This window comes from Pinus tabuliformis, chromosome 5_2 (genome assembly GCF_031772625.1).
Source record: "Pinus tabuliformis cultivar Carrire ecotype Pingquan chromosome 5_2, CPIR1, whole genome shotgun sequence".
NCBI lineage: Eukaryota > Viridiplantae > Streptophyta > Pinopsida > Pinales > Pinaceae > Pinus > Pinus tabuliformis.
The window spans coordinates 443,570,622-443,858,979 of record NC_142306.1 but is presented as its reverse complement, the minus strand read 5'-3'; the positions used below and the strand labels follow the sequence as shown (position 1 = coordinate 443,858,979).

At 38.4% G+C, this 288,358-nt stretch overlaps 1 protein-coding gene across 4 annotated transcripts; it reads left to right on the top strand.

The window, feature by feature from the left end:
• Positions 1-134,185: 134,185 nt before the first annotated feature.
• Positions 134,186-137,641, top strand: LOC149159576 (uncharacterized). 4 transcript variants are annotated; one of them, XR_016261750.1, is made up of 3 exons: positions 134,186-134,563; positions 135,069-137,225; positions 137,338-137,641. XR_016261750.1 is itself a non-coding variant. In XM_089436514.1 (3 exons), the coding sequence occupies exon 2, from the start codon at positions 135,094-135,096 to the stop codon at positions 137,071-137,073; it is 1,980 nt and encodes a 659-aa protein (XP_089292640.1). In that variant the 5' UTR covers positions 134,186-134,563; positions 135,074-135,093; the 3' UTR covers positions 137,074-137,120; positions 137,338-137,641. The 4 variants fall into 4 exon arrangements, 2 of the variants coding, with proteins under 2 accessions (XP_089292640.1, XP_089292639.1); XM_089436514.1 differs by having other exon boundaries at positions 135,074-137,120; XR_016261749.1 differs by having other exon boundaries at positions 134,187-134,563; positions 135,074-137,225.
• Positions 137,642-288,358: the final 150,717 nt, after the last annotated feature.

Sequence of the window (288,358 nt, the reverse complement as noted above, 5' to 3'; positions counted from 1 at the left end):
GTGCAAGGCTTCAACAGAGCCCCCCGACACAAATTTCATACGGAATCTATCACCATGGCCTGATTAAAATTTTAATTTTTTAGGAATTAAGAAAACAAGGCTCAATGATTTCCTCTCTCACAATGTATTTCAAAACTCTAGACCAGTTATTGACCCTAAGGGAAAGACTAATGATAAAAAAAATTAAGGGTTCCACAGTGAAATTGAAGGGTCCTGGGTCAAATCCTATCTAGGCCGAGAAATCCAGTTTAAAAGGTGAAAATAGGGTTTTGAATTTGAATAAAAAATAAATGAAGAAGAACGAGATAGTGAAGATATCAACATTGGGGCTCACAAAAACAGTAACAAGGAGCATGTTAAGAGGGAATCATGCACTTTCTCGGTAAAATCCCTTGTACATATTAAATCATCTAAAATTTCCTTATCTAGTGATGAACCATACCTAGAATATGAACCTAGCTTGAATTAAGAAGTTTAATTTTATATTGAAGCACAAGGTCCTCCTGATAATATAGACCATACAAAAGAAATATCTATGGTTGATGAGATGTAAAATGCAATCAATGATAAATGTTCTCATCTAGGAAAGGAACTGGTGGTTGGAAATTAAAAATATTCTGTATTGGTTGGGGTAGTTATATATCAATTTGTCGCCATGACACTTGATTAGTTTATGAGTCTTTTTACCATTCACGAACATGTTTGATTGAACTCCCTTAGAAGTCAAACAACCAAAATATCTTCAAGAAGATGAGAAATTTGGGAATAATAGCTATCACACCTTGTCAAGTTTCACCTATGCTTATTTTCCTATCTTTTCCTATGCATTCATTGGAATTAACTCTAAGAACAGCACAGAGCTGCACTCTATCTGCCACTATAAACCTGTGCAGGTGAATTCAAGAAAATAAAAATAAAAAGTACATTCTAGAAACATAGTTGGTCGAATATTTCCCAACTAAAAGCTTCCAGGTGATGACTATTTGAACTATAACCCTTAGATGATGCATCTCTATCCCTTTCCTCATGGAAACCTAATCCCTTAATTAGGGGATCTCACCCTCCTCTTTTGGATCTGAAACTTCTTCCTCTTGGCCTATAAAATGACTAGAGAGTAGAGGGTTAGGGGAGGTCAGAACTTAGAGAAGATAAACTTATGCTACTAGTTTGATATTGGAAATCTTGTCATCTAAGGAGGGGATTGAAGGAATTGGGGAGGAACCTCACGAAATCAAGGTGAAGGTTGTAAGGATCCTCTTTATCTTTGATTGATACAAATGAACGATTTCTCCCATTGATTTGTCTTACTGGAATGATGAATGATTTATATTTGTTCACAATGTTTATTAAGGAAAATTAAATTCCTAATCTCCTTGATCATTAGGTTAAGTTTTGTTTGGATTATTATGTCGCATATGCTTTTGATCCTTTTATGGTTTATGGTTGCAGGTCTTGTCAAGCATTGAGGATCTGTATCAAGTCACAATAGTTGATCTTCATTAAGAATTTCATGAAATAGGTAAGAGGCTCTATTAGCTTTAATTCTTATAATTCAAACAAGTCCAACTTAGCGAAAGAGTCAGTTCAATTGTCTTGCTTGTTTCTATTTTCCGTCAAGGATCTAGGGAGATCACTCTTGTCCACAAGAGGGATTTGTCCAATGTAACAGTAGTTGTATGTATGAATGAGCTTGTTCTTAGATATTCCTAAGACTATGGGGAATCTATTCTAGTTAATTTCCTATCAAAAAAGGATAGGTATGAGAAAAAACCAGAAATCGAGAGGAGAAGGCTAAGGAGCTTGAAATCCTTGATCGATTTCTTAAATCACAAAACTTGATTATGAAATTTAGGAATGGGAAATTGTTGAGAGAATTGGAGGAATCGAGGGAGGGAAATAAAAGTATTATTAAGAAGTATAAGAAATGGTGGTTGCACTCTGCCAATCTGTAGGATCGTAACAAGAGACTTAAAAGCAAGTTGAAAGAGATACAGGCCATTGGTCCATAAATTAATATTCAAATAAAAAAATGCCTAAAGGCGAGTTCTAATTTTGTTAAAAATTTTGCATGGGAGTGACCTTGGTATATCATAGCATCTATTTTATTTGTGTTGGGACACATAAACAAATAAGGCTGGGGGAGATGTCAAGTTAAAGAATTGTCATGATTTTACCATTATAATGCCTCATCCCCCCTCTATTTACCCATTTTGAAGCCTCATACTTTTCATTCTCATACCCTTTTTTGGTACAATGATGGAAGAATGTGTTCAATAGGAATTTTATTAAAAAGCTAATATTATTATATTAATAAACACTTATATTTTCTTGAAAAGTTAAAAGGTAAAGTTAACACTTGTATCATTATGTTCAGATCTGGAGAGTTGTTCTGTGTTAACAATAATACATATTGTGTAATTTTCTTCTCTTGATCTAATCTTTTATTTTATACCTGTCTCATGTGTATATAGATCCATAAGCACATCAATTGTAAGCATAGTGAACCACTACTCTGAACACTATGTATAAAATGCGACAAGCCTTATCTATGTGCATTGTGATGAACAAATAACTAGACACTCTATTATGTGGGTTGGTTTCATATGATTTTTATTATGATTAAGATTTGAATATTTCATTGATTTGTGATATAGAATTTGTTGGATCTATTGTGATCTTAAGTATATTGTTACAATATCCTTAGATTTTGTTGAAAAATGCAACAAGAAAATCCTAATTTAATTTTGTGCTTGAATTAAATTAGGAATAAAATTGTAATTCCACATCTCGTGACAACTTGTAATAGCTAACTAAGTTAATTTGACTTAGTTGGCTTAGTTAAATTTGAGTTGGGAGTCTGAATAGAGTCATGTAGAGCGTCTCCTTCTTTTTAGGAGCCCTGGTTAAGTTTATTTTGACTTGTAATTATTTAATTCAGTTTAACTGAGTTAAATTTAGTTAAATTAGTTCCAAATGATGGAGGAATTAATGGGTAATCTAGTAGTGGGGTGTAACCAGCACTGATCAACTAGTGAATTGAAGATTCACTCAAAATTAGCTCATGCATGTAAGATCAGAGAAAGACCCAGTTGAGATTGGAGTGCAAGGACATTGCATTATTAGTTGTATAATGATTCGAATTGTACACGTGGTGCATACAATAAGAGGAAGGCCTATGAGGATTTCATAATTCATATTTGTGGAATTTCCCAATTAAATATGGACTAATTCCCTAGGAAACTGTGCAAGCAAATAGGAGCTTGGAAGGAAAAAAAATTGGCTAAGTATTGGCTTGAGCTTGTTTGAGAAGTAGTGATATAGATTAAGATAGTGTAGAGGTTTCTCGGGCTTGAGAAAAGACTTGTAATCTTCTCATATTTTCTTATTAATGAAATATACAAATAGCAGGGGTTTTTAGCTATGGCCTTCCCTAGAAAATTATTGTGTTATGTGTGATTGAATTCTTTCTCTTTTATGCTTCATGATTTCATTGATTGTTTATTGTTTCTCATGATGAGTAGAGTAGATTCAAGTCAATTGTTTTAGCATATTACAACTTTCAGTTTGAATCTACAAGGAATTTCTACATGGTATCGGAGGTAGATTTGTATAAATTTATACATGGTATCAAAGCTGAAATCACTATAGAAGAGGAGAATACGATCTTGTCTTTTGCAGGAGAAATTGAATTTGCGGTATCATACTTTAGAGCCAACATGATGCCATTCTATGGATTGAGACTCAAATATTCCCTTGATGGAAGTTCGAACTATATTGCTTAAGTTCAAAGGATAGGATGGAGGCAGTGCTAGAAGACAACGGGTTTAAGGAATTCATAAACAAATATACTCATAAGCGAACTAATGCTCAGGATCTGGAAGAGTGGAGAAAATTTGTGGAAAAAGTGAGAAGGATTATCCTATAAGGAGTTCGAGATCATATTGTCTTGAATATCCACGGTAAAGAAACTCTATTTGTAATGTGGAAGGCCTTGACAGGCCTATTTCAAAATAGAAGTGATCACATGAAGTTGGCACTGAAAGATAAGCCCAGAAAATCAAGATGGAGAAGGGTGACACAATACCGAAGTACTTTTCACCCAAAGTCAGGATGAGTTGGAAGTGTTAGTGTTATAGTTTCTAAAGACGATTTGGCGAGCCTAGCACATATAGGCCTTCCTAAGAGTTGGCACAGTTACCAGGACTCAGTTAATGGGAGGGAGAGGGTACCAGAGTGGGAGCGATTGTGGTTTGACTTGGTACAATAAGAGATTCGGCAGAGAACTATTTCTTAGCTGGAAAGGTGAAGAAATGGAAGGGGAATTCATTCCATTCCAAATCAAATTCTAGTCAATGTGGCAAGAAGAAGGACATGTCGAAGATTAAATGTTTTCACTACACGAGCTTGGAAACTATGCCACAAAGTACCCACACAAGAAGGCAGGTAAGAATCCATCAGGTTAAGTGGCAGGTGAAGCTCTTACTCCATAATTCAAACTAGATTTCACCGTCATCGCTTGCATGGTGACATCAATTATGGGTAGTGTGTGGTACCTGGATAGTGGAGCTTCATTACATATGACCAACAACAAAGAGTTCTTCAGTGACTTGGAGGAGAAGGACCTCCAGATGCACATCGAGATGGGAGATGATGGGTGGTATAACACGACCAACATCGGTACTGTTACCTTTTAGAGGGAGTCTGGTTATCCTCTCACATTAAAATATGTTAGAGGATCATGGCTATGATGTGATATTTAGCAAGGGAAATGTTTTCCTTCATCACATAGTCTCAGGATAGGTGAAGCAGATTGAGGTTCGGGTGAAGAAACTCTATAAATTGGATGTATACAACTATGTTTCTTTGAGAAATAAATTAGAGAAGGTGTAGAGCCAAGACATTGGTGAGTTTTGGCATAGAAGATTGGGTCACTTGCACCACATAGCTTTGAAGATCATGCAAAAAATTTATACAGGACTTCCCAAGGGTACACTAGAGCATAGATACACATGCAAAGGGTGTACATTGGGAAGTACACCAAATCTTCCTTTCATGAGAAAAATAATCAAGCGCAAATGATCCTTGGTCGAGTTCATTCAGATGTGTGTGGACCGTTATTAACATCATCCAAGGCCAAACACAGGTATTATGTAATATTTGTTAATGATTTTTTTCATAAGTGCTATATTTTCTTCATGTAGAAGAAAGATTAGATATTCATTAAATTTTGTGAATTTAAAGCACTTGTCGAGAAAGATACTGGTAGAAAAGTTAAAGCTCTTAGAAGGGATAACGATGGATAATATGTGTCGAATGAATTCAAGAACTTCTGCGCAGTAGAAGGCATTAGATGAGAATTAATAACACCTCATAATCCACAACAAAATAGGGTGGCTGAAAGGAAGAAAAAAAGTATTGTGGGAGTCGCACAGGTGATGTTACATGATTAGGGCCTACCGTTGCACTTATGTGATGAATCATGCAACACAATATTTTATTTGCTGAGAATAATCTCTCATCGAATTCTCGGGATGAGTACACTAAAAGAAGCTTTTTCAGGTAAGAAACCAAATGTGGCACACTTTAGGATCTTTGGTTCATAAATTTACTGTCATGTTACCAAAGATGCATGAAAAAATATAGAGCCAACAGCTGAGTTGAGCATATTTGTGGGGTACACTAATACACCTCAAAACTATCGGGTGTACCTTCCATCCAACAGGATGACAGTGGTTCGTAGATATGTGAAGTTCAATGAAGAGAAGGCAATGAGATGTTCCCTTGAGAGGGATCTTCAATTACATGTAGATGAGGAGATTTTAGATCCAAAGGAGGAACCTTAGGATTATGTGGAGTAGCCACATGCAGAGGAGCAGAGAGTGGAAGCACCCACTCATGCATAGACTTCAAGAGATGGAAGGAAGCGCACCAGAGAGGCTGACAGATTGATTCATGATGCTAGAGAGAATGTGGGAGCACCCACATCACAGTGCAGATAGAGGAGGTGACCAGATCAATACATTGGCTACATGGCTTTGATGAGTGAGAGTGTAGAGGTTGAGCCATCCTAATTTTAATAAGAATTGCAAAACCCAATATGGGTTGATGCCATGGTTGAGAAGTATGATTTCATTATCATAAATAATGTTTGGGAAGTGGTCCCAAGACCAAAATATAAGTCAGTGGTGAGTTCTAGATGGATTTACAAGGTAAACAAAGCAACATATGGGAGTGTGGAGAAACACAAGGTCAGATTTGTGGAAAAAGGATTCTCTTAGGTGAAGGGAATTGATTACGATGAGACCTTTGCTCCAGTAGCAAGGTACTCTTCAATTTGATCTATTCTAGCACTATCAACGCATATGGGATGGAAGATACATCAAATGGATGTGAAGACAACATTCCTCAATGGTATGATTGAGGAAGAGGTGTACATTGAGCAACTGGAAGGATTTGAGACCTTCAATAAAGGGTCACTTGTGTGCCAGCTCAAGCGAGCATTGTATGGACTAAAACAAGCACCCTATGCTTGGTACACCAAGATTGACAACTATTTAACCGGGTTGGGATTCACCAAAAGTGAAGGAGATGCGAACCTTTACCATATTGTGGTTGAAGGTAAATTGTTGATTATAGTATTATATGTAGATCATTTGATTCTAATAGGTGATGAGAAGATGATAAAATATTGCAAGATGATCTTGTAAGAGAATTTGAGATGAAGGACCTAGGGCTCATCCATTACTTTCTTGGTATGGAAGTATGGCAAGGAGAGGAGGAACTATTTATCTCCCAGGAAAAGTATGCCAATGTGATACTGAAGAAGTTCCACATGTAGAGAAGCAAACCCATTGAGACTCCTCTAGCAGGTAATTGGAGGAAGGAAGATGCTACTTCATGTAAAGTAGTGGAGGCTACTATTTAAAGATAGCTTGTGGGTTCACTTATGTATTTCGTGGACACATGACCAGACATGTGCTTTACAGTTAACCAACATAGTCAAGCCAACCAAAATGTATTGGAAGGCACCTAAACATGTGTTGATATACCTCAGAGGCACCACTCAATTTGGTATTTGATACATACAAATAGAGGGAGTGAAGCTTCAAGGCTTCCTTGATGTAGATTGGATAGGGAGTCCATTTCACACGAAGAATACATTAGGAGGAATCTTCAGTGTTGGGTTGTGTTATATTCTTTCCATGACTAGCCCACGTATTTAACTGGGGGGTTAGAAGGGGGGCATAGCCCCCCTTTGTTGTGTCAATTGCATAGCGGGGGGGGTAGGGGTCATAGGGGGTTTGAGGGGTGCAGGTAACCCCACTCTATGGGGTCTGAAGTAGCGCCCCAGAAAATTTTGTTTTTGGACCCTATATTAGGTTGGGTGGACCTACCTATCGTTTTGTGCATGATTTTCGCACATGGTTTTGGAAGCGATGGTTTTCAGTCCATGGTTTTGGACGTGATGGTTTTAGGTCCATGGTATTGGATGCTTCAGCATGTATAAATATGTATTGTAACATTGAAAGGAACATAATGAAAAATCAAGCTAGTAGTTTCGGTTTTGGGATCCAGGGGAAAATCTCTGTGTACATGTGTTTTATGTGTTATTCTCTCACATTATTTATTTTCTATGTTTTATAATTCGTATGCAGGTAATTTTTGTACAGGGTTAAAACCTACATTTGGTATCGGAGTTGTTTTGGCTTCAAGGGGACACATTTGTTGCTGAGGGGTTTCGCTCGAGCCTATGGTAGACCCTGTTAAGTGGGAGATCTGCGAGATCGATTTTGGTGGTGAAAGAAGATGGCGAGCAGTGGAAAGATAGAGATCAAGAAATTTAATGGTCAGAGTTTTGAGTTGTGGAAAATCAAGATGGAGGATCTATTGGTGGATAAATATCAGTGGATCATTGTAGATCCTGGTACTAAACCAACAAGAGTGTCTGATGAATAATGGAAGAAGTTGGATCAAAAGGCAAAGAGCATAATACAATTGTGTGTCTTAGATTCAGTATTGATGAATGTATCAGGGGAAGCCACGACAAAGGCTTTGTGGGTCAAGTTAGGGACTTTGTACCAATCTAAGCCTTTTGTGAATAAACTGCCTACGGAAAAAGATTTATAACCTAAGGATGAAAGATGGAAACTCGGTGACAAAGCATCTGAATGCATTTAATATTATGGTAAGTCAGTTATTATCTGTTGATATTAAAATTTCAGATGAAGATAAGTGCATCAGTTTGTTGTGTTCTCTACCAGATTCGTGGGATAGTCTGGTCATTGTAATAGGTAGCAATACAACTGCCTTGCAATTTGATGAAATAGTCTCATCCTTGCTGACGGAGGAGATGAGACGAAAAAATATGGAGAGCCAGAATGGTGATGCCTTGTCATTACGAGGATGGTCCCAGAAAAAAAAACAAAAATAAGTCATTGAGTGGGAAATCTCAATCTAGAGGGAGATCTAAATCTCCAGGAAAACCTGTAAAGGTGGTGTCCTAGAAATGCGGAAAGGAAGGGCACTACAAAAGGGACTGTAAATATAAAGCTCCTGATAAAGGAAAGGGATCTGATGATTCTCCTTTTGCAGAGGCGAAAACCACCTCAGATGAAGGTGGGGATGTGTACTTGGCTTCTTCAAGTACACATGTAGATCATGAGGCATGGTTTATTAACTCAAGGGCATCCTTTCACTTCACTCCCCATAGAGAGTGGTTTTGTGAGTATGAGAAATACGATGGTGGTGATGTCTTCTTAGGGGATGATAGGAAGGCTAGAATCATTGGTCACGAAAAAGTAAAGTTGAAGTTGCAAGGTGGAAGGGTTAGAACACTTCTGGGTGTTCTGCATATTTTTACATTGGCCAGAAATTTGATTTTCATAAGCAAGTTGGATGATGCAGGTGTAAAAACAGTGTTCGAGAATGATACTTGAAAAATGGTTCAGGGAGCACTGGTATTGATGTAGGGATTTCGGATTGGAACTCTGTACAAGCTGCAAGGTAGCACTGTTATTGATGGGTGCAACAGTTTTGTGGTTCCTGAAAGTGGAGCAGAAAATCTAGTGGTCTCTGGAGAGAAGACCATGCTGTGGCATCAAAGGCTTGGACATATTGGAGATGAGGGTCTTTGAATACTTCATGGTAAAGGTATGGTAGAAGGTATGAGTAATATCTCTTTGTATTTTGATTTCTGTGAAAATTGTATATATGGGAAGCAGAATCGGGTGTGTTTCCCCTCTGGTGGTAAGAGGGAAAAACATATATTAGAGCTTGTGCACAGTGATGTGTTTGGACCTATGAAGGTTCCATCACTGGGTAAGTCTGCGTACTATGTATCGTTTATAGATGACTTCTCAACGAATACATGGATATATTTCCTTAAGGAGAAATTTGAAGTCTTTGACAGGTTTAAAGAATTTAAGGCTTTGGTGGAAAACTAGACAAAGAAGAAGATAAAGGTGCTGAGGACAAATAACAGTGGAGAGTTTTGCAGTAAGGAATTTGAAGAATTCTGTAAGAAGTGTGGTATAGCATGGAAGAAGACTACTCCATATACACCTCAACAATATGGAGTTGCATAAATAAAGAACAAGACGTTGATGGAAAGGGAAACAAGCATGCTCAGTGGTGCCGGGTTAGGACAATAATTCTGAGCGGAGGCGTTGGAGACTACATGTTACCTGGTCAAAAAATCACCTTCATCAACATTGGAAGATAAGACTCCACAAGAGGTACGGACTAGTAAGAAACCTTCTCTCTCACATGTGAGGGTATTTGGATGTGATGCATATATACATGTTCCAAAGGAGAAAAGAACCAAGTTGGATAGTAAATCTAAAAAGTGCATCTTTATTGGGTATAAGGATGGTTTTAAGGGTTATAAGCTTTAGAACCCAGTAACAAGGAAGGTTGTGTACAACTGAGATGTGGTGTTTAGAGAGGTGAAATATGTTATTAAACATGAAGTCCAACCAAACAAACCTGAGAATATAGAGTTTGAGCTAAAGGAGGAAGAATCGGACTCTACAGCAAAGGAGGAATCAGAAGATGAAGAGCCACAAACTCCGAGTGTGAGAAGATCAGTTCGAGAAAGAAGGCAGCGAGAAAGTTATAGTCCATCTGCTTTCTATTCAAATTTTTCTTTATCTATTACTGATGATGATCCCAGAACTGTGAAGGAAGCAGTAGATTCAGAGGATGGAAAACTTTAGAAAGAGGCCATGGTTGATGAAATGGCATCTTTGTAGAAAAATGAGGTTTGGGATCTGGTGGAGTTGCCGGCTGGAAGGAAACCCATTGGCAGCAAATGGGTGTTCAAGAAGAAGATAAATGCAGAAGGAAAGGTGGAGAAATACAAATCTCAGTTGGTAGCAAAAGGTTATTCCTAGGTGTGAGGAATTGATTTTGGTGATATTTTTTCTCCTGTTGCCAACGTAACTTCTATTAAATTACTTTTATCTGTTGCTGCTGCTTTTGATTTTTAGGTAGAACAGATGGATGTGAAGACAACATTTCTTCATGGGGATCTGGAAGAGGATATCTACATGAAGCAACCTGAAGGTTTTGCGGTGAAGGGTAAGAAAGAACTGGTATGCAAGTTAAATAAGTCTCTGTATGGGTTAAAACAGTGACCAAGGATGTGGTATCAGAAATTTGATACATTTATATAGGGACTTGGCTTCACTAGAAGCAAAGCATATCACTGTGTGTATTTTAAATTAACTGGTGACCGTGTTATTTATCTGGTGTTGTATGTGGATGATATGTTGTTGGTTGGAAATAACAAAGAAATTATCCAGGATTAGGAGACCCATTTGTCCTCCAAATTCGACATGAAAGATCTTGGTGCTGCAAACTATATTTTGGGCATGGAAATTAAAATAGATCAGACAAAGAGGAAGCTCTAGTTAAACCATAGGAAGTATGTCGTGACAATATTGCAGAGGTTTAATATGCAGGATAGTAAACTGGTGAAGGTTCCTATTCCTGTAGGTGTAAAGTTATCTGTTGAACAATGTCCCAAGACACAAGAAGAAGAAGAGGACATGTCTCGTGTTCCATATGCAAGTGCAGTCGGTAGCCTGATGTATGTGATGGTCTGTACTAGACCATACATTGCACATGCAATGGGATTATTGAGCAGATTTATGTCAAAACCAACGAAGGAGCACTGGACAATAGTGAAGAGGGTTTTCAAGTATTTGCGTGGCACTAATGATTATGGTTTGTGCTACCAAGGAAGACCAGAATTCGATAAAGTGTTGGATATTCGTGGCTTTGTTGATGCAGGCTGGGCTGGAGATCTGGATCAAAGAAGATCTGCAAGTGGGTATGTGTTTAACCTATTTGGAGGTGCAGTTAGTTGGATGAGTAAGAAACAATCTGTAGTGGCACTATCAACTATAGAGGTAGAATACATGGCAGCCACTCACGCAAGCAAGGAAGCAGTTTGGTTGCAAAGATTGTGTTCAAGTACACAGTTAGTACAGGGAGCTATAAGGATAGACTATGACAGCCAAAGTGCAATTTTCTTGGCAAAGAACCCTGCATATCATTCAAAGACAAAACACATTGTTGTTTAGTATCACTTTGTGAGGGATACAATAGAAGACAAAAACGTGTTATTGGTAAAGGTGGACACTTTGAAGAATACTGAGGATGTAATGAAAAAATATGTGAGCTCTAAGAAGTTCTCTTGGTGTAAAGAAATAATGGGCATTGCAGGGCTGGATAAATGACTAAGCTCCCTTGTGTCCCCCTGTGGAAAGAAAACAAGTGGGAGAATGTAGGGTTGTGTTATATTCTTTCCATGACTAGCACATGTAGTTAACCGGGGGGTTAGAAGGGGGGTGGATCCCCCCCTTCGTTGCGTCGATTGCGTAGCTGGGGGGGGTCACAGGGGGTTTGAGGGGTGCAGGTAACCCCACTCTATGGGGTTTGGGGCAGCGCCCCGAAAAGTTTTGTTTTTGGACCCTATATTAGATTGGGTGGACCTACCTATGGTTTTTTGCATGATTTTCGCACATGGTTTTGGACGCGATGGTTTTCGGTCCATGGTATTGGATGCTTCAATGTGTATAAATATGTATTGTAACATTGAAAGGAACATGATAAAAAATCAAGCTGGTGGTCCCGGTTTTTGGATCCAGTGGAAAATCTCTTTGTATATGTGTTTTATGTGTTATGCTCTCGCATTGTTTATTTTCAATGTTTTAGAATTTGTATGCAGGTAATTTCTGTGCAGGGTTAAAATCTACATTCAATATTGGATCAACAACAGTTTGTAGGAACAACAGGAAGTAGAGATCAATTGCACTCATTTTAGCAGAATCAGAGTACATGGTTGCTAGTCAAGCAACTTGTGAGGCTATCTGGATGAGGAAGATCCTTGTTGGGTTATTTGGTTACCAGATGGATCCTAAAGTGATTTACTGTGAAAATCAGAGTTGTATCAAACTCTCTGAGAATCCATTTTTTCATGTTCGGTCTAAGCATATCGACATCCGTTATCACCATCTACGAGATTGTGCACAGAGGAGAATCATGTTGTTGGAGTACAAGTTACGGGAATATGACACCCTAGGTTCTAGGTTGAGAACCCCAATAGATCGTAGGGCATACACCAACAAGAAGCAAGAAAACAAGCAGTCCTAATGCTTAAACAACTAAAGTAGGATGAAGAGATAGTACCCACGTTTTAGGATGTTCCTGTAGGGTCCAAACCCTCTGCTTCCTCCAATGCTTCAAAAATAGCAAATCATTCAAGAAAATCATATATAATAGCAGTAGTTCAAAGCATGTTCAAGATATAAATGTTAGATCATATAAGCATATAGATATAAATCATGAAATCATACATAATTAGATCATAACATGAGTTAAAGCATAAAGATCATAACACCAGGAACAAGACAAAGCTTCTTTATTGATGAATGAAAATATTGTGGAAGAATACAACCTGATTCGACCACGACCCCAAGCAAAACCTTCCTCCGGATCCGTCTAGCCCAAGCCTCAACAATCCTCTTTCAAATGCATACACATAGATTCCATATAAAGGAGATAGTCATCTCTAAGAGGAAACAAGGGTTTACTATAGCTGGGAGTGCAGGAGGCACAGGGATAAATCAGACTTGTTCATGGACTATGTTAGAGCCTAGATTGATCTCAGGCTGAAGGGAGGCAATCCTAGGATAACCACAAACCAAGCTTAACCTAGTAGCTAGCCCTACTAGGTCAGGAGAGGGCTCTCTCCTTATCAATCTTAGTTGAGATGACTGAATTAAATATGAATTTTAGGCTAGGTATAGTAGCTCTAGGGTTTTTGGTTGATTTTGAAAGTTTTGTTGTTGGATCAAATGGAGTAGGCAGCTTTGGGTCCAGGAAATGAAGTCAAGAATGCAGGGTGTTCTGTGGGGCGAGGTAGGTAGAGGTTTATGCACTTGGAATTGAGTGAGATGGTAGGTCTAATACTAGTGAGGGGCTAAGGAGGGCATGCAAAGGTCATGTATCCTCTTCAGACAGCTGAAAACATAAAAAACTAAACGTATTCCTAAGGCATAGCACTGTTACCAATGTATTCTACCAATCTATCTTTATTTCATTTAGTTAAGAAGAATGAAATAGATTTTGGAACATATAACACATGAGAAAAACTAATGTCAGAAGGAGAAATAATGAAAAAACACATTACCACAAGAATCCCACAAAAATAGCTGCAAATCCTGGTTTATTTCCTTGCCAAATTGCTGTAGAGATGTACAATGTAGCTCAAAGCATCCACAAGAGTCCAACCTTTTCTAATGAATGAAAAAATACATAATATAGACATCAAACCACCTATGCTAGCCATCAGGGGTCGAATCCATGAGAAAAGGGGTGGTTTCAACCATTTCTAAACTAGGAACAAGAATATAGGCAGTGGAACAGCTTGCCTCTATAATCATGGAAACTGATTCATTTACCCCTCAACCACCTCAAAATGATGAATCTACCCTCTAAGGTCATTTTGCAATTACATTTACATAGAAAAGCATCATTTACAATCATAAATTCATCCATGATGAGAGAAAATGTCAATTTGTAAAATAACTAGGTGAAAACTGGATTTTTTAGCAAAACTGGCAAAATTTATCCTATGCGCAGCGCCATTGTTCCTATGCGCAGTGCCACTTCAAACCAAGTTTTGGAGGCCTTCCCATTGACCAAATTGAGCCAAAGATAGCTTGTTGGAAACGTATTTCTATATAGTTGCTGGAAAATCTTGAATTTTTTCATTTGGAGGTCATTTGCCCCCTCAAAAGTGGAATCTCCCAAGGCTGCTTCCTGTGTGTCCAAAAAGAGGCAGAGAGGTCATTTTTTGATGGTTTTTTGACCTTTAGGTGACCAAGATTTTCCCCAAATTTTCTGAAACTTTTAAGGATTTATGCTCTCATCACGATGAATCTAAATATGCAAGCCATTTCTCCAAAAAGTGTCCCCATCAAAAGCGCAGTGCCACCTATGCCAAATTCCTGTGTTGCAAAATTTAAATTTTGAAAATTGCAAAATCTTACCAAAATTTTCCCAAAATTGGCACAAGGCACTCTCATCCACTGCTTTGATGAGCTAATGAGGCATCAGCTAGGATTTCCAACTTGTCTTGCTCCTTTTTGCTTCTCAAGGCCTTCCTCAACCTTGCCTTGAGCTTCCTCATCCTCATATTGCATATTTTGTTCTGGGTCATATAGTGATAGGCCATGTGACAAAGCATATTATTTTCTTTATTGGCCTTCTCAAGCAGCTTTTCAAGGTGTATGTTGACCCTTTCAAGCCAAGTTTCTCGGTCATTCTCAATCTCTTGCTCAATGGAGGTCATCTTGACCTTTGCCTTCTTTGCCTTTTGTCGGTTCTCCTTGATCATTTGCAACTCCATGAGGACTTGCTTGTCGGTCAATTGCTTGTTTTCTTGCTCAAGGTAATTGATGATCCACTTTTCCCTCTCTAAATTGACTGACAAGGCTTGTATATTATCCTCTTGCTCTTTGATGATCATGTCTTTAGTTATATTTGTACCTTGAGTCTCCAAATCAATGACATCAACTCCCTGTGTCTCCTCATGATCAACTAGGTCAAAGTCCCTCTCTTGCTCATCACTAGGATCCTTCTCCTGCATTTTTCCTTTGCTTTTACCTTTGCCCTTATTGTGCTACCCAACCTATACCTTTTTAGCTGAAGATGAAGGTAAATCCCCTTCCACTCCTTGTGGATATAGCATTTGCCTATGGCCTGAAAATGAAGGCGAGACCCCTTCCACACCTTGTGGAGATAATACTCACCTAGAAGCTGCAAAAAGTTTCCTAGTGCCTCTCTCATAGGTCACAAACACTGGCACTCCCATAGTTTCAGTCTCTTGGACCTTTTGTTGTCTTGAAGGTCCACCTTCTTCTTGAGGCACTGATGAAAATACTTGAGGGCCTTTGAACACTTTAGGAGAAATGAAGGTCTCCCATGGTATATTAAGTAGATTCAACTGATGTAAGACAATGATTTTAATCACAGAGAAGTGGTAGATGTTGTTTAACTGTTGGGGATATGGCTTCTTCTTGACATAGAGTGCCATTTTCTCAATATTTTGTAACATGTAGAAAAGAATATTCATCATCCTCACCCTAGTAAAATGCATCAACAATCTAATGTGGTAGGCATACAAGTGAGAAAACCTACCTTCACAAGTAAAGTACTTGATGATTATCTTCATAAGTGGAGCAAGCCTGTCCTCCAAGAATTTGAAGGGGAACACTCTCTTCAATTTGCCACGGTATTTAGCCTTGATGTAAGGCTCATAGTGCTCCCTGTCAATATATCGTCCTTTGTTCCATTTTTCACCTACATTTGGAATGCCTATAGCCTCTGAAATAATAGCAGGTGACAAAGTGAATGTAACTCCAGCAAGGTTTACTTCATTGTTGTCCAGATGTGTCACAAACAACCTTGCTAATTCATGATGAAACTTAACCTTCTCCACCATTTCACAGAAACCAAAACATGACTGATGTTTGAAACATGAGATGGCAAGTGGACAAGCAAGCAATTCCCTCAAACTAATGGGCTCCTCCCTGATGATATTTCCCCCTTTGTGAGGCTTCTTCTACTACAAATTTCTTTCCCTAGAACTGTCACTATGTGTCTCCTCCTCCATTTCATACTCACTATCCCTCTCCATTATTGTACTGTTGTTTGTCTTTATGGTCAGTGAGGAGTGATGGATTAGTGAATGAGGGTATGATGAGTATGAAGAGATTTTAGATAGGAAAGTCAATGAGGGTGCACAAGAATGGGATAGGGGTGTGGGGAATGAGTAGGTTAATGAATGGTGTTGGGTTTGGGAGTATAATAGGGTTTAGGGTATATGAGTATAGGTTTTTGGAGTATGGTAGGGTTTTGGGGAGTATGATAGGAAAATTATAGGGAGGGGATTTATGTGTGGGAGGATGAGTTGTAGGGAAAAAATGAAGATGATATAGGACAGCAGCAGTAATAATTGTATTTGAAAAACAACACCAATTAGGGTTTAATGATATGGACAGTACAATTAGGATTTAATGTGTAGAGAGACAACACAACCCAAAAATTTAAGCAACAACCCTTCTCTGCAAGGAAGGTGATATTACTTACTTGAGAATAGAGAATTTGGGTGTTTGAAAGAGATTTGATGTAATTAACAGCAATTGGAAGCTCAGAGGACAGGTGCGCAGTGCACTTCCTAGGTGTGCAACGCCTATCCTGTGCGTAGCGCCCGTTTAAAAATGCACAATGGAGAAAACCTAGGTGCACAGCACCGATCCTATGTGCAGTGCTGGGATTAGGTGTGTAGCGCCAGGAAATTTTTCTCCAAAACACAGCAAATTGCTTCTCTTTGCTCACTATCACCTTAAATTGTGATTTTGCTCATAAACCTCAACTTCAAACAATGAATTAACTTGAGAATGAAATGGATTTTATGTGGCTTGGGCACTTTTTAATTTTTCACTCTACAAAACCCACTTTATAATGTCCTTTGGCTTTTCATATGCTCTGTTTTTTTATGCTTGACTTTTTGCTTAAAATAGGTGAACTAATGCTTGATGATCCTTTCTTTTGCAGTGGCATGTACTTGGAGATATCAGCAAGTGACCAGGAGCAGCATGAGACTTAATTATTACATATGATAAATGATGAAATTACATGAAATTACAAATAAATACAAATTCTTCGTTTTTCACCTCAAACTGGTTTTGAGGTCAAAAACTTATTTAATTTACAAACTATGATTTTAAAGCTTCCATGATGGTTATTATCATCCTCATGTGTCTGCTAACCCTTATTGGTCAATGGTTACTGAAAATTTGACATGGTGAAACCCTAATACCTAATGAAACTGAAACCCTAAGACCTAAGACCTATTTGATGAAATAAACTGGAAAGGAAACTGGACCTGAACCATTGATTGAATCACACATGAAAAATGGTCAACAAATATGTGTCATGAGGAAAAAATTGAAATGTGCTTACCATCAGTAAATCCATGACCTAATGGAATGCAACTCATTGAGAATGGGACTCCTAATATGAATGCAAAAGAGTGAATTTTGATCACTGATGGCAGTGTGAAGACATTGACACTAACAGACTAATTGGATATACTATCAATATCCTATATTTCTCCCCCCTTTAGGCCTTCCCATGAGGTGTATTTATATCACCCCAAAACAATTTTTTTTAGTTGGGATACAGTTAGGCCACGAGTTCCTATAGGTAGGCTTCTGATGTAACCTGTAAACCTCACCCATAAAATTGAGATTTTATACTTTTTTTAATATTTTAAATTATATACGCAGGTTGAGTATAGTTGGACCCGCATGTGCACGTGCTTTTGTATGGAATTTAAAATAATGTTTTTTAATAAATGGACCAAGTCTAAAGGGAAAGGGTTGCCCAAGGCCATGACTCAGAGCATCAAGTGTACAAGCGTGAGAAATGATGCTATAACAGATGCCCCCTAACATATGAGTTCAGAAGGGGTACATGATGGTCAGAATGTATTAAGTTTATAGAAAGAATCATGCAAGGACTTGCGAGGAGATCACTAGATTCTAGCCTACCAAACTAGTGGAAAAGATTAGAAAGAAAGCTCATGTATGATGTGGGCATACCCATGCTCATAGATAATAAATCATGTCTGCATATCAAGTGTAAAGCAGATCCAATATGTATAAAAGTATAAAGGAAACTGAGAAATACATAGTGGATCATCTGATCGTATTCGCAAAAGTACATATCAAGGCCATGTCACAATATCACATATAAAAGAACTGATTAATGATGTTGAAGTAGATATCTGATCACTGATGTCACATAATTGATCCTTAAGTCAAAAAGTCAAATAATGGTACTGCATGCAACTTGGGTTCCAACATATAAAATGTTGTTGTGATGAACTGCAACATATAAGGTGGATAGTGTCACTGGCAGCAAACTGGAGGAATTGACAAGTGAACTAAAAAATGCTAATGCAACTCGAGGTCTTCACTGACTGCCATGGTACATTTTTACACTATGGGAATAAATGAGTTGAATTCGACCATGTGAGAAAAAATTTGATTACCAGTCATTGATGTATACCATTAAAAAATGCGAGACAACTCACCAATAATGATTATGAGAGTCAAGGTACCTCAATACAATCTAAGAAGTGTGAATAAATGATTTGAATTTAAACACTTGAGAGAATCTATTAATCAGGATATATTGATATATTCTCTTGTTGATAGCGAAGGAGTCTGCCACTAATGACTGCAAACCCTAAGATACTGAAAAAGGACTCTAGACCTTATTCCGAGAGCAATGAATTAGAGTCGATGGGAAAAGATCTACTAGAAGGAAGGCATTAAGGTATCCCACATAAATCTAGTGTGAGTGTAACCTGCAGGCCAATAATTTGGAAGGAATAGGATGAAGAAAGATGAAGTAACCACACTAAAGCACATTTCCGGTGTACACAAGATGTGGCTAGCGCACGACAAAAACCCTTTGAACCAAACAAATGAAATTTGACACATACGCAAGGAATCTACCAATAGGGTCAAATGGAAACCAAGGTACTGCACAAATCGAAATGTGTGATAATGTAAGCTGATGTTGAACACAAGGGAAACCACTCAGTCAAAGACCCATGATACTGATCGATGCTGAGCACAAGGTCACCTATCAATGATGGAAATAGGGCCAGGGTGCAGCTCTAGGCCTACTCTCAGAGAAATTTTTCGAAGTCGATAAGAGCAGGCCCACTAGAAAGAAGTGAATGGAGACCTTCTTAAGCAGCACTAGCAAAGAACCAAGTAGTTGATGTGATACTAAACATAACTTTGACAGAGCATGTATGACCGACTGAAAATAAGTCAAGGGAAACCATAGAAAGGCCAACTCAGGTTTACTTCCCTTGAACAAAAGCATGACTCAAATGTGACTGTATGGTAGCATATGATAACTTTGTATAAGCTTTTCATGTAGGAGGCATAAACAAACTCTCCATATGATTATAATAGATAACCAACCGGAGGAGTATTAACTCAATGACAATTTTATGGCTCTCCTAAGTCAAACTAAAGCCCATCACAATGGAGGAAAGACTTGATTTGAGTGCTTTGTTCAAGGGTGATACAACTGACTCTTATTGCCATCAATTATGGAAGTAAAGCCTCATTCCCGCTCTTTTTGGAATGTATATTTTTTTGTTTTTCATATTCGAAAAGCCTAAATAATAATAAAAGAATTCCTATGGTACATTAGAAAGAACAAGTGTCCAAATATAGATGTGTTAGTTCCTAGGAGGGGAACATTCCTATGCTCAATGCAAGGTGATGAAACTAGTCAATGACACTCAAAGGAATGTTCTTTCCATGGGCATAAGGTGTCAAGTTGTAGAGGCTAAGTGATTGCAAGGTTGATTTTGTAGAAAGACATGGTCAAAAAGTGGCTTATACACGAGTCCAAGTGAAGTTGGCTTAAGTCCAAAAGGTACAAGTAGTCAACATGCAATGCAGAAATACAACTAAACATGTGAGAGACTCTATGCTATAAATCCAGAAAGATAGCAAAGAAGAAGGAGAATGAAGCTTCATCACAAAAGTCATGTCGGGACTAAAGAGGGCTCCCGAGCCTACTCAATCTTTGTAGCATGGGCAACATATGCTAGTGAGGATCTAACTAGGAAGCCCATGTAAAGGATAGCTCTACCATCATGTCATGATTTTATAAGTCGGTGAGTGAAAATGGTTTAAGAATCATAACATAATAGGGTCGACCCTATGGCAACATATCGCAACATGGAGGCTATAGTGCATAATGAAATGAAAAAAATGATCTTCTCTAACCTATATGCCAGTGATGAAAATGATACCTGCCATAATGGGTTAGCGATCATGGAATTGAAGGTAGAAAAATTCTCAAAGTATTCAATTTAACTTGAAGACAACCTATCCCAACACTCAAAGCCAAAAGGCCACAAAGCTTATCAAATTAAAAATAAAACATAAAATTTGAAAAAGTGGGTTTTTAAAAGTTTTTGAAATTATAACTTATAAATAGACCTTTTGACTCACCAAGCTTCATTTTTGTTTCAGACAATTTGGTGCAAGAGCTTTGGAGCAAAAGCCGGCAACCAAAATCAATTAAATTTCTCAGCCAGAACAACTACCAAACTTCCAGGTAATCTCCAAATTCGATTTCTCAATGAATTTTTGTACTTTTTAATTAAAATTTCAACATTTTCACTGTAAGAAATTTGTTTTTAGATTTTTACTCTGCACGTACACGGGTTGAGAATATCAAAGTTGTGTATTATTAAGCCCTATACACGACTGTGTATGAAGTGAACCTGCATGTGTAGTGAAAAATTTTAAATCATGGATTCTAATGGATGAAAATGCTTGAAACTACAGAATGAAAATCACATGGAAGGAAAGAGAGCATAGTGTAGTAGATAATGAAGTTATGAATGATCCATTGGCACTGGGTGCACTGAGAGCATGTGGATTGTTGAAATTTTTCAAAATGCCAAATATGAAAACCAACACAAGGTTTCTAGAAATGTCCGTTCATTACTAGGATCTAGAAGAAGATGCTATTATGATTGATCAGATGCCCCTGTGCATTGAAGTAGAAGACATCTACTTCATCATTGGACTTTCCCAGAGATGAGAGCTAGTCACTTTTCAAGGGAAGGCCTGAGTAAGCCTTAGCGTGGATGATTACAATCACATTTACTGCCCCGTGAACAACGAGAAGGTAGGGACACAGATCCAAATCAAGAATGTGGAGAGCCTGCCCCTAAGGATTCTCCTTTTTACCATTGTGCAGGTAGGAGGATCAGCCTCATTTCACCAAGCTTCACATGTGACAATGAGTTTGGCAGTATATTTCTTCACCACGGTTTTTGATTGGTGCACAAACCTCATAATCAATATATATTAAGAAGAGTAATACCAAACATGTTGGGTATAGTAATATCCTTTTCACTTTCTTCTTTGAGAGGCTACCAAGACTTTGACCCAAAGTAATTTCCACCATTAGCAGCCCAAAAGATCCACATAAAGGTAGATGGGATGACTTGATGAAGAGACTAGGGGGTGGTGAGGTCCCTCAAATGACATTTGATGACGATTTTTTCCTTTGGTGGGAACAACAAGTCATTTCCATTAAGGACTACCCCTATGTAAGCGTGGATTTCAGAGTAGACCCATATTTACTGCTTCCAACTGGCGCTGCATGGGGTGCCATTGGTAACATTGCTTTTAAGTTTTTAATGTTATTTGACTTTTTTGGATTTCAAAATTATGAATTGAAATTATTTTTGATGAGACAAAAATTCTTACAAAATTGTTTTATCATGATACAGATGTGGGACTGGTAAGACTTGAGGGTCTACCCAGGCATAGGTATCGTGGAAGAGACGTGGAGAGTGTCACAGCTGAGACTGAGAGAGTTCTCCATACTGTACAGAGGAACTTGGAGAGGTTGACTCAACATGTACGTATGATAGCGATAGAGGATCTAGCAGAGGCAATGTAGAGACACGTGGTAGGAGTACCACAAGATTGGGTGTGGCTTTTCCGACAGGTGGCTATTGCCATCGTCTTCTTCTGATATGAACATCTGGGGCAGGACCCATAGATATAGATTAGAGATGTCCTAATATTTTGATAGCCATGACTGGACATAAACCCTAATTTTGTAGGACATTTTTCCCTGATTTTGTGTAATATTTTGAACATAAAACTTCTATCTATATACAGATGGTTTCATGATGTGATGACCGTATATACATATGATTTTTTATTTTAATGTGATGAATGCTTAATATGCCAATCTAATGCTTTATTAGCTATGGAATCAATAAATGAGTTTTCTAATCGTGGAATATGAATAAATGTGATAAAATTAAATGATCTTTGTAATAAACGCACTCTCATAAATTGGTGATATAAATAAGGATCTCTCACACTATATATGTTGTTTAACTGAGACACCATTAGTTGTGACTCCAAGTATACTACTACCGAATCGATACCAAGAGATATTTCTTCAGATAGTAAATTAACAACATTAGTATATTTGGCAACATTGTTTGAAGCAAGGTTGATACATATGCCTCTTGAAACCAACAACTGGTCATATGGATAGTAAATCACCCAAGCTGTGAAAGCTAAATTTTGGGTATGTCGACTAGCACCATAACCGAACCCTAGATATATCATATCATCCATCAATACCTACCAAAGTAGATAAAAAACTATCAATATCACTATGAAACCTATATACAGATATGCAAAAATATATACAATATCTACAAGCAAGAACATGCTAGGCAAGAGCCTAGGCATAATATTATTTAAGATAGAGCCCATTTCTGGGCTCTGCCACCTGATTTCCATCAAAATAAACCAATTCGTATGCTCCTTTTTTCAAGACCTTTTTAATGATTAAAGGAGCATACCACATGGGTTTGAACTTACTTGCCCCCAAGGCATATTTGTCTTGGTAAAAGACCAGGACAAGGTCACCTTCAAAGAAAACCCTAGGATGCACAACCTTATCACATTGGATCTTCACTCTGTTTTATGAGCTTCATTAATTGTGGCTGCATCTCGACACTACTCGTTAAGACATTCCAAATAAACGAGGCACTATTCAAGACTGGAAGTGTCTGGAAGAAGTTCTACAACTAATTTAAGAGAAGGAATTCCACATTCCATAGGGAAGATCGATTACAAACCATAAATAGTTGAAAAGGAGTGAAACCCGTAGCGGTCTTAACAGACATCCAGTATGCCCAAAGCGTAGGATATAACATGATATGCCAATTGGATCAAGATTTATAAATTGTCCTTTGCATGATAACTTTTAGGTATTTATTCATGAGTTCCACCTAACCATTGGCCTAAGGATAGTAAGGACATAAATGCTTTTGCCAGAAACCCAACTTGAGAGCCAATTCAACCATCATCTTGTTTTGGAAATGACTACCATGGTTAGTGACAATCTCCTTTGGAATACTGAAATGAGAAATGACCTATTTGAATATAAACATGGTTGTTATTTCACCATCATCCACAACAGTGGGCATATCATCGGCCCACTTAATAAAGTAGTCCACTGCTATAATAATATACTTATGACCCTTTGCCAAAGGCGGGTTACAAGTTGTAAAATCAATGCCCCACTTTGTGAATGGACCAACAGTAATAACAGGAAAGGGTGAACCCAGATGATTTCGCATTTTCCCAGTATAAACCTGACAAGGATGAAATTTTTTGACCTCTTCGACACAGTCTTTGAAAATCAAAGGCCAAAAATAACCTGCACGCAAGATGTTTTGGGTTGTAGCAAGGCCAGATAGATGACCACCACAAGCTCCATTGTGGCAATCATTCAGCACTGACTCATCTTCTTCTAATGTTAAGAAATGTCTAAGGATTGAATCAACCCTGCGATGTAATTGTCTTCGCTCATCCTTTGAAAAAGTGAGAGGACACTTTGATGTCCGAAGATATATTATAATATCTCCATACTAAGGATCATGTGAATAAATAAGGAAAAGATGTTCATCAGGGAATGATTCCTCATAAACCATTTCTTCTTCACAAGGAAAATCTGAAATTAAATCTACAAATACTAAATATTTCTTAGATTTGGCTGTCAAGAACTCGAGATCGAATTCTTGTAAAGTAACAATATGTCTATTATATTTTCCCTCAATCACTAGCCTATTGAGAACAAACTCAAATGGGTTGACAGCCGCTAAGACAAAAAAATTCTAAGTATCATATAGTGTTGAAGTCACTGGATAGCATGAACACCGGCCAAAGATAATTTCTCTATAGGTGAGGATTGTAATTCCGGACTTTCCAAACCTCAACTCAGACAATAAATCATGTGCTCATGGAGAGAATCAACTTCTTGATCCAGAATGATATCGATGGTTGATTATGCTATATGAGATATAAGAAGAAATCCCTGCTATAATCGGGTGGACTCAGTAAAGGAGTAGGTCAATGATTTTCTCAAAGCATCGAATGAGTGTTGAGCGAAATCATCCCACAGAAATGGAACTCATTTCTTCAACAATCTCATAAATCCCTTTGTGATCTCAACATAATTGATGATAAATATCCTTAAGAAATTGGCTTTTCCTTGGAGACTTTGAAGTTGACGAATGGTAGACGGGGGAGACAATTGAAGTATTTCCTCAACCTTGAAAGGATATACACGGATCCCTTAAGTAGATACTATGAATCCAAATAAACGACCAGACAGATTTTATAATAACAACATTGCTCAAAAACTAATCGAAGATGACGAGGATGATCAATTCTCTTTCGAGAACGAGTAGCTAAGTCATCCAAATAAGCTTCAATGATATGTTTGATATCGTGGAAAGCGTAAGACATGGCCCATTGAAAAGTCGCTCCAGCATTTTTAAGGCCAAAAGGCATCTTTTTGTATGCAAAGGTACCCCAGGTAAAGATAAAATTTGTCTTATATTGATCTTCAATATGGATATTAATTTGATTATAACTTGAGAAACCGTCCATGAAGGAGAAAATCTCATTTCCTATACATTCATCGATAATCTGATCAATAAAAGGTGTGGGGAAATTATCTTTAGGACAAGCCTTATTTATATCCTTAAAGTCTATGCATGCGTGGATCGTTCCTTGTTTTTAATCAACCAAGACTAGATTTGAGACCCACTTAGTCAACAGAATGGGGTATATGAAATCCACCTTAAGCAGCTTCTCAACCTCAGCTTTGATAACTGTCGCTTTCCAACGGTTTACCAGCCGAAGATTTTTCTGTATAGGATTTGCACTCACGTAAGTCTTGATCTCATGTTGGTCTATTGATGGATCAATTCTAGCCATTTCCTCACAAGTCCAAGCAAACACATCACATAATTCTTTAAAAATATCGGTATAAATTTGAATTTCTTCAGGGGAGCATTCGGCTCCGATGAAAACATTCTCAATAATATTTGGATTCCTAGAGATGTTCACTGGAACTATTTCCAAAATGATAGACATGTTGCCTTTGGAAAAAATATGTGTTGGAGCCAAAGGGTTTAAAATTGTGTGAACACCACCAGTTGAAAAAGGGCTAGACAAAATTGATTCTACTTCACACAATTCTAGGAAAAAATATGATCGATGATGTAAATCATCCCACGGTCTTTCTATACCAGTCATTGCTTCTAGGATTGATTCTTCATATGGTAAAACGGTATCAAGGTAGTCCATAGAAGAAGTAGAGTCAAGAGTCCAACTCGGAGCCACATCTCCATCCAAATCCTCCTATTAACTATAAATTGATAAGTAATTTTAGTTGCAGACATGGGACATTCCATTCCACCCACTTTCTCTTCTTCTAATGTGGTGGTAGAAGAGGGTAAGGACAAAGGATCCAAAAAATAATAAGTCCTGAAGAACTCTCTTCGAGAAGGGACCTTGAATGATGAAATGGCATTTATTCAAGCAATAGGAGAAGTAATATCAAAAGCACCCATCAACAAGGAATACATTCCGACCCCTAAATTCTCAACAGGCTGCTTGGAATTCTTTAACGAGGGAATGGAAGAATCATAGGATGCATTGGATTCTTTCGGAGAATACTCCATCTGATCAACAATTCTCCCTTCATGGGGAAAACATAGGATGCAAAATAATGATGATAGAATGGCATCCATTTCATAAATCCAATTTCGTCCCAAGAGAAGATTATAATCCAAATTCACATCGACTATCTCCACCTCGATATTGTAAGGGCCAAGGCTCCAAAAAATAATAAGTCCTGAAGAACTCTCTTCGAGAAGGGGCCTTGAATGATGAAATGGCATTTATTCAAGCAATAGGAGAAGGAATATCAAAAGCACCCATCAACAAGGAATACATTCCGACCCCTAAATTCTCAACAGGCTGCTTGGAATTCTTCAATGAGGGAATGGAAGAATCATAGGATGCATTGGATTCTTTCGGAGAATACTCCATCTAATCAACAATTCTCCCTTCATGGGGAAAACATAGGATGCAAAATAATGATGATATAATGGCATCCATTTCATAAATCCAACTTCGTCCCAAGAGAAGATTATAATCCAAATTCACATCGACTATCTCCACCTCGATATTGACCACCTTTTCCCCAACACGGATGGGAAAGGCTGGAATAATTCCATGTGGTCTATGAGAATTACCATCAAATGTAGTCAATAGAGTAGGTGAAGGAATAAATTGAGGAGATCTGATAGCTTTCCAACATGCAATCGACATGACACATGTGGAAGCACCCTCATCAACTGCAGTTCAAAAGATATTGATATTTTGATATGTAGATTTAATTTTAAAATCCATGTGATGAGGTAGTCTCTTCTTAATATTTGAAATGTAAAATGTAACAATAAGATATTTTTTCAGATCTATTGCCCCGATCGCAGTGAGCAGCACACTCCTTTGTGATGGACATGACTGGAGTACCTCTAACGCAGACATTGCACAAGGACTTTGAGCTAGATGTTCAACAATGGAGTAGTTCTTGGAAGCCATGGCATTAGGGTTAATCTTCGAACGTTTTGCAGAGCCTTTCGACATTTGAGGTATAATCTCAACTGTGGGCCTCTCAATATGGACTTTGGAACATCGAGAATGCCCTTAGCTTTAGAGGATTCTGGTTCACCATAATCATGTGATATTGTAGCAACATCAACATGAGAACTCATCGTGTATACATTCTATGGATTTTCACCTTCATGACTGCCTCCTGTGGGGGTTCCAGTATTAGCATTCGCATCAGCAAACATTGTTGCCCTTGGGGAAAAGGGTTAGTTAGAATATCCTGGGAGCTATAAGAACCCTACTGCACTAACAAGTGTTGAGCATCCTGAATATTAGGGCAAAGATAAGTTAAATGGTCTCCATTGCACAATTTGCAATGAAACTTAACTTCGTTTTAGACTCCTTTTTACCGTCCCCAAAATTATTACTAGGTTCTTTCACAATACCCTTCCCATCCTTATCTTTATTCTTACCACATCACTTTTCCTTCCCATCATATTTTTTATTTCCTTTGGGGGTGGATGATTAGACAACGTTAATATTTGACAGTTGAGAAGGCATAGGTACTAACGGCGATGCCTGAATTGAAGAAGCAGTTTGTAAAGACAACTTTTGAAATTGAATTAACAAGTTAGCTGTGTTGTTATCGATCGATTTGATTATTCCTTCAGCATGGGGACCTGGCTTTAGTTTGGCTAAATTGATCTTGGATCGGGGAGCGTCAGGAAAAATCTTTTCAAGAATCCCAGACTGAGAATATATAAGTTCTGACTGGTAGGCTCTAAAAATAGCCTGTTCTTCGGTGAATACCCCGGCGAGTGATACATCCTTGGAAATTTCTAGTTGTAAAGATTTTAAAACCATTTGAGAAGGAATTCATTAGGAATATAGGCTTTGATTGGCCTCTTCCTTCTTTTCCATTCCTGAATATGTTCAGAAATGTGAGTTGCCTTATCTTGTTGGAAACTAGACAATAGGTCAGTTCCAGCATCATATCGAATGAGCAACTGAAAATGGTTCAAAATCATATTATCCAACTCACCAAATGAAGTAAAGGTATCCCCACTAAGTTCTATATACCATTTAACAACATTTCCAGTTAAGGTGTGTTGGAAAAATCTCAACCTGATTGAATCGTCAATTAGGGAGTTATATGAACACCATAAATGGAATGTTGTTATATGGTCAGTCGGATCCTCCCTGAACTTTTCTTCAAATTTTGGAATATTTGATGGAAGTTTGGTGGGAACCAGAGGCCAAGCCAGACTATATTGGATTGGATCATTTGTCAATTTTGAGAGATCTGGAAAATTTATGGTTTCCAGGAATGGTAAGTGCATAGGAGATTGAGAATTCCATTTGAAAAGAATATCCTAGATTTGTAGAGGCACCAGGTTGCCAAGGATTGTTTGCAGAAGAAACTGAATTGTAAGGAAAACCTTGTGGTCCAAAAAAATTCGAAGTTTGACCACCTCCTGTTGAAAGGTTACCATAACCAAGATATTTCTCCCAAGTGAAGTATTAAAAGGTTGGGAGAGCCCTTGGTAAGGGTTCCACGCATTGGAGAAGGGAGAATAACCTTGAAAGGTACATACGGAGGAGTAAGGCATGTTCCCCTGTTCACCAAAATAAAATTGATTCCCGGTCCCTAAACCACTAAAAGAAGGGTTAGTCCATCCTTAAAAAGGATTATAACTTTGACCTTGAGCGGAAAAAGGAAGAGATCCTAAACAAGGGTTAGAATGAGGTATATGACCACTTCCAAAAGGAAAACCCTGGAAAGAGGTTGAACCACTAGCCATAGAAGTCATAGTTGTGGAAATAGTAGATGAGATGGTTAGAGGAACCGAGGGAATTTCACTAGAAGGCATCCTAAAGGGGAAGGAACCAGTGTGGGAAGAAAAATCTTGGGTTCCCCCACTCAAAGATGGAATGGAGGTAGAGCCAAATATTACAGTACTAGGAGTGATAGTAGATATAGCAATAGTACCTCCTCCTTGCATTGAAAGAGGAGTATGTTGACTGGTAGCACTCATAGATGGATTCGTGCTCCCAGTAGTGGCCATCGAAGGAAAAGAACGATAAAAACCAGGGCTTGTTGTTCTGTGATTCAGGGTCCCAACATATAATAGAACGTTTGGATAATTGGGAGGAAGAGGTGAAAAAGGAGTCATAGGGGACTCAGGAATCTCTTCAACCTCAACTTCCCCTTTCGACTAGAAGAGAACCCTAAAAAGGACTAGAGTTTCCCTATCCAAATCACAACGCACACTAGGTCCACCCTATTTTTATATGGAATTCATACCTACAGATAAGTACATGTTCCCTAAGTGGGTAGTTACACTTATAACAATAGGAGGAAAGTGGTTTAACCTTTCCCTACAATAGATAGATGAGATGAAGGAACCTACTTGTGATCTTTTTCTTCCTTTGATCTCCTTTGAATTTCTCCCATCGCTCTCGCTTGAACTGAATTCACTCAATCGGTACCTGCCAACATAAACAAAAGACAACAATGATCAAATCACATGATCTATCTACTATAAAAAAATGGAATTGACAACATTTAAACATATAATCATCATAGATATAAACAAGAATGTGGAAAAAGGAACAAACAGATTTATTTATTGATAAAAGGAGGAGTTACAACCAATGTGGTTCGATCCCTTGTCACTCATCTAGCTTAGTCCAAACCCTCATCACACCAATAGCACATCAATCCAGCAACATAACATTACTTGACAATGATCTCAAGTCTCAAACCAATGGTATTTCTCTACAATCTTCAAATTCAAGCCCCTGATCACTATGTTGAGTGGTCAATTTATAGGGAAATGCAAGTGGTTTTGTCATAAATTGGGCATTGAATGGCTTTCCAAATTAGAGTTAGTTTCCATGGAGAAAGGGATGAGAGGATAGAGGGCTAATTGATCCATAGCCTATCTAAAGTCGAGCTCATAGGATGAGATAAGAGTTGGGCATCCTTCTAAAATGCTCTAGAATCAAGGAATATTTCCAAAATCCTATGCTAATTTCGCTCATTCTCGCCCAGCACAAGTCAAAGTGGGCCTAAGTGCATTGTATTGTAGGTCTGGATGGGCCTACCTACTTTGCAACGCAGTTACCCCTGACCAAGGCTGCATTGGTGTCCCAAGGAGGCATTTCAATAGAGTTTCAAGATAGGAAACTTTCATAGATGGAAGCATTCAAATTGATGACTTGTCTAGGGCATGTAAAAACTGAATTATGGTGATGAGCCCTAATTGTAATGATGTGACCGTTGGGAGTGATGTGCCCAAATAGACTTGTAATAGCTGCACCGTAAAGCATGAAGTCAAAAATGATAATGTTGAGTGATATGCTTTACGATGTGATGAGGAGGATTTGAAGCGGATGGCGACCTGCATTAATTACAATACGTAATATCATGATATCTTTTAATTTTTCATGAATTGTTGAGGGAAGGCATACCCATACTTAGCATATACACTTTTCATTACATGAATCATATAGTCGTCTATAGATATAGACCCATGATAGGATGACCATCTGTGTAAAGCCATTGTACAGATGATTTAGTACTCTCCTGAAATCGCAGCTCGGATGGATGAAACTAGATCCAAGGTCTTCTATCTCATCCAATCATTCGCTCAAGTGCAAGTCTAACCATGTGAAAAAGTGATCTAAATTTGAACATGGGAAGACACCATCTGATTACCAGCCAATGATGTAAGCTGTTAACAGACGCGAGAGAAATCACTGATAATGATAATGATTCTCAAGATGCTATAGTACATTCTACATGGTGTGAATATATTTTTGATGTCAAACGCCATACAAAGTCTTTCGGTCGAAGGCCTGTGATGTCAACCAGTCACCAGAAGTGAGAAAATTTCCATTGATGTATGCAAACCTCAAGGTACTGGAAGGGTGTTTCTAAGTCAACTTCCTAGATAATGTGCTGATGTCGACAAGAAGTAACTCATCGCAGGAGGGCCTTGATGTGTCCCCCATCAATGACACAAAATGAGTGTAATGGTTTTGAAGACAAAATGTGACTGACGACACAATGTTCAGGAATGGCAGTCATGAAAATGAAGGTTTATGTGAATCCATCACTATGTGATGTTTTAATGGGCCTAGTGAAGGTGAAACTCCATCTTGTCATGATGGAAAAGTTTGCCGCTATTTGATGCTTTTAACAAGTTTAACGACAATGAGAATTCGGTCCTTTTCATGTTTAGAGAGTTTGAAAAGGGACAAAAAGAAAACTCCACAAGTTCTTTTTCGTAAATTTGTATCTCAAGCCTGAAAAAGCGTAAAATAATACAAGAGAGAACCTATTGACCATGTTCGATCAACGTATTCCTTTTTCGTAAGTAATCTATCTCAGTCCGGAAAACGGTTAAACTTATACTGAGTAGATGTTGTTTCCAATATATTTACGAGATGAAAAGGACAAGCGCTCGACAATCTTTTCATATTTCAAGAGTCTGAAAAAAGATTAAAGAGGACTCCAGGGGGGTTCCTTTTTCACTATTTAACAGAGCTCGAAAAAGAGATAAAAGTATACTCTGTGGTCAAAAGTACAATTTACGATCATGCACATCAAATTCACTATGTCTGTTGTAAACCTACTCAAAGAACCACCAAACGGATTAAACATACCTGTTTCTTTGGTGAAAATAGGTAAAAACGATAGTTTATTCATTTAATGAACATGAAATAACCATAAAACAAGAATTTACCAAGTCATTTTAACCATTTGATATTTACCATTCAATTTTGTGCTCTGAACCAGTTTTTACCTTGAACTTCAGCAGCTAATTGAAGGAGATTTTGTGGATCATTATTCATGCCATTAGGACTAGGTAAAAGATCTACCTCTTCTCTTTCATTTAAGGTCATTCTTTTTCAGTTTCAGGCAAAAAAATTTAGGGTTTTGGGGTCCCTAGGGGAAATATACCATGCCCTAGGATCAGTGTAGCACAATGCATCAAAAACTGCGCTATAGTGCAGTCAAGCAGAAGGGTACGTACTCTACAGCACACTGTCTCAAAACCATGGCTGCACTGGGCGTAGTTTAGAAATTTGTTTCATCTGTTTTACCCAAATTCTCTCCAGTTTTTTGCATGAAATGGATCCTAACTAAACCTATGGTGTGATTTCAGACTTTGTTCGAATTAGAATGGCTATTACTTGGTGTGAAAGAGAACATTAAGAATAGCATATGGTTGCCCTAAATGATCCTAGTACTATTGAGGCCCTCAGAGATTGTGTGTTACTCAAATATTCCAGATTATTTAGGATGAGGCAACAGATAGAACTATTTCACTTCTTGGTTCATTCATGGGGTCCAACAGAACAGGTTTTTCACATAGGGGCCAATGTGATCCCTATACTGATTGATGATATTTACTTCCTTACAGGATTGTCGAGACGTGGTGCCCCCATTTCTCTTTCAAGTTCTGCCTGTGGGGGTGAATCAGTGAGGGTCTACGTTTGACAATTTTGTCGACCAGGTACACAACCTAGCAAATATGGGAAGACAAACATCAGGGTTGTTTATGATTTTACCTTGCAAACAATCCTCTTTACTATCGCAAAGTTTTCGGGTAGTGCGACACTTCATCTGGCGAATAGATCATACATGCAGAATGCGCTCGAGTGCCTTGAGCCAATTGTATTCAACTAGTCTGAGGCAATACTTTCTTCGATCTTGATTGCTTTTACTTTGGAGAGAATTCCATTGATGCAACCTCAGCACGTGTCATTGAGTATAATTGGTCCCATAGATCCACAGATGTAGAGACAGGTTGAGTTGATGGCTAGACATGTTGGTCAGTCATCAATCTTATTTCCTACTACATTCTTCAGTTGGCTCCATCGACAACACATTGTCATCGAAGAGCATCCATATGCAGGGATGGATTTTCATGGAGATCTAGATTTGAGATTACCAGTGGGTGCTCAATGGGGTGCTATAGGTAAATTGTTTTGACCATGTGTTTTTGTTTTTTTAAGTTTTTACATGTTTCTGTGTTTTTAATGTTTCCAAGACTAAACTAAAAAATTTCTCATGCATACAGATGTTTGCACTATTTGACTAATGGATCATCAATAGGAGGTGGGTGAACCAGCGCAAAGAAATGTCAAAACAGTAATTCTCCAAGATTTGGATCTGACCGAGACACTGGCAGAGTTGCTAGATCATATAGAGGGGTTAACCCTCGATATACCGAATGTCTGGATCAAGGAGTTACCCATGGGACTACATTGCCATACTATTGATGTACCTAGCCGTTGGATGAGGCTATTGCACATGATAGCTCAGGAAGTGGCTTGTTATCATGAGCATCATTAGATCTACTTAGCATGATTTACTTTATGCATTTAGGTTTTGAGGTCAGATGACCAACATGTCTTGTACACAAATTTTGTAAAAACTTTAAAAATCTATCTATTTTACTTTCAGTGTTTTTATATGGTTATGTGTAATCCTATTCAACTGTTGATGTGAATTGAAAAATTACTTTTTACATATGTCGTAAATGTCTGTTTAACACATAGTTTGCTAAAGAATCAGTCAATGTGTTAAAGTTCCTGGAAATGTGTTGATATTGAATGTAATCAAAATTTCTTTCCAAGAGACGAACTCTAAGGAACATATGATGAATAGCTGGATTTCGGACGGTATAAGCATTTGTAAGTTGTAGTACGACAAGTTCTGAGTCTAGCATAATGATGATTTGGCGAATGCCAAGTGAAATGGCATCAGAGAGGAGTTCGATCAATGTGTTATACTCAGCGATATTGTTCGTAGAACGACCGATACAAATCCCTTGAAAACTCACTAACTTGCCACTTGGAGCGAATATAGCCCATGCTACAGAAGATAGGTTCTGCATACTACAACTAGCACCATCGACATAACCAACAAATGGTTCCAAAGATTCCGACATCTACAACAAAAGCAAAGTGGATTACTTAACCACATAAAAAACTCTAAAAGTCGCACTGTGACACACACATGCAATCAAAGCATATATACAATGTTTTTTACTACGCACAGTCAAGCATAGTAACATTTAAGATACAACCCATTTCAGGGCTGTGATAATGGAATTCCATCATAATCAACCAACTCGTAAGCACCTTTTTCTAAAACACGCTTGACAATATAGGGGCCCATCCATAGTGGTTCAAATTTTCCTGCTCCTAATTTATTGACTTCATGATCATAAAGTAAGACCAATCTCCTTCTAAGAATATGCGAGGCTTGACATTGTGGTCATATTGCACCTTAATTCATTTCTTATGTGCTTGGTTGGCCAATGCGGCTTCACGATGTGTTTCATCTAGATGGATGAGTTCTAAGAAACGTGCTTTCTCATCAGAAGTGTTAGGTAAAAAATAAATTGTGAGTTTTAGTGATGAAATTTTACATTGTATTGGCAAGATTGCTTCCAGACCATACACCAATTGGAAAGGTGTAAATCTAGTTGCATTTCTTACCGAGGTTCGATAAGCCCAAAAAGCTGAGTACAGGATCAAATGCCAATTTCGTTTTTGAACTCCTATCATTCGTTGAAGCATTCGCTTAAGGATTTTGTTGATGGCTTCAACTTGTCCATTAGCCCATGGATAATAAGGAGTAGAACTATCATGTGAAAGTCCTAACTTGGTAGTTAATTCAGTGATCATGTGATTGTGAAAATGCGAACCATGATCTATAACTATGGCTTGTGGTACACCAAACCGTGCAACCACATCGTTGAATAAAAAGAGTGCAAATGTCTCACCACTGTTGTTTAATGTAGGCATCACCTCGGCCCATTTTGTGAAATAGTCAATGACGACAATAATATACCCATGCCCCCCAGACAAGGGAGGGTTACATGTCATGAAATCAATGCCCCATTTTGCAAATGGTCCAATAGCAACGACAGGATGCAGTGGTGCAGGTGGTAATTGATTTTTACGGCCAAATATCTGGCATGCATGACAACTTTTGATAGCAGTAATGCAATTGTTAAATATGGTAGGCCAGAAGTAACCAACGCGGAGAATATTCTGTGCAGTAGCATAACCAGATAAATGTCCACCACAAGCACCAAAATGGCAATCATTCAGAACTTTCTCAGCCTCCTCATGTGTGAGGCATCTCCGTAAAATTGTATCGATACCGCGACCGTAAAGAGTGTCGCCAATGATCAGATAATATTTGGCTTGATATCGAATACATTGTTGTTGCGAGCGAGAGGTATCAGGACGAAAAGTTTTGGTTTGGAGATAGATTAGTATATCTCCATACCAAGGGTCAGATGACAAGATTAGAAACAGAGACTCATCTAGAATTGATGGTTCCAATGTTGAGTCGATGGCGGTAGAGGGAAGGTCACAAAGAAGCTTAGAAAAAACTAGAGATTTATTTGACTTGGATGTAATGAATTCCAAATCAAATTACTGCAAAATGACGATCCATTTCGAATACTCCCCCCCCCCCAGCAATTGATGTGACAATATGTATGTCATAGGGTTACAATATGAAATGACAGTGGTCTTTCGGAGCAGGATATAATGGAAAAATCTTTGTACAGCTTGAATGGTAGCCAAAGCTAACTTCTCATCGTAAGAATACTTAACTTCCGTATCATTGAGATTACAACTCAAATAATAGATTGGGTGTTCAATCCCATCTTCTTCTTAGACTAAAACCATAGCGATGGTTGTATATGTAGCGGCGAGATATAGGAAATAGTCATTCTGATAATTAAGGGAATACATTAGTGATGCTTTAATCAGGGTATCTTTGAGAGCATCAAAGGAAGCTTGCGCAACCTGGTCCCAATGGAAGGGAATTCCATTTTTCAAAAGATGAGTAAATTCTTTAGACATTTCGGCATAGTTTGGAATGAATCTCCCTAGAAAGTTAGCCTTCACTTGGAGTCTTTGTAACTGAAGTAAATTGGAAGGTGGAGGCAGATCAAGAATTGCCTTAACCTTCAAGGGGTCAATTTGAATTCCTTCTTTGGACACTACGAAACCAAGAAACGACTAGAACCAATAAAAAACAAACATTTATTTGGATTGAGTCAAATTTTGTAGTGTTGGCATTGTAAAAATATGGCTCTCAAATATTGTGGGTGATCAGCCCGTTTTTGTGAATGAGCAGGTAAGTCATCTAGATAGGGTTGAAAAATGTGTTTGATGTCGTGGAAGGCATAATTCATTGCCCTCTTAAAAGTTTCCCTAACGTTATTCAAACCAAAAGGGAGTTTCTTATATGCAAATGTGCCCCAGGGACAAATAAAGGTAGTTTTATATTGGTCTTCTAGGCGGATATTGATCTGATTATAGCCAGAAAAGCCATCCATAAATGAAAATATTTCACATCTGGCATAGTCATCAATTATCTAGTCGATAAAGGGAGTGGGATAGTTGTCTTTTGGACAAGCATGATTAACATCCCTATAATCAACACACACTCGTATTGTTCCTTATTTCTTCATGATAGGAACAAGATTGGAAACCCAATTGGTAAGAGGAATGGGGTATATGAAACCAGCATGCAAAAGTTTTTCAATTTCTTCTTTTATGGCAATAGCCTTCTTCAGATGAATAGGATGAAGGCATTGTCGTACCGGTTTGACATCAGGATACATTTTAATCTCATGTTCAACTATACTAGAATCAATACCTGGCATTTCCTCATATGACCAAGCAAATATATCACGGAATTCACGAAAAAAGAGCATGGAAACTTTCAAGTTTGGATGGAGAACAAGATTTGCCAACATGGATGTTTTCTACAATTCATGGTTTGGTCGAAATATCGATAGAAATGGTTTCTTTGTTATTCAATAAGTTTCGTTCGGAATTGACTGTGTCTATAAATATAGAATTCGAAAGGAAATCAACGATTGATGGGTGATTTAGTTCATTTTGAATATCTTCTATGTGATCTGGAAGATGGGATCAATGATGATAATCTGCCCATGGTTATTCTTCTGTCATCATTGATTGGATGATTCCTTCATCAATAGAAAATGTACGTGAAAAAGGATCAGAGGAAGTACCATATTCTAATGAATGATCAACCCATACAATCGGTGATGATGGATTTGGATTTTCTGTGCAAGCCAAAAAGATTGATTGCTATGCGAGCTCAATGGGGCTTAGCAGCATGGTTTCATTATGTATATCAACTTCGGAATATTTGAAATCTTCCATGGGTTAGATGAGGTGGAAGATATCATGTTACAGGTCTCAACTTTTGCAACTTCCACCATTTGTGATGGTGACAATAGCGAAGAAGTGCCCATTAGGTAAGAATATTTGAAGAGACCTACTCCAACGTTCTGAAGAGATAGCAAGGGTCCATGAACTAACAAAACACTTCCATTTTCCTTTGAACTAGAGGCAAAGAAGGTGAGTTGATCAATTACTGTGATTTTGCCTTTATGAGGAAAAGTGATCATACAAAAGTATGTCGAAACCAGAACAACTACAGCATAAAACCACAGTCTTCCTCATAAAATATTGTAGTCAAGGGGTCCGTCAACGACCTCAACTTCAACAGTTACAGTTTTTCCCACTAGTTCTATCTGCAGGTTACTTAAAATTCCACAAGGTGTATAAGTGCAACTATCAAAAGCTTTTAACGTTGTAGGTGATCATGACAAAGGCAGCGAGCCAAGTGTTTTCTAGCAATTCATGGACATGATATAAGTAGAAGCACCCTCATCAACAATGGTTCGGTGAACAAGTTTATTCAAAGATTTTACTTGGATCAAGAATGCTAACTGTGCTGGTAATTGTGGCGTATAACCCGCATGGTTAAAAACCACGAGATTGGAATCCGTTGGATCAATTCCACCAATTGATGACAATAAAGCCTGCTTTTGGGAGGGACAAGTTTGAAGCACCTCAAGCATCGACATAGCAAAAGGTGACTATGCCAAATCTTCTACTATGTTATAAGTTTGCGTTGCTTGAGCTTGAGGGTTGAGTGTAGATATATGAACAACTCCCTTAGGTGGTTTTTATTGTTAACTCTAGTGTAATGGGTGGTGGAATGGAGTCATATTAAGTCGAAGTCAAAGTATTTGGTTAATCTATAGCCTGGTTATTCAACAACGATGGGGGATTACGTAATCTTTACTTCGTGTAGTCACCAAAACATTAGTCTTAGGCTTAGTGGCAGATAGCATAAGCACTTGTAAAGTGGAAGCATGATTTGTAGAAACCAAATGAGTCTCTAGGTTTGGAAAAGGGTCTGTCAACATAGCAGATGTAATAGAAGTCTTAAGAAGTTTTGATACTTTAGAGCGGTGAGGATAGTATCGCGTATAGTGCTCATCGTTACAAATTAAACATGGGTAATGAGCTTTCCTAGCCGGAGAAGAGGAATTAGATGATTTCTCTTGAGGGAGAGGATTTTGTTTCTTTTTTGTTTTCCTCTTTTTCTTGCTTCTAGGTTGCTTTTCATTTTTACCTTTTTCAGATGACACGACATTTATTTTGGAAGCAAGTGTATTATGAGGTGTATTAGAAGTTTGATTTGAAATAGAAAGTGTTTGACTAGATGGTCTACTTGTTGTTTGAGTGCTTGAAGAACCTATCACACCGTCACTAGCATGAGAGTCCTTACTAGATGGAGGTAGTGGAATAGTAAAAGCTGGTCTAGGTGCATTTGGAATCTTATCATAGAGTGTGCTAGATTGGGTATAAATCAAGTCTAAGTATTGGGCATGAGAAATTACTTGCTCTTTAGTAACAACTCCTCCTTTAGCTACATCCTCGGTGATAGATGGCAACAAGGATTTGATAAACCACTTAGCTAAAAGCTAATCATGAAAAAAAAATTGACCATTCGACGATGACGACGCTACTCATGAATATGATCAGAAATGTGAGTAGTAGTGGTCTGTTTAAATTTTGTCAACAGTTCTGTTCCAGTTTCATATCTGATGGGTAACTGGAAGTGGGTTAAAAATGTAGTGGCTAAGGATTTTAAGTTGTCAAATGAAGCTCGTGGTAATTCAATATACCACTTTACAGTCAGACCAGTATGTGTTCGCTGGAAAAGACGTAGTATAACTGAATCATCATTTAGGGAGTTGGATGAACACCATAAATGAAAAGTCATAACGTGATTGGATGGATCTTCTCTAGGGTTTCCATTGAACTTAGGAATATCGTAAGGCAATTAGTGTGGAATCGCTGGCCACCATGCATAAAGAATGGGATCATTGGTAAGTCGATTTAAATCCAGTAATTCAAGTGTTGTGACGAAAGGCAATTGTCGATTTAGGTTGGGTTGAGCGTGACCAAGGTAAAATGGAATTGCTTGGGCAATAGACCTTTGCATACCAGCATAAGGATTCTACTGCTGGTAACCTTGATAGGGGTAGGTTTGTTGAGCATATCCATTATAAGGTGGTTGTTGGGCACCAAGATAAATTTGTTGTTGTCCAAACCCAGCATAGGTTTGTTGACCAAGACCTGGGTAAACTTGTTGTTGACCAAACCCAACATAGGCTTGTTGACCAAGTCCAGGATAAGGTTGGTACTGTTGGAATTATTGTTGTTGATATTTTGGCTGCAACGGTTGTTGATGTAACGGTTGTTGCCCACCAATGTAAGTTTGACCAGGTTGTGAATAAATTAGACCAGTATAAGTCTGAGTCATCCCAGTTAATGGTAAACTAGCTTGAGGTTGTTGGATTCCAGACACAAACGGTTGTTGTAAAATAGCCTGAGACGACTGAGTTTGTGGACCTGAAACTTGAGGGTTAGAGGTTGAAGGACCAGCTTGCAAAAGTTGTGATTTAATCAACTAAGCTTGTGACTATGGTAAAGTCGTAATGACAGGCATAGTAGGTATGGATGAAACAGATTGAATTGGTTGCAATGGATACACAAGCCTTGGTTGAACGGGCATTGTAGGTTGTCGTTGACAAACAATCATTCCAGAATAATTTGGACGTAAAGATGACGGTATACTACCATATGATTGCCCCCAGAAAATGGAGGTTAAGCAGATTGGGCATATTGTTCTCCATATGGAGGTAATCCAATGTAAAGTGGATACATTGGACGATAACCAGATGGACCAGCTTGACATTGATTTGATGGATCAAACTGAATGCTTGATATTGATTTGATGGATCAAACTATTCAGTATATGTAAGTGAAGAACCATGTAAAATTCCTGTGGACAACATGGGTGAAGACCATGGACTAGAAGCAACACCAGAGTGAGTTCCAGATAATGATTGGTAACCCAGTGGGATGGATGGAACACCATATAGATGTGACTCAGGTGTTGTGGTAAACATCGAAGAAGTACTGATAGTAGATGTTGTAACAGATGATACAGTACGGTATGTTTTTTAAGCCATAGTCAAATGACCCAATAAATGTCCTAATGAATCTACGGGAGTTTGAAAGTAAACAAGATCAAAAGGAGTAGTTAACTAAGGATAAGAAGGATAAAGATAAAGCCCTGGTCCAAAACGAGTTGGAGTTCTGGGTGAAGTTTCTTCTTTAGATTCCTCTTCAATAGCAATCAAACTAGGTGGAAGGATTTCATCATCAGGTCCATAATAAATTTCTGGTGTTTGACTCTATGGTAAAGGAGTCTCAATAGTTACAGATGTCTAAGGATAAACTGGTCAATTGTATTCCGGTACGGAAACAACTTCTGACTGTTCAACTTCGAGGTCCAAGAGTTCTGGTAAAAAACAATAGGTTCAGGATGAATTTCTTGAAAAATTTCTGGTTCAGAAGTAACTTTTGGTTGAACTGTGATAGGTTCAGGATCAACTTCTGGTTGAACAGATTCAAGTTCAGAAGTAATTTTTTGTTGAACAACTTTGGGTTGAGGATCAACTTCTTGTTGGACAACTTCAGTTACCATTTCACTAAGTTCAATTTTAGTGTCCTTAGTTAATTGTAAAGGTTCCACTTCAGTAGCAGACAAACCAGTAATAGTAGGAGTAACTGGGATCACAGTTTTGCCGGTATAGGTGACTCTAGTAAATTAGATGAAGAACCAGAAGCTTGTGATGTACTGGACTCATCTAAATGAGACCGCTTTTTCCGACTAGGTGTAGGTTCAGGGGGTAAAGGCAGTTTACTCGCTGTCCTCCGTGAACGACAGGGTAAAGGTTGATTTTCCTCTAAATTGCTGATTGGTTTTATTACCAAAAGAAATAAATAAAAAGAGGCTAATCTAGGCAAAAGGATTACCAAGTAACTATGAACTGCAATATACTGCCTCAATAAACCAATGACTTAACATATGTGCAGTCAATCTCTCTGAATGTTGTTTTTAGTGTATCACAATATACAAGGCAGCCGACTCGATTACCTATGGATGGATAGCAACCTAATGTAGTCCTCCCATATATACTCGAAAGTATGTGGAGGCCCAATCCATGTTAGCGTTGTCTAATGCGAAACTGCACAATGAGAGCATTCCTTTATACTTTTCATACTATAACACTGCCCTATATACCTGAAGGTATTTGGATAAGCTACGATATAATTACGTACGTGGAATGAGGTATCACACTCGGAATGTATCGCAAACCATTAGTGACAGTTGTTATGTTTAACGACGTCGAAACATGTCTCTAGCCTAGACCTCTAAATGTTATGTGTTAAGTTAAAATGCTCCATTAGTTTAATTGAGATAGATTTTAGTTGATCTTGTTTAAAAGTTTGCCTTTCAGGTTCACCACGTGATGTTTCTGAAACTCCTAGAATGCAACTAAAATGAGAAACATTCTTTTCATTTGATTTAAACAATGAAAATTGTAACTAAAAGGGATAGAGCAATCAGAATCTTTAAACAAAGAGCATAGAGCACATCTAATTCAACTTTCCCTATACTATTCCTACAAGCACACACAAAATTCTAAATGCATTATGCGTGTTTTCTTTTCATTCCTTTAATTTTTAGATGAACATAAGGAAACTAAATGCACAAACGATCAATCAATGATTTTCACAAGAAACGAAGACTTTATGATAGTTTCATTTTCAAAGAAATGAAGACTTTACGACAATTATTTTTCAAAAAATATTGATCGATGTAAACTAACCTTGATAATGATAAAGAAATCTCTTAAGAAACACTAAACAATCAAGGCCAAATTAGGGCTAGGAGAAGAAATGAAAATTGATTTCAGAGCCATAGAAAACATTGATCTTTCAGCAAACAACATCAGAAGCAAATTTTGAAAAAACCAAGAAAAAGATGGTTTTTTAGCTTGACAGAGATCACCGTAGCCCTGAGTGGGCGACAGTACAATGCAGTGCCCTATCTATAAGCTAAGGCTACTCTGTAGCATACAATGTCAAGACCAACACTGCACTGGTGCCAGAGAGTCCAATCACGAGACATTTAAGAAAAAAATTTGACCAAAAACACTTCAAGATGACTGAAAAGAGATCAATTAAGTCAAGTAAAGTCTACTAGGATGTAATATGATAAGGGTAAACTACCAGGAATGACAGTCGTTCCCCAGTATGGTCGACAATTTGTTATATGGAATTTATACCTACAGATAAGTATATCTTCCCTAAGTGGGTAGTTACACTTAGAACAATAGGAGGAAAGTGGTTTAACCTTTTCCTACAATAGATAGATGTGAGGAAGGAACCTACTTGTGATCTTTCGCTTCCTTTGATCTCCTTTGAATTTCTATCGTCGCTCTTGCTCGAACTGAATTCACCCAATTGGTACCTGCCAACATAAATAGTAGACGGCAACGATCAAAGCACATGATCTATCTACTATAAAAAAATGATATCAGCAAACATTTAAACATAATCATTATAGATATAAACAAGAATATGGAAAAAGGAACAAACAACTTTATTGATTGATAGAAGGAGGAGTTACACCCAATGTGGTTCGATCCCGTGTCACTCATCCAGCTTAGTCCAAACCCTCATCACACCAATAGCACATCAATCCAGCAGCATAACATTACTTGACAATGATCTCAAGTCTCAAACCAACAATATTTCTCTACAATCTTCAAATTCCAGCCCTTGATCACTATGATGAGTGGTCAATTTATAGGGAAATGCAAGTGGTTTTGTCATAAATTGGACATTGAATGGTTTTCCAAAATTTGAGTTAGTTTCCATGGAGAAAGGGATGAGAGGATAGAGGGATAATTGATCCATAGCCTATCCAAAGTCGAGCTCATAGGATGAGATAAGAGCTGGGCATCCTTCTAGAATGCTCTAGAATCAAGGAATATTCCCATAATCCTATGCCAATTTTGCTCATTCTTGCCCAACGTAGGTCAAATTGGGCCTAAGTGCAATGCGGTGTAGGTCTAAATGGACCTACCTGCTCTGCAGTGTAATTACCCTTGACCAAAGTCGCACTGGTGTCCCAAGGAGGCATTTGAAGAGGGTTTCCAGCTAAGAAAATTTCATGGATGAAAGCATTCAATTAGGGTTTGATGAGCCCTAATTGTACTGATCTGATCATCGCGAGTGATGTGCCCAAATAGACCTGTAAGAGAACCCTAAAAAGGACTAGAGAGTCTCTATCCAAATCACGACTTACACTAGGTCCACCCTGTGAAACTATAGCCTAAATCAAAGGATCAATCTATGATGCATTCATTGTTACTATTGAAATTCACCAGCAAAATTGCTCCTACACATTCTAGAAGAAGGCTCAGAACTCATAGGTGAAAGCCCACGAAGCCTGCTAGACTGACGAACTAGTCTATGAACCACTTTTAATTATTAAGAGAACTTGTAAAGACTCAAAAAATTATAAATCTATCGAAATCTAGAAGCAAAGAGCACTCACTGAAATGTCCCTAAAGATACAATGAATCAAGCTAATTTAAGGTATTTCCGCTCCGAGTGATTAGGACCGGACACCAAAATACAAGAAAGAAAAGGACCTTTTGAAGATAATTTGGGATAATTATGGGTCAAGCCTACCAACAAAGGTAACAGAAACAGTTACGTTGACCCCTAGTCAAAAGCCTTTGCCAATGCAAGTACCTGAGCTTCGCAAGTGCACCCTCCAGAAGTACTAATGAGAGTGATACAACATCTGCCTTAGGTACCATGGGTATTCCCCCCTGCAGTCACCTATGTGGTCCCTAGGGATGGCAACTAAGGTCACTAGTTTGCACAAGAATTTAGGCGGAACAGTCTTTGGTTAGGATCCAACAAGTAAGAGAGGGGGTATCTCTCTTCCCTGCCTTCACTCGCCCTCATGCTTAACTCCTAGAAGAGGAGATTTCTCGAAAAAAAATTAACGTCATTGTATTTCACTCTTTTAATCAACTTCTATGTTTAAATTCAGAGTGGCCTTGGAGAGTTAACTCTCCACACACCTATTCCAAGTCCCTAATATGACCTAGACTAGTTGATGTTACTATGACAAATAAAAAAATCTAGTTCATTTTTGTTTTAGTGCTTGATTTTAATGGTTATTTTTTGAGTCAAGGCAAAATGGAGGTGAAACTTATGATGTTATGGATGCAAAAATAAATCAATAGAAAACCTAGCTACATGCATATGCAACTCTTTTTTCTTTGATGAAAGAGATTTCTACAAGGTTGTACGAACAAACTAGAAAGCAAAATTTGTGTTTTTCATTTTCAAAACACATGCTCACACACTCAAAATCTAAAAAATGCTTATAGTGGAACTATCCTAATGAAAAATAAATGCTTAATGCAAGATTCTACACATTGCTCTTAAATCAAGAAAATGTGTTTCTCAAATATATCAAGAGGCCAAAACTTGACAAAAAGGAGTAACAAATTCAATCACAATCTTTTCCCCAAAATCAAGTGAATTCAACCCAATGAAAAGACTTCACACTTGCTCTAAAATGATGATGAGACCAAAAACAAAACCAAAAAGAAAAATAAAGGCAACAAAAATATGTTTTTATCTTTTTTATTTTTAAGGGCACAAGGAGTTCTTGAGAAAACAAAAGCTACTAAATACTTCAAGATCAAATTCAAGCATAAAGAACCTCAAAATTCACAAGCCATAAGAATCATTGTCATGATAAGACTTAAAGTGAAAATAGGCTACAAAATCAAATAAAATGATCTAAATAGTAGCGTAAAACTCCAGTAAACAAGAAAGATTTCAGGAAGACCAAGAAAATGTTTCAAGATTGCAAGAAGGACTTTCTCAAAAACCAAGAAAAAACCAAAAATGTCAACATACAAGAAAGCAAGGAAAAGCAATGTGAAGGCTGGGTTATAAATGAATTGAGACCAATTCCCTATTCCAAAAGCTCAGAACAACCAAGAACTTCACTGAGAAGCCTTGAACCCAAACACAAAAACTAACACTTCACCAAAAAGCAAACCCTAGGTTGATTAGGTCTTTCCAAAAAGAGAGATAGGAAACTATAAAACTATAAGACTCTCCAAGACAACCAATGACTAGACAGGAGAAAGTAAAATCAGGAAAAACCCTTCACTAGACTCAAAATTTGAAAAATTCATTCAAAATTAGGCATATGTGATTGTACAGTGATAGACCCGTGTGTATATGCAACTATAACCAAGTAAAATCGCGTATACACGTGTTTCATTGGATAAAAGCGCATGTATATGAAACTGTATGAACTAAAACTAGCATATAAAAAAGTCAGAAAAGAAAAATAAAAATTTAGACTTGATCCAGAAGATTATAATTTTTTCCCAGATTGCAAACAAGTCACATATACTGGAAAAATCAAGAAATCAAACAAGAAGGCCCAGATCAAGAGAAACAACCCAAACTAGGAAATACAAGATTGTAGTCCCCAGTGGAGTCACCAATTATATTACGGGAATATTACACCCAAGGTCCTGGGTTGAGAACACCAATAGATCGAAAGGAATACACCAACAAGAAGCAAGCAAACAAGCAGTCCTAATGCTTAAACTACTAAAGTAGGATGAAGAGATAACACTGGAAGGTCCGACTTTGAGGATGTTCCAGTAGGGTCGAAACCCTTTGCTTCCTCCAATGCTTCAAAACCTGCAACTCATTCAAGAAAATCATATATACTAGCAGTAGTTCAAAGCATGTTCAAGATATAAATGTTAGATCATATAAGCATATAGATATAAATCATGAAATAATACATAATTAGATCATAACATGAGTTAAAGCATAAAGATCATAATGTCAGGAACAAGACAAAGCTTCTTTATTGATGACTACAAAGAATGTGGAAGAATACAACCTGATTCGACCATAGATCCAAGCGAAACCTTCCTCTGGATCCGTCCAGCCCAAGCCTCAACAATCCTCTTTCAAATGCATACACATAGATTCCATATAAAGGAGATGGACATCTCTATCAGGAAACAAGGGTTTCTTATAGCTAGGAGTGTAGGAGGCAGTGGACATAGGGATAAATCAGACTTGATCAGGGACTAATTGGATATGATATCAATATCCTATCTTTCTCCGCCCTTTAGGCCTTCCCACAAGGTGTATTTATATCACCCCAAAACAATTTTTTCAGTTGGGATATAGTTAAGCCACGGGATACTGTAGGTAGGCTTTTGGTGTAACTCATAAAACCTGCCCATAAAATAGGGATTTTATATTTTTTTAATATTTTAAATTATATACACAGGTTGGGTATAGCTGGACACACATGTGTACATGATATTTGAAGGGAAAAGTTCTGAATGGAATTTAAAACAATGTTTTTAATAAATGGACCAAGTCTGAAGGGAAAGGGTTGCACAAGGCCATGAATTAGAGCATCAATTATACAAGGGTGAGAAATGATGCTATAGCAATGCATTCCTACAGAGGAACAAGATGAAAATATTTTGACAAAAGAATTATCAAGATTCAAATTCGAGTTTCACAGAGGCAGGTTCGGGGTCGTAGATAATCTCTTTCTTGTTGGGTGGAAGTGTTGAAAAATGCAACAAGAAATAATAATTTAATTTTGTCCTTGAATTAAATTCGGAATTAAATTGTAATTCCACATCTCATGACAACTTGTAATAGTTAACTAAGTTAATTTGACTTAGTTCGCTCAATTAATTTGAGTCGGGAGTCTAACTAGAGTCATGCAGAGTGTCTCCGACTTTTTAGGATCCTTGGTTGAGTTTATTTTGAGTTGTAATTATTTGATTTAGGTTAACTGGGTTAATTCAGTTAAACTAGTTCCAACTGATGGAGGAATTGGTGGGAGATCGAGTAGTGGGGTGTAACCTATAGTAGTGTTTTGGGTGAAAGTGCCCTAGGGTTTTGGGTTAGAACCCCAACAAAGCAGAAGCAAACTACAGCAAGAAATACTCAAACAACTCAGGCAATATGCTTATATTATCAAACTACGTAAGAGTGACCGTACCCAGATTTCCTTCGTTCGAGTAGGTCCCACAAAGTTCAAACCCTCTGCAACTCCCGATGTTCTTCAAACCTGAAAATCATTCAATTCGAACATACATAGCAGTATAGAAGTAAAGCATATTCACAAAATTGACTTTATATCATATAAACAAATGATTGATCATACATCAAAACGACATTCATATATGAATTAAAACATAATTTGATGCATAGACATAGTTAATTTTGGAAACAAGGCATCATTTATTTTATTGCAGTAAGCTATAAATAACATGGAGAGAATTCACCTAAGTCTTTCTCCATCTCCAAGCGGAGCTGTCCTCCGGATTTGTCCTATCCCAGCCTTCAACAATCTTCTTCCATCACCAACACCATGATATCTCAAGCAAAAGGAAGGATATCTATAATCAAGGAAACAAGGGTTTCTTGAAGCTTGGGGAATTGCATGAGGCATAGGGATTCATCAGACTCAGTCAAGGACAATCTTAGTATACTAAATCTATCTCTTCTCCTCTCCTTAAGGCCTTCCCATAGAGGTCTATTTATACCTCTCCCAATTAGTTTTTTAGTTGGGAAACAGTTGGGCCATAGGAAATAAGAGGTAATCAACAGGTAAAACCCATGAACTCCGCCCAAAATTAAGGAAATTTAATTTTTTAAGTGTTTTAATACATATACGAGGGTTGGGTATTGATTGACCCACATGTACACGCTTTTAGCTCAGGGAAAAGTAGCGTACAGTGAATAAAACATTGTTTTTATATATTTGGACCAAGTCTGGAAGGAGGAGTTGCCCTAGGCCATAAACAAAGCATCATATATACCAAGAGTGGTAAATGGTGCTATAACAAGTAGTGGGGTGTAAATAGTATTGATCAACCTGTAAACTGAAGATTCACTCATAATGAACTCATGCATGTCAGATCAGAGAAATATCCAGATGAGATTGGAGTTCAAAGACAATGTACTATCAATTGTATAATCATCTGAATTGTACATGTGGTGCATGCAATCAGAGGATGTCCTATGAGGATCGCGCAATTCATATATGTGGAAATTCCCAATTAAATATGGGCTAATTCCCTAGGAAACTGCGCAAGGAAATAGGAGCTTGGCAGGAAACAAAATTGGCTAAGTATTGGCTTGAGCTTGTTTGTGAGGCATTGAGATAGATTGAGATAATGCAGAGGTTTCTCGAGCTTGAGAAAATCTTTGTAATCTTCTCATATTTTATGATTAATTCAATATACAGATAGCAGGGTTTTTTAGTTGTGGCTTTCCCCATAAAATTGTTGTGTTATGTGTGATTGAATTCTTTCTCTTTTATGCTTTTTTATTTCATTGATCATTTATTGTTTGAGTAAAGTAGATTCAAGTCAATTATTTTAGCATATTATAATCTGCAGTTTGAATCTACAAGGAATTTCTACAGATTTGACTGCATTTGTGCACAAGAATATAATTATATATGTATTTCTTGTTTGATCAAGAAACCCGTGGGATTTATCAGTGGGGTTTTGATATGTGTATTTTTGTTGCCTTAATCCTTTGATGAGTATTAGCTCGAACGAGATTCGAGCATTGCGTTGATTTATAAAAAGAATATGGTCAATGAACTAATGACCTGTAGCCTCCACAAGTTATTTAAATAATATTAATGCTTATAATCTTGTGGTTGCATAGTATTCTATAGCCTTTCTTGTATCCTTTCTTCTTGATTTTTTGGCAACTGGTTTACGTCCAGTTTTCATAGTTAGATGGAAACGTGAGTTGATATTTTTGTAAATATTTGAAATCCATACACGGGCTTTTAAAGGAATATGAATGTTAGATATGAGTAGGGATACTATAATTTTTGCGTAGAATATCTAAGGTATACAGTTAGCACATTTGCATTGGATTGGTGTGCGATTGAAGTAGATTTGAAGCCTCTCTTTTTGTTTATTTGATTTTACATAGATTGGTTGGCAATAGGATTATGTGCAAACTTATAATAGGACCTATTTCTTCTTTTGGACTCACATTCTACATTTTGTATAAATGATTTTGTTAGATTGGTTGGCAATAGGATTATGTGAAAACTTATAATATGACCTATTTCTTCTTTTGGACTCACTTTTTGCATTTTGTATAAATGATTTTGTTTACATTTATAGTCCTTTTTGATGGTGTGAAGTTTGTTTCTCAACTTAGTGAGGAGCCAAATTTCAAATTCTTAGGTGATCAAGTAGCCAGGGTTTGCTTTTCAATTTCCATTAAAATGCAGGAATAATGTTTGTAGGAATCTAAGAGTGTTAATGGAAGGTTTCTATAATAGGACCGGGTTTGATTTTATAGGTATCTAGAGTATTTCTTTGGCACATACTCTACTACATCTCAAAGTCTATGGGCCCTGGATTGACATAATGATGTTGGGTCATTAAGTTAACATATACTGCAACCAAAAATTAGATAGAATCACAAAACATATCTTAAGAGAAGAATATGCTTGGGGAAGTCACCTATAGTGTACCTTGTGTTCATGATGGAAATATAAGCACAATTAAGTGTTAAATTTTTGAATAAACAACTAAGGAAAGTAAGTGGTGTAAACCTATGCACACTAAAATGGGTTAAATCAAGAATAATCAAACACAGAATGCAGTGGAGTTACCTACATATAAGGAGGTGATTAGAAGTAAATGGATTTGAAATACAACCTAAATTTGATGTTAAAATGGACGAGCATAAATTGTGTTTGGTAACCAAAGTTTGTAGACATAATGGAAGTGACAATTATGAAAATACCTCCATTCTAGTTGTGTCAAAGATAAATATAATCTAAAAAATGGTAGCACTTGTTGTGCAATTCAGAATGGGAAATGCATCAAATGTATGTTAAAAGTGATTTTATGAATGTATAGATTGATGAGCAAGTCTACATCATGGAGTGACCACTTGTATTTATGCAACTTAGAAAATATAATGTAGTGTTTGAGTCCTTTTATGGTTTGAATAAAACACCAAGGGAGTTGGACACAATGACCAATGAATATTACAAATATGTTGGGTCCCAAAAAATCATTTCATATCTAAACCTACATGTGAAGAACAATAATAGTAGATATTTATTAATAATTATTTATTTAAATTATTGTATATGCAACATCAAAGTTGAAGTATTAAATCAAGAACCACTATACAATTGAAAGAAGATACTCTAGAATATTCTACATTATTACCTTAGAATGGATGTTCGAAAAAAATGGAGAGAAATTTCCTACCTCAATATAAGTATTCTAATGATTTTATAAGAGCTTCATTATGATATATTATACAAGCACGTGCCACCCCAATGGACATTGACATGGATCTCATGAACTATTGAATAGGGAAACTACTTAACACAACCTTTTATAGATGATTGGTAGATAACCTAATCTATATAACCATTGCTTGACTTATAATCAAGTATGCTTCTGATGTGGTTTAAAGATACATAGAAGGTTCTATTGAAATTAATTATAAGAAACTGAAAATAATATTAATTTATGTGAAGGGTAGATTAGTTGGATATTAGAATATCCCCTAAAAAAAATGATCTAACACTAGTTGGTTTCATAAATTCTGATTAGATTAGTGATCTAACACTAGAAGGTTTCATATATTCTATGCATATTAACAATCTAACACTAGTAAGTTTCATAGGTTATAATTGGATTAAAATTGAAGACAATTGAAATATACATACAGATTTACTTTTCATGTTGGTTAAATAGTTATTTGTTGAAGAAAGAAGAAGAAGAGAACAATTCATTTGTCTTAAACACAATTTAAATGCAAACATATAGTAAATGGAACACGAGAGGGTTTGGATGAGATTAAGCATGTGCAAGATAAAACTACAATTGTCCTGGTTGATTATCTAGGATATATTTAGTTGGTAAATAACGGAAACTTTCATTAGTGAAATGAACATATAAGCATGCATACATTATCTAAGAGATTGCAAGAGAATGATCTAATTCAATTGAAGTATTATATACAAATTAACAACTTATTGATGTTTTTACGAAGCCTCTACAAATACATATTCTTGAAAGTTTGTAAAAGTTCTTTGGATCAGGGAGAACATATTTATTGCATTAAAGGAGGTGTTAGAAAATATTGTGGAAAATATGAGTATGTTGGAAGCAATTCAACACAAGATAAATAACACATATAGTCTAGGTGTGTCTTGTTTGGGTACATACACACATCGAACCTCACTTAGGACATAATTAAATCCACTATCATATATTATTAGGGGCACATACGAGCACTTTTCTTTCACTACTAGACCTTCCCTTCCATTTTGGATCATCTTCTATTTTTAACATTTCTATTTTTAACAAGTTTATTTTTAGTAGCGGTGACACATAGGATGACATGTCATAGTGACGAGGTAGTGAGATGTTGATTTGTCCTCCATCATTTTGAATTACCTTATCCATAATTTCGTAAATTACTAATGAACATTTCCTCTCATTTTTTGGGATATTACCTTATACACAATCTTATCCACTCACCTACCAACTTTACCTTATAGCTTTTAGTCTTATTTTTGCCACGCTATTTCTGAGTTAGGAGTTGCAAGAGGGAGTCTACACTCTAATTATAACTTTTTTATTTTTTCTTTTACTCCACTTATATTTAGTTAACCATATTTTATATCCTCACTCTATTTTAAGTTTTGTTACTCCAATTTCAAGCTACTAGGTAATCAAGGAAAGTGTTTTTTATTTTTATTTTCTACTGTGCATGCACTATGAAACCCCAACCTAGTGTGCATCCCTCTCAAGGAGGGTTATTTACATGTATTCATGTCAAGAAATAATAAATACAAGAGTTCAAAAGTAATTCAAATTGGTCACTTAAGTGTTAAAATTGGCAACTAGGGCCAAACTCCATGTGGGTCATATTATTTATGGCAACTGATATTTTTATTGGATCCCTCTCATTGGGAGGTGTAGGATTGATCTAAAAATCATCCGATTCCGATAAGTATTTATGAAGTTATGAATTTATTTATGTTATGGACAAATTGTTAAGTCGACCATCAACTTATGTAGGCTCAAAAGCCCAACAGTCATATCTATTCAACCTCTACGTTTTAGTATAAATAGAAGAGGACTTCAAGTCATTTCTGCACACACTTGGATCTCTTCCTCTCTATACTTGTCTTTGGATTTTAGTAGGAGGAGAGATCCTAAGGAAAAGCCGGAAAAGTCGAAAAAGCTGGAACTGCCCGAAAAGCCAGAACTGTTGGAAAAGCCGGAACTGCTGGAACTACCGGAAAAGCCGGAAAAGCTGGAAAAGCCGGAACTGTCGAAACTGCCGGAAAAGCCGAAAACACCGGAAACGCCGGAAATTCCAGAAAATCCGGAACTACTGGAACTGCTGGAAAATTTGGAACTGTCAGAAAAGCCGGAACTGCCAGAAACACTGGAAAAGATGGAAATACTAGAAAAGCCAAAAAAGCCGAAAAACCAGAAAATCTGGAACTGCCAGAACTTCCAAAAAAGCTGGAAATGCCGAAAAAGTCAAAAACGCCAGAAAATTCGGAAATACCAGAAAATCCAAAAAATCCAGAAAATCTAGAAAAGCCAAAATGTCAGAACTGTTAGAATTGTCGGAAAAGCTGGAGCTGCTGGAAAAGTCGGAACTACCAAGAACTGCCGAAACAGCTGGAGCATATGTCTCCGAAGGAAGGCAGCATGATGATATGAGCATGGGAAGCATAATGATGCATGATGATATGAACATGGGCAGAATAATGATGAATGAGATCATGAGCATGGGCAGCTTGATGATGAATAAGACCATGGAAGATGCAGCATGATGAGCAGCATGAAGATGAGAGCAACTCAGTCATCAAGGTTCAACACATGTGACAGTATAGCAAGGTGTCACACGATAATGTGTAGCAAATAGACGAGATGCAACATTATGATAGGTGAACGAGTCACCTTAGAGAATTAGTTGAAGCAATATGTCTTCAACTGATCTCATGCCGATATCAAAAGTCAAAGTGATTGATTTCTATTGTAAATGTACTATCTCTCTCACTTTCTCTGCTGAACTTTGAAGAACATAAAAGAAGAATTGATCAAGGGTTTCCCCACATTGGGGTTTGTCCCCGGCTAGTGCCACATCTTGTGTCCTCTTGTCTTGGCTTGTATTCTGCAATTTATATTTATGTTCAATCTGACGTTTACTTTATCCTAATGTGATTGCTAATGTGGAAAAGAAATTGAAATAAATTGCTCTAGCATAGAACATACCTAAAATTAACATGTTATCAGAGTTGAGGTGAAGACAATGCCCAAGCAAGAGTGAAAGAGCAATCACCAAAGACAATAGGGACAAGACAAAAGGATCAATCGGTTCCATATCTCTCTTCTAAGTTCACAAAGGGTGAATTCGAAGCAAAACATATTATCATAATGGCGTAGCAGAAGTTTTTGATAGCCCATCTAAAGATCACTCCATTCGGAAGTTCAGATATAAGGGTGGAAGGAAAGGCGGATGGATTGGTTGCAATAAGTTCGGCCATTATGCGAAGGAGTGTCCGAAGGTAATGCAGGTCATCAAGGAAATGGTCGACTCTTCAAAAAAAGCAAGGAACCCCGAATCACTTTTACGTACCTGATTGCAAGAATAACCTGGTGTTCATCTTGGAAATGGAAGTCAAAGGTTTCAAGGTGGCACTCATCGATGGAAAGGTATGTGTTTGGAAATAGAATTTTTAAAGATGTTTTTGAGTTCAGGGTTGTATCAAATTGTAGGAAGTCCACCGAGGACCATGTCCATTGTCATGTAGCATCAAAGGTTTGTGAGTCAGATGGTGACAGGGATGCCTGAATTCAAAAGGAGCATGAAAGTACATGTCTGAGATGTACCGAAGGAAAATATTACAAGGGGACCATTCCCCTCATGTAGCAAGTCCACAAGTCTGGAACAACCCAAGGGGTCTGAGATTGATAAGTAGGAATCTTGCATATGCAGGTGGAAGAAATCCCTCTATGCCTTGAAGAAAAACACCCTAGGCATAGTATGAGAGGATCGATAGTTGTTTGATAAAGCTGAGATTCACTAGGAGTGAAACAGATCCAAACCATCCGTAGGTTGTGGATGATAGACCTCTCATACTAGCACCTTATGAGGACGACCTACTTCTAACAGGTGCAGACCCTCTCATTTGTATAAGTAAGACGGAGTTGGATTCCAGATGTAGAATGGTGAACTGCAAGCCTGTGACTACCTTGAGGATCTTAACTTTCAGAAGTTATATGGTAGTGATGTTGGACCAGATTTGGGAAATTCCTCTGAATCTCATAAACTCATTCGCATTGATGTTCTTAGTGAACTTCCGTCTGGACATATGTTTTGCAGTTAGCATGGTGAGCTCATATTTGGTTGAACCTCACTAGATTAGTGCCAAGAATCTTCTGAGATGTCTTCGGGGCACAATTTCTCATGGATTGAGATACACTGCCAGAAATATGAAACTGCATGATTATTCAAATGCTAATTGGGCAGGCAGTGTGGAGGATCACTAGAGCACTTATTAGTGTTGTTTCTCTTTGGATTATGCTTCGATATCATGGATGAGCAGGAAGTAGAAGTCAGTTGTTATAAGCACCGCTGAGATCGGATACATATCTATGAGTATGATCTCGTATGATGCTGCCTGGTTGGGGAAGCTCTTCAAGTGAGATGTTTGTACCACTGTGATTCTCTGTGACAACTAGAGGTGGGATTTGATTATTGAGGAATCCCGTATTCGACGATTGCTCTAGCAGATAGAAATCAGATACTACCTTATCTAGGATATGGTAAGTCTATGAGCAAGGAAGCTCCATCGCTATGAGATGATGCACAGATTGATACACTTTGTCTAATCCCCGGGGTAAATATCAAATCTGTGATTTTCCCGAATGACTTGGAGTCGTCAAGAGACCCTCGTACAAGGGTCTTGCATGTTGTATACATTGAGCTCTGGGAGCTCTGGGGGCTTATGGTTCTTACTGGAGCAACATACAACCACAGGGTGACTCACCCTCCCCTGGTCTTGTGCACTGGGATAGGATGATTCACTCTCCTGTGGACAGGATGATTCGCTCTCCTGTGGACAGGATGATTCGCTCTCCTGTGGACAGGATGATTCGCTCTCCTGTGGACAAGATGATTCACTCTCTTGTGGGACAAGATGATTTGCTCTCTTGTGGGACAGGATGATTCGCTCTCCTGTGGACAAGATGATTCGCTCTCCTGTGAACAAGATGATTCACTCTCTTGTAGGACAAGATGATTCGCTCTCTTGTGGGACAGGATGATTCGCTCTCCTGTGTAGTAGGATAATTAATTCTCCTATGAGGTATGGATGATGTGTTCTCCATGAAGATTGTGTAGCAGGAAGATTAATTCTCCTGTGAGGTCTGGATGATGTGTTCTCCATGACAATTGTGTAGCAGGATGATTACTTCTCCCGCGAGGTTTGGATGATGTGTTCTCCATGATGATTGTGTAGCAGGATGATTAGTTCTCCTGTGAGGTCTGGATGATGTGTTCTCCATGACGATTGTGTAGTAGGATGATTAGTTCTCCTGTGAGACCTGGAAGATTTTTTCTCCATGGCGATTGTGTAGCAGGATGATTATTTCTCTTATGAGGACAAGATTGATTAAGTTCTCCTATCGAGGCATCCTACCCATGCAGTCTCGGACTCATGGGATGTACCTCTCATCTGATCAATGAGCAGGGAAATGAGGATAGGGACCACAGTAGTATCAATGGATGCATCACTGTATCTACCATACTCCCTATGCTAGGATGACATTCATTGATCTGGGATCAATGATACTGGTCTGGGACGAGTGGTAGGAGTTGTACCCACTATGACACTGACTTCGAGTCAGTTGAGGACTGGTCTGGGACCAGTGGTACATACTCTGAGACTGACTTCGAGTCAGTATAGTACTGGTGTGGAACCAATGGTAGGATTTGTACCTACTATGACACTGACTTCGAGTTGGTTGAGGACTGGTCTGGGACCAATGGTACACACTCTGAGACTGACTTCGGGTCAGTGGAGAATGGTATGACACATTCTCGATCAATTCTTCTTCTTCATGGTTCAACAGAGCTAAGTTGAGCAGAGTAGAGCCAGTAGAGCAGAGCTGAGCAGAGTAGAGCAGAGTTGAGCAGAGTAGTGCGGGGTACTGATAGCAGAGATAGTATAGTTGGACATATGGATCAGCGGATGGAGTTTTCCATAGTTGAGAGGGAGTGTTAAAATTTCAACTAGGGCCAAACTCCATGTGGGTCATATTATTTATGGTAGTTGATATTTTTATTGGATCCCTCTCATTTATAGGTGTAGGATTGATCTAAAGATCATCCGATTCCGATAAGTATTTATTAAGTTATGAATTTATTTATGTTATGGACAAATTGTTAAGTCGGCCAGTAACTTATGTAGGCTTAAAATCCCAACAGTCATGTCTATTCAACCTCTACGTTTTAGTACAAATAGAAGAGGACTTCAAGTCATTTCTACACACGCTTGGATCTCTTCCTCTCTCTACTTGTCTTTGGGTTTTAGTAGGAGGAGAGATCCTAAGGAAAAGCTGGAATAGTCAGAAAATCCAGAAAAGCCAAAACTACCGGAAAAGCCGAAAAAGCCGGAACTGCCGGAAAATCTGGAACTGCTGGAACTGTCGGAAAAGCCAAAAAAGTCAGAAAAACAGGAAAAGCCGAAAAAGTCGGAACTATCGGAAAAGCCAGAATTGTTGGAACTGCCGAAAAAGTCAGAAACGCCGGAAAAGTTGGAAATGTCGGAAAAGCTGGAAAAGCTTGAATTGTCGGAACTGCCAAAAAAGCCAGAACTGCCGGAAACGCTGGAAAAGCTGGAAATACCGGAAAATCCAGAAAAGCCAAAAAGGCCAAAAAATCCAGAACTGTCGGAACTGTTGGAAAATTCATAAACGCCGGAAAAGCCAGAAATACCGGAAAAGCCAGAAACGCCGAAAAAGCCAGAAATGTCAGAACTGCCAAAACTTCCAGAAAATCCGGAATTGCCAGAAAAGCCAGAACTACCGGGAAATGCCAGAAAAGCCAGAACTACCGGGAACTACCGAAATAGCCAGAGCATCTATCTCTTAAGGAAGGCAACATGATGTATGAGATCATGGGTAGCATAATAAGCAACATGATGATATGAGCATGGGCAGCATAATGATGCATGATGATATGAGCATGGACAGAATAATGATGAATGAGATCATGAGCATGGGCAGCTTGATGATGAATAAGACCATGGAAGATGCAGCATGATGAGCAACATTAAGATGAGAGTAGCTCAGTCATCAAGGTTCAACACATGTGACAATACAGGAAGGTGTCACACGGTAATGTGTAGCAAATAGATGATATGCAGCACTATGATAGGTGAACGAGTCACCTTAGAGAATTAGTTGAAGCAATATGTCTTCAACTAATCTCATGCCGATATCAAAAGTCAAAGTGATTGACTTCTATTGTAAATGTACTATCTCTCACTTTTTCTGCTAAACTTTGAAGAACATAAAAGAAGAATTGATCAAGGGTTTCCCCACATTGGGGTTTGTCCTTGGCTAGCGCCACATCTTATGTCCTCTTGTCTTGGCTTGTCTTCTGTGATTTATATTTATGTTCTATCTGCAGTTTACTTTATCCTGATGTGATTGCTAATGTGGAAAACAAATTGAAATAAATTTCTCTAGCATAGAACATACCTAAAATTAACATTAAGCAACTACTCATCTTTGTTAGTGCAATTTCATTCTCTCTCCTTCCTTGTTATGCAATTTCTAGTGTAGTATTTTTTTACACAAATAGATCTTGTGTTTGTGCTTAAAATATGATTTGTTTTGAATGAAATTTGGCACAAGAACAAGGTAAAAAAGTGTGAGAGTATCAAGCGAGAATGAATTAAGCATAAGCACACATTTTAGGAAAGTGCAACAACACAAAGATAGTTGACCCCAAACATACCAAAGTGTGGATGTTAACATGGAAAAAACCATGATGATTGGGAATGCATTTTTTACATGGAGCCAAATATTGGATAGTTAGGACTTGGTCAAATTTGATTCTCAAATCATTCAAATTAAACACCAACCTAGAAGAAATAAATTGGGTTTTATGTAGCCAACCTAGAATATATGGTTGGAGCTTGTCACTAAAGGTCATTCTTTTGAACATTTCCTTTACTATCCAAAAGAATAATCTCCATAACAATTCCCCGATGTTGGTTGTCCAAGTAAATTTTGTGTTGGAGGTCATAAGACAAGATTTATATTTTCTTCTTCATCATCCACATCCTTGACAACCCATTAGGTATCTGATGTTTCCTTAAAAAATTTAGGTACATAGATGAAAAGGGAACGGTATATCCATGTTATAATCTACTTGTGGCCCTGTTTCCTTCATACATTTTTTCCAAAATTCCTTGGCCTTACCATTAATAAGATTGGAGTGATAAGTTTTGAAGTTCATGGTGTGAGTTTCAACCCACTCAAAGTACTAGTAACAAGTGTTATAATTGCAGTTGGGAGGTAGGTGGTTTTCGATTCTTTGTAGATATAAAGGAATTCCCCCTTAGTGAAACACATGGGAGATTTAATACATATACAAATTTAGTTAGTCTATGATCAAATTTAATTAAAAAATCCTTTAATCCTTTCTCTTAGAATTCAACATTGTTATTGCAGAATAAAAAGTGTTTTGTGTTTGTTCAAGGTCACACTTGGTATCCTAGATAACTAGATATTTGCATGTTTCAAAGGAATCAATTTTCGACTTTTTCTAAATATGTATGGCATGATACTTCTAAGATTTGAATAGATCTCCTCCCAACTTTACCTTCCATAGAAAGAAAGAAGTACCATACCATCTAGCATTATGGGATGCTAATGCTTGAAATTGTATCTTTATGCAACAATGAGTCAAATCTTTTGGATTATCTTCTTAGTGTACAACCTGTTGGATCAACTCCCCTCACCCACTTACATCAGTTGCAAGATGCCTCAAATGAATTTCTCTCACAAGAATGAGTTGATTCCTACACCAACTTTATTCATTCCTTGGTATTATTAGCCTTTATTTTTATATGCCCATCAATATTGCTCAATGGGCTATGCAATAAAATCATTAGGTTTCTCCATTTTTTTACTCATGGAAATATGAATCACCCTTCCTTTTTTTCACCTCACTTTCCATAATATTTTCACTAATTTAATGTACTTATGTATCACAACTTTTATGATTATGATATGAACAATTTATCACTTCTACAACAGATGGAGGTGTACTTCAACATAAACGATGTCACTGGGAAGCAAAGGATTACATTTTATCAGTTGACGCTGGAAGGGCATGCTTTAGCATGGTGGGAGAGCGATGCAACATGCAGAGCACTGGAGAATGAGCCACCAGTGACCGATTGGTAAGTGTTTAAGAACATGATAAAAGCATAGTTCTACCCAATCAGATATGAAGAGCATCAACATATTGTATGGCATTAATTTAGGAAAAGGTAGGGAAAATCAGTGTAGGAGCTTACTACAGAGTTCTAGAAGTGATCCATTCAACTTGGAGTATCCCTCAAGAGTCCAGAAATGGTGATGAAATATTTGGGATCCTTGCTACCACAAATCCAGTGACAAATGATGTTGTTCAAACCTAAGATCATTGACGAAGCAAGTGTTCAAGCCCAATACCTTTAAGGAGATAAGCACAAGTTACAATTTGGTACACACAAGCAAAAAAAACCACAAGAGTGAAGAAAGGAGAAGAAAAAGAAGAAGTAGAATGAAAATAAGATTGTGGCAGTGGCACAAGAGGCAACATCTTCCATCAAGAAACACATGGGATAGGATATAAAGGGGTACACTAAGGAAGGTGAAGGATGGCTCGACTAAAAGGAGAGGAGGACTATTGGAAATTTCACCCTAAGAAACATCCCAAGCACTTCTAAAGGAAGAAGAATAAGAATGAATTGATATCAGTCGATGCTGAGGAAAGGGTGGATAGCACCTCAGACCTAGAAGGGAAAAGAAGTTGCACTACTACTAAGAAGGAAGTAGCATTAGTGGGTTGTAGTCACAAGGAGGAGAACGACATGATAGAGCTATTCTACGTCAAAATCCATGTGAAACAGAGTAAGATAGATTTCTCGTTTGATCGCAGTTTGCAATTCAATCTGATCTCTACATAGTTGGTTGAGAAGCTTGGCGTAGAAACCCAAGACCATCTACAACCATATCCCCTGGCCTAGGTAAGATAAGATGTGGAGTTGTGAGCGACCAAGTAATGAAAATTCAAGTTTTCCATCAATCATAACTTCATGGACGAAGTGGTTGCATATGTGGTTCCATTAGATGTGTGTGGAGTCATCTTGGGAAGCACACACTTGTATGTAAGAGATGCCATCTTCGAGAGCAGATAAAACCAATATATGATTGTCAAATATGGGAAACCATATGCCATAAATTCACACAAGGATAAAGCCAAACTCTCTTTGGTTGGTTCTCATTAGGCAAGGAGACTCATTAGCAGCACAAATAAGTTGGTCTTGTTGTTCTTGAGAGAGGGGAAGTAGCAAGGAGACGATAGTGAGCTAGAGATGAAGGCATCCTTGGAAGAATGTAGTGGCAAGCAACACCAGTAGATACAAAAAATGATTGAATCCTACAAGGAGGCTTTCCAAGAACCTCAGAGGCTACCACCCAAGCGAAAGGTTTAGCATGAGATTCAGTTATTTCCAGAATCGCCATTGTCGAACATTGGGTTGTACAGGATCGAAGCCGACAAATTGAAAAAAAAATTGCAGTAGTTGTTGGAGTAGGGAGTGGGATAGGCCCAGTATGTCACCATGTAGTTCACCTATCATCATGGTGCCAAAGAAGGATGGGAGATGGAGAATGTGCATTGACTATCATTCTCTTAACAAAATTACCATCAAGAACATATATCCTCTCTCGAAAATTGATGACTTGTTAGACCAACTATAGTAGGCCAAGTTATTCACCAAGATGGACCTCAAATCAGATAACCATCATGTGAGGAATAAATCAGAACATGTGTGGAAGAAAACATTCAAGACAAGGCAAGCCTCGTATGAATGGTTAGTGATGCCTTTCAGGTTATGTAATGCCCCTACAACTTTTATGAGATTTATGAATGATGTGTTACACCCGTTATTGATTAATTTTCATAGTATATCTATATGACATACTAACCTTTAGAAACACATGGCAATATTACCTCTCACATGTGACGCAGGTATCGGAACCCTTAAAGAAGAATCAATTGATCATTAATTTTCATAAATGCGAGTTTGGGAAGGAGTCCTTTATTTCTCTTGGACACATGATTGGTGGAGGAGAGATGAGGGTGGAACTAGATAATATCACAACAATCAATCAATGGCCTACACCTAAAAATTTGATAGAGGGTAGAGGTTTCATAGGAGCAACTCAATACCAGAGAAAATTCATTGCAAAATTTGAAATAGTTGCAGCACCTTTGCATGCCATGACTACCAAAGGGAAGAGTTTCCACTGGGGCGGGCCACAATGGAGTGTGTTTGAAGACTTTAAATGAAGAATTAGTAATTATCTAGTCCTATCCATTCCCAACTTCCAATGACCATTTGAGTTGGAGACAAATGCTAGTGGATATGCATTGGGATCAATGCTTATGCAAGGAAGAAGACTAGTATGCTACCATTCTAAGTTGTTTCATGGAGTTGTGCTTGATTACCCCACGTATGATAAAGACCTCTTTTCAATTGTATAGGTAGTGAAAAAATGGAAGCACTATCTCCTTCGGAAAGAGACGATCATCCACACTGATCACCAACCCCTATAGTACCTTCAAAGCCAAAGCAAGATGCAACAAGCGAGGCATTGCAAGTGGTTGGGATTCTTGCAACAATGCCACCTGCTAATCAAGTATAAGAAGGGAGATACAAACAAGTTGGAAGACAAGCTCTCACGACCACCACTAAAGAATATTGTAGCAATGGGTATGACAATACAAATTTAGCCCTTCACTCATGATCTTCTGAGTGGATACTATAATGGAGATTAAGATTTCAAAGGAGAATATAAGCATATAAGGGATAGATCAAACACCACCATGGAAGGGAATTAATATCACCTCCAAGATGGGTTGTTATACAAAGTGGACAAGTTATGAATACCACAGGATAGAAGGATTTAGTTAATGAGGGAAGCTAACACTTCCAGGATTGCTAGCCATTTTGGAGTGACGAATACAATTTAAAATTTGTAGAGGAACGTTTACTAGCCAAAGATGTAGGAACAAGTGGCGAAGTTTTCTAGAGGTTGCATTTTTTGCAACACCATCAAGGAAAGCAATTGAAAGGTTAGGCTTTATATGCCACTGCTAGAACCAAAATAAGGCCTTGGGAGAGCATCTCTATGGATTTCGTGGGAGGATTTCCTATGTCTCGTAGAGGCCATGACTACTTGTTTCTCATGGTAGACTGCTTAAGTAAGATGTGTTTACTTATTTCGTGTAAGAAGACAAAATCTAGACAAGAGGCAGTTGAATTGTTATTTAGTGATGCATGGGTGCACTTTCGATTTCCAAGCTCTATCATATATGATCGAGATAGCAAGTTCTTGGGTAGGTTTTGGACAACACTTTTGGAGAGAATAGATACTACGATGAGGTATTCCACTGCATTTCATCCCCAGACCAACAAAAAAACATATTTTGTTAACCGGATGTGTTATAGCTCCAAATCTCACTCTTGATATTTGTGATGTTGCACTCATGGCCTAGGGCAACCCCTCCTTCCAGACCTGGTCCAAATACTTAAAAAACAATGTTTTACTCCCTATATGCGACATTTCCCTGAGCTAAATGCGTGTGTACACAGGTCTGTCTATACCCAACCCGCGTATATGTCTTAAAACACTTAAAAAAAATAAATCTCCTTAATTTCAAGGAGATATCACGGGTTTCACCTGTTGATTACCTATTAGTGCCCATGGCCCAAATGTTCCCAATGAATTCCCAACTAAAAAAATACTTTGGGAGAAGTATAAAAAGGCTTCAATGGGAAGGCCTAAGGGAGGGGAGAAGAGAGAGAAAAATCACTCTACTGAGATTATCCCTAATCAGGTCTGAAGATCCTTGTGCTTCCAGCACTTCCCCCATTACAGGAAACCCTTGTTTCCTTGAGTTATGATGTATTTCCATTAGTTGAGATATCCTTGAGTGAGTTATGGAAGGAGCTTGTTGAAGGCATGAAATTGGACGAATCTGGAGTACGGTTCCGCTTGGAGCCTGTGAAAGGAAGACTCGGGTGAAATCATTCCTTACTGCATTTTAGTTATCTAGAATAAAAGAAACACTTGTCTTGTTCCTGATATGAATCTTCTTCATGCTTATGATATTAATGTTATGATTTACATATGAATGGTTGTTTCAATTGTATAACTAACTTTCAATATGCTATGAAGTTGATTTCCTTATGATGCTTGGTCCATATACTGTTATGCTTTCTTGAATTGATTGTTTTGCAGGTTGAAGGATTGAAAGGAACTCCAAGAGGGTTTGGACCCTAGTTGGATCTACCCAAACGAAGGACCCCCAGGTGCACCTCCTTTCACGTAGTTTGTTTATATTAGCATCATGGTTGTATGGAATGCTTGTTTTTCTTTGTAGATAACCCCCGCTCTACTAGGGTATTGACCCAAGACCCTAGGGGACTTTGTCCCTCAACAGAATTGGCGACTCCGCTAGGGACAACAGTATTGTTGTTCCTAGTTTGGGTTTATTCAAGCCAATCAGGGCTCAGCTGTTTATTTACTTGTTGTGACTGGGTAGTCTGTTCCTGTAGGAACTTGAACTGTAAGTTTGATCAGTTTCTTCAGACTTTTTTTTGTTTTTTCTTGTGATCTTTTATATATGCATATTGGTCAGGTTACAGTCGCGTATGTATGCATTTTTCACCATATAAACTAGTGTATACGCAGGTTTCTCTAGACTAAATAGCATATACATGTAACAGTGTATTGACACAGTCGAGTATACCCTAAAATTTTCAATATTTTTCAAATATTTTTGTTTCTGAAGATCTGTCTGCTGGTCTGAGTCTTTCCTGAACAGTTACTTTTCTGTGTCAATCTTTATTTTTACAGCAAGTTCATGATTTCAAAATCTCTCCAGTTGTGGAAAGTGTTGGTCTTGTTTTGTTTTGTTGCAAGCATCATCATTTTTGTTTAAGCACACAAGATTTCTTTCTAGGAATCTTGGCTGTTCTGGTCTTCCAGGGTAGAAAGATTGGTCTCAATCTTTGTGGCAAATCTTGTTTTGGTGATCTTTTTGTTTGCATGTCAAAACTACATTTTTGTGGCCATTTACTTTTCTTTCTTTTTGAAAGTTGTTGTGTGACGATTTTGAGAATTGTCTTTCTTGATCTTGTGATCATTGTCACCAAGGTCTTTTTGCTGCTTTTTGATTGTTAAGAGCATCCTGAAACACACTTTTTGTTGAGTTTTCACCCGTTTTGTGTTGTTAACTTGCAAAGTGTTTTGTTACCTATTCTTCGATCATAAAGTTTCAGTCTTATTTAGAGCACTTTTGAAAAGTCATTTTTGTTTATGCTTTTGAAAAAAACTTCTTGAAAACTCAGTTTTTGCTTTCTTTGACCTTGTTTTTATTTAGTTTCTTTTTTGCAAGTGAAAGTGCATTTTTGTTTGTCTTGAAATTTGCTTCTAGTGTTTGGACGAAAATGAGCATTAGCAACTTATATTCTATCTAAACATCTTAAGTGGATAATTAGAATTCATAAACAAGTTACTTTCATTCTTTGATTTAGAGTAATCTTAAGTTTTGCATCAGCGTGTACTCATTCCATTAGGATAAATTTGTGCATCTTTTAGGGCATCCATAGTTTTGTTATTTTTGTGAGTGTGAAGCTTGAGTAAAAGAAAAGAAAAGAAAAATTTATTGCTTTCTTAGAAGTTCCTCAGAACATAGTAGAAATTTCTTTCATCGAAGAACAAACCGAGTGCATTTACATATAGTTTGGCTTTTATTAATTTCTTTGCATAAAAACACCACAAGTTTCATTTCTTCTTATCCCTTGACTTAAGAACAACCCATTTAAAAAACAAGCTCTAATTAAAATACACTAGAACTTTTTTTATAATTATCAATTTAGACACATCAACAAGTTTTAGGATATTTTAGGGCCTTGGATTAGGCTTGTGGAGAGAAAACTCTCCAAGGCCATTTAAACTGTCAAACATAGGAGTCTGAGTAGTGAGTGAAAATCCAATAGTGTTAGGAAGACCAGGAAAGCTCCAAATCTAGGAGTTAAGCACGAGGGTTTTTGAAGATAAGGAAGAGAGATACCCCCTCTCCTACTTGTCAGATCTTACCTCAAGACTGTTCTGCCTGGCTTCTAACATGATTTGGTAACCTTAGTTGCTTCTCCTAGGGATCTACATAGGTGGCTGCGGAGGGGAATCCTATGGCACCTGAGATCGACATTGTATCACTCTCAACGGTACTACTGGAGGGCACCCTTGCGAAGCTTGGGGGCTTGCACCGATGTAGGCTGTTGTTAGGAGGTCAGTGTAACTTCCTATGTTACCTTCGCTGGTAGGACTGGGGCGTCATTATCCTAGACTATCTTCGAAAGGCCCCTTACTTCACTTTCTTGTATTTTGGTGTCCGGTCCTCATCACCTAGAGCAGAAATACTTGGAAGTTGTTTGACTACCTGACATCTTTTAGGGACTTTATAGTTGAGTGCTCTTTGCTCCTTGTATATAGTTGGAATTAGGTATTTTTGTCTAGTCACTTTTTGGACTTGATATTCTGAGTGAATGACTTACCACTTTGCCGATCTTGAAAGGCTTTTGGTCCTTCCTTCAGAAGTTGTGGAGTTGCCTCCTCAAGGGCAAAGGTCTTGATTGTGTGTCTATCATTCTTTGAAAAGTCATTTCTACATTCCCGTAAGGTAATGGTCTGCGAATCAGTTAGATATGGCCAATATTCCTGTGGAAACCAACCAAGGTACCCTCCCAAAAGGGGATCCTTGTGCTTTTCCATTTTTTAGAAACATTGGTACCCCCTTGATGGCCACTTTGAATATTCCTGGATTGAATGTTGGACTAACCGTTTGGCTATGGTCCACTCCGAATATTCCTAATGCTCTTGAAGCTTCTTAGTTGAATGCTTTATTTCAAGGGCATCACATGGGTGCGAACTGTTCATTTTTTTTCAAATAGAAATCTAGGATTCCTTTTTCTCCTTCTTCTTGTAATAAGAAATCTAAAAAGAGGAGAAAGAGGAAGGAGAAGAAGAAGAATAATTCTATCCATTCATCTTCAACCTCTGCTAGTCATGTTGGAGATGAGCCTTCAGCCGCTGCAAGTCATGCTAGGGGCATAAGTCTAGTCACTGCGAGTCATACTAGCAATTCATCTTCAACCTCTACTAGTCATGTTGGAGATGAGCCTTCAGCCGCTGCAAGTCATGTTGGGGGCACAAGTCTAGTCATTGCGAGTCATACTAGCAATTCATATTCAACATTTGTCGGTCATGTTGGAGATGAGCCTTCAGCCGCTGCAATTTGTGCTGGGGGCACGAGTCTAGTCACTGCGAGTCATACTAGAAAAGAGTCACCAACCTATGCAAGTCATGTTCAGGACTCTCCGCAAACCACTGCTAGTCATGTTAGCAAATTGGAGGTTGATAAGAAACCTAGACGGAGAAGTTTTAAACCTAAATTCCCTTGTAAGATATGCAAGGGAGACCATCTTACTCATTTATGCCCTGGTATTCCAGAGGTACAAAGGATATGGTCCGAAACTGAAAGTTCTTCTACTGCTAGATCTGATATGGTTTCTCATCAATCCCATCAACCATTGGTTGATAATGTGGTTGAGCCAGAGTAATCGCTGGCTGATTACTCCTCTTTTGGTGGGTGAAGTTCCTAACAAAAGAATCTATTTGATCTCTAGTATAGAATCTTCTGGTATAGGGGGCATTTTGGTTTCTTCGAATGTTCCCCCTCCAAGTTCTAGGAGTGTTTCCTTTGATTGGGATAGTCTTGTCGAGCCTAGTCTTCCTTCCGCTGCACCTTTCCAAATAAAGGTTAGAGTTAATTCCACAAATGTTTATCGATGTATGGTGGATGAAGGATCCTCTGCATGTATTATATCCTCTTTGACTTGGAAAGCTTTGGGTTCCCCAAAGTTGTTGACAGCTCAGAGTCAGTTGTTAGCCTACAATAGAAGACCTGGTGAATCTATGGGTGTTCTTCCTCAATTGCCTATTACTTTAGGTGGGAAGATTGTCTTAATGGATATGATGGTGGTTGATAGCTCTTTAGACTTTAATATGCTACTTGGGCGTGATTATGTCTATGCTATGAATATTGTGGTGTCTTCACTCTTTCGAGTAATGTGCTTTCCTCATAACGGGAATATTGTCACTATTGATCAACTTGCATCTGATAATTACCACCCTAATTCGACTTTACTACAGAATACCCCTTGGTTTGTTCCAATTGTTCAAGTAGACTCTACCCCGCCAAGGGTGAATTATGTGGCATTGATTCCTCAATGTTCAAACGCTTCTGAGAAGGATCCTTTAACTTATTATTCTCCTTCTTGGGACTTGGTCCCGCAGTTGACCGAGAGATTCTTCCTATAGGGACATGGGACCCTTTAATTCCCTCTTTTGATCCTTGTAGTTCTCATGATTTCTCAGAATTTCATTTGCCTTCACAGGAGGAACTCTTTGAAGACATGAGTTTTGACTACCAAAGGAGCCCTTGGCCCGATCCCTGCAAGTGGTTTGTCCAGAAGAACTATTATATGTAAGTCGTAAGGTTGTGTGGTTCCCTGTACCATATTCTATATATAAGGTACGCATTTTCAATTTTTGTATTCTATAACACAAGATTTTATATGAAGTTTATATGTGGGATGTATTAACTTCTTGTCTAGTGTCCCTATTTATGTTTACAAAACTTGGAAGAATTCTGCTTTGGGAATTTTTAAGGTTGGTCAGTTCTGACAGGTATTGGTTCTCAAAATTGGCATATAGGTTATGTTTTTCCACTTTCATTGTGCATTTATCAGTTTCCTTTCTCATTTTGGCCTTAGGATCTACCCCACCAAGTTATGGTGTAGAACCTTCTCATTGCTTAGAAGTATCATGACTTGTGTGGTAGAGCCTACCTTATCATGGGTGCCCTAGTTAGTACCTTGTTGTCACTTGGCACTCATGCTGACTTTTTGCCCCTAGGCTCGGGAGTCCTCTATAGTCTCGCCATGACTTATGTGTTGAAGACTCATTCCTTATTGCTTCTTCGCTTCGTTCTGGCCTTATACCCTAGAGGCTCCTTTGTGTTGAGTTGTACTACTACATTGCATTTTGACCATTTGCACCTTTTGGCCTTGAGACGACTTCACTTGGACTCATGTTTAAGCCAACTTTTGGCCATGATGACTGCACAATCAAATTTTCATTCCCTTGACTTATGCAACTTGACACACCTTGACCCGTGGAAGGAACACACCTTTGAGTCCCTTTGACCAGTTTTCACCTCCCTGCATTGAGCATAGGATTGTTCCAATCCCAGGAACTAGATCATCTGTTTCACCGACACTCGTTCTTTCCACTGTACTATAGCATTCTTTTATTATTTTTCCAGCTTAAAGAATAAGACAAAAAATTATATATTCCAAAAAGAGCGGGAAAGGGATAATATTTCCACTTATTGTTGGCAGCTAGAGTTAGTTGTGTCGCCCTTGAACAAAGCACTCAAAAAAAGTCTCTTCCATTTGGGCGGGATTTAGTTTGACTTAGGTACACCTTAACCATGTTATTGAGTCAGTTCTCCCCCAATTGGTTATCTCTTCCAATCATATGGAGGGTTCGTTCATGCCTCCTGCATGATGAACTTATACAGAGTCATCATATGTTGCCACATAGTCACATTGAGTCGTGCTTTTGTTCAAGGGAAGTTAGCTTGAGTCGGCCTCTCTGCGTGTCTCTTGACTCATTTTTCAGTCGGCCATCCCTGGTTGTCAGTGTCTTGTCTATGATCACATCAGTTATATCGGTCCTTTACTCGTGCCAGTTTGAGAAGGTCTCCATTGAATTCTTGCTGACGGGTCTTGTCCTTATCGACGACGATATCTTTCTCTGAGGACAGGCCTAGAGCCGCACCCTGGCCCTATTTTCATTATTGATAGGTCACCTAGTGCTCAACATCGATCAGTATCATGGGTCTTTGACTGAGCAGTTTCCCTTGTGTTCGACATCAGCTTACACTATCACACATTGGGATTCGTGCAGTACCTTGGTTTCCATTTGACCCTATTGGTGGATACCTCACCTCTGTGTCAGCTTTCATTATTGGTTGTTTCAGAGGGTTTCTATCGTGTGCTAGCCACATCTTGTGTATGCCGAAAACGTGCTTTGGTCAGGTTACTACATCTTTTTTCGTATGATACCTTCAACATTATTGGCCTACGGGTTACACTCGCGCTAGATTGATGAAGGATTCCTTAATGCCCTCCTTCTAGCAGATCTTTCCCTATCGACTACGACTCATTGCTCTGGGGAAAAGATCTAGAGTCCATTTGGCAGTACCTTGGGGTTTGCAGTCATTAGTGGCAGATCCTTCACTATCAACAGTGGGAAACCATCATTGTCTCCTGATTGATAGATTCTTACAGGTGTTCAACTCCAACTCATCTATTCACACTTGTTAGATTGTACTGGGTACCATGACACTCATTATCATTATCGATGAGTAGTCTCGCGTTTGTTAACCATATACATCAATGACCGGTAATCAAATTATTTCTCACATGGTCGACTTTAGATCATTTATTCCCATAGTGTAGAAATATACCACGGCGGTCGGTGAAGACCTTAGGTTGCATCAACATTCATTGGTTCACTTGACAGTTGCTCCTGTTGCTGCTAGTTGATACCACTCCACCTTATATGTTGCAGTCATTCATGGCGAAATTATATATGTTGGCACTTGAGTTTGCAGTGTAGTACCATCTTAATCCATCATGTTCATTTGGTACTTTTGGGATCAGTCTTTGATATCAGTGATCCGCTTCATCCTTCAGAATCATTGACATTCTTATATGTGATATTCAGACATGTACTTGTTCGATCGTGATCATATGATCCATTATGTATTTTCTAGTCTTTTATACTTGTATACTTAATGGATCCCCTTGTACTTGATATGCGAACATGCTTTACTTTCTCTGAGCATGGGTATGCCCGCCTCAGACAGTGTTTCTTTCTGATCTCCTTTTGTGGCTTGGCAGGTTGAACTCTAGTGAAGTCCTTCTCAGTATTTGACAGGTTTCCTTTCCATGCACTTACGTAATACATTTTGACCATCATGTACCCCTTCTGACCTCATATATTAGGAGGCATTTGTTATAGCTCCAAATCTCACTCTTGATATTTGTGATGCTGCACTCATGGCCTAGGGAAACCTCTCCTTCCAGACCTAGTCCAAATACTTAAAAAATAGTGTTTTACTCCCTATACGCGACATTGCCCTGAGCTAAACGCATGTGTACGCAAGTTTGTGTATACCCAACCCGCATATATGTCTTAAAACACTTAAAAAAATTAAATCTCCTTAATTTCAAGCAGAGATCATGGGTTTTACTTGTTAATTACCTATTAGTACCCATGGCCCAACTATTCCCAACGGATTCCCAACTAAAAAAAATACTTTGGGAGAAGTATAAAAAGGCTTCAATGGGAAGGCCTAAGGGAGGGGAGAAGAGAGAGAAAAATCACTCTGTTGATATTATCCCTGATCAGGTCTAAAGATCCTTGTGCTTCCAGCACTTCCCCCATTACAGGAAACCCTTGTTTCCTTGAGTTATGATGTCTTTCCATTAGTTTAGATATCCTTGAGTGAGTTATGGAAGGAGCTTGTTGAAGGCTTGAGATTGGATGAATCCGGAGGATGGTTCTGCTTGGAGCCTGCGAAAGGGAGACTCAGTTGAAACCATTCCTTACTGCATTTTAGTTATCTAGAATAAAAGAAACACTTGTTTTGCTCCTGATATGAATCTTCTTCATGCTTATGATATTAATGTTATGATTTATGTATGAATGGTTGTTTCAATTGTATAAATAACTTTCAATATGCTATGAAGTTGATTTCCTTATGATGCTTGGTCCATATACTGCTATGCTTTCTTGAATTGATTGTTTTGCAGGTTGAAGGATTAAAAAGAACTCCAAGAGGGTTTGGACCCTAGTTGGATCTACCCAAACGAAGGACCCCCAGGTGCACCTCTTTTCACGTAGTTTGTTTATATTAGCATCATGGATGTATGGAATGCTTGTTATTGACCCAAGACCCTAGGGGACTTTGTCCCTCGACAGGATGTTGGTACAGTTGTTGAAAGGGTATAACAACAAACATCCAAAGAAATGGGATGATCAGTTAGTTTAAATTCAACACCCTTACCACAGAGCACTCCATTCACCCACCAACATATCTTCTTTCGAGACCTAGTTCCCTTACTCATCCTTCACCATTTGAAATTTTTTATGGACGACAAAAGGATGAGTCATAGCTTTAATGAGATGAAAATAAGGCAAGCACATTCATGGAAAGACTAGACATATACATTTGAAGGTATAGGAGAATATTGAGAAGAGCCAGTAGTAGTATAAGGCTAGACATGACCAGCACAGGTAGGATCACAAGTTTTGTGTTGAAGACAAAGTCTAGATTTACCTCTGCAAGGAGAGACTGTAAGGAGTAGTGAAGAAAATCAAGCCCCTCAGATACAAACTATTTGACATCATTGAGCAGATGAATGAGAATGCCTTTAGATTGAGACTTCCCACTTATATGAAAATTAGCTCAGTGGTGAATGTGAGGTGAATTATTTGGTGTGGGAGGAATTTTTTCTAAAGTCTCTAGGATTTCCTGGAATGTGAAATCTACCAAGTATTCTATTGTATCAACCAGGAGAGCTTCTTCAGTTAAAAAAAAATGATATAGATAGCTCTTCGTCTAGGTAATAAAGGATCTATAGGCAATTGTTTGATTTGTTTAGCACAAGCTTAGGTAATGCGGCGAAAAGTATCTACTCCATGGCGGGAGAGTGAAAACCTGTTCTCTTGGGAAGAAGTTTAAGGCTATGAAAAAATGGCAATACTATATTCAAAATGATTTGATGTTTCAGGCTCGTTACCAACATGCTTAGGCTAAGGTTCACGATTGAAATGTCTAGAAAAGAAATTATGTAGGGTGGGGAACTCTCTTCCAGCCATATGTATGCCCTACTTCTAACACCCTTTTTGTTCAGGTGAGCAAATTCCCTCTTCAACAAAAAAGGGTTACCCTTAGTGCAAGGTTCCAAAAAGATAACCGAATAGAAGATTTCCATGGATGGCTCAAAATATGTTGGATAGAGCCAAAAAGATCCAAAGAATTGCAATTGAATCTAGATCACCATCACCAATGCAGCCTAGAAAATACAGGAAGCAAGATGATAGGTATCACCCTATTGTAGCACCTACAACCACCCTCCAAAATTTTGGCTCGCATGAAAATTTCGGAGCCTACCTTGGATCTTGCAATTGATCATTCCTTGGTGACTTGTTGGAAAGGTGATGATCTCAAGCTCCCCTCCTTGATCTTAAGAGTTGTATATGTTCTCATCTTTATGCAACATGTGTCATATTTGGACATAGGGATTATTGTTTTTCATGCAAAGGGGACGTTGTTTTGCTTCAAGGGAAAGCATGCACGCATGAGTTGTTATCATCACATAGACATGTTTCACACTCACTTCACACATTATTGTCATGGAGGTTGTTGCATCAAGCATAGTATGTTTTATACATTCTAGATGGTCTACATTGTATCACTAAGTGTTTTTGTGTGATCATAGTCGAGTCCTATTATTATTTACATCTATGTCACTCATCTCACACTTAGCCATTTCCTAAGCAACCTAGACTCATCCAGCTTCCCGGAACTATGCACTTTGCTTCTGCAACCCTCAAGCTTTCTCCCTTGCCTGATGGAATTGTGCAGTGAGTAGAGACCCCAGCCTCCTTTGGCATCCAAAACTGCATAGTGGTTTCCTCCAGTGTCCTTCCCCCAGCCAGAACCTACTGTCATTAGAAACTGCGCAGTATTATCCCTCAGCTGCTCAGTCTGACTTGTAACTTGAAACTGCGTAGATATCTCCTCCTAGGACCCCATCCCACAATAATGTCCTAGGCCTCAAAACTATGCAGTGTTGTCTAAGCTTCCCTATCTATCTTGCATTCAGAAACTTCACAGATGGGCCTCCTAGGGCCTCATTTCAGAAACAATAACCACTTGCTAAAAGTGTGTTGATCTATCTTTTAGTGACTATAGGAAAAGGTGACATGTTGAGATCACTCCCAAGGAGTTGAGGAGAAGCACTAAGAAACCAAGTGATGGAAAAAGATCAAGACCACATGCAAACTCGGTTGCATGCATGATCATCTTGAGGGTAAGTATGGTAAGTAAAAAACAACTTTCGAAGTACACCTCTTAGTTGAGTTTACAGGACTACTTTTCATTTCATATCATCCTATCTTCAGTAACATGCATGGGTGCAAACACAAAAAAAGTCATTTCATGTGTTTCCTCTACATATCTTGCTTCCTTTTCGCTTGTTTGACCAACTATCATCTTTGGCATGCTAATTGCTATGACATGCTTGCGACCTTGTTCTAGTGATATCAAAGGTTTGTCTTTGTGTGTATGATTTGAGCTCACTATGTAAACATCTATCACACTCACACATGAAGTAAACAATGTCATGCAAGTTTTGTCAAGGTCGTTTAATGACCCATCTCGAATGTCGCACTTGTCACTCTTAACCATTAGACAATCACACTGAGACATGTTGTCTTGTTGGTTTGAGGTGTCTTGTCGTTGAGTCATGTTGAGTGTGTCTTCACAAGGTCATGTATACACGAGTTTTCTCGCTCACACACGACCATTTTTCCAAAAATCTGTTGACCGGACCACCCTCGATCAGATGGACCTCCACTGAGTTTCACTGTGCAGTCTTAGTGCGTAGTGACCAAGCATTGTTGCCCAGAACTGTGTAGAGTTTGAGGCTGCCCTCTATGCAGTCTGTACTATACAATTCTGGAATCAACCCAACTGACTGTCAACCAAAATAGCCAAGAAGTTGCCCAAGAATCCATCTCAGTCTGGGCTACCCGCAATCCTATCCATCAAGCCTCCCGCTGGTCAAACAAAGAATTTGACTTAAGCAGTGACCCAGGGATGCACTCATCTCTAAAACTACATAGAAGTTGTCTATCCTACCTCCCTACACTACCTGAATAAACTGCGTAGACATGAGGGACAGGCACCTATTGCCTGTCACAGCACTATCCTAGGAAATTGCATAGTTTTTCCAGGTAGTGCCCTTGCTGGCCTGCTCTCCATTCCTCCTGAACATTCTACAGTTTTTAGTGATAGTCCACCTGCTACGCGACACTCCACTCATCCCGGAAACTACGCAATCATGTCCTACTTGATTTCCTCCTAGAACTACACAATTCTGACAAGCAAGCTCCTGCATCCCAATCCTATCCTCCTCTAGAAAACTATGAAGTTTTCACTACTAGCACTCCCTGCTTCCCAAACTTCCTTCCCTAAAAAACTGCGCAGTTCTACCTCCCAATTGAGCCATATCACTCATATATCATAGTTGTCCCGAACTTCTCATCCAAACCTCCCAGTGACCTCTGCACAGTTTTTCCTGATAGTGTCCTAGAACCTCACATCCCGACCTGACATGTCCTTTATGCTGTTTCAGAGCCTTGCCCTTTCTCCCGATCACCTACACCCAGAAACGAAAGACAATGCACAATGGTAGAGTAAGGGATTTTTGAATTTGATTTCATCTCGTCATGAGTGATTGTAGAAACATGTAGATGAATGAGACATGACATGATGACGAACGAGATGAAAAGGAGTGTATGCTAGGAGACATGCTCATGGTTGGATGAACACACGAAGCATACCAAGTAGCAAGTAAAGGAGACACATGCACATGCATGAACCATCAAGCGAACACCAAGACCATTGAAGACTCCACACACTTTTCCATGTGGAGGTGAAGCTATGGTACACCATGAGCACACTCATCACTCAGCAGCACAACAACTCGACACGAACAACACAACCAACATGTGCATACTAGCAGTGTCATGTCGAGTTGTGTCATGAGTCACCTCGGCCACATCACTACTTTGGGTCATACTTGTGTAATCAATGTAATGTAACGTGGAAGTCCAAGAGACCCACAGATGAAGTTAAAGATTCATGTAAGTCGAACAGTCATGAGGGAAGTTGAAGAGTCACAAGGGTCAATTTCACCCTTGGCTATATATACCCCTCATTTGTACATGCAAAACACTTTTCACCTTGGCTCCTCCCACATAGCCTTGAGAGTCTATAATATTTTCTTTGAGGAGTGAGCAGTGGCTCCAACGCTCCACTATTGGAGCTAGTGATGTATGGTGTATGATTGTTCCTTGGAACTTTTTCTTAACTCAGAAGCATGTCATAGGCCAACATGTTTTCACACATGTATTGTATTTGTTTGTAAGACTATTCTTTGGACGCTTGTAAGGCATGTTGCTTTAACTTGTACTAAGATAGGTTAACTATTTGGGTTGTTTTAGTGCATATGTTGTTGTTAACTCCGCCGGACACTAGACATATTCATTCTTGTAAACTTGTTATAATGACTGCTGCACTCATGTGGACTACTCCATTGAGTGTTGCACATGCTATCTGTTCACTTTGTGTTTTTTACTATCGCATCCTTATGGACGACACCACCAAAAGCTATGCAAATCCTATTGTGTTGTTTGTGTCTACCTGAGTTGGGACTATTCCCTTTCGACTTGAGACTCACTCTCACCCTCTCCCTTTACAATGAAAGAACTTAGACACAAGTTACACTAAGAACTCACCAGGCTCATGAACCTCGTTGTTTGAAGACTAAGTGAACCACTCTCATGTGTTGACAAGTAAGAGCTAAAGAATATCTTAAATATAATGGCAACCGGGTCATCATACCAGATGGGAATCCTTCACCAAACGGTGTGAGGTCTAGTTGGGACTTCATACTGGGGAGATCCCCTGAATGTTGGTAGGTCCAGCATCGTCAACATTTTTGGTGCTAGAAGGAGGGCCAGATGACAAGATGAGTCCTCAAAGTCTGTTTTGAATCTTCCCACATCTATCATGTCTTATGTTACACTTCGTCCTCCGAGATGTATGTCCTATGGAAATGACTTTGAAATCTCAGAGGATTTATGGAATGACTTGTCACAATACACATATGAAGGTGAAGGTGGAACAACTTGGCAGAGGCATAGTCTTGCCTTTTCTAATCTATGTAAAAGCCTCGAAACCCATGAGAATTAATTTGCATGTTTTTTTCATTCACGCTTCGTGGGCACACATTGAAGTGGCTTGTCACTCTTCCCAAAAAATATATTCACTCATTTGGTCACTTTGTTACAGAGTTATTTGATGCTTTCCATAACTTTGATTGTCAAGCAATTACTAAAAAAATTCTCGAATTACGGAAAGCACTTGATGAATCTATTGAATAATTTCACATATGCTTTTGTAATCTTGCATATCGATTTCTTGAAGATGAAATTGGTTGGGAATTCCTCAATGGAAGATTTAAGTATCTTCTTTTCATATCCGAAAATCTGTAACTCTTATAATCATTTGAACCCTTCCTAGCATATCTCCATGTTAGAGCTTCCAAATCTAAGATGAACAAGGTCGCTGTCACAAGTGATTGTCTATCCTCTTCTCAAAAAATTACTCTAGCTCTGTAGTGCGAGGTGGGAGAAGGTGTGTGCACACCTGATGAATTGTCACATCCTCGCACCCCACCTGCTCTCAATGTCTGCGCAGATTTGGCTTGCAAGCCTGCTGGTTGTCACGTGGACTCATTCCCTCAACCTTCATCCCCGCGTTCCATTGATCCTATGGATTGTACTGTGTTGTGTTCTCCTGTTCCAGACTCCACATCTTGTGTTCACCAGGATCAAGTTGTCGATGGAGTTGGTGTTGAACAACCAACCTGCGCTATCATTCATGATGAGTGTGTGCGGGAATCTGAAGAAGAACCCGCAGTGAAGGATGACTCCCTTCCATCCACGCCTCATCCATTCTATCCTAACATCTCTTGTGATTCTGCCACTTTTTATTTTCCCTGTGAAAACTCATCCCCAAATGTTTCTACTTCTGATCATTCATAGGACACACTAGATGTCAGCCTATCATTACATTGTGAAGAGGACACTTCTTCCTCTGAAAATCCATCCCATCTATCATATGTCATTTATGAAAACACAGAGGGTGAGCATCCTTTTTTCTCATCAACCCCTCTGCATGATTTGTCATATCAGGAGGATGTTGACGAACATCCCAAATTTTATGATCGTGGTTATCGTAATCTTTGTACTTCTTTATTTGATCATGACATTGATTCACTCATTGTTAATCTTCCTAAGCTAATGGTCTCTGATAATCTATCTATTGACGAAGTGGAAACCCCATAGGGTATTGAGGCACTTAAGCCTGAGCTAATGGTTATGTTAGGCCCTCGCTATCCTAAGGTTAGTTCCACTTCTGATCAGAAATTTTTTGAAACACCCAAGGCTCCTCATCACTCTCTACTTCACATTGAAGATCAATCTAATGCACGGAGTTCACTTCCTCCAATCAAGTCACATGATCCCATTTCCCATGCCTTGGAGGAATATTACACAACGAGCAAAATTGCAAATCATAAGCTATCTTTCTTTCTCATGTTCGCTCGTATGTCACGGTCCAAAGAGTGTATATGCTTACTGTCTGCACGCAGCACGTCGCAACGCCATGGTATGTCTGCAGAATGTTTTTTTTGTGCATTCACTCTTTTCTTTCTTGTGGATGCTTTAGAACTCAAAGTGTGTTGGTATTTGTTGATATATATTCCTTGTTCACTAGTTTACATGTATATCTTTCATGTTTACCATGCCTTTGCCAACATGGGCTAGCCAATGCATTGGTGGTTGTATTGGAAATATCACTTTACGTGAGTAGGCCCATGCACTACTTAGCGTAGGAGTAGGAGTAGTCTTTTCTTTCTTGCTTTGTTTTTCTTTCTAGTTTGCATGTTTTCTTTGCTTTCTTACTTGGTTTGTGTTTGCTTTCTTATTTTTCTTTCATTTTGCTTCTTTTTTTTTCCTTTGCTTTCTTTAATTTCTTGTACCCATATGTTAGCCTCTCATGAAACTGTGTTCGGCTCTCGAGACAAGCCAAGAAAATATAAGAGGACTTATACAGCTATAAACATCAGATTATATGTTGTCCTCTCTCTCTAGGAAGAGCTTCTTGTCTTCAGCCGATGATTCCTTGATGGAAAATACATTCTTTTCAAAGTGAGTCTTGGTGAAAACACAACTCTTGTAATGTTAACTAATACTGCCTACTCTAATCGGTTCTTTTGGGTTAACCCTTGTCAGCTCAGTCAATTAGAGTGAGGTGAGGGGTAAAACTTTAAAAAGTGTGTCAGAGGTATATATAACAAACTTATCTGAAGGAACAACCTCTTTTGCTCTCAATAAGTCAAGAGCCCTCTTCCACCTCTAAAATAAATAAGTGCCTATGCACAGGTTTTTGAAAACATGAAAAAAAGGAAAAATAAAATAAGGCTCGCTGGTAGCAAAACGATGCTTGTGTTCCTGTGTGACTCGATTGGGGTACTGTCTAGGCCTACTGGAAGCGGAGAAACACCAAAGATGAAACTTAAACTATGACAGTTATATTACTTGCGCATCAATGTATCCCTCATCCCCAATCGAAACAACTAAGTGGACTTGGCTTGGAATGTGTGCTGACTGATTAAGAGAATGGTAGGGACAACATCTTTCACACAAACTAGTGCAGAAGCCATCATGATCAAATAATCAAACAATACTTCCGAAAGGGTTAGACTCACTTTTCACGAAATAGGTCCACACAGGGAGCTAGAGTTCAACCAATGTGTTTCGAATGTTGTAGCGACTACAACCACCCTCCAAAATTTTGGCTTGCATGAAAATTTTTGGGCCTACCTTGGATCCTACAATCAATCATTCCTTGGTCACTTGTTGGTAAGATGATGATCTCAAGCTCCTCTCCTTTATCTTAAGAGTTTTCCATGTTCCCATCTTTATGTAGCATGTGTCATCTTTGAGCATATGGATTGTTGTTTATCATGCAAAGGGGATGTTTTTTTGCTTCAAGGGAAAGCATGTGTACATAAGTTGTGTATGATCATAGTCCAGTCCTATCACTATTTACATATGTGTCACTGCTCTCACACTTAACCATTTCCTGAGAAACCTAGCCTCATCCAGCTTCCAGGAACTATGCACTTTACTTCTGCAACCCTCAAGCTTTCTCCCTTGCCAATTGGAATTGTGCAGTGTGGAGAGACCCCAGCCTCCCTTGGCATCCAAAACTACGCAGTGGCTTCCTCTAGTGTCCTTCCCCCAACCGAAATCTACTGTCATCAGAAAATTCGCAGTATTGTCCCTTAGCTGCTCAGTTTGCCTTGCAATCTAAATCTACATAGATGTGTCCTCCCAGGACCCCATCCCACAGCAGTGTCATGTGCCTCAAAACTATGCAATATTGTCTAAGTTGCCCTATCTGTCTTGCATTCAGAAATCGCACAGATGGGCCTCCCAGGGCTTCATTCCGGCAGGAGTCACCGTCCATTGAAACCGCGTTGATAAATCTTTCAGTAACTACAGGAAAATGTGACAAGTTAAGATTACTCCCAAGGAGTTGAGGAGAAGCATGAAGAAACCAAGTGATGGAAAAAGATCAAGACCGCATACAAACTCCGTCGAATGCATGATCATCTTGAGCGTAAGTATGGTAAGTAAAGAACACCTTTTGAAGTACACTTCTTAGTTGAGTTTGCAGGACTTCTTGTCATTTACATATCATCCTGTCTTCAGTAACATGTGTGGGTGCAATAACAAAAAAATTCATTTCATGTGTTTCCTCTACATATCTTGCTTCCTTTTTGCTTGTTTGACCAACTGTCATCTTTAGCATGTTGATTGCTATGTCATGCTTGCGACCGTTTTCTAGTGATATCAAAGGTTTTTCTTTGTGTGTATGAGTTGTTTTTGCTATGTAAACATCTATCATACTCACACATGAAGTTGTAAACAATGTCGTGCAAGTTTCGTCACGATCATTCAATGACCCATCTCGAGTGTCGCACTTGTCGCTCTTAATCGTTAGACAGTCACAATCAAACATGTTGTCTTGTTGGTTTGAGGTGTCTTTTCATCGAGTCATGTTGAGTGCGTTCACAAGGCAACGTATACACGAGTTCACTCATTCACACACTTAGCCATTTTTATGAAAATCCATTGACCGGACCACCCTCCATCAACGGGACCTCCACTGAGCTGCACTACATAGTCTAAGCCCTCAGTGACCAAGCGTTGTTGCCCAAAACTTGCGTAGAGCTTAAGGCTGCCCTCCAAGCAGTCTACAGTGCACAATTCTGGAATCAACCCAAATGATCGTCACCTGGAAAGTTTCCCAAGAAGCCATCTGAACCTGTGCTCCCCACAAGCCTGTGCATAAAGCATCCAGCTAGTTAACTAAAACTTTAACTTGAGTAATGACCTAGGGCTGCAATCGTCTCCAAAACTGCACAGAAGCTATCCAGCCTGCCTGCCTGCACTGCCTAAAGAAACTGTAGAGACATGAGGAATAGGAACATGTTTCCTATCACTGCATTGTCCCAAGAAATTGCACAGTTTTTCTAGGCAGTCCCCTTACTCCCTTACTGGCCTGCTCTCCACTCCTCCTGAAAACTAGATAGTTTTTAGTGACATTCCACCTGCTACCCAAAACTCCTCTTAGCTCAGAAACTACACATTCATGCCCTGCTTGAATGCCTCCGATAACTGTGGAGTTCCGACCAACAAGCTCCCGCAGCATGATCTCGTTCTCCTCTAGAAAACTGCACAGTTCTCACTGCTAGTGCTCCCTGCTGCCAACATTGAATTCCCTAGAAAAATTGTGTAGTTATACCTCCCAGCTGAGCCATATCCTGCATATGTCATTGTTGTCCTGAACTATTAATCACTGCCTCCCAGTGACCTCTACATAGTTTTTCCCAATAATGTCCCGGAGGCTCGAATCACGACCTGACATGTGCTCTGCGCTATTTCAGAGCCTTGTCCTTTCTCCCAATCACCTGCACCCATAAACAAAAAACAATGCATCATTAGACTAGCGGATTTTCAAATTTGATATCATCTCATCATGAGTGATTGTAGAAACAGGTACATCGATGAGACATGGCGCGGCGACGAACAAGATGAAGAAGGAGCACAAGCTAGAAGACTTGATCGTAGTTGGTGGTGAGCTCCAGTATTGCAGCAATTATGCTGCAACTCCTGGGACTCCTTACTTTACTTTTATCAACCCGGTAGTTCGTAACAAACTTAGAAGCGACAGTGCTGTATGCACAAGTACTAGCTCTTACTGCAGGTTGTCACTTGATCAGCTAGCACAAGTTTGGTAGGAGCTTAAGCCAACTTCTATGGGTTTTTAGAAGAAGCTTTTAACTATGATGGATGAAAGCTAACTCAAAAGAGGTTATTCTACTTGCAGAAAGAAGATGAAAGCTGAAAGGAAACGCAAACCCTAGCAAACCCTAGTTTTACCGACTAACCCTACTTGTGAAAGAAAAGAGATGTAAGCTACTAAAATGGATGCCATTGACAATTGAAAAGGTAAAATGCATGTGTTTAAGCTATTTCTGAAGGTAAACATGGAAAAAACATCTTTTTGTATTTTTGAGTAATTTTATGCAGAATTATTATGCATGTGTTTTAACTATTTTTGACTCTGCAGAGGTTTATTGGCGAAAGGAAATGGAGTGGGCATTTGAAGGAGGTTGGGAAGGTGTGGAGAGGACCTAATGAGTCACTAGAACCCTTCTGGAGATTTCTACCATGCTCAGATCTCGAAAAATCACTCGTGTGAACTTCTATAGGAGGCTGCAGGGGATCCACAAGAAATTCTACAGGAACAGGACGAAAGTGGTTTTTAGAAGATTGATGGTGGAAAAACGGTGGGAAAGTGGAAATGAAGGATGGATAAGGATGTTAAGAGGTGTAGGACCTAGTAAATGAAGCTCAGGAGTGATGAGGATGGTTGGATTTTTTCAAGAATGAAGAAAGCAATGTTGCACAAAAACTGTATAAATTAGGGCAAGTTGGGAAAGTGTGGCAAATGAGGGGAAAAAATATTGAGTGAGGGACTGGAGTAGGTTGTATGATGGAGGAAGGGTAGGTAGGAATGTCTTACAGGTTCTCTGCACACTACTTTCCTAAACTGATCCAAACAAAGACTAAGAAAAACAGAGATTTATCTATTTTGACCTAATCTGCCCTAAAAACCAGAAATGTGATGAACAGAAGTTTATAGACAGAAAATCATGCAAGAGAGCTATGGAAACTAAGCAAGAACAGATCTAAACATGAAAACACAACTGATATCAACTTTTCCAACTCAAAATCTAACACTAGCAATTGCATTGGAAGGCAAAAACAGTGCTTTTGTGGCAACAAGTGTGCCTTGGTCTCAATTCATGGTCCCCAGGAGGGAGAAATGAGATCAACGATTGCTTGGTAGCATTTTTATGGATCTTTTCTGTTACCAGACTGTCAAATCAACCTGAAGCATGAACAACTATCTTAATCATAAAAAACAACCTAAGTGATAAAGCAAGATTTTAACCTAAATAATAAAAATTATTCTATGAATGCAAGAAAAACACATAAAAGTACAAAAAGGAGGTACTAGACACTTGGGTTGGGCCCAATCCCAAGAGCTACAGCCTCCTAAGAAATATCAGAGCTGGTGGAAAGCTGGATTTATCTTCATTGATCAAAAAATAATAGTTACATACCAAAAACTGTCTACAAGAAGAAGCTCGAAAATGTGTTGATACAGGGCTGCACTAAAGTGAAAAAATAGACTAACAAATGACTAAACTACTAAGGCTTGAAGCCTTCCTGCTTATGCAAACGAGGACTCCCAACAGTCCTCCTTAATTTTAGGAGCTTGGCTGCTCAAAATTGCAGTTAATCAACCACTTCACTAGACTTTCTCATCTACCCCTTGAAATCATCTTTGGTGGGCTATTGAACTCCGAGCTGATGGTGGAGAACTCAAGGAAGGGGTCATTCAGTGCATGAGACACCCCTCCTACAAATCCTTAGCCTTTTTCCTTCGTATTTGGTTGCCAATCTGCTCATAAATGCCTGATCTTGGTCCAAAAATGTCAAAAATTCTGCAGTAAGCACGTATTAGACTTTTTGGTAAAGTGACTATTCCCATTCTCACAATTAACATAAATATATTCAAAAGCATGCATAAAACTATGGATAATGGTGGATTAAATGAGAATAATAGGCAAAATGAGCCCATATAGTTACGCATTTCCAGGGCTCATCATCACCCACCCGCTGAATGTGTTGCTCATCCTCTGAGCAACTAATCCAATTCATCATCTTTGATTGATTTCACTGCCTCTCTAACATCCCAGGCCTCTGAGGTGATGTCCTCTTCTCTATCATGAAAACCTGCCTTTCTGTCTACTTCCTCCCATTGTCTTTGCTCCTCTTCTTCCTTGACCCCTTCTAACAGCCCTAGCAGTAGTGGAGGGCTGAACTTAAGGCCAATCCAATTAGCTTTCAAGTTTTGCATTGATTTTTTGTATAGGGGTACTCTTCTCATAGCCTCCCTCATTCTGGTTGGGGAGTGGTACTCTCTTATTTTCAGACTATGGGACAATGTGTTCCATCTCCTTGTATAAGCATGAATGCAATTATCACCAAACAGTGTTTCCATGTCTTCAAAGTGAGCAATGGCTTGAGCTTGCCTTTCAACATAGTCAGGTGCGATGTGAGGGTTGTCTGCAAGGTACCGATGGGAATATATAAGAGTTGAGGGATCTTTTGGTTCTGCCCTGATCACAAGTGGCTCATTTAGTTCCCTGGCCATAATCTTCTGAATCTCTACTACCCTCTTTTTCTCATGGCTTAACCAAGAAGCCATGGCCATGAGTTGCAGATCTCCTAATACAGTGTTTGGGTCCCATAGATTCATGTTAGGAAGCACCAAGTTGTGTAAATATAATTCTACTAACTTGGCCTTATCTTCAGCTGAGCTACTGTCACACAATTGCAGAAACTGATTGTAATTCTGAAATGGAGTGGTGCCCCTTTGGGCCAATGTGTTAATTTGAAATTGCAACCATTGGTCTTTAAGATATAATGCATAGGATTTAGCAAGTTGCCTATATTGTAAGGCTTCTACGGCCCAACTAGCCATGCAAGCCATTTGGGCTTCTTTTTCTTGCAACTGCTGTTTTAAAACTTGTATTTCTTTTGCTGCCTAAGACTCCTGTTCCTGCAACAGTTTTTTAGCATCTCCACATTAGCTTGTAGCTCTCCCTCTTTCTGTTGTTTCTCAATTGTTTCCTTGTCTGTTGGAGGGCCTTCTTGCTACTGTTTCCCATCCAAAATGGACAGCCTATCTTCCTTATGGACTTCCTATAGCTGTAACTACGTTTTCAGCAGCTCATTCTCCTCCTATAGTTGGGTTCTTTTGCAGCTTTCTATGTGCCTCACCATGGCCAATTCCCCTCTTAATTCTTTTAGCTTATCCTCCATGTGGCCTATGTCCTCAAATCCTTTAGATTTGGCAATTTGCATCCATGCGTGTGTTCTGATCCTCTCTTTCTCTAATTCGAGAAATAACGGTACAGCAAATTTCTGTGAGATGATTTTCCCACCCTCCAACAAATTGTAATATGAGCCCAAATCAGGCTGAGGGGTAGGTTAAAGTATTTCTTTGGCCTTTCTCTCCCCCTATGACTATTTGGCTACCCTCTCCTCCAATTTCTCAGTCTCTTTTAACTTGGCTAGAGTTTCCTATAGAGATGTTTCAGCTTCAAGTAGAACTGCCTTTGAGTCCATCAACTTGATCTTCTCTTTCCATGTAGAGGTTTTTGGGCTTCCTTTTTCATAGGTTATGGATATCTTGGAAGGACACTCTTCCTTCTTTTTAGTGGGTGAGTCCTCAATGACAATTGGTTCCTTTGATGGTGGTTGGGATTTGCCCACTTTGATCCTTGTGCTTTTCTTGGCTTTAAAGTACATGGAGGTCTACCTTTTTCCTTTTCCTTTTTGTTTTGTAGGTGTGCTTAATGCAGTGAGCACAACTGCTGCTTCCCTTGCCAACATTTCAGGGGATTTCTCTTTCTGTTGATCTTTTCCTTCACTTCCTGTAGAAATCTCTGTGTGCCCTGTTTCTACTTGTGTCCCTAATATCTCAAGGTGTGTCTCCTCTTTCTTTTGCTGGGTGCCTGCCTTGGTTGTGGCAGCTTTCTTTTGGGCTTTCTTGGCCTTTTTCTTTCCAATCTTTGTGCTTTTTCCCTTCTTTGTTTTTGTTGTTTTCTCCTTTTCTGTCTTAGGCTTAGCAGTCTCGTCAAATTCCTCTTTTTTTTCTGTTCTTCCTCTGTTTTTCCCTCTCCTTATATGTCTTGTGCTCCCTCATCAATGTTCTTCTAAATTTATTCAGTTTGCTTCCCCTCATCACTGCTGGATGGGCTGATGTTCTCAGCCAAAGTTATGATGTTATCATCCATGGACATATTTCTGAAGATTTCCCAAGCTATGGGGACAGTATAGTTGTGTAAAGCATCTTCCACCAACAGTTTGATGAGTCCATGCTGGGCTAACTAATCTGGGACTCCTGCATTTAGCTTTGTACCACATTCAATTAAAGACTGAAGGAGGAAATATGGGATATGCTCAGTTTCTTAGCTAGAGGCAAGTCCATCCCATACCTCAATTCATGTAGCAACTTGAAATGATAACCATAGATGATGCTAAACCTCCCTTCATATGTGATATACTTCATTATTTGATAATTTACTTCACTCCAGAGAGGAGGTAAGCTTATTCTTTTGACCCCGTTTTTGTCTTCTACAGGATGCTCCTTAGGCAGAAAAAATGTTTTCTTAGCCACTTGTCCCAATGATTTCTCCTCTTTGCTCCAAGGGAGCCCCAATGGTAAACCTATAGTTCTACTGATGAAATCAGGGGTAAGTTCTAGAGTCAAACCCCTAAAACCAATTGTGGCATGTGTCTTCGAATGTGGTCTTACGGACATAAAAAACTCCTCAGTCACCTCCTCATCATAACCCTGAATTCTATTAAAGAAGGATATCCAGTTTGCTCTGGTGAAAAGGTCCACCACCACAGGGTGTTCATACAATTTGCTAGAGTTTAAGGGTTCTTTCCTCATGAATCCTCCTGACATGGTGTTGAGTTTGTGTTTTAACCAGAAAAGAAAATGCTCAGGTGGGAAGAAAAAAACAGTCAATCACTGAAACAGAGGATAGCTGAATTCGGTTTTTTCTGAACCCAAGGAGGAATTTCTCATGTGATCCTTACAATATCAAACGACAATAATTCCCCTACTTTAAAACTGTTGTCACTCGTAATTTGACTGTCTGTTTATGAAAAGAAAAAAAATTTACAGAACAGAGCATAAGGACACAAGTTCTTTTCTCAGCACATAGATAGATAAGTAAATTTTTCACACACACATAGGCTGGCCTCTACTGCTGCACGTATCTCCCTTACAGGAAAATTTAAAAAATGATGAGGAGATTTCGGATATAGAGAAAAAAACTGGGTAAACTTAGTGAAATATGCAGGCGACTTTCACTTTGTTTCTCAATGCACAGACAGACTTTTACTGTCGTTTTTCAATCTAATGTCGTGTTTGATTCACCACTTTGCACAAACAAATCATGCACATATAAGTTTTCCCGAGCCTACCACGTTTTGAGCTTGAAATTCGACGCAAATTTCAGGTTTTCTTTCTGCAGAGTTGTTCTATGCCTTTCCTGTAGAACCCTTCCTGTAGAAGTCACCCGGCTCCTGTAGAATGAAACTATGCTTCTTGTAGAGTCCGATAGGCGGGAGATTTTTGAAAAATAGGCATAAATCTGGCGGAGGATGATTGGTTAGCTACTGATGCGTACTCCAGTCGAGAAAGTCGTGAGTGCAGACTGAACAAAGGGTGGTGAATGACTTAACTGAGCTGTTTTTTTATCGACAGGCGTGATTCGTGGTGAGTTGATGAGGTGGCCAAACCAAATTGTTGATCCTACGTCATGGTCATAATGTTTCTGCATGTTGTCTGACGGCCATCACCTCCCTTACTCCCGTTATCCGCTGCCACCACTACCAGTCCCAAATATTTCTTCCTGAATGGACATTCCACACATGCTAGCTGCGTATCTGATCAGTAGTTTTGAATTTGACGAAGCTCGTTTGGATTCCACGAAGATGTGTAACTGACCAAGGGTGGCCAGTTAACTAGCCACGATTCCATTCAATCCGAACCATTCCCATAGTCACGTAGCCTTGAAATATGATTCATGTAATTGAGGAATAGGTTTAGGCACTTACATGTGCAGTCGCGACCGTGTTATGCACATTTCAGATTTTGGAACCCATTTCTTCATTGTTGTTGTTGCTTACATTCTGCATGCTCATCCTTGGGCTGTTTTCTGATGTTCACACGTTCAAATAGAGCTCCATGCTTGTTTTATATGCTATACTTTGTTGTCCCTGTCTCTGGAGTATGTCTTTCAAAGGGATCAGCTGCTATAGGAATCCCGTAGGATTTCCTGTAGTTGCTTCTCCTTCTGAAATTCAAGCTAAAAGGAGTAGGGCTACAACTGCTGACGAGGGTCTTGGCTGAAAAGGAATCACAGCTGGAGGGTATCAGGTGTGGTGAGTGAAGAAACTGTTGTTTTGATTTGTCATTAAAATTTTTGTTTGCAGCATGAAAAAAACAGGATTTCTGTGTGTGACTGTGCAGGGACATAAAAACGAGGGTAATGGAGGTGTACAGAGATGTAAAAGGGTGACATATGGTGATGGATGGAGGTAGGGAGGTTTATAGGCCTCATAGACAAATTTCAAACCCTCGGGTCCTCTTCTGAGATCAATTTTGGCTTGTTTGTAGCTTCTACAGGATCCTCCTGTAGAAGATACAGAGCTTCCTGTAGGATGTGGAATTTCGGACCAAATGAGACTAGATCTTGGGAAAGGGTAACGATGATGGAGGAATGGATTGTGAGGGATGCATGCATCCTGGTCATGTCCTCTGTCTTTGTCTTGCACGATCCTCCCAAAACCTGCAATGACCTTCCTGCAACCTGCAATTTATTCAACAAAAATTAGGTTTATTTTTATCTTTTTTCTTCTTTTCCTTTTTTTTTGAGACAGTTGGGGCGCCTCCAGGAGGTTTTCACCCTCACTGTCTGCCCTGGGTGCTTCCAAGAGATTTTCACCCAAGGATCTTTTATTCATTTTTTCTTTCTATTTTTTTTTTCTTCATGGTGTAGGTGGAGTGGAGACAGGGACCTGCTCCATTACCAATACTGATTTTCCAAGAGTCTCAATGAAATCCTGCTTGGAAAGGGTTTTCCTGTAGATTTTCAATTTATGCCCATTGACGAGCATGGGGATGTCTTCTTCATCAATGGTCTAAATAAGGACTGAACCATTATCATTGCATATGTCCACTATATATGGTCCCAGCCATCTTGTCCTCAGCTTGCCCTTGAAATCCTCGTATCTTGAATCATATAGCAGCGCCCAATCCCCTGGCTGAAATTGCTTTTCTTTGAGGTGTCGTTCATGCCATATCTTTCTTTGAAGTTGGACTACCTCTGAGTGGACAAGGGCCTGCATTCTATGTTCATCTAATCCATTCAGCTGAAGCAATCTTTCCTGTTGTGTATGGCTGAGATATAGGTCCAGCTCAGCTGCCAACCTCAATGTGTTATGTTCAAATTCTATGGACAGAAAAGCCTTCTTCCCATAGACCAACTCATAGGGTGCGAAACCTGTTGTAGTTTTCCAAGTAGTGTTATAGGTCCAGGTGGCCTCAACCAAGCGATTTGCCCAATCTTTTCTGATGCTACTCACTACCTTAGTCAAAATCCCTTCCAAAGCTCTGTTAGTAACTTCCACCTGTCCATTTGCTTGCAGATGATAAGGGGTGGAAGTTCTATGCTTAATCTTGTGATGAGTGAGCAAGTCTTCAATCAGGTTAGAGGTAAACTGACTTCCTTGATCTGTGACTAATTCTCTTGGGTAGCCAAAATTGTAGAAGATATTTCCCCTCAAAAATTCAGCTACCTTTTCTTCTGTTGCTGCTTTGATTGCCTTTGTTCCGCCCACTTTGTCAGGTAATCTATGCACACAATGATGTAGGACTTCTGTTTTGAAGGAGAGTTGATAAGACCCACAAAGTCCATGCCCCACTTCTAAAATGGCTCGAAATTCACCTAAGGTTGCAAGGGCATCTCATCCTTTGGAGTAGATTTCCCCATCCTTTGACATCTGTCACATTGGCTGATGTATCTTTTGACATCTTGATGAAGAGTGGGCCAATAGTATCCTGATTGTAGAATTTTGAAGGCAGTTCTCTTTGCTGCAAAGTGGCCTCCACAAGGCCCATCATGACAGGTTAGGAGGATGTCAAAAACTTCCTCCTCCCTCACACACCGCCTCAAAATCTGATCTGGGCCAAGTTTAAAAAGATTGCCCCCAATCCAAGTGAATGGGGCACTTTTGCTCATGATCTTGCTCTTCTCTTTTGACAACAGGTATGGCGGAAACTGTGTTGAAACCAAATAATTTGCTATATTAGAAAACCATGGAGAGAGTATTGAAATAGAAAACAGGTGTTCATCTAGCATTTGATCATCCACCATCCCTTCTTCACCTGCAGGCAAATCTAGTCTAGACAGAAAATCAGCAACAACTTTTTCCTTACCTGACTTATCAACGATGGTCAAATCAAATTGCTGCAATAAAAGTAACCATCTAACGATACGAGCATTTACATCAGGTTTGTTCATCAAATACCTAATTGCAGCATGATTAGTATGCACGAATGTTTGATAGCCAGTGATGTAGTTTCTGAACTTGTTTAGGGAATGGAATACAGCCAGGAGCTCTTTCTTGATTACAGTATAGCTTAACTCTGCCTTGGACAGGTTTTTACTAAAAAAATATATGGCATACGGTAACTTCTCCTAAACTTGTCCTAAGGCTGCTCTTATGGCCTTGTTCAAGGCATCTGTGTGAATGTGGAAAGGTAGGGCCCAATTTGGACCTCTCAAGATTCGGGCAGTTATTAGCTTACCCTTCAAGGCATCCAAAGCCTCTTGACAGTTGTCAGTCCATATGAACTCAGCATATTTTCCCAAAATACCAAACAATGGAGAGGCTAACTTACTGAAATCTTTAATGAATCTTCTATAATATCCTGCTAAGCCTAGAAAACTCCGAACATCTCTTACTTTTTGAGGAGGCAGGACCCTTTGGATGATAGCAATCTTGTTGGGATCCACCTGTAAACCTTGTTGAGAAATTGTATGACCTAGCATGGTCCCTTCAGTCATTAGGAATTCACATTTATCAGGACTGAGGGACAGGTTCATCTCAATACACTTGGCTAAAACTTTCCTCAGGTTAGTCAGAGCTTCTTGGAAGTTAGAACCATAAGGGGTAAAGTCATCCATATAGATTTCCACTAAATCATGAACCAGCTCAGCGAATATACTCAGTACTACTCTCTGGAAAGTGGCAGGAGCATTGCACAACCCAAAGGGAAGGACTCGATAGGCAAAGGTACCCCATGGACAAGTGAAAGTGGTCTTATCTTGGTCTTCTAGGCTGATTTGGATCTGATTGTACCCGCTAAACCCATCTAGGAAGGAAAAGAACTTCTTCCCTGCCAAGCCATCTAACACTTGATCTATGAAAGGCAAAGGGAAATGGTCTGTCTTGGTGGCTTTGGTAAGTTCTCGATAATCTACACAGGTTCTCCACTTCCATTTTTTCTTGGGTACAAGCACCAAAGGAGAAACCCACTCACTGTCAGAGATGGGATAGATGAATCCTACATCTAGCAACTTTTGCAGTTCTTCTTTGACAATGTCCTTAAGGGCTGGATTCATCCTCCTTTGAGGCTGCCTAACCGGTTTACAATCCTCTTTAATATAGATGTGATGGGTGCAAACTAAAGGGCGGACTCCCTTCATCTCCTTATAGCTCCAAGCAAAAGCATCCAAATGGGTGTTCAATAAGCTACACAGCTCTTTCTCCTGAGAGGTGGATAGGGATGAGTTGATCTTCAAGGTTCTTTCAAGGCCAAATTCCACATTCTTAACTCGAAGAGAGATCGGATCAGCCACACAGAGATCAACTAAAGCATTGGCTTGGGTTTCTTCCACCAACTCTTCTAATGACAGCACACTGGGGGATGGATTTTGAATCAAATTCTCAATAAGATCATCCTCGGTTTGAGGACCTCCCCTGGTGGCTTCTACGGTGCACAATGGGGCAGAGTAGACTTCATCCTCATATTCCTCCTCCAACTAGAGAGGTAAGTCATGTTCTAGCAGAGGTTGGGCAAGAGGATATAGGACTAGCTGTTTGGACATATGCCCATTCTTGATGGTCATGCTCCCAGCTCGACAACTGATGTAAGCATCTGCAGTAGCTAACTAAGGCCTTCCCAAGATGAGGGGATACCCAGTGAGTTTTGCCTTTGGCTGAAGGACCAAGAAGTCAGCAGGGTACTCCCAGGAATCAATGGAGACCATGACATCTTCCACAATCCCCTTAGGGGTCACAGTGGAGCGGTCTGCCAACTGCAGTATTGTTGAGGTCTTTCTTCGGTAACTTTGAAGGTTGAGTTTGAGCATAGTGTCCTTGTTCATTACGTTAATGGCAGCCCCTAGATCAATCAAAGTGTGGAGGATTATGGTGCCATTGATATGGACATCGACTACAGGACTCCTAGGGTCCAGATATTTTGGACAGATTACCTGTCTCAACATCAGGTCAGACAGTTGTCCTATGACATTGATAGTTGGGGCATCTCTCTTGCGCCTGCCTGGGTGCCTGAAACACTTCTATTTGATCAGCTTATTGTAGATTGGTACATCTTTTATGGCCTGGAGAAGTGGTATTTTCACACATAACTGTTTAAGTTCTCCCAGAAGTTCAGTTTCTTATGGGTTTGGCTACGTGGTTCCAGTTAGTCTCTCAGGAAAGGGTGGAATGGCTTTGCGTTCACTTTCCTATTTCTCTTCCTCATCCTCCTTAGGAGGAGGTTGGCTATCTGGGAGGACCTTCCCAGATCGTAGGGTGATCTCCTGAATCTCCACAACATAGGTAGGGCATGTTATTTCTCCAATATATACCTGCTAGACTTGTCTGTTATTGGGGTTCGGGTTCGGTTGAGCAGGTATCTGGGGTTGTCTTAGAGGAGCAAGAGGTAAGGGTTGTGGTTAAGTAGGTGGTGGAGGAAAAAGAGCGGGAAGAGAGTTGTATTGGGGCCTCCAACCCTGATGAGGTGCATTCCACTAAGGTTGTGGATGAGTGTGAGAATTAAACGAGTGAGCAGCTAGTTGAGTATGGTATTGAGGAGGATACAACCAAGGAAGGGGTGTGGACCAGGAAGGATAAGCAGGGGGACCCCAAGAAGGCATGGAAGTGGCTTGATTGGGGTTGTAATAAGTCTGAGATGTCCCTTGCATTCCCTGCTGGTAAGGTCTAGGTCCATGTGGCCTCCTTTGGTTCATGAAGTAGAGTGGTTCAGTGGCTCCTTCAGCCCCTTGGTACATAGCTTTAAATCCGGGCAAGGAAGGGCACTGATTTGTAGGATGGTCTTCTTCACAGACAAAACACACTTCTACAGAGTGCAATGGACATTCATTCCTAGGATGCTTTCTGGTGCACCTGGGACAAAAGATGGCCAAAGTCGTCTCAGCTTCCTCTTGCCTCTTTTGGATTCACAAGGTATCCATTTGCATTGCAATGGTCTGTCTCATCTTGCTTTTGAAATCTTCCATCTGATTTGCAAACTTGTTTTTAAGGAATGAACTAGATAAGGGGGTACTGGCTAAGAGTTGACTTCCCCTACCTCTCTTTCTGGTTGCCCTAGAATAGTTTCTAAACACAGTCTTTATGTCATCATAAGGTAGTTGGTAGATGTCTCCTCCAACCAGCAAATGGAGGGTATCTAGAAGGTCTTTAGGGACTTCTCTGAGCAGAACCAACTTCAGAGATTCGAAGTCAAGTGTGCACCTGGCCCAATTATAACTGAGTTGAAACCTCTCTTCATAGTCTTTTAAAGAGTCATCACTTCCCATGGTCATTTGAAAGATTTCTTCTTTTGTATCCTTTGACCTACAGTAGTCCCAGTATTTGTTGTTAAAGGCTTGTTGTATTTGAGCCCAAGTTGTGATACTGTTTCCAGGTAGCCCCATGAACCAGCAGAGTGCTGCATCCTTGAGGGTAGAAGGAAAGAGTTTCAACTTTTGCTCGTCTTCTGCATAGTCATAAGTTCGATAAAGGACAACAAACTCAAATAAGGAGGTATCAGGGTCTTCAGTAGTCAATCCATGGAAGTGAGGTACGGCTGAGGGACTTATGTTTTTCATTTTTGTGTCCCCGTTGGTCTCTCTGATGGGAAAGGTACCTTCTATTCTCTCCCCATTTCCTCTACCGTTTCTGTTTTCAGCCATGGTCTCAAGAGGAATGGTTTCTTGCTCTTCTTCTGTTATAGGATCTTCGTATATCTCTGGAGGTTCACCTATAGGTTCTTTAGGATCACTGCCACCAAAGAAGCGAGAAAGGTGACTCAGTGATGTGGTGGGGGTGTTGGATAGTAGTTTTCTTGAATTGTCTCTATTCCTACGAGGCATGAAATGAAATCTCTTTTTTGGGTGATTTTTGTTGTTTTTTTCTTCTGCTTGTACCTGCAAAACTGAAATGGATTGAACAACAAATTGCAACTAACTAAAATCTATCTTTCTGAAATGAAAATGCAGAATTGAAATGAAAGCAGGAAAGGACTAATCTATTTTGCTAAAATGAAATTGTAGAATTGAAACGAAAGCAGGAAATGACTGATCTATTTTGCTGAAATAAAATTGCAGAATTGAAATGAAAGAAGGAAATGCTAATCTACACTTGCTGAAATGAAATTGTGGAATTGAAATGAAACAACTACTCTACTCTTGCTAAAATAAACTACTTAGCAGAAGGTTGCAGTAGAAAATAGAAGAAAAGCAGTAATCACAAAATACTCTGACGCTTCCCCGGCAACGGCGCCAAAAAGGTGGTGAGCTCCAATATTGCAGCAATGATGCTACAACTCCTGGGACCTCCCTACTTTACTTTTATCAACCCGGTAGTTCGTAACGAACTTGGAAGCGGTGGTGCTATATGCACAAGTACTAGCTCTTACTGCAAATTGTCACTTGATCAGCTGGCACAAGTTCGCTAGGAGCCTAAGCCAACTTATATGAGTTCTTAGAAGAATCTTTTAACTATGATGGATGAAAGCTAACTCAAAAGAGGCTAGTCTACTTGTAGAAAGAAGATGAAAGCTGAAAGGAAACGCAAACCCTAGCAAACCCTAGTTTTACCGACTAACCCTACTTGTGCAAGAAAAGAGATGTAAGCTACTGAAATGGATGCCATTGACTATTGAAAAGGTAAAATGCATGTGTTTAAGCTACTTCTGAAGGTAAACATGGAAAAATCATCTTTTTGTATTTTTGAGTAATTTTATGCAGAATTATTATGCATGTGTTCTAACTATTTTTTACTGTGCAAAGGTTTATTGGTGAAAGGAAATGGAGTGTGTTTTCAGGAGGTTGGGAAGGTGTGGAGAGGACCTAAGGAGTCCCTAGCACCCTTCTGGAGATTTCCACCATGCTCAGATCTCAAAAAATCGCTCGCGTGAACTTCTATAGGAGGCTGCAGGGGATCTACAGGAAATTCTACAGGAACAGGCCGAAAGTGGTTTTTAGAGGATTGATGGTGGAAAAACGGTGGGAAAGTGGAAATGAAGGATGGATAAGGATTTTAAGAGGTGTAGGACCTGGTAAATGAAGCTTGGGAGTGATGAGGATGGTTGGAATTGTTCAAGGATGAAGAAAGAAATGTTGCACAAAAATGTAGAAATTAGGGCAAGTTGGGAAAGTGTGGTGAATGAGTGGAAGAAATCTTGAGTGAAGGACTGGATCAGGTTGTATGATGGAGGAAGGGTAGGTAGGAATTTCTTATAGGTGCTCTGCACACTACTTTCCTAAACTGATCCAAACAAAGACTAAGAAAAACAACGATTTATCTATTTTGACCTAATCTGCCCTAGTGATGAACAAAAGTTTATAGAAAAAAAATCATGCAAGAGAGCTATGGAAACTGGGCAAGAATAGATCTAAACATAAAAACACCTGATATCAATTTTTCCAACTCAAAATGTAACACTAGCAATTGCATTGGAAGGCAAAAACAGTGCTTTTGTGGCAACAAGTGTGCCTTGGTCTCAATTCATGGTCCCCAAGAGGGATAAATGAGATCAAGGACTGCTTGGTAGCCTTTTTATGGATCTTTTCTACTACCAAACTTTCAAATCAACCTAAATCATGAACAACTATCTTAATCATCAAAAACAACCTAAGTGATAAAGCAAGATTTTAACCTAAATAACAGAAATTATTCTATGAATGTAAGAAAAACACATAAAAGTACACAAAGGAGGTACTGGGCACTTGGGTTGGGCCCAACCCCAAGAGCTAAATCCTCCTAAGAAGGATCAGAGCTAGTGCAAACCTGGATTTATCTTCATTGATCAAAAAATAATAGTTACATCCCAAAAACTGTCTACAAGAAGAAGCTCGAAAATGTGTTGATATAGGGCTGCACTAAAGTGCGAAAATAGACTAAAAAATGACTAAACTACTAAGGCTTGAAGCCTTCCTACTTATAAAAATGAGGACTCCCAATAATCCTCCCTAATCTTAGGAGCTTGGCTGCTCAAAACTACAGTTAATCAGCCACTTCACTAGACTTGCTCGACTGCCCCTTGAAATCATCTTTGGTGGGTTGTTGAACTCTGAGCTAATGGTGGAGAACTCGAGGAAGGGGTCATTTAGTGTAGGAGACACCCCTCCTACAAATCCTCAGCCTTGTTCCTTCATATTTGGCTACCAATCTGCTCATAAATGCCTGATCTTGGTCCAAAAATGTCCAAAAATTTGCAATAAGCATGTATTAGACTTTGTGGTAAAGTGACTATTCCCATTCACACAATTAACATAAATATATTCAAAAGCATGCATAAAACTATGGAGAATGGTGGATTAAATGAGAATAATAGGCAAAATGAGCCCATATAGTTACCCATTTCCGGGGCTCATCAGTTGGACGAACACACGAAGCATACCAAGTAGCAAGTGAAGCAGACACATGCACATGCATGAACCATCAAGTGAACACCAAGATCATTGAAGACTCTGTGCACTTTTACATGCGGAGGTGAAGCTATGGTACACCATGAGCACACTCATCACTCAACAACACAAAAACTCGACACGAACAACATAGCCAGCTTGTGCATACTAGTAGTGTCATTTCGAGTTGTGTCATGAGTCACCTCAGCCACATCACTATTTGGGTCATACTTGTGTAATCAATGTAATGTAATGTGGAAGTCCAAGAGACCCACAAATGAAGTTAACGATTCATGTAAGTTGAATAGTCATGTAAGTTGAACAGTCATGAGGGAAGTCGAAGATTCCCAAGGGTCAAGTTCACCCTTGGCTATATATACCCCTCATTTGTACATGCAAAATAAATTTCACCTTGGCTCCTCCCACATAGCCTTGAGAGTTTGTAATATTTTCTTTGAGGAGCGAGTGGTGGCTCCAACGCTCCACTACTTGGGCTAGTGATATATGGTGTACGAATGTGTCTTGGAACTTTCGCTTAACTCAGAAGACTGTCATAGGCCAGCCTGTTTTCACACATGTATTGTATTCATTTGTAAGACTATTCTTTCGACGCTTGTAATGCATGTTGCTTTAACTTGTGCTAAGATAGTTGAACTATTTCAGTTGTATTAGTGCATATGTTGTTGGAAATGTGTTGTATCAGTTGTTATCGTTGTCTCACCCATTTGGACTACTCTACCGGACACTAGACATATTCATTCTTGTAAACTTGTTATAACGACTGTCACACTCGTGTGGACTACTCCACTGGGTGTTGTACGTGCTATCTGTACACTTTGTGTTTGTGATTTTCACATCTGTGTGGACTACAACACCGAAATGTGTGGACTACTCCACCGAAAGCTGTGTAGATCTTGTTGTGTTGTGTGTCTCTACCTAAGTTGGGACTATTCCCTTTTGAATTGAGACTCACTCTCACCCTCTCCCTCTACAGCGAAAGAACTTTGACACAAGTTACACTAAGTACTGATCAGACACACATACCTCGTTGTTTAAAGACTAAGTGAACCACTCTCATGTGTTGATAAGCAAGAGTTAAGACATATCTTTAAGATAATGGAAATTGGGCCATCGTACCGGATGGGACTCCTACACCAAATGGTGTGACATCTAGTTGGGATTTCATACCGGGGAGTTCCCCTTAATGTTGGTGGGTCCAACACCATCAACACACCCACAAAGACTCTCAAATTCTTGAGAACATATGTTTGAGGTATTTGATCAAATTGAGATACGAGGATCACCTGTAGTATACAATTATCAATGGTGTGATAATGAGCTAAAGTCGATCACGTTAGAATCAACTAATTCAAGGGGAAATGATGACTCTGCTTTACTAGTCCAAGATAACCCATCAATGGGGAAAATGGGACCAAGGTACAAAAAACCTCTAGACAATCCCCTAGAATGTATGTGCTGAGTCGATAGGGGAAAGCCTGTTGGAAGCAAAGTATACGATAACCTTTGTGAACCAACACAAGGTATGATACAAGGATGTCAAATGTGGATTGATTGTGACTGAGACATTGATGGATGAGAAGGCCAAGACTTATCTATTGTATGAATATTTTGAAATGTAAAATAACCAACATGACATAATACTCCATGTGTGTAATTCATTATGCATCTTAGGTTGTTTGTCTATCCTTGGATCAATTAAGGTGTATTATGGGCAAGGGTCATGCCATGCAAAATCGACCAAAAAGTGCACAAGGGTCCTATCATGTGGGTCCATAGGGTCATGTCCTATGGTATTACTATAATGGAGTTATCTAGACTAATATACTTTTTGTCTTGTTCTTATAGATTTGAATTTGAACATGTTACTCCCATGGCTTCTAATTTCAATGATAACCTAAGAAAAGTGGGATCGCCTTTTTAGTAGGGGATATTTTTTTAGATTAACACGGGAAAAAAGGCATAATGGAAAAGTTGATGAAAATGGGATTGGTGGAGATCTATCTGCAATGAAGGGAGTGGACTTGGATGTACAATCCTCGCTTTTCATATAAAATAGATGCGGAGAAAATAGGATTTCAAAGTGGAAAACAATTCCACCAAGGAATTGTATTCAAGGGTGCTAAGTGAGATATGTAATGTATGAAATGATGGATGTTAATTGATTTCTATATTGAAGAAAACACCATGCAAAGGACTTGCTCATGATAACTCTATCTCAAGGACTGCTTACACTTGACTCCACTACATCGGCGATTCCATTCATTGATGACTCTGATGTGGAGATTGTCTCTCCCCATACTTGTCCTAGCAGTCGATTCTAGTACTTATTGACACCAACTCTTTTGATCAGTTTTATGTTAGGCTTTTTTTCTTTTTTTCACTCTACCCTCTTCTTAGTATCATCATCCCCTATTTGGGTGTACCACTATCTGATCTACTCTTTTTTTTTTATGAGTTTTAGTTACTTGGATAGATATTGAGTCGTTAGTTGTAAGCTTTGTTTTCAAAATATCAATACATAGTATGATTTGCCCGTATAAGATATAATAATAAGATATAGTAAATGGGTCCATATAAGATATAGTAAATTGGTTAAAAGGTGCAATTTTAACTTGCTTTTTTTTTTACAAGAAGGCATGACTCAATAATGGAGTATTGTGCTATTTTCCTTCTATAAATCACTTGACTTTACAAATTCCATTAGGGGTGAGAGACAGAGGAGTTGGGTTGATTCCCAATGGGGATATCCACTAGTTGAATGGTTTGACGGATTGCTCGTCGACTGATCACAATAGGGGAGGCGGTTGACCCTAAGACTGATAAGGAGATGTGATCACATTATACAAATCATATTATTCAGGGCATGTAAGAGGACGAATTGGGCATTAACAACTAGCGTAGGATGCTAATAACCAATCACTGACTCCCTACTCTCTGCATTAAAGAAAGGTAAGTTGAAAACGAAACTTACATCATAACACCCTCTGTTAAGTGTCTTCTAAGCCACCTGTTCTTGATTCATTCCCAACAAACACTGCCTGCCCTTGGCCTTTCCTTGAAGGAGAGTGAAAGAGAAGCCCGTTCAATTCCTTCAGTTAGATTCCAGCCCTAAGAGACAGACCTTCAAGTACACTATATAATTGAGAAATAAAAAATTGGTATCTCTAATGTGAAGGGAAGAAAGGACACAATAATGTCTATAGTACTGAAGCACTTACCCCAAGCTAATGTAACGATCCACCCTAGGATGCTTAATAATTCAGGGTTACACATGATCGGGAAAGGGAAAACTCCGCATCCGATACTTGGGTTATTCACTCTCCAAGCTCAACAAAAAGAGCTCATTCTTCCTTCACCACATGAACCTATCCACCCTTCTCTCTTCCTCCTAGACAATCTTAGCATCACATCTCTAGGCTAAACCTTTCCAAGTCAATGTCATAGGAAGTAAAAGGAATCTGAACCTCTCCACCTAAAAGTTAGAAATGCCCAGTTCTATCATAGCTAACCGTGTTGGTTCAAGGGTTTAAGACCCTTAAATACCCTAACTGCACTTTGTCTAACATTTTTGGTCCATAGTGCCTATACATCAGATCGGTGACAAATATTGTCCTTAAAAATCATTGTAGGACAATTGTGTCGTGTGGTTGGCTGCACGAAAGAAATGATGCTTCTCTCCTGATGGGTTCATGGTGAACATTACATATTCCATGTTATGCCTTCGGCTTACAAAGGTCACCCTTTGACAAGTCAACCCATTAGCTATACAAACCACCCTAATTTCTCTATTTGCTGAAACAGATTGAGTGGTGTGGCATGACCTAATTTCATTATAGATTTCATAATGGATAAACGAAGTACAAAGCACAACTAGAGTGTGTGTGGGTGTAGAAGAAGAAAATCCTTCTAGGAAATCTTAGAAGTGGGTTAATTCGTATCTTAGGGAGAAAACAGAGATGCAATATCAACAAGCAGTAGTGGTTTATTCAATGGGTTCAGTCGGCATGTACGCCTCCACTCTTATCGTACCTTGTATAAACACAATTACCAATCTACCCCTTCCTTATGCTCTTTAGGAGACACACCTTCCTCACTCATTCTAAGGTCGACCCAGCAATTCCACTATCCCATCCATCTGAGGCAGGTTCCCCAACTTCTATAAGCGGTGTATTTCATCAAAGCCATACTCTCTCTCCCCTTAATCTTTCTATAATAGATCCATTCTTGGTCTAGAAGGAGAACCAATAGAAAGAAGGAAGATAATATAAATGCAAAGGTTAGTGCTTAGTGGGAGCATAGGTGGTGCAGTTGGTGGAAGTATCTTTTTGGATTTCTTCCTCAAAGGAGCAGGTCTAGTCGAAGGCGATGGCTCTAGGACCTGAAGCATGCACATTTATATTTTTGAGATGATGTTGGAGTGCCCTTGAGGTATCCTCCCTCTTGTTGGCTTAGGCCACTGGTTGGTCTCGGTAGCTCGCGTGCTACCTTTCTGGGATTGCGTTCCTGGCCTAAAATCCCTTAATTTCCACTAAAAGAGGTTGCTCGTCCACATCACTAACCTTTAGAGCTAGGAGGCAACTCAAGTAGAGGCACTTGGCATTAGGTCAAACTGCGTCTAGTGATGTATCTCTAAGTTGAACATACTTTAGTTCCTCATAAATGATATATCTAAAGGGATTTTATAAGGGAAAACTCTTAGAATGGAGCAGACGTTTGAAGGAAGTTGCTTCCCCCATATTGACGTAAGGTTGTCTCACTACCTAAAGTGTAGGTAGCTAAAAAGACCTCAAAAGGAGGGGTGTGCTATACGTATGGGGAGAAAATGGGCACAGAACGAGCGTATACTTACTGATTAGGATTTTAGTAATTATTAATAAGGCCAACAAGGAGACTTTATGAGATTCAAAAGCAATTGAATTTGATCCACCAATAGCAGGAGCAGAGCGAGCTAGACCAAAGGCAAGGGAGTAAGCAGTTGAATTGCCAACTTTTGACCGAAGAGAGAGAAGAAAGCATCAAATGCAGGGTTAGGAACAACAAATCCATCGACCTCTATTCCAGATAGATTATAATAACTAGCTGACTTGATTGGAGTTGTTGTAGTAGGAGGAAAGGTGGAGGCTCCAGAGCCATATGTGGAGCTAGCAGCAGCCATTACTTAGCCATTAGGAAAAAACACTTTTGCACTTGGTTATAACTGGCTACTGGATAATTTGAAAAAAAATGAAATTCCTGTAACTGCGTCCCTAAAGACTCTGTAACTCAGTCAAATATGTTTTTCTTTTTATCCCCTCAATCTCGTTGTTAGACTTCCATGTCAATGAAGTAAAATGAATCTTCCATTGAATCTCCAATTGGGAACGGGGAACCCTTGGTAAAATTTTGGTCTGTCAACCTCCCTACTAGTGGGTAAGGCGTACCTGGAGCTTATAAGTGAAAAGGAGGGGAGACACCTCGAAGCACACACATGGAAGACCGCCAAGGCTAGAGAGAATCATGCACGCAAAAGTTCAAGGTATCATGGCCTTTTGTCTATTGGTAATACTAAGCATAAATGGTCATCCATCCACTCCTGATGAAAAGGAGTAAGCGAATAGTCCATTGTTATTCCTAGCTAATACCACACCTAAGTGAAAAGAGACCCCAAAGATCCCACTCCCAATATGATTGAGCCTGTCTGTAGCAAACGAACTATCCAAACCGAACGGGCATAGCTCACTTCATCAAAGCTAGAATAAGGGTGGGACTAACCTCATATAAGGCTATGAATCACGGGCTTACCACGTATTCGTAGAGCTCTCCTTCCCTTCAGTATTCCAGAAACAGATCTATTAGTCATAAGCAACATTTGAGTTGGCATTTGAACGGGGAGCAAGGGTGGGAAAAGCACGAGATAGAAAGGGAAGAAAAACCGGCATGATGATGACTCCTATAGCTAGTTTTTTTGTATCATGACTTTTATGATTGAGATGGGAACAATTTCCCACAATCACATGTGTGCACATGTGTGATGCTAATAAATTGTTTAACAACTATGATTAAAAAAAAAATTACTTATTCCAAATGAAGTCTCCACACCACTCGAATTACTCACGTAGACCAACCCCATAATTCTTAACACCAAAATAGGAAATATCTAAATTATTATCCCAATATAAAAATTATAAAACTTTAAAACAAAAATCCAATACCAATCCTTATCAAAGTTGATTGTTACTAAAAAGATGGATGAACAAGTCCCTTGGTATTGAGTATATGCATAATTGTCTTTTTATCTTTTATAAAAGATAAGGATGGTACTAAAGTGAGAGATGAACCTTTTGTTTTACAAATATGTTAAAGATAACTTGTGATTCTCATGCTTCCATAAATTAAAGAAGAGAATACATGTTGATTGATTATTTGGATGACTTTTTGGTTTTATATATACGTGTGGTGTTGTATATCGTGGTTGCTTCTTATTTTCGCGTACTATTTAAATTGATTCAATAATTCTATTCTAAACGTATTAAATATTTTTTAATATTTTTAGTTTATTTTTAAATTTTAGAGAATTAATAATTTATCAAAATAATTTTAATAATATTTAGATTTGGATTTGTTTAATTATTATTACACATTCTATGTTAATATTTAGATTTGGATTTGTTTAATTATTATCCCACATTCTTTGTTAAGCATTAATAATTTAAATTAGTATTTAATATGAAACTTATAACAGAACGAGGATTAAAAGGTGTTTACACGTAATCATAAGAATGTTTAAAGAGTCTATAAATTAAATTTCATTAAAAATTTAATTACCATCATTAAATATTTAACTATAATTTTAAAAGTTTAAAATATTTAAAAAATAACATATTTAAACTCTCTATTGTAGTGAATTTTTGAATAAAATGTTTTCTTTATTTGATGACAATATTCATATGATTAATCGGGCATAAACATTAGGGGAAAATATGGACAATATTTAATGAATAATAATAATTTATTTAATCGGTTTTTTAAAGAATAATAGGGTAAGAAAAAATTTAAAAAATATATATATTATAAATTTTTTATTATATATATAAATAAAATTTATAGAAAAGTGAATAAATATTAGAATAGTTATTTGTTTTTTTTTCACGCGGTGAGAAAATTATTATAATTGGTTGTAATTTCGAAATGCAAGTTGAATTATCAATGTTATTTAAGGAAAACTACAACACTTGGAATAACTTCTTGGTGGGCTTTTACTCTTGTCAAATGTCTCTAGGTCTTAGGTTGTTAACCTGAAAACCACAACACTTGGAATAACTTGTTGGTGGTCTGTAAAGGGTGGGTTTTTACTCTTGTCAAATACCTCTAGGTCTTAAGTTGTTAACATGTTTCTTTACGGCCTTTCACTCTTGCCAAATGCTTTTAGGTCTTAAATTGTTATTTCTTTACATTCGAAAAAACAAAATCTTAATCAAACAAAAACAATTTTAAAACATACTCCTCGTCCAATAATAAGTAGATTTTAATTTCTCATTACAATAATTAAGATATAATTATGATAATATTATAATAATTATATGGTCCTTTTCAGATTTTTTCTTTTCTCACTAACTTTTTTCCGAAGATTAATATGTGGAGTCGGTGAACTTATATTATTATCTCGGTGTAAGAATATTTGTTTTTTCAACGTTCCTCGTCAGAGTTATTACCAATCACGGCTCTTTACGTTCTAAGTAATTCTTTTTCTTTTCTCACTGATTCTTTTCCGAAGATTAATATGTTGAGTCGGTGAACTTTATTCTTATCTCGTTGTAAGAATATTTGTTTTTTCAACGTTCCTCGTCAGAATTATTACCAATCACGGCTCTTTACGTTTTAAGTAATTCTTTACAACGAATCCTTAATTAAAAAGTAAGATAACCTCATAATAAGATATGTGTGAGTTAAAAGTATTTAAGTTGGGGGTTGGAATTCGGTGAAATTTTTTTTGGAATTTGAAATCATTTTATAATAAATGTGTTATTTAAAAAAAAAAATTGGGTGTTAGAATTTAATAGTATTATTATTATTATTATTTATTTTTAAGGTTATAGTTAAGTTAGATATTAAATTGGTATATAAGATTTTTTATTTATGGGAAAAGGGATCTATCTCTGGGTAGGGATTTGACTGTTAAATCTATGAATGTATATAATTTTGAACTTGTGATCTTTTCGGAGGAAACACGTGCTCTTAACCATTAGGCTTGTTATTATAAAAAAAATTATTTTCGTAATTTTTTATAAAAATGTTGACAGTTGCGTTGTCAACATTTAAGGTTGTAATAAATAGGTTAATTTTCCTAGAGATGTTTTGGAACCCGATATAGTTGGAAAAAAGAAAATATGGATAGCGTTGTTTTCTTATTTCTCTTGTCGGAAATAATACTGAGAGGGGGGGTGAATCAGTATTATCAAGTTATTTTAATAAATCTTCCTTATTTATACTTTGAATTATTTTTGCATGTCAGTACCATAAAATAATGAGCATGAACAAGAAAAACACATAGTCACACCAAAGAACACCAGATATAAGGTGGAAACCCAATGTGGGTGAAAACCACCTGCTGCAATATGTCTCTATCTTCTTTCAAATTAGAAACTCCTTTTACAATGGTTTTGTACTGGTGCAGTCCTTTACCAGTACGCACGCTACAACCTGCAGAGAGCTACAACTCTCTCTCATTTTCCAGTCTCTCCTGGAAGGGAGCTACAACCCCCTACTTCTTTTCTTTCAAGGACCACTTTTCATAAATTTTCAAACTAGATCCATGAACATCAAATGATCATCAAGTACAAGTAAATCACCCAGTCAACTGCAATAACCAGATCAATAGTAACAGTAAACTAAACCCAGAACACCTTATCAACAGAGAAAAGTCAGTCAAATAAATGCCTTAATACAGATACGCGGTTTTTCTTTCTTTGGCCTGCGTGGATCCGCACTTCACCTTCTGCTCCCCTGCGTATACCCGTAGAGAGCCTTCTGCTGCACCGCGTACTCACGCACTGTTTCTTCAATCACGCCGCGTACCTTTACTGTGCCCACGCACCCACTGCTTCTATCGCGCCGCGTACTGCTACTGTAGCCACGCACCCACAGATGCTATCGCGCTGCGTACCTACGCACCTGCGGCTTCTGAAGGGCCGCGTACTTTCACTGTGCCTACGCACTTGAACCTCTGTCGCGCTGCGTACCCACGCACTGCGCCTTCTTCTGCTCTGCGTACCCATGCAGTGCGCCTTCTTCTGCTATGCATACCCACGCACCTGCACTGTTAATCACCTGCGTACCTCTGGTTAGGGCCGAATTGGCAGTCCACCAGTGTGCTACAGATAGTCAGATGCCCAGATCTGATCAATTGCCCGAGAGATCAAGCTTTTAAACCGATAACCCAATATTTCAGATCTTAAGATATTCAATTTTCAAAGGTGTTTTGGCCAAGTGATCTCCTTCCCTATTTATAGTCAAATTAGATCCTATACCATGGGCCAAAACCATAGAAACAAGAACGGCGGGCTAAATACCACGGGCCAAACATAAGAAACCCCACGTGAGCGCGCTTCTCTGCCTTGAAGTAAGTGAACTGGGGGTACGCACCTTCTGAACGGGTGACCTGCGTGTATGGATGCACTTCCTGGCCGACGTAGCTGCGGGTACGCACCTTTTGAACTATTCTCCTGCGTACCTCTTAATTTTCAACATTTTGAGAGCCTGATCAGAGCATTGCCACCTGTATGAGTTGCCATCAAGTACAACACATGAATCATAGAGCCATACCAGAAACACCAAAAACATAATGCCAACATCTCTAACAGGCCAGTTGTCAGCGATTAATTTATTTTGTGAAAATTTGGAATGCTAATTGTGTTGACCACATCAACGTCTACATTTAAAACACGTGTCCCGACTATGATTGAAAGGGTAAAAGTACGTAGGTTAAATCGTGTTTACCAATGTAGTTATTGAAGACCATATGATCGATTGCCTCCGTAGTAAACAAATTTTGATCCGTAATGATGTTTGAAGGTGTGATGCTAAGTTTTAACTTAACACATAATTACATTCGTTGTATTCTAAACCTCATGCCTTGTAAGCAGTTATACGGGTAAATTATCTAAGAGTCCACTTGGCGATTAAAACTGTTTTCACGGCATGGACACAACATCGAATCTCGGGGATAGTATCAACCAGAATGGGAAAGAGAGGCATGTTAGACCGAACTGAACCTAAAGCGTCGAACCTGCTAGATGCCTATCCTAATCTCCTACATTTGTTCCAACAGGTAGGGTGGACTCAGTTTTGCCACCGATGTTCTGACTACCATGATTTGGTAGCCCAATCTTTTGCAACGAGGTTCGATGTCAGCCAGGTATAGGTGGGTGGATTAACGTTTGAGGTTATAGAGCACACAGTTGTTGAAGCCACAACTCTACCCATGGATGGTGACAGGGTTTTTCGCAACCATATTCTAGTAGGCATAGACGTTCTGTCTTTCTTCAAAGAAGAGAACAGAGCAGAGAATTGGAAGGTCGGGGTTCAGAAAAATTGGCTACAAAACAAATGGTATGCTCTCTTGTGGCTTTGCCAACAATATTTTACTTATGAATGATGTTATAATAGGGTCAATTTGTATCATTTTTATTTCTTAGCACATTTGGATGGGCAGATTAAGATTAATCCCTACTTCTACCTGCTGGAAAGCCTCAAACACATGGCTACTAGGTTCAGGGATAGGGTTAACCCTTCATCACACTTTGTCTATCATAAAGCCCTGATTAAGCTTCTAATAGAAATCCATTTAGCTAAGTTAGGGAGGACTTGGAACCATTTCCTTTTCTAGGGAGGGTTCCAACCTCAACTTGCCAGGAGAAAAAGGGGCAAACCCCAAACCATCAGGAGAATGAAGAAAACTCAAACAAAGGTTTCTTCCCAGACACCTATCATTCATGAAGACTCTAAAGCCCCATGTACATCAGTTTCCCCAAAGACTATCAAGGTTTATTAAAGAAAGAGTACTTGGCTTCATAATCCAGAGCCCATACTGTTTCAAGGCCCATAAATCGACATAGTTTCTACTGATGTTTCAACTCTACCCTCAGATAATTCCCTTGCAACCACATTTACTCTTGTTTTAAGGGCAAACAACCATTAATAGAGGAAGGACAAAACACACCACACCTAATATTCTCAGACCAGGTAACATGCACACAAGGCCAACAAACAAGCTACGGTATAAAATCAAGCTTAGAAGTAACCTAGAGTTAGCTAAACAAGTCATTAACATAGATGATGTGCCTTTAAAAGACTTGATCATCAATAAGAAGTCCGTGAAATCTAAGAAGAGGCCTATAGAGTCTAATAATAAGCTTGAAAACCCTAGAGGAAATAAACAGGCTACCAAAGCAAAGCCCATTGAGACTAGACAGAACCATAAGCAAAGATTGGACAAGTTGGATGTGTTACTTGAGGCTGAAATTACCCTCAGCTAACATTCCAGGGTATGGGAAACATTTTTTGTCAACTTGTTTAAAATCAAAACTTAGTTTTCATTTTGTTGAAAGTTGCTTGCCACTTCTGTATGCAATATAAACATCGAGAAGAGTTGACAATACCTTTGTCAACATTTTTTATAAGCATGGCAGTGTGTCTATCATCTATTTCGAACAGGATATGCATACTGGTTATAAAATGAATCCTACAGGAAAATGTCGAGAGCGTGCTTATCAGCAATTTTGCATAAAACAACCACACATATTGATCAACAAAGGAAACCTATAGGAAAGGGTTGGCAGCGTGTCTGTTAGCGATTTTGAGGCGAAATAGAGATGCTGACATATCCATTGTTAGCAATATTCGAAAAGGTTCATCTCCCGACTGTTAGCGATTTTTTCGTAAAACCGCAGAACAACAGAGCACATCCAGGAAAAGTGTTGACAGAGTAGACAAGGGGACCTATTTTGATTGATACGATGATGATAACCTACATAGGGACCTGTTCTATTTTCCAACCAATTAGTTGACCATATCACTTTATTTTTTCCTATAGTTTTCTAAGATTCACTAGATATTTTCTAAGTTTATTTTTCTGCATGAACCTAAAGGATATTTTAAATACCTCAGTATTGTGATTATGAGGATTCTATTATTTTGCAAAATGTAATGTGAAACTCTATAAAGACAGTTTATGAATAATGAAAAATGGTTGGAAATATTTTGAAAAATTACTTGTAGTCTAGATATGTTTGAGCAATCTTAAATGTATTTGCAGTGTTTGATGAGCAACTAGTATAAAACTCATGTGTTTCATTTCCCTATCAGTATTCCTCTGTTATTAATTGTCTCTTTCATGTTTGAAATGTTAGCTTAATGAGATTGGATTTCATGTGATGCTCCTCTCTTAAATTATCAGCCATTAAATACTTGTTATTCTCAGCTCTTATAAGCCTTGCTTTCTCCTTGTCCTCCTTTCTTCTAAATCTCCAAAACAGTCAAAGGACGTGTTAGTCCCGTGCTTTTTGCAAATTTATCATTAGATCTATGATTTCATTTGGTTGATAGCTTGACTCCATTCCCAATGGTAGGTTTTGAGGATCATCCAACCATCTTATACCTAAACCTAAATCTGGCCACCTGAACTCAATTGTGAAAACCTTCTACTACATTGACCATAAAGTAGTTGAGTTTTACGAAGAGATCCCCCTCTGGGTTGAAGGGCCATATTTCAACCTAAAAGTGGTTTGAGGTTACCTTAGGGTTTCTCCATGTAGTCAGGGTTTTCTCTAAGTGATAACATTTTGGTGTTGTTGCCGGGGATGAAAATAATATTTTTCCCCTAACGATTTTATTGTTAAAAATCATATCTCTTAGAGCAAACAAATATTTTTGTATTATCATGGCTACAAGTAGTTTTCTCTAGTGACTCCACTTTATCATCTAAAGCTTTCTTACTATCGAAATACGGGCTATACAGGTGTCTATACTCGGAGGAATCCTGATCTGAATTGACCATCATTTTTGTCAAGTTCGGAAAAGATATTCAAAAAGAAAACTTCCAAGAAATCGGGTAAGATTATAGAACGATATAATTCATTACCTACGAAGATTGAAGCTGTTGAAGATTTGCAATTTGATGAAAAGTTCGAAAATTCCATGTTTAGATCTAAATCTGAAAGTTATCTTTCAGATACTGTTTTAGATTCGACAGTTTTCAAGACTGTTGTTAATGATCCTTTTATCCCAGAAATAGAATCGTTACCACAATATCAAGAAATCTGGTCCCATTTTCAGGATTTAGAATGTAGAATTCAAGAACTTCAAGCTTTTGAAGCTAGAGCTGCAAAGTTTCCATATTCTATTCCAGTATTTTCAGTTACAAATACACCTCCATTTTCTACTGGATCTCATAGTCCTGAGCCATCAGCTTCTGTTAAAAGGCCTTTGTTCCCTTTTACACCTGCTTTCTAAATTCCTATTGTAACTACACCTAGCATAATGGTTGCTAGATATGCTCCTTTTAACCTTCAAGGTTTGTTGCATGATCTCCCTACAAATTATGGACAATGTCTTATTCAATTTGATGGTATGAATATTATACATCTTAGTAGCATGTAGACAAGCTCAAAGATTTCATAGATCTGGAGGAAGTTGACCACGAAGATGTTGTTATCACTCAGGTTGTTCCCAAAAGTTGTAAGAAAGGGAATACGGCCGAGGTAACCACAGACCAATCTTTTAGATACAAATTCTAGCCAATCTGCATCCAGAGAGGGCTCTCTTTTTATGATTTAGCTTTGTTTTTTAAGATTTTAGGCTAGTTATGAGATACAAGGGTTTTTTGTTTTGAAGTAGTTAGGCAACAGCCCGCAGAGCGCGGACTGAGGTCTCACATGAAGTAGTATGGGAGGATGCTAAAACCAGGTTTTCGTACCCTGGAGATGTCTAATGAATTTAAGTGGTCCGTGGTTCGACCCTGCACGCACGTCACTACGCGCACTTACCCGTACCTCACAACCTGAGATGATGCCTTCATGCAGCCCTACTCGGGGGCTGAACGTTGTTATTACCTAAGTTCTTACTAGTATTCCACTGTTAGTTTATTAACTTAGCCTACTTGTATGTTTAAGTTATACTTAGCAATATAAATCATTCATAAAAGTGAACACAACAAATAAACAATATAATTGCAATTTATATCAAACAGGTAACAACCCAAGAACAAATACACAGAGTTAAGATAATACTTCTCTTTATTATTATCTTCCTCAGTTACAGACTTGACTCCACCCTGCGCACTCAGTTGTAGGGGTCCGCGCACTTAGCTGCGAACTACTAGGCCTCTGCACACTCAGCTACAGAGCCATCTCCTACTCTACAACCCAAGATACACTTGGACACTTAGACCCTTGCTCTTCGCTTCTACTTTCTTTGTTACCTCCCTTTTACACTTAAAGCCTCGCTTTATTTATATAATCCCATGGTCCACGGACCATGGGAAGGCCAACATTACATTACAAGACTAGGGTGGAAAACCCCGTGACTCTATCATACATTTCGCACTCCGCGCCCGTAATTTGTGGAGACTTTACAACAAGATTAAGTCAAAACTTGGGCTTTAATCCCCAAAACATGCCTTAGGGGGATTCCATGCCCAATGGAGCCCTTATTTGCTTGCGCAATTCCTGAGAAAATTAGGCCCCTATTATTTAAGAATTTCCTCCTAAATGCTTGAGCAATTCCCAGGGATTGATCACCTGACCAATACTCTAAACTGTAAACTAAATCTAGTATATAATTAATTGTAAACTGCCTTGGAATCTCCACCACAACTAAGGAACTTGAATTCCTTGCATAAATGAGCTAATTTAGTTGCATGCATTAGTTAACTAGATGATCTTTAAGATATATTGTTGTCCCACTACTCAACTGACCATGCACTAGTTCTTTTAATTGTTAGAACTAGTTTAACTTATTACAACTGAAATTAACTCAACCTAGGCTCCTAAAATTTAGGAATCACTACATACAACTAAACTTCATGCCCCTAACTCGAATTAATTGAGCTAGACTCCTATGAAATGGGAATTAAAACATTCAAAATGAACTTGAACTCATTAACTTGAATTGAGTGTTCTGAACTGAGTGACAAGGGCCATGTCACCTCAGTTAACTCCTCCAAGTTGTATGTTGATGTGGAATTTCGAATTTCCTTCGGTTCATTAAGGAAAAATCAAATTTTGTTGCATTTTTCAACACTCCCTCTTAGCAAGAAAGGGATTATCAACTACCCCAATCCTACACTTGTGGAATGTACTGCATACAACACCTCTCACTGTTGTTGTTTTTATTGCAACATCTGCAACTAAGAAGCATAAAAAAAGTTGAATCAATTGTGTCTACAACTATCTACTACGAAAATTGTGCTGCTATTGACTCTATTACTAATCCTCTTGCTTTATTGTCAACACTCTTTCGCACTCCTCATTATTTGACTGAAATTGATCCTCCTACTGCTAAATACTGTTGGCCCCTGTAGCAAGGTAATGATCCATGAGGAGAACACCTCAATGGACCTTGCCCAAATTTCTACAAATTTGGGACTAAGGATCTACATCGCCCCACCTCACTCCTGGAGGTATAGTTTCATCCATGGTGAAATCTGATCTACTCATACTGTTGTTTCTACTGCTCTATTGCTGCTTCCGCACTACTGCTGCAACCATTGCAATAATGACTATGATCTCCCCAAGACCTGAAGTACTAGCTTCAATAGGGTTGCTCCCTCTGAAACTAGACTTCCTCTGAGTTTTGATCTCCTTGTGGGAAATCTCGCTGCTCCTCAATCTACCAATATCAATGATCACGACTCCTTTTTTTGTTTCTAAACATTGGCTCATTGATCTCCCCAATGACAGCCTTCTCGCTCCATTAAGAAGTCTGCTCATTGGGTCTTCTAGATCTGCCCTGTACTAGGGCTCCATAACTCTACCTCCTAGTAGCTCACTATTTCTTCAATGATCATTGTACAGTAGGAATTCAATGGCTGGTTCTAATGTGAATCATGTTCTGATACCATGTAGAAATTATGGTGTAGATTTGCAACTACTCATGAATTTTTAATCAAAATCACAAGACACAAAGCTACTCTACTGCTCTACGGAAAGTAATTCACAATTTAGAACAAAAATTTTAGACATGCAATAAGAGATCACACACATGCAAATAGTATTTTTCCGAGGGAAAGCAAATTGCTAAAAACCTCAACTCACACTTGCATTACTTTGATGAATAAAGATGTATTACAATTGATTTGTTCAACTCAACACAACCTACAAGTGCATAACCTATCTCTCTGCTCAATGAGAAGCTCTAACCCAAACTTAGTCAAAATTTTCCTCTACTTGAGCCCCTATTTGCTTGCACAATTCCAGAGGAAATTAGGCCCCTATTATTTAGGAATTTCCTCCAAAATGCTTGTGCAATTCCCAGGGATTGATCACCTAACCAATACTCTAAATTGTACGCTCAATATACTATATAATTAATTTTACACTTCCTTGGAATCTCCACCACATCTGAGGAATCAAATTCCTTGCATGCATGAGCTAATTTAGTTGCATGCATCAATTAATTGGATTATCTTTGAGTTAGACTATTGCCCCACTACTCAACTGACCATGCACTAGTTCTACTAACTATTAGAACTAGTTTAACTTATTACAACTGAAATTAACTCAACCTAGGCTCCTAAAATTTAGGAATCACTACATACAACTGAACTTCATGCCCCTAACTCAAATTAACTGAGCTAGACTCCTATAAAATAGGAATCAACACATGCAAACTGAAATTCAACTCATTAACTCAAATTGAGTGTTCTTAACTAAGTGACAAGGGCCATGTCACCTCAATTAACTCTTCCAAGTTGTTTGTTGATGTGGAATTTCGAATTTTCTCAGTTTGATTAAGGAAAAATCAAATTGAGAGTTTCTTGATGAATTTTTCAACAACAAACATATGTATTCAAATGTGCATTTGAAGAGAGGGGTTTCATAAGATTATCACCTTTTTTAACAACATTTGAAATAAATTTAAATCCATATATAAAATCATTTTTGTATGCATATTTTTTACATAATAAAAGTCCAAAACCCCATTCGAGCTTGAAATCGTGGGCTCTAAAAAACAAATAACCTCCCACATCCATTCGGAGGGAGGAAAAAATACGCTCAATCAACCAATAAATTTTTGGCACAAGACAAATTCCACCAGCCTTAAACAAGATCTTATATATTGGGTTTCTTATATATATATGTGTGTGTGTGTGTGTGTGTGTGATTAACATTTTAAATGAAATTAAATGCCCCTTTAAATGGAAACAATGTCTTGCACACATACTTTAACCCTTTGAGACCCAAAATTAATCAAATTTTGTCAATTAACCCTGTAATTAAATCCATTAACCTGTATTGTGCCTTTCTAGGCCCCTATTTTTTTATTCTAATGTGCAATTACACCATCCTCATCCTTGGGGCTTCCACCAAACAGCTGGAAAACAATATGCAATTCTTAAACTTTACCCCCAAATTTTGCCCAATAAATCCCAAAGACCATCAAAGTTTGACCTGTTGCTCCCTTTAACTATGCTAGAAATCCTCCTGCAGTATCTGCTTTTGAATTTATAGAGATCTCTATCATTTCCACCATAACCACTTTTGTCAAACACATGGTGGATAGCCTGTAATCAAATACACACACAGAGAGAGAGAGATAACATTTTAAATGAAATTAAATGCCCCTTTAAATGGAAACAATGTCTTGCACACAAACTTTAGCCCTTCAAGGCCCAAAATTAATCAAATCTTTCCAATTAACCCTATAATTAAATACATTAACCTGTATTGTGCCTTTCTAGGCCCCTATTTTTTTATTCTAATTTGGAATTACACCATCCTCATCCCTGGGCCTTCCACCAAACAGTTGGAAAACAATATACAACTCTTATACTTTACCCCCAAATTTGGCCCAATAAATCCCAAATACCATCAAACTTTGACCTGTTTCTCCCTTTAACTATGCTAGAAATCCTCCTGCAGTTTCTGCTTTTGAATTTATAGAGATCTCTATCATTTCCACCACAACCACTTTGATCAAACATATGGTGGATAGCCTGTAATTTTTAGCCCAATTTAGGCTCAGTGTTGTAACTAGGCTCTAATACCATTTGTAATGTCCTCGTCTTCCAACCAGGAAACACTACCTCACCCAAACCCAAATTTTACACCACTAAATCCATCATTTATCTTGTGGAAGCTTAATATTCATAATTACTATTACCCTGAGCTATGACAGAGCCCACTCTGTCTCGCACATATACTACCCTTATTTCAACCCTAGCATCAAATTTGTCAACAAAGAAAATACCCAACTATATATATATATATATATATATATATATATATATATATATATATATATATATATATATATATATATATATATATATATATATATATATATATATATATATATACACACACACATATACAAAACTCAAAGAGTTGGGGTTTATACTTATGGTTATTGCACCCAATTAGGGTTTAGGTATACAACAAAATTGTTCTTAAATATATTCATAGCTAGATACACTCATTATACACAACCCTTACAAATTTTAGAATCATACACACATAAAATACTTATTCATCATTGGAACAATTAAATGTACATATAAACCATACTTGTGAATTACACAACTGAATTAACGAAGAATTAACTCAAAACCCCAATTAGGGTTCATAGTAAAATTTTCCATAACTACTGTTGAGAACCCTTACATGCATGGCACAACCAAAACACACAATTATGCAAAACCATGGCATTGAACTCTGACCAAGGTTTCAGGCACAATATTATACATAAGCATAAATTACAAAAAAGTATAAGAGTACTTATCTGAGTAAAATGTCTGATTAGCTACGGGTTCTCCATATTTCACCATACATGGAGAGCGCGTGGTTCATAAATTTCAACCATGAGTCACACCCGAGTGGGGGTTGTAACTCCACGAGTGATAGGAAAAACTGATATTAAATTGATAACCATGGTCGAGGTATCAACCCCAACAACCATATCATCAACCTCTCTCTCTCTCTCTCTCTCTCTCTCTCTCTCTCTCTCTCTCTCTCTCTCTATATATATATATATATATATATATATATATATATATATTCCCTGCGCCTATGCCATCAATCATGGCGCCTTATAATCCCCTAGGAAAACCAACCATATCATCATCAACCTTTGTGCTCTACATTCCCTGTACCTGTTCCCACCAACCAAGGTGCCTTATGTCCAACCAGGAACTTCTCAGCAATAAGGTTCTGCTTCCCTCATACCAACACCCACCAACCAGGTGCCTTACAACCTTCTAAGAAGCTCTCCTCCCATCATGGTATGATGGAGTGATACAATGCATTGTACTATCATCATTGCCACCTGATGCCTCGCCCCTTCACTACACACACACACACACACACACTTTTCCTCTGCATGGCTACTTTTGCCATGTGGCACCTATTTGGGCCACGTGGGTCCCTAGGTGTCTTCAACACCGATAATTGTCACTATCATCTTCCCCGTGTCCATGGTGTGCATGCCCCTCATACTCTTACCGTGGAGTGTGCTCCACAACCAACCTTTTTATTATTATTATTTATTTATTATTAAATATATAAATTACATCACTAGTTCAACATGGTATTAACAAACCAAGCCTTTCGTCCACGTAACTAATATCGACACATATTCCCAAGCACATGGGCCCCACAACATAAATACAACATATCTGTATGGGAATGAAAGTCGCATATCATAAACACATAAGCACGCAGGCCCACAATATACATTTGGCTTACCATCCTAACAACAATGTACATACCATTACATCATAAATGGGAGAGGGTATTACATAGGTTGTGAACAATAGGAGATTTGAGAGAATCAATCTTATGCATTACAACTAATGGGATTCCCTTCACCAATAAATAGCATCATAGGCTATCCCACTTCCCTCTAATGCTATAATGCAAGTTGGCCAGGAAAATATCTTATGTTGGAAGCTAGTAAATCTCAATTGTAGCAATTACAAGCATTCACAACAAAGGTTTTACTCATACAATCATAATAAATAAAGTTATGGAAACAACATACCTATGGGCACAATGCAATATTAACACTAAAAAATAACATATTGACAATATCTCAACATACATAAATGGCCTAGCAATATATTAACATGGTAGTATTCTCTTCCATGGGTTAGCATATCAACATCCCAACACATTTATTAGTGTATGTGCATGGTCTCTTAGCATACTTGAATGGAAACATCCTATATAGTCAACCCACCAACAAATGTACCCCCCCGCAATAAGGAGAGATTGAATGAATTATTATTCCCAAAGGTGGAATAATTTCCTTCCTAGTGTAGAAATTAGGTTGTAGATTTGCAACTTCTCATGAATTTTTAATCAAAATCACAAGACAAAAACCTACACTACTACTTTGCAGACATTAGTTCACAATTTAGAACAAAAATATCAGACATTGAAGAAGAAATAACACACATGAAACAATTATTTTTATATGGGGAAAGCAATCTATTAAAAACCCCAATGCTTACTTGCATCAATCCAATGAATATAGATGTATTACAATTGCTTTGCTTAGCTAAACTCACCCAACAAGTGCACAACCTATCTCTTTGCTCACTAAAGGTCTCTAACTCAGAATTAGTCAATTTTTGCCTCAACTTGAGCTCTTATTTCCTTGCGTTGTTCCTTGAGGAATTAGCCCCTATTATTTAGGAAATTCCCTCAATTGAATTGCACAATTCCTTTAGGCTAATCATTTGACTGCATGCAACACTTGTACACTCAAGACTAGTCTACAACTAATGTTACATTGCCGTGGAATCTCCACTTCAACTGGGTAACTCGAATTCTCTGCATGCATTAGCTATTTTAGGTTGATTGATCAATTAACTGGATGATCATTGAGTTTGACTAGCATCCCACTGTTTAACCAATATTCCACTAATTCCTCCAAAAGTTGGAACTAGTTTAACTGAAAACAACCTGAAATAATTGACCCTGATAACTACAAATTAGCAATCACACATGCATAATTGAACTATAACTCCTCCAACTCGAACTTACTGAGTAAATTGGGTGACACAAGCCATGTCACACAAGTTAACATCATCCAAGTTGTATGTTGATGTGGAAATTCAAATTTTTTCAATTTAGTGAATGCAAAATCAATTTGAGAATTTCTTGTTGCATTTTTCAACACTCCATCTTAGCAAGAAAGGGATCATCAACCACCTCTATCCTATACCTGTGGAACTCGAACTTCCCTCTTGACAAGACCTTTGTCAAAATATCATCATCTTGTTCGTCTGTTGGAATGTATTGCAATAACATTATCTGCCTATGCACATATCTCCTAAATAGTGATACTAGATATCTATATGTTTGGATCAATCCTCAAAAATAGGATTTTCAGAAAGATTGATGCAACTCTAATTATCACAGTAGATCACAGTTGGATCCATAATCTGACCAAACAATCCAAAAAGTATCTTTCTCATCTATATCGCCTCACATGTTGCTTGACTGGCAACCATGTATTCTGCTTCTACCAAGCTAAGTGCAAAAAATATTTTCTTCCTATTGTATCAGGAAAAAATTATGGACCCAACACTAAAAATTCCACCTGATGTACTCTTTCGTTCTAATGGACTCCTCGCCCATTCTGCATATTTAAAGCCACATAACTTCACTCCCTTTGTCTATTTGTACCATAGTCCAAACTGGGTAGTTCCTTTGAGGTACTGTAGAACATGCTTAACTGCCCTCCAAAATAACTTAGTTGGCCTAACCATAACTTAGCTTAGCTGGTTGACTGCATAACACATATATGGTCATGTGTTCACAAGATACATTAGTGAACCCACCAACTACTAGTAAACAATAGCATCCACTTCCTCACCTGAAGTGACATCCTCTTTCCTCCAGTTGGTCGCTAGAGGTGTCTCCATGGGTTTGCAACTATCCATGTGGAACCTCTGAAGTATCTCATTAGCATACTTTCCCTGAGAGACAAACAGTTCCCACCACCTTGCCATGTTTCCAATCTGAGGAAGTAGTGCATGAGACCCATGTCCTTCATTTCAAACTCTCTTGCAAGGTCCTCCTTGCAAGATTTGATTAGCTGCTCATCACCAATTAAAATCAAGTCATTAACATATAAGAAAATAATCAACCATTTACCTTCTACATAGATGCAATAGAGGTTTGCATCCACTTCATTTTTGGTGAAGCCCAAACCAGTGATATAGCTATTGATCCTAGTGTACCAAGCCCAAGGTGCTTGCTTAAGACCGTACAACGCTCTCTTGAGTCTGCACACATGAGACTCCTGATAAAAAGTCCCGAAACCTTCTAGTTGCTTGATATACACCTCGTCCTCAATAACTCCATTGAGGAACGATATTTTCACATCCATCTGGTGTATCTTCCACCCCATCTGTGCAGCAAGAGAAATAATCAATCTGATGGATGAGTGCCTTGCTACAAGAGCAAAGGTCTCCTCGTAGTCAATCCCATTAACTTGAGAGTACTCGTTGGCCACAAATCTGGCCTTGTACCTTTCTATGCTTCCATCTGCTACATTCTTTACTTTGAAGATCCATATTGAACCCACAACTGGTTTATCCACTAGTCTTGGGATCACTTTCCAAATATTGTTCTTTAGAATGGATTCGTATTCCTCCACCATTGCATCAACCCATACATGTTTCTCTACTTCTTCCTCGAAAGAGGATGAATCAGTTTCTATAAGCTCAGTCATTAGATCCATGTAGCCAGTGTACCGATCTAGTTACATTCTCTGTCTGCATTGATTTGAAGGAGCACCCACATTCTCCCTCGCATCCTGCACATGTCTTTCAACTTCCCTAGTACTTTTCCTTCCTCCTCTAGATGGTTCTGCTTGAGTGACTATCTCCACTCTCTGCTCCTCAATTTGTGGCTACTCCACAACATCTTGAGGTTCCTCCTTCGGAGCTAAAATCTATTCTTCTAGTGGGATCTAAAGCTCCCTCTCAAGAGAGAACCACATCACTTTGTCTTCATCAAATTTTACATCCCTTCACACAAATGTCATTTTGAGGGATGGCCAATACACACGTTAGTTTTGGGGAGTGTCTTTGTAACCCAAAAATACCCCCAATTTTGTTGTCATCTCTAGCTTCTTCCTTGATTCTTTGGAGAAATGGAAGTAAACAAAGGCTCCAAAAATCCTAAAGTATGACACATCAATCTTTCTCCCTAAGAAGTCATCTTCTGATGCAATCATGCCAAGAATTCGATGAGGAATCTGGTTCTACAAATAGACTGTTGTGTTGCATGCTTCAACCCACAAATGTAGAGGAAGGCCTTGGTCATGCGACATTGCCCTCGCTACTCCCACAAAGCTATGATTCTTTCTCCTAGCCACCCCACTCTATTGTGGGTTGTGGGGTACTATGAACTCTCATCGAATGCCTTCTTTTGCATAGAAATTTTTAAATTAATTCAACATGTACTCACCTCCATTATCGCTCCTGAGAGCCTTAACCTTCTTGCCCATTTCTTTCTCAACTAGTGCCTAGAATTCTATGAAATTGGAGAATGTCTCATCCTTCTTCCGTATGAAGAAGATCCAACACTTTCATGAGAAGTCATCAATAAAAATGACAAAATATTTGTGCCTGGCAGTGGAGGCTGTCAAGAAATGTCCACAAACATCAAAGTGGATCATTTCAAGGACTACATGTGCTTTGTTGTCCTAATCATGGAAGGTTGCTTTTGTGTACTTCCCCAAAGTACATCCTTTGCACACATCCTGCTACTTAAGTGCTCCTTTTGGGAGGCCTATGGTTATCTGATGCATGATCTTCAAAGTGCCATGATGCAAATGGCCAAGTCTTCTATGCCAAAGTTCACTGACATCACATCTCTGCACCTTCTCCGCCTTTGTACTCAATGCAACATAATCCTCCACATCTGGCTTGTACATTTTCTTCACAAAAACCTCGATCTGCTTCACCTATCCCATGGCCATGTGTCTCAGGAATTCCTTTCCTTTGTTGAAGATCACATCATAACCACAGTCTTCCAAAAATGCAATAGGGACGAGATTTTTCTTTAGGCCCAGAACGAACATGACATCCTTAAGCCTGAGGGGGGAAATCGACTTCCTCTGGAAGGTGACTGTACCAATCCCAGTCACACTATACCTTATGTCGTCCCCCATCTCAATGTGCATCTGCAAATATTTCTCCTCTAGGCCAATGAAAAAATATCTATTTATCGTCATGTGGAATGATGCACTTGAGTCCCAGTACCACACGCTCCCCCATCACTGTGCTAGCCATGCATGCAATGATGGTAAATTCAAGCTCGAATTGTGAAGCCAAAGCTTCACATACTGCTCCTCCTGAGGTCTTCTTTCTTTCCTTCTTGTGTGGACACTTCGTGACATACTGCCTGAATTCATGACAATGGAAGCATTTAATTTTTGACAAATCTTTATTCTTGCCCCTTGATTTGATTTTGGTTTGGATTGGGATTTCTTCCCTTTTCCCTTCTTTTCCTTTCTAGCCAATGCAATGTTTTCTTCATCCTTGCCCTTGGATGAAGTCCCATCTCTGGTATTTCTCCTTATTTCTTCCTATACCAAATCAAACCATAAGCGCTCCCAACTGGATAGTTTATCCTTCCCATTCCATGAATCTTGATAATTATGCCAGTTCTCTGGAAGGCCTGGAAGAGATAAGGTTACCAAATATTCTTCAGGGACATTAACATTGACCCTGCCAAGTTCATCATGACATTGTGTAAACTTGCTCAGATACTTCAAAATTGTGTCATTCTTTTGCATCTTGATACTTCAAAGTTTATCCTTAAGTGTCAGCTTCCTGTGGTCACTACTATTCTCGAACAATTCTATCAGTTCTTTCCACATCGCGAATGGAGTTTCTTTTTTGTGGAGATTCAAGACAATATGATCCCATACTTCCTCTAAGATTATTCTCCTCTCCTTGGCCACATCTTTCTTCCACTGAGCAAGGTTATGGGCATCTATGCTTGACGTTTTGCAACATCTGTCTTGATGTATTCTAGCAATCCATTGTCATCCAATACTACCTCCATGTGGTCCTTCCATGCAACAAAATTAGAGGTTCCTTCCAAGGCATACTCTAGCCTTAGTCCATTGAAGGCCATCTTCTTAGCTCTGAAGAAATCCTGCTACACTGATATTCAAATTCGAACCTCTGAGAAACAACTTTGAATTTCCTACTCTAATGTGAATCCAACTCCGATACCATGTAGAAATTAGGTTGTATATTTGCAACTGCTCATGAAGTTTTAATCAAAATCACAAGACACAAACCTACACTACTTCTCTGCAGACATTAATTCACAATTTAGAACAAAAATATCAGACATGCAAGAAGAAATAACACACATGCAACAAGTATTTTTATTCAGGGAAAGCAATCTGCTAAAAACCCCAATGCCTACTTGCATTAATCAAATGAATATAGATGTATTACAATTACTTTGTTCAACTGAGCTCACCTTGCAAGTGTACAACCTATTTCTTTGCTCACTGAAGGCCTTTGAACCAGAATTAGTCAATTTTTTCCTTGGCTTGAGCTCCTATTTCCTTGTGTTGTTCCTTGAGGAATTAGCCCCTATTATTTAGGAAATTCCCTCAATTGAATTGCGCAATTCCTTTAGGTTGATCATCTGACTACGTGCAACACATGTACACACAACACTAGTCTACAACTGATGTTACACTAGCTTGGAAAATCCACCTCAACTGGGTAACTCAAATTCTTTGCATGCACTAGATATTTTGGGCTGATTGATTAGTTATGATGGATGATCACTGAGTCTTACTAGAGTCCCATTGCTTAACTGACCTTCCACTAGTTCCTCCAAAAGTTGGAACTAGTTTAACTGAAAACAACCTAAAATAATTGACCTTGATTGCTATAAATTTGAAATCACACATGAAGAACTGGACTCTAACTCCTCCAACTTGGATTTACTGAGTAAACTAGGTGACACAAGCCATGCCACACAAGTTAACATCATCCAAGTTGTATGCTGATGTGGAAATTCATTTTTTCTCAATTTAATCAAGTCAAAATCAAATTGAGAATTTCTTGCTGCATTTTTCAACACCTAGGGCTTACATGAGTATACGACTTGCATGAAGACTATGTACCCTTTTCATAAAGTTTCAGAAATAAACATAAAGAAAAAAATATAATGAGATATGAAGACTTGGGAGCTAAACACTTGACAACCTCAATAAAATATTATTTTATTGACCACCTCCTATTTCTCCTCTCATTGTTTCATTTCTTTCATGAAGCTCCTAATGAGATATATCCCTAAGTGCACCCTTTTATATTGCTATTACTATTTTATATAAATTCCAAATTAATCAAAATTAAATCACTTACCCATTTACGTCATACTTACTCGTCATGTTCAAGCTCATAGAGGGTAGTACACAGAAGAACAAAACATAACTTAGGAGAAAAATATGCTTGAGGAAGTCACCTATAATGTACTTTCTATTGATGATGAAAATACAAGGATAATTGGGCCTCAAAGTTTTGATTAAATAACTAAGAAAAATAGCGGCGTAAATTTATGCAAGTTGAAATGGATTCAATCAAGAATAAACAAACATAGAATTTAGTGGAGTTACCTACATACAAGGAGATGATATGATTGAATGCAAATGGATCTACAACACAATATAAATTTTCATAGTATAATGACAAAACATAAAATATCTCTAGTAACAAAAGATTATGGACATAAAGAGGGCATTAATTATGAATATACATCTACTCTAGTTTTGAAGACGAATATAACTTAAAAATGGTGACACTTGTTATGCAATTAAAATGGGAAATGCATTAAAAAAAATGAAAAAATTAATAATGAATGCATGGATATATGAGGAAGTCTACATGGAGTGACTACTTGCACTTGTGGACCTTGGAAAGATAATTTAGTGTTTAAGTTGTCTTGAGAATCTCTTTATGATTTGAAGAAAGCATAAAGGGCATTTGACATGAGGATTGATGAATACTTCAAAGAAGTTGGGTTCCTAAAAAACAATTTATATAATTTATATATGAATTTACATGTGAAAAGTATTTATAGTAAAAATTTATTAATCAATGTAGATTTATCTTAACCCTATATTTATCAAGCTTTGAGAAGGATACAATCTCTCTAGTGCAAACTCTTTTAGAAGAAAGGTTTTCACCTTGAGAGATTTGATCCCTCTTTGCGCTTGATAGATTTGGGGTTAAGATGGATCTACATTAGTTCTTCCTATGTTTATGTGTGTTTCACATGTATCAACTCCATATTAACCATAGAAGAAATTGCACCTCCTTTATTTTGAGGAATACACTAATAAAATGTTTTAACCATAAGAATTTTTTTTTCATTTCAAATGCATTATATAATATATGCATAGTTAACATTGAAGTGTTTTGTTTATGGTTTGTTTTTCTGTTATTAATATATTTTTAAATACATGTTTCCCTTATGCTAGGAAGTCTTTGTGCGCATGTGTGTTATAATTAAAAAATCATGCACTCAATTTCACTAGCTAGGGTGCTCAACACTAAAAAATGGCATGTGTAAGTGTATAGTGAATGTTGGAAAATGTCACAAATCAAGAAAAAACCAAAGGCTCTTAAGATTTCCATTTAAAAAATTAATCCACACAAATTTATCTCAGTATTTCTACTCAGATAACTAAAATTGTTTCTTTGATAGTTGCACATATTCCTATAAGTAATATATTAGCAATCCACGGGCCAAATCAAATTAAATTGACAACCACCAGCTGAAAGGACAAGGTCAGGTAGCTTAATCTTAAGCCACTATGCCATTAAAGTGGCATGAAGGAGCCTCTAAAGGACTCCCCTTGTCTCCCACTAGCTCACTCGAGGATCAAATCTCATTAATGAGCTAAGGGGAGGCAAGGCATGGGCTTTAGCCTATAAATATTATTGGATTTGGGACTAAAAAAAACATAAGCTCAAGCAAAGTTATGCTGCCAAATTGTATAGCAAATTAGTATTCCTTTGTGTTCAGAGAGCTCAACATTGAGAACTCCCATAAGACTTCTTTAAGGAAATATCATTCTTGCAAGGAGAGGGCAAAGGGACCTTCCTTTAGGAGAGTCATAGGGTCCATTGCCCTATCAACTCCCTTTAGTGTCTTTGGTGTAATTTTGTAACTCTTTTCAAGAAGAAATAAAAATAATTCTTTCTTCCCTACCTCTTTTGTTATCTTCTTTTGTTTTCTTTGTTATTTCATTGTAACTAATGATCTTGTTTAGATTTAGTTTCTTTGTTCATTTATTTATGTGTTTTTCTTGCTAATCATCTGCTTGTTCGCTCTATGCAGGGAATGACAACCTTGTAATAGATTGGATTTTGGTACACTATTGCTAGACCAAAAGACAAATCTCTCTCTCTCTCTCTCTCTCTCTCTCTCTCTCTCTCTCTCTATATATATATATATATATATAATTGCTTATTATTATTATTATTATTATGTGGCAACATGTGCGTCTTATTCCATAATAAAAATTGAATGAATTACACATTCTTCTCATTGAGAAGTATTTTTTTTCTCCAATTATTCTCTCTCTCTCTCTATATATATATACAACTGAAAATGAGCATTGAAATATATAATCACATGTCAACTCACAAAAGGAATTACATATCTCCTTCATATTAGGTTGTAATAACAATAATGATTTTAATTAAAACTAATTAATGCATACTCGTTTTTTATTATAGCCTACATCGTTTTCAGTTTAGAAGGAATTACGCATCTCCCTCATACTGAGTTGTAGAATGTGCCGCTTGTCCCAATAACTATTTTATTTTATTTATTTATTAAATTGTTGTAGTATGTAGCATCAAAATTGAAGTTAAAGCAAGACCAATGACACACACTTAAAATGAGATATTTTGGACTGTTTTATATTATTGCCTTGGAATTGATGTTTAAAAAAAACTAGAGAGGAATTTTGATACTCAGTCTGAATATTAGATTTCATTCATATGACTTCATCACAAAGTTCTTTATGGTAGATTATACAAATACAACACACAGTGGATCTTGACATGAAACTCATGAAATATTGAGTAGTGAAATTAGTTAACACAACCTTACATAAAAGACTGGCAGAGAACCTAATCTATATAAGCATTACTTGACTTAACATCGAGTATGATTTTGATGTGGTTTGAAGATGCATGGAATGTTTTATTAAAAGTTTTTGGAAGACATTTAAAAGAATATTAAGGTATATGAAAGGTAGACTTAGTTGGAGAATAAAATATTCCCTTAAGAATAATGATTCAACATTAGTAGGTTTTATAGATACTAACTAAATTAGAAGATAACATTTTTTTATGACTAGTGGAATTGGTAGTTGGGACTATCTCATACTCACATGATACATGGTCGATTTCATCTGCTACCCCCTATAGGTTGTAAGTGGCTGTATAAACCTAAGATAAATGCAGATGGGAGTGTAGAAAAATTCAAAGCTAGACTGGTAGCAAAGGGTTATTCACAGCAAGAAGGCATAGATTTCGATGACACCTTTGCCCCTGTAGCTAAATTAAATACAATCAGAATGCTAATTTCGTTAGCAACAAAACATAAATGGAAGCTACACCAGCTAGATGTTAAGTCTGCATTTCTGAATGGAGAATTAAAGGAAGAAATTTATTTAGTACAGCCTCCTGGTTTTGTGAAAAAGGGGCAGAAGCAAGAAGGCCAAGGAATTCACTTGTATGGTATTGAGGATAACGAATCATGGATAGCAAAGCCAGCTTCTGAGATGGAATCAGAACAAATTTTGTCTAGATATGGAAGTCAGACAATGTCTAGATTTGGCAGCCAACTTGAGCCTCAAGCATTATACCCTTTAATGGACCCTACAGTGGCTCTCATTGGAAGTTTCCAGCATCCACATCCTCAAAATATTAATGAGCCTGATCAATCTGGTAACAATGGTGAATATTCACGGTGGGATGAAGAGAATCAAGCAGATCATCATGATGCTGAAGGTGATGAAGAAATTGCGAGCAATATGGAGGAGTCAATGCCTACTACTCCCTTGTTACAACATGATTCGGGACTTGATATGGCTAACAGTAATCAGGCTGATAGTCTAAGGACTCCTTTACTCTCCCAAACCAACTCAGAGCGGAAGAAGTTGGCGGTCTTGAAATTGGTCATTACTTTTGTCATATTAAATCTGAGTCTAATGGACTGGTTATCCGTCGTTGTATTTTCTTCGATGGCCAAGAGAGTTTTTCCCTTGAATCACATGCCTTCAGACGGTCAGCTAGAAGCGACCCTCCTAATCGAGCGACTGTTTTGCACGGGCGATACGAATATTGCCGAGGGTTTGAAGAAAGGCATGAATAAAATGTTGATTCGCTCCGACTGTGGTGAGATTGTTTTTAAAATAGTTTTCTAAAGTCATCGCTGGGCAAAGATAGAGAAATTTGATATTTTGTCAACCTGAAAGTTTATTTTTTATGTCTTGGAATCATGGATAATATTATTGAGCCTTATTGAGCCTAGCTAACTCAATGTAGGTAAAGTTGTTTCGTTAGAATTCATGACTCTAACAAATGACAGGATAAGCATGGAGTTCCAAGAATTTATTTGACAAAGATGCCCAAGATGTGAACAATGAACAGATGAGGTAAAGGAGCAGCGACAACGTTTATGGTGGACAACAAAGTAGATGTTTGTTTGAATTAGTGTGGTTTGTGGAATAGACTCCCTAGCATGTTATAAACAAGTCCAGTTGTTGTAATGGTCATTGTATGTACCCAAAAACTCCAAAATGTTGAATGAAATGTAAGCCTTTTAAAGGTATTTGAAAGTTCGTGGTGATCTTAAAACCACTTTGTAATGGATTGCCTGTGTGGCTGGTTGGTGGTGAGCCAGAAACCATCCATAGAACCTTAGTGGCTACAGAATTTGCTCGAAGGTGGCACATTTAAGTTCCGGATTTGCCCGGGGGTGGTAGATCGGACTTGCCCGGTGGTGGCAGAGCCTTAGTGGCTACAGGATTTTCCCGGTGGTGGCAGATTGGACTTGCCCGGTGGTGGCAGATCGGACTTGCCCGGTGGTGGCATATTGAAGTTGGCGGATTTGCCCGGTGGTGGCATATTGAAGTTGGCGGATTTGCCCAGTGGTGGCAGATCGGACTTGCCCGGTGGTGGCATATTGAAGTTGGCAGATTTGCCCGGTGGTGGCAGATCGGACTTGCCCGGTGGTGGCATATTGCCTGAGTGGCTAACGTGTACACGGGAGCTTTGTGCTCGTAAGAGCAGGTGGACTGCAGTAACACCTGGCTCACGGTCTCAGATATTGGTGTGTCTGAGCATAAGAGGGTTGGTGCACTTTTCTATCTGACAGTTGCGTCGAAAGGCGCAATCAACGCAACTGTTTGCGATTATTATTTGGACATGAATATTTGGCTTAGAAAGGCACTGATCTCTCTTTGTTTTTGGGAAGTTCTGCACATGCAATTCACCCGATGGTGGTGGATTTGTAGGTACATATATGCAGTGATAATGGTCGACAAAATCATGTATGCACAAGGACTAGCGGTTGCAACGGTTGGTACCCATACATTCCAGTGGATGGTTGCTCTTTTATGGACGTCGACATATTTTTTTGTTATGTTTGACCACAACCAAACTTTGTGAATCACTATCATGACAAGTAGTCATTAAGGGGGGGAGTTAGAAATAATTAATTCCTACTTGTCTATGGTTGTAATTTTCTATTTGAGGAGTTTGTTCCTACATAATAGGAATAAGCTAGAATATAGTTTCTCCTAGTTTAGTGTGTGGTTGAGAGAATCTCTCAACCACACTACTATACGTCTAAGATAGCATTCCTATCTTGAGACTTTTGTTTGTATAAATATGTGTGTAATTTCCTTATTCAAATTAATAGAATATATTATTGAGTGTCTATAATTTTATCTTATAACCACCAAGTGCGATAAGAAGAAACACACATTTTTTTTTGTCTTTAATACAATCTAAATATGAGGGTATAATAAATACATATTTGAGAGGGTTTTGATGAGATTATGATTAACAAACATTTACTTAGTGTAGGATAAACCTACAATTATCTTTATTGATAATCCTATATTTATTTAGTTGGTAAATAATGCAATAAAGAGATAAGTAAAAAATGTACAATTGTCTTTATTGATAACTTTGAAAAGTAAATCTATAAGGAGATAAGTAAAAAATATGATTAATAAAAAGTTTTCTTCTTTTGCCTCCAAAAGTATTTACCCTTAACGATGAAATCATTATCTTGAATTGTATTAGTTCTTTTAAAGTTGGTTTTATTAATAAAATTTTCATTTTGAGGCCCATTTTTTTACCTCAAAATTCCCTTCATGTGTCTTTCTTCAATGTCACAATTGGTATCCTAAATAGAATGTGCATAAGCTTCAAAAGAAGCAATTTTTTACTATAATTAAGATGTATGGCATGATACATCTAAGCTTGGAATAAACTCCTTCCACCTTTCCCTCCCATGGAAAGAACAAAGTACCTTACCACCTAGAGTTATGGGATGATAATGCTTGAAATTGGATCTTTGTGCCATAAAGAACTGAATATTTTGGATTATATGCTCATTGTACAACCTATTGAATTAACTCTACTCCCTCTCTTCTAACCCTTGAAATGACATCTCAAACAAATTTGTCTTGCACAAATGAATTGATTCCCCACCAACTAGGTATATTCCTTAGTGTGATTACCCTTCCTTTTTATATCCTCATCATTATTACTTAATAAGATAGGCAAGAAAGTCATTAGGTTGCTCAATTTGTTGAGATATCCTTCCTTTTGTCCATCTCAATTTCCACAATATTATTACTAATTAATATACCTCTATATACAACTTCTACTATTAACATAGGAGCAATCTCCCATAACAATCCCTCCCTTATTTATGCTAATAAGATCTTTCACAACTAGAATCTCACCATTCAAAATTATTCATCCTCACTAAAGTCTCCAAAAAAGTCCCGAAACTATTGACATTGGTTCCATCTCATTATCCTCAACATCAAACAATGAAATGTCTGATCCTAAATTTAAATAAAACATCATAATTTTATTTAAATAAAATAAAGATGGAAACCCGAATGCAATATTTCAACATATAATTTATACAAAATGCAAAAATGAGTGAACTTTTAAAATTGGTATGAATATTAAAAAAATTCAATTTATTAAAAATATTTAAGCATTATTTTATTATAACAACATAGTAAGTAACCTGTCATAATGCCTTGTAAACTAGGTTACACATTATAAATTTATAATAACAACATAGTAAGCTACCTGTCCTATGACATTTAATGCCTTGTAAACTAGGTTACAAATTATAAAATGCAAAGGTATGACAAAATAATAAGCAACCTGTCAAGGGCATTTAATGCCTTGTAAACTAGGTTACACACTATAAAACGCAAAGTTGTATTTTAAATATGAAAGTGTTCAATCTAATTAACTTAGAAACATCAAATACCCTATAATATAGTGCTTATTGCTCCTATCTTATCATAATAAGATAGGTATAATGAACTGGCACACCAAATGGAAATAATATGTAGAGATGCCATTTCCTCATTAAAGTGTAGAAAGTTGATCCTTATTAAAAGATGGATGGACAAGTCCATTGGTATTGATTCTGCGAGTCATTTTCTTTCTCTTTTTTAATGAAAGATAATAAAATGGGGCCTTCGTTCTAAAATTGTGAAAGATAACATGTGACTCTAAGGTTTCGAAATGGTTAAAGACAAGAATACGTGTTCCATGATTATTTGGATGACTTTGTTTTTGTTTTTAAGAAATAAATGTGGTGTTGTACACCCTGGTTGCTTCTTATTTTCATGTGCTTCCATCTTTGAATTATTAAATAATGTTATTTTAAATGTTGATTAAATATCGTTTTTAGGTATAAAAATATAATTAATAAGAATTTTATATATATATATTTATATATTTATATATATTTATTATAAGTTTGGTAAGACTATATTTTCATTATGTTTAATATATCAATTAATAGGGGTATGAAAGATTTCACATCAAGGAGTGCTTTAAGAGAGCACTCTATCATGGTGGTCCATCCAAAATTTCATGGACTTTTTATTACACATTTAAGATTAAGAGTTAACTGATAAAGTAAGATATAATTTTATTTTATATTTTCAATTCAATAATATAATTTAGGTGATAAAGCGATTTTTTATTAATGTTGAGAGATCTTTCAGTAAAAATCACAAAAAAAAACTTTAAGTCCACGGGTTTCAAACTATCTAGTGTGGTTCATCTTTAAAACAAGCTGAAGAACCAAATCATAACATTAGATTAAATAGATAAAAAGAGATAAACTACACTACAAAATGTGTTTTCTAATATATAAATAGATTTAAAACCCTTAAAAATGATTAGAACACTTAAATCTTGCAAATTAAACCATTTAAATTTACAATTATAAGAAATCTTTCCTAATTTCCGAAGAAAATTAACTTCAAAAATTTATTTTAAAATATAAATTTTTAATAATTAAAGTATATTGTAAGTTGATATTATAAGTAATCTTTTATAATTTTTAACAAAATTAACTTTAAAAGCAAATTTAAAATATAAATTTTTAATAATTAAAGTATATTGTAAGTTGATATTATAAGTAATCTTTTATAATTTTTTAACAAAATTAACTTTAAAAGCAAATTTAAAATATAAATTTTTAATAATTAAAGTATATTGTAAGTTGATATTTAAGGAAACACATAATTTACTAAAAGTTAAAATATTTCAAAGTACATGTATGAGAATCTTTATTCAAGGAAATATCTATTTTTTCAATTAAATCTAAATAAAAAAATACATTTAATTTAAGGCATAATCTAACTTATAAACGAAATGTCTTTTTCTGAGACCAATTTTTTGATTAATTTAATCAAAATCCCATAAGGATTTTTTAAAACTTGAGTTTAAATTGTTTAATCGGTTCTATAGACTATTTTAAATCTGCTGGAGGTTAAAAATTTCCTTCACGTATAATTCAGTGCCCTAGAGATTTTTAAGGTGCTGAATCCATTTATAAATTTAAAAATATATTTTAAACAACAAAAAAATCTTAAAATTATATTGTCAAATTTTTATTTATAAATTTAAAATCTAAATTTAAAAATATAAAATATACTTTAACTAAAAAATAGTTAAAACCGCATTACAATTGTACTATCTATTATAATTGGACCCTTCAATACAATATAAATTTTACATCATGGCAAATATTTGCGTTATCAATCGGGCGAAACTGTTGTGGAGATTTTTCGTAACGGAAAAAACATGATCATCGTCTTTTACAAGTTATAACCCTTCATTAAAAAAATGTTAAAAGAGTAATAGTTTCTATATAAAAATTTATAAAATTTACATAAATGATATGATATTATAATTATATTTTATTAAAAAAATATTTAAAAATAGTTTATTTATAGTGTAATTTTTTTGTGTAGTAGAATTTGATGGAAAATTTGAGGTAAATTCTTGATTTGTGCTATTTAAACTGGTTTTTAGACATTTTATATATAAATTCAACACACTGAAAAATCCCTAAAGTGAGATTATCCATTAAATTTATGATTTCAATAAATTCCTTAAAAAAAAACAAAAAACACTTACTTGTGATTTTAATAAATTCCTTAAAAAACAAAAAACACTTGGTAAAAAAACTTCCAAAAATTTTAGATAAAAACAAAATAAACTTACCACAAAATATTTATTAAAAAATGAACCAACCACATTTTTTTTCAGAAAGAAAAGCAATATATTATATTGAGTCAATATATACATCATGTTCTGTGATAACAGAAAGAAGATCTCCTGACATTGGTGACCACTGTTGAAAACAGATATGACAAATATGACAAATAGCTGATAGACACCGTATGTTACTCTAAAAGTTTTTTGATTTGGTTTTGGTAATTTTTTCATAGCATTATTAATTTTAAGGTGTGTGTTTTTTTGTTTTTGTTTTTCACTAAATATTTTTTAAAGATTAATTTGTTAGTTGGTGAACATTATCTTCATCCGAATTATTATATATCACGTCTCTAATTCTTTAAAATAAATCAAATTACATCTTTTAATAGAGAAATTGGTCGTATGTCTCTTTACATTTTACGTAATGCAATTATTAATTCTTTAAATTAAGTTAAGTGACATTCCTTATTTGAGAAATTACTAACCATATAGGATTTTAAAAAGATGATCTTTATTTAAATGGTCAAAACAGTTTCAAAATAAAAATATTATATAATTTTTGAATTAAATATTTTTAATTACTAGAATTTGATAATATAAAAGCCGAAAATTCCATGATTAAAATTTTAACAATTAGATCCTTGATTCTATTTAATATTAATGAAATCTTCCATCATCTCATATTTATAAAATTTAAAATTAAAATTATATTCTATTTTATTTTATGTTTTCATTAAATTATTCATAAAAACCAGAATAAATGGCTTACAACATTAAAATTTGGAAAAAAAAAAAAAAAAAAACCTTTAATAAAAAGCTGAAATGGAGATGTTACCAATCAAACTTGTACGATCATCTCATTACTGCTCACATCTTTAACCTTACCGATCAAACTTGTACAATCATCTCATTACTGCTCACATAGTTAATTGTGTTTATCATGTCACCCACTTTTTCTTTCGTTTTCTAATTTTAATATAAGTGTTCCTCCATTTGCAAACAAGTAACCCGTTGATCTTTGCCAAATGATTACTCAGCTATTGATCGAATAATATAATGCAGGATTGAATCACAGATATGATTTGGTTGAGAACAGAAGAATAATAATCGAGTAGTGTGGGGACAGAACATGTCCAGATGCCTGTCAGTGGCATTGTGGAAATATCTCAAAGTTGAAAAACAAACAAAAACCGTCAGCCAGCTTCCAAAACAACAGGGAAAAACAGTAGGTGGCACTGTTAGACAAGAAGTTTCAAAAGATTGGCTCAGTTGGAGCCATCTGTGAGAAGGAATTAAGCTCATTGTGGAGGGGTGGCTTTGAAAGAGGCTCCATGAATGATGCTGAACAAGGATCAGCAGCACTCTAAGGCTATTTCAGAGATGGGTTCCTCTACACAGGTCAGAAAATTGTTGGTTTTTCGTAAGTGTGCAACTTCTGTAATATGTTTGTGTGGTTAGAGTTAAATTATCTGTCTAATTAATTTTTGTTTTTGGGTTCTTAATTTTAGATGGTGTTTGTCTGTAGAGCATCAGAACTGAATGGCAGCCATGACTGCCCTAATTATTTTGTTTTTGGGTTCTTAATTTTATGTAGTATTGGTCTGTAGAGCAGCAGAATTGGATGGCATGGCAGCCGTGACTACCCGATAAATGTCTAGTGGGTTCACCAAGTCTAGATATGACTTTTGTTTCCTGTGAAATGTTTGACTTTCATACTAGTTAGGCTTGCTTGATATTTGATATTGGGTCAGGAAGTTTTTATGGGCTTTTGGCCTGTGCAGTACCAGAAGAAGGTATCAAATATGTATGATTGATATGTTCTTGTTAGGAAGTTTTAGTTTATAGAATTCCATAATTAATGCCAGGCATGTCTGCTTGACATTGTCTCGTTGTGTTTTTAAAGTACAGAAATAAGGAATTCAGCCTGTATGAAACAGAAAAATTACAGTCCTGTCAATTTTTCTTTCAATAAGTTGATCATGGAGAGTTCCCAAAATGGAGGAAGTGGCCAGATCCAGATAGAGGAATACAGATCCTCCGAAATATCCCCCAATTTAAACAAACAGACAATTGGGTCATTTTCTGGTATGTCTTCTCAGAAAGGACTCTTAGAAGGCAGTGGGCAGTTAGGAAGTGTAAAGGATAAAGCACAAGCACCGAAGAAGCATAAGAGATCATTTTTTAAATACTTCATTAAGCCTCCCAGAAGATCAGGGTTTCCGAAGCTAGGGTCGCCGGCTCTTCTTGTTTCGCCTTCCGCAACATTTCAAAGGATAGCCAATGAAAGAGACGTGATATCGCGATCTACGCCAACTCCAGCGCCGGCGAAGCCTTTTCGTGGTCTCAAGGATGGCGTTAAAGTCCCTTTTGTTGGGGAAATCAGGTGGGTATTTTTGAAGGAAGCAGTGAAAGAATGGCTGCGAAATCCGAAGAATTTGGCACTGTTAATATGGGGTATTGCCGTGGCAGTATCTGGAGCTATTCTTTTTTTGGTTCTGGTTGGCTTTCTTAACAGGGCCGTGCCTAAAAAGAGTGAGAGGGATGCCTGGTTTGAGGTCAATAATCAAATTCTAAATGCGCTTTTTACCATGATGTGCCTTTATCTACACCCACAGCGTTGTTATCATCTTTTACTTCTCATTAGATGGAAACCAGAGGACATTGTCAATCTTAGAAAGGTCTACTGTAAAAATGAGACTTACAAACCTCATGAGTGGGCACACATGATGGTAGTTGTGCTACTTCTGCAAATAAATTGTTTTGCGCAGTATGCGCTCTGTGGTCTGAATTGGGGCTATAAGAGATCACAGCGTCCGGCTATTGGAGTGGGTTTGTGCGTTTCTGTTGCAATAGGCGCCCCTGCTGCAGCTGGTCTTTATCTTATCCTGAGTCCTCTTGGGAAAGATTACGAAGCCGAAGGTGATTCGGAGACTACGGTTATAAGTATCACTGATGCAGATGCAGATGCAGATGTTACTAGGATAGATGATAACTCTGTGAAAAACAAATCTACATACGCGCGGCTTGAGAAGAAATACTCTCTTCTTAGAAGAGGTAGTAAAAGAATGGAACCTAAACCAGAATGGCAGGGAGGTCTATTTGACTGCTGGAGTGATCCTTCTGTTGCATTTTTTTCAACATTTTGTGGGTTCTGTGTTTTTGGGTGGAATATGGATAGACTGGGGTTTGGGAACATGTATGTGCACATAGTGACCTTCATTTTGTTGTGCATGGCCCCTTATTGGATCTTCACCTTGGCTGCTGTCAATATTGATAATGAGAATATTCGGGAAGGTCTTGGTATCACTGGGATCATTCTTTGCGTGTTTGGGCTTCTGTACGGTGGGTTTTGGAGGATTCAGATGCGGAAGAGGTTTGGCTTACCTGGAAATGGCTGCTGTTGTGGGCAGCCTAATGTGACAGATCTAATGCAGTGGCTTTTCTGCGGTGTTTGTTCTCTCTGTCAGGAGGTTCGCACTGGAAATTTCTATGAGGTCTGTGAGGATAAACTCTATTCTAAAAAATATCTTGGCCAAGATTCACAAGACCTGAGAGATGCTTCACCGAGTTTGGCTCCGTTGGGTCATGAACCAGGATCACCAGCTTTGAATTCACCCTCTTGGGTCAAATCAGACATGTCACCAAATTTGAATGGTCAAGCTTCAGTTGCGCCAGTTTTGAGTCCAATGCATTATTCCATTGAAAACTCTCTTCCTCCACAGGGTATGCCCCTTGTGCGGGAAGGGTCGACATTTCCTTTGTCTAACTTTCTTTCAGCGGAAACTCATATTACGATTTCTCCAGAGTCAGAATCAGAGGATGCACATAACGTAGCGGCTCAAACAGAAAATCTAAAGAGGGACGGCTATCCAATGAATGCACCCATTCCCCAGAGCCTGGAAAAATAAGAACAGGGCATTAACGCAATCATACTCCTATGGTTGATGGCTGGAAGGTTAGATTGAATTACCCTGGAAACTTGTCCAGTATTAAGATGCATCTAGACATGGACTTGTCCTGTAGCTTTCTGCAGTGCCCATTGTTACAGTTTACACTTCAGGTTTGGTTGATTCTTTTCTTTATTTGATACAGTGGTTAGATAGAAATGTTCATTGGCATTGTTCTTTAGTCCATGAAACCTTACCTTACTTAGAAGGGGTTGATTGGTGCAGGAACAACATTTCGAGCTTTACAGATCATCCATCCGTCTTTTATGTTGCTCCACGGACTGTAAAAGTAAGAACTATGAGATAAGAGCAGTCAACAGTTCCTCACTGATGTATATTTGCCTGCAAATACGCAGAATATGAGATTCTGATTTTTAACTGTGTTGATGCAATTTAATTTTGCTTTCTCATCTAAATTATCTGACTGAATCCTCTGTAGTGAGTTAGTAATATATTTTGGGACAAATTGCATTACCTGTACTGAACCAGATTCTAACATGGAATATTGCCCGTGTATGGTTTGCATTTATGTTCTGTACATTCAAATTTACATGATTTATGGTTCTATGGACAAACCTGGATAGTTCTTTCTAATTCTTGATCACTATGTGGATCCAATACATTGAACTTGGAGCATTGCTGACAAATGAAGAGGATTTTAAATGAAAAATTATGCCTTCATCTGATCTACTACCTAAGATTTATTTTATTTACTTGTTCTAGGGTTAATTAGGGTTTATTTAGAGAAAATTCATACATTTTTAGGATTAATTGTTTTGGATATTATTGTCCTAGGTTAGGGTTTGTTTCCAATTAATTGGGAAAGCAAAAGCGTCATTTTACTTGCATTTACCAGCCTTAGTTTAGTGCTAACGTCTGGGGTTTATGGTGCTGATATATGCCTTCTAACCATAGAAAATTTGTTGTGATTTATTCTCTTACTCATTATTGTGGTCCTCATTTTACACTTTTTTATCATAGGTTCCAGGGCTAGTTTTATTGCTGTTATAAATTATTGTATTGCTTTAATTTCTGATCTAAAGAGCTAGTTCATGACAGCCAAGTGTAATTTCTAGACAAGGATGAGCTGGTCTGGTGATTCTCTACCCCAGACTCCGTTTCAATGCAATGCAATGTTTGTTAACAGATCGGCCTGATGGAATCTAATGGCAGTGGAAACCACTTTGGAAAATCAAGTCCCCACTAAAAGCATGAAGCAAGGATCTTCATGTGGCTGGCCATATAGAACAAGGCCCTACTCTGTGTAAGTACTGATGTTCCTTATACAAGCTGGATGAGGAAGCTATAGGAGATCATCTTGCCCATATTCTTCCCGTGTGGGCTGGAATGGATAGCATGATATGGGTAGGAGGTGCTGGGCAAGGCGAAACTAAAGCAGCAAGTTTTACACAGTGGCAGTAGAAGCCAGATTTAAAAGAGTTCAAAGCTTTACTCTTGATATTCTCATTGGGAATTTGGTTTGCAAGGAACGTTGACGCTTTTGAAGGGAGATTCATCCCACCTTTCCAGTGTGCATCCCAGCACAGATTTATATTTGCTAGTTATATAACTCTTCCCAAAGCAATGCCTGAGAGGCAGCCTTTTCACGATTTTGACGGAGCAAGCCAAGGATCTCCTCCCAAATATAAAGCAAGTGGCATAATTTTCTTTTAAATGACACCCACTTTTTCAGGGTCAAGGCCAGATTGGGAGAGGAATTTGACAGTTATGCTGAGCTCCTTGCTTTGAAATTGCTTATTAATATACGTTGTAAAAAGGGGTTCAAGCGTCAGATTTTTGGTGGTAATAAATTGGATAAGGGTGAATTTACGGTGGGGAAATGGTCTTAATTGGTGGGGAAATGGTGTTAATTCTGATTTTTGATGAGTTAAAAGGTCGATTTCTGACTCCATTTCTTTTTTCATCATGCCTACAGAGAACTCAACTCTGAAATTGATCTCTGGTGACTCACATGGTGGTAATAATTTGGATGAAGGATGAATTTAGAATGGGGAACTCAACTCTGAAATTGATCTCTGGTGACTCACATGGTGGTAATAATTTGGATGAAGGATGAATTTAGAATGGGGATCTGGTCTGAATTCAATCTCTGGTGACTCAATTGATGGTAATAATTTGGATGAAGGGTGAATTTAGAATGGGGAAGTTAAAAGGTCAATTTCTGTTTTTAACTCCATTTCCTTTTTAACAAATCATGTTTACGGAAAACTCAACTCTGAAACTGATGTCTTTCTAAAGCAGAACTACAGATTTTCGTAGCTGGTCTGTTTTAGAAATTAAGGATGGGCAAGCTATTTCAAAATGCATCCTTTCAGTCTTGTAACTCACAGTAGCTAGAAGTCGCTTCCAAATTGGTCCTTATCCTCTGTTATATATACTCGTGGTCAAAAGCTCCTGATATTATTTAATGGCTCATGTTTGACAGCTTACCTTTGTTACAAGATGAATGCCATATGCCGGGAGAGTTGTCATTTCTCTTTTTCAAAAAGTATCCTTTTCTTTGGATGTTATATCATGGGGATGTTAATGTGATTTTGATGAGATTTTTGAACCTGTTTTGAGAATTTGTGATTTCTGTGACCAATATTAGGATCACACTGTAGGCTCTCTTTGGACAGATCTTGAGCCTACTCAGGGACATAAAATTATAGCAGGGAATGCAGGGAATACTCTTGAAATGCTTTGTGCATATGCAGAAAGTATTGTGTATATGCAGAAAGTAAAGCTAAGCTATTTTAACATTTGACCATTTATTCATGGAGCAGATTTACTAATTAATAGTTGGTCCTTATTAAGGAACTTCAATGAGCTTCAATGAGGATGACACGCCTTCCATCTCTCACTACACTGTTAATGCCCACTTTGGCCTAGGAGATAATATTTCACCACATTTCTAACTTCATAGGGCAAGGAAAAAATTACATCTCTTCTTTCCTAAGAGCTTAAACCCAATGCCTGGTTGCATGATATTGTTCATGCTACTGATGATCTCCATAATCATTTGACAATCTTTTTGTCCAAAATGATATTGTTCACGCTACCTACCGATAATTTCCATAATCATTTGACAATCTTATTGTCCAAAATCATTTCTTTGTTGAATCATTTCTTTGTTGAAGGCGCAAGATAAGATTCATATATTTTCTTGATTTTCCAAATATTTTAAAAATGATCAAAAGATATATATTTTAAAATCAAATTTGATTTTCTAAATATTTTGAAAATATCAGAAAATTTTTGATGGGAAATCTTTTTCTTTACAATGAATTTAATGCACAGACACAGACAGACAAATATGATGTCTTTACAAATGAATCTCATCTCTTTTATTATAAATAGGATTCTCTTTTATTGTAAATAGGATTTTTTATTATAAATAAGAGATTCTCTTTTATTATAAATAGGATTCTCTTTTATTGTAAATAGGATTTTATCTCTTTTATTATAAATAGGATTCTCTTTTATTGTAAATAGGATTTTTTATTATAAATAAGAGATTCTCTTTTATTATAAATAGGATTCTCTTTTATTGTAAATAGGATTTTTTATTATAAATAAGATAGGTCTTTATAAGTGAATCTTATCTCTTTTTATTTTATTATAAATAGGAGAATATGAAAATATTTTTTTTTTATTATAAATGAATTTAATGCAAAGACAAATATGATGTCTATACAAATGAATCTGATTTATTTTATTTTCTATTTTTTTATTTTAATCTTATTTATTTTATTTTCTATTTTTTTTTTCCTTCGTTGGTGAAGGAATAAGACAAGATTCATATTTTTTTTGATTTTCTAAATATTTTAAAAATATCAAAATATATATATTTTTTGTTTTCTAAATATTTTAAAAAGATGGAAAGTAAAATTTTGATTTTTTAAATATTTTGAAAATATCAAATGGAAAATCTTTTTCTTTATCATAAATTTAATCCAAAGACAAATATGATGTTTATCTTTTTCTTTATCATAAATTTAATCCAAAGACAAATATGATGTTTATACAAATGAATCTCCATCTCTTTTATTATAAATAGGAGTCTTTTATTATAAATAGGAGAATAGGAGACAAAGCCACATGATGTAACCTATCAGTTGGTCAATTTAGTCATAATAAATAAAGTAATAATAAATGCTTATTAGAGTTTTAACATAGTACTCATTTTTTAAAAATGTTTTGTCTTTAAAGTTTGTAATTGAGATTGTGTCTTCAACTTAATCATAATAAATAAAGTAATAATAAATTCTTATTAGAGTTTTAATATAGTTCTCATTTTTGAAAAATGTTTTGCCTTTAAAGTTTGTAATTGAGATTATGTTTTCATGAACCCTTCATTTTTTTCCATTTAGCATTTTTTTCCATTTAGCTTTTTCAAAATGCATGTTCTTCCACTGATTTTAGCTTTTCAAAAGGCATGTTCTTCCACTTGATTAAGTACTCGATAATGGTTCTATTCTAAAGTGATATAGAATGATTTTAACTTTTCAAAAGGCATGTTCTTCCACTTGATTAAGTACTCGATAATGGTTCTATTCTAAAGAGTGATATAGAATGATTTTAACTTTTCAAAAGGCATGTTCTTCCACTTGATTAAGTACTCGATAATGGTTCTATTCTAAAGTGATATAGAACGCTGATCTATAACTTTTTCTAATCCAAGATCAATTTTCATTCTTTATACAATTTTAGAAGTTTTGTTTGCACTAGCATAATTTATCTCAAAATCTTTTTTTAGACAATATACATCTTATGAATGTGGGAACACAAATCTAACTGATATGCCACTTGTCCAATCCTATGAATAATCTTGTAGATTTCCATTAAATTTTTTAGCTATGTTTTTTTTTTCTTTTTTTTGCTTGAATATAGATTGTTTGTAAGGTTGTAGTCTCAAAAATACCCAATCAATTTTCTCAAATTGTTCTTCATTTACATGTTGATTTGCTTCTTGTTTTGCGCTATTTGAAGGTTTTACTTGAGAATTGTTAAAGTTTCTAGTCTTTTCTATTTGTAACTCTATTGGATATACTTTGGTCTTATCTTGCAAAAAGTATGAGATACTAGGAGATGTATATCCATAAATGACCTCAAATGGGGACATTTTAGTAGATGTATGATAGGTAGAATTATATGACCATTCTGCCAAAAGTAACAACTTCATCCATTGAGTTTTCTTATCTAAATCATAACATCGTAGATAACTCTCTAAACATGTGTTAACTATTTTTATTTGACCCTTTGTTTGTGAATAAAACTTTGAACTGATATCTAGTGTTATTCCACTCATTTTTCCTAATCCTTTTAAAAAGTTAATGAATTTTGGGTCTCTTTCACTTACTATTACGTTCGGAAAACCATGAAGTTTATGAACTTCTTTCATGAACAATTTTGTTGCTTGGCTTGTTATATATGTACTTTGAATTCCAAAAATGTGCATATGTTGTGAGTCTATCAACAAGCACAAAAATGACGCCCTTGCCTTGAAATTTTGGTAACCTTGAGATGAAGTCTATTGATATCTCTTCCATCTTTGATTAAGTATGTGTAATGGCAAAAGTAGCCTTGGAAATTTCATTGTCTCCCCTTTATTTTTTTGGAAAACTTGACAGTTTTTTACAAGTTTTTGAATATCTTTCTTTATTCATTAAAAAAAAATGATCTTTTGATATGTTTTAAGAAAACTTGCATGTCCTGTATCTTGGATCGAAGAGTCATGTAATTCTCTTAATATTTGTTGCCTCAACTATGATTAAGGGTATAAAAACATTCTACCCTTGTATACTAAAGTATATCTCCCCTCCACTCATAATGCTCCATATAGTTCATCCCTTCATCCATTGTGTTTTTTGTTTAGTACTGTTGTCAATTTGCCATTTATGGTGAGCTTTTGCTAGCCACTTATGGATAGAATGTGTATTAGAATATGAACTTGAGGTTTCTTTTATTTTATAAAGAACATTTGCTACTACTTTGTCCTTCCATTTTTTGTAGATTATTTCAAAATCAAACCCTTGTGCTTTTGCTACTCTTCTAATGACAATATTTGCTCCAAAAAGTACTTTAGGATATCATGGTTTGTCTTGACTTTAATGTTCTCCTAATGAGACACTGTCATCATTTTTTATTGCATGTAAAATTGCTTCTATTTCTACTACACGTTGATTTCACCAAGTCTTTTCCCTTGAATTGTTTGCTTTCAAAAACCAATAGTCTTCCTTTTGTGTCAATATTTATCTAATTTCTTGTTCTGATGCATCATGTTTTTTTGTGAGTGTTTTACAAAATAGGCATTGCCAATACTGGTATAGAAGACATGCGCTTGATTTTAAAGTAAGATACCACTATATCAAAATAAGAAAAGAAACCATTCCAAAAATAACTTTTAGAACACAAATAGTACTATGAGTTCTTGGTCATGCCTTTAGGGTTGACTAATGCTTCTACTTTTCGAAGCCTTATGATCAAATTTTTTGACCCCATCTTGAAAAAATTGTGTTGGTTTTCTTTGATGATATACTTATCTATAGAAAATAATAGGAAGACCACATTAACCATGTGGAGAAAGTTCTACAAATTCTTGAGAACAATTAAATGTATGTAAAAATATCCAAATGTCCTTGTGGGAAACAAGAACTAGAGTATTTGGGTCATATTGTTTCAAAGGAAGGAGTTAAAGTGGATCCTCAAAAGATCCAATCCATTACAAAATGACATTTTCTCAAGAACATCAAGAGGATTTTTGGGACTTGAAAGATATTATTAAAAATTTGTTAAAAATTATGCACACATTACAAACCCACTCACATCTCTCTTGAAGAACAAAAAAATTTGTATGGAATGATAAGACTGCTTTGACATTCCATTTAACTTTCATAAAATAAAGCTTAACCACAACTCCCTTGCTACCCTTTCTATTTTATGATAGTTGATGGCTTGAGAAGGTTTGGATTTTAACTCTTTGCCATTCATATTGTATTCCTCTCAATTCAATCTCATGAATAATTCATTGTAGTTTGTAGAAATTTTACCTAATGTTCACAACCATTGAATCCATAGAACATCTACACCTCCAATGGGAATGGCATACATTGGGCTTTCCAAATTATATTCTCCCATACTTAGTTTAATGTGGTGGCATTTTTCCCATGCTTAATAGCTTGGATATACCAAGCTATTGAGACACTTTGCTAATATTTTATCAATGAAGTGATAGTTACTTCCTCAGTGAATAAGCGCCATGACCTTTTGCTTCTTAATGTAACTTACAATCTTCAAGGTTTGAGGTGATGACAAACTTGCCAATGCATGCATAGATATTTCACACATGGATAAATCAATATTGTGCACAATTTCAACTTCTATGTATGCTTTTTTAAGTTGACAAGTTCTTTTTAATTTCATTGTGTAGATGTTTCCATTTTCTCTCTATCATTAGTTTTCAAGGTGAACACTTTTGTTTCTTGGCATTTATGCTCTTTTGATCCTTTGTTGTTACAATCAAATGCTATACATTTTGCTCTTATTTCCTTTATTCTCTTCTGTGATATTCAAGTAGGTTGAGTTAGGGTTGTCTTATGAATTCAAACAATATTTTCTCATGCATATGGTCCACCACTAGACTTGTTTGTAGCGTTATTCTTGGCTTGAATATGACTATTCAATTGCATAGCTTCCATAATATTTTCACGATGTTATAGGAAAAGCTCATGTTTAATGTCTTATTTTAATCCAGCCATGTAAGCTTCCAACAAATGTTCATCACTTATGTTATCCATCCTTGTGGCCAATACTCAAAATTTTGAATTTTAATTTTCAATATCACCTAAGTACTTGATTCTTGTCAATTGACTGAAGTAGTCTTGTTCCCAAACATTTCCATATTGTGCTTCTAAGTCTATTGTAAATAAAACCAAAGTATAAGAATAAAAATAAGGCTTTCTTTTAACTACCCATTTAGACCATTGATAGCGTTATATTTCAAAATTCGAAGTTGTTATGTGAATCGTTTGTTTATCATCTATAATATTATGCAGTTCAAAAATATTTATTTATTTGTTTCACCTAGGTAAAGATATTTGTTCCTTCAAACTTATTTAATTCAACCTCGAGAAAGTTCATACTGTTTGGAGACAATCCATAAGTAACTCCACTATTTAGAGTTAAATCTTTCTGACAAATGCTTATTTTAGAAACTTTAACAACATGGATATTACCTTTATTTTCATGAATCACTTCAAATATTATCAATTCTAGGGAGCCTTTCATATAGGGCTTGTATGATCTTATGTTCCAATTTTCCATCTTTTTCTCCATTTCCTTATTTTCATCCATCTTTTGTTTCAATCATTCCACCATTTTTTTTTTGTTTTTTTGTTTTCGTTTTTTCCATATCCTATTTAATTGATTCTTGTATTTGTGAAAATTCAACCTTTCTTAATAGAGTGTCAATTATTTTCTTAATTTGAATATCTAAATTGAATACTTGATGTTGAATGTCTTCTATTTCTTCATGAGTCATGATTGAGTTTTCTAGAAGTTTAATTGGTGAAGTAACTCTTGGGTGTTTCTTTGGAGCCATGTGAGAAAAATAATGCTCCTCTTTTATCTCTTTATCACAACTATGGTGAACTCACTGGAGAAAGTTATTGGTTCTAAGGAAAAGGAGTGTTAGGTGCTCTAGTTGTTTGATATACATGTGGGGTTCAATAGTAGTGCTTGGCTCAATCGTGCCCTTAGTTGTACTACTCAACTACCTAGGCACTAAAGATTGGCCTCACCAAACATTGTTTTCAATGTACTATAACAACTAGGTGTTGAAAATTGCAACAAGAAATTCTCAATTTGATTTTTCCTTGATCAAATTGATAAAATTTAAATTTTCACATCAACAAACAACTTGAATGATGTTAACTTGTGTGACATGGCTTGTGTCACCCAGTTTACTCAGTAAATTCGAGTTGGAGGAGTTAGAGTTCAATTTTGCATGTGTGATTGCTGATTTGTAACAATCAAAGCCAATTATTTCATTTCCAGTTAAACTAGTTCCAACTGTTGGAGGAAGGGTCAAGTTAAGTGGTGGGACTTCAGTCAAACTTAATGATCATCCAGTAACTGATCAATCATCCCAAAATAGCTAGTGCATTAAGAGAATTCGAGTTACCTAGTTGAGGTGGGGATTCCAAGGCAGTGTAACATCGTTAGTAGACTAGTCTTGAGTGTACAGGTGTTGCATGCGGTCAAATAATCAGCCTAAGGAATTGCACAATTTAATTAGAGGAATTTCCTAAATAATAGGGGTTAATTCCTCAAGGAACAACACAAGGAAGTATGAGCTCAAGACGAGGCAAAATTTAACCTAGTTTGGGTCAGAGGCTTTCAATGAGGAAAGAAATAAATTGTGCACTTGCAGGGTGAGATCAGTTGCGCAAAGAAATTGTTATACATCTCTATTCATTTGATTAATGCAAGCAAGCATTGGGTTTTTTAGCAAATTTATTTCCCCAAATAAAAATACTTGTTGCATGTGTGTTATTTCTTCTTGCATGTTTGAGGTTTTTGTTATAAATTTTGAATTAATGTCCTCAAAGCAGTAGAGTAGGTTTGTGTCTTGTGATTTTGATTAAAAATTCATGAGTAATTGCAAATATACAACCTAATTTCTACATGGTATCAAAGCAGGATTCACATTAAAACAAAAAATTCGAAGTCGTTTCTCAGAGGTTCGAATTTGAAGATCAGTGGACTAAGGCTAGAGTATACCTTGGAAGGCACCTCAAATTTTGTTGCATGGAAGGATCACATGGAGACAATATTGAATGACAATGGATAGCTAGAATACTTCAAGATAGATGTTGCAAAACCTCAAGCATTTGATATCCAGAACCTTGCTCAGTGGAAGAAAGATGTAGCCAAGGTGAGGAGAATAATCTTGGAGGGAGTACGTGATCATATTTTCTCAAATCTCCATGGAAAAGAAACTTCATTCACAAAGTGGAAAGCATTGAGAAAATTGTTTGAGAATAGTAGTGACCATAGGAAGTTGGCACTCAAGGATAAACCTCAAAGTATCAAGATGCAGAAGAATGACACAATTCTGCAATATCCGAGCAAGTTTACACAAGGTCATGATGAACTTGGTGGGCTTGGTGTTAATGTCCCTAAAGAAGACTTGGTAATCCTAACCCTTTTGGGCCTTCCCAAGAGCTGACATAATTATCAAGATTCGGTGAACGAGAAGGAGAAGCTACCAAATTGGGAGTGCTTATTGTCCGATTTGGTACAAGAGGAAATAAGGTGGAATACTAGAGATGGGGCCTCATCCAAGGGTGGCGATGAAGAAAAAATTGCAATGGATAGAAAGGAAAAGAAGGGAAAAGGGAAGAAATCCCACTCCAAACCAGAATTCAGTCAAGGGGACAAGAAGAAAGATTTGTCAAAAATTAAATGCTTCAATTTTCTTGAATTCGGTCACTATGCCATAAAGTGTCCACACAATAAGGAAATAAAACAAGACCTTAGGAGGAGTAGTAGGTGAAGCTTTGGCTTCACAGTTCAAGCTTGAATTTACCCTCATTGCATGCATGGCCAGTACAGTGATGGGGAGCGTATGGTACTTGGACTCAGGTGCGTTGTTCCACAAGACAGGGAATAGAGACTTTTTTAGTGACTTGGAAGAAAAATATTTGCAGATACACATTGAGATGGGCGATGATGGAAGTAGAGCATGACCAGGATTGGTACAGTCACCTTTTAGAGGGATTTGGTCTCCCCCCTTAGGCTCAAGGATGTCATGTTCATTTTGGTCCTAAAGAGAAATCTCATCTCTGTTGTAGTTTTGGAAGACTGTGGTTGTGATGTGATCTTCAACAAAGGAAAGGAATTCTCGAGACACATATCCATAGGATAGGTGAAACAGATCAGGGTTTGTGTGAAAAACTTGTACAAGGTAGATGTGGAGGATTGTGGTGCATTGAGCACAAATGTGGATAAGGTGCAAAGCCGCGATGTCGATGGGATTTGGCATAGAAGACTTGACCATTTGCATCATGACACTTTGAAGATCATGCAACAGATAACCATATGCCTCCCCAAAAGATCACTTGAGAAACAAGATGTATGCAAAGGATGTACCTTGGGGAAGTACACAAAATCCACATTCCATGATCGGGACAAGAAAGCACATGCAGTGCTTGAAAGGATCCAAGGCTGATATCTGTGGACCTTTCTTGACAGCCTCCATTGCCAAGCACAAATATTTTTTCATTTTTATTCATGACTTCGCATAGAAGTGTTGGATCTTCCTCATGTGGAAGAAGGATGAGATATTCTCCTAGTTCGTAGAATTCAAGACACTAATTGAGAAAGAAATAGGTAAGAAGGTGAAAGCTCTCAGGAGTGATAATGGAGGTGAGTATGTGGCGAATGAATTTAAAAATTCATGTGCAAAAGAAGGCATTTGACAAGAGTTGATAGCACCCCACAACCCACAGTAGAATGGGGTGGCTAAGAGGAAGAACCATAACATTGTGGGAGCAACGAAGGCGATGTTGTTGGATTAACGCCTACCTCTACATTTGTGGGTTGAGGCATGCAACACAACAATTTATTTGCATAATCAGACTCCTCATTAAATTCTGGGCATGATTACAATGGAGGAGGCTTTTTCAAGGAGAAAGCTAGATGTGTCACACTTCAGGGTTTTTGGAGCCTCTATTTGCTACCATGTATCCAAAGTATTAAGGAAGAAGCTAGAGCCAACAACAGAATTGGGGTTATTTGTGGGTTACACAAAAACTCCCCACAACTACCATGTGTACTTGCCATCCCTCATAATTACAGTTGTGTGAAGGGATGTAAATTTTGATGAAGACAAAGCAATGTGGTGCTCTCTTGAGAGGGAGCTTTAGATCCCACTAGAAGAGGAGCTTATAGCTCCAAAGAAGGAGCCTCAAGAAGTTGTGGAGCAGACAAAAATTGAGGAACAAAGAGTGGAAATAGCCACTCAAGTAGAACCATCCAGAGAAGGTAGAAAAAGGACCAGGGAAGTTGAGAGACTTGTGCAGGATGCGAGGGAGAATGTGGGTGCTCCTTCAAATCAGTGTAGGCAGAGAAGGTCACTAGATTAGTACATTGGCTACATGACTCTAATGAATGAGATTGTAGAGAGTGAGCCAACCTTCTTTGAGGAAAGAATAGAGAAACTTGTGTGGGATGATGCAATGGTGGATGAATATGAAGCCATTATAAAGAACAATGTTTGGGAAGTGGTCCCAAGACCAACATACAAATCAATTGTGGGTTCGATATGGATCTTCAAGGTAAAACATGCAGCAGACGAAAGCATAGAAAAGTTCAAGGCCAGATTTTTTGCCAAGGGGCACTCTCAACTTGAGGGGATTGACTATGAGGATACCTTCACTCCTGTAGCAAAGATGGGGTGGAAGATCCAGCATATGGATGTAAAAACAACATTCCTCAATGGAGTTATTGAGGAGGTGTATATCAAGCAACCAGAAGGATTTGAGACTTTTGATCGGGAGTCTCATGTCTGCATACTCAAGTGAGTGTTGTTCGGTCTCAAGCAAGTGCCCCGGGCTTGGTACACCAGGATCAATAGCTATCTCACCAATTTGGGCTTCACCAAAAGTGAAGTGGATGAAAACCTCTATTATATCTTGAGAGAAGTTAATTTTTTTTATTATTGTCTTATATGTTGATGATTTGATTTTAACTGGTGATGAGAAACTGATCAGATCTTGCAAAGATGACCTTGCAAGAGAGTTTGAAATGAAGGACATGGGTCTCATGTACTAATTCCTCGAATTGGAAGTATGGAAAGGTGATTGGGAATTGTTTGTCTCTCAGGGCAAGTATTCCATCAAGATACTTCAAAGGTTCCACATGGATAGTTGCAAACCCATGGAGACACCTCTAGCAACTAACTAGAGGAAAGAGGATGCCACTTCATGTGAGGAAGTGGATGATACTATTTACCAACAGTTTGTGGATTCACTAATGTATCTTGTGAACACATGACCAAATATGTGTTATGCAGTCAATTAGCTGAGCCAAGCTATGGTTAGGCCAACTAAATTATTTTGGGGGGCAGATAAGCATGTTCTATGGTACCTCAGAGGCACTACCCAATTTGGACTATGATACAGATGGATAGAGGGAGTGAAGTTATGTGGCTTCACAAATGCAGATTGGGTCCATTAGACCAAAATAGTACATCAGGTGAAATTTTCAATGTTGGGTCTACAACAGTTTCTTGGTACAACAGGAAGGAAATATTTGTGGCACTCAGCTCAATAGAAGAAGAATACATGGCTTCCAGTGAAGCAACATGTGAGGCGATCGGGATGAGAAAGATACTTGTTGGATTTTCGGGTCAGATGATGGATCCAACTGTGATCTACTATGATAATCAAAGTTGCATCAAGATATCTGAAAATCCTATTTTTCACGATCGATCCAAGCATATATATATATATATATATATATATATATATATATATATATATATATGGTATCACCATTTATGGGATTGAGTGCAGAGGTAGATAATGTTGTTGTAGTACATTCTAACAAATGAACAAGATGTTGACATTTTGACAAAGGGATTGTCAAGAGGGAAGTTTGAGTTCCAAAAGTGCAAGATAGCGGTGGTTGACAATCCCTTTCTTGCTGAGAGGGAATGTTGAAAAGTGCAACAAGAAATTCTCAATTTGATTTTGCCTTTGATCAAATTGAGAAAATTCAAATTTTCAATTTAGCAAAAAACTTGGATGATGTTAAAATTGTGTGACATGGATTGTGTCACCCAATTTATTTAGTAAATTCAAGTTGGAGGAATTAGAGTTCATTTTTGCGTGTGTGATTTCTAATTTGTAGCAATCAAGGTCAGTTATCTCAGGTTGTTTTTAGTTAAACTAGTTCCAACTATTGGAGGAACTAGTGGAGGGTCAAGTTAAGCAATGGGGCTTCAGTCAAACTCAATGATCATCTAGTTAACTGATTAATCAACCCAAAATAGCTAGTGCATGCAGAGAATTCGAGTTACCCAGTTGAGGTGGAGATTCCAAGGCAGTGTAATATCAGTAGTAGACTAGTCTTGAGTGTACAGGTGTTGCATGCAATCAAATAATCAACCTAAGGAATTGCACAATTCAATTAGAGGAATTTACTAAATAATAGGGGATAATTCCTCAAGGAACAACGCAAGGAAATAGGATCTTAAGACGAGGCAAAATTTGACTAAGTCTAGGTCAGAGGCCTTTAGTGAGTAGAGAGATAGATTGTACATTTGCAGGGTGATCTCAGGTGAGAAAAGAAATTGTAATACATCTCTATTCATTTGATTAATGCAAGCAAGCATTGGGTTTTTTAGCAGATTTATTTCCCCAGATAAAAATACTTGTTGCATGTGTGTTATTTCTTCTTGCATGTCTAATATTTTTGTTCTAAATTGTGAATTAATTTTTGCAAATCCATAGAGTAGGTTTGTGTCTTGTGATTTTGATTAAAACTTCATGAGAAGTTACAAATCTATAGCGTAATTTTTACACTAAGGGGCTGATTAGTTTATCTAACACTGGTTTTAGGATACCTAGCAGAATTACTATATATGCAAAGGTATGTAGAAGTTATATTTTCTATAAATGTATTCTTTGATGCAATACTACTTAAATATTTACTAAGAGGGGTTATAGGGAATTCCAACTAGGGGACACCATGTATAGTTTCTGCAAGTATTATCCCCCAACCTTAGTTTTACCTATGAAACAAAAAATTGTTGTGTTATTTAAAGACATCAAAATATGTTTCTAAAAAATATTTAAAAATGGGCTTACTAACCCTAGAAAAGGCTCTTAAAATTACTAAAAAATAACTAGTAAAAAACCCGAACTTCCACAAGATATATATCATAAAATATAACAAGTCAAAATGATTCTTTTTCTCCACGTAATTTGTTGTGTCATCTCAATATTCTAAAATTTTCTAAGTCTAAAACTTCACCAAAAAAATTTATAGTGAAAATTATAAGATGACTCTCAAGTCTGATTTCAAGATTAGTCACAAACTCTATCTTCCATAGACTATATCTTTCAAAGCATAACAAACCATAACCTGAAATTTTCACCATCTATACTATGATTTTTTTCATCAGCGGCCACAAAATTTTACTGCCTTAAAGTTCCCAGAAAAATAGTTATAGTGAAAATTCCAAGATGAGTTGCTTAAAACTGATTTCAGGTTTAGTCACAAACTCTATTTTCCATAGGATATATCTATGAAAGTATAATGAACTAAAACTTGAACTTTTAATGGTTTGTACCTTGACATTTTGCCTCAAGGTACTCAAATATTCATTATTTAAAATTTTCCAGAAAATAAGTTATAGTGAAAATTCCAAGATTGTTGGGGGATGCTGGAGTGGGAGGGGTCTTAATTGGTCCCGATGAAAAAATGTTTTCCTAATTCGCATGGGGAATTGGAACTGCCACCAATAATCAAGTTGAATATTTTTCCCTATGGAAGGGATTGCAAATTTCCAAGGATTGCAAAGTTCCCGAAATAAATGTCTTTGGGGATTCGATGCTTGTTGTCCGAAAATTCACAAAAACTAAGAAATTTATTAACAAAGAGTCAGCGACAACAAGTCAAAGAATTCTATCCTTAGTGTCAGGATTTGAAGAGGTGAATTTCTTCTACATTCTCTGCCACCTAAATTCAGAGGCTGATAAACTTGCCAAAATGGGTGCCATGATGAGCAAAGGAGAAATAGAGTTTAATCAACAAAGGGATTATACACCAATTCCATATCATGCTAAATCTAACTATAAAAATGATGCCTTAGCTTGAATCTCGGTGGATGACGAAAAACATTTCAACAGTGGATTGTTGGGCCCTCCTTTTCCATCCAAATTCTCCCCACCACCAACTTTGGAATCCTAACATGCCATACAAGTGTTTTTTGGTGGAGTATAGGTGGTCACGTCCCATGGTTTCATCCATAAACAACAATCATATGTATTTAATGGGCATGCGGCTCGGGCCTTTACATGCTCAGAGATTTAAGGTGTCCAAATCATTTCAACAGGGAATGAAGTTAATTCCCCTGTCCTGAGACATCCCTCCTCCACAATTTCTCTACGTTAGAGGCTCAATAATGAAGAATCAAGTATTTTCATGACAGGTTGGCCCGTGCTAGGACCTAGACAATTTCTATATAGTAATACCTCATGCCTTTCTTTTTTAGCAATGGGATTTGGTCGATGCTCTCAGTATATTGGATGGGCATTCTCCTATGCCTCTCTTGGTTAATTCTTGTTGAATGACAAGTTTGTAGTTCAGTATGACCGACATTTCGGATCACCAAGGAAATTCAAAGTCTGTAGATGTGGTTGACAGAATGTTAGATGCCTCTCAGGCTCTGTTGGTTTCAATCCATAAGTTGGAGGACAGGGTAGAGCGACAAATATGCTCTTTCAATATTTTCCTTGAGGAAAAACTACTTTCTCATCACGCGGAAATGGAGGATTCACTAGATGGTGTTAAGGAGGAAATTCACCTCCTCGCTGAACAAGTGGCTGCACTGGAGGTTTCGTCGGTAACAACTGTTGGTGTGACGTTTGGTGGCAATGTATCAGGAGCACTGCTGGGTTGTTGAAGAGTTGGAGTTAGAGTCTAAGAGGACCCGAAGAAGGAGTACACAGTGTTGGGTGACTTTAGTTTGGTCTCATAGTGCTTTGGTTTTTCGCGGTTGGCTCTGTTATCTCCCATGTAATAACCATGATTTTTGTAAATGTAAATAGCTGCTTGGAAATTTCTGTTGAATCTATAGTAGTATTTTTTTTTTTTTTTTTGGGGTATAATTTGGTTTGTAACTCCAAAGGATAGTAAACTTTTAGTTTACAATGACAAAGTCATGTTTTTGGTATGTGATAGAAGATGTAAGGGTTTTGGGCCTTCTCCTCATTTTTTTTAATATAAATACCTATATCTATTTCTTAAAAAAAAATCCAAGATGGTTGAATTTCCTTGAAATTATGCAATTGTTGTGATAAGCAATATAAAACTAACTTCATTGCACCAAGACACAAAATTTCTCAACACTAGATAAATAACGAACTAAAAACATAGATACAAAAACACATCACACAAATATTGACACAATAATTTTTCTTGGGAAAACCAATTGGGAAAACCCTCTCCTTGTTGTGGTATTTATTGACTAAGAAAATAGATCAAATACAAAGCAATTTGTCTCTTGAGAACAAACTTGTTCTCCTGCTGATCTAGCTTGGACTTTCCCTATTGTCCTTTGATCCCAACTCCTAAAACCTAGTGCACTTGTGATTTCCTATTACTTGGGACACAAGCTCTTTGCGCTCTCCACAAACAACGCTCTCTCACAACATGTGAGCTCTATCTTGTCACAAAATTTTGTGCACAAAACAATTCATGAATCCTTGTGCCTTTTCCCTCCTCTTTATAGATTTGATCCATGCTAAAATTGGAAAAGTACAAATTTAGAACTTGAGTTGTGATTGACAAGTTAACTGAGTCGAACTGGTTCTCTCCCCAATCATCACCAGAGTTATAATTCGTCCTTCCTTCAATCACTAACTGAAGTCCCAACTCGTCCTACACTGAACTTGTAACTACAAATCAATCCCGTAGTTAAACTGAAGAAGGCTCTATGTAACTGGAGCTCCAACACTACACATGAACTCTAGATGAGTATTCCCATAAACTAGAAATAACTCATCGTAACTAAATTCTAACTCATGAGGAAAACTCGAGGTCTTCACAGGCTAAGGCACAAAATAGAAGACCTTTCTTGCTACATTTCAACACTCCCTCTTAGCGAGGAAGGTGCTTCTAGAAGAACCTCTTCCATCGAGATCTGTTTTCAACACCACCACATTCTCTGTTGTTGTAGCTTCTCCCTCTGAACTAGAAGACATCCTTACTTTCTCTTGTAGGATTTGATATGAAGACATGTTCTTTCCATCCATGCTTTGTGAGTCCATCACTTTAGTAATAAGTGCCATGTACTTGTGTACCTCTATGGTTGCTTCCTCTGGCTGAAGGTGATACTGGGAGATCCAACTCTCTCTTGATATGCATTAAACAAATCCTTTTCCTACTTGGCTTGAACTACCCCTATATTTGGAGTCTCTAATTGAGTGGTTTCCTCCACTCACCCTGGGATAAGTCTTCCTCCTCATGCTAGTCGGTCCAACTTCGAACTAGATGAGACTCCATCTTGAGATCCCTATCATGTGCTTGCTCAACCATCACTGCTCTATTCTAATATCTTCTTGCCTTGTTGCTCACTATTGTGCCTGTATCTACATGGAACTTGTAGATATTCTTCATCCTCATACTTATTTACTTCTTACATCCAGAAGCTAAGTGCTAGAGGTACACCTTACCTTTATTGAAGATGGCATCATAACCTTTGTCCTCAAGGGTAGCTATTGAAACAAGATTATGCTTTGAACATAAAGGACATCCCTAAGCTAAAGAGGATTACCTGACACCCCCTGAAAACTGATAGTACCAACTCCTCGAGCTACATACATTCCATCATCTCCTAGCTCAACCTGAAACTACATGTCCTTATCTTTTAGGCGGATGAAATTATTCTTGTTCCTCATCATGTGGAAGGATGCTCCTGAATCAATATACCATACACTGTTGTCTGATGAGTTTTCCATGTAAGTTATCAATGAGAAATATTTCTCGAACTAGGCATAAAATGCATCTACCTCCACTGATGCAGTTACATGATCCTTATTGGACTCCTTCTTCCGCTTATGACACTTAGTGGCATAGGGTCCGAAATTATGGCAATGGAAGCACTTGATTTTTCTTAGATCCTTCTTCTTGCCCTTCTAACTGGACTCAGCCACTCCTTGTCCATCCTTTCCTTTGGACTTACTACTCTTGCCTTATGGGGAAATGTTCTCCTAGTCCTCCGTCTTCATCGATCTACCATCTCTAGTCCCTTTCTGGATATCTTCTTCAACGCAGTCAATCCATGGCCTTTCCCAAGTGGGAATTTTCTCTACCATTTACTGCATCTTGGAAACCATACCAAGAGTTGTGAAGTCCTAGAAGAGAAAAACTCAGAAGTTCATGCTCTGGTACAGTCACACCCACACCACCCAACTCATCTTTTACCTATGTGACCTTGATAAATATGTGACGATGGGCTCTCCAATCCTCATCTAGATACCCATTAGTTTCTCCTTAAGATAAATCTTCCTGGTATCATTAATACTTTGATATAGATAAAAAATAGATTTGAACATCTCAAAAGTTATCTTCTTATCATGGATATGAGGAACTATATGATTTTTGACCCCTTTTAGAACAATCCTCCTTGCCTTGATATAATTCTTCGTATGTTGGGTCAACTGTTTGGGATCTTGTGGTGGTGGTATAGTGTTCTTGATAAACTCCCACACCCCATTATCCTCCAATACTATCATGATCATCCCTTTCCAGGGAATGAAGTTAAAGGCTCCCTCTAAATAGTGGTTTAATCTCAACCCTTGGAATTCCATCCTGCTTACCCAGAGATCTCTCCTCCACAAACTGATCTTTGTCCTTGAAAAGAACTATACTTTAGGACACATATAGCAACTTCTAACAGTCCTCCAATTCTATACTTCAACTGCTAACCAAAACTTTGTTCATAAGACTTATGAACAACCTTCCACCCAACACTCCTCTTCCTTGAAAAACACTGCCACTATCCCATTTCAACAAACTTGGTTCAGTGAGAAACCTCAATACAATACTGATCTTAACTTCTATACACGTCCACAGGAAACTCGGCCAATGTTCCAATGGTGCTACACAACTCGTATGCACAGAAGTCGCCCACAAAACCCTTACCAAAATGTGGTCAAACTTCCTCCTTCATCTTGCACAGAATATGATAGAAGAGACAAAAGAAAAACACGTCTTCCTACTCCTTATTTAGCTCAGATCCCAAGGAATGCAACTCCTTTAACTTTGTTTTCTCTTGAGAGTAAATGCTTGTGTGGATGTGATGGTATTTATACAAATTTGCGCTCTGATACCATGTTGAATTTCCTTGAAATTTTGTAACTACTATGGTGAACAATCTTAAACTAACTTCATTGCACCAAGACAACAAATTTCTCAACACCAGATAAGTAGTGGAATAAAAACATAGATATAAATACACCACACAAATATTGACACAATATTGTTTACTGGGAAAACCATCTCCTTGATGTGGTATTTATTTACTAAGAAAATAGATCAAATACAAATCAATCTATCTCTTGAGAACAAACTTGTTCTCTTATTGATCTAGCTTTTACTTGTCCTATTTTCCATTGATACCGGCTCCTAAAACCAAGCGCACTTGTGATATCCTATTACTTAGGACAAAAGCTCTCTTCACTCTCCATAAAAAGGGCTCTCTCACAACCTGTGAGCTCTGTCTTGTCACAAACCTTTGTCCACAAAACAATTCATGATTCATTGTGCCTTTGTCCTCCTCTTTACAAATTTTATCCATGCCAAAATTGGACAAGTAGAAATTTAGAACTTGACTCTGTGATTGACAAGTTATTTGAGTTGAATTTGTTCTCTCTCCAATGATAAATGGAGTTATAACTCCTCCTTCCTTCAATAAATAACTGAAGTCCCAACTCATCCTAAACTGAACTCATAACTGGTAACCAATCCTATAGTTAAATTGAAGAAGGCTCCACGTAACTGGAGCTCCTTGAACACTATGCAGGAACTCTAGATGATTATTATCATAAATTGGATTAACTCATCCTAATTGAAGTCTAACTCATGAGAACAACTCGAGGTCTTCATTGGCTAAGGAACAAGACATAAGACCTTGCTCGCTACATTTTCAACACTTCCTCTTAGAGAGGAAGGTGCTTCTGGAAGAGCCTCTTCCACCGAATCTGTCTTCAACACCACCACATTCTCTGTTGTTTCATATGCTCCCTCTAAACTAGAAGGCATCCCTACTTTCTCCTATGAAATCCGATATGAAGACTTGTTCTTTTCAACCATGCTTTGCAAGTCCATCACTTCAGTCTTAAGTGCCATGTACCTTGTGTACCTCTGTGGATGCTTCCTCTAGCTAAAGGTGATATTAGAAGATCCAACTCTCTCCTAATATTCGTTAAACAAATCGTTTTCCCCCTTGGCTTGAATTCTCCCTATACTAAGAGTCACTAAGTGAGTGTCTACATCTACTCGCATTGGGCTAAGCTCTTCCTCATCCTGCTAGTCAATCCAACTCTGAACTAGCCGAAACTCAAACTGAGATACCGATTGAGACTCCATCTTGAGAGATTTATCCTACTCTTGCTCAACCATCACTTCTCTATTCTGGGAACTTCCTGCCCTGCTGCTCAAGATTGTGCATGTCTCTACCTGGATTTTTTAGAGATTCTTCATCCTCACACCTATCAACTTCTTACATCCAAAGGCTAAGTGCTAGAGGTACACCTTACCTCTCTTGAAGATGACATCATAACCCTTGTACTTAAGGGTAGCTACTGAAACAAGATTCTACTTTAATCCTGGAACATAGAGGACATCTATGAGATGAAGAGGATTACCTTACTCCCTCTAAAAACTCACTGTACCAAATCCTCTAGTTGCATACAAGCCATCATCTCCTAGATCAATTTGAAACTACATGTCCTTCTCCTTAAGGTGGCTGAAATTATTCTTGTTCCGGGTCATGTGGAAGGATGCTCTTGAATCAATATACCATACACTTTTCTCTACCAGGCTTGCCATGTAAGTTATTAAGGAGAAATATTTCTCAAATTGGATAGAAAATGCATCTACCTCCATTGATGCAGTTACATGATGGTTTGTTGGCCCTCAATTTTTGTCAATTTTTCTTATTACAAATCCACTTAATTTCCATGATATTCCACCTTACATCATCCATATATTCCACCTTACATCATCCATATATTCCTTATTTTTACCTTATTATGCATATTCAGGTAAATAAATTATGTTTTTCAATTTTTAGATATTTGTGCAAAAATTGGGTTTTAAAAATATTTTTGGACAGAACTAAAAATTCCTGTAATAGCTCCATTAAAGTGATATATGCACGACACCTGGGCATGAGATGAATACATATTTGGAAAGATTAGGAACCACAAATAGATGAAAAGCTATTGGCTCAGTCAAAATGAGCAAATACATGCCCGATCAACGCTGGTCAAACTTGACCTGTCACCCATAAATCCTTATTAAAAAGGGGCAGTTTTAGGATTTTTTGGAATTTTTCCAGATTTCTTGTAACTAATGGATGGCTTCGACCTGATGAAGTGGGATAACATTAATGATGGTTGTTTAAGACTTTTTAGCTTATATGGTTATTATTTTGCCTATTTAAAGAGATGCATTCATAGTTAGACTATGTAGAAAAACTTATTATTTTGAGATAATTGAAGACAAAGGTTTTGTTTCATGATTTCTTTGTGTTTACTAGAGTGAATGAGTTGCTGTAGCTGAGTATTTTAGTAGTGTACCAATAAGGTTTGAGGGCCCCCATACCAATCTAAGTACTCTTTGTTGTATGATGTTCATAATTGTGCATATGCTAGTTTAATTCTCCATGTTTATTATATTCATTTGCTGTAAATATTTGTAAATACCTTTAATGTGAATTCATTTTATGGAATGTATTAAGTGAAGATTGGTTCCTTTTAATGATTAGCTTGAATGTGGAAGGATAACCAGGTCTCTTTAAAAGAGTCTCTTCTCCATGAGTTAGGACTAAGATTGAACAAGCTTCACTTCTTTCAAGATTAGATTAAGTTCTTAGGCTTTCATTACATTCTTTTGTGCTTACTTAGATCATGACAATGTCATTATAGAATTGTTGAGGGAGGACAACTAGGTCTCTTTAAAAGAGCCTCTTCCTTGTTTTTCTAAAATAGTATAATTTCATTTACCAAAAATGCATGCTTTTATGAAATAGACTTAAATGTTTTTTATTAGTTATGTAGAATGATTTATATTTGTAATATGCACTTTTGTTCTCATAACTAATTTCTATATTAGTTTTTATCCAAAAATCCATAAATTGTGGTTTGCTTCTAAGATTACCAACTTGGATTGATAGTAAAATACATGTCTTAATTTACACAATAAATTGAGCTGACATTTTTGACGCGTTGACGGGGAAGCAAATTTTGGATATAACTAATTAGGAATATTAAAAAAAAACATTAAAAAAAACATAGATAAATTTTTTCATTATGGTCATTTATGCCTAGATATAGAGATGAAAATGGTAGATACATAAAACAAGCCCCCCCAACTACTAAACCATTGGTAGAAGCAGCTTTGCCTTCATTTGAATTAACTATACCAATTGCTGGAAAACCAACTTTGGAAGAGCTAGAGGAAAAACAACATTTAGGACAAAGGTTAACCCTTGTTTAAAGACAAACTTTGTTAGCTTATGAAGTGAAAAGAAGACAAAAAAACACAGAAATACCTTCCATAGGAAAACAAAGAGAAATAAGAAAACCAATTGATTAACCTATTCTTGAACAAATAGATCAACCTATCTTTGAGTACATAGAACAAGTTGAATCTCAAATTTCTATTGAAACAGTTGAAACTACTGAAAAAGACATGGCAGAAGAAGGGCAAGGATCTACCATCCTCACTGCAGAACAAAGGTTACAATATGAAAAACAACAAAAAGAATGGCAAAGAAGAGAAGAAGAGACAAGAAGAGAAGCATAAAGGAAAATAGAAGAAGATATCAAAAGAGAATATGATCATACAAGGAGACAAGATGAAGAAGCTACTTTTGGATTTCCAATTGTAGACACTAGAGAAATTCTAGGAGAAGAAGTAAAAATGAAGGATATCCCACCTTCAGTTTTACCAAATTTCTATGGAATGTCTACCGAAGATCTTGATTCATTCATGTTAGAATTTGATATCTTATGTAGAACTTATGGTTATAATGATGATACACATAAGCTTCGTCTTTTTCCTGCTACTCTTAAAGCAGATGCCTTAAAATGGTTTATGGGATTATGAGAACACTCTATTACTTCTTGGGAAGAAATGAAGATTTTTTTTTTTAAGAAATATCAAGCCTATTGTAGACCTAGAAATTCAAAAGAAGATATTTTTAGAATTTCTCAACAAGAAGATGAGAGTTTGGAGGAATATTTGGAATGATTCCTTTACAACTTGCAAAAATCCAAACAACATTCTCTAAATCCTGATACCATTAGAAAATTTTTTCTTAAAAGAATACGAGATGAGTATCTTTATATTTTGAATGTGAAGGGTAAAGGAGATATTTCATACATACCCTTTGATGAAATATATGAACTATGTCAAAATTACTCTACAGGTAGATCCAAAACAGGAAAAAGAGATGTAGCTTCTAGAGCTTCTAAATCTACAATAGGAAGAGTGACAAGAGTAGAAATAGAGTGTTTGTTAGAAAACTTTAAAATATATCTTTTGAATACCTTAGGAACACAAGTTGATGTATTAAAAGAAAAGAAGAAAAAAAGAAGAAGAAGAACAAACAATGTCAATATTTTGTCCTAAGTGTAGGAAGAAGCATTTTTTACGATAATGTCCTTTGGATAATATACATGTTTGTGGACTATGTACAAAAAATCATGTTACAGATGATTCTTCAACATTAAAAGAGTTGCGAGCAAGTCAAATAGAATAAACTCAAGGATTTTATTATATGGCACCAAGAAGAGCTTGAAAACCACGTTTTGCAGGTACATCTCAACAGTTTTGTAAACAAATTCCCCAAAATTTTCAATATCAGAATTCACGGAATACTCCTATGCCATGGTAGGCTTGGTCTCCTGAGCAAAACCAAAACCAATCTTCACAAAATTGGCGAGGATATGCTTATGGATTCCAACCTCCTCAACAATTTTACCCTCAACAATATCAATCTTATCCATCATATCAACATCCATATCCTCAACAATCATTTCCATATCAACAATTCCGGAAATCCACTCAATCAAATCCATTTACACAACAATCAATGCATGCACTAACTCAACCTCAACAGCTCCAGCTGCCTTCTAATCAACCACCACCCAGACCAACTCAATTACCATCTCATCCAATAGCAAATCCGAGTAATAGAGTGGAAAGGCCAGCATATAATATGGAAGAAACAACATTATTTCGTACATATTCTATTCTTTCTATTCAAGATATCCACTTGAGGTCTGGAAAAGCACTACAAAAAGATTCTCCCCCAACCATAGAAGAACAAATTGAAGAAGCAGAACAATATGAAAGATCTAATCCAAGGAATCAAATTCAGAAAAATAAAACAATTATGACTCAAACACCACCTTTCCTAGAAAGGTTAATGGATCATAAACTATCAATTTCATTCTTGAATTTGATATTACAGAATGCTTATGTCAAACTTCTTTTGTTGCAAGCTATCAAGGAAATTCCAATTTACAGAAACACAATAAAGGAATTATGCATTAAGCAAACTGGTAGAAAGAAAAGAGATCCACCCACAATTGAATTCATTGGTAAATTAGCTAGTCTCATGTCAACAATTGAAAAATATATTGATCCTAGGATACCTATGGTTACCATTCCAATCAATAATTTTTCAGTTCCTAAAACTTTAATTGATCTAAGAGCTGCTATAAATGTTATGACAACATAAACTATGAAGTATTTAAAATTACCAAACATCTGACCTACTACTACAATTTTAGAACTAGCAGATAGATCTAAAGTTGTACCGGAAGGAATACTTGAGGATATCATTGTTTCTTTAGATTCATGGGAATTCCCTATAGACTTTTTGATCTTGCAACCAAAAACAAATCTAGGAGGCCATCCTTTAATTCTTGGCAGACCATGGGTTGCCACAGCAGATGCCTTCATTGGATGTAGATCATGAAGCATGATCATAACACATGGAGATGAAAGGAAACATGTTACACTCTATCCTCCTGCTCAATCTCCTTATTTACTTTCATGTCTTGATGATGAACACGAAAATACTCAGCCTATTTTAAGCATTAATCAAGCCTTTAATTTTAGAGAAGAGGAAGAAAATGAGGATTTAATAGACCTTTTTATCTCAGAACCTGATATTTCTGAGCAGCTAAGAATAACACAATATGAAGCTGCAAATCATCTTTTAAATCAATGTTTTTAGGAAAACTGTACTATTAAATTATTGTAAAATTCATTTGAAAGCATTTTTCCCGTCAACTCAATTACCAATTCTTAAATAAAAACTGTTGAAATCAATCCAGGAAAGAACTTAAATATTGGTAATAATATTCAATCATCACAAGAACAACAGGTAATTGCATTATTACAAAAATATTTAAAAGCTTTTGCTTGGGATTATATAGACATGCAAGGAATTCATCCAAAGACATGTATTCACCATATATATACTGATGATCATATCAAACTAGTGAGACAACCACAAAGAATAATGAATCCTATGATGAAAGAAATAATGAAAGAGGACTTGTAAAAAGTGTTACCAGTAGGATTCATCTATCCTATTACAGATAGTCAATGGGTTTCACCCTTACTAGTTGCAGTGCCAAAAAAAATGCAAAATTGAGAATATGTGTAGACTATAGAGAACTGAATAAAGCCACATTGAAAGATCACTTCCCATTACCATTCATTGACCAAGTACTAGATTCATTAGCTGGAAAGAAATTATTTTATTTTCTTGATGGATTTAGTGGATACAATCAGATTAAGATAGCATTAGAGGACCAGGATAAAACCACATTTACTTGTCCATGGGGAACATATGCATATAACGTTTTTCCCTTTGGGTTATGTAATGCACCTACTACTTTTCAAAGAGTAGTCCTTGTAATCTTTGCTGATCTAATCCATGAATGTGTAGAAGTTTACATGGATGATTTTACTATATATGGAGATACATTTGATGATTGTTTGAATAATCTCGAAAAAGTTTTAAAGAGATGCATAGAGACAAACCTATTCCTCAGTAGTGAGAAATGTTTTATGACGTTAATTGAAGGGATAGTGTTGGGACACCACATTTCTTCTTCTGGAATCAAGGTAGACCCAACAAAAATACAAGTTATTGTAAACTTAATGCCACCAAAAACACAGAAAGAAGTAAGAAGTTTCCTGGGATATGCAGGCTGCTACAAAATATTCATTGAAAACTCCAGTAAGATAGCTTTACCCTTGTTTAAATTACTTGCAAAAGACATTGAGTTTAAATGGACTACAAATTGTCAAAATTCATTTGAAAAATTGAAAGAAAAATTGTCTATTGCACCCATTCTCAGAGGACCAAATTGGTCATTACCATTCCATATATCTACTGATGCATCAGAAACAGAAATAGGAGCATCTCTAGAACAAAAAGAAAATCAGTTTGACTATTACATCTATTTTATAAGCAAAAATTTAACTCCGGCAAAATTAAACTACAGAGTAACTGAAAAAGAAATGCTAGATGTTGTCCATGCAGTCAATAAATTTAGGAATTATATAACAGGTTATCAAGTATTTGTCCATACAGATCATTCAACTATTAAATATCTAATGAACAAAAAAATTACTAATGGCAGAATTACTAGATGGCTATTATTAATGCAAGAATTTAATATCACTGTTTTAGATCAACCAGGGAGGGATAACCAAGTAGCATACTTTTTATTAAGACTTCATTCTTCTGATGATCTTACACATGTGTCATATAACTTCCCTAATGAGCATCTATTTGCTATAACAAGTAAAACCCCATGGTTTGCAAATATAGCTAATTATATATCATCTGGAATATTACCATCACATTTCACTAGCAAGCAGAAAAAGAAAATAATTAGAGACAGTGCAAGATACACTTGGATTAATGGAGATCTTTTCTATACAGGACCTGATCTTATAATTAGGAAATGTATAAGAGAAGATGAAATTATTGATATTCTAAAAGCATGTCATGACGAACCATGTGGTGGTCATTTTGTAGGGAAGAGGAAATCATACAAGGTCTTAAATCAAGGCTATTATTGGCCATCACTATTCAAAGATTCAAAGACTTATAATAAAAGATGTGATAGCTTCCAAAGAATAGGTAGACCTGTAGTTTCAGATGAAATTAAATTGAAGCCACAAATACTGATAGAGCCATTTAAACAATGGGCTCTTGACTTTGTGGGTCCTATCAGCCCACCATCAAATGGTAAGAAGTACATCCTAGTATGTACTGATTGCGTAAGAAAATGGGCGGTGGCTAAAGCATTGAGCAAAGCAAAAGAAACTGCAATAGTTACTTTTCTTTATCAAGAAATATTTGTAAGATATGGAGTTCCAAGGCAGAGTGTCACAGATCAAGGGACATAGTTCACCTCCAAGCTTGTTTGAGACTTGACTGAGAAATACAAGATTAAGCATAGAAAATCAACTCCATACCACCCACAAGAAAATGGAAAAGTTGAATCAACAAACAAAGTACTTGAGAATATTATGACAAAAATAGTGAACATGCATAAAAAATATTGGTCAGAGAAGCTAAATGAAGCACTATGGGCTTATAGGATAACATGGAAAAACACTACTAGATTTAGCCCCTATCAACTTGTTTATGGAAAATAAGTCTTGTTACCAATTTAATTTGAGATCCCTACATATAAACTTGTAGCAGAATTGGGATTGGACCTGACAGAAGCACAACAACATAGGATCATGCAACTCAATGAACTAGATGAGATGAGATAAAAAGCCATGGAACATACATCTCTAGTTCAACAACAGAGGAAAAAATGGCATGAAAAACTCATTAAAAACAATATATTTCATAAAGGAGACTGGGCACTATTTTTGAATTTAAGTTCAAAGATTTCAAAGCAAAATTTACTACTCATTGGCTTGGGCCATATGAAATAGAAGAAATATTTGACAATGGAGCAGTAAGGATAAAGACAATTGATGAAGAAACAAATTCTTTTATGGTTAATGGCCATAGACTAAAAGTTTATCATAAGCCTATAAATAAAGAAGACTTTTTGAAAACAGTTTTAGAAGACAATGATATAGAAGTATTGGAAAATCATAGCAATATGCCTTCCCTGCTTCCAGAAAATAAAAAAAGTTGAAAAATAATAAAAGAGTTTGGTTGTGAAAATCCAGGATACTGGCACAATACAAACTCTAAATAATATCGGAAAACCAACATGTTTGGCCAATATGAATTCTTTTTCATGTTTTTTCTTTCCATTTTTGTTTTTACAGTATCATTCTCCAAAACTTAAAAGACTTGAGGACAAGTTTGAAAATAAGCAAGGGGGCAAGATTCACAATAAATCAACAAACCATGCAATGGGATATTAGGCAGTTGTTTATCAGAAGAGACCTGAAATAAACATCATCAAAAAGTATCAGAAGGGACCTGAAACAACATTGCAGAAGGAACCTGAAACATTATTCAAAAAAACATTGCAGAAGGGACCCGAAACATTATTCAAAAGTACATTGCAGAAGGGACCTAAATCAACATCAGATGCAAAAACATGAAACAACATCAGATGCAAAAACATGAAACAACATCAAGTAGATACAAGGTTCTACATTCCATCAGAATTTATCCTTGAAGAAAAAGAGTCAAGTATGGACGAGATAGCAAAGGTTATCATCAACAAACAATGAGACGACACTGAGCTATTAGGCGAAAGAAGAAATATTGTAAGTAAAAAAAAAAATTCTTAAAACCTTTGATTTTTTTTTTTTTTTGGAATTGTTAAAACTAATTTAACTTGGATATGCATCCTACCACATTTCATCATAGTCCTACATTAACCCCATATACTCCTTCATTCATACTATATTTATCCTAACTACATCACCACATAAAACATTACATTCATTATCCTACCCTACATTTCATTATAGTCCTACATTAACCCCATATACTCCTTCGTTATCCTTCAACATAAACATAAGCATTTTTGATCAAAAATTGAGGCTCAAAATTTTTGCCCATAAGGAATTTTTGCTTGCCTACAAAAACAAAAAGGGTTAGTATCATTATAAAAATATTTGATTTAAAATGACCTAAAACTATGGTCATTTTAAAATCAACTACATACAATTGCAAACATGCAGAATATGATGGTGTTTTCAATGAGAAATGAGCGAAACTATAGTGGTGCTTACAAAACTATGATAAATGAATATGATGGTGCTTACAAAATATAGTGGGTGTTTAAAAAATGAACATAGTAGAACGTGGGTAGTGCAAGCATTATGGTGACAAGACAGACATACAAATCCGTGAATGGAAGAGTGTACATGAAGCAGAGAACGCATTCAAGACTGTGACACGTAGGCAACCATGAGAATGTAGGACAAAGTATGAGTTGGGAGCAGTAAAACGATCAAAATACGTTCAAACAAACAAAACTCTGTTATACTATATTTCACCATTATAGCATAAACCGAGCTCTGTGTAAGTATCTCTTCCGCCATCATAGCAAAAAATTGAGCTCAGAAGATGAGAGTAACACTGTGCATTTACATAGTGTAAGGAGAAACCCTCATAGAAGAAGAAAACATGAAAAGAAAACATGCAAAGAAAACACGAAAATTGAAGAGAAGTCTGCGTAAGACAGAGAAGCCAGAACAAAGAGGTTTGTGAAGCCCTGAATAGAGAAGGGAGTGCATAAGAAATAACCAAGGAGGTTAAAGAGTCCATGGAGAAATAAGGAAAGATATATTGGTTTTAACAAGTAGATTGAAGGCCGATATTATCTTTGCGCCAAGTTGACCGTGCTTCCCAACAAACTCCAGGAATTCTGCAAGAGAAGAGGTAAGAGCCAAATCCCGGGTTTCTATCAGCAATTAAACGAATTCCAAGGGTAGTTAAGCTCGAGATATTGGTTAAGATGTGTCATTTTATGAGGGAGAAAGACTTCAGTTGTCAATTTGAAAACTCTACCACCATTAAACAGACCATGCCACCTGTGTCGTGAATGAATCTTCAAAGATGTTGAAAGGAGTTCTAATTAAAATGACACTGTTTAAACACAGGAAAACGAGTTATTAACTCAGAGACATTCACAAGTTTTCTTCCAGTTCAGGTATCCCATTTCGAATTCCCTCACGCATATTTGTGAAATTACTATATTTTAAAAATGCAGAGTCTTATTTTTCATATGCACAGTGAGCATTTCTAGACAAACAAAGAAGGGAATTTCATAAGAAAACTTGGGAGAACAGAGATTGAAGCATGAGTTTAGAAGTAATAAAACATTGATAAGATGTTTTTGATATCTTTTACATAGTGAGATTTTTTTTTAAAGAGCAGTGGACTCCTTTTAACAACAGAACATAGGAAATTGAAAAGGATTCAAGCAAGAGAATAATTTCATTTTTTTCAAAGAACTTCAAAGATCAGGTAAGCTTATTTGCCATGATAATTATCCATGAATAAAAATTGCATGAATAAGAAGACAAAGGTATATATATACATGTATTTTTGTTTATGATGAGGATGTTAACTGTCCAAGGATACATTAATTGGTATACAAAGCACATGGCAACCAGAATTGAGCCAAATGAATTCAAGATAGAGAACTGGGGGAAAGAAAGAATATAAAAATTGTATCATGTAGGATTGATAGGGTTTCTTCATAAATTTAATGGGCATAATGACAAGATTACAAAAGAATTCATAAATCATTATGAACAGGGACAAACAAAAGTGGGTGACCTCTCCATACCACTAAACCCAAAATTTCTTTCCCAAGCTCTAGATATTCCCTTAACAGGAGAAGAATACCACAAAGGATTACATTTCAAAGAGAAAGGTTGGACATTCTTCTTAGAAAAACAGAGAAAATGATGTTTTGATAGATCAAAAGGAATTCAAAGGGAATGGTTCAGGGAGCCTTGGTATGAATTATTTCTAATCATTCAGAGATATTTCACTTGTGACAATAGGCACAACCTAGTTTATCTTTACCACATTAGGCTACTTCAACACATAAAGGGAGAATCCAAGATTAATCTACCCTATTTCTTCTCAAGAAGCTTGATCAAAATGATAGAGGGTGTTAAAAATAAAACTGAAGTAAAAGAGGGACATATTTATCATCAAGGGCTCATTAAAATACTTGTAGAACATAAGGTGAGAAGGAAGGGATTGATTTGGAAAGAATTTTTGGTTCAACATCATATTGAGGAGAAAACAACAGAAGAAAAAATTGAACAAATGCATGTTACTAGGAGCATCATGAACTCTTCTATGTATCCTAAGACTTGATCTAAGAAGAAACATGATAGTGACATGATTGAGAAAGAAAGATCCTTCCTATTTGTTCCCATAAGTCCTAGGAAGAAAATGAAAGAAGAGCCAAGTGAGAAAGAAAAAGACCAGGAGGTAGAAATTGTTGAAGCTCCAACAACATCAAAATAAGTTAACGAGATATTGCAAAGAAGGGAAAGGGAAGTTCAAGAAGAGCCTTTGGAAAAAGATTCCTACTTTGAGCATGCATGGATAGGAACCACTTCATCACATTCATTTTCCAAGGAGACTATAGGAGAAGAAAGAGAGCTACAACAATAAGAACACCTCAAGAAGATAGAAGAGTTGACAAGGGAGTTGGAAGTCAACAAGATTTTCAAAAGGCATTTGAAGAAAGAGAATAAGATGTACAAACAAAACAATAAAAATATAATCAAAGAAAATGAAAATTTGAATAAGAAAAATGATAAGCTTGAAACATGAACATCCCGATCTATAAACAAGCTTACAGGTGGCTCAATGAAAAGAACACATGGAAATACAAATAAGAGAGACAGAAGGTAAAAGATGTCATCTATAAAGCAGGGGAGCATGAAGGCATTAACATTTTAATTTAAGATGCACAATAGGATGCTACAGGTATAGGTACAAGTTCACCAGGGACATCAACACTCAAAATATCAAAGAGAAGAAAGCAAACATGAGGACATGCTTGAAGATCAACAAGGGGGGGATGTTGGCCCTCAATTTTGGTCAATTTTGCTTATTAAAAATCCACTTAATTTCCATCATATTCCACCTTACATCATCCATATATGCCTTATTTTGACCTTATTATTCATATTCAGGTAAATAAATTATGTTTTTCAATTTTTAGATATTTTTGTAAAAATTGGGTTTTAAGAGTATTTTTGGACAGAACTAAAAATTCCCGTAATAGCTCCATTAAAGTGATATATGCATCACACCTGGGCATGATTTGAATACATATTTGGAAATATTAGGAACCATGGATGGATGAACAACTATTGGCTTGGTCAAAATGAGCAAATACAAGCCCGGTCAACGCTGGTCAAACTTGACATGTCACCTAGAAATCCCTATTAAAAAGGGGCAGTTTTAGGATTTTTTTTCCAGATTTCTTGTAACTAATAGATGGATTCGACCTGATGAAGTGGGATAACATTAATTATGGTTGTTTAAGACTTTTTAGCTTATATGGTTATTATTTTGCCTATTTAAAGAGAGGCATTCATAGTTAGACTATGTAGAAAAACTTATTATTTTGAGATAATTGAAGACAGAGCTTTTGTTTCATGATTTCTTTGTGTTTTCTGGAGTGAATGAGTTTTTTTAGTTGAGTATTTTAGCAATGTACCAGCAATGTTGGAGGGCCCCCATACCAAGCTAAGTACGCTTTGTTGTATGATCTTCATATTTGTGCATATGCTAGTTTAATTCTCCATGTTTATTATATTCATTTGCTGTAAATATTTGTAAATATATTTAATGTGAATTCATTTTATGGAATGTGTTAAGTGAAGATTGCTTCCTTTTAGTGATTAGCTTGAATGTGGAAGGACAACTAGGTCTCTTTAAAAGAGCCTATTCTCTGTGAGCTAGGACTAAGATTGAACAAGCTTCACTTCTTTCAAGCTTTCTTAGATTAAATTCTTATGATTTCATTACATTCATTTGTGCTTACATAGATATTGGAAATGTCATTATAGAATTGTTGAGGGAGGAAAACCAGGTCTCTTTAAAAGAGCCTCTTCCTTGTTTTTCTAAAATAGTCTAATTTCATTGACCAATAATGCATGATTTTATGAAATAGACTTAAATGTTTTTTCTTAGTTATGTAGAATGATTTCTATTTGTAATATGCACTTCTATTCTCATAACTACTTTCTATATTAGTTCTTATCCAAAAATCCACAAATTGTGGTTTTCTTCTAAGATTACCAACCCGAATTGATAGTAAAATACATGTCTTAATTTACACAATAAATTGAGCTGACATGGTTATTGGACTCCTTCTTCTGCTTAGGAAACTTAGCGGCATAATGTCAAAAATCATGGCAATGAAAGCACTTGATCTTTCTTAGATCCATCTTCTTTCCCTTCTAACTAGACTTAGCCAATCCTTGGCCTTCCTTTCCCTTGGTGTTGCTACTGTTTCCTGTTAGGGAAAATTTGTTCTTGTCCTTTGTCTTCATCGATCTACCATCTTTGGTACCTCTTCAGATCTCTTCTTGAATGCAGTTAGACCATAGCCTTTCCTAACTGGGAAAATTCTCTCTTCCAGTTACTGCATCTTGGAAACTATACCAAGACTTGTGAAGACCTAGAAGAGAAAAACTCACAAGGTCATGCTCTGGTACAATCATGCCCATGCCACCCAAATCATTGCATACCCGAGTGAACCTTGAAAAATATGTGACGATGGGATTTCCAACGCTCATCTAGATACCCCTTATCTTCTCATTAAGAGCAAGCTTCCTAGAATCACTAGTACTCTGATATAGATCTAAAATAGTTTTGAACATCTCAAAAGCTATCTTCTTGTCATGGATATGAGGAATTATATATTCTTTGAGCCCTTCTAGAATAATCTTCCTTGCCTTGATATCATACTTAGTATGTTGGGTGAACTATTAGGGATCTTGTGGTGGCAGTATAACGTTCTTGACAAACTCTCCCACCCCACTATCCTCCATTACTATCATGATCCTCCCTTTCCATGGAAAAAAGTTAGAGACTTCCTATAAATAGTGGTCTAATATCAACCCTTGGAACGTTGTCCTACTTAACCAGAGAGTTATCATCCATAAACATACCTCTATCCTCCATGAATATGATTAATTATGCTCTTCAAAAAACTGCCCTCTTAACTGCCTTGTAGTAATTCAGAATAACTGTACTTTAGGACACATATAACAACTTCTAATAGTCCTCCAATTTTGTGCTTAAGCTGCTAACCAAAACTCTGTTCATAAGACTTATGAGAAACCATCCACCCAACACTCCTCTTCCTTGAAAAACACGGCCACTAACCCCTTTCAAAAAACTCAGTTCAGTGAGAAAATTCAATCCAATATTGATCTTAACTTTTGTACATGTCCATAGGAAACTCGACCAATGTTCTAGTGGTGCTACACAAGTCATATGCATAGAAGTCACCCACAAAACCCTTACTAAAACACGGTTAAATTTCCTCCTTTGTCTTGCATATAATATGAGACAAGAGATAAAAACAAAACACGTCTTCCCTTCTCTTTATCTAGTTCGGACCTTGAGGATTGTGGCTCCTTTGCCTCTGTTTTCTCTTGAGAGGAATTTCTCTTGTGGATATGTTGGTCCTTATATGAATTTTTCTCTTGAGAACAAACTTGTTCTCCCACTAATATAGCTTGGACTTGCCCCGTTTTCCCTTGATCCCATCTCCTAAAACCTAGCACACTTGTGATCTCCTATCACTTAGGACACAAGCTCTCCATGCTCTCAAAAAACAAGGCTCTCTCACAATATATGAGCCCTATGTTTTCACGAACCTTTGTGCACAAAAAAATTCATGATTCCTTGTGTCTTTTTCCTCCTCTTCATAGATTCAATCCATGCTAAAGTTGGACTAGTACAAATTAGAACTTGAGTTGTGATTGGAAAGTTAACTGAGTCAAAATGGTTCTCTCCAATCATCACTGGAGTTATATATCATCCTTCCTTCAATCAATAAATAAAGTCCCAAATCATCCTAAACTGAACTTGTAATTGCCAACCAATCTTGTAGTTAAACTGAAGAACGCCCCACATAACTCGAGATCCAACACTACGCATGAAATCTAGATGATTATTGCCATAGACTAGAAATAAGTCATCCTAACTGAAGTCTAACTCATGAGGACAACTTGAGGTCTTCATTGGCTAAGGCACAAACCAAAAGACCTTGATCACTACATTTTTCAACAAAAATGTCTTCATTGAAGAAGCAAAACCCTAGGATCATAGGTTTGATACCAAATGTTATGAATCAAATGCCATAAAATTGATTAAAAGCTAATGAATACAATCCACTTAGAGGGGGAAACCTTCTTTTACAATGATTCAATTACAAGAGAAATTATGATTTTTTGTAAATGAATCTTCTTTATTATGAATAGGAGATAAATTGACATAATGTAACCTACCACTAGGCCGACATATGCATAAAAAATAAAATAATAATGAATGTCTATTAGGACTTTAACATAGGATCCATAGTGCCTTAACAATTCACATCCTTGATATATTCATCATTCCAAGTGTTTCTTTAAAAAAATCATTTCTTAGAACTTGTGTTATATGGGTATGTGGATGGAAATATATAAATCCCATCCATGTCCTCATCTATCTATAACCCTCTTTCCTTTGTGATTTTATTTAGCCATTCACTGGCCTTAATAACAAAGGAGTGACCCTTATGTCATTTGGATACATAGATTAAAATACATAGGTTCCATCCATGTGCTCATCTATCCTTAGATCAACTTTTTATCATGTCATTTTTTTTGCAATTCTTGGGCCTTAAGCTAAATAAAAGAGGATTGATGAATTTTGTAGTTTATGATGTGAGTTTTGTAGTTGTATGTAACATACTTAATACTCCCTATGCTATGTTGAGGATATGGATTACTTTTTGAAAACAACAAATTTAATTCCAATTGGTTACTCTAATACCTTTACCTATATAACTATTACTAATCAATTAACACATGTAGGAAAACAATGCATGCTTACACAAAAATAATTAAGTTTTAATCACATCATAAATTATATGTGTAGACTTATACAAATAACATTAGACAAATTAAAAGTAATAAAATCCATGACATAAACATTATTAATTCAACACAATTCATAGGTAAATTCATGAACACAACTTTCTGGAAATTGTCCACCAACTTGTTGTAAAGAAGAATGTTTCATCCAACCATAGGGTCTTCTCTACACCATTTTTCTCTACAATAGAGGCAACCTTAGAGTTTAGATTATGAATCCATAATGAAGAATTCTGCTTATAGTTGAATTTATTTGTCTTCACACAATCCAATTCTCAGGTTCATAGTCCATTCTCTACATATAACAAACTCAATCCATATCTCTCTTTTCCCATCAACATGTACAACCCAAAGAATGAGATCCCATTCTTTGGTTAATAGTTCCTTTGGGTATCCCATTTTTCCTTGAGGGTTATATCTTAGGTTGGCAAGGATATGCCATTATTGGAATTCCAGGGAATACTAGCTATAGCTAAATTTACTCAATAACAACAACTATCATACCATACAATCCTAATTCTCTCATATTTCATAACAGTACATTTCTTTAACTTGATTATAGTAAATGTATGGTTGCTTTAGTTTAGGGAGTAATTCTCCAAAATTTATCCTACAAATTGGTATTTTTAGTTTCCATCGAATTCAAAGATATTAGTTATTCGAAGAGAGTTCAAACTATCATTCCAATGTGATTTACCATTTGTTTGTTGATTTTCCATATATTGTACCCTAGATTTGGTCTATGTCTAGACTTGATCATAAACATAATGAAGGTAACCAACTAAAAGCAATTTGCACAGCAGAAATATAACAATAGTGAAATCAACAATAGTACAAAAGAATATATGAACCTAAATTTCATTTCTCATTAGTCCATCAATAAGAAAACATTAGGGCTCCTGTAACAAGGATCATGGCCCTTCATAAACCTTGATACAAACTAGTATACATATTATACAGTAAAATATACAATATGTCCTTTGACTGATATAGGGCTTGAGATATGATCCTTTAGATCTTAAATCTACCCAATGATACAAATGCATACCTGAGCTAGTTCCTTCTACTCAAGGTCCTTGGAAACCAGTCCCTCTCCATTCATGCTTCAACTTCTTGATCTACTGGATCTACTTCTTCAAATAAAAAATTTGACTTTCTTCTTGCTACTACATCTTCCATAAGGCAGGTATGCGGTTATGTCCTTTTCCTCCCTCTCTCCACAAGTGAATTTCCTTCTCCACTTGTTTGTCTAGGCCTTTCCTTTGGCCTCCTATTTATAGTTTTACTTTTGGGTTATTTGGGGAAACCTTGGTCGTTTAAGGTTTTTTCCACTCAACCCTTTAACCATAAATTAGAATAAGTAATTAATTAACTTGGGTCCAAATCCACAACTTTGTGTCAAAAACCCAACCACTTGGGCAACTTGCCCAACTTACTCACTCTTGGTGGGTTTCCTTCTCGGAAATACCTTATGATCTACCCAAATTCCAACAATCCCTCTTAATGAGGAAGGTATTTCCTTCACACCATTAAATATCTACTCCATAGATTTCCTTGCATACCCATTACTATCCTCACATGATTCATGACTTTCCTTTGCATGGACATGTCTGCCCTCACATATGCCACATATTCTTTTGTACTTGGCCAAGATTTATATTTCATGATGCATGACTTTCCTTGCATGAATCATGAATTTTCCTTGCACCACGATGAGTGTTCTTGGATGGTTCATGATTGTCCTTGCATGGGATGAAAACTCCACTCTTTTTTGAACTTTAATATTTAGACTTCCATTGGGAAACTAATGTTACTTTTCAGCCTCCTTCTGAGCCTACACAATCTCCATTGGCTCAATTTTCCTTCCCTCTTGGAAAGTGATGCTATTGAACTTGTATCCTTCCAAAGTCAATCCCAATCTATGGTTGAACACTACATCTAATAGACACTAGACCACCGCAGCTCAACTTTTCAAGCGATCTCATCCTCCTAGGTCAAACACCTCATGTGCACATGGCTCCTCTACCAGATGTGAAACTTTGCAACCAATGAAGATACAATCTCACGATCAATCTGCCATCCACACAAAGTTATCTCATCCATGAGAAATCACGTTCTCTATTGAAACTCCTGCTACAAATGAAAAGACCTCCTTTCTATATATAGGAGTCTAAGGGGTCATAACATAATCAGAGTCGACATAAAAATAATAATGTAAGGGCACAAAATAACAATAGTGGGCTTCTATGGGGCACAATAGTAACAATATGGGCACTACATGGGTACATCAATATAATAAGTGGGTTTTACTAATAACAATAAGGGGTTACACTAGTAGTATAGGGGCCTAACATGCCCCTCTCCTTCAAAAAGCGTTGTCCTCAACGCTTGAGTAGTTCTTGATGCTTCTGTATAAAAATTCTTGTCCTCGCATGTGGAATCTTCAGCAGGTAAGTTCTTCCACTTGATGAGATACTCTGAAATTGATCGATTTCGTAGCCATCGGGTTCTTGTTTCTGTGACTGCTCCAGGTTCCAATATGATTTTTCCTTCCTCTTCAATTTTAGGCAATATTGTTTGAATTGGGATCTTTTGCAACTTTTGAATAAGTGGCCATACTTCTTCGTCCTTCTTCCATTCATCTCCTGCTTCGTTTATCCAATCTAGTTGGATAATAGAAATAGCACAAAGTAATGCTTCCACATCCTTATCCTTGAAGAGTCTTCCCATTCGGTAAGGTCACCATTTTTTAAGTGCATGTAGTATTGCCAACATTTCCTTCTCATAAATAGCGTGCTTGAGATGTAGCAGTAAAAATACCCAATCACCTACATCAAAACATTTTTCACTACGATGTTGATCTACCTGTTGTTTCATTTGATTTTGCACGGAAGTGGCCTTATCCTTTAAAAGTTGGAGAACTTGTTGTTGATGCTCGATGTGATCTTTCACTTCTTGAACCTTTTTCTTCTTGATATGTCCTTATATCTCTAGAGTTTGAGGAGTGGTAATTTCTTCCAATCATTTACAAGATATGGTCAGATTCATTTCTTGATGCTCGATGTGATCTTTCACTTCTTGAACATTTTTCTTCTTGATATGTCCTTCTATCTTGATAGTTTGAGGAGTGGTAATTTCGAACAATGAATTAGAAGATATGGTTGGATTCATTTCTTCTTTCTCGATGTGATCTTTCACTTCTTGCACCTTTTTCTTCTTGATATGTCCTTCTATCTTGAGAGTTTGAGGAGTGGTAATTCTTGCCAATGCTTTACAAGATATGGTCTGATTCATTTCTTCTTTCTCCAGGGTGGGGTCCTGGCGTATATCTTCTTATTTTGATGTTTCTTGATCCTTTTCTTCCTCTTCTTCATATTCTATGTAAAATAATTTCTTCTTAGCACACTTATGACCTTTAGTGCATTTGCTATCACAATTGTAACAAAGCCCTTTTTCTCTTTTTTCTTCCAATTGTTGTGGTGTAACCCTTGTAGGTTGTGGAAGGCTAGGAGAAACAACACTTCCATCTTTACAGTTGTGAGGGGTACGCTTCCTAGTTTCCATAATTTTGCTTTCCACTATGTCACAAAGCCCTTTTACTCTTTCCAATTGTTGTGGTGTTGCTCTAAAGAAGGTGTTGCTCTTTGTATCCTCATAATGTGCTATCATTTCCTCCATGAAAATTGACCACGTAACAAGTTGTTTACGAGAACAAAGCCCTTCGTACCATAAAAATTGATCTGGTTCTAAATATGAAGATGCAATACATACCTTTTGTAACAGTTTTACACCATGTAGATCAAAATATTGCTCCATCTGAAGTATCCAATTTACCGGATCCTTGCCATCAAACTTCCTCATCTTGCTTTTTCTTGATTTTAGGAGCTCGACCTTGAAACGACTGTAACTCTGTACTTTCAGATCTTTAAGTTCTGAAATTGTGACCTATAGTAGCCCTCTATGTCCTCTTTCCAATGCCACCAATCTGATCCAAATTGTATTCTCTAAGAAAGAGTTATGCACAATCTCCCAAGATGACCTGATTATAGACCTTTCCAGAAGAGCGAAATTGTATGAAGTGCCACGTGTCACTGTTTTGACCTTTGGATCTGAAAAATGCATACAAGAAACTACAGTCCGTCCTCTTTCTGTACCTTCTTATGAAATTTCAATATGACCCCCAGAGAGAAAGTTATGATGATTTTCCCCAGGTCACCTATTTGGAATGTAATTCAGGAGTCTGCAAAAAGACAAACTTCCTCAGATCATATCTCCGCAAATATAGCGCGAAAAGCTCTGAAATTCGGACCTGAGGTTCAGCGCAATTTCGTCTCAAATGGGTTGTTTTTGAAACTTCTAAAACGTCACAGAAAAAAAGTTATAGAGAAAATGCCACGATAACCTGTTTGGAGCAGCGAAACCCTAGAATCCAAAGCTCTGATACCAAATGCTATGGAACCAGCTCAAGAAAAGATAGAAAAGATAGATCAACGCCTTAGAATTCAGCCTCTTCGAGGGGGCAACCTCCTTTACATTACATAAATGAATAATTCTTGGATGATACAAATGAAAATACCTCCTTTCTATATATAGGAGTCTAAGGGGTCATAACATAATCAGAGCCGACATAACAATAATAATGTAAGGGCACAATAATAACAATAGTGGGCTTCTATGGGGCACAATAGTAACAATATGGGCACTACATGGGTACATCAATATAATAAGTGGGTTTTACTAATAACAATAAGGGGTTACACTAGTAGTATAGGGGCCTAACATGTGCCACATATTCTTTTGTACTTGGCCAAGATTTATCTTGCATGATGCATGACTTTCCTTGCATGAATCATGAATTTTCCTTGCACCACGATGAGTGTTCTTGGATGGTTCATGATTGTCCTTGCATGGGATGAAAACTCCACTCTTTTTTGAACTTTAATATTTAGACTTCCATTGGGAAACTGATGTTACTTTGCAGCCTCCTTCTGAGCCTACACAACCTCCATTGGCTCAATTTTCCTTCCCTCTTGGAAAGTGATGCTATTGAACTTGTATCCTTCCAAAGTCAATCCCAATCTATGGTTGAACACTACATCTAATAGACACTAGACCACTGCAGCTCAACTTTTCAAGCGATCTCATCCTCCTAGGTCAAACACCTCATGTGCACATGGCTCCTCTCCCAGATGTGAAACTTTGCAACCAATGAAGATACAATCTCACGATCAATCTGCCATCCACACAAAGTTATATCATCCATGAGAAATCACGTTCTCTATTGAAACTCCTGCTCCATGTCTAGCAGTTTCATAGCTCCCTCTTAAGATACTTCTTGTGCACACTCTAATCCACCTTCTCTTCAAAATAAATCTGATACCATGTTAATTTTTCATGGGCCCTAGATCTGTTCTGTGTCTAGACTTGATCATAAACACATTGAAGGTACCCAACTAAAATCACTTTTCACAATGGAAATATAAAAATAGTGAAATAAACAACAATACACAAGAATATGTGATCCAAAATATCGTTTCTCATTAGTCCATCAATAAGAAAACATTAGGGCTCCTATAACAGGGATCACCCTTCATAAATGTTCATATAAGCTAGTATACATAGAATCTAGTAAAATACACAATATGTGCTTTAACTAATATAGGGCTTGAGATATGGTCCTTTAGATATTCAATCTACCCAATGAGACAAATGCATACCTGAGTTAGTGCATTCAACTCAAGGTCCTTGGATTGTTGCTATCCTTGGAAACAAGTCCCTCTCCAATCATGCTACATATTCTTGATCTCCTAGATCTATGTCTTTAGATCACAAATTTGACTTTGTTCTCGCAGATCTAACATTTCAACACTCAGATATGACTTTCTTCTTGCAGATTTGACCTTCTAGCACTCAAATCAGACTTTCTTCTTGCTACTACATCTCCTCTAAGGTAGATATGCGCTGGGTCCTTTAGCCTCTCTCTCTCCACAATTAAAATTCCTTTTGCACTTGTGTGTCTAGGCCTTTTCTTTGGCCTCCTATTCATAGTCTACCCTTTGGGTTATTTGGGGAATCATTGGTCCTTTATGGTTTTTCCCACTCAACCCTTTAACCACAACTTAGAATAAAGAATTAATTGAATCGGGTCCAAACCCACAAGTTTGGGTCAAAACCCAAACCAATTTGGTAACTTTCCCAACCAAATCAATTTTGATGGGTTTCCTCCTCTCAGAAATACCTTCCGAGCTACCCAAATTCCAACATTGTTGGCAACTTGAATTCAAGGACATTGGTAATTTAACCATTGAGATTTATTTTGAACTCAAACTTTCTCCCATCAAGTAATGTTTCCACATCTTCAATGCATGAACTATTACAATGTGTTCTAAGTCATGCACGACATAATTATTTTTATGTTCCTCAAGCTAATTAGATTCATAACATATCACATCTCTATTTTGAGTAAGGACTCCGCAAAGTCCCTCTTTGCAAGTATTCACACATAACACAAAATCTTCATTTGGATCAATAATCTTAAGAATGAGTGCACTAGTAAGCAATTTCCATTAGAAGTGTTTATTCACACTTTGGTGTCCATTCAAATTTACTTTTCTTCTTTTCTAAGAATGTAATGGGATTAACAATCTTAGAGAGTCCTTTTATCAATCTCTTGTATTTTCTAGTAAGCCCCATGAATGACCTTACATTGATAGTTATTATGTGTACACCATCTTCTAATAGCTTCAATCTTCTCTAGAGATATTGCTATTTATTCTTTAGAGTTAATGTGCCACAAGTAATGAATATGCCTATGATAAAAGGAAAAATTGCTTAACTTAACATAAAATTAGTTATCTTTTAACACTTGTACTACTAACTTGATGTGGTGTTTCTGCTTATCCTCTCACTTTGAATAAAAATGTCACCTAAGAATGCAATGACAAACTTATCCATGTAATTTCTAAATATTCTATTAAATATGTACATAAAGGTAGTTGGTGTATTTGTTAGTGCAAATGGCATCACTACAAATTAATAGTGTCCATAGTTGATTTGAAAGTTATTTCACCAAGATCTTGATCCTTTATACTTATATGGTGGGAGCTTGATTTCAAATCTATCTTTAAAAATATCTTTGCTCTTCTAAGATGATCGAATAGGTCATCCATTATTGGTAAATGCTATTTTTTTCTCATAATGACCTTCTTAAATGATCTAAACTTAATGTAGAGTCACAAAGTTCCATATTTATCTTTTACAAAGAGAACAAGAGCTCATCAAGGAGAGACTGCTGTATTTACCTCTTCTTTAACAATTATTTTAATTACAATTGCAATTACTTCAATTTGAGTGTACTCATTCTATAGGAAGTCTTAGATACTAGAGCAACTTCAGGGATCAAATCAATAAAAAAATTAATATTTAATTATGGTGGTATCCCTGATGTTTCTCAAATTCATTCATATACTCCTATGATTTTTAAAATTTCACAAAAGTTGAGTTTATGCTCTTTCATAATTCTTCCACTTGTTTTTCATACAACTAACACCTTTTCTTGAAACATCTCTTCAACTATAAAGATGAAATACTCCTTATAAAAATTGGATTAGGTATGGATTTCATTGTCCTTTTCATTCCTTCTCCATCAAGACAAGTGATTTTAATATGGCAATGTAAGAAAGTGTGATATGTATCTAGTTTTTGCATTCCAATAAGAACATCATATCAACCAAGTGATATTGTGTTTAAGTCTATAACAATGCTGACACCAACCATGATTTCTCATGTTTAATTCTCTATAAATGAAATCCTTTGACCAAACTAAGGGTGATGGAATAATGAATTGCTCCCGAATCAATTAAAATTGCAACAAGGTGATTAAAATTTTTACTTTAAACCTCAATTATGTTTGAATGATGATCTTCTTGTTGATTTTTTAGGGTGACATATATTCTTGGGATGTTTTTTCCCATATATTCCATTGTAGTTTCCTCTTGGTTATGGTGCACATTCATCATTCTACCTTACTTTTGAGGGGAATTTATGTGAAAATTATCTCCTTGACATACCTAGTATTTGATTGCTTCCTTACTCTTTTCCCAAGGATCTTTCCATCCTAGACCCACTTTGAGTTCGCTAGCTTTACTGATATGTATGCAAATTATTCTTGAATAACTACTAAAATTTGGAATCTCAACTAAAAGAGATGACGCATGAATACCACACCTCTAATATATATCCCTCCCATGTAGCACGCATAGCTCCAATTTTGTAAGAGATCCATAACTAAAGAAAAATACAAAAGAGAGATCCTCAATCAACTATACCCAACAATTAAAACACGAGAACACTAATGGATGAGGGTAGTTAGAAAGAGCCAAAAAATTGGGACATGGATATCGATGACATAGACTTACAAATAATTGTAGAAGGATATCAAATTAAATACTTGCAATCCATTCTAGGTGAACAAATTCAAAGACTGCACCAATCCCTAGAGTGTAGGAAGAAAATTCTTAAATATGGTCTAATATCTACAAGTAAAAACTCCAGATTAGGAATTTCCATCAATAAATTAAAATCCCTTAAAAATAAATCCTTAAGTAAAAAGAATAGGAGGAAAAACCAATATACAATTGCTACAGTAAATAGGGGATCTCTTGGTTAACTTTGGCTAGAATTCCTTGATAAAAGATTCCTTCTCTCCCATCACTCACCATTCCTAATGAAATTCATTTCTTGGAATATTAGAGGTGCGTATGATAATAGTAAATAAAGTCTCTTATGCAACATACTAAACTTTCAATCTCCAAATATCCTCATGTTATAAGAAACCAATTGTTTAGTGAACACCTTAAAATCTCATTTGATAAATTTTGGAAAAAAAATGCATTGATGGCCTTGAACTCCATAGGAATGGTAGGGGCAATTTCTATAATCAGGGACCCCAATACCACTCTACTAAACAAATACTTTTCTACCAATCACAATATTTCATCCTTGTTCAAATTCATTGGAAGCTTAGAAGAAGGGCTCATCACTAAAGTTTACGAGTCACATTGAACCCTTGAGAAATTGGACTTGAGAAACCCTGTAGGAAAAAAAGGGAGGCATGAGGTTCTTAGAAGCTAACACAAAGAATTTTTGTTCCTTATTTTAGGACCTCCATCTTAAATATATTAAAACTATAATTTTTTTTTTCACATGGAATAATAAGTTAGGAGAAGCCCACCAAATTTCTAGTAGGCTTGATCGCTTTTTGACCTCTTAATCCCTCCTCCTAAAGGATCAGATTATAGAAGCCTCCATTCTTCCTGTTGATGAGCCTCATCATTGGGTAATTATATGGGACTTAACTCACCTCCTAGCTTGGTCAAATCAACTCTTCTCACAACTTATTACATGTTTTGATTATATCTTGTTTAATGAGATGAGTTAAAGTGAGATATTATGCCTAGTGGACTAATATGCATTAAATGCAGGTTTGGAAGAGAAAATCAAGGAATTTTGGCAAGAATAAGGTTTGAAACTCGAATGGGACAAGGGAGAGAGATTGTAGGATGTACATACTCCTCATTTACTTCTCCCCCACTCGAATATTTCTCCATTAATCACACCAGATTGGAGTGCAAGCAGCCATGTCATGAAGATCAAAAGGTAGCCGAATAAGTGATAGACAAAGAGTTAGTTCATCTCTATTTTGGGAGCCAAGCCTCCCTAAATTTAAGGAAGTTGTTGGAGACTTCAGTTGTATAAGTATAGAGGCCTAGAGCCTCATTAGGATTCAAATTTTTGTTGCAAAAACACTAGTTATTTTCAAGCTCCACACTTACATTGATGTAATTTTCTCTTTTGATAATGAAAATGAGGTTTTTCTTGATCTAGCATTGAGTTGACTCACAGGGATGAAGCTCTTGGGTTAGGGCCCAGCCCTAGCAGCAAAGGCTCCTCTTATTGTATATGTATGCTTAGCTTAGTTTCATAGGTTCATGGTTAAATTTGTCTCTAGAAGTATTTGATTGCAAGTGTTGTGGATTTGATTAGTTGATTATTAGTTTGCTTCCATTTGTGCTTTACTTCAGTAGTAGGGTAGAAGAGATAAAAGGAGCACCACAAATTTGTAAATGGGTGTCTTGGCCTCACTTATTCCCTCAGGGATCATGATCTGAGGAAAATACCCTTAACCAGCCCCAAAAAGACAGATTTCCATTTCTTCAAAAGATTTAGAGTTTACTGTACTTAAACTAGCATTTGATCATTTTTGCAAGTGTAGGATTTAGTTTCCATCTCTTCCATCTTTAGTATTTTAGTAGATCTCATCCATGATTCCATTATGTTCAACAATTTTCTTCATGCATGAAGTAGACAGCTAGTCCATTAAATTTTGCTCTTCTAGCTTGTTAGAATTCTTCTTGTTTACATGAATTTGTGGAAATTATAAATGTTTGATGCAGAGCAGGTGCTTAAAATATATAAGGGGATCTCATATTAGGCAACCACCTCCCAAATTCATCCATTCATAGTCATCCCTTTCTTTCACCAAGATCTTCACCAATCTCATCATTTTACATAGAAATTCCTCCAAGCATGTTGAGCGAATCCAACCATCTCCTAACCTTGGTATTGAGTTCTGAGTGATCTTGGGCATTTTATCACTCCATTCCACCCATCCACCACCTTCCCTAAGCCTTCCATCACCTCTAGCAACCATCATTTTTCTCTCGGTTGTATCCTATAGAAATACAGGGAATCCTGTAGGTTTCTAGTACATCTTGTAGGTTTTTCTGTAGTGGATTGTTTTGAGGCCAAATTGAGGTAAAACCTCTAGGAAGCCACACCAAGTCACCCAAGGGTCTCACAAATCTTCCAATCATCTCCTAAACCTCCCAACCATCGACCATCATTGCTAAACCACCTACCACATCACCAAAAGATATTAGCGTTTACACTTCACTTTCTAGAAAAGGAATAAAAAGAACAATTATTTTTTTTATTTAAGTCCTTTACATGCACAGTAGTGATGCTTGATGTCTTGAACTTCCATGCTTTAAATAGTAGCATTTCATACATGTTGGTTTGGAATTTTTGTAAAGCATAGTTTCTCAATAGTTAGTTAGAGAAGGGTGTGTTTTAGCATAGGATTTCAGTCATTTTCCTTAATTACAGTAGATAAACTTTCTCCTAGAGTAGATCTCTTTTTCTTTCATCAACAATCAAGCTTCTTTTGAATCCTTATAATTCTGGCTTGAAAAACCCAGCTGAATAGTGACAAAAGGCAGAACCATTGCTTTTACTTGTGTATACAACACTGTCACCTCCAAGTTTGTACGAACCCCGGGTTGATAAATTAAAGCTAGTAGCTCTAGTAGTTGTAGCATTCTTGCTGCAATACTGGTGCACATCACTTTTTGGCGAGGTTGCCGGGGAGGTGTCTAAGTACTATGTGATTACTGCTTTCCTTCTTCTATTTCTTGTTTCTAATATTCTACTCTTAGTTTCATTTCTACAAAAGTAATTTAGTTTTCTTCTTTTTCATTCTGCATTCTTTTCTTTCCTTTCCATTTTGCAAGTTAGATTTCAATCAAGTAGTTAATATTTTCATTCAGTCAATAGTTTTCATTCAGTTTGCAATTTCAATTCTACAATCACTTTCAAGTTTGAAAAAAATCACAAAACTAAACAAGAACATTTATTTTCATGCCTCATAGGAATAGGGATAACTTAGGGAAATTTTTGCCAAATACCCCATTGCTTCCTACAACCAACCTTCCCTCTTCTTCGGTGGCTGTGAAATGGAGGAACCGTTAGGTAAGCAACCAAACATATTTGAAGAACCTATAGGGGAAGAAGAAGAAGAAGGAGAACCCATTCCTACTGAACCTATGGTTGAAAATAGAAATGACAAGGGAAATAGAGAAAGAGTTGAGGTTTCCTTCCCCATCAGGGAGACCAATGGGGATACTAAGATGAAAAATATAAGCCCTTCTGCCCTTCCTCATTTCCATGGCCTAAGCACAGAAGTCCCAGCCAATTTCTTATTTGAGTTTGATGTCATGTTCCGAACGTATAGATACAAATGATGAGAATAAGTTGAAACTATTTCCATCCACTCTCAAGGATGCAGATTTGCGCTAGTTCATGGGTTTACCTGGAGATAGCATTACAACTTGGGCTCAGATGCAGCAAGTCTTCAACAACAAGTATCAAGACTACTGTAGGTCTAAAGACACTAAAGAGGAAAAATTTAGGATGACCTTAGGCAATGATGAAACCCTAGAGGATTGTGAAGAAAGATTCCAACTTAGCTACAAAAGGGCCAGGTGCACACTTGACCCTAAGTCACTGAAGCTGGTCTTGCTTAGAGGAGTAAGGGAAGTCCTTCTGGATACCCTACACTTGTTAGTAGGAGGGGATATTGTTGGCTACGTGGGGCCTAACCCAGGTTTAGCTAAGAAAATCCCGGTACTACTGGCCCTTTCGGCAACAGTGCGCGGAGCGCAGACTAAGGTCTCACCCCAAGTAGTATGGGAGGGTGCTGGAACCAGGTTTCTGCACCCTGGGGATGTCTGATATGGGCAATAGGTACACGATTCAACCCTCGCGTTTACTAGCTTACGTGCACCAACAGGCTCTGTGCGTCTTGTGGGACTGCCTTCGGGCATATCCAACTGCAGTGCGACCAATATTAATTACCCAAGTCTTCCTTAGTTAGGTTATGTTCATTAATCACTTAGAAAGTTTTCATACATACATACATATAAGTGCGCGCATATAGATAACCAGATATCATTAACACTGAACATCAAAATATAGATCTACAAAACAGATGCACAATATGCCGAATCAACTTAGCTTTATTAATGATACTTTTCAAGTTTAGTTCAATACAGACCTGACTCCACCTTGTGCACTCAACTGCAGGGGTCCACGCACTCAGCTGCAGACTCTACTAGGCCTCTGCGCACTCAATTGCAGAGCCTTTACCTACTACTATGACTCAATACCTTCAGATCCACTTCTATCCTCTAACCATGCCTTCACATCTATCTATTACTTTTCAAAAACTCAGAACTGTCTTTACACTTAGAGCCTTGCTCTATTTATACAATCCCATGGTCCATGGACCATGGGTAGGCCGACACAATTTACATTCAATTACATTATTTTAGGGCAGACAACCTTATGAATCATCCTAAACTTTCGCACTCTGCGCTCGCATTTTGCGGAGTCTTTACATTATGTTGACCAAAACTCGGGCTTTAAGCCCCAAAAACAAGCTATGGGGGGATCCGCTGCCCAACAAGCCCCCAACACAATCATCATGACTCGTCTCGAGTCACTCTTCTGGTGCAATGATCTTGGCATGAAGTCCATCCAGGAGGTCATGTGCGGCTTGGGTGTCCGTAGCACACTGTTTGGTTGTTTGTTGTATCCGCTGTACACATAGCTCTGAACCTTTGTGAGTAGGGTCACCTTTCTGTCCAACCGTATATAGTTCCTACATCTGTGCCAACTTCCCTTCAATGGTAATTGTAATTGTGAACGCTTCATTGATCCATGGTTGGATGCGTTCTTTAAGCAGGGATTCTTTCTGGCGCGCGACATCTAATTGGTCCTTCAATGCCCTTGCCTACTGTAATCTGGCGAGTCATTGAGTAAGGGCAACCATCTGCACGGTGCCCCAAACACTGTCATACTCCTACTGCAACTTGCGCGCCTCGGTCTCTAGGCGCTGCAGATTCGGGTCTTCTTGCAGGTGCGTAAGCATGGTGAGTGCTTGCTCCAACAGCCTGGTGCAATCCTATGTTGCCTGGTCAATTTGTTCCAACCCCATTTGGTTAGCGTGGGCACACTTCTCTCTGACTTCTACGGGTGTGTAGGGCTGTGCTTTCAACCGCAGCTCAATGATCTGTAGGTTCAGCTCCAACTGAACCTTTGTCGTTTCCTCTCGGGCCTCGCGGACTCTAACCGCTAATCTATATACCCGTTCTGCTACTAGGAGCTCTGTCGGCACGGACAAATTTGGAACGTTCCTACATGCATCTTCTATAGCCTGTTCCAGCCTGCAAGCCTGTGCAACCAACTCATCCCGCTAGATGCTGAGCTATTCCATGTTGATTTTCTATTCATGCAAGACCTGGATCGCTTGACCTTCCTAGGCACGGAGCTCTGTGATGACCCCATCCTGTAGCTGGCATATAATTTTGCATCATAGGGTGGCCAAGTTCAAGCCGACGCCTTTCATGCTGCTCATCGCAGCCCGGTCACCCTCGCTTGTTATTGCTAGCACGCCTTCGGGTAAGATGAAGGTGTTGCCCATACGGGCGCGTAGCGTCTGTTCGGCCTCGGCAGTTCCTGCTGTGACATACTAGGCCATTGTGCCTATTTGGGGGTGCTGTACCTATAAACCTTGTAGCTGCATGCTGAGCACCCCCAACATAGTGTTTTTCTCCATCCGTAATCCTTGGAGTGCATCCTCTGTGACCTCACGAATCGTTTTGCTGATATCCAATAGATCACCTTCTGTGAGCGTGATTGGGTCGACGGACGTCTTTGTGGCTTTTCCCTTCTTTCGGGGAGCTATTTTCTTAGGCCCGCACGACCGCTTGAGTTGGTTCAATGTGGAACCAAGGTCTGCGCGTTCCTCGGTCTTGTCCCCTTCCCCGGTCTGCTGCCCCGTGGACATCTCCTGGCCCTCCTCAGGCTCTCTGGTTGGTGCGGTTGTGGTCTCTGCCATCTGCATTGCTGCTGCTGCATCAACTGCCTTCTGTTGTGTGGCTGCTTTTTGTTCCTGGCGCCTTCTCTCAGCCAGCTGCGTGATGCGCAGCTTGGTGTCCTTCTTTCTTTGCTGAGCTGCGACCTTCTCCATTTCTGCCAAGTCCGGGGTGTGCCACTCCAGAGGCCATGACTCCATTACTGCGAAGATTGCATCATCTGTTGCGATGAACGGAAGCTTCACCCACTTTCATGCTAGGTCCTTGTGTGCCCGGATATACATGTTATGCATATCTACCTTGAATTCTGCCGCGCTTTGTAAGTTTTTATGAACTGTAGGGAACAAGTGTGGCTTGCGGTTGATCCATGTTTGGATGCTCACCTCCATCAACACCCAGAACACCTTTATCTCGTGAATATTCTGTGCGTCTTTTCTAGCCCAGAGCGAGGTGTACCTCACGGCTTCGGGCAGGTCACCCTCAATAGTGGGAAACTAGCTATCCTCCGGCAGCTCCCCTGTAACCAATAGGATGGATAAGAGTAGCCATGCATAGTGGAAGGTCTTACCCTACTCCTGGGCCTCCCTACAGTTCGTCAAGAACTCATTGCAGAGGAACCGCGCCCAGTTGAACTAGACCCCCTCTGCATTGCTCTGCTAATGTAATCACAAGCGTTGGTACTTCGTCGGTGCGACATTTCCTCATTAGCTTGCTGGCCAGTAGCTGGGTGGCTACGCGCACCCCTTGGTCTTTAATGCTCGCTATTGCGTACACTTACTTTCTCTTTTCTAGTTTATACTTGGCCTTCATAGATTCTACGAGGGCCAAGTCGCTGCTTTCTCCTACTATGGCTGCGGGGTAGTTTCCTTTGACTGGTAGTCGAGAAATTCGGTGGATTAGATCGACCGTGATAGGAATCGACTCCTCCAACCAAAGATACCCATTATGCACTAGGCACAGCAGCGGCCTGATGACAAAAATGGTGATGGGCACGCGGTGGTAGTGGGGTATCCATCGCAGATGGACTAACCCAACCCTCTCCATGCCGCGCAACCATTTCTGCTTCATTAACTTCTCCGCGGCCAATTGTGGGAACTTCACATTGTTCACGAGGTCCCAATCTTTGAACTTCATAGTAGGTACTCATCCCAACGGCAGACCTTCAAACCTTATATCATCGGGGAGGAGCGGGGTCTGGAGCGCACTCTTCGTAGCCCCCAGGTCCTTCGGTACCTTGGATTTCCCCTTCCATGGGGGGATGTAAAGAGGTAACTTTGTCACGGAAGGCATTTGGGAGACATCCTCTGCCTCATCATCTTGCACCTAAATTTGGGTGATCAGGGCTTGCAAGTCTTCCTCCTCCTCCTCTATTTCATTGGTGACGGCTTTTCCATTCTCTGCCATTGACAATTTTTCGAACCGTGGGTTTCTTGGGGATACATGGACTAGCCCCATCGTTTTCTTATCTTTCTGTGGCTGCGGTGTGCGTGGTGATTTTGGAACTTCTAGCGTAGCTGCTGCCTCTCTAGGCTCCTCATGGGCCATACGGGGTTCTGCGGTAACTTCGGCGAATCACACTCTTGTTCTAGCAGCCGTCATTGTGTCTACACTTGAGGATGGTAAGAGTACGTAGTGCTCAATGTTCAGTACTTTCTCAACTCTCACACAACCAAGTGTTTCCTTGTGGCTGGTCCTAGGGTTTTATAACGTCTTTTGAATTTGAATTCGACTCTTCCCCCCACTTCTGAGTCATTAATGCCTTCTTGGTGGCAGATCATCCCAAATCTAGCTCTTAATTCGTGTCTTAATTGTCCGCTACCCACTCCTTTTTGCTTTAAATTGAACCTCTTGTCATGAACAGTGACACTAATGGTCACCTCCCAGCCTACCCGTGCAGTAGCGCAGCCCCCTATGCGCGGCCATGACCCCTATGACATACCGATCCTGCATGCAATCTCTGTATCGTGTAGCTCCCATACAGACAAATTTATAGTCCCGTGCTCTCTTTCAACTGTTGGGAGCGCCGAGACTGTGCTCTCCATGGATAGTTAGGTGGTCACACCACTTATGCGAGGCTTCACTCTACCTTCCAGCCCGGTCTGCGAGCACCCCTCAATTTGTTGGCATTATGACACAGATTTGGTGCTATGACACAGGTGTTGTCCTTGATGGCAACTCACTTAGATGACAGATCACAGTTCAGGCTCTTAGAATGAAGGAAAAGAGATATACGTAGGTTCCCTTTGACTAAGATGCGTATACATGTGGGTTAGAAGTCCATAAGGCGTGTATGTGTATACACCCACTTCCATGCAAGGCAAAGCACGTACATGTTGGAAAACTTGGTTCTGGTCCATGGTATTTGGTCCCTGGTATTTTGACCTGTGGTATTGATCCAAGGTATCTTGATCGAAGTGTTGACTCCAGGTATTTGGTCCAAGGTATTGCTTCTAAGTGGTTTTGGACCATGGTATTGAGTAAGGCCTAAGACTATAAAAGGAGGAGGAGATAATTAGGCAAAGACTCTCAAGCATTGAATATCTAATGAAGAGCAAGATCCAGAATACTGGTGATTGGGTTATGGTGCATAGCTGGATCTAAATCAAGGAGGAACCTGAGCGCTAGAATAAGGATAAGTTCTATTGATGGGTCAAGGTCTTAAGGCTTGATGAGAAGTATCTTTGTGTGATTTTGATCTTTTATATTTGGTGCATGTCTTGATCTGTAAATTTGATAATCTAGGTATAACTGATGTCTGAATAGTTGAAAAGGGTAAATTATCTTTTATAGATATGTACGCAGGTTCAGTATAGAAAAGGCACATATACACGCTGGTGCGGTAATTCAAAACAGTGTATACGCAGGTTTCCCTTCATATAACAGCGTATGCACGCAGGTTCGACATATTGAAGTAACGCACGTCTCATAAAATATGTTTTAGCTACTTCTGTTTACTGTTGCAGTTTTCTAGGTTCTGGTACTGTTATTGTATTCTGGTTACAACATTCAGAGAAGTGATTGTTTGATTCAATGTTGGTTAGTACAAGGGAGACTGATTGATGCAGATATATTTTGATGTTTGTTTGATGCTATTGATGGATCCAGTCTAAAAATTTATGAAACGTGGTCACTGGAAGAAAAGAGAAGGTTGTAGCCTTCTGTAGGTCAGCACCTACGTACTAGTACATCAACTAGTACAAGAGCTAAGGGGGTTGTAGCTCCCTTCCAGAAGAAGCTGAAGAATGAGAGAAGGTTGTAGCCTTTTGCAGGTCAAAGCCTGCATACTAGTATAAGACTGCACCAGTACAGAAATATTGTAAAAAGAAGTTTCTTATTAAAAGAAGATAGAGACGAATTGCAGTAGGTGGTTTTCACCCACATTGGGTTTCCACCTTATATCTTGTGTTCATGTGTGTGATTGCCTGTATTGTTTACTATACTTGATTATTGATTTATGGTTCTGATACACAGATTGAGATCAACTAACTAAATTATAAGTCTGTAAGATATACATGGTTTTCTCTAAACACAGTTGAGTATATACGCAGGTTGAATTAATAGAAGTAGCGTATATCAATCTATTTATGGAAATGAAAAATTGTTAAATTTATAATACTAATTCACCCCCCCCACTCTCAGTATTATTTCCAGCAATTGGTATTAGAGCAGGTCCTTCAAAAGAAGCTTAATCGCTTGAAGAAAGATCTATCATCATGAGCAACTACGAAAAAGAGGCATCCATCAAGCCACCAATTTTTGATGGGAGCAACTTCGTCTATTGGAAGGTAAGAATCACAACCTATCTTCAATCTCTTGGAACAAAAGTTTGGGATATCGTGGAAGGAGGATACACATTTCCAACAGTGACTTCTATAGATACGGCAGGTAAAAAGTAGTATGAAACAAATGCAAAGGCTGTCAATACTCTATTGGGGAGTCTATCACAATCAGAATTCGTCAAGGTTATGCAGCTCAAAACCGCCAAAGAAATATGGGACAAGATCATTCTAAGCTATGAAGGAGACGATCAGGTAAAATGTGCAAAACTACAATCTCTCATAATTCAATATGAAACTCTCAAAATGCACAATGATGAAAGTGTAGCTAATTATTTCCTACGTATAGATGAGATTGTTAATCGCATGAGAAACTTGGGTGAAGAGATAAATGAAGTTACTTTAGTTGAAAAGGTTCTAAGATCCTTGTCTTCTAAGTTTGAATCAAAAGTTTCTGCCATAGAAGAAAAGTAGAATCTTCAGAGTATTACTATATCACAGTTGCACGGAATCCTAACTGCTTTCGAAATGAGAAAAGGGGGTCCATCAGACATGAGAAAAGCCACATTCAAAGCTTCAGGAAAAGGAGAATACAATGAGTCAGGACATACGTCAGAAGGAGAGGAAGATTCAAATTTTGTCAAGAACCTTCAACGGGGTTCTAGAAGATTCAGAGGTAAGTTACCTTTCAAATGCTTTGCTTGAGGAAGAGTCAGTCACTATGTAGCCAAATTTTCTCATAAAGATAAGCTTGATAAAGTTAAGGAACCATTTAAATGGAATTGAAAACAAAGCGTAAGTAAGAAGAGCTATTATACACATGAAGATAGTGATGGATTTTCAAATAGTGATGAAGATGAACATGGTAATGATTATAGACTTTTGATGGCTTTTGAAGATGATGATTTCTTGGATGCTATAGATGAAGATGGTCTCTATGAAGAAATTTCTAAACTTAAAATCTGTTTAGAAGAAAAGTGTATGATTATAGATACTCTGACATTCCAACTTGTTGAAAGGGAAAAACACAATGAAAAGTGAGAATGTGAAATTGTGGGACTTAGAAAAGATATTGAGAAAACAAAAGCTCTTAATCTTAGATTTGCTAAAGGATCTAAAACTTTAGATGAGATTATCAAAGTGCAGCATTCTCCTCTAATAAAGACAAGTCTTGGATATAATGAAGAAGCATCTCAAGCTCAGAAGCCATCCACATCCAAAAGTTATCTTGATGCAGCAAGGAGAAGTAAACAGGTTGACAATCGTCAGCAAAGGCATAAAGCGGATCACCAGGTAAATCGAGGTCAATTTACTTCAAGGATGAACAAAAGCTACAACATACCGCAAGTAAATCATTCCCAATTTTCTTCAAGAATGAATGTCAATGGAAACTACAATCACCTGGTCAATAGATTTGATAATCGCAGGAATTTATTTAATGGCCAATGTTTCTCATGTCATAACTTTGGACACAAAGCTGCTCAATGTGTTGCCTACAACACCATCATGACTAGAGAAGCACAAAATCAAAGGAGTGTGACAGGACCTACAATAATTTTTCTGCTCTTGAAAATGTAATAGAATGCTCTATTTGTAACAACTTCGGTCATGAAGATTCTAAATGTAGGAGTAAGTTTTGGCAAACATCTCAGGAGGAGCAAGCTTCATTGGGTCCCAAAACATGGAGAAAGAAAGAACCACAAACAGAAAGATTTGGTATAGCCTTATATGCGTAAGGACAGGAAAATCAGTGGTACATCGACAGTATATGCTTGAAACATATGACAGGTGATAAAGAAAAACTTCAGTCATATAGTGCCTTAGAAAAGGAAAGGAAGGTCTCATTTGGAAATCACACCGCTGCACTCATAAAAGGTAAAGGCTCTGTTCTTTTAAAAGAAAAGGTCAAAGCTGGAAATGTTATGTTTGTTGATGGCTTAAAGCATAATCTATTGAGTGTTAGTCAAATGTGTGATCAAGGAAATGAGGTAGTATTTCGATCAAATGGATGTATTGTTCGTGAGCTTGATACAGGAGAAACAATGATCAAAGGCATAAGAACTCCAAATAATTTATACATACTCAAGGGAGGAAAACAACAATGCTATCTAAGCAAAAATGATGAACACTGGCTATGGCACAGAAGATTGGGGCATCTAAGCTTCCCTCAGATAAGGAAAGCATGCAAATATCAGGCTGTTCGTGATCTTCCTGACATTAGAATTCCAAACAATACAATATGCAAATCATGTCAGTTTGGTAAGCAAACCAGAACACATTTCCCTGAGAAGGAAGGATCAGCTAGTAAGCCACTTGAACTTGTCCATACTAATTTATGTGGTCCATCAAGGAAAAAGTCACCTCGTGGAGAAGAATACTTTATATTGTTCATTGACGACTTTTCCAGGATGTGTTGGATAGGACTTCTGAAGCATAAAGACGAAGCTTTCGAAAAGTTCAAAGCTTTCAAAGCCTTGGTTGAAAATGAATCAGATCGCAAAATCAAATGCCTCAGGTCTGATCAAGGAGGGGAATTTACCTTAGATGAATTTTTTTACTTTTGTGAAGAACATGGAATAAGAAGGGAATTATCTACTGCAAGGACTCCTTAGCAAAATGGAGTGGTAGAAAGGATGAACAGAACGGTTCAACAAATGGCTTGTGCTATGCTTGATGAGTCTGGAACTCCTGCAACCTTCTGGGGTGAAGCTGCATTTGTTGCCGTTACTATTCTCAACAAAACAAATGTCTGGGTAAACAACACTCAAACTCCTCATGAACTTTGGTATGGTAAGACTCCTACTGTAAAATACTTCAAAGTTTTTGGAAGCAAATGTTACATCAAAAGGACTGATGAAAAGCTTGGCAAGTTTGAACCTAGAGCAGATGAAGGTATTCTCCTTTGTTACTCTTCTTGAAGTAAAGGATATAAGTGTTACAATAAAAGACTTGGAAAAATTGTTGAAAGTATTAATGTGGTGGTTGATGAAGCAGGCAACAATCCAAAGCAGGTAAAATCTGAAGATTTTGGAGATGATGAGGACTATCCTTCAACATCAAATTAGACTAATGCTGAAGAAGAAACCTATGAGGCACCAGAAGAACAGATAAGGGTAGAAGAAAAGACTCCATCCAGGTACGTCTAGAAGAATCATCCAGAGACTCAAATTTTGGGGCAGAAAGAGGCAGGTGTACTGATATGGTAATCACCCTATGAGTGACCTCAGTGAAGATTTATTAAACAAAAGGTATTATAGACTCATGTGCTGGTGTGTGTTCTGTGTTATTGAAACAACGGATCGATCAGATTCCCAATACACAGAAAATAAATGGAAAGACAGCAGAGAAATACAGTAAGCAACACAAAGACACAAACAATTTTTAATAAGGAGTTCACCCTATCCTCCAGGGCTATGTCTCCGGTCTAGCTTCAGTGGTGGCCTTGTTTTATTATGTCTTTGAGTAGAGAAATTACAATATAGGGACTCAATATGAGTTCTCCTGAAGCAGATTTTGCTTGGCAGGGTGGTTCTTGGATTCCCCAAGCCACTCGGAGTACACAGACTCTTGTTCTTCCTACCAGCTCTATGACCCTCAGTCTACAGTGGAAAGAGCCAACTGTGATGCTCAATCTGGATAGATTCCTCTATGGGAAGGCTTGATACTTCAAGCTCTTTGGTGCTCGATGCTGCCTATGGTCAGCTTGGCCCTCTGTCTCCTCTGCTTGGCTTTACTGCTCTCTGTGCTCAGTCCTCCTCTCAGGGTTCATTGTTCACTGTCTCTCTTGGTCGCTTGGACTCTTCGATCTGAATCTCTCTTTTGATCTCTCGTTCACTGTCTCTGTTCATGGCTTTAGCCATTCGACCTCCATGCCTGTTTGTTTCCTCTCCCGCCTGCGTCGCTTCGCCTGTCATCTGCGTGCTTGGAATTCCCTGTTCGGCGTCAGCATGAACGCTCGGAAGTAGCCACGTGTCTCCACCTAACTGGTGCCAGCATACTTCGTCGGTTCGTTTCTCCCGTTACGCCACGTATGCGTTCTTTCTCCACCGTGGCGGTCAACGGACTCCAAATCTCTTCAGAATTCGGTTTAATCCCTTGTCGATTCCGCTTCTGTCTATCGGACGCAATCTCAGCCGTCCGATCTGGGCTCCTCCAGATCCAACGTCATTCGCACGTCGAGCGCGGTTGACTTGCTCGACCAATAACGCGCGATCACGGTGGTTTTTCTCTCTCCTTCGCTACCACGCATCGATTGTTGAGGGTGCTTGCTTTGTTTCTTTCCAAAACCTCTTACCGTTCAAGGGCACCCTGGGTAAAACCGCCAGTTTCCAGGTCGTGGGTCCCACCTTCGTACGATGGCACTTTTTCGCTTTTCCGCCCACGGTCCTCTGGCTCCCAATGTGACCAAGTGCTTAAGCCCTACCATTTCAGCCCTGTTTGCCCAGCGATGCGTGTTAGCGCTAACGTGCATCAAAAATCAGCTCTTTTTCCCGATCCGAGGCTCCCAGGGGCTATTTTGACCTCCTGCACAGTCTCCATGGGCCTCGGTTAGCATGCTTTGACCGAGGTCCTTGTCGTTCTGCGCTGGCTGCCACGGCCAATGGTTCAGGGTGTTTTCGATTGCTGTTTTGGATTTCATTTGAGATTTGTTCGACCTGTTTTAGTCACGGTTCTATGACAGTTGTTTATGGATCCGATTCGGATCATGTACAAACATGAAGAACTATTACAGAAGCTTCAAGCTATCTAGCATTGCTCTCCTCCGTCGAACCATGAAATATAAGTGAAGCATGCAAAGATGAATGCTGGGTCAAGGCCATGAATGAAGAACTTGAGCAGATTGAAAAGAATAACACGTGGGAAGTGGTTCCTAGAACTAATGATAAAAATGTCATAGGGACCAAATGGATATTAAAAAACAAGCTGAATGAAAATGGAGATGTCATTAGAAACAAGGCCAGACTTGTTTGTAAAGGGTATGCTCAAAAAGAAGGTATAGACTTTGAAGAAAATTTTGCCCCGATTTCCATACTTGAAGCCATAAGAATGTTCCTTGCTCTTTCTAGCTTTCAAAAGTCCAAAGTATATCAAATGGATGTGAAATCTGCCTTTCTAAATGGAGACTTATAAGAAGAAGTGTATATTGAGCAACCAGATGGATTTATCCTTGGAAATGATCCAAAACTTGTATGCAGACTCAGAAAGGCTCTCTATGGTCTTAAACAAGCTCCAAGGGCTTGGTATTATCGTTTGTACAAATACCTTCATCAACAAGGTTTTTTAAAAGGATCAGCAGATAGCAATATATATATAAAAATTGACAATGGTAAATTGATAATACTTGTAGTGTATGTTGATGATATCATCTTTGGTAGCAATGAAGAAGCCATGAGTCAAAACTTTGCTTATGATGCAGAAATAATTTGAAATGTCCCTGCTTGGTGAGCTCACATATTTTCTTGGTTTACAAGTCCAACAAAACAAAGATGGTATCTGTCTATCACAAACCAAGTACCTCAAGCAGATCTTGAAGAAATATGGCATGGAAGATTCGAAACCAGTTTGTACCCCTATGGTGACAAGATGCAGCCTCAGTGCAAATGATGAATCCGCAGCAGTACATCAACCAACCTATAGATCCATGATTGGTAGTCTGCTCTATCTAATAGGTACCCGACCAAACATCATGCATGCAGTGGGAATAGTTGGAAGATTCTAGGCAAATCCAAAAGAAGCACACCTTCAGGCAGTTAAAAGGATTTTCAAATATCTTCAAGAAACACAAAACTATGGCTTATGGTATCCTAGAGATACAGATCTCACACTTCATGCATATACAGATGCAGATTGGGCAGGAAGCGTGGATGACAAAAAAAGCACTAGTGGTGGTGCATTCTTTATGGGTTCTAGATTAGTATCTTGGTTCAACAAGAAACAATGTTCAATTGCATTATCTACAGCTGAAGCAGAATATGTGGTTGCTGCATCTTGCTGCACACAACTCCTTTGGATGATGCAAACATTGCAAGACATTCAAATTATTTGTACTCCACCCATCTCCATTCTATGTGATAATGCAAGTGCAATCATCATTTCAAAGAATCCTGTCATGCATTCCAAGACCAAGCACATACCTATCAAATATCATTTTCTTCGGGAACAAATGCTTGAACAAAAGGTCAAATTGGAATATGTCCCCTCCAAGGAACAGGTTACTGATATATTCACTAAACCACTGCCCAGAGAGACATTTGAATACCTCAGACAGAAGCTGGGAGTAGTTGATGCATCATCTTGCTATTGACACTTATCTATTTTAGAGAACAGTGGTTGTACGCGAGTTTCATGAAGTGTATCTACGTACATACGCCAGTTTCTGTGGATACAGTCTTGTATATGTTGGTTTGAAGAATATCAGTGGGCCATACTTAGGATAAAAAGAGTCTGATGTGGGTCTGATCATCTGGCACAGGTTTAGGGGGAGCATATACTTCTAATAGTGCACTGTTGGCATTACCTTAGAAGATCTTGGTACAACTTCACAGTTGTTTTTGATTTAGGTGGAACAGGTGCAGAGGGAGATCATGGTTGCTGGTCTGGATGGTGATTGACAGATGCTGCTGATGATAGTTGCTGATGATTATCATAGTCTTAGATATTTGGTCTCCATGTCATGTATTTCTTTTATTATCAAGGTCATGTAACAACCTATTTTGTTTCCCCACTATGCCTGGGATGGATGATGTAATATTCTTGTTTTATCATGTATAAATTTTTGGTATATCCCCACGTGGTTGGGTGGATGAGTCAATTTTGGTATATCCCCACTTAGTTGGGAGATGGATGTATGTATGAGTCTTTGGTGATAGGAAGGCCATTTATGATGTATAGAGTTATGTTATTTCTTGTAGAACATCTTTTTGTAGACCTTGCCTATGGTCAAGGGGAGCATAGACAACAAAGCAGAGCAGAGATTTCAGCATGTACTCAGGGGGAGCATAACCCTTTGCCCTTGATGACAAAGGGGGAGAATGAATTTGAGCGACTTGGGGTTGCCATCAAGTCCAAAGGGGGAGATTGTTGGCATTATGACACAGGTTTGGTGCTATGACACAGGTGTTGTCCTTGATGGCAACTCACTCAAATGACAGATCACAATTCAGGCTCTCAGAATGAAGGAAAAGAGATATACGCAGGTTCCATTTGACCAAGACATGTATACACATGGGTTAGAAGTCCATAAGGCACGTATGCATATACATGCACTTCCACGCAAGGAAAAGCATGTACATGTTGGAAAACTTCGTTTTGGTTTGTGGTATTTGGTCCCTGGTATTTTGACCCATGGTATTGATCCAAGGTATCTTGACCGAAGTGTTGACTCTAGGTATTTGGTCCAAGGTGTTGCTTCTAAGTGGTTTTGGACCATGGTATTGAGTAACGCCTAAGACTATAAAAGGAGGAGGAGATCATTAGGAAAAGACTCTCAAGTATTGAATATCTAATGAAGAGAAAGATCTAGAATAATGGTGATTGGGTTATGGTGCATAGCTAGATCTGAATCAAGGAGGAACCTGAGCACTAGAAGAAGGATAATTTTTATTGACGGGTCAAGATCTTAAGGCTTGATGAGAAGTATCTTTGTGTGATTTTGATCTTTTATATTTGGTGCATGTCTTGATCTGTAAATCTGATAATCTGGGTATAACTGATGTCTGAATAGTTGAAAAGGGTAAATTATCTTTTACAGATCTGTACACAGGTTTAGTATAGAAAAGGCGCGTATACACGCTGGTGCGGTAATTCAAAACAACGTATACGCAGGTTTCCCTTCATATAACAACGTATGCATGCAAGTTTGACATATTGAAGTAGCGTATGTCTCATAAAATATGTTTTAGCTACTTCTGTTTACTGTTGCAGTGTTCTAGGTTCTGGTTGGGTTTTGGCACTGTTACTGTATTCTGGTTACAACATTCAGAGAAGTGATTGTTTGATTCAGTGTTGGTTAGTACAAGGGAGACTGATTGATGCAGATATATTTTGATGTTTGATTGATGCTATTGATGGATCTAGTTTGAAAATTTATGAAACATGGTCCCTGGAAGAAAAGAGAAGGTTGTAGCCGTCTGTAGGTTAGAAACTATGTACTAGTACATCAGCTAGTACAAGAGCTAAGGGGGTTGTAGCTCCCTTCTAGGAGAAGATGGAGAACGAGAGAAGGTTGTAGCCTTTTGCAGGTAGAAGCCTGCGTACTGGTATAAGACTGCACCAGTACAAAAATATTGTAAAAATAAGTTTCTTATTAAAAGAAGATAGAGACGAATTGCAGCAGGTGGTTTTCACCCACATTGGGTTTCCACCTTATATCTTGTGTTCATGTGTGTGATTGCCTGTACTGTTTACTGCACTTGATTACTGTTTTATGGTTCTAATACACAGATTAAGATCAGCTAACTAAATTATAAGTCTGTAAGATATACGCGATTTTCTCTAAACACAGTTGCGTATATATGCAGGTTGAATTAACAGAAGTAGCGTATATCAATCTATTTATGGAAATGAAAAATTGTTAAATTTATAATACTAATTCACCCCCCCTCAGTATTATTTCCAACCCTGCGCACAATCTTCGTATCGTGCAGCTCCCATACATACTCGTTTATAGTCCCGCGCTCTCTTTCAGCTGTTGGGAGCACCGAGACTATGCTCTCCACGGATAGTTAGGTGATCGCACCACCTATGCGAAGCTTCACTCTACCTTCCAGCCCAGTTCGCGGGCACCCCTCAATTACCCTTGCGTCCGTTAGTGCGTCACGTTCTTCCTTGTATGGTGCACTCCCCTGTTCACTTTGTCTAGTAAGGTGCAGTCATAGCCATGGTAGCAGGGCCTCAAATTCTTCTAATGCAGTGTATGGTTGGCTATATCTTGGCCTATCGTGTTTAGTTTCTCGGTGCATCATGCTTGTGCGATTTTGGTTTCCAGTTTGTTTATTTCTTCGTCTAGTAACATGCTTTTCTTTCCCAGCCGTACCTGATCTTCATCGAGTTTTCAAAGTTTCAAGTTCCCTCGCCGAATGGCTTCCTGTAACTGCATAATTCCTCTACTCGGGTCCTCGCGTACTGTCCCAACTGTGGGTGCTATTGTATAAGGATTCTTCTCTGCCCTTATGGTCTCGTCTCTTCTCTTCAAAGTTGGAATCATTTCCGCACTCAGGTTTTTGCTCATGGCCCTATAGGTCCATCGAACCGTTGGTACACATGGTCCCAATCAGTTTGTCTCGCCTGGTGAACTCTGCTCATGATTCTGCATAGCCGTTTGAATGCTTCGATGTGTAATATTTGTGGTGTGCGTCACTTTTCCTGCTGCTACGTCTGGTTCCAATTTTCGATCCTTATTCTAGGGTGTGCTTGCACATCACACGTCTGTACCCATCGACACAGGTGGGCATGCAAGCTGCTTCGTCCTGGCTGCCCGGCTCTCGTTTGATGCTAGGGGCTTCCAAACCGTAAGTGCATCCACCTTCTACATTCGTGCCAGTTTACAATGGTCTCCTGATGTGTACTCCACCATCATGCGGGTGTTGCGTGCAATGCCCATTCCAGTGCACCGTACCGCTGCTCTTCCGGTACTGCACTTTCAAATTTGTCCAGGAATTCATCCACCGTTGTCACTCCATAATATGTTGGCAGTTCCCTGGCCTCTATCATCATGCAACACAGTGATCTAATCATCATGTTGCAATTCAATGTTGTCACTTTGTGCAACCAGTTCTGCCAGCGCTCTACTTCTTCATCTGAATCCGAAGTATAGGAGCTGTCACGCTCCCACGAGATTCTCCCATCTGCAGTTGGGTTCACCCGATCCTAGTCCCACACTGTTATCTAGTAACTACAATCCAGCTCATCGTCGCGCACTGGTTCAGTGTAGCACGCTGGGACTACTATGCGTAGGGACTTTTTCTCGAATATCATTTTTCGCTCCTTCAGGTTGATGACTCGATTCATATCAGTGGCCCAATCTTTCCCTAGGAATGCAGGATAGGGATTGCTGTCATCGACAATCTCTATTATTTCAAAGTCTGTTTGTGTGCTCGCGCCTTCGATATCAACTATTACCCCTTGCGACCTCCCCATGGGCAAAATCTTTTGTTGGTTTGCCATTCATAATTGAATAGGGGACCACTGCAATGCAGGCCTGCCCATGCATTCCCATGTTTACTTTGGTAACACAATCGCGTCTGATCCCAGATCTAGGATGACCCGAACCATTTCGTACTCACCAATCTGCATCGTCAATCTCATTTCCCTCCCGATGTGTAATGCATGCTTTCCTAGTTTTCAGACTATGCGTGGTTCCCCTGACCCTGCGCACCTGGTGATCAACTCTTGTAGTCCCTTAACTACCTTATTTTCGTGCAATAGTTTCATGCATGTCTCCAAAAAGGTAGTGAGCATGGAAGGATCCATTCTTGCCTCTAGTTGATCCTTACTACTTGAAGTGGAGGCCTCCGTGAAGCTCTTCGTAGCTTCCATGAATGTCTCCTTTGCACGTTCTAAGTCAAACTCAGGTTCCTTTGCGGTAGCCTTACAAACCCATGTATCCTCCTCAGGTTGCTTCCCATGGGTTGGATAGTTAATAATGCAAATTTACAGGTTACAAGGAAGTGCTTATTCAAGTTTGCCATTACCAAAAACTTCATTGATGAAGTTGAGTTAGATGTAGTTACACTTGACATCTCAGGAATCATTTTGGGAAGTCCTTATTTGTATGATAGGAAAGAAATATTTTATCGCCATGAGAAAAAATATTTGTTTCTCAAGAATGGGGTGGAGTATATTGTGAGATCCCATTGCAAAAAGTTAAACATTTCTTTGGTTAATGCAGGGAAAATGGAGAGACTAGTAAATGCAAGTAAAAATTTTGTGCTTCTCATGATCAAGAAAAAGAATGACATTGATTATGAACTTTTTGAAGGTTGTGATGAAAAATTAAAATTTGATTTGTTTGATGTGGTAAGCAAGCACGACGAGATGTTTCAGTAACCAAAGGGGTTACCTCCCAAGAGGGGAATTCAACATGAGATACAGCCGCAGTAGAATGTTCCACTTCCAAAAATTGATATGTATCGCATGGAAATTATGGAGAGCATGGAAATCAAGAAGCAAATTCAAGAATTAATTAAAAAAGGTATCATACGCCCATCTACTTCACCATGTGGGTCACCCATTGTCTTGGTGCCAAAGAAGGATGAGACTTGGTGCATGTGTGTGGATTTCCGTGCACTAAACAAAATAATGGTAAATAATCATTATCCACTCCCAAGAATTGATGATTTTATTGATCAATTGAGGTATGTATATTATTTCACTAATTTATAATTATGAAGTGGTTATCATCAAGTTAGAATAGTTGAAGAGGACATTTGGACCACATTTAGAACTAACCAAGGATTGTTTGAGTGGCTTGTTATGCCTTTCAGTCTTACAACTACTCCAACTAATTTCATGAGAGTTATGAATGATGTATCGAGACCGTTTTTAGATGATTTTGTCATTGTTTACTTAGGTGATATTCTCATATTCCACAAATCCAAAGATGAACATGTCATGCATGCGAACAAGGTACTTGATGTCTTGAGAGAAGATCAGTGGTTTTTAAAGATGTCAAAGTGTGAATTTGGCAAGACTTCTTTAGTGTATTTGGGACACATTGTTGGAGGAGGTGAGATGAAGATAGAACCCTCTAAGGTTGAGGTCATTCTAAATTGGCCCAAGCCCAATACAGTTACAGAGGTAAGAAGCTTTCTAGGGGCAACACAATATTGGAGGAAATTTATTGCTAATTTTTCTTCCATTGCAACACCACTACATGCATTGACTAGTGTCAAGAAAGTCTTCCATTGGGGAGATGTACAACAAAAAGCATTTGATGCTTTAAAGCAAAAGATTAGTTCAACACCAGTATTAGCTCTTCTGGATCTTAGACAGCCATTTGAGATTCAAACAGATGCTAGTGATTATGCCATGGGAGCAGTTCTTATGAAACATGGTAAGCCAATTTCATTTCATTATGAAATTTTTAATGGTGACGTCACTAACTATCCCACTTATGAAAAACAACTTTAGACATTAGTATAAAGTGTCAAAAAATGGAAACACTACTTGATGGGGGAGGGAGACCATTATCCATACGGACCATCAACCATTGAAGTACTTACAGTCACAGTCAAAGTTGCAGCAATCACGACACTTCAGATGGATGGGCTTTCTACAAAAATTTCATTTGGTTATAAAGTACAAAAATGGAATCTACAATAAGGGATAAAGAAACGGTATAATAAGGGAGGTACACACTTCGTTGATCGTTGGACACTTTGATGTAGGCAAGATAGTAGTGAATCTCCAAAGGTATTTTTATTGGCCACACATGTTTGATAATGTATCTCGTTTCATTAGAGGATGTTCTTTGTGTGAAACAAGTAAGCCTAGCAATAAGAAATTAGGATTGTACACTCCACTTCCGGTACCTTCACATCCATGGGAGAGTATCTCATTGGATTTTGTAGGAGGTCTTCCATTGTCAAGGAAAGGTCATGATTACTTGTATGTAGTTGTAGATAGGTTCAGAAAGATGTGTGTTCTAACAGCATGTAAAAATAAAATTACCACTGAACAAACAGCTCAGCTTTTCTTCCAAAACATTTGGGTTCATTTTGGTCTTCCTACTTCCATTGTAAGTGATCGATATTCTCGATTTGTTGGGAATTTTCGGTCAAATTGTGGGACATGATGGACACTAAGTTGAAGAAGAGTACAAGCTTTCATCCACAAACAGATGTAAAAACCAAGGTGGTCAACAGGACAATCATTTATCTTCTTAGATGATATTGCAGCAAACATCCCAAGTTGTGGGATGAATAGTTGCATTACATACATGCATACAACAGGTAAAATCATTCTTCCACAAACACATTGCCATTTGAGGCATGTTTTGGGTACCTTCCAAGATCACCATTGGACTTCATCTTTGAGAAAGATGTCACCATCGATGGTCATAGTGACATCGATAAGGAAAGGAAGTTCATAGAGAAAATTCAGTTGATACATCACACAATGCAGGAACAACTGGAAAAGAGTCAAAGAAGCTACAAGGCAAGGCATGAAAAACACCATGTCGATCGTAAATTTCAAGTTGGCAAAAAAGTTTGGTTATATATTAGCAAAGAGATACTTCAAGGGGAAGGTAAAAATCTTAAGCCAATCCATTATGGTCCTTTTAAAATTCTGGAAAAGATTGGTAACAATGCATTTAAGCTATATTTGCCTCGTTATATGAAAATATACTCTATTGTTAATGTTGAGAATTTGATATTGTTTAAGCCTCCTTTGATTCATGATCAAGGACATCATGTTCAGCTACCATCAATAGATGATTTCTCACCAAAATACCTTGATGAACTTCAGCAAGATCTCATACTTGACAAAAGAACTAGAACTTCGAACAGAGGGAATGTTAAATACCTTAGAGTGGGACTCAAGGGACGAAAGCCTTCTAAAGCCAAATGGTTGCAGATCGAGAAGGTGAGGGAGTTGTGACCTCACTTGCTGAACAATTGATAATAACTTTTGGGGTCCAAAAGGCTTCGAGCGGGGAGGAATGATTAGGTGCTCAGTATTTAGCTCAAAAATAAAAGTTCTGAGAATCACTCGAAACCTGAATGACCGCATCCTTCTCGGCGAAATGATCCCAATGCAACTTGTTTCACTGAAAACCGAGCTCGTATGAGGAAGATATCGCGTTCTGTCTGCTTTGCCAAACAAAGGAATTTTTGAAAAAAAATGTACAGTCACTGCATAGTTAGTAGTGTGTACTTTTGACGTGGCAGGTGATTGTGCAAAGTCAATGGTGGTCAATGGTCCAATCAAGTTACGTTAAGTGTCGTGTTGAGGTTGGTTTGCAGGTGTGGTGACGTGGCATGATTTTATTGGTTCAGGAATGAACCAATAAGGAGGGGACAAGTGGCAAGCTCGGAGACCGCCACGTGTCCCTCCCCAAAGGACCGGTGGACAAATGGTGCGTAATGTAAAATTTTGGGCAGGTCGACGGAGTCAAACCACGACCTCGCCCTAACAAACTCCAAGACATACCATTACACCACACTTCAAGTTATTAACGATGTATGCTCACCGTTTATATTTGATATGTAACGTGTTTGCAGTTGGGGGTTATGAGGGAGCCAACCCACAGGCCAACCCCCTCCATGTGAACACTCCATTTGGCTATGGTTACAGTTAACCAACAGGTGGCCAACGTTACCATAACTGCTAGCTTAACTGACGAAAAAACCACAACATGTGTCCGTTATCCCTTAAACTTCCAGACTAACATTTTTTCATAAATGCACAATTATTGCGTTAATCTAGTTTAACACTAATTAAACATGTTTAACAATGAATTAAAATGGAGTTTAGTTCAGCATCATGTTTAGAGGTACCTCCAAAATTAGTGGGACTAACTGGAGTTCCTCCAGTTTTAGTGGAGGTTTACTAGGGAAAACTGTTTTGACCATAACTTGGGGAACATTCGACCAATTTGAGATGAGGGAAAGGTGTTCCTAGTTGATTTGGTTGTTCTGAGCACATTGAAGTAGGTTTCAGGAGTAGTAGAGCATTGTAAACAACATTCCCCCCCCATATTGAGCTAATACACAGGCCCAATCCATGGAAGCTGGATCAAGGAGATGTAGCCCAGGAGGGGTGAACTCCATCAAAACACTATGTTAAGTGTTCATTTTGATGGTTTGTTGTCTATTTGATTTCTGTTGTTCAACACTTGATTTTCATGTTATTTTGCTCATGAACTTAACATAAAACTTGATAAAATTTATCTTTTATTAAGTAATGAATCCATACAGGTGAGGATAGTTCTAAATAGAGGAGGAATGACTTGTTATAGAGTTTTATGAACCCAATGTTTCAGACTACCAAGTGAGTCCATCATCAGGGGATGCGGCAATAGCATGGTAACACATGTATTTAAATTAAACATATAGTCGTAATAACTCATATTTAAACAGTTAGAAAATAATCAATACGAATCATATATAAAATTATAAGGAATCAATTAAACAAGTTAGTTAATTAAGTAAACAAATTAATTAATTAATGGATTGTACAAATTAATTAATTAATTAACAATTAATTAATCAATTAAACAACTAATTGATTAATTAAACATATAAATCAAATAATTGGTTATTTCATAACTAATCATTTGATAATATTAAAATAAATTAAAATCATAACTTATTAATTATAATAGCATGGTAACACGTGTATTAAAATAAACATATAGTCCTTTTGACTTAGTTATTGGAGAATCCACAGTAAGAACCATTTTCTGCCAACGTTTCAAATCCCAACCGGGATCCATCATCAGGACAACTTGAATGCTTGATAGAAGAAGAGCTTAATTGAGAGATTAAATAGTAATGAGGAGAGTAAATTGAGATGAATGTCGGCTCTCTTTTTTTTGAATAATAATTTTTGATTAATTTTTGATATGAATGATGAGTTAATTAATTGATTTAAATTAATATAAATTATTATTATGTTGATCATTATCATAATTAAAATTAATATTAATATTAATTTTAATTAATTAATTATAATATTTTAATAATTAGTTACTTTTAATTTAATATGATAATTATTATTAATATTAATTGTGATAATTATTATTATTATTATTATTAATATAATAATACTTAGTATTATAATTAATAATAATAATTAGTATTAATAATATTAATATTGATCATAATTAATATTAATAATATTACTCCCAGTATATTGTATTAATATTTAATATTTATTATATATAATATATGTTAGTACAATTTTTATTATTAATATTTTTTTTAAGAATTAGTTACCTTTAATTTAATAAAGTAGTTATTATTAATATTAATTGCAAATATTATTATTATTATTATTATTAATTATTATTATTAATATAATAGTTAATAATAATAATTAGTATTAATAATATTAATATTGATCATAATTAATATTAATAATATTAATCCTAGAATATTGTATTAATATTTAATATTAATAATATTAATCTTAGAATATTGTATTTAATATTCTTAATATTTATTATATATAAAATATTTGTTAGTGCAATTTTTTATTATGATTGTTATAAAATAGAATTATTATTAATAGTACACTTTTTTATTATGATTGTTTTTTTTTTCTCGATTAAGACTAATTCTATTAAGGAAAAATATTGTACAAGAGGCTACATTCCAGAGAAGCAAAAAACCGGCAACCGGAAATGATAAGACTATCAACCTCGGTTCCGGAGAAGGAAATAAGCAGGCATGGAGCTACAACGAGTCATTGGTGATCTAAAGGAGCAGTGATTCCTACCCTGAAAGGGTAGAGGGATCAACACGAATCTTTTTACCTTTCCTTTTTTTGACTTCAACCCAACCATTTTGGGGTGGATGAGCAATAATAACTTGAAGATTGGGTATCTCCCCAGGAGAACCTTCCTTTTCTGAATCAGAGGAGGAGGACAGATGGACACGTTTCTGAGCAATGGCTGAGTCAGTGGAAGGCGCCAGACCATCTGTGGGAGGGGCCTCGAAATGAGGCGATTGAAGCTGCTCTTCATCACTATCTTCATCTTCAGAGCTGGAGGAGTCAGAATTCTCGACAGGAGGAGGAGAACAAGGAGCCCATCGTTTAGCCTTGGGCTTGGAGACGTTGGCCATGTTCTTTCTTGCTGGGCGAGATGGGCATGTATTCTGCAAATGCCCAGATTGGTGGCAATGTCGGCACCGAAAAGCAGTATTCTCGTAGTCCAGTGTCTGGGTCCATACGAAGTCGTTAATCTTGAGATTGATTTGTTCTGGAAGTCCTTTGCTCAGATCTAATTCTACACATATTCTTGCATACGAGTAGAGACCTTTGGATTCCCGCCAAAGATCACCATTAAGGAAGCTGCCCAAGGTGTCTCCTATGGCTCTGAAGACTCGAGTACTCCATAGATGGGCAGGCAAGTTTGGAAGCCGGATCCATACAGGCGTCTTAGTAATGACTGCGGAAGCCGGGTCAAAATCTGGGAACCAAGGAGTCAAGAATAGTCCTGCAGTTCCCATGAACCAAGGGCCTTCTTCTAAGGCCTTTTCATAGTGCTTACTATTATCAAATAAAACAATGAAATAACCTTTGGAGCAAAAGAAGATCTTACAGTGATGTGTCCAGTTTGCATGGATCCATGCATAAAGATCCTGGGATCGCGGCCACAAACCATTGAATCTGCATATGATGGCTCTTTCTGCAAAATTTTGAAGATGGGAAGCCAATTCATCATGCCTGAGTTCAATAAAGGGAACTTCTTCAGCCTTGTCAACCAAGAAGGCCTTAGATTTAGGGGCTTCCGGGGGTTTGGGGATCTCAGAGTGAACAACATCTTTGTATGAGAAGGGCCGAGAGGAGGAAGACTGTCCCGCTGCGCCTCCTCTCAAACGGAGGGCTACCACTACAGAGCTGTTCCTAGAAATGCTGTATGCAGATAGGGAAAAAGGGTCTTCAAGTTGTTTACCTTGAAAGAGGAGTCGCTGACTGCCTGAAGGGATCCCTATTCTGCTCTCTAGATTCAGTTTGAGATCCTGCACCAGATCTGAAGGGCTAACCCAATGCATGATAGTGCCGCCTGTAGGCTGAGAGATCTGGATCTGGAAGATGTCAGGTGAGGGCTTTGAGCTCCCTTGATCAGATCTGCCATGGCCCTTTCCCATCCAGGGGGACAGATCTGCAAGATCTTGGCCAGGAAGAGAATAGAGCTCTGGATCTGGCCAGAGCGTGGGCTGTTCTTCCCTCTGGGTGACCGGATCTGGCTGATCTTTGCCAGATCTGAAGCCAAGACTGTGCTTTGGAGGGCGCGTGTTTTCCCCAGATCTTAACAAGGACCAGGCTAACTTTGAGATCTCCTGCTCAGGTTTGTGGCCACATCGCATGGTTAGCTGTCCGGTCGAGGCCAAAGTGGCGTGTGCAGATCTGCTGTGAGGGCATAATAAACCCGCACTGAGCTTGCCGCGGCTACCCCAAATGCTGTATTGGAGTGTTTCTTGACGGATTTCTGCAAGATCCTGCTTCGTTTTAGCTTGAATGTAGAGTTTATTACGAGCCAGGACATGGGCCGCCTGTCCTTCAAAGCCGTCATGAGCACCGAGAGAGGCCCTAACCTGGGCGGCCGAAGGCGAAGACGAAGATCGCAAACCCTGCGCTGCTGCTGCTTCCATCGTTCCGTCCCACTCTTAAAGAAAGGAAAATGTATTGACCAAAGTTGTATTATATATTCAATAAGCTTGGATTTGATAATTATTTTTCTTTTAGTCTTTTTATTATGATTGTTATAAAATAGAATTATTATTAATAAATTTTGATATTTTATGAATAGTATTATTAGTGTAATGTATTAATATTAAAATCAACTAAAATGATTTAAAATGTATTGATATTAATAATAATTATTATTATATTAAAATTGATATTATAATATTAAGAATCAATATAAATAGTTAACAATTAATAATTAATAAATAATTAGTGTTAATGATTGATAAATATATCAAAACCTAATAATTAATATTGAAAATTAAAATAGTAATTTTTTCAGTTTTATAAATAGTTTAATTAATTAATGATAATAGTAATAGTCATTATCATAATTAATATTGTAAAAGTTTAATTAAGTACTAATTATTATTATTATTATAATACTTAAATTATTAAAGCGAGGTTACTAACTTACTAAAATTAGAAAAAGTTGCCCGGGGGGGAAGAGGAAATTCTACCACATAATGCTAAACCTAAGAAGTATTGGTGACCGTAATTTCTCTGATTAGGGGAAGCCAGCTTCCACTAATCTCCATACCATTGTCTCTGTTGAGATTATGCGGGTGTTTGATAATTTCAAGAGCTTCTCTGATCTTTCACCTATGATGTTGTTCTTCCCTAGCGATAATTGAGGCGCTTCCCAAGCAAACATGGTGCTTAGTTTTTGAGGAGTGTTCTGCCAGGGCGGAAGTACGAGACCTTTCATTCTTAATATCAGCTCCATGTTCCTTGAGTCTGGTCTGTAGGGAGTGACCTGTTTCACCAATGTAGCTTTTTCCACATGAGCAATCAATTTTATAGACTCCCTTAAGTTGATGTCTATCAATACTATCCTTGATAGATCTCATACCTTGCCTAATAGTTCCAGGTGCTGAGAATTGCGTGCTTATGTTTTTCTTCCTTAGGATTTTAGCAATCTTATCTGTAACTCCATGAATATAAGGTAGAAAAACCCTACCACACTGAGGTTGATCTCGGGCCTTAGGTTCATGAGATAACATCCTTTTCTCGGCTTTCTATATTTCTCTTTTAATCTCATTTTCTTTGTAGCCTATACTCTTAAAGGTTGAGACTAAATGCTTCTTTTCTTCATTCAGATGTTCAGCCTCAGAAATTCAAAGGGCCCTAATAGCAAGAGCGTTTAGAACACCAAATTTCTGGGCTCGGTGATGGTGGGAATTAGCGTGGAGGTAGTTTTCTGTATGGGTCGATTCCATGAAAACCTTATGCCCTAGGGAGCCATCCTCTTTCTTGATGATGAGAACGTCTAAAAATGGGATGCTCATGTTTTCTTCAAGCTCCATAGTAAATTTTATTTCTGAAGAGATGGAATTTAGGTGAATAAAAAACTTGTCAAGCTTTGTTTTACCATGAGTCCATTTTATATTGGTATCATCGACGAATCGCTTCCACCAAGCTGGCTTCAAAGGGTAAGATTCCAAGGCCTTCTTTTCAAAGTATTCCATGTATAAGTTGGCCACGATTGGTGAAAGGGGGGATCCCATTGCCACTCCAGATGTCTGCTCATAATATATTCCTTGGAAGGTGAAAACCGTTGATCGCAAGTAGATTTTGGCCAATCTTGCAGTTCCTGGATCAGTAACATCTTTTATAACCTGAATGGCTTCATCAAGGATGTCATCACGTTCTATCTTCTCATTCTTAATGAGATTCACAAAGTCACGGGAGTCTTTAATGAAAGAATCAGTATTTCTGACAAGGGGCTTGAGAGAGCCGACATTCATCTCAATTTACTCTCCTCATTACTATTTAATCTCTCAATTTAGCTCTTCTTCTATCAAGCATTCAAGTTGTCCTGATGATGGATCCCAGTTGGGATTTGAAACATTGGCAGAAAATGGTTCTTACTGTGGATTCTCCGATAACTAAGTCAAAGGAAATAAACCACAGAGGTCTTAAATCCAAACATATAGTCCTTATAACTCATATTAAACAGTTAGAAGGTAAACAATAGGAATCATATATAAAATCGTAGGGAATTAATTAAACAAGTTAGTTAATTAATTCAACAAATTAATTAATTAGTTAAACAAATTAATTAGTTAATTTGTTTAATTAATTAATTACTCAAAAAAATTAATTAATTAATTAAACAATTAATTAATTAATTAAACAATTAATTAATTAAACAAACAAACAAATTGATTAATTAAAATGATTAAAAGAAAAAAAATTATATTAACAAACTTTGTGGAGATTGGCCGACCCAATTTCTTAGATTAACTCCTTCATAACCTATATATATATATATATATATATATATATATATATATATATATATATATATATATATATATATATATATATATATAACTTAAAATATGGCTCTTGGATACATCATGAATATCTATTGTTGCATCCCCTGATGATGGACTCACTTGGTAGTCTGAAACGTTAGGTTCATAAAACTCTATAATAGTTCATTCCTCCTCTATTAAAAAAATTTATCTGTTTTCATTCACAAACACCATAAGGGAACCTATGCACATGAAGCAATTGACAAGCATTTGTTTATAAATCTGAGGTTGAAATTAGCACAGAAAAATTAACATTCAATAACAGATAAGAAAATTCCATAGTTGAAGTTCGCAGACTATGATTTTAATCATAGGAGGAAATATCCACAGTTCAGACTAGACATATACTTGAAATAGGTGCACTACCCTGAGAATGGTGTGACGAGGTTAGAACTACAACAATGGGCAGTTGGATTGGCTCAGTCGGGACTACTGAACATGTTGAATGTGCTGCACTTCGGCAAAAGTACAGGGAGAACAACCTGTGTGCGACAACTGCTCATGCTGGTGCACTATGGATGCTTGTGGATGGGAAAGAGGATTCTTATAGACCAAATGCTCATATGGAGAGTCACAATATTTCTGTATCAAGGGTGGAACCCCACAGAAGAATTTGTTGGGAAAGATCAAGATAGGGCGATAACAGAGAACATGAAGAAGAAGTTTGGACTGAAAAAAGGGAAATGAGGGTATGACATGAACTCTGTCAGTAAGTAGGGAGTTCGTTTCGTAGAACATATACTGGCTGATAAGATTATGAGGAAGTGTTGGCCTAATGAAGTCCTTGCATTGGTGGTTTCATTAGTTGTGCAATGTGCTAATGGGGTTTAGTACAATTGGGTCGCATATCTATGCCACAAGTTTTTGGACGACTACAACGAGGTCCAGGAGAAAGGTACTAAATTTCATTATGCATGGTTAATTTTAACAATTGCAATGCTAACATGGAGAGAGCCGAAGGATTCACAGTTCCCTTGGTAGCTTTAGATGTTTGTGAAGCCGCACGGTATACCTTGCTATGGTATACCACTAAACCGTTGTGAGCATAGGAGAACATGATGTTTTTTTGTGTTATATCATATCGACTTACACATGTTGGTGAACCAACACCCTCACCTTTCACCGAGCCTATATGAGCAATATAGATCTGTTGTGAAGTTTAAGTCTGATTTCCACAAAGTTTATATATAAGCTCGCAGATACGCAAAAAAGAAATGGCATCCCCTACCATATTTAGTAACAAAATATGATCTCCTAGCATAGGTACAAAAATGGCCCATCAAATTAATGACTGCGTTGGAGACATAAGCACAAGATAGTTCGATAGAGGAGGACATATCACAACATGGGGAAACTAGTGGAAAAGATAAGGATGAGAATGAGTCAGAGCTAGAGGAGCAACACGATGAGGGTCACCAGGATCCTCCTGAAGGGAACAAAAAATCCAAAAAGGTAGAGACAGAACTAGCTATCGCAAAGAAAATGAAGGAAGACATAGAAGCTGCCACAAGAACTAAAAAGAATTAAAAAGCAGGCAAGACCAAGGATATAACACCAGTGATCCTCACTGAGGTTGACTTGGATCAGATTGGAGATAAAATTCAGGAGGCAAAAACAGAATCGTGGAATAAGTTATAAGATCGCTATGACGCACTTCTAACAGGTGTTGAGGAGCACATGACAAAACTTAAAATATTGGCACAAACAATTAAACAACCAGCGCAGGTAGTAGAGAAGATTGAAGAGGAAAAGCGAGTAGAGCTTACACTTGCAGCGCAGATAGCACCAATACCTGTCAGAGATTTGCAGTTTGACTCCATCGAGGTACAACATGAGGTCAAGGGGTGGAAGCGCATGAATATGAACATCGCAACAATACCACTTCAAATATTACACAAGTTGCACCAAGAGATAATATATGAGTTGAAACTGTGTGAACAACACACCTCGCAGTTGAACATTTAGGTAGAAAAAGAGCGAGCTTCGTTGCAACGAAAGATTGGCCAGGCGATCCAGGAGAGGGATCGGGAAAAATAGCAGCAACAAAAGTTTAAGGAAGTGGTCTAATCCACATGCAGTGAAGTTTCGGCCTTGATGTCTTAGAAGAAGAACTAGTGGAGGACAAGGTTGCAAAGCTTGACCTTGGAGTAAAAGGATATAAGGAAAGATCATTGAAGTACAATTTTCATATGATATGAAGATCGGTGAGTTGCATATGAAGCTACATCCAACCACACCACACGAAGAGTAGGATCAGAGGGAGACCGACCTAAAGGATGCAATGGCTGACATCTCTGCAATAGTGGCAAATTGTCAGAATCTTTTAGATGAGAGATTACAGATTTGGACTTTGGTGCAGGAAGATCCAAATATGTAGAAACTACAAGAAGATATTCAGCAGAAGAAGCAAGAGATGGAAGAGGTTTGGGCAACTCCAAAGACCCTACCAATCTCATAGAATCTCGCCAAGATCAATGAGGAAATACCCTCCAAAAGAAGATAGAATAGATGAGGAAGGAAGAGCAGGTTTTGACAGAGAGAACTCAGCCATGGCAGGATGAGTCTCTCCAACTGTCACAAGCAGTGGATGAGAAGCTTCAAGAGCTTTGACAGAGAGAGGCAACAATATTGCAAAAAACTACGGAACCTGCCACAAAATCACTATTGGATGAAGTACGCAGTGAAGAGAAGCAATTCACAGAGATTCTGCAGTAGTTCAATAGTGCCTACAATAGTATTGCAGAAAAGATCAGAGGCAAAGCGGCTGAGTGACTCGGGACGAGTCACATGTGAGTGTTGGGGCCCTATTGGGAGCAACCCAACTTGACCTAGATTTTGGCAAAGATTCCACATTTTATGGGGCGGAGCACACAGTGGACCGTACAGCGAAGCGCACAATAGAGCAATGGAATGCGAAGTGGAATGCGCAGTAGAATACTTGGAATACACCACGCAATGTAAGGGCTTTGGGGTGGGTTGAAGCCCTTCCTTTTTGTAAAAGCACACTATTTTTTGTAAAGAATTAATGGTTTTGGACCATAGTTTCTTGTTTTAGGGAGTCCATGGTATTTGGACCATGGTATTGTAATGATGTAACCCTCAGATGTAATAGTATATATAGGGAAAAATAATAAGAAGAGAATCATCGAATTGATCCAGATCAATGTTTATGGTTGTATTATTGTGATTTATATTTTTGTGGTGAAGAAGAGGCTCTACAGCTGAGTGCGTAGAGGCCTAAGTCTGCAGCTTAGTGCGCAGATAGCCTATAGCTTAGTGTGCAGGCCAAGAACTATTTTTTGTAGATAGATTGATTATATAAGCAATAGTTTTTATGGATGTAGCCCCACATTGGGGTGAACCATGGTAATTTGGTGTCTTCATGTGTATATTTTCTTAGTATCTATTTTAGAGTTGCATTATTACAAGTGCATTTGATTTCAGCACAATGTTGGTTTATGGTTTATATGATATGCTTAAGCGATTAATGTAATATGGAAAAGTGATTTATGAATGTTAAGAATAAAAGAACATAATAATACTACATCTCCACATCCTTCAAGGCTACAAAAACCTGGTTCTGTATCCTCCCATAGTCACTTCGGGTGAGACTGCGATCTGCTTGCAAGTGTTTTCCGAAAGGGCCAGTGATTGTGGGTCTTGTTGGTGCACAATATAGATAGAACCTGGGTTAGCCCAAACCATAACAACCATAACATCAATACATACAATTTTTACTCCTAAGGTAACAGGAAACTAAGGAAGGATCCCTAAGTGTTTAGTAATTCTTTTGTTAAAAGTTAACAGATTCAGAGTGTCAGACACAAGCTGTCGGGAACCAAAAGCTTGCCAATCAGTGGAGGATAAAATACTAATATAATCTCCCTCATCTATAACAGTGTGATGGATATTCTTATCATAAGCCTTTACCATGATCTTAAGAGGCATGTAAGAAGGGAGAAAAGGTTCTGTCAATCGAATCCAATAAAAGGAAATGACTTGTTTTCTTGGAGGCGGTTTCGTGGTAATGGGGGAAATGCCCCCTTGTTCGGTAGAATACGAAGAAACAATAAGAACTTGAGAGGTATGATCCTCACTCTCTACAGGAAAAGTACGATCAAATGAAGGTGGAATTGGGTCAACCATTTTCTCAACCAATGGTTGGTTAGGAACAAACTCATGGGATTCATGTTCAGAGAGAGTGCGATTGATTGGATTCAGATTTTGATCAATCACTTTGATTAATTAGTGGAGGATTGGGAGAAATATTTCGATAACCATCTAGAAGACAAGGTTGAGAAGTTGTAAGGTTTTCCAACACTTTTGAGGCTTCATCCATATAGGGATAATGTTGAATAGGATGATTCACTTCACATAACTTATAGGGAAATTTTACTTTACCCTTTTTCCCATGGACCTTACTATCACTAGTTGAAGGTTTATCACTAACATGATCTCCAGAAGTTGATGTGAGCCTATAGACCACACTTCTAATATCTTGGGAATACTAGGATAATCTCTAAGAAGGTGATCACCCTTACATAACATGCATGGGAATTTAACTGTGAGGGGATGATTGGAAGGTTCCTCCATACTAGTTGCATGGGTAGCAATGGTTGCTTGGTTGGACCCATGCTTATCTTGCTTCTTCTTCTTAGCTTCCTGTTACACTGAAAAATGTCACCATGACTATTTACAGTTAGTATGGCTCAATCAACAGTCATGCTACCCTCTTAGGCAAGTCTTATGCCTCTGCTATCCATCTCAAACTCAAAGAAGAGAGAAAGTCTTGTAAAAAATGTGTTTATCTCTGGGGACGCAGGTTCTCTCAAGCCTTACCTGCGGGGACGCTCACAATGTTCACAAAGTCTGCGTCCTTGGACGCTCTGTATGTTAAGGGACAGGTGCGTCCTTCTGTAAAAGGCAAAATGCGCAAGTTTCATCTTAAAAAAGTTACTTGTGGTTACTTCTAGAACTTTCTAGAGGTCGGTTTGATGAAATGGATGCGCCTCTAGTTGGTTCATGTATCCCTATTAAGGAGGAACTTATCCCATCAATAAGGGAGCTATCCCACCCAAAGAGGGGGATTATCCCATTGATGGTGGACCTGAATAACCTCTTTACAGCACTATAAATAAAGGCATTGAGCCAGAAGGAGAGGAGGTTGAAAGCTATAGATTTCTAAGGGTAAATGCTGCAGGAATTAGGACTCCCATTTAGAAGCTTGTGAGGAGAGATTGCCATCTTTGCTTGTTCTATTTGGAAGTGGGTGAGCTTTGTCAAAGTAGAGGAAGACTCTTGTGGACCCTGGAAGGAGCTTGCACAACACCAAGGCTTAGGTTGTAATGGTTCCTTTTGATTACCTTTAATGCAAATTGGTCCATTCTTCTCAATAACTTGTTGTTTATGGGTTATTTCATGTACTCCTTGGTCTATATGTTGAATATGCTTTGTTTTATGTTATAATCAGGTGCTATTTAATTGTTTGACTGTTGGTGATTGCAGGTTTTGGAGAAAAGGAGGAGCTCATCCAGATCAACAAAGCTTGGACTTCTACAACAGCGTTTGGACAAAGGTAAGAACGAAACACTTGATTTCTCATATCATAATGTATGTTTAGAGAAGGATAGTTCTAGTTTGTCTTGTTTGTCATTAGAATGTCTTAGACTTCTAGGAAGGTCGGTTGTGTCCGCACTCTTGACTGATTCCGTGTGACAAATTGGCGACTCCGCTGGGGATTCCATTGATGAGAAAAGTCTTTTCCTTTATGTGAACTTTGCTTTGAGAAAATTGGTTTATTTTTCTGGTTTTGGCTCTGTGATTCTGTCTCTGGGTGGGTTAGCTTAGGATTAGTTTTATTTTGGTTTTTCTTGAGTTTTTCAGTAGGACGCACCCTCTGAGTGCTGCATAGTGCGTCCCTGGACGCACTGTTGCTTGTGCACAGTGCGGGCCCGCACCTGTTCTAAAGGGTTGCCTGCGTCCCCTGCTAAAATTTGAGAAAATTCCATTTTTTTTTGCATTTTTGCTCTTAGTTTTTGTTTTTTCTTAGTTTTTACTGCCCAGATTCACTAGTTACCTGCCATAAATCTTCACCTAAGCTTGTTTCATTGGCATTCCTGCTTTAAGCTTTCATCAATTGGGTGTTTTGAGTCTTTTTTTTTGAGAAATTCTTAATTTGATTTCCTTTGAGTGTTTTTATTTGATCTTTGGAACTCTCACCCAATTTTCTCGACTTGCACTTGATTGGTTCTTGGATTACATTAGAATCATCTTGTGTTTGGGAATTCTCTTGCATAGATCACATTTGCATAATTAGAATTCTCATTTTCAGAATATGAATGAAAAATGTGCATAGATTACATTTGCATACTTTTCAAGTGAATTGTGCTTAGATTACCATTACATAGTTTACATTCTGAAAAATCAATCGTAGATTTAGATCAGCTTTCTTTGATTTGAATTTACACAAAAATAAAGATAAAAAAAATGGTTTGGAATTGATTTGCATTAGTTTTTCTTGATGAAATTAGTGCATTAGAGAATTTGTTATATTTTCTCTATCAATATTTTGCATTGTTGGAAGTGAATGGAAACTCTCTCCTTACTTTAGTTAGGATTCATCGAATTGAAAAGATTACATTATCATATTCGATTGCATTCAGTTGAGTCGGGTCATAACACCATTGGTTTCATCTCCATTTACCCCTTTGAGTAATAACAGCCTTAATAACACAGCGCTTAATTAAAATTCATCTAGTAATTTTTACATTTCTAGGGCTCTGAAGCACCAACATAGCTTAGGCTAGTGTCTTGGAGTAGGTGAGTACTTAACTCTCCAAGACAGTAAAACCAAACAAGTAGCTGATCTTGTGATAGAATCAAATCCAATTGTTACATTTACACTCTGGGAAAGCTCCTCTTAAAGGAGAAGCACGAGCTCGTGTCCGAACCAGTGAGGGGATCCATCCTCCCTCGTTGGGAACGACGCCAGACAGTACGTATTACAAACGGTAAACCTCGGATTAACCATTGTCGAGGAGCCAGGGGTCACTTATCGGTAAACCTTGGATTACTGTCAAGGAGCCGGTAAGGGGATTGAGCTTGCTACTCTGCCCTTGCGTGCTGTCGGAGTTTAGACTGTTCCCCCAGGTGTACTTGTGGCCGTTGGTAACCTTAGTGACCATAATCTCTAGGATTCTACCCAAGGTGACGGTGGAGGGAAGGTCCCACTGTACCTGGAGCAGACGTCGGCTATACTCACTTGGATTTTCTGGGGGGTTCACTTCACTCGAGACGGTTAAAGTGGAGGAACTTGGTCCAGTCTATTCATTAAGCAGGTTGTCGGGGTAACTGTTCCACCCACTATTTCTGTACTGGATTCTGCGAGGTTGGGCTTCATCACCAACTAGTGTTTTCGGTCCGGAGAGCTTACTGTTTGTGTGTGGTTTGACTCCTAGATTTGATAGCGCGTGTTAATTTGTTTGTTTTTACTTTTAGAGACCATAGGTGTGAATTGTGAATTTTAATTGTTAGGTGTGAATTGTGAATTGTTAATTTTAGTTTTAAATTGTTAATAAAATTCACTGAAGTTGAATATAATGGCAAATGTTCCGGAATTTATCAACCTAGGAACCCCTCCTAACGAGAATCCTAGTACTTTTCCTTACTTTGGAAATGTTGGTCCTCCTTATATGGCTACTTTGTCATTACCTGGATTTACAATAGGTTTACCGATATGGTTATTTTCAACTTCGTTGGCCCAAAATACTCAAATTGTTCCACCTCAACCGGATGCTTCACCTCAACAGAGTTCACCATCTCAACATCACCAACCTTCTGTTGACCCTTTACCCTCTTCGCCTAATTTTTCTTCCTCCATTTCTTCCTCTTCGCCTGGTAAAAGCCTTGATGCTAGTAACCAGGAGTCTAAGAAGAAGAAGAAAGGGAAGAAGAAGAAGAAGAAGAAGCAAGCTAAGAAAGAAGTCAACCAACCAACCACGGCTGTAAGTGTTAGTTGTGTTGAGGAAAATTCCGACATGCATCGTAAACCCAAATACCCTTGCAGGCTTTGTAAGGGTGACCACTTCCTTGTCAATTGTCCTGGCATTCCAAAGGTCTTGGAAGTATGGTCAGAAAAATTTCATCAACTTTCCGTTGATCCATCAACCAGTGATAGTCAGGTTCCTGGGAAAAAGGGTAAAGTTAGGTTTCCTTGTAAGTTATGCAAAGGGAGTCATCAAACTCACATTTGCCCTCACATGGATGAAGCCTCAACATTGTTGGAAAAACTTACTGTTCCACAGCAAGAATTTCCAACTGGTTAACGTAAACTTTCTCCCAACCTACCGTCAACTGACGGAGTGATTGATCTAAATTCAAGTACAGTCAATCACACTCTTCCATTGGAGAGTGAAACTCATGTCACTCAGGTTGATGATCGATTAGTTGATCAAGTGGTCGATTCAATTTCACATTCGGTCGATCCCACTTTCCATTTAGAGAGTGAACTTCATACCGCTCAGGTTCTTCTTGTTACATCAGATTCTTCTATGTCGGGGGGCACTTCACCTGTTTCCATAGAACCCCCTCCAAGCACTGAGGTCTTTTCCTTTGATTGGAATAGACTGACAGAACCTCGTCTTCCTTCCTCCATCCCTTTCCAAATCATTGTCAAGGCTGGTGGTAGGGACATACATCGTACTCAGGTAGATGAAGGTGCTTCTGTCAGTATTTTATCCTCAACTGTTTGGAAAGCTTTGGGTTCCCCTCAGCTTGCGCCTATTACGTAGAATCTGAAAGCTTTTAACAGAACCATCAGTGAACCTTTAGGGATTTTTCCTAAGTTTTCTATTACCTTGGAAGGTAAAACTGTCTGTATTGATCTTATGGTAGTTCGAGGTCCCTTGGATTTCAATTTACTCCTTGGGCGAGACTATGTTTATGCAATGAAAGCTGTCGTATCGACACTCTTTCGCGTGATGTCTTTCCCTCACAATGGCAGTATTGTGAGTGTAGACTAGCTTTCGTTCCCTAGTCTTATCTCAACTACCAATAATATGACACCCCTAAATGTTCCTGATTCTAAAGTGGTATCTACCCTGCCACGGGTTAATTATGTGGCAACTGGTCCCATGTTTTCAGTTACCGATGTAAGTGAGCCTCTCACTGTTGATTTAGATCCGGTAATTGACATGGAAAACTCTATGGGATTATTTGAACACGATGTTCTTATCCCTTTTGAGTCCCTTGACGTGTGTTCCTTCCAAAAAACTATTCTTCCTTCGGATGAAGACCTTTTGGAAGCCATGATCAAGGTGTGTCCATTGACATGTCTTTCTTCTAGTTGGAAGCCATGATCAATGTTGCGAGGATAGTTTTTTCTTGTATCAACCTCGTTAAAAAATGAAACTTGATGTAGTGAGGAAAGTTCCTTTTACTGTGTCAACCTCATTAAAACATGAATCAGTGCGTAGCAAGGATAGTTTTTTCCTGTATCAACCTCGTTAAAAAATGAAACAGGCTAGTGCGAGGAAAGTTCCTTTTACTGTGTCAACCTCGTTAAAAAATGAATCAGTGTGTACGAGGATAGTTTTTTCCTGTATCAACCTCGTTAAAAAATGAAACAGGCTAGCGTGAGGATAGTTTCTTCTAGTCTCAACCTCGTTAAAAAATGAAACTGGAAGTTACGAGCATAGTTCCTTATCTTGTGTCAAGCTCGTTTAAAAAATGAAACAAGGGTTCCGAGGAAAGTTCCTTTTACTGTGTCGACCTCGTTAAAAAATGAATCAGTGTGGGTGAGGATAGTTTCTTCTAGTCTCAACCTCGTTAAAAAATGAAACTGGAGGTCATGAGCACAGTTCCTTGTCTTGTGTCAAGCTCATTAAACAATGAAACAAGGAGTAACGAGGATAGTTTTTCCTGTATCAACCTCGTTAAAAAATGAAATAGGCTAGCATGAGGACAGTTCTTTTACTGAGTCAACCTCATTAAAAAATGAATCAGCTAGATTTTAGGATATGTAGGTAGATTGTAGAAAGTAGGGTTTGAGGACAGTTCCTGTTACTGAGTCAACCTCATTAAAAAATGAATCAGGTTTGAGGATAGTTCCTGTTACTGAGTCAACCTCGTTAAAAAATGAATCAGGTATGAGGATAGTTCTTTTCTTGTGTCAACCTCCTTAAAAATGAAACAACTCCCTTTTCAAGTTAAATATTGAAAGTAAACCTTCATTTCATCCAGCCGGTTGAATGCAATGAAGCCTGGGGGGCATGTACCTCGCTTTGCATCATTATGCTGGGGGCATGCGAACTTTTTGAGCATAGTTCCTTATCTTGTGTCAAGCTTGTTAAAAAATGAAACAAGGATAGGTTAGATAGGTAGATTTTAGAGAGTAGTCATGAGCATAGTTCCTTGTCTTGTGTCAAGCTCATTAAAAAATGAAACAAGGATCATGAGCATAGTTCCTTGTCTTGTGTCAAGCTCGTTAAAAAATGAATCAAGGTTTTTAGAATAGAGTTTTTTGTTAGGTAGATTGTAGAAAGTAGTTCTGAGCATAGTTCCTTATCTTGTGTCACGCTCGTTTAAAAAATGAAACAAGGGTTTTGAGGATAGTTCTTTTCCTGTGTCAACCTCACTAAAAAATGAAACAACTCCCACAAGTCTTTCCAAGATCTTGAAAGTAAAGCTTCATTCCATCCACCTCATTGAATGCAATGAAGCTTGGGGGGCATGTACCTTGGTTTGCATCTTTATGCTGGGGGCATGTGAACTTATAACAAGCATAGTTTTTCGTTTCAAGCTTGCATAAACATGAAACTGAATCCGAGCATAGTTCTTTTCCTGTGTCAAGCTCGTTAAAAAATGAAACAAATCCTCCTCTAATTGAGTCAAGAGATTGACTAGATCTCGTAAATGTTAAGTGTTTAGGTTAGTTATTTCAATTTTTTGCATAATTTTCTTACAGTTTTAGGTCAAGTCTTTCAAATGATCTCGTACTTGAACCTTCATTTCATCCTACTGGTTGAATGAAATGAAGCTGGGGGGGCATGCGCTCTAGCAGTTACGCTTAGGGGGCATGAAGCATAGTTTTTCTCTGTTTCAAGCTTTTGTAAAAATGAAACCTATCTTGAGTCAATTTTAGTTATTTTCAAGACTCGTTAAACTCATGAAAATACCGAGATTATTTTGCTATCTTTCATTCTCGTAAAACAAATGAAAATGCCGAGTTCTTTCCGTCTTTTCCTACTCGTAAATTAAATTGAAAGTCAGCCATATGAGTACATTTTTATCATTTTTTTCGAACTCGTTAAAACTTACGAAAAAGTGAAAACCATGAGTACATTTTTATCCCTTTTTCGAACTCGTTGAAACTTACGAAAAAGTGAAACCTTGGAGTTCTCTTTTAAGCCCTTTTCAGACTCCTAAAACATGAAAAGATTACCGAGCGTTTCTTTTACACTCGTTAAAACGGAATTAAAAGACGGTCCCCTTATAGCTCTTTTCTGACCGTAAAATCAGGAAAAGATTGCCGGGTTTTTGTCGTTTCAAACTCGATACGGAAATAAAACGACGTGTCCTTGATCGCTTTTTACTTTTTAGGTCAGTGGCACTAATTATGAAAGTACTCCTTGGTCGCAAGATCAAGCGGTTCCCCCAGGTATTATTTTATACTTTTTCGGGCTTGAGGGACACAAATGTACGAAAAAGTTCAACGTGGAGTCTCCTTTAGTTTTTTCAGACTCTCTGAAATTGAAAAACGCCGAGTTTCTCCTATACTGGGCTCGTTAAACTTTTACAGTAGAGGACCTGTTCAATTACAAACAGGAACGAACCACTCCTTCCTAGGGTTCGAATTTAAACTAGGTTGGACTCATCCGAAGGATGAGCTTATAATCAAGCATATGTTATCCTCCTCAAGCTTGTTAAAAATAAAGAGGTACTTGCCAGAAATGGTGGGGGAAAAGAGAGAAGAATGAACCTGTTTGTTACCTTTTGTCTCAAAAGAAACTTTATTACCACTCTTGAACACGACACTTTTTCATTCACCTGGGTTGGGAAATCTTTTACCTCACAGTTGATCAAACCACTTTGAAAGTCTTTAACCGGGTTCCGGGGATTAACTTTGAGTTATTCGTCACCAAGCCATCTGTCGTGTCGTTATGTGTTCAAGAGGTCTGCAAGCAAAACTTTCATCTGCAAAATACTTGTCATCCATTTGACCATCCCTGAGTCAGTCCTTACAACAACATTTCTTCAACTTGAACAATGATTTCGTGTTGCGGGCTTGCCTGCAACGGGTCGCTTTCTATCGACATCGACACATTATCTAGAAACATGACTTAGGAATCGACAGTACCTTGAATTCTGCATGCATCAATGGTAGGTTTCTCGCCTTTGACGTCAGTTTACATCATTGACTTTCGATCAAAGGATTCCGTGAAGTGTTCGACATCAAAACATCTATTCATATTTCACGGGTTGTGCTTGGTACTTTGAGAACCATTGACATTACTGGTGGTCTCTCTCACGCTTGTTAACAGTTTACATCATCGACTGGTAATCAAGTGGTTTCTAACATGTTCGACATCAAATCATTTAATCACATGGCTAGAATCGTACCAATTCGGGAAGTAGAAGTGAAGACCCTGGATCTAGTTTCTACCATCCAGGCTGCGAGGAGTTTTGTATTCATTATCTATGTAGACTAATTATAAACAGATGGCTGCGTCCATACTGTGTCTACAAAAGTCTATAAAAATGATGTACTGCAAGATCATTCCTGTATCAGAGTAGTTAGTCCATTAGTTAAAGTTTTGAATCTGAGTATGGGAATGCCTACCTCAGTGATGATATAATCTTATACATGTATTTTGTGTTGAAAATTGCAGGTTCCAACCAGGTCATCCACAAGACAATCCTTGAAATGATAAAGCGCTTCACCCTTCCTAGAATTACAAAACCCTAATCTATTCTAGGCTTCGCACTTTAGGGGGCAACCTGTTACACTAAAAAATGTCACCATGACTATTTACAGTTAGTATGGCTCAATCAACAGTCATGCTACCCTCTTAGGCAAGTCTTATGCCTCTGCTATCCATCTCAAACTCAAAGAAGAGAGAAAGTCTTGTAAAAAATGTGTTTATCTCTGGGGACGCAGGTTCTCTCAAGCCTTACCTGCGGGGACGCTCACAATGTTCACAAAGTCTGCGTCCTTGGACGCTCTGTATGTTAAGGGACATGTGCGTCCTTCTGTAAAAAGGCAAAATGCACAAGTTTCATCTTAAAAAAGTTACTTGTGGTTACTTCTAGAACTTTCTAGAGGTCGGTTTGATGAAATGGATGCGCCTCCAGTTGGTTCATGTATCCCTATTAAGGAGGAACTTATCCCATCAATAAGGGAGCTATCCCACCCAAAGAGGGGGATTATCCCATTGATGGTGGACCTGAATAACCTCTTTATAGCACTATAAATAAAGGCATTGAGCTAGAAGGAGAGGAGGTTGAAAGCTATAGATTTCTAAGGGTAAATGCTGCAGGAATTAGGACTCCCATTTAGAAGCTTGTGAGGAGAGATTGCCATCTTTGCTTGTTCTATTTGGAAGTGGGTGAGCTTTGTCAAAGTAGAGGAAGACTCTTGTGGACCCTGGAAGGAGCTTGCACAACACCAAGGCTCAGGTTGTAATGGTTCCTTTTGATTACCTTTAATGCAAATTGGTCCATTCTTCTCAATAACTTGTTGTTTATGGGTTATTTCATGTACTCCTTGGTCTATATGATGAATATGCTTTGTTTTATGTTATAATCAGGTGCTATTTAATTGTTTGACTGTTGGTGATTGCAGGTTTTGGAGAAAAGGAGGAGCTCATCCAGATCAACAAAGCTTGGACTTCTACAACAGCGTTTGGACAAAGGTAAGAACGAAACACTTGATTTCTCATATCATAATGTATGTTTAGAGAAGGATAGTTCTAGTTTGTCTTGTTTGTCATTAGAATGTCTTAGACTTCTAGGAAGGTCGGTTGTGTCCGCACTCTTGACTGATTCTGTGTGACACTTCCTGGTTACTAGAATCAAGACTTTCACCAGGCGAAGAGGAAGAAAAGGATGAAGAAACAACCGGTGAAGAAGGAAAAGGGTCAACTTTAGGATCAACTTGAGGTTGATATTTTTCTGGAGGAGGAGACCTAGGTTGAGAAGTAGTTTGGACATTCAAAAACATGGTGGTCGAAAACAACCAAATTGGCAAACCAATGGTAAATCGAGGAAGGGACACTGTTGCCATATAAGGAGCACCAATATTTCCAAAAGAAGTAAAAGGACTAGGATTCCTTTCAGAGGGGTTTCCTTAACTAGTGGAATCAAGAACTGTTTCCATTAGTCTCAATCTAATATCTACTAAGGAGTTGTTCCACAGTAAGGATGTTGTTCCGCGGTCAATTAATTGATTTTAGAATTTAACAACATAAAATAAAACAAAGGGGTAAACTATGAAAAAGGTTTTTCCAAGCAACCGTGAACTACAATATACACCTTGGAGAACCAAGAACTTAACGTATGTGAAAGAAATCTCCCCAAATGCTATGTTCGGTGTATCATGGTTTACAAGGCGGCTGATTCGGTTACCTATGGATGGATAGCAACCTAGGGTGGACTTCTAAAATATACTCGATGGTACGTGGAAGTGCAGTCCGTAGTAGTGCTGTCTAATTCTAGCCGTTTGATGAGAGTGTTCACATATACTTAAAATGTGTGGAAAGCCATCCAATATACCCCGAGGTATGCGGAGAACATTCTAATACAGTTACGTACATGGAATGGGATATCACCCCCAGAATGCAATGCTGGAAAAATTGACAGCTCCTACGTTTAAAGACGCTGGAACACTTCTTTAGCCTAGACTTCTATGTGTGTCATTAAGTTTCAAATTCTCCTTAGTTTAATTCAATAAATTTTAATGTTTATCTTCAATTAAGTTTCAGTTTTGGGGCTCGACGCAAATTTCACCTGAATGTCCTAAAATGAAAACTAGCATGAGGAAACAAAATCTTTCTCATCTAGTGAAAAATTATCTAAGAAAGGGAAGAGAGAAAATAATATGCATCAAACAATATTCAAAGAAAAATTTCCTTTTAATGAAACTGTTCCAATGTTGATGCATACAGAAAACCCTAAATGGTTGTTGGCTTAGGGGGTCCTGACCCAGGTTCAGAGTTAGTTGCACCAACCAACAAATCCCTACACTACCGGCCCTTTTGGCAACAACCTGTGTAGCACAGGATGTAGTCTCACCCGAAGCAATATGGGGGGATGCTAGAACCAATTTTCTGCATCGAGAGACTAGTGTGATGTCTTTTAGCACCATAGATCTGCCATCATGCAGATTGATAAGCCCTTAGGGATTGGTACTGCAACTCTATTAAAAAAACCTTCAAACCTTCACGAAGGTCTACGATCAACCTTTGCGGACCCTTAACAGTAGATTTATCCACTTACACACATCAAAGAACAACCCTAAATTAGTGTTCACGCAGATCTACTTAAGTTATTTAGTAAACATAACAGAATTCATCAGAGTCTTCACGAAAGTACTTAATATGCATTGTGAACATTTATTAAGACTTATTCAAGAGAATCACGCATTGTTATCTCAATATTCAACAAACACATTATTCATCAATAGCATATAGCATAAACATAAGTAAACAGAGATAAAAGAGATATACACAAGAATTATTCGGTAACTTTCTTTATTGATATTCAGTTCAGATTTACAAACTCAAAACTACCCTATGCACTTGGTTGCAGGGGTCCACGCACCCAGGTGCGGACTCTACCTAGTTCTCTATGCACTCAGCTGCAGAGCCTCTCTCCTCCTATCTGACCCACTTCTCTGTGCTATCACTTCTCTTCTATTGACCCATTACATCCATATCTAACATAACACAATATCTCTAACTTAGACTCTCTAAGGCACACTTATTTATAGCCTTTAGCATACAATCCCTTGGTCTGTGGACCATGGGTGGACCTCAAAACGGACTCAAAATTTACATAAAAAAGGGGCTAAACCCCTTTTGAATCCTAATCATCTATGCACTCCGCATCCACAAATTGTGGAGACTTTACATTACTTACAAAAATGTGTCTACACTTGGGTTATTTTAACCCCAAAATTGACCCAGGGACCCCATCCCAACATGCCCAATATTAGCCTCCTATTACAATAGGTTTCATATTTCATGATTGACAGTGGAAATGCCAAATATGTCATCTTTTCATGCTGCGAGGTTCCATATTTCCAAGAAGTTCTATTTTGAAGAATCATACCATTTTTGGAGAGTTTTACAGTTAAGGGAAAGCCACACAGCTTAATCTTGGCTTCCTTAGGTTTAAATTGCTTGTTTTAGAAGATAGAGAATGAATATCTGTCCAAACTGTTTAATCTTGGCAGATTTGTAGATAGGTAGAGAATCTTGGGCGCTCAATAGCTTAATCTGAGCCCCTGGATGCAATAAGGGTATATTTAGATAGGAGGATAGCCAAAAGAAAAGTTGAAAAGCTGGGTTTGCTAGTTCAAGTGCACCCAAACCAAAAAGAAGAAAAAATGTTAGGTAAGTAGGCTGGGTAAGTAGTTTTGAGGTTGCAGAATGAATAAGTGTGATCAATTTTGTATTTCAAAGTGTTATTTTACTTCAGATCACAAGTGCAAGGCAATTTTCCCTTGGAGCAGCTCAAGCGAGGCATGATTAACTTCCCTTTCTTCCTTTCCCCCAAATCATTCACTAACTTCCCCTAAAGATGTTAAGATCTGCTTAATATCTTTAAAAATTCATCATATTCCATAGCATTTGCCTAAGTAAAGATCTGCTTTGCTTAAGGATGCTTATATTTCTTATACAGGTCCTGTTTCCCCTTTAAAGCCTAAGATTTCTATCCTTAGCGCTTTCTTCACAAAATTCATATTAACTCCTAACTCTATTATGTAAATCCCTCCTTATTTCCCCTTCCCATACTAAAAATATAGTAAAAATCCCCATTATTTACATATCCCCTCCTCTGGTTGAAATATAACCATAAATATTGCTTGGGAATTACTAAGTTTACTTGAAACTTAGTAAGAACCCTCATTTTTCTCAAAAACCATCTTCCTAAGGTGTTTGGACTCCTTCGAAAACACAAAAACCCCCTTTAAATCCTATTAGACCCCTTCCGATGCATTAAGGACCCTTCCTAAAGCTTAAAAATCTTTATCCGATGCACTAAAACCCATCACCGATTAACAAAACATTCCTCCGATTCGTATCCCCCTCCCTTCGACGCGATATCGCTGTCGGAGGTGGAAATGACTTTGTTGGCCCATATATATTCACGCTCCGATGGCAAACCGCCGATCGCGACTTCGCGATCGGCAGTCACAAGGTTTCTGTACCTATATATATATATATATGCCCCCCTCTCATCCGCCGATGCGATATTGCTATCGCACCTGAAAGCATATCGCATCGCGATCCACTCATTATCGCAATTGCATCATTTATCCATATATACCTCCGCTTCCCCGTAAAACTTGGTTATATTGCAAAACTTAAGTTTTACCGCTAACCTCATTTTACCTCAATATATGGCATTTCCGTAATATTTCCCATTTTCGCGCAGCCGCATGCCTTATCGCTTTTTCGATATCGGTGATTGCTCCCATCGCATCGCATATATAAAAGCCATCGCCCCCTGTCCCCGCCGATTGCCGATCGCTGATTTAATCGCTGCCGTCCTATCAAGCCCCCAGATCTAACGGCGCATATCATGTCGCAACCCCCATTTCGCTATCGCTTATATAAGAGGCTTCGACCCATTGCCCTTCGCCGATGCGATATTCCGAATCATCCTCAACCGTTCGATCCGCTCTCCTCAAACCGCCTTCTGTCTCTCCGCCCCTGACGTCAGCGCCACGTCGCCGACGTCACCTCCATGTCACCCTGCCGCACCTGGGACCCGCCAATGACATCATATTGACGTCATCACAGAAAAAGCGCAAAGGGTGAGAATTGCACCAAAGAATGCCTGAAACAAGAAACAGAGGCAGTTTTCATTGCGCGATTAGCGGTTGGCGCTAATCGCGCATTGCTAAGAAAAATTGCTCAAAATGGAGGGCTTGCTATCGCTCGGCTACCTGCAAAGCCCAAAAAACGCAAATTAAAAGCCAGCCTCAACCCAGCACAGTTATCAGGTTGCATTCCTCCGCCATTATTTGACAGGATTTCTTCATGTATGTTCATATTCAATCGGTCAGCGCCGATAGCATTCTAGAGGCCACGAAAAGCATTTGCAACAGTTATTTTTGCCTTGAAAGGGCAGAAAAGGGGCGATTTGACAGTTTCAAGCATATCAAGGGAGAGAAAGTGGCCCGATTCAAGTGTTAAAGAGTATCAGAGGAAAGATAAAGCCCAGATTAAATTAAAGAGTATCAATGAAGCGGCAAAGAGTATCAGATCAGCAATATCAAAGCAGGTGAACATTAAAGGCCTCCATCCAAGTCAAAGAAGCAGTAAAGGCCATTCAAAGCTCATCAGATCAAGATTAGTGCACATTAAAGCCACCTAAAAGCAGCAGAACCACCTAAGAGGTACAGATAAAAGACAAGGCACAGTTATTGCAGAAACACTGCACCGAGGCACCAAGGACACCATATTAACTCATTTTGATACAGCTGCCTCCAGCGCAGCTCAAATAAATATCTTCTTGCATTAATTTCAGGACAATATTAGGTTAAAGAACTCATTTCCCTCAGATCTGTTTAAGATCTGTTGTAATAGATATTTTTGGATATTTTCTCTATATAAACCACCCTAATTCATTGTTTAAAGGGTTGGTTGGTTGATAATCCTCATTCTAGACTTGCGCTGTATACTTTGAGAGCTCTATAATCAAAGACTGCTGGAATGCTTTGGATGAAGAACTGTCTGTTGTGTTATTTAATGGCCAAAGAGTGACTGTGGAATTCCTGTGCTACTACATGGCTCAATAAGTGTTTTCTTACCTCTGTTTACAGTTTATACATGTTTACACCACCATTGTGTTACCATCTAAATAGAAAAAAATAAGAATAGCTTAGGCTTTGCTTGATTGCACTCTATGCTCAGTTCTTGTTATTTCTATATGTTTTCTTCAGAAATGGTTATGAATATGCATACTTAAATGATCATGTTTACCCTGTTTCTTTCACATATGACTGTTATTTATGAATTCTTGACTGCTCCTAGACAAACTTTCATTCACCTTCCCTCTCTGTTAGTTAATGAAATATTCTTAGTTGCCTTTCATCTCTGACCTTCATTCCATCTTTATTCCAGCTTGATATTGTTCTATGTGTAGCTATCCTACTCTGTATTCCTCTTGTGACCAAGAAAACGCAACAGCAAGCCCTAATCCATGACTCCATGCCCAATGGTTTGAACTTCTCACACTATGCATCCCAACTTTGCTTGAAAACATCATCCTTCCCACCAAATTCAAAATAAAAACCTGTACATCATAACTAGCCTAAAATTACACCAAAACAAAGCTAAATTTTAAAGAGAGAGCCCTCTCCCGCTGCAGGTAGGCTAGGACCTGCAACCCAAAGATTGGTTTGTGGTTACCTCGGCCGTATCCCTTAAGGAGCCAAGGGACAACCTGAGTGATAACATCATTGGCGACTCCACTGGGGAGTGAATGAATTGTTGCAATCACTGTCTGTTCCTCAAAGCTACAGATGAAGCCTAAATGTCAGCCAGGAAGCCTTTGAAACTGTTCTTGCTTTGCATCTACAGGAGTAAATAAAAGCTGCTTCAGCCAATCTTCATGCAAGTTTTAAGCGATAGATAGATGTGCCAAAAATTTGATTACTTCCTTTCTAAATTCCAAAAATTTCTTAGAAAAATACCAAAAACAAATTTGGAAGCTGGCTCCAAAGAAGAAAACACGTAATACTAGGTCAAATCCAGACCCAAATCCACCAACGGTTTTTGAAAATCCCAATTTAATCTCTAGAAACCTTAGCAAACAAAAAGAAGAAGAGTTTGCTGATTCTAGTCCTGAAACAGTTCAACCAAGCTATTTTCCAACCCCTGTTAAAGTGTTGTTTCGTTCAACCCCTACTTCCCCTTGTTCGTCATCCACCTCTCCAAGCACCTTTTCCACACCTCCATTCACTGTGCATACTACCACTACCACCAATGTTATTATAGCTGTTCCAGCTGTTCCAGTCGTTCCACTTATCCCTGTAAATATGGCTAACAAATATGCACCTTTACAGTTACCTGCAAATCCAGGGGCTATGCCTCAGGATTATCAAACCAAAGTCACATATTTTGATGGTACTAGTTCTGGCACAGCCCTGCAACATACCAAGAAAATGCAGGACTTTTTTGAGAGTTATGAAATAGATGATGATAGTGTAAGAATGAAGATTTTTGTCCAAAGTTTAACGGGAGATGTAAGGCCCTGGTTTAGAGCTCTTCCTGTAAATTCCATAGTTGACCCAAAGGCCCTTTACCAAACATTTCTTAACAGATGGGAGAAGAAGAAGGACCCTCTGCATATATTATCTGAGTATGACACTATCAAAAGAGGCCCTCAAGAAGCTGTCTTAGACTATTGTGCCAGGTTTAACAATGTTTACAACGCTATTCCACAAAACCTTAGACCTCCACCTGATCTTGCTTTATACAAATTTCTTGATGGATTTGATTCAGACATGGCTTATCAGTTAAGGGAAAGAACCCCTCAAACCTTAGCAGACATGCAGAATGTAGCTATTAGTGTGGAGGCAAATCTGATTGCCAAGCGAAATAGAGCAACAACTGAGAGAAGAACCACTTTTAAAGATGAACCTTCAGCCTTTGAGCAAAAATTGGACATAATCATCAAAGGTATGGACAGCTTTGAAAATAGAATGGGAACTATTGAAAGAAAAGCCTCATGGGAAGGACAACAAAACAATCCTATCAGGAATCCAAACTTTAGAAAAAATCAGAACCCAAACGTTGGAAGGGCAAGTCCTGAACATGATATAAGATCTCCTTTTCATGAAAACTATGCTGAAGCATCCACATCTAGTGAGCAGACAGAGGACACTCACATAAACTTGATGGGTTTGAAAAGTGAACAACAAGTATTTCTAACCCAAGAAGACCAAGATGACCATGATATAAATCAATTTTAGACCAAGTCTAGAGAGTCATTTGACTTCAAACAAGGCTATGATTCAGCTGTATGCGAAGTCCATAAACAATACAAATTGAGAACAAGAACCATTGATGTGCCTGATCCCATCAAGCCAAAGGATGCTAAGCAGCCTAAGAAAGTAAAAGACAAGGCCGCTATCACAGAACCTACTGATAAAACAGACCCAAAATTAAAATAAGTGACCATAGAGGATGTATCTGACATGCAACCCTCTAATAACCAGCCTTTTGTATCCTTTCCCTCAAAAGACAATGTAAATAGCACTCCTCAAAGCCTTCCCAAAACAGAACAATCTTAAGAAATCTCTGATAACCAAGAGAAGATCACTGAAGATACAATTGAAAAGGGAAATCTGCCAGTCACAATAATAAAACACAGTCAGAAAAACCTTTTGATTTAGAAGCAGAAATTGGTAAATTAAAGATATCTATTCCTCTCTCTGAGCTTGCCAAACATGATGTGTACAGACAGCAAATCAAAAGATCACTGCAAATTCTAGAGAACAGGGATGATGTTAATGTCTTAGATGATCAACCTGAATTACTTTTGGGTCCTGAAGTCAATGGTAAATCAGGACATGGAGCCGTTCTACCCTTTTATGTCAGTTTGCACATTCATGATAAAGTGTTGCACAATGCTATGTTTGATTCAGGTGCTTCACACAATCTAATGCCAAAAGCTGTAATGGAGAAGCTAAACCTTGATGTCACTAGACCCTACAAAGACTTATTCTCATTTGATTCTATTCAGGTCAAGTGTTTAGGCTTAATCAAAGAACTTTGTGTGTCTTTAGTCCAATTTCCCAACAAAACGATCCTAATGGACGTGGTGGTTGCTGACATTCCACCAAAGTATGGCATGATCTTATGGGAGAAAAACTCCAAGGATCTCTCCAACTAGACCTCTCCTATGCCACTATTTCAGTCTTTGGGCAACCAAAGAGACTGTATAGAGAAACACTGATGAAGTATGTGGTAAGTAGTGAGGAAAAACCCCAAAACTTTCCCATTTACTCAATCCATTCTGATATGGATTCATTTATATTGTTCAATGATGATAGCCGCCCTCCCACTGATGAGAAGCCTTTGCCTTTAGAACAAGAAACATGCATCAGTCAAGAGTCGGTTGCCCATACCCGTGAAACTGTTAAAACAATTAGTGCAACCAGCATACAAGAAGAACCACATGAAGCACAAAACCTAGGTCCGCAACTCTTAATACTAACCACAAGCAAGAAATCACATGGTATTTAGAATTTGATGGTTCTGTTAATAAACTAGGAGCAGGGGCAGGAATATGGATTCACAATACACATAACAGCCATGCAGAGGGTCATGCTTACAGACTAAACTTCAAATGCACCAACAACATGGCAGAGTATGAGGCTCTCCTTTTAGGCCTTAAAATGCTCAAAGCTCTAGGAGCTGCAAAAGTGTCCATTCTAGGTGACTCCGATTTGATCATTCAATAGATAAAAGGTAACTTTGTTACTAATGACAATAGGCTAAGAGCTTATAGGTCTGCTGCCACAGAAATACTCAATTCCTTTACCAAATCCAAGCTTGCTAAGATTTCTAGAAGCCATAACATGCATGCTCATAGTCTAGCTACTTTTGCTAGAACTTGCAAGCTGCCCTTTGAGCCCAATCACCACTTTACTGCTGAGATAAAGCACAGGCCTACTGTCCCTAACAATATCAAATATTGGCAAGTGTTTGAGGATGATGCTCAAATCAACAATTTTCTTACCTTACAGCAAGAATTCTCAAGCTTAAACATTGATGAAGATGCCATGGATGACCCACAACCGTAAATGAGCCAAAATGAGCAAAGTATAACAACTGAAGTAGCAAATCAAATGCCGCACCCAACCATTTTTGATGAGAAAAACATGCAAGAGCTGAAGCAAATGAAATTAGATGAAATAGCTGAAGCAGAGGCCGAAGTGATTGATTTAAAAGACAATTTTCTACCTGCTGGCCTTACTCCATTAGAAGACATATTTAATTCAAACGATGTCCCCAAAAAGCCAAAGATGCAGTCCTTAAACGCTGCTGTGGAAGACTGTAATATTGGGACAGCAAAGAAGCCCAAAATGATTAAACTGTCCAAGTCTTTGCCTCCCGATCAAAAACCAAAATATGTTGATTTATTTAAAGAGTTTCAAGATGTATTTGCCTGGAGTTATGAGGACCCTAAGTCCTATGACACCTCTGTTATTCAACATACCATTCCCTTAAAGCCAAATCAAAAGCCCTTCAAACAGAAACTGAGGAGAATCAATCCTGTGCTTCTCCCTTTGATTGAGAAAGAAGTGAAAAGAATGTTTGAGGCTGGTATCGTAGCACCCATTAGATTTTTAGAATGGGTATCCAATCTTGTTCCCACAAGGAAGAAAACAGGGGAGATTAGACTATGTGTGGACTTAAGAAATCTGAACCAAGTCTCCCTTAAAGATCACTACCCACTGCCAAAAATGGACCACATTCTACAAAGAGTAGTGGGGTCTTCAAGAATTTCTTTGCTAGATGGCTTTTCAGGTTTTAATTAAATACTTGTTCACCCAGATGACTAGGACAAGACAACCTTTATAACACCGTGGGGAACCTTTAAATATGTGAAAATGCCTTTTGGAATAAAGAATGCAGGTGCTACCTTTCAAAGGGCCATGGACATTGGATTTTCCAAGGAAATCCAAGATTTCCTAGTGGTTTACCTTGATGACCTTACTCCTTTCTCAAAATTTGATCAAGAGCAAAGGCAAGTGTTCCTAACCTGTAGGAAATATGGCATTTCCTTAAATCCTAAGAAATCTCTCTTCGGCCTAGAAGAAGGCAAATTACTAGGCCATATCATTTCAAAAGATGGAATTAGAATAGATTCGGAAAGAATCCAAGCCATTTTGCAAATCCCTTATCCGAGAAACATCAAAGAATTGCAAGCATTCCTAGGAAAGATCAATTTCCTAAGGAGATTTATCCCAAACCTGGCCGAGCTGATAAGAATGCTAAATAAAATGTTAAAGAAGGATTCCAAGGTAAAATGGACTTTAGAGGCCAAGCAAGCCTTCGAGGGCATAAAATCTACCTTAACCCAAGCCCCAGTCCTCACAAGTCCTGAATTTGATAAGGATTTCATCATTTTTTCATTTGCATCTGAACACACCATTGCTGTTGTCCTTTTGTAGAAATATGATCAGGGAAATGAAAATCCAATTGCATTTTTCAGCCGAGCCCTTAGAGATGCACCCTTGAAGTACTAAATCATGGAGAAGCAAGCCTATGCCCTTGTTAAAGCAATCAAAGATTTCTGAGTTTACATTTTATATTCAGATGTGATTGCTTATGTGCCAAATGCTGTTGTAAAAGACATATTAACTCAAGAGGGCATAGAAGGCAAAAGAGGCAAATGGATTGCCAATATCCTAGAATATGACATTGAGATAAAACCCACCAAGCTGATAAAGGGACAAGGTTTAACCAAACTGATGTCCGAAACAAATTTTCAAGCCTTAGACATTAATCAACTAGACAATGAACAGGAGTTGGCGACTCCACAGATCAGTGAAGCTTTTTTGCAATCCCCATGGTATGCTGATATATGTTTTATATTGTTAAACCTGTGTGCTCCTCCATGGTTGTCCAGAACCAAAAAGAGATTTTTAAAGATGAAAGCATCAAAGTTTTGTGTCTTAGATAGTGCCCTGTTTTGGAAAAATCATGAAGGAATATTGATGAATTGTCTAACTATAAATGAAACTGACAGTGTCATGAAAGAATTTCATGCAGGGGACTGTGGAGGGAAATTATATTGGAAGTCCACTACTGATAAGGTACTAGGGGCTGGTTTCTATTGGCCCTCTTTGTTTACTGATGTGAGAAAGTTTGCTGTTTCATGCCACAAATGCCAAATATTTGAAGGCAAAAGAAAGCTTCTTCCCTTGCCCCTTAAGCCCATTTCAACCGAGAAGCCTTTTCAACAATGGGGTCTTGACTTCATTGGAGAAATCCATCCATCCACTTCTGGCCAGCATAAGTGGATTCTAACAGCCACAGATTGCTTTACCAAGTGGATTGAAGCCATCCCATGTAGGCAAGCCAATGACTCCACCATCATCCAATTCCTTGAAACCAACATTTTGTCTAGATTTGGCTGTCCTGAGAAGATCATTACAGATAATGCTGCTGCCTTCAAATCCAAGAAAATGATCAGTTTTTTCCACAAATTCCACATTACCTTAGGTCACTCCACAGCCTATTACCCTCAAGGGAATGGCTTGGCTGAATCATCCAACAAGAGTCTGATTAACATCATTAAGAAAGTCTTGGAGGAGAACAAGAAGAACTGGCACAAAAAGCTTGTAAATGCCCTATGGGCAGATAGATTGTCAACCAAGAGATCCATTGAGATGAGCCCATACGAGCTAGTCTATGGCATGGAGGCCAAGTTCCCCTCTTCTTTGGGAATCTCTGTTATCAAATTGCTGCAAGATATTTAGGTAGAGCCAAATGATATCCAAAGAAGAATAAACCAAACCATCCATTTGCAGCAAACAAGAGAGCAAGTGTACGACAGAGCTCAGATTTTACAAGAGAAGCTCAAGAAAATGTTTGACAAAAGAACCAAGGCTGAGGATTTCTACATAGGCAACAAAGTCTTAAGATGGCATTCAAGAAGAGAGGACAAAGGAAAGCATGGCAAGTTTGATTTCCTATGGAAAGGCCCCTTTATTATTTCTGCTATTCAAGGCAACAATACATATTTTCTGAAGAGTTTGGATGGCAGCACAGCTGAAGAAGGCCCTGTCAATGGCCAAATGCTAAAGCACTATCATGATCCCTTTTGTTGAATGCAACACAGCTCTGTATACTATTTGTACATTAATATTTGTATTTTCAACACTTTTTCTTATAGCAGGCCAATAAGAGGGAACAACGCAGCAAATTTTGAAGTAAATATCAAAGAAAGCTCTATTTCAGATCTCTGTTTTTGAAATAATTCAAAAGAAGTGCTCAAGCAAATTTCAATATGTTTACAAGCACCCAAAAGGCAAGAAGCAGAGCTGTAATTTTTTCTGCAATTCAGCTTAAAAGGATACTGCATATCAGCTTATAAAAATTCAGTCAATAGCATCAAGGGAAGGAGATTTTCAGATTACAGCAACAGTTGAAGATCAAGGCATTCTGACCTGCTGTTCTTGGCTTTTCATCTAGAAAAGCCATCCCCAAGTGGAGCCACTATTAGCCTCCTATTACAATAGGTTTCATATTTCATGATTCACAGTGGAAATGCCAAATATGTCATCTTTTCATGCTGCAAGGTTCCATATTTCCAAGAAGTTCCATTTTGAAGAATCATACCATTTTTGGAGAGTTTTATAGTTAAGGGAAAGCCACACAGCTTAATCTTGGCTTCCTTAGGTTTAAATTGCTTGTTTTAAAAGATAGAGAATGAATATCTGTCCAAACTGTTTAATCTTGGCAGATTTGTAGATAGGTAGAGAATCTTGGGCGCTCAACAGCTTAATCTGAGCCCCTGGATGCAATAAGGGTATATTTAGATAGGAGGATAGCCAAAAGAAAAGTTGAAAAGCTGGGTTTGCTAGTTCAAGTGCACCCAAACCAAAAAGAAGAAAATATGTTAGGTAAGTAGGCTGGGTAAGTAGTTTTGAGGTTGCAGAATGAATAAGTGTGATCAATTTTGTATTTCAAAGTGTTATTTTACTTCAGATCACAATTGCAAGGCAATTTTCCCTTGGAGCATCTCAAGCGAGGCATGATTAACTTCCCTTTATTCCTTTCCCCCCAAATCATTCACTAACTTCCCCTAAAGATGTTAAGATCTGCTTAAATATCTTTAAAAACTCATCATATTCCATAGCATTTGCCTAAGTAAATATTTGCTTTGCTTAAGGATGCTTATATTTCTTATACAGGTCCTGTTTCCCCTTTAAAGCCTAAGATTTCTATCCTTAGCGCTTTCTTCACAAGATTCATATTAACTCCTAACTCTATTATGTAAATCCCTCCTTATTTCCCCTTCCCATACTAAAAATATAGTAAAAATCCCCATTATTTACATATTCCCTCCTCTAGTTGAAATATAACCATAAATATTTCTTGGGAATTACTAAGTTTACTTGAAACCTAGTAAGAACCCTCATTTTGCTCACAAACCATCTTCCTAAGGTGTTTGGACTCCTTCGAAAACACAAAAACCACCTTTAAATGCTATCAGACCCCTTCCGATGCATTAAGGACCCTTCCTAAAGCTTAAAAATCTTCATCCGATGCACTAAAACCCATCGCCGATTAACAAAACATTCCTCCGATCCGTATCCCCCTCCCTCCGACGTGATATCGCTGTCGGAGGTGGCAATGACTTTGTTGGCCCATATATATTCACGCTCCGATGGCAAACCGTCGATCGCGACTTCGCGATCGGCAGTCGCAAGGTTTCTGTACCTATATATATATGCCCCCCTCTCATCCGCCGATGCGATATTGCTATCGCACCCGAAAGCATATCGCATCGCGATCCACTCATTATCGCAATCGCATCATTTATCCATATATACCTCCACTTCCCCGTAAAACTTGGTTATATTGCAAAACTTAAGTTTTACTGCTAACCTCATTTTACCTCAATATATGGCATTTCCGCAATATTTCCCATTTTCGCGCAGCCGCATGCCTTATCGCTTTTTCGACATCGGCGATTGCTCCCATCGCATCGCATATATAAAAGCCATCGGCCCTTGTCCCCGCCGATCGCCGATCGCCGATTTAATCGTTGCCGTCCTATCAAGCCCCCAGATCTAACGACCCATATCATGTCGCAACCCCCATTTCGCTATTGCTTATATAAGAGGCTTCGACCCATTGCCCTTCGCCGATGCGATATTCCGAATCATCCTCAACCTTCCGATCCGCTCTCCTCAAACCACCTTTTGTCTCTCCGCCCCTGACGTCAGTGCCACGTCGCCGCTCACGTCACCCTGCCGCACCCGGGACCCGCTAATGACGTCATGCTGACATCATCACAAAAAAAGCGCAAAGGGCGAGAATTGCGTCAAAGAATGCCTGAAACAAGAAACAGAGGCAGTTTTCGATGCACGATTAGCGCTTGGCGCTAATCGCACATCGATAAGAAAAATTGCTCAAAATGGAGGGCTTGCTATCGCTCGGCTACCTGCAAAGCCCAAAAAACGTAAATTAAAAGCCAGCCTCAGCCCAGCATAGTTATCAGGTTGCATTGCTCCGCCATTATTTGACAGGATTTCTTCATGTATGTTCATATTCACTCGGCCAGTTCTGATAGCATTCTAGAGGCCACGAAAAGCATTTGCAACAATTATTTTTGCCTTGAAAGGGAAGAAAAGGGGCGATTTGACAATTTCAAGCATATCAAGGGAGAGAAAGTGGCCCGATTCAAGTGTTAAAGAGTATCAGAGGAAAGATAAAGCCCAGATTTAATTAAAGAGTATCAGTGAAGCGACAAAGAGTATCAGATCGGCAATATCAAAGCAAGTGAACATTAAAGGCATCCATCCAAGTCAAAGAAGCAGTAAAGGCCATTCAAAGCTCATCAGATCGAGATTAGTGCACATTAAAGCCACCTAAAAGCAGCAGAACCGCCTAAGAGGTACAAATAAAAGACAAGGCACAATTATTACAGAAACACTGCACCGAGCCACCAAGGACACCATATTAACTCATTTTGATACAGCTGCCTCCAGCGCAGCTCAAATAAATATCTTCTTGCATTAATTTCAGGACAATATTAGGTTAAAGAACTCATTTCCCTCAGATCTGTTTAAGATCTGCTGTAATAGATATTTTTGGATATTTTCTCTATATAAACCACCCTAATTCATTGTTTAAAGGGTTGGTTGGTTGATAATCCTCATTCTAGACTTGCGCTGTATACTTTGAGAGCTCTGTAATCAAAGACTGCTGGAATGCTTTGGATGAAGAACTATCTGTTGTGTTATTTAATGGCCAAAGAGTGACTGTGGAATTCCTGTGCTACTACATGGCTCAATAAGTGTTTTCTTACCTCTGTTTACAGTTTATATATGTTTACACCACCATTGTGTTACCATCTAAATAGCAAGAAAGAAGAATAGCTTAGGCTTTGCTTGACTGCACTCTATGCTCAGTTCTTGTTATTTCTATATGTTTTCTTCAGAAATGGTTATGAATATGCATACTTAAATGATCATGTTTACCCTGTTTCTTTCACATATGACTGTTATTTAGGAATTCTTGACTGCTCTTAGACAGACTTTCATTCACCTTCCCTCTCTGTTAGTTAATGAAAGATTCTTAGTTTCCTTTCATCTCTGACCTTCATTCCATCTTTATTCCAGCTTGATCTTGTTATATTTGTAGCTATCCTACTCTGTATTCCTCTTGTGACCAAGAAAACGCAACAGCAAGCCCTAATCCATGACTCCATGCCCAATGGTTTGAACTTCTCACACTATGCATCCCAACTCTGCTTGAAAACATCATCCTTCCCACCAAATTCAAAACAAAAATCTGTACATCATAACTAGCCTAAAATTACACCAAAACAAAGCTAAATTTTAAAGAGAGAGCCCTCTCTGACTGCAGGTAGGCTAGGACCTGCAGCCCAAAGATTGGTTTGTGGTTACCTCGGCCGTATCCCTTAAGGAGCCAAGGGACAACCTGAGTGATAACACCCACAACACAATGATCGTGACTCACCCTCGAGTCACTCAGCTGGTGCTGCGATATTGCTGTGAAGATCCCCCTGTTCCACCTGGATTACTACAACCTCGGCAGTGCTCTGCGTAGTTGCCTGCTTGACTTTCTCCACTAATTTTTCTGTAGCTGGTCCCTCTACAACCAGCGTAATTATCTGATGTGTCTTTTGCAAGCCTTTAAGATTGTCTTGGATGGTGGTCATGACTTGATAAGCCTCTTCCAACCATGGTTTCAACCTGGCCTTTATCAAGGCCTCCTTCTTCTCTGCTTCCTCTACCTGCGCTAGGAGTTGCTTTCCCTCCTGTAATTTATCTAGGCACTGTGTTGGTGTAATGGAGCACATCGTTGCCTAACTTCGTCATACTGTCATTGCAGCTCCCTTACTTCCATATTCACTGTCTGCAGGTTCGGATCCTCCTGCATATTTTTCACCAACTCTATTTCTTTCTCAAATAATGCCGAATAGTCAACGACTGTGGCATCAAGAGTGGCCATTCCTTCTTTGATTGCGTCTCCACATTGCTCTCGGACATCGGGCGGAGTCGTGGGATGAAAATTTAACTTTAGCTCTGTGATCTTCATATTGAGTTCAAAATGAACTTGGCCAACCTCGGCTTTGGCTTCATGCACACCAATGGCTAATTTTATGATCTTCATTTTTGGCTGTGCATCCTCAGGGATATGAAGCTCAGGCACTATCCTGCATACCTCTGCGACTTCTGACTAGGGTCGTGAACTCTGTGCCTGCAGGGCCTCCTTTTCCTTTAAGGTCTGTGTCTTTTATGTGAACATATACTCTTTGTTCACTCTGTACTCGCTGATGAGGTTGAGAGTGGTCGGCTCCCGAGCTCTCAATTCTTCTGTCACCCTTGCATGCAGCGCGTGGAGGATCTCATTGGGGAGTGCTACTATGTTCAGTGCGATGTTATTGATTGTGCTTAGGATGATGTGATCATCGGATGACTCCGCATAAAGGGACCCACTTATCAATGCAATAGTCCTAAGGTCTAGGGTCCTTACCAACTTGGCTGCTTGGCTCATCCCAAGTGCCAAGCTTGCTTGTTCAGCGCTCGCTTATCCAGTGCCCACCTTTGTTCTGTTTTCCTGGATCTGCAGCTCACGCAGATCCTTTTGGATGCTCCCCATTGTCTGCATATATTTCTGTTCAAAATGTTGAAGAACTTCAGTCGTGGTATCCCTAATTTTATACCTAATCTCATTAAGATCACCCTCTATCAAGACCATGGGATCACCCTGCGACTTGTTTGATTTCTGCTTCTTCCTTGTTCCTCCCGACTGCTCCTTGCCACATCGCTTCGGAATAAATGGGGTTCTTTGCCTCTCATGTCCGCCGCCTTGCCTTGAAAGTTCCTCCTCCTCTATCTCTGGTGAAGGTGACTTGTCACTCTTTTGTGATTCACGCTGCTCCTGTTCTGCCTACTCATTGGCAGCGCACTCTTCCTCCACCCGAGCCTTCGCTGTAGCTTCCTTATTTTAATTCTCTGCAAGTGTGCATGCAACTTTCTTAGCTACCTCCTTTCTATTCTGTGTTGCAGAACTGCTCGCACCCTTACTTGTTCTAGCATCTATATCTGAGGGGGCGTGCTACTCTACAGGCCATTTTGCTATCACCTCCTTCACATCTGTTTCCATCACCAAGTATGGCAAGTCATGCCATTTCTGTTGTGGATCCTTTCGCACTTGAATGTACACTCTGTGGAAGTTAGCCTTGAATGTCATGTAGGGTGACAACTGCATGTACAAGGTTTGGGACAACCTCGAACACTGGTTAATGGCCATGTAGAGACTCGATTCCATCAGGAACAAAAATATTTTCATCTCTGTGATCCGCGTGGGGTCCTTCGTAGCCCATAAGGAAGTGAATTACGCTACCTCCGGCAATCCTTCCTCAAACAGAGGAAACTGGCTGTCCTCCGACAATGCCCATTTGACAATTACAATGGACAACAACAACCAAGCATAGTGAAATGACTTGGTTTCATCTTTGGCCTCATGGTTGTTCGTGAGGAATTCCTGGCACAAGTATCTGGATCAATTGAATTGTACACCCTTTGTGCACTGGGTAGCCAGGAAAACTACAGGAACTTGAACTTCATTCGTGCGACATTTCCTCATCACCTTCCCTGCTAATATCTGTGTGGCCAATTGAACTGCGGGGTTTAAGATAGATAGAATTGAGTACCCGCATGACTTACTTACCAGTTTGTAATATTTCTTCATTCTTTCTGCAAGGTCCTTCTTCCCCGTCTTTTCGCCAAACTCCTTGGCCAGATTCAGTCCTTTGTATGGAAGGTGCGTGATTCTGTGGATTAACATGTCAGTGATGGGGATAGGCCCTCCCAGTCATAGGCACCCATTGTGTACCAATGAGAGTAGCTGGCACACACAAATTGGTTTAATTGGTGTGCGTTGATAATGGGGCACCCACAACAGATTAAGTAACCCCGAGTTCTCCACACCTTAGACCCATTGCACTGTCTCTATTGTGGTAACACCTGACTTCACGTAGTAGACGCGCTTCATGTACTTATCTGTCAATAAGTGTGGAAACCTAGCATGATCTGCAAGGTCCCAATCCTCCATTTTTAACAGTAGGATGCACACGAGCCACAAGCCTTCAAAGGGAAACTTCTTAGGCAGCAGGGGCATGGAAATGGTAAACTTCTCCGAATCTGGGTCCTTTGTGATCTTCGCCTTTCCCTTCTATAGAGGGATATAGTCAGGTGGCTTCGATATAGGTTTCAGTCCCTCAACGTCAATATCTTCCATTCCCTGGCCTTCTTCCGCCTCCGGGTCCATGACTTTCTCCAGCTGCTTTTTTGTCTTTTGTTTCTGCGCTGTAGAATGCTTCCTGGGGGACTCGCACACCAGTACTAGCTTTTTATGCTTATCCTTTTTTGGTTGAACTGTTTGATTTTATTTGGTAGGGGTAGGCTTCAGCCTAGGCAACCTCGGTGTCGTAGGCACAGGAGCTGGAGGCTAGATCGCCACCAATACTCATGGTTTTTTCAAGGCTTGGTCCAAGAATATTTTCTAGAATGAACCTTTGATTTAGCTCAGATAACTTAGCAAACACATGGCTTATGACTAAATCCTCCAAATATGATCGGTTCATAAGCGACATACATCAAATCTCACTAGCAATTTTGAGAGCGCAAAGTGTTCTTTGTTGGACTCGCACACATAATTTATAGGTGTTTTTGAATTCAAATCCAATGGTTCCCCCCACATTTTGATAATTAGTGTTGTTTTGGCATCAGATCTTCAAAGATTTTTGCCTTAAATTCCACCAACCCACTCCTCTTAACCATCTCCTGGCTGTCAAGTCATGAACATTGACTCTTGTTATCACTCCACTCTCCTAGGTTATAGATTAGAGATGCCTGGTAACATATAATCTTCAATATTGTTCTCTGAACTATTGAAATAAATGATGGTTTGGATCAAGTTGGATAACCATTTCAGCTCTGTTTTCACTCAAGGCATGCATGAACACTATCATATATACAAGGATTTAGATCACTACAATAATTTATAAATTTAGTGGATAGATGGAGAATACTGAGTATACCAACAGATTGCATACATAAACATAAATGAATGGCTAGCTACAAGTAGCATAAGAGAATACTGACTGTACTGGTAGATGCATGTATGACCACATATGGATGGCTAGCTATAGGAAACAAAGAAGCTTGCAAATATAATTTATCAAAACATAGATAATATGACAATTATCTGGCCTTAGACACAAGGAAAACATGAACAAACTGTTCAAGTGCAAACATAGAACAACAAACAGAAATATCTGGATCATGAGGCACAATACTTGAATGGTTCATGAGGCACAATACTTGCTAAGGTTTTGCAAATGGGGTAGCAAGCTAAGTGGGCTTGATTGTGGGGAAAAACTCCACAGTTAAGCGCGCTTGAGCCAGAGGAGTTCTGGGATGGGTGACCTCCTGGGAAGTCCTGGTTACCGGGTGCAAGCCCCGGAAGTGATGATTGATGCTATGTGATTCGTTCTCCACATTTCACTAGTTTCAATCTCACTTCTTCACCCCTGTGAGCATCACCCGATGCAATGAGTGCTAAGTGAACTATTCAAAAATCACGAGAAATTAGTCAGTTACGACTACCTCTCATGGAAATGGTCATACGTTTGAATGACTTACTTAACGCAGTTGAATCCCAAAAATGATATCTAATATAATGCACTGCGTAAATCCCCCATACTTAAATTCAAAAAGAGTCAAGGGATCTCTACTTGAATGGTTCATGAGGCACAATACTTGCTAAGGTTTTGCAAATGGGGTAGCAAGCTAAGTGGGCTTGATTGTGGGGAAAAACTCCACAGTTAAGCGCGCTTGAGCCAGAGGAGTTCTGGGATGGGTGACCTCCTGGGAAGTCCTGGTTACCGGGTGCAAGCCCCGGAAGTGATGATTGATGCTATGTGATTCGTTCTCCACATTTCACTAGTTTCAATCTCACTTCTTCACCCCTGTGAGCATCACCCGATGCAATGAGTGCTAAGTGAACTATTCAAAAATCACGAGAAATTAGTCAGTTACGACTACCTCTCATGGAAATGGTCATACGTTTGAATGACTTACTTAACGCAGTTGAATCCCAAAAATGATATCTAATATAATGCACTGCGTAAATCCCCCATACTTAAATTCAAAAAGAGTCAAGGGATCTCTACTTGAATGATTCATGAGGCACAATACTTGCTAAGGTTTTGCAAATGGGGTAGCAAGCTAAGTGGGCTTGATTGTGGGGAAAAACTCCACAGTTAAGCGCGCTTGAGCCAGAGGAGTTCTGGGATGGGTGACCTCCTGGGAAGTCCTGGTTACCGGGTGCAAGCCCCGGAAGTGATGATTGATGCTATGTGATTCGTTCTCCACATTTCACTAGTTTCAATCTCACTTCTTCACCCCTGTGAGCATCACCCGATGCAATGAGTGCTAAGTGAACTATTCAAAAATCACGAGAAATTAGTCAGTTACGACTACCTCTCATGGAAATGGTCATACGTTTGAATGACTTACTTAACGCAGTTGAATCCCAAAAATGATATCTAATATAATGCACTGCGTAAATCCCCCATACTTAAATTCAAAAAGAGTCAAGGGATCTCTACTTGAATGGTTCATGAGGCACAATACTTGCTAAGGTTTTGCAAATGGGGTAGCAAGCTAAGTGGGCTTGATTGTGGGGAAAAACTCCACAGTTAAGCGCGCTTGAGCCAGAGGAGTTCTGGGATGGGTGACCTCCTGGGAAGTCCTGGTTACCGGGTGCAAGCCCCGGAAGTGATGATTGATGCTATGTGATTCGTTCTCCACATTTCACTAGTTTCAATCTCACTTCTTCACCCCTGTGAGCATCACCCGATGCAATGAGTGCTAAGTGAACTATTCAAAAATCACGAGAAATTAGTCAGTTACGACTACCTCTCATGGAAATGGTCATACGTTTGAATGACTTACTTAACGCAGTTGAATCCCAAAAATGATATCTAATATAATGCACTGCGTAAATCCCCCATACTTAGAATGGACATTGTCATGCGAAAAGAGTCGTTAGTGCGGACACAACCGACCTCCCTAGAAGCAAAAGCTTTCTAGTGACAAACAAGACAAAGAAAGCTACTTTTCTCTAAACATGCATTGCAAATACAAGTAATCAGGGGATCTTTAACATACCTCTAGTCCAATGCTTTGTAGTAGTCCAGCCTCGCCGATCCGGATGAGCTCCTCCTTCTCTTCGAAACCTGCATTCACTAACAAGCCAAAAGATTAAATAGCACCTGATAAACTCATAAAACAATACATATCTATCATATAGACCAAGGAGTATATGAAACAAACCATGAATAACAATCTGTTGAGAAAAATAAGTTCATTTGCATTAAAAGGTAACAAAAGGAACCATTACAACCTGAGCCTTTGTGTTGTGCAAGTCCCTCCTAGGGTCCGACAAGAGTTTTCCTTTACTTTGATCAGCTCACCCACTCTCAAATAAGGCTAGGAAAGGATGGGAATCTCTCCTCTCAAGCTTTACAAGGGAGTCCTAATTCCAGCAGCATCTACCCTTAGGAATGTTCAGCTTTCAACCTCCCCTCCCTTTGGCCCAATGCCTGTATTTATAGTGCTCTAGAGGAAGTTATTCAGGTCCACCATCAATGGGATAAGCCCCTCTTTGGATGGGATAGCTCCCCTCTTGATGGGATAAGTTCATCTTTGGTAGGGATACATGAACCATCTGGAGGCGCTTCATACACGTCAAATAAGCTTCTAGAATGCTCTAGAAATGACCACAAGTAACTTTTTTGGAGTGAAACTTGCGCCTTTTGACCTTTACAGGAGTACGCACCCTCTCCTTTACAGACAGAGCGTACAAGTACGCAGGTATTGTGAACTTGGGGTGCGTACACGCAGGTAAGGCTAAGAGAAACTGCGTACCCATAGATATATAGATTTTTAATGACTTTCTCTCTTTCTTGGAGTTTGACATGGAGAGCAGAGGTATGAGGCCTGCCAAGGAGGATAGTATGACAGTTGATGGAGCCATACTAACTGCAAATAGTCATGGTGACAAATTTTAGTGCAACAGATTGCCCCCTAAAGTGCGAAGCCTGAAGTAGATTAGGGTTTCATATTTTCTAGGAAGGGTGAAGTACTTTATCATTTCAAGGATTATCTTGTGGAGAGCCCAGTCGGAACCTGCAAGTATTCAACACAAAATACATATATATGATCATATCATCGCTGAGGTAGGCATTCCCATACTCAGATTGAAAACTTTAACTAATTGACTATCTACTGCTCTGATACAGGAATGATTTTGCAGTACATCATAATCATAGACTTTTGTAGACACAGTATGGACGCAGCCATCTGTTTATAGTTAGTCTACTGTATAATGAATACAAAACTCCTCGCAGCCTGGATGGTGGAAACTAGATCCAGGGTCTTCATTTCTACTTCCCGAAAAGGTACGATTCTATCCATGCGAATAAATGAGTTGATGTCGAACATGGTAGAACTTGATTACCAATCGATGATGTAAACTGTTAACAAGCGTGAGAGAGACCACCAGTGATGTCAATGGTTCTCAAATTACCCAGTACAATCCATGAGATGTGAATGAATGAGTTGATGTCGAACATTTCACGGAATCCTTCGATCGAAAGTCAATGATGTAAACTGTCGTCAAAGGCGAGAAACCTGCCATTGATGCATGCAGACTCCAAGGTACTGACGATTCCTAGGTCATCTTTCTAGATAATGAGCTGATGTCGATAGAAAGCGACCCGTTGCAGGCAGGCCCACAACATGAAATCATAGATCAAGTTGAAGAAATGTAGCTGTAAGGACTGACTCAGGGATGGTCAAAATGAATGACGAGTATTTTGCAGATGAATGTTTATTGCAAAGACCTCTTGAACACATAACGACACGACAGATGGCTTGGTGACATTTGACCCAAAGTTAATACCCGGCTAAAGACTTTCAATGTGTTTGATCAACTGTGAGGCAAAGGATTTCCCAACCCAGGTGAATGAAAGTGTTGTGTTCAAGAGTGGTAATAAGGCTTCTTTTGAGATAAAGGATAACAAATGGGCTCATTTTTCTCTCTTTTCCCCCACCATTTCTGGCAAGTACCTCTTTATTTTTTACAAGCTTGAGGAGGATAACATATGCTTGATTATAAGCTCATCCTTCGGATGAGTCCAACTTAGTTTTGATTCGAACCCTAAGAAGGAGTGGTCCGTTCCTGTTTGTAATCGAACAGGTCCTTTACTGTGAAATTTTAACGAGTCCAGTATAGGAGAAACTCGGCGTTTTTCATTTTTAGAGAGTCTGAAAAAACTTAAGAAGACTCTAGGTTGAACTTTTTCGTAAAGTTGTGTCTCCCAAGCCCGAAAAAGTATAAAATAATACTTGAGAGAACCGCTTGATCTTGCGACCAAGGAGTACTTTCATGATTAGTGTCTTTGACCTGAAAAGTAAAAAGCGATCAAGGACACGTCGTTTTATTTCCAGTATCGAATTTGAAACGACAAAAATCCGGCAATCTTTTCCTGTTTTTACGGTCAGAAAAGGGCTATAAGGGGACCGTCTTTTAATTCCGTTTTAACGAGTGTAAAAGAAACGCTCGACAATATTTTCATGTTTTAGGAGTCTGAAAAGGGCTTAAAAGAGAACTCCAATGTGTCACTTTTTCGTAAGTTTTAACGAGTTCGAAAAAATGATAAAAATGTACTCATGGCCGACTTTCAATTTAATTTATGAGCAGGAAAAGACGGAAAGAACTCGGCATTTTCATTTGTTTTACGAGAATGAAAAATAGAAAAATAATCTCGGGATTTTCATGAGTTTAACGAGTCTTGAAAATAACTGAAATTGACTCGAGATAGGTTTCATTTTTACAAAAGCTTGAAATAGAGAAAAACTATGCTTTCAAAGTAGTTTCATTTTTACACAAGCTTGAAACAGAGAGAAAACTGTGCTTGATGCCCCCTAAGCGTAACTGCTAGAGCGCATGCCCCCCAACTTCATTTCATTCAACCAGTTGGATGAAATGAAGGTTGAGTTACGAGATCATTTGAAAGACTCGACCTAAAACTGTAAGTAAATTATGCAAAAAACTGAAATAACTAACCTAAATATACAACTTAACATTTATGAGATCTAGTCAAACTCTCTACTCAAGTAGAGGAGGATTTGTTTCATTTTTTAACGAGCTTGACACAGGAAAAGAACTATGCTCGGATTCGGTTTCATGTTTACGCAAGCTTGAAATGAAAAACTATGCTTGTTATAAGTTCACATGCCCCCAACATAATGACGCAAAACGAGGTACATGCCCCCAAGCTTCATTGCATTCAATGAGGTGGATGGAATGAAGCTTTACTTTCAAGATCTTGGAAAGACTTGTGGGAGCTGTTTCATTTTTTAGTGAGGTTGACACAGGAAACGAACTATCCTCAAAACCCTTGTTTCATTTTTTAAACGAGCTTGACACAAGATAAGGAACTATGCTCATAACTACTCTCTACAATCTACCTAACAAAAAACTCTACTCTAAAAACCTTGATTCATTTTTTAACGAGCTTGACATAAGACAAGGAACTACGCTCTAAAATCCTTGTTTCATTTTTTAATGAGCTTGACACAAGACAAGGAACTATGCTCATGACTACTCTCTATAACCTACCTACATATCCTAAAATCTACCTGATTCATTTTTAAATGAGGTTGACTCAGTAAAAGAACTATCCTCATACTAGCCTGTTTCATTTTTTAACGAGGTTGATACAGGAAAAAAAAAAACTATCCTCGTACACACTGTTTCATTTTTTAACGAGGTTGACACAGTAAAAGGAACTTTCCTCACACAGACTGATTCATTTTTTAACGAGGTTGACACAGTAAAAGGAACTTTCCTCACACAGACTGATTCATTTTTTAACGAGGTTGACACAGTAAAAGGAACTTTCCTCACTCACTGATCATGGCTTCCAACTGGAAGAAAGACATGTCAATGGACACACCTTGATCATGGCTTCCAAGAGGTTTTCATCAGAAGGAAGAATACTTCTCTGGAAGGAACACATGTCAAGGGACTCAAAAGGGATAAGAACATCGTGTTCAAGTAATCCCATAGAGTTTTCCATGTCAATTACCGGATCTAAATCAAAGGAAGATGAGCAAACAGTGAGAGGCTCACTTACATCGGTAACTGAAAACATGGGACCAGTAGCCACATAATTAACCCGTGGCAGGGTAGATACCACTTTAGAATCAGGAATATTTAGGGGTGTCATATTATTGGTAGTTGAAACAAGACTAGGGAACGAAAGCTGGTCTATAGTCACAATACTGCCATTGTGAGGGAAAGACATCACGCGAAAGAGTGTCGATACGACAGCTTTCATTGCATAAACATAGTCTCGCCCAAGGAGTAAATTGAAATCCAAGGGACCTCGAACTACCATAAGATCAATACAGACAGTTTTACCTTCCAAGGTAATAGAGAACTTAGGAAGGATCCCTAAAGGTTCACTAATGGTTCTGTTAAAAGCTTTCAGATTCTGCGTAATAGGCGCAAGCTGAGGGGAACCCAAAGCTTTCCAAACAGTTGAGGATAAAATACTAACAGAAGCACCTTCATCTACCTGAGTACGATGTATGTCCCTACCACCAGCCTTGACAATGATTTGGAAAGGGATGGAGGAAGGAAGACGAGGTTCTGTTAGTCTATTCCAATCAAAGGAAAAGACCTCAGTACTTGGAGGGGGTTCTGTAGAAACAGGTGAAATGCCCCCCGGCATAGAAGAATCTGATGTAACAAGAAGAACCTGAGCGGTATGAAGTTCACTCTCTAAAGGGAAAGTGGGATCGAACGAATGTGAAATTGAATCGACCACTTGATCAACTAATGGATCATCAACCTGAGTGACATGAGTTTCACTCTCCAATGGAATAGTGTGATTGACTGTACTTGAATTTAGATCAATCACTCCGTCAGTTGACGGTAGGTTGGGAGAATGTTTACGGTAACCAGTTGGAAATTCTTGCTGTGGAACAGTAAGGTTTTCCAACAATGTTGAGGCTTCATCCATGTGAGGGCAAATGTGAGTTTGATGACTCCCTTTGCATAACTTACAAGGAAACCTAACTTTACCCTTTTTACCAGGAACCTGACTATCACTGGTTGATGGATCAATGGAAAGTTGATGAGATTTTGCTGACCATACTTCCAAGACCTTTGGAATACCAGGACAATTGACAAGGAAGTGGTCACCCTTACAAAGCCTGCAAGGGTATTTGGGTTTACGATGCATGTCGGAGTTTTCCTCAACACAACTAACACTTACAGTCGTGGTTGGTTGGTTGACTTCTTTCTTATCTTGCTTCTTCTTCTTCTTCTTCTTCTTCCCTTTCTTCTTCTTCTTAACCTCCTGGTTACTAGCATCAAGGCTTTTACCAGGCGAAGAGGAAGAAATGGAGGAAGAAAAATTAGGCGAAGAAGGTAAAGGGTCAACAGAAGGTTGGTGTTGTTGAGATGGTGAACTCTGTTGAGGTGAAGCATCCGATTGAGGTGGAACAATTGGAGTATTTTGGGCCAACGAAGTTGAAAATAACCATATCGGTAAACCTATTGTAAATCCAGGTAATGACAAAGTAGCCATATAAGGAGGACCAACATTTCCAAAGTAAGGAAAAGTACTAGGATTCTCGTTAGGAGGGGTTCCTAGGTTGGTAAATTCCGGAACATTTGCCATTATATTCAACTTCAGTGAATTTTATTAACAATTTAAAACTAAAATTAAAAATTCACAATTCACACCTAACAATTAAAATTCACAATTCACACCTATGGTCTCTAAAAGTAAAAACAAACAAATTAACACGCACTATCAAATCTAGGAGTCAAACCATACACAAACAGTAACCTTCCGGACCGAAAACACTAGTTGGTGATGAAACCCAACATCGCCGAATTCAGTACAGAAGTGGTGGGTGGAACAGTTACCCCGGCAACCTGCTTAATGAATAGACTGGACCAAGTTCCTCCACTTTAACCGTCTCGAGTGAAGTGAACCCCCCAGAAAATCCAAGTGAGTCTAGCCGACGTCTGCTCCAGGTACAGTGGGATCTTCCCTCCACTGTCACCTTGGGTAGAACCCTAAAGATAATGGTCACTAAGGTTACCAACAGCAACAAATATACCTGGGGGAACAGTCTACGACCCGATAGCACGCAAGGGCAGAGTATCAAGCTCAATCCCCTTGCCGGCTCCTTGACAATAATCCAAGGTTTACCGACAAGTGACCCTTGGCTCCTCGACAATGGTTAATCCGAGGTTTACCGTTTGTAGTACGTGCGTATCTGGCGTCTTTCCCAATGAAGGAGGATTGATCCCCTCAGTGGTTCGGACACGGTCTCGTGCTTCTCCTTTAAGAGGAGCTTTCCCAGAGCATAAATGTAACTACTGGATTTATCCTACCACAAGATGAGCTACTTGTTTGGTTTTACTGTCTTGGAGAGTTAATTACTCTCCTACTCCAAGACACTAGCCTGATCTATATTGGTGTTTCAGAGCCCTAGAAATGTAAAAATTACTAGATGAATTTTAATTAAGCGCTGTGTTATTAAGGCTGTTATTACGTAAATGGGTAAATGGATATGAAACCAATGGTGTTATGACCCAACTCAACTGAATGCAATCGAATATGATAATGTAATCTTTGCAATTCGATGAATCCTAACTAAAGTAAGGAGAGAGTTTCCATTCACTTCCAACAATGCAAAAATTGATCACTAAGAGAAAATATAACAAATTCTCTAATGCACTAATTTTATCAAGAAAAACTAATGCAAATCAATTCCAAACCATTTTTTTTATTTTTATTTTTGTGTAAATTCAAATCAAAGAAAGCTGATCTAAATCTACGATTGATTTTTCAGAATGTAAACTATGCAATGGTAATCTAAGCACAATTCACTTGAAAAGTATGCAAATGTAATCTATGCACATTTTTCATTCATATTCTGAAAATGAGAATTCTAATTATGCAAATGTGATCTATGCAAGAGAATTCTCAAACACAAGACGATTCTAATGTAATCTAAGAACCAATCAAGTGCAAGTCGAGAAAATTGGGTGAGAGTTCCAAAGATCAAAAAATAAAAACACTCAAAGGCGATTAACACTCATACACAATAGATGCAAAATTGTGAAAAGACTGAGACAAACCTCCAAGTAATGACCAAAGGAAATCAAATTAAGAATTTCTCAAAAAAGAGACTTAAAACACCCAATTGATGAAAGCTGAAAGTAGGAATGCCAATGGAATTAACCAAGGAAAGTTTCTGACAGGTAACCAGTGGATCTGGGCATCAAAAACAAGCTATAAACAAAATCTAAAAGACAAAAAGAAGAAAATTGAAATTTTCTTAATTTTGACAGGGTACGTAGGCGACCTGTTTGCACAGGTGTGGGTACGCTCTGTGCACAAAGCTACAGTGCGTACAGGTATGCACTATGCTCAACTTAGAGGCTGCGTACTTCTAGCAAAACAAAGAAAACCTAAAATCTAATTTAACCCTAAGCTAGCCCACCCAAAAACACAGTCAGACAGCCAAAAACCAGAAAACAAAAGACTTTTCTCAGATCAAAATTTCATACAAAGGAAAAAACATTCACATCAATGGATTCCCCAGCGGAGTCGCCATTTTGTCATGCGGAAAGAGTTGTTAGTGCGGACACAACCGACCTCCCTAGAAGCAAAAGCTTTCTAGTGACAAACAAGACAAATAAAGCTACTTTTCTCTAAACATGCATTGCAAATACAAGTAATCAGGGGATCTTTAACATACCTCTAGTCCAACGCTTTGTAGTAGTCCAGCCTCGCCGATCTGGATGAGCTCCTCCTTCTCTTTGAAACCTGCATTCACTAACAAGCCAAAAGATTAAATAGCACCTGATAAACTCATAAAACAATACATATCTATCATATAGACCAAGGAGTATATGAAACAAGCCATGAATAACAATCTGTTGAGAAAAATAAGTTCATTTGCATTAAAAGGTAACAAAAGGAACCATTACAACCTGAGCCTTGGTGTTGTGCAAGTCCCTCCTAGGGTCCAGCAAGAGTTTTCCTTTACTTTGATCAGCTCACCCACTCTCAAATAAGGCTAGGAAAGGATGGGAATCTCTCCTCTCAAGCTTTACAAGGGAGTCCTAATTCCAGCAGCATCTACCCTTAGGAATGTTCAGCTTTCAACCTCCCCTCCCTTTGGCCCAATGCCTGTATTTATAGTGCTCTAGAGGAAGTTATTCAGGTCCACCATCAATGGGATAAGCCCCTCTTTGGATGGGATAGCTCCCCTCTTGATGGGATAAGTTCCTCTTTGGTAGGGATACATGAACCATCTGGAGGCGCTTCATACACGTCAAACAAGCTTCTAGAATGCTCTAGAAATGACCACAAGTAACTTTTTTGGAGTGAAACTTGCGCCTTTTGACCTTTACAGGAGTACGCACCCTCTCCTTTACAGACAGAGCGTACAAGTACGCAGGTATTGTGAACTTTGGGTGCGTACACGCAGGCAAGGCTAAGAGAAACTGCGTACCCAGAGATATATAGATTTTTAATGACTTTCTCTCTTTCTTGGAGTTTGACATGGAGAGCAGAGGTATGAGGCTTGCCAAGGAGGATAGTATGAAAGTTGATGGAGCCATACTAACTGCAAATAGTCATGGTGACAAATTTTAGTGTAACAGACATTGAAGTTATAATGGAAAAAAAAGCTTATATTGCTAGAATGAAGATTAGAAGCTTGAAGAAACATAGGAGGAATAATCTCCAGAATTTGAACCCCTATTACATCTTACTTTCAGCTATTTATAACCTGTTTACAATGCTCCTGAGCTCTGTTATATGGTGGAATGGGTCTTCAGGCCTTTGTTTTTCCCTTTAAACTGCAAACAATCACTGTTTCTATTATAAACAATGAAAACCTGCAACAATGATAAATCTCACCCATCAATGTTCATTTCGAACTTCAAAAGTCCTAAAATATGGTTTAATTGTCTATTGGGTCTGGCCTTGTCGCCATCGAAAGTCACAAAAGGCCTACTCCTGTGTATTTCCCTTATATTATGAAATATGCAAAAACACTGAAAAATGCATGAAAATGGGTTTGGCGGACTTTAGATATTATCTATTTCACTTCCCAGACCCTTTCAGGTCTGGGACTCATCGCAATCGCTGCTGGCCAATGCTCCCTTCGTATTTTTGTTATATAACAAAAATACATGAAAAACATTAAAAATTGGGCTTTTGCGGACTTGAAAACATATATATTTTGCTTCCCAAAACCCATTGGGTCTGGGTTCCATCGCTATCGCACTGCCCCTATTTCCCTTTGTATTTCGTTATATAAAGTAATACACGGAAGATACATTAAAAAGTGCTTGGGCGCGGACTTCAAAATTTATGAACTCCCAACTATAATGCCGTCGGGTCTGGCTTATCGGGTCACCCATATGTATGTGCATAGGCCCTGCTCATGGTATATTTCCAATGAGATATCAGCGATGCGATAAATCATAATCGCGCATCGCTCACTCCCCGAGTCCTTTATATAACATAGCATATTCTCCCCGTTGATGTGACCCACCAATCTGATCATCGGCGATCGCTAATCGACGGTGTCATGTGCCCAACTTTAAACTGTCCCTTCCGCTCGGCCTATTGCGATTAGCTGCTTAGATATGGGCCGTTGATCAACTAGATCTAACGACTATTGTTAATTCCTCTATTTAAGCCTACGATTGTGTGTTTTTTCATGGTTTTCAAGAGTTTTTGCCTCTCGATAATGTATTTCCACCCTTCCAAGGGCTCTCCTCTTGTGTTGATTTTGATCATTGGATGATCTTTAAGAAAAAATTGAATATTTCAAGAGCATTAATGGATCCATTGGCATAACTTTAAGCAAATTTGGAGACTTTAAGAGCCTATATGGATCCATTTGTGTTGCCTTTTGCCAGCAAGGCTAACACTGGCTCCTTCTGGGGATGAAATCCTCCCTGTGAGGTTTCAAGGATCACAGATCAATGCCTTTCCTGAAAAAACAAAGTCAAATCTTCCTTCTATTGTTCCGTTGGGCATGGAGTCTATTTTGTAATGAAATAAAAATGAGAAAAACATATTTACAATGACAAGGCTTTAAAGCCTTAAACGAAATAAAGTTTCAAGAACCGCCAATTTATTGAGCTACCAAAAGTATCTCCTTCTTCTAGACTGTGCAGAATGAATGTATTTTTCTGCTGAATTTGAGTGATGACAAACAGACTTGTCCATAAGGAGTCAAGATTGCCATGATTACCTCTCTTTTCCTTAAATGCATCCCATTTAAGCACCCAATCACCAACTTGAAAATTGTCCACTTTTTCCTTCCTGTCAAAGGTTTCTTTGATTTTCTTCTAATGAGCTTTTGAATTCTCAACTAGCTGCTCTCTGATTTGCTATAGTTCAACCAGGTTATTCATTCTTCTTACCATGTCATTCTATTCATATTGTTCTTCTTGCAAGAACTTAGCCACAGGGAGAATCAACTAGATGGGGAAAACAACATCAGTGCCATAAACCAGTTTGAATGGAGAATTCACTATGGACATTTTGATGGTAACTATGTCAGCCCATAGTGCAAACTTCAACTTGGAATCCCAACTCTTTTTGTTGTCCTCTAATAGTTTTTTGATTACCCTTACCAGACTCTTGTTAGATGATTTTGCTAGGCCATTGCCTTGAGGATAATATGAGGTAGAATGCACCACTTGAATGCCCATGGATTTAGTCATGTCCATCAATTCTTTTGCCTTGAAAGCTGCTGCATTATCAGTGACTAGTTTGGTTGGGCAACCAAATCTAGTGAAAATATTCTCGTTCAAGAACTTTATGACAACTTGATGATTGGCATTCTTGGTGGGTATAGCCTCAATCCACTTGGTGAAATAATCAGTGGCTACCAAGATCCATTTGTGTTGGCCACTAGAATGTGGGTTGATCTCACCTATAAAGTCCAAGCCCCACTGCTGGAAGGGACCATTGACATGTATTGGCTTCAAGGGTAGAGATTTTAGCTGCTATCTTCCTGGAAACCTCTGACACTTGTCACAAGCTTTTACAAAAGAAAACACAGTAGAGAACAGAGTAGGCCAATAATATCCATCCCTCAAGATTTTGTGAGCTGTGGTTTTCCAATAATGATGCACTCCATAGATGCTAGAATGGAATTGGTGTATGACTTCCACAGATTGTTCTTTATCTAGACACCTTAAGAGGATTCCTGATGGGTCTTTCTAATAAAACAGATTTTTATTAATGCAAAATTTGGATGATATGAGTTTAATGGCATGAGCTAGGCTTGAGCTAAGCCCTGGAGGGACTTCTAGCTTTTGCAAAAAATGAACTATGCTGTAATACCATTCACATGTGGCTAGATTTTCAGCCAAAGACTGATTCTGCTTTTGCTCTTCTACTGCTCCCTCTGTCTGCTCATCATTTGAATTTAGACCCATGGAATTTATGTCTAACAATCTGTAGTTTTCTTCAGCCATAAGTTTAGCCAAGCCCTGGCTTTTGACAAGCTTAGTGGGCTTCACCTCTATGTTAAACTCTATGAATTTTGCAATCCATTTAGCTCTCTTCCCATCAATATCTAGCTGAGATAAGACATCTTTTACTGAGGCTGAAGGTACACATGCAACTACTTTGGAATGCAAAATCTAAATTCTAAATTCCTTTAAAGACTTTATGAGAGCATAAGCTTGTTTTTCAATAGGGTCATACCTTAGTTCAACATCCCTTAAAGTTTTGTTGAAAAATGGCACGAGGTGCTCTATGCCTTCATCATTTTTATGCAATAGAACTACTGCCAATGTATCATAAGGGGCAAAAGAGAAGATACAAAACTCCTTAGTGTAATTTGGGCTGATTAGAGTGGGAGCTTCCATGATAGCTTGCTTGATGGCTTCAAAAGAGCTTCTTGAAGCATTTGTCCATTTTATTTCTGATCCTTTCTTTAGCATGGTAGTGATGTGCTTTACAAGCTCTGCAAAGTTTGGAATGAACCTCCCTACGAAGTTAATCTTACCCAGGAAGGATTGAATGTGCCTTTTTGACCTTGGGATGGACAATGTTTGAATGGCTTGAACCCTTGCTGGATCAATCTTCACACCTTTACTAGAAATAGTATGTCCCAAAAGTTTGCCTTCTTCTAGAGAAAACTGTGACTTCTTTGGGTTCACTGAAATTCCAAACTGTTTGCACTTTAGGAAGACCTTCTTCAAATGCTGTAAATGGTCTTTGTGGCTGCTGGAGAAGACTGTTATGTCATCAAGATAAATAAGGACAAACTTGTCCTTCTCTCCCACAAAGGCTATGTCCATGGCCCTCTGAAAAGTAGCCCTAGCATTCATCAGTCCGAAAGGCATCTTTGAGTACATGAAAGTGCCCCAAGGAGTAGTGAAGGTGGTCTTTTCCTGATCTTCTGGATGTACAACAACCTAATTGTAACCTAAAAATCCATCTAAGAAAGACATGACTCTAGGCCCTGAAACTCTTTGCAGCAAGTGTTCCATCATAGGCAGGGGGTAGTTATCTTTTTTAGAGCACTTGTTCAGATTTATGAAGTCAACACGAAGCCTGATTTCTCCATTTTTCTTTCTCACTACCACAAGGTTAGCTATCCATTTTGAATACCTTAGGGGAACTATAATTTTGGCATCCTAGCTTCTTAATCTCTTTCTCAATCAAAGGCAATAAGAGAGGGTTGATAGGTCTTAATTTCTGCCTAAAAGGGGTAGTGTTCTTTTCCAATGGGATCTTGTGCTAAATGATGTTTGTATAATAGGTTTTAAGATTCCTAGGAAAAACAATCAGCGAATTGCTTCATGAGGATGCAATACTCGGAATTCTGGGCAAAAGACAAATGAGTCGATAGATTGATGAATTTCGGATGGGTTGGGCTCCCTATATTATGTTTACAGATAGTGGACTCATTTTCTATTTTGGTTAGCTTATAGGGCACATTGTTATGATCGAAAAGCTTCTCTAGAGGCACCAATCCTTTTGGTATGTGATTACTAAGCAGTTGGACGATGCTTCCTCGGCCAATCTTGCTTTTTAGCTTGGACTGGCCACATTTTTCCATGGTTTCATTTTCTTGGTCGATCTGCATTTCCGCAAATTCCTCAACGACTTGTAAAAACCGGTTAATATCCTCATCATCTTCAAAAAATCTCCAATATTTGACATTGTTAGGCAGATACGGTTAGTATTTTACCTGAACTTCATATGTCAATTTAGGAGGCAAAGGAGTAATAAACATGCTAGCAGGCATAGTAAGGGAATCGGAAAGCTGGTTCTTCATTCTTGGAATATAAGAAATGCTGAAATCATTAAAAGAATCCTTGAGCCTCCATACCTCATCTCTGTATGCCTTCAGCCTTGGATTCTTTGCTTGGAATGCTTTATTTACCTACTGAATGATGAGGTCTGCATCGCCAAACACTTTCAGGCCTTTGATACCCATTTCTTTAGTAGCGCTTAAGCTCAGAATCAAAGCTTCGTACTCTGCTATGTTGTTTGTGATCTAAAAGGTTAATTTGAAAGATAAATGAATGTATTCCTATGTTGGGGACACAAGGACTACACCTGCCCCTGCAGCTTCTTTAGGGCAAGCTCCATCAAAGAACATGTCCCAAATATGTGGGCCTTCTTGCTTAGAGATCTGGAAAACTGGTTTCTTGAGTTGCATGGAGGCCAACTGGGACTCTTCAATATGAAGAATACATGCTCCAAAATCAGTGTCAACAGCATAGATGGGATGATTAGTAGGGTACTTCTCATTGCTGATGATATAAGCCAACTATGCCTCTCTGTATAATCTCTTGCTCTCACCTCCAAAAACTAGGACAATAGCATAGGATAGATCATTTTGTAATGATCCACCTAGTCTCTTGATCCAACCTCTGGAAAGTAACATGCCAAAATTGGGAGGTACATCTGCTACCACAATATCCATCATCATGCTTTTCATAGGCAGCTGAGACAAAGTGATGGCTAGGTCCTTGATTAATCCTAGACACTTCACTTTTCTAGAGTTAAGAGAGAACAGGTCATGATAAGGCTTGGTGATGTCAATACCCAACTCATCCATTACAGCCTTGGGCATTAGGTTATGTTTGGCTCCAGTGTCCAAAAGGTAGTTGTGAAGGATTTTTTCATGAATAGTCAAAGAGACATAGAATGATGGGGAGCTGTCTTCACAATTTTCAATCATTGGGATGAGAATAATAGCTGGCTTGTCATCTTGCAGATTTACATGGTCAGTGGAGGCTTGGATGGCTTTAGGCTCAAGGGCCTCAAGGATGGATCTTTTGAAGGACTCATTCTTCACTAGTTCAATCAGAGGCATAGGTATTCTTAGCTTCTGAATTTCTGGTTGAAAATAGAAAGGAGAAGGAGACTTGTGAAGGCCTCTTACCTCATGAGCTGGAGCTTTGAGAATGATGAGATCAACTGCTGGTTGTTTTTTCTTATTAGCTTGTTGTACTGCAGGGAAAACAACTTTTTGAACAGGAGTTTCCTTGGCATTATTTATCTTGGACCTCAAGTTATATCTTTGCTGATCTACAGTTTGTAGAATAGCTTTACCATCACATTCTTGGCTGATGTGGTCATTGCATAATGAATTTTCATAGGCAGCTAAGGTCAAAAAGGAAGCATTGCCTTTGTCTTCCAGACAATGGATCTCATCATCTTCTTCAAACTTCTCTTCTTCCATGGCTGCATTTTGAAAAGGAGCCTTCATCCTTTGGTCTTCATTAGCATCTTTGTTTCTTTGCAAAATTTGCAACTGCTCATTAGTTCTTCTATATGGATTTGGATTTGGATTTCTAGGAGCAAAGGTATTAGGCACTCTTCCTTTCCCTGGAGATTTCAAAGGCTAATGACTTGATCATTTTGGTCATTTTATTTATCTTAGGATCAGAGGATGATGAAGACTTGCCCCTCTATCTTCTTCTATCAACATTTCCCTTGAGCCTCTCTATAGCCATGATGTTTGATTCCACTTCCAAGGCTGCATCCTGCATGTTAGCCAGAGTAGCACATTGCCTCTCTCTTAACAGTAGGCAAAAGTCAGAATCAAAAGCACTGGCATAAGTGAGTTTAGCAGAGGTAGTAGTGGGTTTAACTTCAACTGGTATCTTGCTGTACATATGGTTAAACCTCTTATTAGGATTAGACAGCAACTCACCATTTTCCCTCTTTAAGTTCCCAAACTTAGTGTGGTAGTAGAGGAGATCCTTCTTATCCCCCAAATGCTTTAGGAATGCATCATCTAAAGCTTCAATATCTGCTATAGATCTTGGGGTTAGTTCTCTGAACCATTTTCTAGCCTCTCCATCTAGGCTTTGGACAAAGACTCTCATCCACACATCATCTTGACTAATGCCCAGATTATTAGCATAGATATAGAATGACTCAAGATGTTCTTCAGCAGTAACACCTTCAGTCCCAATGAACTTAGGCCTATATTTATGATATTCTCCAGTATGCATGGCATTCAAAGGAGTGGGAAGTATTAGAGGTCAATACATAGCAGCTATGATTCTTTCCATTTTGGTAGGTGCTTGTGAACCTGCCATAGCTGTGGTGGCTAAAAGAGTACCAGCAGTCTCAATGATATAGGGTTGAGGAGTGACTGACAGGACTAAAGGAGTATGATGGATAGGAGGTGAGGTTTCCTCTGGGCTTAAAGCAAAAGGAGAACCTAAAGAATAAGGAGCTTTATGAATCTTTGCGAGTTTTTCTTCACTGCTAGTATTAGATGCTATACTCTCAACATGTATTTGTGCTATTACAGGCCATTCTTGAAGAGATATAGGAGATTGTTTAGGTTTACCTGAACCCGATGCTCCTTTCTGCAATACCCTTCTCTCTTTGGTGATTTTTTCAGGGTCAGGTACTGGGTCAGCTTGTAGCTTTTGAGGATTTCTCTGAGTATGCCTCACAAACTGAGCCAGAACTATGAAGTGGAGTTGCCAAGAGGTTTAGCCTCCAGTAGAGTCACCAAATAGATGATTACAACCAAAAAAAGTGCCCAAACTTTGTCTATCATCAAAGTTGGATCTATGTCGTTTCCCAGGGAAGCTAAGCTTTAGTTTCCTCTTCCCGATAGTGGCACCAATTATGTTATCACTCTAGGAAACTCTCCTAGGTTGTAGATCAGAGATGCCTGGTAAAATATAATCTTCAATATTGTTCTATGAACTATTGGAATAAATGATGGTTTGGATCAAGTTAGATAACCATTTCAACTCTGTTTTCACTCAAGGCATGCATGAACGTTCTCACCAATACAAGGCTTTAGACCACTAATGCTCAATAATTTATAAATTCAGTGGATAGATGGAGGATACTGACTATACCAGCAGATTGCATACATAAACATAAATGAATGGCTAGCTACAGGTAGCAAAAGAGAACACTGGTTGTACTGGCAGATGCATGTATGACCACATAAGGATGACTAGCTACAGGTAGCAAAGAAGCTTGCAAATCTAATTTATCAAAGCAGAGATAAGATGATAGTTATCTGGCCTTATACAAAAAGAAAACATGAACAAACTGTTTAGGTGCAAGCATAGAACAACAAAGAGAATGGACATTGAACATATAATGGAAAAAGAAGATTATATTGCTAGAATGAAGATGAGAAGCTTGAAGGAACAGAGGAGGAATAATCTCCAGAAGTTGAACCCCTATTACATCTTACTTTCAGCTATTTATAGCCTGTTTATAATTCTCCTGAGCTCTATTATATGGTGGAATGGGTCTTCAGGCCTTTGCTTTTCCCTTTAAACCGCAAATAATGACTGTTTCTGTTATAAATAGTGAAAACGCTGCAACACTGATAAATATTGCCCATCACTGTTCATTTTAGACTTCAAAAGTCCTAAAATATGGTTTAATTGTCTATTGGGTCTGGCCTTGTCGCCATCGCAAGTCACAAAAGGCCTGCTTTTTTGTATTTCCCTTATATTATGACATATGCGAAAACACTGAAAAATGCATGAAAATGGGTTTGGCGGACTTAAGATATTATCTATTTCACTTCTCGAACCCTTTTGGGTGTGGGACTCATCGCAATCATTGCTAGCCAATGCTCCCTTTATATTTTTGTTATATAACAGAAATACACGAAAACATTGAAAATTGGGCTTTTGCGGACTTGAAAACATATATATTTTGCTTCCCGAAACCCATCAGGTCCGGGTTCCATCGCTATCGCACTGCCCCTGTTTCCCTTTGTATTTCGTTATATAACGAAATACACGGAAAATACATTAAAAATTGCTTGGGCACGGACTTCAAAATTTATGAACTCCCAACTATAATGCTGTCAGGTCTGACTCATTGGGTCGCCGATATGTATGTGCATAGGCCCCGCTTATGGTATATTACCGATGCGATATCAGCGATGCGATAAATCGCAATCGCGCATCGCTCACTCCTCGGGTCCTTTATATAACATAGCATATGCTCCCCGCCGATGTAACCCGCCGATCCGATCATTGGTGATCACTGATCGGCAGTGTCATGCGCCGAACTTTAAATTGTCCCTTCTGCTCGGCTGATTGCGATTATCCACTTAGATCTGGGCCATTGATCAGCTAGATCTAATCGCTGCTGTTCATTCCTCTGTTTAAGACTGCAATTGTGTGTTTTTTCATGGTTTTCAAGCGTTTTTTCCTCCCAATAGTGTATTTCCGCCCTTCTAAGGGCTCTCCTCTTGCGTTGATTTTGATCATTGGACGATCTTCAAGTAAAAATTAAAGATTTCAAGAGCATTAATGGATCCATTAGCATAATTTTAAGCAAATTTGGAGACTTTAAGAGCCTATATGTATCCATTTGTGTTGCCTTTTTCTAGCAAGGCCAACAACTCCAACAGTCACTTTTTTGCTGTATTGCGTGACACCTCCCTCTATTGCACAACTTCCTAGGTTTCAACTTCATTATTTTCCACGCAAGCCACCCACTGCGTAGTCCTCCAAACCTAGTAGTGTAGTTTATAGCCCGCGCTACATTGCAATTGCCTGGAGCACTAAGATTTTCTTGCCGCCATATAGTAATTGCATAGGATCCCCTGTATACAACTTCAATCTTCTCCCATTCATTCTTCCTGGAAAAGGTTCTCCATTAAGCTTCACTAGCTGAGCTGCACCTCCATCTATAATTTCTTTGATAACATATGGCCCTAGCCAATGCATCAATAATTTTCCCAGAAATTTAGTGAACTTAATATCATATAACAAGACAAGATCGTTTACCTTGAAAGTGCGAATCTTGATGTGGCGATCATGCCATGCCTTTTTGCGTTCCTTCTATACTTGCTAATGAAATCCTGCCAAAAATTGATCCTCTTCGACCTCCATCAGTTGTGCGAGTCGTTCCTCCAAGGCCTCACGATATGCCATACCTATGAGAGCCGCTATGCGTAGGCTAGGCACAATATACTCCATTGGCATTATAGCTTCGACACCATATACCAATCTGAACAACATTTTCCCTGTTAGCTTCTTATAAGTAGTTCTATAGGCCCATAGCACTACAGGTACACACACATCCAAGTCATGTCGTTGTGCGTTGCAGATTTTGTCAACGCATTCTCAAAAATCTTATTGAAGGCTTCAATGGTTCCATTGGCCTATGGGTGATATGGAGTACTCTTCTGATGGTAGACCTGGTGTTGTGGGGAAAAGTATCCGACACGGAATGACCCTATCCCACTCTAAGGGTGATAGTTCCTTAGCAACAGTCAAAGCAAAGCTATCTAAGATTACTTCTTTATGACATGCAAAAGAGGAAAGGAAGAGATCCACTTACCGATGTCTTGCACAAATGGTCGATCCAATCTTCTCTCTTTGCCGCTTGCTCCCAGCTCCTTGTCTTCTCACAGGCCCAGCTACACAAGATCCTGCAAACAAGACGAGAAAAGGAAACTACAAGAAGCATGCATTCATAATTGATTCAAGGATTAGCATAAATCAAATACGCAAGTAAGACAATACATCATTGAAACACATGCGAATAGAAGAACCTCAAATGCTTTATTAATGGAAGAAAGTAAGGTTCAGGCGGTGATACAACCATAAGAGGCCCAATCCAGCATCACCTTCCCGACGGAAAGAAATCTCCTCTTCACCTCCCTCAAGAAATCACCCAATACTCTCAACTGTAAACCAACAACAATTCTTTGCACAAAATTCCGGCCTCCAGATCCCATGGGATGAGATCCTTATATAGAGTTTTGGAGTGAAGATAAGTCAGCTTGATGTGTGACTGTTTTCCTCTTCAACCCCAGTTGTTCTTTAGTTCTTGAGTCCACTCGGAGATTCTACCTTCCATTTGGAGTTTTAGAACCTCTTTACTCATCATTAGGCGAATCTTCTGATCCAAGTGTCAATTTGGAAGCTTCCTGAGCACTGGCACATTGAGGAAAGATTCCTCCACATGTCCAAACTCGCTCAGCGTAGGTAGCCTTTGATGAAGTTGACATTCAGTGCAGGTACACCATGGAGCAGTTGACATTCAGCGCAGATGCTCAGTGGAGCAGCTGCTTTGATCCAAAATTGACCTGTTTTTGAGTGTTTTTCAGTGGAGAACTGATCTGAAGTGCTGTGGTTTGCTGACCTTGTTCCTCTAGGGGTAGGAAAAACATGTTTAGGGACTTTGGATCCCTTAGATTATTGACATTTCATGCTCTATGTTGTAAGGCACAAAAATGTCTATAACAGTTGCCCCCTAAAGTATGAGGTCGTTTATCGGGTGAAATGCTTTATTAGGAGGATCCGAAGTTCATTCAATCGTCGGGAGGTGACCTGTAACAAAATACAATACAATACATTATTTTTCATACTGCTTTCATGATCTAGCTGATGCGGGCATTTCCCATGCTCAGCTTTATAAATACATTTTCTGTACATAAACAGACGATCGTCTAATAGTAGACTGATAATTCTCTGCTTAAATTATCATCCTTTTAGTAGGATGATCATCTGCTGCACATGTCTATGTCTTTATCTCCTGAATATATATCGCAGCCCGGATGGATGAAACTAGATCCGGGGTCTTCAAACTTGTCCGATCTTCACTCTAAGTACAGGTCGATCCATGTGAGAATTTCTTGGAGTCGAACATGGAAAGACATCGCTTGATTACCAGTCAATAATGTAAACTGTTAACAAGCGCGAGAGGAATCACCGATAATGATGATGACCCTAAAGGTACTACAGCACAATTCACGTGGCATGAATATAGGATTTGGCGTCGAACACCACGCAAAGTCTCCCGGTCGAAGGTCATTAATGTATACCTGTCGCCGGAAGTGAGAAACTTGCCATTGAGGCATGCAAGCTTCAAAGTACTGAGGGGGTGTCCCTAGATCAACTTCTTGGATAATGAGTTGATGTCGACAAGAAGAGATCTGTCAAAGGAGGGCCTTAATGAATCCCACATCAGTGACACGGAACGAAGCTAGTAATTGTGATGATGGTGAAAACGATTTGTGAAATATGATCCAGGGTGGCGGTCATGAAAGGATGAAAGATGATGTATGGCAGTGGATGGGACCCGGTTGACACTCTCTGAATGACATCTCTTGAACATATAACGACACTGATGTGATGGATTGGTAGCATTACCCCAAATGTGGATGGTATGGCGAGACCATGGTGAAGGGACCAGTGAATGAAAACAACCCAACCTGATGTTTTTACGGAGGCAAAAGTGTCATGTTCAAGAGCGACTTGCTACCATTAAGCTTTGAGGTTCTCCCAATTTTTCCCCAGTCATTTCTGACCAGTACCTCTTTATTTTTGTCAAGCTTGAGGAGGATAACATATGCTTGTTCTATAACCTGCCCTTCGGGCAAGCCCATCGCTATGTTTTAACGAGCCTAGCGATAGGGAAACTCGTTCTCGTCTAATGACAAGTTTGTCGCTATTCAATATTTTTAACGAGCCCAACGACAAAGACAACTCGGTCCTTTTCATTTTTAGAGAGTCTAAAAAGGGTACATAAAGTTAACTCCAAAGGTCCTTTTTTGTCATCTAATCCCTTAAGTCCGAAAAAGTATAAAACAATACAGAAGGGATGAATGTTCGATAGCTTTATCGAGCCGAACTAGACAAGTGCTCGATCTTTTTGTGCAATAATCCCTCAGGTCCAAAAAGATTAAAATCTAGAGGAGGGATAGCTCTTCCGGTCCTTTTAACGAGTTGGAAGGCCAAAACTCGGCAAACTTTTCATATTTTACGAGTCAGTGAAAAGAGCTCAAAGAAGACTCGTATTTTGAGGAACGAGTGATAAACAGGGATAGCAGCAGATTCCAGGTACAGGTTGGAATTTTCCAATCACGGCAGTGTCACAAGGATGGCTAGGTGAAATCACTCTTTGCAGCTGTTCCTCAAAATTGGTAAACAATCAAGTGGATGTGAATGATTGGCCAAATGACGAGTGGAGGTGACGGTGCAAACACGACCAAGGTTTTTATGGCTGATGAATTTACGGTCTCAAATGGTTATTTACCGGTTCATTTTTCTTGATGAGCTTGAACTCTGGGGGAAGCTTGCTCACATGTGCATTTATTTTTTTAACGAGCATGAACTCTTGCTAAAACTGCTCGGTTTTGCGTTTATTTTTTAACGAGCATGAACTTTGCCAAACTGCTCATGTTGCGTTTATTTTTTAACGAGCATGAACTTTGCCAAAACTGCTCGTTTTTTACCAGTCATAAAGTAGGAAGGTCTCCTGGTAGGTTGCTCGCTATTTTTTAAGGAGCTTCATCTCGCTATGCTTTGCTCCATATACTCTCTTTATGCAAGCTGGGTATCGACTTATCCTACGGGTTAGAGGGGTTAGATCTACCTAAAAACTAAAAAGTCGCCCGTGCTTGCATTCCAAGAGGTTTGCATGCCCCCAGGTATAAAGTCTAATTTCAAGGTCGCCCCTACTTTTCCGTTAAAAACTCTTGTTTTCAACGGGTGAGGCCTACCTCTTTCAGGTTACCCAAAGATTGTTCCGTTAATCTTTCAAACAAAACATTTCTTCGGCTATGCCTACTAAAGATAGACAATGGTGAGTAACGGGCCCCCGTCCTCCCACATAACTTTAACAAAAGAATCTTTTTCCAGAACAACCCCATTCCTAACTGCCCCTTCTTCTTCATGAGAGCCGGACTTTCTTGCCGGCTCTTACTCTTACGAAGATGAAGGAGGGGACGGGGTACGGACTAGTCATATTCTCCCGCGGAAATTCTACTTTACACCCAAGGTTTTTTCTGACCCCAGCAGACCAGGATGCATGCCCCCTGGGTTCCGGCCCTACTTTCCCGAATCACTCGCACTCATCAGGAAGAAGAACCGGAGGTAGAGACCTTTCTTGATCGAAAAGACCATTCAGGATAGGTATGTGACTATTTGCGATGCGTGATCCCGGAAATGAAAGTTGGTCTACGAGTTTGACCATTCTTCCTTCGTATGGAAAACACATTATTCGAATGAGTGAGGAGACTATTGCTTCCATGCAATATATGTAGTCTCGTCCAAGGAGTAGGTTATAATCCAAGGGTCCTTGGACGACCATCAAATTCATCTTGACAGCCTTCCCTTTCAATGTAATAGGCACATTAGGTAGAATCCCTAATGGTCAACTGGTTCCTTTGTCAAAACCCGAGAGATTCCTTATCTCAGGCAAAAGCGCCGGGCAACCCAGTGCTTTCCAAGCAATAGAGGACAGGATACTCACAGATGCCCCTTCATCAACGATAGTTCCAGCCATCACCATTTTGTATATTTGGACTATAATTCTAAATGGTATACTGGCTGGCAACCGGGGTCTGCCTAGTTGGTTCCAATCAAAGGACACAACCAGGTTGCTTGGTGGTGGGACCGAATGTACAGCCGGATATGATCCTGACGATGCTCCTTCCTGCGGTAAAGGAGTGGGCGCATTGCCCTGATGCTCATCAGAATCGGTGTTGATGAAAAGAATCTAGATGGTGTCATCCTTACTCTCTTCGGTGAGGGTGTCAGCCGAAGATGAATCTTCAGTGACGGTGTCATTTGAAGACGAAACTTCTGAAGGGAGAACCGGGTCAACTGCCATTTCGACCTTTGGACTTTCGTCCGGTCCGGATTCAGTAGGTTCATTTTCAGTGACTGGCGCTTCAGCTGGCCCCACGAGCGGGGCAGCTGTATTTTCAACCAACGAAGGACTTGGCGCGAGTTTTTGATATCCAGGAGGAAGTAGCAACGGTGCAACTGGTTGATCTTCCAAAACTCTCTTTGCTTCGTCTAAAAAGGGACAACGGTGGAGGGTGTGATTGCCTTCATACAGTTCGCAGGGGAATCTCATTCCCCTTCGTCGTCTAGAACCTTCACTTTCGCTGATCGATGGTAAGCATTCAACCTCGCTGTCAGAGGTTGATGCTTTCGAACTGTGCAAACGAGGGGACCAGTCCCTTAGTATTCGGGGAATACTGGGACAATCACGGTGGAAGTGGTCTCCTTCACATATGACACATGGCGCCTTAGGCCCGGTCTGTGCTGTGTGTGGATTTTGGTTAGATGTCTTTTGCTTGCCCCCAACCGCCTTTGGCTCCTTCTGCTTCTTTTCCTTCTTCTTCTTCTCCTTTTTCTTCTCTATGGGAGCTCGGCTTTCGGCGGCTCGACCTTTCGAAGAGGAAGGATCGGAATCCTTCTTCTTCTCTATGGGAGCTCGGCTTTCGGCGGCTCGACCCTTCGAAGAGGAAGGATCGGAGGAAGATCTGTAAGAAGCGGAAGGTTGGAGGGCAGCTCTAGACTGGTCTAACTGTTGACTCGACTGTTCAGGAACCGTGGTGGTCTGAACTACAGTGGTTGAGAATAGCCAAACTGGCAGGCCAATTGTTAGTCCTGGAAGCGACAACGTGGCCATGTGGGGCGCACCAACTTCTCCCCAAGAGGAGAAAGGGCTAGGGTTCCCATCATGTGGAATCCCTTGGTTGGTGTGTTCCATGTTCTCAACCTCAAGATCAACGCAGGAATAAGGGGTGATTATGTTCCGTTTAGAATGAATTTTATATGACGATGCTTTAGACACAACTTACTTTTTCACTTTTTAAGAGTCGAGAAAAAGCTAAAGATGACTCTAGTCTCCTTCGATGTATTAACGAGCCCGAAGTGACAAATGCTCGGATGGACTTTTTCAGTTATAGAGTTTGAAAAAGGCCAAAAGAAACTACTCTGGAGTTCTAGGCAGAGGGTGTGCCAAACCTTTCGCGAAACCACAGAATACGTTTTACGGTACGAGTGGTCGATCTTCGTGAATGCTGTGTTCACTGCATCGCGATCAGTAGGGCGACCGACACGGCTTCCTATGGATAAAGGCTTTGTTCCTATAGGGGTCTCCCAATATACGCGACGGTACGCGGGAGCACAAATCCGTATTAGTGCTATCGTCCCTCAGGAGGAATCACCCACCTTCATAGAGATCGACAGTCACTATGTTTAACGACGCCGGAACACGTCTCTACCTAGACCTCTACTGTGTTTCGTTATGTTTCAAAGCGTTGTTATGTAAATTCAGTTCGTTTTAGGTTGATCTTGCTTAGTAGTTTGCCTTTATGGATCACCACGTGATGTATGATACAACTCCTAAATGCAGTCTAAGAATGATAAGCAAGCTTTTTCAATTCTTTCAACTTATGAAAATCTTAACTACTGAGGGAAAAGAAAGACATCATCTTTTCGAACAGATCATAGAGCACACACTGATGCACTTTTCCTAAGTCGACATGCAAACTGTCAAAATGCACATGCACAATGCAAGTATTTCTTTTCTTCTTCCTTAATGTTGATGTATTACAAAAAGAAAGCTGTTGTATGATTTCGAATTCAATTTCAAGCGAAAATAAACAAGCTTTTGTCCAATAATCAAAAGAACACCTTAAGATTCACTCATTTCAACACAAGAAATACTGAAATCCGAACCATATAACGAAAGCAAATGCTCAAGCAGCTATGAACAGCAATAAACTAGCTCTTAGAATCACAACGACACTTTATCACAGGTCTAGATCCAAGAGGCCACAGCAAGACTAGTTCACTTTCGCTATGGGAAACTGTAAATGAAAGTAAGAAATACAATAAGAACAATCACGGTTTCTTCACACAACCGAGGCGGAATGATGGCAAAGAAAGATAGTTTCAGATGGGTATACCGGTTGACAACAGGGTGCAAAAACAATACTGAAAACTGGGCAACAGAAGGCAGGGAACCCCAGTTGCACAATGCAAAACTGGTTCAGCGCAGGTAGAACACTGTCAATCTGACATTCAGCGCAGGTAGCCCCTTCGGGACCTGCGTTGCAGCGCAAGTAGCCTTCACTGCAGCTGCACTGAAGAGAAAACTCTCGTCTCTCTCTGGTTCCGGGTCACAGATTGCTCAAAAATCAACTGTTTTTGGGCCAAATCAGAGGCTATCAATCAAGTATACACTAGAGGATGATTAAAGGAAGATGAACACTATCACAAAGAGCTAATAAGAGTCCTTGTGGATCAGCTCTTCAAATCATAAACATGCCCAGAACTGAGCTAGAGTAGCTGCCCTCTACTTTGCCTTCGAATGATTCGAATGCAGTTCGATTCGGTACTCCCTTTGTTTAGGAAATGAATAGCAAGAAACACAAGCTACCAACAAGACACGATCCCCAGTGGAGTCGCCAGTCTGTTGTGGGGAAAAGTATCCGACACGGAATGACCCTATCCCACTCTAAGGGTGATAGTTCCTTAGCAACAGTCAAAGCAAAGCTATCTAAGATTACTTCTTTATGACATGCAAAAGAGGAAAGGAAGAGATCCACTTACCGATGTCTTGCGCAAATGGTCGATCCAATATTCTCTCTTTGCCGCTTGCTCCCATCTCCTTGTCTTCTCACGGGCCCAGCTACACAAGATCCTGCAAACAAGACGAGAAAAGGAAACCACAAGAAGCATGCATTCATAATTGATTCAAGGATTAGCATAAATCAAATACGCAAGTAAGACAATACATCATTGAAACACATGCGAATAGAAGAACCTCAAATGCTTTATTAATGGAAGAAAGTAAGGTTAAGGCGGTGATACAACCATAAGAGGCCCAATCCAGCATCACCTTCCCGACGGAAAGAAATCTCCTCTTCACCTCCCTCAAGCAATCACCCAATACTCTCAACTGTAAACCAACAGCAATTCTTTGCACAAAATTCCAGCCTCCAGATCCCATGGGATGAGATCCTTATATAGAGTTTTGGAGTGAAGATAAGTCAGCTTGATGTGTGACTGTTGTCCTCTTCAACCCCAGTTGTTCTTTAGTTCTTGAGTCCACTCGGAGATTCTACCTTCCATTTGGAGTTTTAGAACCTCTTTACTCATCATTAGGCGAATCTTCTGATCCAAGTGTCAATTTGGAAGCTTCCTGAGCACTGGCACATTGAGGAAAGATTCCTCCACATGTCCAAACTCACTCAGCGCAGGTAGCCTTTGATGAAGTTGACATTCAGCGCAGGTACACCATGGAGCAGTTGACATTCAGCGCAGATGCTCAGTGGAGCAGCTGCTTTGATCCAAAATTGACCTGTTTTTGAGTGTTTTTCAGTGGAGAACTGATCTGAAGTGCTGTGGCTTGCTGACCTTGTTCCTCTAGGGGTAGGAACAACATGTTTAGGGACTTTGGATCCCTTAGATTATTGACATTTCATGCTCTATGCTATAAGGCACAAAAATGTCTATAACACCTGGAATTCTTCAGTCAGCACGCTGATTGTTTCGTTCAGAAAGTGCGTACCTCTGTCGCTCATCAACACTTTCGGGTAGCCAAATCTGGTTAGGACATACTCAAACAAAAAATTTGCTATCATAGCCCCTGTACAATCATTAACTGGATGTGCTTCAGCCCATATGGTTAGATATTCTGTCACAGTGATGATATAGTGTGCACTGGTCTTCTTTCCTAGGGCTGAATTGGTCCAACAAAATCAATCACCCATTTCTCAAAGGGCTGCAAAGAAATTTGAGGTTGAAATGTAAATTCATCCCTTTGCAATGGTCTGCCCGTTCTTTGACATGCATCGCATGCCTTACAATATGCCTTGGAATCCTTGTGCAATGTTGGCCACCATAGACCTGCGCGCAAAATATTCTGCACAGTTGCCTTTCCTCCATAATGACCTCCAGCAACTCCCCCATGAGCTTCAACAAGAATGTTATTCCTCTCAAAATCTGGCACATATCTTCACAATATTTCATCTGCACCCATCTTATACAAATGTCCCACAATAACTAAAAAAATTGTCACACGTAGTACAATTTCCTTCTTTTGTTGACTTGTATACCTTTCTGATGCCATCCCCATAGTCAAGAAGTGAATGATATCTGCGAAATTATTGTTTGCTATGTGCATCGCAAAGAGTTGTGCATCTGGAAACCCTTCCTCCAGATTATTGGGTTCCTCTCTTGTTTTGATCCGCGATAGATGGTTAGGTCCCAGATTTAACCTCCCTGGCTTCAAAATTACTTCAAATTCATACTCCTGGAATAGTAGAAACCATTTGTAGATATTCCCCCCCAACATGGGCTTATTGACCAGGTATTTCAAAGCAAAATGATCCGTGTATATCTTGAAATCCCCTCCTAACAAATGGTGCCTGAATTTCTGCAGCACATATACCATGCCCAATCCTTCGCACTCATTCATTGAGTAATTCTTCTCGGCCTTCGATAATTTCCTATCTTGTGAAGGCTATAGGATGGTCCATTCCTCCTTCACTGGCCTGTATTAAAAATGCACCGAACGCAATGCAAGAGGCATCCACATGTACATGAAATACCTTTTTCCTATCAGGGAATACCAAGATCGGCATGGTGACCATCTTTTCTTTCAATACGTCTAAGCTGCGTGACATTCTTTGTCCCAACAGAATGTTGCGTCCTTCTTCAAAAGTTTCTCCATGGGCACGGTGACGAGCCCCAAAAATGGATAATTATATGGGCTCATTCAACATCATAATTCGACTTAATCCACCATTCTCATTAGTTTATTGCATGTTTTTGATTATATTTATGCTAATAGAGTGAATTGGGTTAGTCATTATGCCAACAAGTCTAATGTGTGCTTTGTGTAGTCTTTTTGGTCAATTTGGAGACAAAATCAAAGGTTTTAATGAGCACTTGGCAGCCAAATTCGTGGGAGAACAAGGGAGAGGGTTTGTAGGAAGGTGTCCCCTTCATTTATGGGCCCTTACCTCGAATTCTCCACCATTAGCTCGGAGTTCAAGGGCCACCAAATCAATCATCACAAGGGCAGTCGAGCAAGTGCTAGTAAAAGTGCTGTTAACTACAAGTTTTGGCAGCCGAGTTCCTAAAGTTTAGGAGGACTGTTGGGGTCCTCAATTTGTATAAATAAGAAGGCTTAAGGCCTCATTTTGGTTAGCCAGTAGTTAGTCACTTTGTAGGTAGGAGGTAGCTAGTTTGTAGTTCGATTTTAGTCAGTAGATTAGCTTTGAATTTCAGCACATTTTCAAGCTTTCCCTTGTGGACAATTTTTGATGTAACTCTTATTTTCTTGCTCAATAAAGATGAATCCAGCTTTGCACTAGCTCTAAATCTCTCTTAGGAGGCTGTAGCTCTTGGGGTTGGGCCCATCTCAAGTGCCCAGTATCTCCTTTGTTTACTTTCATGTGTCTTTGCTGCATTCTTAGAATAAAATCTGCTATTTAGATTTAAATCTTGGTTTGTTATTTAGGTTGCTTTTTATGGTTAAAGTAGCTTTTCATGTTCAGATTTAGTTGACAGATTAGTAATAGGGAATATCTCCAGAAAAAGGCCATCAAGCACCTCTGATCTCACCTCTCCCTCAGTGGGATCGTGAGCTGGGACAAAGGTGACATTGCTGCCAACAAAAACGCTGTTTTGCTTTGTCATGCAATTCTTAGTGTTGGAATCCTCATTTGCAGATGCTGATATTAGTAGTGTTTAAATGCTTCAGTTGATGATTGCTTAGTTTCATAAGTTATTTCATGCATTTCATTTCGAATAAACTGTTGTTCATTTCCTTTTGCTGTTACTTAGGTCAGAATAGAGTAAAGTAACTAGGTCATAGGTTTTATAAGTGTTTGTTTGTTCAGTTTGAAAAACCACTTGCAGAGTACCTGTTACCCTTCTTTATCTGCCCATACTCCATCCAACCTACCTGCTTCATCCTTCACTTAGAACCCTTACCTTACATTTGCCTCATTCGCTTACTTTGCCATGATTCTCATCTTCTTGTGCAACATCGTTTCATCCCTCCTTGAACAAATCTCACCATCTGCGCCACTCCTCAACTCCATCCTCCAAGTCTTGAACTCCCCTACACCCCTATTTCACCTCCATACTCATTCCTCCACCTTTTTCCCTCCATCCATGCTCCAAAATCCCATTTCTGAACATCCTGTAGAAAATCACAGAACATCCTGTAGAAATTCCAGAACATCTTGTAGAACCCCTGCAGACTTCCTGTAGAAGCTCACGAATGAGGTTTCTTGATGGCCAAACTCTGTGAAACTATCTAGAAGGGTGTTAGGGACCCCTTAGGCCCTCTCTGAACCTTCTCGACCTCTTCCAAGCATTTCCTCTCGCCAATCCACCTCTGCACAGTAAAAAACAGTTAAATTGCATGCATGATAATTGTGACAACTTATTCAAAAATACAAAAAGATGGTTCTTTCAGATTTGACTATAAAAGTAGCTTAGACACATGCATTTCATCTTCTTAGGAGTCAATGGCATCTCTCCCAGTAGCTTGCATCCTCTTTCTTGCATTAGTAGAGCTAGCTGGTAAAATTAGGGTTTGCTAGGGTTTGCATTTCCTTTCAGCTTTTCAGTTTCTTTCTCAAGTAGATTAGCCTCCTTTGAGTTAGCTTTCGTCCATCAGTTAAAAAGCTTCTTCTAAGAGCTCATAGAAGTTGGATTAAGCTCCTAGCGGACTTGTGCAAGCTGATCAAGTGATAGCTGCGACAAGAGCTAGTACTTGTGCATACAACACCGTCGCTTCCAAGTTTGTTACGAACTACCGGGTTGATAAAATTAAAGAAGGGAGTTCCAAGAGTTGCAACATTATTGCTGCAATATTGGGGCTCACCACACGGTAATTTGAGCATATGCTTTGATAAATTTTCTGTAATATCCCATATGTCCCAGTGTCACGTGCAACTGCTTAACATTCCTCAGGGTCTCCAGATTCACTATCACCACAATATTGGCTAGGTCCACCATCAATCCTTGCTTGCACACAACATGACCCAACAAGATTCCAAAGGGAACACAAAATAGGCATTTCTTCAAATTCAGTGAAATCTAATATCTGCGACATGTATCCAACATCAGGCGTAGACTTGCTACATGGCACTTTACTAATCTAAACACTGTCCAGTCATCAAAGTATACTTCCAGGAATTTATGAATGAACTCCTTGAACGAAAAAATGACTACGCGAGAAAATATCGCAGTCTCATTCTTGAGTCCAAATGGCATCACAGTGTATTGAAAATAACTCCATTCTGTCACAAAGGTCATTTTTCTCCTATCCTCAGGTGCGATCTTAATCTGATGATATCTTGAAAACCCATTAGTGAATGAGTAGGCCTCCTTCCCTCCAACATTTGTCTAATACTTCATCAGTAAATAGCATCGGGAATGGGTTGTGAACACATGCATCATTAAGCTTTCGCAGATCTACACAAATCCTTATCTCACCCTTCTGTTTCTTCTCCTGAATGACCATTGGGTTTACCCAATCAGATTCTTCAATCGGTTTAATGCCCGCCTCCAACATCTTAGACAAGTCCTGGCGAACCTTTTCCTTGTACTTAGGATTAAGGTGATATGGTCTTTTCCTAACTAGCTTCGCATCCAACTTCAGGGAATCTTCATAATGCCCAAATCTCCAATTATGCCCTTCAAATCTAAAAACTCCATGGGGAAGAGATCCTGGTATTCATGGAGTAACTTGGCAACTTTATCCACAGTAGTGTCATCCCAATAATCTCCAATCCTTACAAACTTCGGTTCTGCTTCAGTGCCAATATTTACTTGATTTGTTTTTAACGACGTAGTGATTTTTGTGTTATCTATTTGTGGGCCCTCAACTTCACGATTCCCTTCTACCTTTGGAATGTTAATTCATCCTCCTCTTCAACAGTCACATTATAACGTTCCCACGCATGGCGCAGCTGGGTGCTCCAATTTGGTTGGACCCACTCCATAAGTTCTGGCAGCGTTTTGAGGATAACTACCTTAATCTCCTGTAGAGCTTCATCGATGCTTGCGAAGCTGTCTTCAAAACTAAAGGTCAATAATAACCCTTCCCTTAATACATTCCACTCCGCAGTGCCATGGCAGAGCTCCGTTTCCAGATAACAGTTCATGGGAATTGTGTCCAAAGTATGGAAAAATGTGTGTACCAACTATGGCTGCGGTTCTATCCCCCATGCTTTAGTCCATTTTTCTGGATGATTGCACAGATCATCCTTCCCTCTATATTTCTCAGTCAATCTAGTGTTAGGCTGCCCAAACCATAACCTCATCATTCTTCTGTAATCTTGCCATCCATCAAAGCTATCCTTGTGCATACCCCATGATCGTGCGTGCGTAGCGCGCAATGCCAAATCTAATGCTTGGAAGCAGTGATCCTAAGGGACTTCATGCTAAAACACATCAAAAAACTTATCCACGTCAGTTAGACCATCATAATAGGGTAAGTTATTTACCTCCGATGAAACACAGTGCAATGATTTCGTCATCATTTTGCAGCACAGTGTAGATACTTCATGTAAGCGATTCTGCCAATGCTTCAATTCTTCATCTGAATCAGAGGTACATGAACGCTCCCGGTCCCATGCAATTCATCCATCTACCATTGGATTGATCCAGTACTGGTCTCACTCTGTTATTTTGTAGGTTTGGTCCAGTTCATCATCAATTTCTTCATAATCACAGACTGGTTTAGTGTAGCACGCCCCTTCTGCAGGGTCCAACCATACTACAACTCAAAGCGATTTCTTTTCAAATAACATTGTCCTCTTTTTTAGATTGATGACCCAGTTCATGTCAATGGCCTAGTCAATTCCCATGATTACGGGGTATGGATTACTATCATCAACGATCTCTATCACCTCAAAGTCAGCCATCGCACTTGCACCTTCTATATCAACAATTACTCCATATAATCTCCCCATAGGGATGATTTTCTATTGTTTCACCATTCTGGAATGAATACGAGACCATTGCAGTGCAGGTCTCGCCATTCTTTCCTAGGTTTTCTTTGTAAATACGTTCGCATCTGACCCCAAGTCCAAGATGACTTGGTCCATCTCATAATCTCCTATCTGCGTGGTGAGCCTCATCTCGCACCCTATTCTTGCCTTGTGTTTGCCAATTTTTCTGACCACCCGATGTCCATTAGGGACCTTTTCTTTGCTGGTGCATTTGTTTATCAACTCCTACAAGCCTTCCATGACTTTCACAACAGTTTTATGCAAGTCTTCAAAAATGGAGTAAGCATATAGGGGTCAACCTATGCAAGCGTGCTGGTTTCTTACACCTTGTCCTAGTTTCCTGAGGTGGATGCCTCAACAAAGCTTTTCTTGGCCTCCATAAATGTTTCCTTAGCATGCTCCAGATCAAAGCCAACTTCCTTCTCTAGGGCATTGCGGACCCATCTGTCCTCTTCAAGCTATTTACTCTTATCATCACCAATTGTTATTCCACTTCTCAACACTATATTCACACTTTTATCTTCCTTGCAGGGATCAACCCTCATCATTTGTAAGTTCTGTGTAGGTTGCTGAGGTTGCCATTCTTTTCTTGCATTTTAGCTATCAACACAGGGAATTATTCTATAGTATGGTCAAATTGGCTATAGTATTAACATGACAAGCGTGTCTGATTCTAGTAGTCTCACGCATAGTGCCCCAACATTCTACAGTTGTAGTAGATGAGCTGACCATGGCCTCTACCAGGTCCTCCTCCTCCTCAGTCTCATCCTTGTCCCTGATATCCTCCGTGCGTTCCTCTAGTGCCCAGCTCTGGAGGCCAAGTTTCTACTTGCATCTGGTATGTAGGTGTTCTTTCCATCACCAGTTCATAGCTTCAAAAGTGGCACTCATCGTGGACCACCAATTTGCATAAGTTGTAAAACAACTACTAGGGTGTCTGGAAGAAATTTTGAAGTAAATGACAATTATCCATCGCATGTTGTTCAACAACCTAAAAAATAACGCACCATATTGCAACCCCCATGCTCGGTCCTGCTGGAGATTATGGATTTAGGGGAATTGGTCCCTCTCCTGTAATATAGTTCATGAATATGGGACAATGGTCTTGATCGTGGCCTTGTCTCTTACACTTCAGACAATAGACTTTCGTGTGCACCTCTAGTTTAGTCTCCTTGTCTTTCTGCAAGCTCTGCAGTTCTAAGTAGAGGCTTTATAACTGAGATTGAATCTATTGTACCCCCAAGTTTGCATCCTGAATAAGCATTGCATGCAACCTCATCGCGATTTCCAAAGATTCCGCCTGTGTTCCTATCTTCTGTTGTGATAGAGAAATCCTCAAGTGGGGCAGAAGCAAAGCTATAAACCATTCGCAATGCTGACTATCTGTGAGCTACACGTTAGCTTCTTGAATCTATCACTTCAGCCTTTGATCTAATTCCCAAGGCATCTCATCGACCCTCATCACGATTTCCTTAAATCCAACTACTGACTGTGAGTTAGACTTAGGCTTACTAAATTCCTTATTTAAAGCAACCTTAATTTCTATTAACGATGGGAGAGGATTATCAGAATAGTACTTAATATACCAAGTCAGCGCATGATCCTGCAGAGCGGTAACCAATTGTACCTTCTTTATATTGTCATCAGTAATCTGTTGTGTTGTCCACACAACATTTGCAACAAACCAAAACTTCTTTGTGTCTTCACTCCCTATGCCTTTGAAAATTGACAACTTCATGGTGTTCTCCATGTTGGATGGTGGTGGTGGTGGTGGAGGTGGAGGTGTGGGCGAAGGTGTATGCGGTGGAGGTGGAGGAGGAGGTGGAGTGGGTGAATGATTTACTCTAGGAATCCACTAAGTGATTAGTTGAACAACACTTCATGGTGGAGTTCGTTTAGCCCCTTCGTCATCACTTAAAGGAGGTCCAATCAATGGACTATACTTCACTCCCATTCCTTCACAGTTTCTAAAGAGTCTTCTACTTCGCGTAGCTTTGAACATCAAGGCAATGGCATAACCCATTTTTCACACAACAACATTTTAATCCAAGTATTCAAAGATCTTAAATACTTAACTCATGGTCCTTTGAAAAATATTCACTCTTCTTCGCTATAGCTAACTAAGGTATCAACTTCAAATTCTATAAAAAATCCTCCTATAATTCGATTGAGCCAATGATTGACAACCTGCATGATATTGTTCTCAGAAGCTTCCAGTCGTCGCACTATCTTTAGAGTCCACGCTATTGGATTATCGAGCTTCCACCTTCCTTGAGTGTCTGTCACTTTAGCCAAATGCTCATACAGTTCAATGGGGAAGGTGCATAAGAAGATCTCATGTATCTCTATATGCAGATACATGTTCAACCATTATTCTTTTGACAAGCACAAATTCCTGTTTTCTTATGCCACGAACTCATGAATTTTATGATCCAACCACTTTTCAATTTCTTTCTTGGTCAGATTCCAGTGATGTGACATCACACATATCCTTCAAGCAAATCCTGGTCTTGGCAATAGAACCATTTGTTGGCCTAGGGGGTCCTGAACTAGGGTCAGAGTTAGTTGTGCCAACCAAAAAATCCTTACACCACTGGCCCTTTCAGTAACAACCCACGTAGCATAGGCTGCAATCTCACCCAAAGTAGTATGGGGGGATGCTAGAACCAAGTCTCTGCATCCATAGACTAGTGTGATGTCTTTTAGCACCTTGGATCTACCTTCACGCAAATCGATAAGCCCTTAGGGCTTGGTACTGCAACTCTGTTAAAATGACCTTCAAACCTTCGTGAAGGTCAACGATCAGCCTTTGCGGACCCTTAACAGTCGATTTATCCACTTACACACATAGGAAAACAACCCTAAATTAGTGTTCACACAGATCTACTTAAGCTATTTAGTAAACATAACAGAATTCATCAGAGTCTTCGCAAAAGTACTTAACATGCATTGCGAACATTTATGAAGACTTATTCAAAAGAATCACGCATCGTTAGCTCAATATTCCACAAACACGTTATTCATCAACATCATATAGCACAAACAAAAGTAAACGAAGATAAAACATATATACATAGGAATTCTTCGATAACTTTCTTTATTGATCTTCAGTTCAGATTTACAGACTCAAAACTACCCTATGCACTCAGCTGCAGGGGTCCATGCACTCAGCCACAGACTATACCTAGGCCTCTATGCACTTAGCTAGAGAGCCTTTATCCTCCTATCAGACCCACTTCTCTGCACCATTACTTCTCTTCTATTGACCCATTACACCCATATCTAACATAACATGATATCTCTGACTTTCCTTAGACTCTCGAAGACACACTTATTTATAGCCTTTAGCATACAATCCCATGGTCCTTGGACCATGGGTGGATCTCAAAACTGACTCAAAATTTACATAAACAAGGGGTTAAAACCCCTTTGACTCCTAATCATCTATGCTCTCCATATCCACAAATCACGGAGACTTTACATTACTTACAAAAATGTGTCCAAACTTGGGTTATTTTAACCCCAAAACTGACCTAGGGGACCCCATCCCAATAATGGCAATGCAAAGATTTTTCTTTTCAAACCACTTAATTTTTGAAAATGATGAAAACTAAGATGCAAAGTTTAATCATTGATTTAAACAAACTTTTCAGAATGATGGATAAAACATCAATTCATTTAAGCGCGCAATGATCAAACAAAATTAGTTTGCAAATGACCTAATGATAAGAGTAAAGGAAAATATAAACAAATCCTTACCAAAGGCTCTAAAAAACAAAATAAAACCAAATGGAGGCTTCATAAAGACCACAAGACACTCAAATTCCCAAGGAAGAGCAGTTGGAAGAAGGATGATCAGTGAGAAAATCAAGAGAGGAAAATTTGTGCATGAATAGGGGCTAATATAGGTGCAAAGGAGGCATATGTGCTTTGCAATGCAGGCATATAGAATTCTCAACTGGGGTGCAATGCTCTATCTCTAGACCAGAGTGTGTGTGAGTCAAGGGATGGAAAGTTTCGACACAAAAATTGTAATTGAAACTTAGTTAAGGGTCTGATCGAGGTCCGGGTGTGACAAAGGACCCTTCCAAGACCTTTTACTTTCGTGATGTGTTAAATTTCATTTTTAAAAGAACATAAACGAATACATGTGCATGCTATAAAGAAGGAGGACATGAAAATCACCAGCAAATGAAAACTCAAAGATGTTGATAACGAAGTTTGTCTAGGAGGGACTACGTCTTTGGGCCCCGGTGTCAAGATGGTGTAGGCCACTGCATTAAGTGCTGTCAATAGTGATTATGTACATAGAGGTGATGTCACTATCATACAAGGAAAAATCCCTCACTCAAGAGTGGCTCCAAGAGATGTTCTGTTACAGGAACTCTCAATAAAAAAGGACTCCTATTAGTATGACACAAACTCATGTATGATGAGCATCCCACCAACATGGCATAACAGGGATCTCAATGCAAACATGCATGATGACAATATGAGGATCCCATCAACATACAACAAAGGGATCTCAAAACACAACATGACAAATCATGGCAACAAGTACATCACATAGACGATTCTGCATCACATCAAGCAAGGAATCATAAAAATGAGTAAGAAACATGATCCCACATCAAACATCAAGCAAGGACCTGTGTAACACAATGTATAGAAAAAGAAGTACATGAACACTGCATATACCTCACAACCAAGGGCCATCTGAAGAAGCGGATGTCAAGCTGCTAAAGCTGTTCGTGCCCTTGATCTCATGGCATCAATCACATGGAAATGGTTACTCGCACATAAATGCTGACACCTGCATTCCACTTAGAAAAGTGGCTAGAAAATAAAATGAGAAAATGAAAAATCTGAATGCACCATCAGATTTGTGGTGTCGAATAGTGCAAAATCGACTGTCAAATTTCTGAATTCTGAGAAATTGAGAATTTGGGGCTCAAGGAATCTTTTAGATTCCCCCTAGATTCCTCAAAGATTCTGCTCCATGGGTGGACTAGAAATATGCAACTCAAAAGGTGAATCTGACCTCGCCATTGTGATCCCTACGGAAAACTGTGAAAAATGACTATAAACTTGACTATATTCTGACATGGAGAAAAATCACCTCGGGAAAATTCCATGGATCATGGTTCCGCTCCCTGTTTCTGCAGCAGTCATGGTTCCACCCTTATACTGAAAATGGCCAAAAAATTTAGAACTCTGATGGATACACGAACAACGTCATTGCGTTTGTGGTGTCGAGAAGTGCTGAAACCATATAAAATTTGTCAAAATCTGACAAAATGAAATTTCATCCCTCCTGCAAAATGCTCCCTCAAACTGCATGCCAAGATTATACCTCCTCTGTCTCGAAATCCATGCCCGCTCGTGGTTTGTCCATCTGCCTTGAAATATGTGCACACTCCTCTGCTGGGCGCACTAATTACCTGAGTTTAAATGATAGATAGGTGGCAGATTTCTCAATAATGTAATTGGCGCAGTTGTTTGAAGATTCGTTTATTATGGAGGAGGTCGCGTAGTCAAACCCCGCCTCCTCCCTTTTTTACACAACGAAATGTTAAAATTTAAAATTAGTTCGGGCTGGGCCCGCCTTGGGTGGCCCACCCACTCCACCTACCCAGTTCGTTTTCTTATTAAGGCGGAAGGGTTGGGTCTGCGCCCCAAGGGCCAACCCACCTTTCCCTTGTAGTTTCAATAATGTCGTAGGATGTGGGGAGGGGTCAGGAGTAATGGCCCACCCCCCTGAGATTACATAATTTTTTTATAAGGTTTTGGTTGAATGGTTGGGGGGATGGTGGGGTTGGTGGCCCCCACCCCTTTTTTTTATATGTTTGATTTTGTTTTATTAAAAACAATATGCCAATTTTAAAAATTTTGTTTTTAAGGCGTAGGAGTCTTTTTAACGAGGCCATGATTTCGCTCGAAATCAGGCCGGAGTTGGTTGGATTCCGTCCCCGGAAAAGTGAAAATTGTGTCCTCCTTAAACCTGCCCAGTCATCAAAAAGGCAACCCAACTTTGACTGCCTCTATCTCCTTCATTGGGACTCGGATTGACGGACCATTCACACCACCGTAATCAGGACAAAGAGATCTACACTCTGGTCTTGGTTTGATCATAATCCAAACACTTTGATTTTTTGAGCTTTCCTGACTCCTCTTTGTCTTGTGTGTGTCTCTGGAGCCACTTGGATCAATCCTCCCCACTAAGGAGCTTTTGGTCCTCCAAAAGAATGAACAATGATTTGCAACTTCTTTTTACCCTATCTACATCACAAGCATCCTGAAAAGGTCTTGCTTCCATCTCCTTCACCTTTGTTCTTCGGAGCCTTAAGCAATGAGATGACACCTGCTACCTCTGCAACCTGTAGTACATTGTTTTGAAAAGTACATGCTTGACTTTCATGACCAAATAATGACCCAAATGTCCCACACTTGCCACAATTTTATAACACATATTCGGTGGTCAAGTTTACATCAAGATGGACGCAATACCCCAACTACGACAACAAGGCCAATATATCATTGTTGCTTCAACAAGCAACGAAAAACACATCATCATTGGAACACATGATTTACAAAGATAAGGCCAAACATTATTTTCTTTGAAAAGTAATGGAAACGCGACATCACTTTTCACAGTTTAACATGCGACACAAAATAAGACCAGACATCATTGTTGCTGAACAAGTGATGGAAAACACATCATCACTTTTACATCTTAAAATGCAACAAATGATTTACAAAAGTATGACCATGAAATGCTAACATGTCTAGAAACCATTTTTCACTTATCAAGGTGAACGGGTCGCCTCCTTGTCACACATTCAATGGTCGAAAAACTGCTTCACCTGGTTCATGCATCGACACTTTGTCATCAAGGCACTGCTCTAGATGGAGCCTCCAACAAGTGGCTCTTTGATG

Excerpts from the sequence above, each read along its gene's own strand:
- LOC149159576 (XM_089436514.1), top strand. The coding sequence starts at position 135,094 with ATGAAACAGAAAAATTACAGTCCTGTCAATTTTTCTTTCAATAAGTTG.